Raw genomic sequence first — 288,358 nt, 5'->3', positions numbered from 1 at the left:
TGGCCAGCGCGGCGGCCATTGAGCACGACTTCTTCGCCAAGAACAACCTCAGTGTGGACATCACGCCGCAGTACATCATGATGGAGCTCGGCTGGTTCGACGTCCATCTCAAGACGTGCGGCGCTGCCGCCAAAAAGGACGTGGGCGAGGTGCTGTTCTAGGTGGGCGAGATCGGTGCCAACGACTATGCCTACGCTTCAAGGCCGCCGACTCCATCCCGCCCGAGCGCATCTGGACCATGGCCATCGATAGGGTCACCACCTTCTTTGAGGTACGAACTAGTACCTCAATTAGTTAGCACAAGTTGTTACTACTACCAACTAATTTTCAGTCTGCATATATATTTAGTCGTGCTCTCATATGCTCTGTTTGTTCGATCTCACTCTCTGACATTGCTTCACAAATGCTTGTCCATTAATCCAGAGTACAGTGAGCATGTACGTTAAAACCAACTTTAACTAGTGGTGCAAGTGCAACTAGCTAGCTTGGGATGCTTGCCAGATCTCAGATAGATGGGTCTCCTAGTTTCATGACTGCTATTTAGAACTAAGTGCTCTGTAAGTGTTTGCTGAAAATGAAATGCAATTAATTATAGCACAGTGAGAGTGCTCTCAAATGTCAGAAGGGTTGCTATTGCATTTATGCTCCTGGGAGTGTCCTGCATTGACCGATGGTACAGCCATATACCCCCGCCAGTACCTGATTGTTCTCATTCATTATTGTGCAACAGCGCTTGCTTGTTCAAATCCATTTGTTTCAATTAATGCCAACATGTACATATTTACACAGGAGAGATAGCTAGATTTTCCGACTAAGAAGTGATAATAAAAATGTGGTTGTTTTAACCTAGAGGTTAATAAAACACTTTGATAGTTCTATTCCAGAGCATTTTTGTCAGTTTGCAGTTACTTGTGCTGAGATACTAGTCTCTTTCTCTGTCCAGAAAATGTGATGTGTATTTCTTATCGAGAGTATAATATTCCATGGCCAGAGCAAGCAAGATTTTATTTCTAGTGCTAGCCTTTTGTTGTATTAAAGTACTGTATGTAGTAGGAGCACTTCGTCTTCAGAGACAGCAATCATGAGTAATGCAGTCGCTTCCATTACATACTTGCTCTAGCTGCAAGTACTTGGAAATTACTATGACGTATATTTTTGGATGAGGGATCACATATCTTGTGTGTTGCATGGATGCCATCTGAACTGAAGTATTGTAAGTACTACTTGCCGCTGACCTTGTGTGTTGCATGGATGCCATCTACACCGTCGATCAATGCAGGACACTGCCAGTTGCTCTGTAGTGTATCTTATCCTACCGTTCTCAAGGTAGGACCGTGAATTGGAAGCCCGCAGTACGTATTGTGTGGCTTGCCCCTTTGGGAGAGGTTAATTTCTTATAGTCAGTCTAGTCTGCCTGTGTTTGTATACTAATCATTATTTACTAGAATTTAGCTTCTGCTTGCTACTGCCTGGTTCTTGACGCCAGTATTTTGTACTAAAACATGCATACTTCACGCCTTGCCAGATTCTTCGGTGGAGGTGACCCATGTGATGGCGATTCACTCCATCCGCTCTGGTTCCGGCGGCGGTGGTGGTGGTGCTCCTATGATGGCTATGCGCTGGTAGGCTTGGCTGCCTCCCCTGGCCGCCACCATGGTGATGAAGCTGAGCCTAGGCTACAACCCCCTCCAGTGAGATGCTCAGATCCCCTTCTACCCCTCCTACTTGCTCTATGATTCGATGCACTACCTTCGTGAGGTGTAATTGTTCAATTTTTGTCATAGTCGAGCATTGGATGATATTGTATCTGTCATGATGTACATGGTTCATGAACTATGCAAACCTACAGCTTGTTGTGCTAGTGGTAGTAGGATAATGAAGCTTGTTGTACCAATGATACTGCTATGGCTTTCACATTCATTCATTCTCTGATTGTTGTAGGAGTCCTCGTTCATTTGAAAAATTTGTGCACATGTAGTCATTCGGGAGAAGCATCCCCATACTAGCACATGTATTTGAAAAATATATTCAAATTTGTTCATTCTGGAGAAGCACGCCCATATTAGCCATTGCAGGGGAGGAAGGGATCAGGGAGTTGAGTTGTTTGACTTTCTTTTGTAATATATAATTTGTGCATATGCTGTGCCATGACTGATGATTATTATTGTAGTTTCAGCGTGTGTTGAACTTAATGAAATGGTTAGTTGTGGTTTTCTGAATCCTGTACTGTTGATGTCGCAAGGGAAGGGGTCTTGGGGTGACGGCTACCTTTGAGATGTACCAGTGGGCTGCCGTCGGGATGATTCTCACGTAGACGCTGAACGAGATGGTTTCCAGCTGTGCGCCCAGTCCTGAACTCGCCATTTGTGTCCTCCTGCAGTTCCACAAGGTTCGGTCATGAACGCTAACTGACAGGACTCTAAACTATGCCCTTCTCATTTCTGCCCAATTCGCCATGGACAGGTTTCTTGCTAGTTGAGCGCAGGAACACTCTGCATAGCTGAGGCGACGATGCAGACCAAATCTTCTTCAAGTACATACCCATCCACTGCATTGGCTTGGAGTTGGGTATGCATGAGGTCTCCTTTTACTTACTCCATACTCGAAGGTGGAACAAAATCTTGCTTGTTCAGTATGGTCCATCCTAGCATGTATATATACCCATTAGTTTGTGTTCTTGATATCTACATGTAGCATCATGAGTAATAAACCTCCTGATTTCATATGTCGTCCTATGGAAGTCACCAGACTTTTTTTATCAACACTAATTCCAGATAGATAGGTGTTGCTTACCATACCTAAGAGTGTAGCATGCTGTGAAGGGATACTCCAAAGTAGACAATTAAAAGATGTTAGTAAAATCAGTAAGCATCCCTAGTGATGCTTTATCTTGTTATTTTTGTCTGAGTGTTGTGCTATAGCATCACTGACTAGTATGTTTTTTTCAAGGTCTATACAAGTGCCATCTCTGTCTGGCAACATAAGCCTCTTGTCATGTCATGTATCTATTATCACGTTAGATGTTTTATTAAGTGAATGTTGTATTTCTTGAAAGCGTAGATGTACTGATGCGAACACTTCTTGTGTACTTATGACTAATCAGTTCCCCTCTCTTATATAGGAGTTCCTAGGTCAAAGAAATTTGAAGAAGCTCGAAGCCCCTGTCAGCGACTCGCTTTATATGTTATTGAACTTGTTGTAATGCAGAATTTGCTTGGAATTTTGATGCAAGGCTGATCTTGCAGGGAATTGGGTGTATATTTACTTGTTGTACTTGTTATTCGAATGCTGGTTGTACTTGTTTTACTTGTTATACAAATGCTTGGAATTTAAATTTGTGCTAAATGTATACATAATACTAAAAGAGGCCTTGGCCCAAACGCTACTGGACCTTAAAAAGGCCACTGCCCAAACATAGTTGAACTCGAATTCAGCAAATACCAGTATATTAATTCTTGAAAATAAATAAAATGAACTGTAAAAAGGCCGAGTTATGAAATTTAAAAGGAGAGCAAAAAGGGCCGAGGCTCCAAAAAATGAATTGATTGTAATAGGCTGTGGCCGAGAAAGTAAAAGGCTGGATTGTTGGGACTGGCCCATGTAGCTAAATAAAATTAACAGAGAAAACAATAAATGGGCTGAATTGTTGGGCTCGGCCCATGTAAAACACCGAACTGGACCGGGCTGAATCTTATCAACGACCTTTTCAATTGGTCGCAATTTTGCCACGACAGATTACCACGTCGGATCCAACTTAGCCTGGGCAGACAGCCAGCGACCAAAATAAAAGGTCGTTGGTTCAACGACCTTTTGTTTTGGTCGTTGCCTTCCATTACCTTATCCCGAAGAAGGTCGTTAATTTCAGTTTACGACGGCCAGCTTTTGACCATCTGTTTTTTGTCACAGAAAGGTCACAAATGAAAAACAATGACCATTCAGCGACCAATAGTGATGGTCGCAAGTTGACATATTTCTTGTAGTGGGCGACTCGTACTACCCGGTAAGGGCCTTCCCACTTTGGTGACAACTTGGTTGTACCCTTGGCGGACTGAACGCGCCTAAGGACAAGGTCACCTTCCTCAAAACACCGGGCATGAACCCTGCGGCTATGATAGCGACGCAGGGCTTGCTGATAGCATGCAGCACGCATAGCAGCCCGGAGACGGTTCTCCTCGAGTAGCACAACATCGTCATGCCGGTGCTGATCTTGTGCTACTTCATCGTTGGCAAGCACTCGAGGCAACCCGTAAATGAGTTTCGTGGGGATAACTGCTTCTGCCCCGTAGACCAGGGATAAGGGAGTCTGCCCAGTAGCTTGGTTTGGTGTCGTTCTGAGGGACCAGAGAACTACCGGCAGCTCCTCGATCCACCGCCTGCCGTGCTTCTGCAGCGTATCAAAAGTTCTTTCTTGAGTCCATGCAGCACTTTAGCGTTCGCGCTCTCAGCTTGTCCATTGCTCCGGGGGTATGCCACAGAGGAAAATGAGATATTGCATCCGAGGGCATGAACATATTGCATGAAGGCGCGGCTCGTGAACTGGGTGCCGTTGTCGGTAATGATCCTTGTCGGAACTCCAAAACGACACACCAGATCTTTCAAGAACCTGATAGCTGACTGAGCAGTCACCTTTCTCACGACAGTCACTTCCGGCCACTTTGTAAACTTGTTGATAGCAATGAACAATAATTCAAAGCCCCCGATTACTCGGGGGAAGGGGCCGAGGATATCGAGCCCCCAGACCAAAAATGGCCATGATAGAGGGATTGTTTCAAGAGCTTGGGCAGGCAGGTGGGTTTTCTTGGAATGGAACTTCCAGGCTTCACACTTGGTGACTAGCTCGACCGCATCTTGGAGGGCTGTGGGCCAATAGAATCCTTGCCGGAATGCTTTCCCAACTAATATCCTTGATCCAATGTGGGTGCCGCACATGCCTCTGTGTATCTCAGCCAGCAGTTCCTTTCCTTCTTCCCGGCAGACACACTTCAATTTCACACCGTTGGGCCTCCTTCTGTACACAGTGTCATCGACAAACTGATACATACTGGCCCTCCGGGCTACTTTTTTAGCTTCATCTTGCTCGCCGGGAAGCTCTCCGGTTTGGAGGAAGTGGACAATGTGCCTTGCCCAAGTTGGAGCCCGGGGCTCGGCAACGAGGACTAGCGGCACCTCCTCTACTGCGGGAGCATATGCCTCATTTGCGGGGTCCATGGGCCCGGCTGGAGGAGGTGCTCCGGCAGGTTGCGAGGAGTTGTTTCCTGTAGGGTCTCTGCCAGGAGCAGACGGCTCTACCGGGAGAGGCTTACCGGTGTCCAACTTTCTCCTTTTCTGGGCCATTGTTGCTGGGGATATGGAGGGCTGAGTGAGATGGAGAACAAAAGTCCCTGGTTCCACATGAAGCTTCTGCGCAGCACACTTTGACAGATGATCAGCTATGGTGTTTTTCGCACGGGGTACGTGCTCTGTTTGCAATCCGTCAAAGCGCTCCTCCAGTCTCCTCACTTCCTCGACATATGCCTCCATCAATGGACTTTAGTAACCCTTGCTGACTTGTCTCACCACAAGCCGTGAATCTCCTCGAACGATCAGCTTCTTAATTCCCAATTCCACTGCAATCCTCACCTGGCAAGGAGCCCTTCATACTCAGCTGTATTGTTAGTTGCTTCTTCCCGAGCAAAATGCATTTGGACGGCATACTTCAAGTGCTCCCGGAAGGGGGCGACAAGAAGCACGCCAGCCCCTGCACCTTGTGGGGAGAAAGCGCCATCAAAGCACATAATCCATTCTCGGGGTGACTCCTTGTCGGGGATTACTGTCTTTGTCATTTCCTCATCAGGGGTTGGCATCCATTCTGCAATAAACACTGCAAATGCCCTGCTCTGAATAGTTGATGTGCTCTCAAACTTCAAACCAAAGCTGGATAACTCCAAAGCCCACTCCACTATTCCGCTGGTAGCCTCGGGGTTTAGAGTATCCTTTGCAACAGGAAACGAGTGACAACCGTGATCTCATGGGCTTGGAAGTAGTGGCGCAGTTTCCTTGAGGCCGTGATGAGACCAAAGATCAACTTTTGCACGCCAGAGTACCTCGACCTAGCCCCCTGCAATAGGGAGCTGACGAAGTACATTGGGCGCTGCACCACTTTCTTCCTTGCCGCATCCTTGGGGTTGCTCTCATTGTCATGCTCGCTGTTGTCCTAATCCTTCTCTAATTCTGTCGGCCTCTGCTCACTCTCTGCCTCATCCACTTCTCGTTGTGCTACCAAGGCTGCACTGACCACTTGGTTTGTTGCCGCTAAGTACAGCAGCAATGGCTCCTGGGGTTTGGGAGCAACCAAGGTAGGCACAGAGGACAAATAGGCCTTCAACTCTTGCAAAGCTGCATCTGCTTCCGGGGTCCATTTCATATGGCCTGCCTTCTTCAAAATTTTAAAGAACGATAGGGCGCGCTCGACAGACTTGGAGATGAATCTGCTTAGCACGGCAACGCATCCTGTCAGACGCCTCACATCCTTAACTATCCTTGGCGCTTGGATCTGCTCGATAGCCCTGATCTTGTCGGGGTTGGCTTCAATCCCGCGATGGGACACAAAGAACCCAAGCAACTTGTCGGAGGGGACACCAAATACACACTTCTCCGGGTTGAGCTTCAAATTGATCTTGCGCAGATTAGCAAATGTCTCCTCCAAATGCTGAATAAGGGTGGCTATATCCTTGGTCTTGACCACAATGTCATCCATATAAGCTTCTATGTTTCTGTGCAGTTGTGGCTCAAAACCAATCTGGACTGCTCTTGCAAAAGTGGACCTGACACTCTTTAATCCGAATGGCATGCAGACAAAGCAGTATGTACCACATGGAGTGATGAACGACGTCTTCTCTTCATCTTCCTTGGACATGAAAATTTGGTGATACCCAAAATATGCATCCAGAAAGGAGAGCAGATCACAATCTAAAGTGGAATCCACAATCTGATCAATACACGTCAAGGGAAATGGGTCCTTCGGGCAAGCCTTGTTGAGATGTGTGAAGTCTATGCAAAGCCTCCACTTCCCGTTAGCCTTCCGGACTACCACTGGATTTGCCAACCACGTGGGATGCAATACTCATCTGACCAAACCAGCTCCCTCAAGTTTCTTGATCTCTTTCGCAATAAACTACTGCCTCTCCAAGGCCTGCTTCCGGACTTTCTACTTGACGGGTCGGTCATGTGGGCAGACAGCAAGGTGGTGCTCGATTGCCTCCCTGGAACACCGGCGATATCAGATGGTTGCCAGGCAAACACATTGATATTCGCCCGCAGGAAGGCAATGAGCGCACTTTCCTATTTGTCATCGAGGGTGGCGCTGATAGTGAAAGTACCGTCAACGCCAGCCAGCCCTGCCGGGACCTTCTTCACTTGGGGTGCAGCGACCTTGGATCTCTTGCGATTGGAACACTCCGGCACGTCGTCAACGGGTGCCGTGCACTCGGTGGGGGCACGCTTCGCAGACTCTTTGCCGGAGTCCCTACAATCCTCTTCTTTCCTTTGGTTTCCTTAGCGGGAGCTGCCGCTGCCTCTGCCGCGACCGCGTCCTGGTACATCTTGTCCACACAAATGATCGCATCCTTCTCATCTGATGGGACGATGATGACTCCCAGTGGCTCAGGCATCTTCGTAGGCATAGTGGGATGCTGCCATGAACTTAGCCAGGCCGGGTGTCTAAGAATCCCATTGTACAGCAGGGGGAGATCAACCACACCAAACACAATCCTCTCAGTCCGGTAGTTCACTTCTCCCCTGAATCTTACCGTTAACGTGGTCTTTCCCTTAGGATATCTCCTACCGGGATTAACTCCTTGAAACATGCCGATAACCTCTAGCTCTTCCTCTGCTATCTGAAGCTTGTTGATAACTGCTGGGAAATCAGATTCAACCCAGCCCCGCCGTCCACCAGCATCTTTGTGACCTTGAGGTTGCGAATTGTATGGGGAGACCAACAATGGCAAACACCCAACCGCGGTGGTACGGTTAGGATGATTATCCTCGTCGAAGATTATGGGCGTACCGGACCATTTGAGTGGCTTCCGGCCTCTGGTGCTGGTTCCACGGCATTGACCTCTCGTGCCCACAGCTTGAGCTGGCGGTGAGAAGTGTGCAGAGATGCACCTCCGTCAATGCACAGGGCGTCTGTGGCCTTCCGAAATTCTTGCTCACTGGTTTCCTCTTCATCCCCTCCATCACTCTCATCTTCACAGGTTTCCTTCTCTCGACCTCTGGCGGGCTTTCCTTGGTTCTGAAAGGGTTTGCCGGGGCGATTTACTTCACACCTCGGCCCTTACCGCCAGCAACATTTTGACCCTTTTCCTTATCACGCTTCTCATACTCTGCTTTTTGTCTCTTGACAAGCTGCTCAACCCGATAACACTCTTGAAGGTTGTGGCCCTTGGTCTAATGAATCTTGCAGTATGACCCATCACCTTTCCCGGCTTTCTCGGCAGCACCGGCTTCCCGGCAGTCAGTGCACACGGCAGCTTCCTTGCCGGGGGCCTCAGCTTTGGCCTTTTTGCCAGTACTAGGCGTACCCGATCCTTCAATAGTCATCACTTCCTTGCGCTTCTTGCTCTTCTTCTGACTAGTTGATTCATCATCATCCTCTGAATCGATAGTGACGCCATCTTCCTCTCCAGGAAACTTCCTTCCCTTCTCCATCCGAGTACACTCATCCACCAACGTGTAAAGCTCCTTCATAGTCTTGGGGAACCGCACGTTCATCTTGGAACGGATCCGACGATTGCACACATTGAACTGGAAGGCAGCTATTACTGCTGCCGGATGGATATTTGGGATATTTCTATGAACTTTGCCGTCGGATCTCGGGTTCCAGCAAAACCCTTAAGGTTCGAACTCTGGGGTGCGTGCGAAGATCTCTCCCTCACAGATCACGCCCTCTCGCGCTTCGTGATCTCTAAGCTAGCTTGACGAACTCGCAACACAAGGGACACAAGATTTATACTGGTTCGGGCCACCGTTGTGGTGTAATAACCTACTCCAGTGTGGTGGTGGTGGATTGCCTCTTGGGCTGAGGATGAACAGTACAATGGGAAGAACAGCCTCCTAAGGAGAGGTGTTCTTGTGCTTGGTAAACTTGTGTGGATGAGAATGATCGAAATCCGTCCCCTCCTATGGTGGTGGCTAGTCCTATTTATAAAGGCCCCGATCCTCTTCCCAAATATCGAGCGGGAAGGGATCCCACAACGGCCAATTTGAAAGGGGACAGCTAGTATAGCTTATCCTGACAAAAGTAGTCTTCGCCTGCCAAAGGCTCTGGTGGTGACGCTGCCTTGGGCTCCACGATGACCTACGTCCTGCCGTCCTGCTGGTCTTGGTCTCGTTGCACCGATATGGAAACCTTTGCTTGACGCCTCAGTACTCCTCGCCTACGCTTGCCTCCTCAGCACCAAAGAGGAAACAAGGACACTGCGCGTGCTGGCGCCCGCCTGGCACCCGCCTGGTCTTGATTTTCATGGCTCATGTCACGAGAACCTCGCGAGGTTTGCCTTGCCTTGATCTCTCCGCCCCTCGCGAGCCAGCCTGGTGAGGCCACTCCCGAGGAGGTCTTGTGTCATCCGCCTCGCGAGGCTTGGCCCCTCACGAGGGTCTTGAAAGCTTGTTGGTGAAGATGGGCCGTAAGGGCCCGCTCGCATAGCCGTGGGCCGCAGGCAGGCAAGTCTTGGGACCCCCGTTCCCAGAACACCGACAGTAGCCCCCGGGCCCAAGGCCCGCTCGGACTTGGCTTCGAGGCGAAGCCAACGGGCAAGTGCAGAGCGCCGCGGGCCCCAATAGCCTACGGCCTTGGTCGACGTGTGGCGGTTGATTGGACGTGGGTGTCTCCGCTTCCCCACGCTGCCTCAGCAACTGCCCGACTTAACAAGTCCCTGCGACATGCAAGGAAAAACCATCATTACCTGTGATCGTGGGGGGCGCTGGTTGGCCATCGCCTGCTATAAATGGGGAGGGGACAGAGCCCCCGTCGCCCATCTTTTCCCATTCTGCTTGCTTCTTCCCCCTTGCTCCATTGCCAGCAGCGACACCAATGGCGTCGTCGAAGAGGTTCTCCGCCGCAGAGAAGGGGAAGGCCCCTCGCGAAGGGCCCGACTCTCCGATGCCCAAGCGTGGGTGTGGCTGTCCCCGGAAGCACACCCCGACCCCCGCCGCGGCCCTCCGCGGCCGCGGCGGTGCTGCTTCGCGTGGCAGGGGTTGCTCTAGTCGCGGCACCCGTGTTGATGATGGGAGACGCGCCGTGGTCGCACGGCCTCCCCGGTCGCGCTTCCACTCGGCGGAGGTGCTGTCGGAGTTCGTCGTTTGGTTGGAGGACCTGGCCGGCAACTGGCTTCAGCTCCCGTGGTTCTTCGTCAACGAGCTACCGGCCTCTGGTCCAGGCGGGCTCTGGCTGCGGGCGGACGGCTGCTGCAGTAGAGATTCCTGGGTCGCGGTTGAGGTCTCCGTCGCGGGCAACATAGCCCTGGCTCATGGCTGGCAGACGTTTGCCCGCGCGCGCGGCCTGGGCAGGCGGTGCATCCTTCATTTCAAGTATGACGATGATGCGACCCTCTACGTGAGGGTGTTTGGGGAAGATGGTCGCCGCGCCGGATGCTGCCCCGAGGTCAACGACGGCGACGAGGTGCTCGGCCTTGGCGATGGTCGTGACGAGGATGAGGGCGAACCCGCCCTTGGCGTCGACCGCGTCTTGTCCAGCTACAGCGGCTCTTCCCCTGGCGACAGCTCCAGCAGCGGTGGTTACGACCAGCCGCCGCGCCCGCTTCAAAGGTGGCAGCGGGTCGTCTCGTCGTCGCGCCCCTGTGAAGCGCGAGGAGGGGTCTGGTTGAGCTCGGGTTAGGGCCAAGAGCCCACCTTCGCAGTCCACCATAGGGGCACGCGCCCCTTTGATCTTGTTCTTCCTTTTCTTCCTGCATTAAGAAAGAAACCAGTATGGAGCCCCGGAGAGGCGTGCAACGAGCTATGATTTCCCAGTTATAATGCTATGTTCATCATCCCTGTGCTGTGTCGCAACATCGTTGTTTCATGTAAGGATAACTTAGCTTGACGTGCTTGGGGCAGTCTCCCCTCCACGAGGTGCTCGCTTCCTGGTGCCCGTCGCGGCCCCCTTGGCCTGGTAGGCGCTTAGAAACTGCAGAAAAAACTCGTCAGGAGGCTTAACATTTTCCCGACCCTTGGTCCTAGGCGCCGCTGGCCTTGACCCGGCGCTTTGTATCGCGGTACCCGTGGGGCACGGATTAGAAGAAGTGTGCCAGCTTGTGGGCTCGAACTAGGGCGCCTTGCGAAAAGCGGACGAAAGGCAGAACAAGAAAAAACACTCACGAGGGAAGGAAAAACATTCACGAGGGCACCTGTCCAGCCCCCTCATGAGGAATGTGAGAGAGAGTACAGGCCAAGCCGAAAGCGGAAACAGAGGCAGAAGGAAACGGAACCAAATCAGCCGAGAACACCAGAAGCAAACTCCAATTAAAGAGGGGTGAGCCAACTACGGAAAGAAAATGAAAAGCCACGTCCGGCACCTAGTCTAGTCTTCAAGTCTTCTCACCAGCACGGAGCTAAGTGCTGCCACTAAGATGTGGGAGGGAGCCCCCGAGGCCCGAGGGCGGCACTCCTGAGACTCCGGGGCATGTACAGCCCCACTCATTATTATGTGAGAGTGTCACGAGCAGAGACCTTCATAGGCACTGGGCCTTCTTCACAGGCGTTAGGCCTTTCTTCATGGGTAGAACTTCCGGAGGTGTTGGATGTTCCAGGCGTTCTGGATGGGTACCCCGTCCTGTGTCTCCAGGCGCGCAGCGCCAGGCCTGGAGACATGGACGACCTTGAACGGGCCCTCCCACATGGGTGAGAGCTTATGCAGCCCTTCCCTGGAGAAGACCCGCCTCAGGACGAGGTCACCCACCTCGAGCGTCCTGGGGCGGATGTTGCGGCAGTGGTACCGCCGTAGCGCCTGCTGATACCTTGCTGCTCGCAGTGCAGCTTCGCGGCGGTGTTCCTCCCCAGCATGAGGCCCATCCCCCGCATGGCGTCCTGCTGTGTTTCATCAAATGCCAGGACCCGCGCGGAGCGATGCTTGACCTCGTGAGGGAGGACCGCTTCTGCTCCGTAGACGAGGAAGAACGGGGTCTCGCCCGTTGACTTGGTGGCGGTGGTGCGAATGGACCACATCACGGACTGGAGCTCGTCATACCAGCCCCTGCCGCAGGCCTCGAGCTTCTTCTTGAAGGTCCTGGTCTTGAGGCCCCTCAGGACCTCTGCGTTGGCGCGTTCGGCCTGTCCATTGCTCCGGGGGTGGGCCACCAAAGCGTAGCAGATTTGCGTTCCAAGGTTAGCACAATATGTCCTGAAGAGATTACTAGTGAACTGCGAGCCGTTATCAGTGATGATGCGGTTGGGGACCCCAAAACGGCTCGCGAGACCCTTGATGAACTTGACCACGGAGCCATCTGGGATGGTGCGGACGGCTTCTACCTCCGCCCATTTGGTGAACTTGTCGATGGCGACGTAGAGGTAGCGGTAGCCCCCGGGCGCTCGAGGGAACGGGCCCAAGATATCCAGCCCCCAGACCGCGAACGGCCACGTGAGTGGGATGGTCTGGAGGCCCTGAGCCGGCTGATGAATCTGCTTGGCGTGGAACTGGCAGGCCTCGCAGGACTTCACCAGTTCAGTCGCGTCCTTGAGTGCTGTGGGCCAGTAGAATCCACTGTGAAACGCCTTGCCGACGAGGGTTCGCGATGACGAGTGGTGCCCGCAGTCCCCGCCGTGTATGTCGGCTAGCAGCTCTCTTCCTTGTTCCCTGGAGATGCAACGTAGGGAAATGTCATTTGGTCGCTTCCTGTATAACTCGCCGTCCTGGATGTAATACGCCGTGGCTTGTCAGGCCACACACTCCATGTCTTCCTCCTCTTCCAGCAGCGTCCCTTGCGTCAGGTATTCCTTGAATTCCTTGATCCAGCATCCCTCCTGAGGTTCGAGCGCTAAGAGCAAGCTTGCTCCCGAGTTCGGGCCGCGGGCCAGGGCTCCCGAGGCAGGTGGTTGAGGGAGCTCCTCGCGAGGCAGTGCTGTTCTTGAGAGCGGTGGCGTTGCTGATGGCTTGAAGAGCCGCTCCTCAAAGACACTAGGCTCTTGGGGTAGCCACTTGGATGCTCTTCTGGTGATGTCGTCAGCTTCCTTGTTGGTGCCACGGGGTACATGCTGTAACTCCAGACCCAAGAACTGCTTCTCCATCTTGCGCACCTCCGCGAGGTATGCCTCCATGTGCTCGTCCTTTGGCTCATAAACCTTGTTGGAGAAGTTGACGAGGAGTTGCGAGTCGCCCTTGATGGTGAGACGCCTCACCCCCAGGGCCACCGCAGCCCTGAGGCCAGCTATGAGGCCTTCGTACTCTGCTATATTGTTGGAGACCTTCTCGCCCTGCTGGAAGCAGAGCTGCACGGCGTAGTAGAGCTTGTCCTGGGTGGGTGAGATGAGCACCGCTCCAGCCCCCGCGCCCTGGCGTGAGAATGCGCCGTCGAAGTACATGACCCAGCCGTCCGGCGCCTCGCTTCCTGGAGACAGGGATTGGTCCTCACCGGTTTCGAGTTTTGGGGCGTTGGTCCATTTAGCCACAAAGTCTGCTAGTGCGGCCCCCTTGATGACCCTGGTTGTGCTGAACTCCAAGTCGAACGCTTGCAGCTCGATGTTCCATTCAGCGATTCACCCGGCAGTATTGGGGCTCCTGAGCACTCTTTCCAGTGGGTAAGCCGAGACGACCTTGTTGGGGTGACCCTGGAAGTAGTGGCGCAGCTTGCGCGAGGCCACTAGGAGCGCGAGCAGGATCTTCTGAGGCATGGGGTACCGTGCTCTCGCATCCCGCAGCACTGTGCTGACGAAGTATACCGGGTGCTCGACGAGGGCGGGAGAGCTGATGAGGTCTTCGGCTTCCAGGAGCTGAGGTGTCTCTGCGAGGGCTTTGGCTTCAAGGGCTTGGTGGTCCGCTGAAGCAGCTGCTACTTCAGGAGCTTCACCTTGGTGTCGCATCGCTTCGTCCGGCCTGGTGGTTCCCCCTGGCGGGCCCTTGATCTGGCGCTCTTCTCTGAGGGCCACCAGCGCTACGCTGGCGGAGTGGGGTGTGGCAGACAGGTAGAGCACCAAGGGCTCGAGGGGCCGAGGCGCCACCATCACTGGCGGGCTGGTCAGGTATCTCTTGAGGTCTTGAAACAGTTGGTCAGCTTCCGGAGTCCACTCGAATGGGCCCTTTTCTTCATCAGCTTGAAAACGGTAGGGTATGCTCTCCCAGCTTGGAGATAAAGCGGCCCAACACCGTCGCACGACCAGTAAGCTTCTACATCTCCTTGAGGGTCTGTGGCGGGCTCATGTCTTCGATTGCCTTGACCTTCTCTGGGTTCACCTCGATCCCTCTATGGGATACGAGGAAACCCAGTAGCTTGCCGGAAGGGACACCGAACACGCACTTCTTCGGGTTGATCCGTAAGTTCACCTGGTGTAGGCTTGCAAAAGTCTCCTCCAGATCTTGGATCAAGGTTCTCACCTCCCGGGACTTCACCACGATGTCGTCGACGTAGGCTCTGCGTTTCTGCCGAGTTGCCGCCCTAAGGCGATGTGCATCCGCCGCCGAAAGGTCGCGCCCGCGTTGTGCAGTCCGAAGGGCATGCAAGTATAGCAGTACACCCCACACGGGATCTGGTAGTAGCCCGAGAACGCATCTAGGAAGCACAGCAAATCGCACTCTGCGGTGGAGTCGATGATCTGGTCGATGCGTGGAAGCGGGAATGGAACTTGGGGGCAGGCTTTGTTGAGGTTGGTGAAGTCGACACACATGCGCTCCTTCCCGCCTTTCTTCGGCACAACAACGGGGTTTGCCAGCCATTCGGGGTACCGAACTTCGCGAATGGCGCCTGCCGCCTCCATCTTGCGAGTTTCTTGGACGATGAAGGCCTGCTTCTCCATGGACTATCGCCTCCCCCGCTGCTTCACGGGGCGTACGTTGGGGCACACCCTTAAGTGATGCTAAATCACCTCTCTCGGGACCCCACCAGCTGCTTGGGTTCCCATGCGAATATCTCCTTGTTTGCGCGCAAGAACTTCACCAACGCTTCCTCTTGGTCAGGGTCGAGGTCGGCACCTATGGTAAAGGTGGCTCCTGAGGACCCGTCCTCGTCGATGGGCACCTGTTTGGTTTCTGCCTTGTCTTGGGTGAACAACTGCTTCTTCTTGGTTGGCGCGGCTCCCTTGGCCTCGTAGGCACCTGCACCGGCGGGCTGCGCCGCCGCGGCAGTCTTGAAAGCAAGCTTGAGCGCCAGCAGAGCCTCCTTGGTGTCCCCTTCAACGGCGAGGATGCCCTTGCTCCCAGGCATCTTCATGAGGTTGTAAGCCGGATGGGTTGCTGCCATAAACTGGGCCAGAGCTGGGTACCCGAGGATTATGTTGTATGGGAGGCTGATGCGGGCGATGTCGAAGTCGACCAGCTCGGTGCGGTAATTGTCACGCGTGCCGAAGGTGACAGGAAGGTGGATCTGCCCCAGGGAGTGGGCGGCGTCGCCGCCAACTCTTGAGAAGGGCTTGCTGAGACGGAGCCGCTCGAGTTGTACGTGAAGGAGGCCGAAGGCTTCCACGGAGAGCACATTGAGGCCGGCGCCGCCGTCGATGAGGGTCTTGGTGACGGCTACGTTGCAGATGGTGGGGGTGCAAAGCATTGGGAGCATACCCGAGCTGGCGGTGGAGGCGGGATGATCCCTTGAGTCGAAGGTGAGGTCGGCCTCGGGCACGGCCCAGCCCGGCGGGGCCCCCGGGCGCTTGGAAGCGGCGCCGATCTGGCGAAGGAACGGCTTGATGTGGCAGTCCGAGGGCGGCGCTTGGGAGCCACCGAGGAGGGCCACGACCGCGGGGGGTGCCAGTGCCGCGAAGCGCGCGACAAAGAGATCGCGCAGCTCCTCCCAAGACGCCACTGTGGATCCGGGAGGTGAGCAGCCAGGCGCGCGGCACACCGGTCAGGGCCATGGGAAGCCAGTTGGCCATGACCTTGTCGTCGCCTCCGGCCTTGAGGACGGCTTCCTCGTACGCTAGTAGGAAGGCCACCGGATCCGCCACGCCATCGTAGCACTGCGGCATCTCCGGCTTGAACTTGGATGGCCGTTGCACCCATCGCAAGGCGGGAGCGAGGGCTCGGAGCCCCCTGGCCCCGCCGCCGGCATCGATCGCCGGGGCAGGAAGTGCTGTGCTCGCCATGGGGGCGGAGCACGGTGGCGGCATGGAGCAGATCAATGGAAGGAAAACTCCAGCGCACCCCTACCTGGCATGCCAAATGTCGGATCTCGGGTTCCGGCAAAACCCTTAAGGTTCGAACCCTGGGGTACGCGCGAAGCTCTCTCCCTCACAGATCACGCCCTCACACGCTTCGCGATCTCTAGGCTAGCTCAACGAACTCGCAACACAAGGGACACAAGATTTATACTGGTTCGGGCCACCATTGTGGTGTAATACCCTACTCGAGTGTGGTAGTGGTGGATTGCCTCTCGGGGTGAGGATGAATAGTACAAGGGGAAGAATAGCCTTCTGAGGAGAGGTGTTCTTGTGCTAGGTGAACTTGAGGGTGTGTGAGGATTGCTCCAGCTTCCGTTTTCTCCTACTGTGGTGGCTAGTCCTATTTATAGAGGCCCCGGTCCTCTTCCCAAACATTGAGCGGGAAGGGATCCCACAACCGCCAATCTGAAAGGGGACAGCTAGTACAGCTTATCCTGACAAAAGCAGTCTTTGCCTGCCAAAAGCTCTGGTGGTGACGCCGCCTTGGGCTCAACGATGACCTCCATCCTGCCGTCCTGCTCGTCTTGGTCTTGTTGCACCGATATGGAAACCTTTGCTTGATGCCTCGGTACTCCTCACCTGTGCTTGCCTCCTTAGCACCAAAGAGGAAACAAGGACACTGCGCGTGCTGGCACTCGCCTGGCTCCCACCTGGTCTCGATCGTCATGGCTCACGTCACGAGAACCTCGCGAGGTTTGCCCTGCCTTGATCTCTCCGCCCCTCGCAAGCCAGCCTGGTGAGGCCGCTCCCGAGGAGATCTTGTGTCATTCAGCTCGCGAGGGTCTTAAAAGCTTGTTGGTGAAGATGGGCCGTACGGGCCAGCTCGCAGGGCCACACCGTGGGCCGTTGGCAGGCAAGTCTGGGGACCCCCGTTCCCAGAACGCCGACATTTGCTGAATCTCTGTAAATACTTATGGAGGGTTTCTCCTTCCTTCTGCTGGAGAAGCTGCAAGTCGCTGGGCCTGCCAGGTTCTTGATGACCACCAGTGAAGGCACCGATGAACTCATGGCACAGGTCAGCCCATGAAAAAATGGAGTCCTCCGGTAGGTGCATCAGCCAAGACCTCACATTGGACTTGAGGGCCAAAGGGAAGTAGTTGGCAAACACCTTCTCATCTCTCCCCCAGGTAGCCTGAACAACAATGGTGTAGATGCTTAGGAACTCTGCCGGGTTCAGCCTCCCATCGTACTTCTCACGTATCTCCGGCTTGAACGTGCGAATGGACGGCCAACGGAGTTGCCGCAGCTCATGGGTAAAGGCAAGGCAGCCAACCTCGAAAGGTAGGCACCCGCCAATACCGAGCGCGGGCTCGTCGGCGTAGGGGCCATCGCACCTGTCGGTCCGACGAAGGTCGTCGCGGCGTTGCTCGACAACGACGCGCGTGTCTCCTCTCCGCCCATCCTCTGGAGCTCGTCGTTGGCATGGACACACTCGAGGGTCAGAAGAGGCCATCGAGACGTCATCGATGCCTTGATTCTGTTGCGCTCGCACTGGCTTCCGTGACGGGGACTGGACCGTGGGGACGGCTCCCTCCGTACGGTCAGCAGCACGAGCCGTTGCTGTCGCTTGGGGACGCCGGGATGGGTCAGCTCGCCGTGAGCCCCCAGCTTCGGCGAAACTGAGCAGACTTTGGATGGTGGCATGCCATTCGTCCATCTGCACGGCCGCTGGCAGAAACCTCAGCAGCAGCTGAGTCCGCGCCATGGCCTCTGTGGCTGTACTTGGCATGGGTGTTGATGAAGTCGATCGCACCGTCGCTCGGCTCCTGACGGTGCCAGCGGCGGCTACGCTGCGCCCCCGCTTCTGCTGCGGGGCGACCACCTGCATGTGGTGCGGTGAAGGCGCTCGAGGGCCAGCGGGTCCGTCGGGCGCATCGGCTTGGTCGATCCGTCCCGACGGAGGTGCACGCGTTGTGGACGCACCCGTGGTGGGAGCGGCCCGATGGCGGCGATCCGCCCCGGTCCGAGTGCCATTGCTGCCGCCGTGCCCATCGGTGGGAGAGAGGGCCGCAGAATGGAGTAACCCCTTCACCCGTACCTTGTGGAGCGTGGCCGTCGGGGTCTTGCTGACACTGCTCTCCTCCGGCGCCTCCTGCTCTGACGTCGGCCACGGGGGAAGTGGTGATGGCGCCGCCTGCTCCGACAACATCCCTAGCAGCGTCCGCTTCCTCGTGTGCCTCCGCACCCCCCACGGCGTTAGAGGCCGCGGGCGGCGAAGCCTTCACGGTGGATGGGTGAGCCGAAGGACCGGGTTTATTCTTGGGCGCCATGGTCGATGGCGTCGTCGAAGGTGAAGACGGTGATGAAGATGACGCGCTGCACACGCCTTCAGGTTCGCGCAAGCGATCCCCCTACCTGGCCCGCCAAAGATGTCGCAGGAAACCACGGCCACCTATGGGACCATGAGGCCCCTTGCTGGTTCGGCAGGGGGGAGTCGCGTTGCACAAAGAGCAGACGAGCGTGGGAAAGCACGGCAGAGATCACGCGGGTAGTTTTACCCAGGTTCGGGCCGCCGCGAGGCGTAAAACCCTACTCCTGCTTTGGTGGATTGATGGTGGAAAGGTGGTGGTGGAGCGTAGTACACTTGCCCGGCAAGGGTTGCCTCAGGGCGGCTGTGGCTACTCGCATATGGGGGTGTGAGTTATCCAACTTTCTAACCCTTTATACGGTTGCCACGGGCCTCCTTTTATAGATCAATGGGTTACCACAATGGCAAAGTATTCATTAGGCACTGATAAGATAGCAACAATGCTACTTTGCAGGCTGACAGTGCGCATTAAATGCACCGCTCAATGTCACATCGTTGGTTGCCCGACAAGGCTTGCCGGGCTATCTTGCCAGCTCCGCGCCTGCTCGCTTGACACATCGCAGGACGGGTGTCATCTGTGGGTTCTTCTTGTAGGGAGAGGCTCCCATGTGGCGAATGGCTGCCACTTAGTCACTCTGCGGCATGACACCGCACTGATCGACGACGTGAGTTGTGGTGGAGTGGTTGGTGAGGTGGTTTTGCCTCCGTGAGTCCCGGTAGGCCCTGCCGGGACGCCTTGGTTGTCTTCTTCTGGGGGTGGCCTCGCCCCTTGCCGGGCTCGCCTACCGGGCAAGGGAGGCCCTTCTCTTGATGATATCTTGCTTCTCCGGCTCGATCTTGGTCCCTCTGATCTGTAAGTTGGTCCTTCAATGCTCTTGGTTTCTCGTACACTGACTTGGGTTGGTGCTCCAATCTTGATCATGTACCTGTGCACAGTCAGGGCAATAGACCTAGGGTTTGTTGCACCGACAATAAGTGAAGCATGAGAGAATTTCTTCAAAAATTTACTAACTCCCAAATAAATCTAAGTCAAGCATGAGAGCATTTCTTAAAAAATGTTAAAGTACATTGTGCTCAAAAAGATATAAGTGAAGCACTAGAGCAATTCCATAGCTCAAAAAATTTAAGTGAAGCACATAGAGCAATTATAACAAATCATACCATAATTTTGGCTCTCTCAAATAGGTGTGTCCAGCAAGGATAGATGACACAAACTAAAAAGCAAAACAAGCAAAGACTCATATAATACAAGATGCTCCAAGCAAAACTCGTGATATGTGACGAATAAAAATATAGCTCCAAGTAAAATACAGATGGTCGTTAGAAGAAAGAGGAGATGCCTTCCGGGGCATCCCCAAGCTTAGTTGCTTGGTTCTCCTTGAATAATAACTTGGGGTGCCATGGGGCATCCCCAATCTTAGGCTCTTTTCACTCCTTATTCCTTCATCCATCATGATCTCACCCAAAACTTGAAAACTTCAATCACACAAAACTCAACAAAACCTTCGTGAGATCCGTTAGTATAACAAAGCAAATCACCACTCTAAGTACTATTGAAAACCCATTCATATTTTATTTTGGCATTATATCTACTGTATTCCAACTTTACCATGGCTTATAGCCCCCCCGATACAATCCATAGGTTCATCAAAATAAGCACAAAACGCAAAGAAAACAGAATCTGTCAAAAACAGAATAGTCTATAGTAATCTGAAAACTTCATATACTTCTGTAACTCCAAAAAATCTGAAAAATTAGGAAAACGTAGGAAATTTGTATATCAACCTTGTGTAAAAAATTCAGAATTTTCTGTTACTTCTGAAAATTTAAACAATTCTGTTACTGGACGCAAAAGTTTCTGTTTTTCAATAAGATCAAATCAACTATCACCCAACATAATCCCAAAGGCTTTACTTGGCACAAACACTAATTAAAACATAAAAACACAATCATAACAGTAGCATAATTGTGCAAACACTCAAGAACACAAAGAAAAAAGCAAAAATAAATTTTATTCATTGGGTTGCCTCCCAACAAGCGCTTTTCTTTAAAGCCTCTTAGCTAGGCATTGATAATTTTGATGATGCTCGCATGAAAGATAAGAATTGAAACACAAAGAGAGCATCATAATACAAGTGACAAACATATTTAAGTCTAACATACTTCCGATGCATAGGGACTTTATAAGCAAGCAAATTATCAAGACAAGAAATATATAGCATATGCAAGGAAGAAGAAAGAAACAATAGCAATCTCAACATAACAAGAGGTAAATTAGTAACATGAAAATTTCTACAACCATATTTTCCTCTCTCATAATAATTACATATAGGATCATAATCAAATTCAACAAGATATCTATAAAATAAAATTTTCTTTTTATGATCCACATGCATGCAAAGTTGACACTATTCCAAAATAGTGGGATCTTCAAATAAAGTCATGACCTCTCCAAGCCCACTTTTATCAAAAATTTCATAAGATTGAACACTCTCCAAATATGTGGGATTATTTTTTCCTTGAGTTGACGCTCTTCCAAACTCACTTTCAGTATTATCGCAAGCATATTCATCATGAGGTTTAAATAAATTTTCAAGATCATAAGTCATTATCACGCCAATCATGACCATTGCAATAAGTAGTGGACATAGCAATATTAGCATCCCCAAGCTTGGGGTTTTGCATATTATTAGCACAATTGACATTAATAGAATTTATAATAACATCATTGCAATCATGCTTTTCACCCAAGGAGCTATCATGAATCACTTTATAAATTTCTTCTTCTAACACTTCATCACAATTTTCAGATTCACGAATCTCAACCAAAACTTCATAAAGATAATCTAGTGAACTCAATTCACTAGAAACTGGTCCATCATAATTGGATCTTTTGAAAAGATTAGCAAGTGGATGAGGATCCATATCAATATATTTTTAGCAAGTGAAGATGCAAGCAAATAGAAGACGCATGGCAACACAAGCAAACAAAAGATCGAACGAGAAAAAGGCAAACGAAAAAGAAGGCAAATAAAAGGGCAATTTTTTGTGAAGTGGGGGAGATGAAAAAGAGAGGCAAATGGCAAATAATGTAAATTTCAAGGAGATGAGATTTGTGATTAGGATCCTGATAGATGTTGACGATGTCTCCCCGGCAACGGTGCTAGAAATTCCTTTTGATGTCACTTGAAGCTACGTTGATATTTCCCCAAAGAGGAAGCAATGATGCAGCACAGCTACAGTAGGTATTTCCCTCAGTTATGAAACCAAGGTATCAATCTAGTAGGAGAGCCAAGCAACACTATGTAAACCGTACATGCACACAAAGAACAAATACTTGCAATTCCAACGCGTATAAGGGGTTGTCAATCCCTTTTCGGGTAACGGCGCTAGAAATTGTCAAGTTGGCGGAATAAAAATTGTGCTAGATTGGATAAATAGATCTCGATAAAACACGAAATAAAGTAAGTAATAAAAAAGTGCAGCAAGGTATTTTTGGGTTTTTGGAATAATAGATCTGAAAACAAAAGCAAATAAAAATAGATCTCAAAGCAAATATGATAAAGAATAGACACGGGGGCCGTAGATTTCACTAGTGCCTTCTCTCAAGAAACAGCACATGGTGGGTAAACAAATTACAGTTGGGAAATTGATAGAAGATCGAATAATTATGATGATATCCAAGGCAATGATCAATATATAGGCATCACGTCCAAGATTAGTAGACCGACTCCTGCCTGCATCTACTACTATTACTCCACACACCGACCGCTATCCAGCATGCATCTAGTGTATTAAGTTCATGGAAAAATGGAGTAATGCAATAAGAATGATGACATGATGTAGACGAGATCTATTCATGAAGGAATATCCCCCATCTTGTTATCCTTAATAGCAACGATACATGCGTGTCTTGCTGCCCCTTCTGTCATTGGAAAAGAACTCCGCAAGATCGAACCCATCACAAAGCACCTCTTCCCATGGCAAGAAAAATCAATATAGTTGGCCTAACTAAACCAAATATTCGAAGAAGAAATACGAGGCTATAAATAATCATGCATATAAGAGATCAAAATAAGACTCAAATAATATTCATGGATATAGATCTGATCATAAACTCAAAGTCGCAAAAAAGAGTTACATCAAATAGATCTCCAAGAGACCATTTCATTGAGAATCAAAAGAGAGAGAGGAAGCCATCTAGCTGTCTACGGACCCATAGGTCTATGGTGAACTACTCGCGCATCATCGGAGAGGCACCAATGAGGATGATGAACCCCTCCGTGATGGTGTCTAGATTTGATCTCGTGGTTCTGGAACTTGCCGCGGCTGGAATTATGTTTCGTCGACTCCCCTAGGGTTTCTGGAATATTTGGGCATTAATAGGGCGAAGAGGCGGCGCGGGAGGTCACTGAGGGGGGCACAACCCCCCTGGGTGTGCCTGGGCCTCCTGGCGTGCCCTGGTGGGTTGTGCCCACCTTGGGCCTCCCCTCTGGTACTTCTTTGGCCCACTAGGTGTCTTCTAGTACAGAAAACATCTCCAAAAAGTTTCGCTGCATTTGGACTCCGTTTGGTGCTGATATTCTGCAAAGTATAAAAACAAGTCGAAAACGACAACTAGCACTGGGCACTATGTGAATAGGTTAGTCTGAAAAATTGATATAAAGTTTCTATAAAATGATTGTAAAACATCCAAATATGATAATATAACAGCATTGAATAAGCAAAAATTATAGATACATTGGAGACGTATCATACTAGTAAACGGTTGTGGTTAGTAAGAATATTGGTGTTAAGGCTTGTGATTCCCGAAGCATGCACGTATAGTCTCTTGTTATGCTATGAAATTGGAGCATGATTTATTATTGATTGTCTTCCTTATGAGTGGCAGTCGGGGACGAGTGATGGTCTTTTCCTACCAATCTGTCCAGCTAGGGGCATGCGTAGTTGTACTTTTCTTCGAGGTCTAATAAACTTTTGCAATAAGTATATGAGTTCTTTATGACTAATGTGAGTCCATGGATTATACACACTCTTACCTTTCCGTAATTTTCTAGCCTCTTTGGTACCGTGCATTGCCCTTTGTCACCTCAAGAGTCGGTGCAAACTTCGCCGGTGCATCCAAACCCCGTGATATGATATGCTCTATCACACATAAGCCTTACTATATCTTCCTCAAAATAGCCACCATACTTACCTATTATGGCCTTTCCATAGCCATTCCGATATATATTGCCATGCAACTTCCACCGCTTCCATTTTAATGACTTGAGCATTCGTTGACATATTGCTTTGCATGATCATAAGATAGCTAGCATGACATTTCCATGCCTTGTCCGTTTTTTGATATCTCTGCTACGCTAGATCATTGCACATCCTGGTACACTGCCAGGGGCATTCATATAGAGTCATACTTTATTCTAGGTATTGACTTGTAATCTTTATTTATTTTGAGGTGTAACTAAATAGAAGTGTGATGATCTTCATTATTCATTATTAGAGCATGTCCCTATGAGGAATGGATGATGAAGACTATGATTCCCTCATGAGTCGGGATGAGGCTCTGGACAAATATAAAAAAAAGAAAAAAGTGAGGCCAAAAAGAGCCCAATAAATAAGAAAAAAAGAAAAGAGAAAGAAAAGAAAAGAAAAGAAAAAAATGAGAGAAAATAGAGAAGGGGCATGCTAATTTCACACTTGTGCTTCAAAGTAGAACTATGTTTTTCATATAGAGAGTCTCCTATGTTTTCACTTTCATATACTAGTGGGAATTTTTCATCGTAGAGTTACATGCACGCCCACTTAGTTTTCAGTTTGAGCTTTCATACACTTATAGCTCTTGGTGCATCTGTTGCATGGCAATCCCTACTCCTCACATCGATATCAATTGATGGGCATCTACATAGCATGTGATTAGCCGCGTCGATGTGAGACTTTCTTAGTTGTTTGTCTTCTCTATGTTTACTCCTATCATCATACTCTATTCCAACCATAGTGTTGTGTCCATGGCTAGCGCTCATGTATTGCGTGAGGGTTGAAAAAGCTAAAGCACGTTAAATAGTATGAATCAATTGCTCGGCTTGTCATCGGGGTTGTGCATGATAAACACTTTATGTTAAGAAGATGGAGCATGACAAGACTATATGATTTTGTAGGGATAGCGTTCTTTAAGCATTGATATTTTGAAAGACATGATTGTTTGTTGGGATGCCTGAGTATTGATGTCTTTATATCAAATTATAGACTATTGATTTGAATCACCCGTGTCTTAATATTCATACCATGATTATATATATATGATGAAGATTATGATAGGTAGCAATCCACATAAAAAATTATCTTTTTTATCATTTACCTACTCGAGGACGAGCAGAAATTAAGCTTGGGGATGCTAATACATCTCCGCCGTATCTATAATTTTTGATTGATTCATGCCAATATTATACAACTTTCACATATTTTTGGCAACATTTTTATATGATTTATTGGACCCCCAGTGCCTAGTGTTAGTTCATGTTTGTTGCATGTTTTTTGCTTCGCAGAACATCCATATCAAATCAAGTCCAAACGTGATAAAAATTTACGGAGGATTATTTTGGAATATATGTGATTTTTGGGAGGTGGAATCAACGCAAACGGAGGCCCATGGCCTCCACTACCCATCAGGGCGCGCCAGGCACCCCTGGTGCGCCTAGGTGTCTTGTGCCCTCCCTATAAGTCGGCTTGGGCCTTTCTTCGGGTGCAAGAAAGATGATTTATGGAAAAATATCGTGTAAAAATTTCAGCGCAATCGGAGTTACAGATCTCCGGGAATTTAATAAATGGTGAACGGCCAGAAACAGGAGCGCGAAATAGAAGAGAACTCAGAGACAGATCCAATCTCGGAGGGGCTCTCACCCCTTCGTCGCCATGGATCAGAGGGGGAACTATCCTCCCATCTAGGGGGAGGCCAAGGAAGAAGAAGAAGAAGGAGGGGGCCCTCTCCCCTCTCCCAGTGGCGCCGGAGCGCTGCCAGGGCAATCATCGTGATGGCGATCTACTCCAACAACTTCGCCGCCGTGAACACCACCTCTCTTAAAAGCATCCAATGTTTAGCGTCTTGTATTATATGATCATCTTCTATTCAGCAGAATTGCCATTGTGTTATTTTTGTGAAGAAATCAAAGTTCTCGGATTGACCTAGAAATTTATGGAGAATTTTCGTGGAATATAAAAAAAATACTGGCACAAAAAGATACCATGGGGGACACCCAGATGCCACAAGCCCTAGGGGCGCAACTTGCAGGCTTTTGGGCCCCCTGGACCTCCTCCGACCCTAACTCCAACTCTATATATTCCTATTCATGGAGAAAAAACAAAACGAGGGATTCATCGCGTTTTATGATACAGAGCCGCCGTCGCCTCCGGTTCTTCATCGGGAGGGCTGGTCTGGAGTTTGTTCGAGGCTACGGAGAGGGGGATTCGTCGCCATCATCATCGCCAACCTTCCTCCATCACCAATGTTCATGCGCATAGTCGTGCGTGAGTAATTCCATCGTAGGCTTGTTGGACGCTGATGGGTTGGATGAGATTTATCATGTAATCGAGTTAGTTTTGTTAGGGTGTTATCCCTAGTATCCATTATGTTCTAAGATTGATGTTACTATGACTTTGCTATGCTTAACACTTGTCACTAGGGCCTGAGTGCCATGATTTCAGATCTGAAACTATTATGTTTTCATGAATATATGTGAGTTCTTCATCCTATCTTGCAAGTTGTAGACACCTATTATGAGTTATAATCCACATACCCCAAGGTGACAATAATTGGGATTCTTTCCTGTGATTACCATAGTTTGAGGAGTTCATCTATTCACTAAGTGCTAATGCTTTGGTCCGGTTCTCTATTAAAAGGAGGCCTTAATATCCCTTAGTTTCCATTAGGACCCCGCTGCCACGGGAGGGTAGGACGAAAGATGTCCTGCAAGTTCTTTTCCATAAGCACGTATGACTATATACGGAATACATGCCTACATTATATTGATGAATTGGAGCTAGTTATGTGTCACCCTAGGTTATGACTGCTACATGATGAATATTATCCAACACAATTATCATTGTCGATCCAATTCCTACAAGATTTTCACTTATTGATCTTTGCTAAGTTACTTTCGTTGCTACTACTGTTACAATCACTATAAACTGCTACTGTTACTTTTGTAATCGTTACCGTTACTTCCATACCACTTTGCTACAAAATACTTTGTTGCAGATATTAAGTCTTTCAGGTGTGGTTGGATTGATGATCAACTGCTAATACTCGTGAATATTCTTTGGCACCCCTTGTGTCGAATCAATAAATTTGGGTTGAATACTCTACCCTCAAAAATGGTCGCGATCCCCTATACTTGTGGGTTATCAGGACACATCAAGAAATTCCAACCAGTAATTGTATCAAGACGAATCTATACCAAGTGGTATTGCCCACATAAAAACTACGACGACGAATAGCGGTAGATTGCTTAGGAACAGATCTATTATGAGCATTGCAAATCCTATACCAAGCATCTTTTAGGTTCTCCCCTCCCGTTTGTTTAAAATTAAGAACCTCATTCTCGGGGGTACATGCAATAGAGGAAGATCTAGCCATAACGACAAAGAAGGAAAGCAAGATTGCAAGAAAAAGGATATATCTGCCGAGAAAAAGGCGAACCGAAAAGAGGGCGAATAAAAAGGCAATTTTTTGTGAAGTGGGGGAGATGAAAAAGAGAGGCAAATGACAAATAATGTAAATTGCAAGGAGATGAGATTTGTGATTAGGAACCTGATAGATGTTGATGATGTCTCCCCGGCAAGGGCGCAAGAAATTTCTTTGACGTGGCTAGACTGCATCGGTATTTCCCCAAAGAGGAACGGATGATGCAACACAACTACGGTAAGTATAGTTGTGAAACCAAGGTATCAATCTAGTAGGAGAACCAAGCAACACTATGTAAATGGTACCTGCACACAAAGAACAAATACTTGCAACCCGACGCGTGAGAGGGGTTGTCAATCCCTCCTCGGGAAAAAAGATGGATTGGTTTGTATGAGTTTGGGTAACTAGATCTGAATAAATCACGAAATAAAATAAGTAATGAAAATGTGCAGAAAGGTATTTTTTGGTTTTTGGAATAATAGATCTAGAAACAAATGTGGCAAAAAATAGATCGGAAAGCAAATATGATAAAAGATAGACCCGGGGGTCGTAGATTTCATTAGTGGCTTCTCTCAAGAAAATAGGACACAGTGGGTAAGCAAATTACTGTTGGGCAATTGATAGAAGAACGAATAATTACGATGATATCCGAGGCAATGATCATGAATGTAGGCATCACGTCCAAGATTAGTAGACCGACTCCTGCCTGCATCTACTACTATTAGTCCACACATCGACCGCTATCCAGCATGCATCTAGTGTATTAAGTTCATGGAGAAATGGAGCAATGCAACAAGAATGATGACATGATGTATACACGATCTATTCATGTAGGAATAGATCCCATCTTTTTATCCTTAATAGCAATGATACATGTGTGCCTCACTACCCCTTCTCTCACTGGGTGAGGACACCGCAAGATCGAACCCATCACAAGGCACCTCTTCCCATCGCAAGAAAAATCAATCTAGTTGGCCTAACTAAACCAAAGATGCGGAGAAGAAATACGAGGCTATAAATAATCATGCATATAAGAGATCAAAGAAGACTCAAATAATATTCATGGATAAAAATTTGATCATAAACTCGAACTTCATCGGATCCCAACAAACACACCGCAAAGCATCATTACATCAAATAGATATCCAAGAGACCATTGTATTGAAAATCAAAAATAGAGAAGAGGCCATCTAGCTACTGCCTACCGGACCATAGGTCTACGGTGAACTACTGACACATCATCGGAGGAGCACCAATGAGGATGATGAACCCCTCTGTGATCGTCTTCCCCTCTAGGAGAGTGGCGCAATAGAGCTCTAGATTGGATCTCGTGGTTCTGGAACTTGCGGTAGTTGGAGTTGTGTTTCATCGACTCTCCTAGGGTTTCTGGAATATTTGGGTATTTATAGAGCTGAGAGGCGGTGGAGGAGACCCCCGTGTGCCCCACAACCCATCAGGGCGTGCCAGGGGCCTCTGGCGCGCCCTGGTGTCTTGTGGGCCCCATGGACCTCCCCGGGCTCGCAAGTTGTCTTCTGGTCCAAAAAAAATCTCCAAAAATTTTCGGTGCGTTTGGACTCCGTTTGATAGGGATATTCTGCGAAGTAAAAAAACAAGCAAAAAAAAGCAACTGGCACTAGGCACTATGTCTATAGGTTAGTCCCAAAAAACGATATAAAGTTGCTATAAAATGATTGTAAAACATCCAAGAATGATAATATAACAGCATAGAACAATAAAAAATTATAGATACTTTGGAGACGTATCAAGCAAACACCAAACAGGGACGCCACACGCACTACATTATGCCAGGGACTGCGATGCCACCGTCGTGGTGTAGCCTCCCAGCTGGAGCTGTCCTCTGATGATGGCTTAGTGGCTGAGCAACGACGATGGGCCGGTGCCATTGGCGATTATGGAAGATGCAGACGAGATAAGCTACAGGGAGGGAGGGCAAAATGCAACGCAGGACTCGGCGACTGTCGTGGTTTTGTCACGGCAGATGTCCTAGTGAAAGGACTTAGTCGTGAGGCCAACGCATCTATGTAGTAGCTTGAGAGGGGTTGAGTGGAATCGAGAGATGCAACACAGGACAAAGATTTAGACAGCTTCGGGCCCCGGGAAACATCATCCGGTAATAACCCTACATGCTGTTTGTGGCTAGGTCTCATTATCATCATGAGGGAGTCACCGGTAAACCGGCTCTTTGTGTCTAGCCCTAGAGATTGTTTCTTCTTCCTTGCCCCCTCTTTGGGGAGCCCTATCCCTCCTTATATATGTTGAAGGGGCGGGTTACATGTGGAGTCCTATTAGGATTAGGACTAGTCTATCTCTAATACAAACCGGATACAAGTCCAGGTCTTAACTCCTTGTAAAACAAATATTCCTCACGCATTTCCTCTTAAACCGGCCCACCATAGTATGAACCGGCCTTCATGAACCGCCCGTTGGGCCACCGGGTCTTGTCGCTGCTCTGACCCGCCTGCCGGATTACCAATGAATCGTAAACCGCCAGGTCCAAACGGGTCGCCAGTGAATCGTTAAGTCTCAGCCGGGTCTCAAGTAAACCGCCAAGTCCGGCCGGGCTAAACTTCCGGCAAGTTTACGCCGCGGTGTATATCCCCGACATTAGCCCCCAGTTTAATTTGGATTTATCCATGTTAAACTAATCCTGTAAAATAAACACAAGAGCAAACTTGACAGATTATGCTCCGGGTTAAGAATTCTTGTAAGCCGGCATCTAATCATCCTTAAGTCCTTGTTATTTCCTTCTTCTAAAAAATCCGGGTCATTAGACCAGCTTCATAATCAATTTGCTTGTAGAAGAAATATTGCAAATAAAGAATCCATTTAAATCGGCCTTCAAAGCTCTGATTTGACAAAAATATTGGTCTTCAAATATTCAACAGATATTCAGCCGGCTTGAAGATGTAGAACTTGCTGATTTATGATTACCACCATTGTCGGGTTATAAAAACTGATAATTCCGGGTTATGATTGTTGCCAACGCCGGTTCATGATTGTTGCAGACACCGGGTCATAATGATTGGTGATGCCGGGTCAATCTGGTTTGCTCAAAACTGAAAATCGAAAGATATTTCTCCCTTATATCCATATTACTTGTAGCCCCCAAGTCTTGAACAGAACAAAGTGATGATTTCAGACTTGTTTCCATATAATTACTGCCACTTTGAAGAAATCCATGTTGTTCATCTCTAGTAAAAACTGAATACTCCATATATGTTGTAGCCCCAAGTACCGGGTTGTCATGCTTGCAGCAACCTGGGACTTGTAATTGCTTATAAAAACTTCAATCGGTGTAGCCCCCAAGGGCCGGGTCATTATGCAATAATGAGCGGGGACTTTGTAAATATAATCATGTAGACTTGAGCAGTGATGTGTAGCCCCCAAGGGCCGGCTTAGTAAGATAATACTGAACCGGGACTTGATATATACTTCAATGAAAATAACATCTTATAATGTAGCTTCCATCGTAGGGCTGGGACCCACGTCCACAAGGTTAAGAGCTTTGTGCTTTACCAACTGAGCAGTGGATCCTTCAATATAATGGACAAAAACTTGTGTACCTTGAATTGTTGACAGGAGCAATTGGTAGCCCCCAAGGGCCGGCTCATTATGATATGATGAGTCGGGTCTTCAATAAGACTAGTAAAAATGACTTTGCATTAGCCCCCAAGTGTCATGGTGCATGCTTGCAGCGACATGAGACTTGCATGTAATCTCAATTCGAATAATGTAGCCCTCAAGTGCCGGGTTGTAAGCCTGCAGCGACTCGGGACTATCCCTTCCATTGTAGAATAAATCATATCCTTTGATAAAATAATAGCCATTGCGCTAAAGCGACTTTGAAAACCTCAATAATACCGGTTGTTAATAACCATAAAAATCCAGCCATGTTGGCTATTCAAGATAATATAATCCGGTATGAAAACCTTATTCATTCAATATCATAATGAAAATTCAGCCAAGTTTGGCTATTTGAATAATATAACCCAATGATTTATAAGCGCATGATTCCAATGGCGCAATCCAAATATACACTGGCGACTTATAGTCCAAAGCCAGGCCGGGTTAACAAACACCGGATAATTTCTCATCATATACTGGCGACTTATCGTCTGAAAGCCAGGCCGGTTTAATAAACATCGGATAATTTATCATCATGCTTTATTCAACCTGTTTCTGCATACAACAAATTTAAAGTGTCCTTGTGTTTTACCGCCGGACGGGTCATAATGCCCAACATATAACCCGGGTTTATAACCAAGGCTGCACTTAAGAATAATCAAATATGAAATATATCATACTTGTGACCTTTAGGCATAGTGTTGGCTGACCAACCTTGTAATGAGGGTAATAACCCAAATCCGGAGTAAAAGTAACTCCTGTTATATGATGCTGGTTTACAATAAAACCGTTCTGGGTTGTGATAAACACCGGATTAACCATATATAATACTGGCGACTTGTAGTCAAAACCAGACCGGGTTGATAATCTCTGGATCATGACTGATCATATACTGACAACTTGTAGTTGACGACCTAACCGGGTTGATAAACACCGGTTTGAAAACGTCACAAATCTTATGAAAAAAAAAGAAAATTCAGCAAAAGGCAAATAAAGGTCCGTTGTAGTCGAGGCTTTTCACGGGCTGCCAGGCCCCAAATTTGATCAAGAGGTGTTGCTATGGTTCGGGTTCGACCAAGCCCCGAAGTGATGCTGTGGCATTACACCGATCAAGAGGTGTTGCTATGATTCGGGTTCGACCAAGCCCCAAAGTGATGCTGTGGCATTACGCCGATCAAGAGGCGTTGCTATGATTCGGGTTCGACCAAGCCCCCAAGTGATGTTGTGGCATTACGCGGATCAAGAGGCATAGCTATGGTTTGGATACGACCAAGCCCCCAAGTGATGTTGTGGCATTACGCCGATCAAGAGGTGTAGCTATGGTTCGGGTTCGACCAAGCCCCCAAGTGATGATGTGGCATTGCGCCGATCAAGAGGTGTAGCTATGGTTCGGACACGACCAAGCCCCCAAGTGATCAATAATATGACAGGCCAATAAGGCGGGATACCCATGTTTGAACCGCGCATCATGGCAACAGGTCCTCTTCGGCTACCTTCAACTTTTTGCAAGAGATAATTCTTCTTGAACCGGGATTTTGAACCGGATATTGAGAGCTTCAATGTTTCATGGGAGACCTCTTCCCCTTGAACCGGATTTTAAACCGGAACCTTCATTTCAGCTGGAAATTTTCTGACGGCCTTTCAGCTCGAACTTGCGAGAGATTAATTCCTCTTGAACCGGAAATTCTTAAACCGGATTGGAGAGCTTCAGAGCTTTGTGGGAGAATAGATTTCCCTTGAACCGGATTGTAAACCATATATTTGAGAGCTTCGGTGAGACTGACTTCCCTTGAGCCAGATTTTAAACCGGAATCCTTTCTGATGACCCGGAACTTCTTCATTGAGTCGGTATTTTGTAACTGTCATATACTTTCTAAGCCGGAAATTTCCTGACGGCCTTTAAATTTTCATCAATATAATAGTAGCCTCCGGGGCCGGGTTACCTTTCCCTCCATCGTCCTGGGTTCTTAAATTTGCTGAAACTGGCAAGATTTGCTGAGTCATGTCATCGTAGCCCCCGAGTCTCAAGGTGACTCGAGGAGTTGGCTTGAGATTCTCCATATTTGACCATGATATAGACCGGCATAAATTGTATATCATTGGTGTTGATAGCACGATGTGAATCCATAGAAGGTTGAGGTGACTGCGGCGGGTTATAAATGATCCCGTATGAGCCGTGTCAGCAACTCGGCCAATGGTTCCTTCTGGTGATTTGAAGTTAACCAAACTGTAGTGGCGGCGACTTGTGCGCCTGCCCATTGAGCCACCCAGTGCAGACGGCGGTTGATAGTATATGATAATTTGCCTCCATTTTGTTGAAAGAAAAACCGGGCTACCCAAGCTGTGACTTGCTCATACTCAATAAACAGCTCATGCAGACAGGTGTGGCCCGGTGTGTTGATGTAGACCAGGCCGCGAGAGACGGACGGAAAATACGACCACGGCATCAGAGGTGGGACAGACGGATGAGTTGGCCGCGGCGTTGTAAACCGGCGCGGGCGGGAGAATCGGCCGCACGTTGTAAACCAGCACGGACGGGCGAGTCGGCCACAGGGACGCTCCTGGTGAGTTGAAGTAGTCCGGGCTGCCAGGGCGGCGTCTTGCGCACATATTCTTTGATCATTATGGCACGATCATATGCTAGCGCATGACATTAATTGTGCGATTTATATATCTATGATCCGGCCATAGTGACCAATTGTCCTGCATATAAAATACAAAGACCAAAGTAATTGTTCTTTGATGAAAACAATATGTGTTAATAAAATATAGTTAGAGGGATATCACCTGATTCATCCAGACGATAAATGACCCGTTCAACACCGCAGACCGCAGATCGCCGTAGCGGCTCAGGCAGACCGACGACTCAATATAACCCGGGCGGCTCAACACAGCAGATGCGGCTTAACGCGGCCCCGGCGGCTCAACACAGCAGCGAAGCGGCAGCGCGGTTGAGACGGCAGAAGCGGCGACTTGAATAGCTTGAAACGGGCGCGAGTCGACCCGGGGCAGGCGGCGGCTCATCGTGTGACGGTGGCTCTCCAATGGCGGATTAACGCGGGGGGATTCTCCGGTGGCAGAGGTAAGCAGGCCCGCGGGGATAGCTTCAGCAATTCAGAGCAGTGGCGGAGCAAGGCGGGTCATAGCATGGCGATTTGGAAGATGAACCTCAGCGGTGGAAAAAGTGTGCCACGATGACTTAAAAACAGCAGCTCTGCTTCATGGAAACGAGCGACGGACACTCAAGCGGGATAGCAGCACGTGAGAAATACTGTTTGAACAAGTACTTTGATTGTTGTATGATCGACGACACGAGATCTGACTCCGGCATAATGAAAAATCATATTGGTCCGGGCTGACATGCTCAGCATAATACTCCGTTCGTTCTGCTGCTCCATACTCAGAAGCGGCCTCATGCAGGAGCGAATTGGACCGGTTCACAAGCGGCAGAAGGCGGTGTCCTCACAGTGACTCAGGACCGGCCACAGTGGAGGCGTCGGCTCAAGGCGCCGCGGAAGCAGAGGAAAAAACGGGGCGACGACTCAGACAATTGCCGGCGACTCAGCGTGTTGGAGGCGACGCTGCGCGTGTTGACAAGTTTCTGTATACCGGAGATGACGCGTAAGACCCGGACGGTGGCTCCATGCAACGGTGAGGCCATGATTTGTTTTATGCGGCAATCTGCAAGTACTACTCCAGGGAGGCACCTTTCTGATGGATTTGACGTTGACCCGGAGTACTAGTATTGTTTGACCAATCAATTGGCTGGTGTATGTAAAGACCATGTCCAACTCATATTCTGATTAGCCTACGAATCACGTCACTGATTAGGAAAATGAGATCAATTGACCCGCAGGTGACAGATAGACGATTTTCAAATGGAATTTTTTGGAAGCTGGTGCGGACGTGGTTGCTGGCACGACCCGGTTCCAAATCCTGGCATAACCGTGCGGTTTGTTGGAGTTTGAACGGGGCGGTGCACACCGGTGCACTATTGATCTGATTCTTCCTCCATGGGTTCTGTCCCAGTTGGGATCTCTGGATCTCATAACTCCACGCTATAGTATTTTCTTGTCTCCACTAATAATAGTCCACCGATAGGGTGTGGAGGTTGTACGAGAAAAAGCAACCAAAACACGCGGAGTCACCCGGCGTCCGCAACAAAAACACACGGGGTGTCAACGCGCCGGTAAAAAACAGGCTGCCACCGAACGCTGCCACGGGACTTGATCTGGTATGTTCTGGCGTACAGAGTAATATTCGGACTACTGCACCGGAATCTGTTGACCCTCTCTGATCAGCAACTTGCGGCGGCCTTTCGAAATGATCTGGCTGGCGGATCACCACAGCGCGTGCAGCGATTTATGCAACCCTAGCTTGCCTCGATCTCAAATCTTGTATATGCCGTTCCGACTGTTCATCGCTGATGTAGTTCCTTCCTTACCGGCTCTTCTTCATCTAGAAAGTTGTGAATTTCTCGATCCCTGGGAAAAATCCCTCCAAGAATTCAAAACCACCATGCGCAACCCCATGGTGGGCGCCAACTATTATGGTTTTGTCACGGCAGATGTGCTAGTGAAAGGACTTAGTCATGAGGCCAACGCATCTATGTAGTAGCTTGAGAGGGGTTGAGTGGAATCGAGAGACGCAACACAGGACAAAGATTTAGACAGCTTCGGGCCCTGGGAAACATCATCCGGTAATAACCCTACATGCTGTTTGTGGCTAGGTCTCATTATCATCATGAGGGAGTCGCCGGTAAACCGGCTCTTTGTGTCTAGCCCTAGAGATTGTTTCTTCTTCCTTGCCCCATCTTTGGGGAGCCCTGCCCCTCCTTATATATGTTGAAGGGGCGGGTTACATGTGGAGTCCTATTAGGATTAGGACTAGTCTATCTCTAATACAAACCGGATGCAAGTCCAGGTCTTAACTCCTTGTAAAACAAATATTCCTCACGCCTTTCCTCTTAAACCGGCCCACCATAGTATGAACCGGCCTTCATGAACCGCCCGTTGGGCCACCGGGTCTTGTCGCTCCTCTGACCCGCCTGCCGGATTACCAATGAATCGTAAACCGCCAGGTCCAAACGGGCCGCCAGTGAATCGTTAAGTCTCAGCCGGGTCTCAAGTAAACCGCCAAGTCCGGCCGGGTTAAACTTCCGGCCGGTTTACGCCGCGGGGTATATCCCCGACAGCGACCGCGAGGGTTTATATAGCGAGCCAGTAAGCATTGGGATTTTGGGGTATTTCACCGAGTCGGGCGGGAAGCTTGCGTGGCTATGCGTAGGAACCTGCACGGTTGCGCGAGAACGGGCTCACCGACGATTCATTGGCACCACTTTGAGCCACCGTTTGGCCAAAACAACGCCCCCGCGCGCTGCTCAAGCTTGCGCTCGAAGCCGTCTGCGGCAGCGGGGTGACAAGACATGTGAGAGGAGGACGAAAGGACACATACACATATGGTTAATAAAAAAACATTTGTGATTTAATTACCTACTACCTCCATCCTGGTTTATAAGTAGTCTTTGTATTTTTGTGCCAAATATTTACTAGAGATTTAACTAATAAAATACGAATGTATGTCACCAAGGATTATATCGTTGGATTCGTATTTGAACATAGTTTCCAATTATATAATTTTTGTAACATGCATTAACATTTTGTTAGTAAAATTGAAGGTCAAAATATGGCATCGAATATAAAGGGGGCTAATAGACCAAGACAGAGGTAGTAGCACACGGCCGCTCTCTACGCAGCGTCGCACCTGCCGGCCGGCTTGTAGACGACCATTCCCTGCGTGTTCAACTACTCTATGCGTGTGGTTGCTTGCGGTTGAGGCGGTCGCAGCACGCTCTGCTCTCGTGTCCCTCCGCGCGCTCTGCCTGCGTCCCTCCATGTGCGTTGCCAGTGTTTGGGGCCGGCGCGTGATCATGTACGTTCCTGCTGCCATTATGTATGCGGTTGCGCCGGGCGCGGCGCCACGATGTAGTTACCCACTGCAAAACTACCATGCGGATGTGCCGAGAATCCAGGCTACCCGGCCCCCATTTATTCTCGCGGCCATTTACCTTCATCTCTCGCGCCACACGACACAATAAGTACACCCACGATGACACAGGCAGAGATGACATCTAGCGGATCCAATGGCACTCCTCGTGGCTCCAGTGGCACTTCCAACGGCCGCCAACGACAACGGGGGGCAGTTCACCACGCATCACATAGTGGACACCCATGTGAGGGGGAAGGACCTCTTGGTGGTGTACACGAACGAGCCATTCTCGGTGGAGAGCTCCATCCAAACTATGGAGCAGTTGCTTGCTGAGGACAAGTACCAACTGGTCGGCTTCGACCTTGAGTTCACCAGCGGTCGTGCCGGGCAAGATCAGAAGGTTGTCGTCGCCCAGTTGTGCATGCGACATGACATCCTCATCTACCACTACCACTGATAACCCACAAGTATAGGGGATCGTTTGTAGCCTTTTTTGATAAATAAGAGTGTCGAACCCAATGAGGAACTAAAGGTAGAACAAATATTCCCTCAAGTTCTATCGACCACTGATACAACTCTACGCGCACTTAACGCTTGCTTTACCTAGAACAAGTATGAAACTAGAAGTACTTTGCGAGAATAAAACTATGGATCGATTGCAAGATAATAAAAGTAGATAGCTTTTGTCACACAAGAAATTCATTTGTCCCCAGGTGATCGATAACTAAACCGGTGATCATTATTGCAATTTTATACAAGGGAGAGGCATGAGCTAACATACTTTCTGTACTTGGATCATATGCACTTATGATTGGAACTCTAGCAAGCATCTGCAACTACCAAAGATCATTACGGTAAAACCCAACCGTAGCATTAAGTGTCAAGCCCTCTTTACTCCTGTTGGGGATATAACTATTGGGTATGACCCGCCCAGGAGGGGCCGGGTCATACCGCTGGCGACTTAAAGATGAAGATGGCGAGTCTGAAGCAAGCCTATTGAAGGCCCAAGATCCCGAGGCGACTTGAGGCCCAAGAGGATGAACCGCCATATGTTTAACTTATATTGTGAGGCAAGCTTAGTTAGTCACCGAGCTGGACACGTTGTGTATTAGCCAGCCGGGACTTTGTAAGCCGCCGGGCATCAACCTATGTATATAAATGGGTGACCCAGCGGCGGGTTAGGACAAGAAACAAGAGATCGAGAACTAGGTCAAGAGTATTCGCTCCCTGGTAATCGAAACCCAAGCAATACAAACCCAAACTAGAGTAAGCCTTTACCTCGTTGAGAGGGGATGAACCAGTATAAACTCTCTGTGTCCTTTGTCCCAATTAACCCCTTCAAGCTAACCTAGCTGTGATGGTTCCACACCTAAGTCCTTTCGCTAGGGCATCTGTCATGTTATGTCCATGACAGTTGGCGCCCACCGTGGGGCCAGCGCACGGTGGTTTCGAGTTCTTGAAGGGCAACTTCGTAGGGATCAAGGGATACACCATGGGCCGGATGACCAAGAGTCATCGCGGCAAGCTCTACATCGACAACGCTGGCTGGGGCCCAGAGGCCGGCTCAATTGAGTACGGGTACCGGGTCCCCTTTGGCGGAATCCACGTCTTCATCGGCAAGATCAGTGAGTCGGGTCTGAGCCGGACACCTGAACCGACATCGTTGGGACGGCTCAGCGCGCACGACCCGCCAAGGTTCAAACCGTTGTGAAGCACGCCTTTGTTCGTTTCATCCATGGGGCAGAATTTGAGGAAGGATCTGTGTCTGGTGGTGAGACGGCCATCTACTCTGACGGTGAGTCGTCAACCGGTGAGACCAATTCAATGTATCAACTGCAAGACGGCCGGCTTTGGGGCTGTTCTGGTAGCGACAGTATTCTGGACCCCTATGAACCGCCGAACCGGGTCACGATCTTCATGGCCGGCACACAGCCGACGCTCAATTCAATAACTATCGCGGCTATGACTTCTAGTTCAACGGCTGCGGTGACAACCGGAGCTAGTGGCTCTGTGCGCCCGCCGGCTTAGGTACTGACCGAGTTGTTGGATGCTTTAGCGACTTTAATGGTGGCAGAGGTAACCCTAGAGAATTGAGAACAACACAAGGTGGATGTCGCGAAGCTGCGGGATGAGATAGCTCAAGCCAAGGAAGAACATGTTGCTGAGAATGCAAGGATGGCGATGGAGCGAGCCGCCTTGGACGCACAATCACAACGGATTCATGCAGAGTCGTTCCGTCTTACCTTGGATCAGAATACTTCAAACGCTATTATGAGGAGGCACCAGACCCGTCTACCCACAGAGTTTGAGGCTAGGAACCTTTTCAACACACCTGGGACAGGAACCAGCGACTCGCCCATGGTAAACCAAGTTGTTGAGGCACCCGTGATCGGAGTGCTTGTTTAGCCATGCACTACAGATCCGCCTCGTTTGAATTTGACTCCGCCGCAGCATGTTCCGACACCGCCGGGTCATTATTCTAACCCTCTGGACAACATGATCGCTGTGGCTACACGATCAGCGGCTCTCCCAGTTGAAGGCAAGTCACCAGCCGCGATGGAGATACAGAGAGCCGGAGAGCTTCTTCAGACAGCGGTGGCACAGTAGGCAACTTATTCATACAGTCGTGAACGGATTCATTCAACCCCGCGGCCAAGTTGGAGTTATAGCAGGCACATTGATTCACCAACAGTTTCAAGCAATGAGCGGCAACATAATCAGCCCCGTAGGCATGACCCGCCGCGTGTGGATAATAATGCACATCCTTTGGTGGATCAGGGCAGGGCACTTCGAGAGTCAGAACTGGCGGCTCAGTTGGCGGCTCAACAGCAATCGCCGGTTTACCCATCGGTGCCTATGGAGGCAGGAGTGACCTCTAGAACCCTTGGTGTGCCATGTTTTGTGCCAGCTCTACGTAACGAGCGCCTGCCCAAGGATTTTAAAGGCCCCCGTAAGGTGCCTAATTATACGGCGGATCAACCTCCAGAGGCCTGGATTGAGAGCTAAGAGATGGCCATGGAGATGTTGGATGTTAGTGATGCTGCGTGTGCTAAGTACTTCACCATGATGTTAGATGGGCCGGCTCGTACTTGGTCGGACTTGATGGCCATGAAAGGATTGCCTGCTAACTCCGTTAGGTCATGGGCGGAGTTGAAGGCGCGTTTTATCCAAAATTTTAAAGATACGTGCAAGCAGCCTATGTCGATTTTGTATTTAGACTCTTGCGTCCAAGGTGAGGGTGAGTCCGCAACCAATTGGGTGCGCCGGATTTCAACCATTATCCACTCATCGGACAGTATCAACATCGGATCAGCGGTCCTGATGTTAGAGAAGAATTGTCGGTTCCTTCCCGTTAAGCAAAAGCTGGGGCGGCTTAAGCGCCACTGCAATGATATGGGGGAGCTCATGGCGGCTCTTGTCAAATATGCCGACTCTGATAGTACAAAGGACCCTGAGTCTGATGAGGAGCAGGCTGGCAAGGGGAAGAAGAACGGCAATTCCAAGGGGCAACACCATACGGCGGGTCAAGGTAACAACGGTAAGCGCAAGGCCGATAATAATTCCGACTTTCTGGCCAATACCAATGCACAGAATAACAATCAGTGTCGTAAAGGGAAAGTGTCGACACCCTGGTTTGGCGGGCCAAAGTTCATTCATGAGGCGATGATGAATCAGCCTTGTCCGAAGCACGGTAAGCAAGATAAATCGGCCAGCAATCTGTGGAAGGATTGCTTCATCATGAGGGAGTATAGGCATTCTAGTTTCTTCCAGAATAATCATGGCCCGAATGGCGGCTCAGGATCCGTCGCTCACGGACCTGGCTTTGGAGGCGGCGGTTCAAGCTCTGGTTTTCAAGGCCAAGGCAATCAAGGTGGTTTTAATCAGCAATCTGGTCAAGGGAATCAGTAGCAGCAGTCTGGTTATCAGAGTAATCCGAAGCAGCTGAATAGTGGGCAATATCATGTGTTCACCACAAGTTTATGCAAACGAGACCAGAAGGTTCATAAAAGGGCAGTGAACGCAGTTGAGCCGGTGGTCCCTCGTTATTTGCGATGGCCTGAACATCCTATCATCTGGAGCCGTGAGGATCACCCGCCCCGGGTTGACAATTCGGATCAGTTGGCTTTGGTGGTCGTGCCTCAGGTTCGGGGGTACAAGTTTACTAAGGTGCTCATGGATGGAGGCAGCAGCATCAATATCCTTTACTATGATACTTTCCATCGTATGAATTTGACTGACCAAGATCTTAAGCTGTCTAATACTATTTTTCATGGTGTGGTGCCTGGTAAGTCGGCATATCCGGTGGGCAAGATAGCTTTGGAAGTGGCCTTCGGTGATGATCATGATTACAGAGCTCAAACATTGACTTTTGAGATGGTCAAGATCAAGAGCCCTTATCACGCCTTATTTGGGCGGCTGGCTTATGCTAAGTTTATGGCAAGACCTTGTTATGTTTATCTGCAGCTTAAGATGCCGGGTCGTAAGGGTACCATCACTGCGCATGGGAACAGGAAGATAGCCTTGGAGTGTGAAGAAGGCGATGCTGCTTATGCTGAGTCTGTTTGTGCAACAGAAGAGTTGAAGATATGACAACTTTGAAGAAGCCAACCATAGAGCATGACCCTTTGTTGAAGTTTAAGTCGGCAGATGACACTAATCTGGTTGACTTTGTTCCTGGCGACTCGTCCAAGCAATTCAGTATCAGTGCTCATATGGATCCGAAAAAGGAAAGCGCGCTCATCGAGTTCATCCATGAGAACCGGGACATATTTGCATGGAAACCCTCTGACATGCCAGGTGTACCGAGGGAACTCGCTGAGCACACTCTCAATGTTGGTCCAAAGTTTAAACCGGTCAAGCAATTCCTTCGTCGTTTTAATGAAGAGAGGCGCATAGCCATTGGTGAAGAAGTAGCCCGGCTCTTGGCGGCTGGGTTTATTGTGGAAGTTTTTCATCCTGAGTGGTTGGCTAACCCGGTGCTGGTACTTAAGAAGAATGGCACTTGGCATATGTGTGTGGATTACACGGACCTTAACAAGGCCTGTTCGGCTGACCCTTTTGCTCTCCCCCGTATTGATCAGATCATTGAGTCTACGGCGGGTTGTCAGCGTTTGAGTTTTTTGGATGCTTACTCTGCTTATCATCAGATCAAGATGGCAGTTAAGGACCAGGAGAAGACAACTTTCATCACTCCCTTTGGAGCCTTCTGCTATGTGTCTATGCCTTTTGGGCTCAAGAGTGCCCAGGCGACTTATCAGCGGTGTGTTTAGAATTGCCTCCATGACCAGATTGGACGCAACGTTCATGCTTATGTGGATGATATTGTTGTGAAATCCAGGAAGAAGAAGACTTTGATAGATGATTTGAAAGAGACCTTCAATAATCTCCGGGTCTACACGATGATGCTTAACCCGACCAAGTGTGTCTTTGGTGTGCCGGCAGACAAGCTTTTGGGTTTTTTGGTTTCTGAAAGAGGCATCGAAGCTAACTCGGAGAAAATCGAGGCTATCACTTCTTTGGCAAAGCCAACATGTATTAATGACGACCAGCATCTGGCGGGTCGTATTGCGGCTTTAAGCCGGTTTATAAGCCGTTTGGGTGAAAAGGCTATGCCTTTGTACCAGATAATGAAGAAGACACATCACTTTGTCTGGAGTGATGCTGCTGATTGATAACCCACAAGTATAGGGGATCGCAACAGTTTTTGAGGGTAGAGTATTCAATCCAAATTTATTGATTCGACACAAGGGGAGCCAAAGAATATCCTCAAGTATTGGCAGTTGATTTGTCAATTCACCCACACCTAGATAACTTAATATCTGCAGCAAAGTATTTAGTAGCAAAGTAGTATGGAAGTAACGGTAACGGTGGCAAAAGTAACAGTGATAGTTTTGTAGTGATTGTAACAGTAGCAACGGAAAACTAAACAAGCGAAGAACAATATGTGAAAAGCTCGTAGGCATTGGATCGGTGATGGAGAATTATGTCGGATGCGATTATTCATGCAACAGTTATAACATAGGGTGACACAGAACTAGCTCCAATTCATCAATGTAATGTAGGCATGTATTCCGAATATAGTCATACGTGCTTATGGAAAAGAACTTGCATGACATCTTTTGTCCTACCCTCCCGTGGTAGCGGGGTCCTATTGGAAACTAAGGGATATTAAGGCCTCCATTTAATAGAGTACCGGACCAAAGCATTAACTCATAGTGAATACATGAACTCCTCAAACTATAGTCATCACCGGGAGTGGTCCCGATTATTGTCACTTCGGGGTTGCCGGATCATAACACATAGTAGGTGACTATTGACTTGCAAGATAGGATCAAGAACTCACATATATTCATGAAAACATAATAGGTTCAGATCTGAAATCATGGCACTCGGGCCCTAGTGACAAGCATTAAGCATAGCAAAGTCATAGCAACATCAATCTCAGAACATAGTGGATACTAGGGATCAAACCCTAACAAAACTAACTCGATTACACGATAAATCTCATCCAACCCATCACCGTCCAGCAAGCCTACGATGGAATTACTAAACATTGTAATTCATGGTAAAAGAGATCCAGTCATACTCAATATAAACTAATAGTAATGGATGCAAATGACAGCGGTGCTCTCCAGGTGGTGCTTTTTAATAAGAGGGTGATCACTCAACATAAAAGTAAATAGATAGGCCCTTCGCAGAGGGAAGCAGGGATTTGTAGAGGTGCCATAGCTCGATTTTGAAATAGAGATAAATAATATTTTGAGTGGCATACTTTCATTGTCAACATAACAACCGAGAGATCTCGATACCTTCCATGCTACACACATTATAGGTGGTTCCCAAACAGAATGGTAAAGTGTATACTCCCCCTCCACCAACAAACATCAGTCCATGGCTTGTCCGAAACAACGGGTCCCTCCAACTAACAACAATCATGGGGGAGTTTTGTTTTCAATTATTTTGATTTGATTTTCTTAGAGCATGAGACTGGGCATCCCGGTGACCAGCCATTTTCTCGTGAGTGAGGGGCGGAGTCCACTCCTCTTGAGAATAACCAGCCTAGCATGGAAGATATAGACATCCCTAGTTGATACATGAGTTATTCGAGCATGCAAAACAGAATTTCATTTGAAGGTTTAGAGTTTGGCACATACAAATTTACTTGGAACGGCAGGTAGATACCGCATATAGGAAGGTATAGTGGACTCATATGTAATAACTTTGGGGTTTATGGAAGTGGATGCACAAGCAGTATTCCCGCTTAGTACAAGTGAAGGCTAGCAAAAGACTGGGAAGCGACCAACTAGAGAGCGACAACAGTCATGAACATGCATTAAAATTAATAAACATTGAGTGCAAGCATGAGTAGGATATAATCCACCATGAACATAAATATCGTGGAGGCTATGTTGATTTTGTTTCAACTACATGTGTGAACATGTGCCAGGTCGAGTCACTCGAATCATTCAAAGGAGGATACCACCCCACTATACCACATCACAATCATTTTAATAGCATATTGGCACGCAAGATAAACCATTATAAACTCCTAGCTAATTAAGCATGGAATAAGCAACTATAATCTCTAATTGTCATTGCAAACATGTTTATTCATAATAGGCTGAATCAGGAACGATGAACTAATCATATTTACAAAAACAAGAGAGGTCGAGTTCATACCGGCTTCTCTCATATCAATCAGTTCATCATATATCGTCATAATTGCCTTTCACTTGCATGACCGAATGATGATAATAATAATAATAGTGCATGTGCATTGGACTAAGCTGGAATCTGCAGGCATCCAATTCAAGGGAGAAGACAAGGTAATATGGGCTCTTGGTTAAATCAACAATAATGTATATAAGAGCCACTTCAACATTTTCATTATGGTCTTCTCCTCTCGACCCCCAAAGAACAAGAAAAGAAATAAAAATATTTACACGGGAAAGCTCCCAACAAGCAAAAGAAGAACGAGAAATCTTTTTGTGTTTTCTTTTAATTAATACTACTACAAGCAAGAAAGTAAACTAGCTAAAAGCTACAACTAATTTTTTTGGTTTTCTTAAGGTTTTTCAAACACACAAGAAGAAAGCATAAAAAGGAAAATAAACTAGCATGGATATTACAGTGAAAAAGTATGAGCACCGACAACCAGCATGAGCATGTAAACATAAATGTAATATCGATGGGAGATATGTACTCCCCCAAGCTTAGGCTTTTGGCCTAAGTTGGTCTATTGCCACGGCTGACCTGGCGGATATCTGAAGTTGTAACTGGGGTCGTACTGAGATGCAGCGGCTATGGCCTGATGAGCTGCAGCATGGAGGCGTTCTGCTTCCGCCCTTCTCTCGTACTCGTTCGCCTCCTCCCTGGTTATGATATATCTCCTTTTTTCCTGAAAGTCATAGAAAGTAGGAGCAGGGAGAGCAACATGGACAGTGCGGCGCCTGTCAAAGATTAGTCGGTATTGGAGGAACTGTTCGTTCCTCTCAACAAACTGATGACGAACCATAGCATCATAATCTAGATAAGCAGGAGGCAATTCCATATCATTTTCCGGTATGGGTATCTCAATAAAATTAGCTACACGAGTTGCATTAATTCCCCCGAATAAATCTCCACTCAAACCATTATTATGCAACCTACGTGCAACAATGGCCCCCAAGTTATATTGTTTATCTCCTAACACCGCACTCTTAAGAACACTAAGATCTGGGACACACATGTGACATGCTTCATCTTTACCGTTAACACATCTACCAATAAAGAGAGCGAAATAATGTAGAGCAGGAAAATGAATGCTCCCTATGGTAGCCTGTGTGATTTCTCTAGATTCCCCCACTTTGATACTAGCAAGAAAATCATTAAACTCAGATTTACGAGGTTCACTAGCACTACCCCATTGCGGGAGTTTACAAGCAGTATTAGAATCTTCTAAGTCCATGGTATAAGATTTATTATAAAGATCAAACAGGACAGTGTGAGAATTGCGTGAAGATGTAAATTTAAACCTTCTCACAAAGGAGTCGGTTAGGTGATAATACTGAGGGCACTTATCTCGCATGGAGCCCTCGAGTTCAGCATTACGCACATATGCATCAAACTCCTCTTTAATTCCTGCTCGGACCATGAAATCTTCCAACGGCCACTCACATGGCCGCACTTGAGCTTCTCTTGGTGTTTCATCGTCCGCATCACGTATTGCGGGCCTGGGTCCTTGCTTCCTTGAAGAACCACCTTTGTATAATTTCCTAAACATATTTCTTCCTCTGAAAAATTTCTGAAATTTTTAGTAACTTAAAATAAAAGTGAACCAAACTCAACAAAATTAATAGTAACTACTCCCACAAGTGCCTAGAGACTATATCATGCATTAGAACTACTTGGAAACATATAAATTTGACATGCAAGCTTAAGAACAGGGTCACCTAGGCAGTAAAAATTTGCAATGAATAAAGCACTAGAACAAAAACTAATTGGACCATTGGAGGAGTTACATACCGAAGAACAATCCCCCAAAGCAGTTTTGTGAATGGAGCTTTGAGCAAGGAGATCGAAAATCACAGCAAAATGAGCTAGAACTCGTGCTTGAGCTGGTTGATGATTTTTTTGGGAGGAAGGAGTGTGTGGTGGCTGGGATAAGTGGAGGGGAGCCACCATGGGCCCACGAGGCAGGGGGGCGCGCCCAGGGGGTGGGCGCGCCCTGGACCCTCGTGGCTAGGTGCTTGCTCCCCCTGCTATGTTCTCAGTGCCAGATATTCTCAAATATTCCAGAAAAAAACATATTTCAATTTCGGGGCATTTGGAGAACTTTTATTTTCGGGGTATTTTTCTATTGCACGGATAATTCAGAAAACTGACAGAAAATACTATTTTTACTTTATTAAATCTAAATAACAGAAAGTAAAAAGAGGGTACAGAAGGTTGTGCTTTCTAACTTCATCCATCTCATGCTCATCAAAAGGAATCCACTAACAAGGTTGATCAAGTCTTGTTGATAAACTCTTTTCGAATAACATGGAACCGGAGAAATTTTGAATAACACTAGGTCACCTCAACGGGGATATGCACGTCCCCAATAATAAGAATATCATATTTCTTCTTGACAGTAGGTAGAGGAAATTCAAAACCTCCAAAAATAATCGATGGAATTTTTCCAATAGAATTGATACTATGGACTTGAGGTTGTTTCCTCGGAAAGTGTACCGTATGCTCATTACCATTGACATGAAAAGTGACATTGCCTTTGTTGCAATCAATAACAGCCCCTGCAGTATTCAAAAAGGGTCTTCCAAGAATAATAGACATACTGTCGTCCTCGGGAATATCAAGAATAACAAAGTCCGTTAAGATAGTAACGTTTGCAACCACAACAGGCACATCCTCACAAATACCGACAGGTATAGCAGTTGATTTATCAGCCATTTGCAAAGATATTTCAGTAGGTGTCAACTTATTCAAATCAAGTCTACGATATAAAGAGAGAGGCATAACACTAACACCGGCCCCAAGATCACATAAAGCAGTTCTAACATAGTTTCTTTTAATGGAGCATGGTATAGTTGGTACTCCTGGATCTCCAAGTTTCTTTGGTATTCCACCCTTAAAAGTATAATTAGCAAGCATGGTGGAAATTTCAGCTTCCGGTATCTTTCTTTTGTTTGTGACAATATCTTTCATGTACTTAGCATAAGGATTCATTTTGAGCATATCAGTCAAACTCATACGCAAAAAGATAGGTCTAATCATTTCAGCAAAGCGCTCAAAATCCTCATCATCCTTTTTCTTGGATGGTTTGGGAGGAAAAGGCATGGGTTTTTGAACCCATGGCTCTCTTTCTTTACCGTGCTTCCTAGCAACAAAGTCTCTCTTATCATAACGTTGATTCTTTGCTTGTGGGTTATCAAGATCAACAGCAGGTTCAATCTCTACATCATTGTCATTACTAGGTTGAGCATCAACATGAACATCATCATTAACATTATCACTAGGTTCATGTTCACTACCAGATTATGTTTCAGCATCAGAAATAGAAATATCATTGCGATTATCAGGTGTGTCAATAACAGGTTCACTAGAAGCATGCAAAGTCCTATCATTTTTATTTTTCTTCCTTTTAGAGGACTAGGTGCATCTACATTAGTTCTCTGAGAATCTTGCTCAATTCTCTTAGGGTGGCCCTCTGGATACAAAGGTTCCTGAGTCATTCTACCCCCTCTAGTCACAACTCTAATAGCATTATCATACTTCTTATTATTTAATTCATTGAGCAAGTCATTCTGAGCTTTAAGTACTTGTGCTACTTGAGTGGTAACCATAGAAGCATGTTTACTAATGAGTTTAAGTTCACCTTTAACTCTAGACATATAATCACTCAAGTGTTTGTCGGCGTTCTGGGAACGGGGGTCCCCAGACTTGCCTGCCTGCGGCCCACAGCGTGGCCAAGCTAGCAGGCCGTACGGCCCATCTTCATCAACAAGGCATCCAAGACCCTCGCGAGGGTCCAAGCCTCGCGAGGCGGGCGATGCAAGACCTCCTCTGGAGTGGCCGTGCCAGGCAGGCTCACGAGGAGCGGAGATATCAAGGCGGGGCAAACCTCACGAGGCTCTCGTGACGTGAGCCATGACGAACGGCACCAGGCGGGCGCCAGGGCGCGCAGCGTCCTTGTTTCCTCTTTGGTGCTAAGGAGGCCAGCGCAGGCGAAGAGTACCGAGGCATCAAGCAAAGGTTGCTATATTGGTGCAACGAGACCAAGACCAGGAGGACGGCCAGGCGGAGGTCATTGTGGAGCCCAAGACGGCGTCACCCCAGAGCTTTTCGTAGGTGAAGACCGCTTTTGTCAGGATAGCTTGTACTAGCTGCCCCCCTTCAAACTTGCCCGCCGTTGTTGGCTCCCTTTCCGCTCGATATTTGGGAAGAGGACCGGGGCCTCTATAAATAGGACTAACCACCACAGCAGGGGCATCTGATCTTAGCTAGATCCAACCCGATCGAGAGCCTAGCCACAAGAACACCTCAACCTCAGGAGGCTGTTCTTCCCTTGTACTGTTCATCATCAGCCCAAGAGGCAATCCACCACCACCACACTGGAGTAGGGTATTACACCACAATGGTGGCCCGAACCAGTATAAGCCTCGTGTCTTTCTGTGTTGCGAGTTCGTCGAGTTCGTCCGCGAGATCTTAGCGAGCCAGAGCGTAGATCGGTAGGAGGGATAGACTTTGCATGCACCCCGGTGTTCGAACCTTAAGGGTTTGCCGGAACCCCACATCCGACAGTGTTCAATCATATAAGCATTGTGTTTTAATTGTCTACCAAAATATAAAATCTTCTTGCTTAACAATAAAATTATCAAACTCATCTAAGCATTGGCTAGTAAACTTAGTAGGAGGGATTTCAACTTTATCATATCTATAGAGAGAATTTACCTTTACTACCTGTGTCGGGTTATCAAGACCATGTATTTCTTTGATATGTGGTAAATTAAGGCCATGTATTTCTTCAACAGGAGGTAAATTCTTAACATCTTCATCTTTAATACCCTTTTCTTTCATAGATTTCTTTGCCTCTTGCATATCTTCAGGACTGAGAAATAGAATGCCCCTTTTCTTCAGAGTTGGCTTAGGAGTTGGTTCAGGAAGTGTCCAATTATTTTCATTCGTCAACATATTGTTCAATAGAATTTTAGCTTCATCAACTGTTCTTTCCCTGAAAACACAACCAGCACAACTATCCAGGTGGTCTCTGGAAGCATCGGTTAGTCCATTATAAAAGATATCGAGTATTTCATTTTTCTTGAGAGGATGATCAGGCAAAGCATTAAGTAATTGGAGAAGCCTCCCCCAAGCTTGTGGGAGACTCTCTTCTTCAATTTGCACAAAATTATATATATCCCTTAAAGCAGCTTGTTTCTTATGAGCAGGGAAATATTTAGCAGAGAAGTAATAAATCATATCCTGGGGACTACGCACACAACCAGGATCAAGAGAATTAAACCAAGTATTAGCATCACCCTTTAATGAGAACGGAAATAACTTAAGGATATAGTAGTAACGAGTTTTCTCGTCATTAGTGAATAGGGTGGCTATATCATTTAATTTAGTAAGATGTGCCACAATAGTTTCAGATTCATAGCCATAAAAAGGATCAGATTCAACCAAAGTAATTATCTCAGGATCGACAGAGAAATCATAATCCTTATCAGTAACAAAGATAGGTGAAGTAGCATAAGCAGGGTCATATTTCATTCTAGCATTCAGAGATTTTTTCTTTCAGCTTAACTAATAATTTCTTAAGATCACTCTTATCATTGCAAGCAAGAAAGTCTCTAGCAGTTTCTTCATCCATACATAACCCTCAGGCACAACAGGCAATTCATATCTAGGGGGAGAATCTTCATCATCACTTTCATCAATATTATCAGTTTCAATAATTTCATTCTCTCTAGCCCTAGCAAGTTGTTCATCAAGAAATTCACCTAGTGGCACAGTAGTATCAAGCATAGAAGTAGTTTAATCATAAGTATCATGCATAGCAGAAGTGGCATCATCAATAACATGCGACATATCAGAATTAATAGCAGAAGCAGGTTTAGGTGTCGCAAGCTTACTCAAAAGAGAAGGTGAATCAAGTGCAGAGCTAGACGGCAGTTCCTCACCTCCCGTCGTAGTTGAGGGATAATTTTTGGTTTTCTCGTCTTTCAAGTTCCTCATAGTGACCAGTAGATATAAATCCCAAGTGACTCAAAGAATAGAGCTACGCTCCCCGGCAACGGTGCCAGAAAATAGTCTTGATAACCCACAAGTATAGGGGATCGCAACAGTTTTCGAGGGTAGAGTATCCAACCCAAATTTATTGATTCGACACAAGGGGAGCCAAAGAACATTCTCAAGTATTGGCAGTTGAGTTGTCAATTCAACCACGCCTGGATAACTTAATATCTGCAACAAAGTATTTAGTAGCAAAGTAGTATGGAAGTAACGGTAACGGTGGCAAAAGTAACAGTGATAGTTTTGTAGTGATTGTAACAGTAGAAACGGAAAAGTAAACTAGCGAAGAACAATATGTGAAAAGCTCATAGGCATTGGATCGGTGACGGAGAATTATGTCGGATGCGATTATTCATGCAACAGTTATAACATAGGGTGACACAGAACTAGCTCCAATTCATCAATGTAATGTAGGCATGTATTCCGAATATAGTCATACGTGCTTATGGAAAAGAACTTGCATGACATCTTTTGTCCTACCCTCTCGTGGCAGCGGGGTCCTATTGGAAACTAAGGGATATTAAGGCCTCCTTTTAATAGAGTACCGGACCAAAGCATTAACACATAGTGAATACATGAACTCCTCAAACTGTGGTCATCACCGGGAGTGGTCCCGATTATTGTCACTTCGGGGTCGCCGGATCATAACACATAGTAGGTGACTATTGACTTGCAAGATACGATCAAGAACTCACATATATTCATGAAAACATAATAGGTTCAGATCTGAAATCATGGCACTCGGGCCCTACTGACAAGCATTAAGCATAGCAAAGTCATAGCAACATCAATCTCAGAACATAGTGGATACTAGGGATCAAACCCTAACAAAACTAACTCGATTACATGATAAATCTCATCCAACCCATCACAGTCCAGCAAGCCTACGATCGAATTACTCACGCACGATGGTGAGCATCATGAAATTGGTGATGGAGGAAGGTTGATGATGACGATGGCGAAGGATTCCCCTCTCCGGAGCCCCGAATGGACTCCAGATCAGCCCTCACGAGAGAGTTTAGGGCTTGGCGGCGGCTCCGTATCGTAAAACGCGATAAATCCTTCTCCCTGATTTTTTTCTCCCCGAATGTGAATATATAGAGTTGGAGTTGAGGTTGGTGGAGCACCAGGGGGCCCACGAGGCAGGGGGCGTGCCCACCACCCTCGTGGACAGGGTGTGGGCCCCTGGCCTTGTTTCTTTCGCCAATATTTATTATTGTTTCCAAAAATAATCTCCGTGAAGTTTCAGGTCATTCCGAGAACTTTTGTTTCTGCACAAAAATAACACCATGGCAATTCTGCTGAAAACAGCGTCAGTCCGGGTTAGTTCCATTCAAATCATGCAAGTTAGAGTCCAAAACAAGGGCAAAAGTGTTTGGAAGAGTAGATACGACGGAGACGTATCACTCATCAGGCGTTTGAGGTGTTGAAAAAGCAATTGGCTGAGCCACCAATCCTTGCAGCTCCTATTAATACGGAGCCCTTGTTGTTATATGTGGTTGCTAATAGCCGGGCCGTCAGTGTGGAAATTGTTGTGGAAAGGAAGGAATCAGGCAAGGAATATCCAGTTTAAGGGCCGATTTACTATGTCAGTGAGGTACTCATTGAATCCAAGCAGAGGTACCCACATTGGCAGAAGCTAGTTTATGGGGTGTTCATGGCTAGTCGTAAATTGAAGCAGTATTACGTCACTGTGGTCAGTTCTGCTCCCTTAGGGGATATTATTCAAAACAGAGAAGCCACAGGTCGGGTAGCCAAGTGGGCCATTGAGCTTGGACCCCATGGTTTGAAGTATATGCCCCAGACAGCTATCAAGTCTCAAGCACTGGTGGATTTCATTAATGATTGGACTGAGTTGCAGATGCCTGAGGAGAAGCCGGATAGCACATATTGGACTATTCACTTTGATGGATCCAGGCAGTTGGAAGGCTCGGGGGCTGGAGTTATTTTGGCTTCCCCATGAGGTGATAAATTTTGCTATGTTTTTAGGTTGATGTTCCCTTGTACTAACAATGCAGCTGAGTATGAGGCCTTGCTCCATGGTCTTCGGATGGCTAAAGAGATGAATTTAAGCCGGGTGAGGTGTTTTGGCGACTCAGATTTGGTGGCTCAGCAAGTTTCAGGCACTTGGGATTCCAAAGATCCACTCATGGCGGCTTATCGCCGAGAGGTTGATGCTATTGCTGGTCATTTCAAAGGTTATCAAGTGGAACATGTTGATCGTAGGAAAAATGAGGCGGCTGATGCTTTAAGCCGGCTAGGGTCCCAGCGTAAGCCGGTACCACCTAATGTTTTCCTTGATATTCTGCATAATCCTTTAGTTAAATTGCCTACGGAGGAAGATCTCGCTGTTCCTCACCCGGAGGCGCAGTTGGTGACGGCTCTTCATGCTATTCCTGATTGGACAACTCCATATTTGGCTTATATGACCCGGGGTGAGTTACCTAAAGATGAAACTTTGGTCAGGCAGATAACCCAACGATCTAAGTCAATGACTATTGTCAATGGAGATTTGCACCGATGCAGTGTCACAGGGGGATTTCAACGTTGTGTTTCTCCTGAGGAAGGTCGTGAGATTCTACGAGAGATTCATGAATGATATTGTGGCCATCAAGCCGGCTCTAAGTCTCTCGTGGCTAAGGCTCTTCGTCATGGGTTTTATTGGCTGACGGCTCATGCTGATGCAGAGGAATTGGTCAGTAAATGTGATGGTTGTCAGAAATTTTCAAGATGAGCTCATGTGCCGGCTCAAGAATTGAGCATAATTCCAATTACTTGGCCATTTGCAGTCTGGGGGTTGGATATGGTTGGACCTTTTAAAAAATCCAAGGATAAAAATACCCACCTTTTGGTGGGGGTTGACAAGTTTACAAAGTGGGTTGAGGCAGAGCTGGTCAGCAAATGTGACGCGGCGACGATGGTTCAATTCATCAAAAAGGTGATTTTCCGTTTTGGATATCCTCACATCATCATCAATGATAATGGTACTAATCTGTCTAAAGGTGCTATGAAAGAATTTTGTCAGCGAGAGCATATTCGTCTTGATGTGTCATCAGTGGCTCACCCCCAGTCCAATGGCCAAGCTGAAAGAGCCACTCAAGAAATCTTGAGAGGCATAAAGCCCCGGCTTATGGTCCCTATGCAGAGGACGCCGGGTTGTTGGGTTGAGGAGTTACCTTCAGTGCTTTGGAGTATCAATACCACCCCCAACAGATATACGGGTTACACGCCTTTCTTCATGGTTTATGGAGCAGAGGCGGTTCTCCCAAGTGACATCATCATGACTCGCCCCGTGTGGCGGCTTATGTTGAAGCTCATAATGAAAAGCACGCCAGGATGCTCTTGACCTTCTGGATGAGGAGCGTGACCTTGCGGCGGCTCGTTTGGCGATTTACCAGCAAGATCTGTGTCGTTATCATAGCCGCTGGGTTAAAACTCGAACCTTTCAAGAAGGTGACTTGGTGCTCCGGCTCATCCAGGATCAAACAGACATGCATAAATTATCCCCACCTTGGGAAGGGCCCTTTGTCGTCAGCAAAAATCTGCACAACGTGTCATACTACCTCATTGATGTTCGAGAGCACAAGGACTCATGCAAGTTTGAGGAGGAGACCCGTCGGTCGTGGAACATTGCTCATCTTTGGCCTAATTACACCTAAGCCACCGGCTCTTGTGTTGTACATATTTTTATCGCTATATATATTATGATCAAGTGTAATAAAGCCGGCATCCCTAATAATTCAGGGCCTCTGTCATTTCATTTCTGAGTATCTGAGCCTTTATTGTCAGTTCATAAGATCACTTGGGGGCTTCCTGCTTATTGCGCATAGCTATGACTACCCTCTTGATCCGGCTTGCACGCCTTGTTACAAAACATGACATGGGGGCTTCTTGCTCATTGAGCATAGCTATGACTACCCTTTGATCCGGCTCATACGCCTGGATGCAAATAGCTTGGGATTTTTTTCCTAAAGTTAAAAGGTTACCAAAGTGAACTTGTTACAATGTACAGTTCAAACATAGGTAACCTGCCTTGATGGCCTGTTGAAAAAATCACTTGGGGGCTTCCTGTTCAATGAACATAGCCTTATTTACCCTTTTGATTGGTGTGACACCCAAAAATTTTGACCTTGTCTTATTTATTAAAATGTTGCCGGGAAATAAAACCTTCCCTTTTTGCCAACATTTACCCTTTGTGATTTTGGATTTTTGCCTCTAGTGGAAAAAACTTCAAAGAGTATTGTTGGACTTGAATACTCTCTTTAATAAAACAATTTTTTTTCAGTGGATTTAAATTGCAAGATTTGTTTTCTCAGAGCTTTATTCTTTTAAAATGATTTCTTTTGAATTTGGAGCCTATTTTGCACTGCAACCATTTGAAAAATGCTTTTAATAATTCCACCAAAATTTGGGGGATGTCATGTGAGGTTTCCACAGCTCTTTTGGGCAAAAATACCTTTTGGCCATTGGAGATTTTGAGCTCTACACCAACTTTTCCAATTTGGTCCAGTAGGCACTTTTGCACTACAACCCGTTTAAATATTTCTTTAAAAAAATTCCAAGTATTTGGAGATGTCAGTGGATACATACAATTCATCTTCATGCAAAAACCCAGTGATGTTCTTTGAAAAATTTGAGTAAAACAACCTCTTTTTCATTCTGGTCCAGTTTGGTGATTTGTACTGCAACCTTATTTTATTTTGCTCTAGTGACCCTAAGCTTTTTCCTACTTGTAGTCCTCCCTCCAAAACCCTTAAGTACAGGAGAGTGGGCTCATTGGAGGTTTTTAAGTGCATGTTATAAACCCTTTTTCTTTCTGCCCAAAACTTGCACTAACAACTTTCTGGTTTTGCCCATATGATCTTTCCACCATCTTCTGCATCTAAAGAGACCCTGATCTGGAGATTTTGGCCACTCCAAGAGTTGCCTAAGTGCACTTGGCATTCTGTCGAACAGTTGGTGTGCACAGCCTGTTTTGGCATGAGTTATTTGTTTGCACTGTGATCTTGTTCCATTGACCCAGCAACCATGTCCACTGAGCTCCTAGCCACCCCTACCCCTGTTCTGTTCATTGTCAGCTCCATCCTCGCGCTCTAGACAGCGCTGGCATTTCGTCGAACACCTTCCGTGCGTGCTCTGGGCGCGCCCAGAGCGCACGTTTTGCACGCGCGCGCACTGAGTCGACACGCCGCACTGCCGCACTCGACGCGACCCGTCCCTGGCCCCTGCTCCACCGCTGAACCGCGCACTAGCCCGCTCCCTCTCAACGCCAGCTTTGGCGCCCTGCAGCGCCGCTGGCAGCGCCCTTGGCGGCACGCCGGCGTCGGCAGCGGCCTCTGCCAGGTTCGGCGCCGCCCAAACCACACCAGCGCGCCAGCTGCCCCTGTGAATAGCTCGATCTTATCCCAAAGCTCGTCGGCACGCGTTCGTCGCCGCCACGACGCCCTGCAGCTACAGAAACGGCTGTCGCCGGCGATCTTATCTTCAGCCGCCACGGTCCAACCTCGAGCGCCTATTTAAAGGGGTCCCCGAACTCGTTCAAGACTTCAGGCGACATCAGACACTCCCCGTAGAGCTTCCCAAGCAGTGGATCGACCCGTAGAGACCGTCTTCACCAACTCCGGCCAGTTCGGCCGTCGCCATACTCCGGTGCAATACGTCGCAGCCAGCCACCCTTTCGCCCAACCGACGCCACCAGTAGTTTCCCCTGGTCCTTGCGGAGCTGCCCAGCTACCCAACTTCGACCGGAGACCGCCGGAGCCCAAAAACCACTTCACCACCGTAGCCCTCTCCGCCGCGGAGCTCGCCACCGGCGACTCCTCCCACCTCCGACGACCCAGCGACCACCAAGAGGACTACCTCGGTCTGGCCGTTCCATCCCCGCCCTCGGATGCCCATGAGGCACTGCCGTTCGTCGACGGCGATCGCCGGAGTCCCGCTCCCGTCGGGCAGAGTGAGAGAGGAGGGAGGGAAGAACGGTCAAACCTGACCAGTGGGCCCTCTGGACCCACTGTCAGTGACCCGCGCGGCCGTTCTCTCTCTGTTTAAGTGAAAGCGCAAAGTCCCGAGTACGTCTCCTCTGCTGCAAAAGCGTATTCCCCTCGAAGCGTTTTCCTTTTTCTGGTTTTATTAAAAACAGAGTTTTGACCAGACTTTGACCAGCTATAACTTTTAAAATAAAACTCCAAATGAGTTGATTCTTTTTCCTACCTCTCTCAAATTTCATCTAGTTTATTTTAAGATTTATTTCGAAAATATTTGAGACAACTTTTTGTACTGTGTTTGTAATATTTGTTATTTGGATATTTCTCAAATAGGAATTTTGGAGAGAAGAGAAAGCTTTCAAAAAGTGCATCCTTTGAATACTCTTGAAGGCAAGCATTTCTGAACTCTGGCATAATATTTTATTGTGGTGTTTTGACTCGATCACAACACCCTTTGACTTGGAGTATGCGATATCTTTATGCAACGATAAAGTCTCGTGCATGAGTACTTTTTGGAGATATTTTGTGGTCAGCAATGGATACGCTGGTGATTTGGATCATCCTCGTGAGCTCCTCATGCATACTGGAAGGAAGCCGGGAAAGTCGTGGTCTTGGGTCGACACGAGCTTGTCCCTAGTCCCTCGTCGAGACGAGTATGTCTGGTATGGCATGGCGAGGCTTGATGAGTGGTGATTTATTCCACTGATGGTAATATTGTTGGAGGATTCTTGGACCACCTGAATCGATCGTGGGTCGAGTCTTGATCAGTAGCTTCCCTATTCTTGTTGGTACTACCACTTGTCCCTGTCGCAGAAGGGGTATGGTTCAGTAAGTTGTCAACCCCTTACCAAAGCACACACCGTACAGAGAGGCCATAGTGGAAGATACCGGAGGCCTCCGGTAGGCATGCCACTTGGTCCGGGGGCATGGGTGTTTCCGGTTGGGACCGAGAGGGGGGCACCCCTTAGAGCGCGCATATAGAAATTTGATCCCATGCTACGTCGAGGTTGTAGCCTCCCCACTTAGAGTTTTGCTTGGTAGGTGTCGTGGGTGATTCCAGACATCGATGAGTTAAGCTGGTGTGTGCAGGTCAGGCGTGTTTTCAATTAAAAGGCCGTAGGCGGAATTAGTCCCGAAGGACTAAGTAAATCCGTTACTCGTGGGAAGATAGTACCCCCTCTGCAGAGGATATATCCTGTTGGATAGCCATGTTCTTGAGTAAGGACCCCAGTCTGAGTTGAATCTTGCAACGGTTTTCGGATGGAGACACGGCTAACTGGATCATAGTAACGGTATTCGGATGGAGAACAAATTAGCTAGAACTCAGTGACGGTCTTTGGATGGAGAAACGGCTAGACTAGATTTCTGTTTATGACATGTGACATCTGAGGATCATATTTTAATTTTGTTATTATGGACTAACCATTTACATTATGTATTTTATTGAGTATCCCTAGGATGGTTCTACCTCCGGGATACCCACTGTGATTATCCTTTTATAAGCCCTTCATGTGGTGTCGCTCAGACGCCCGACTGCGGCATGCTTGTTGTTTATTTATCTTTTATAAGCCCCTTTATGTGGTGTCGCTCAGACGCCCGACTGTGGCATGCTTGTTATTACTTTTATTTATAAGCCCTTTATGTGGTGTCGCCCCGACGCCCGACTGCGGCATTATTATTCTTGCAGTTTCCTCTCGAGGAGTCATTCAGACCCTCGTTTGGCACCCAGTATTTTATTTTGTCTATTTTTACCCACATGTGTGCATCATGGTTTTTCGTATATTCCGTGACAGACGTTGTGATCATAATCATCTCGGAGCATGTTTGTCCCTTATTATATTATACCCGTGTTCTTAATGTTTGCGAGTACATTCAAAAGTACTCACTGGCTTGTCCCTGGCTATTGTCTTGGCCAGATTCTCGCGCCTGGAGATAAGCATCGCGGTGTCAGCCTCGGAACTTACGTGTTGACGATTGCAGCCTCGCGAAGATAGGAGTTATCCTGGTCAGCTGTTCTTGTGGGAAACGGAGTCCCATAGACGCAGATGTACCTAACCGCTTCTGCCATCAACCATTAGAAACCAAGTGTTGTACTCCTAGGCCAAATGGTCTTGTACTACATATTTTTGTACCTTGCTTGGAATTCTTGTATCAAGTTAGTGCCTCATCAGCTAACAGTAATCCTGGGGCTGGTGAGCACAAAGGTCGTTTTTCTGGGAAATTATGTCCCGAAAATCCGGTCGTGACAGACTTGGTATCAGAGCCAGGCTGACCATTGGCTAACCCTATCTTAGCCAAGTCAATAAACCTAGGTTAACCAAACCACCAGACCTTAGCCTAAACCCCGGTCAAGCTTCCCGCGTAAGATAGCTCCACAGTAACTCGACGCCTTTCGGCGGACGGTGCCCAACCTGTCAGCCTAGCCCGTCGATCACGCGCCAGTGACCGACACCCAACCCGTCTCTATCGCAAGCGTGCGAAGGAAGACTCCGTCCCCTTTTCCTATAAAAAGGGCACGCTAGCCACAGCGCATCACAACCTCTTTCCTCAAAACCAAACCACGATGCCTGGTCCCATTGTTCACAATGAGACCACAGCAACCAACCTAGGAGGTTTTGTGACCGTGCTCGCAAACCTCACCCGCCGTGCCTATGCGTTAGAAGAGCCTCCTTAGTATGTTGTCTACCAGGGACCCATGTACGGTGAGAGCCGTCAATACTGGGCCACTGTGCACATCTACGGTAGGGGTCTGTCACCAGAACGCCCCTACAGGTTCACTGGAAGGACAACTTCCTTTGAGCCACAAGCCATCCAGCTGGCAGCCCGAGAAGCTATAGTTCAACTCCGGCACTTGTCGCCCAGAGTTAACTGTCGCTCGTTCTACTACTACCCCAGTCGTGACGGGTATGGTAGGCCGCCCCATGCCAACGGAGATCACGAGACAGATCCTGCACTGTTGCATCTGGTGCGCTATGTAAGCGCACTAGAGCAACTGTTCGATCAGGTCACCCTTGATCTGATCACAGCTCGTGGGGAGCTAGTTCGCCGAGCCCCGGCGAGAAGAGAAGCGGAGCCCGACGTCGACAACCCAGTCGTGCTGTTCGGACACCCGATCGATCCCTTGAGGTCTGCGCCAGCCATCAACCAGAGTGCTTTGGTGACCCCAGAAGCGCTTCGTCGCCTTTTGGGAACCCATTCCAACGGGATTGTGGCCAACAACCCCCGCGATGGTCACCATCACTACCCCGACCCTGCAGCCCCTCAGCCTCAACCAGCAAATTCCGACGGTGAGAACTGTGGAGAAGCCTCGGCATCCGCCAGGCCAGCCCACTTAGACATTAACGAAGTAGACTAAGTCGCTCGAGTTGTATCGGGCCATGGTTTTCCCACGCTTTGTATCGGTGTGGTCTTATATCGCTTTTATTTAATGATGTCTGCTTGAATGCTCCTATTTTTTTGGAGTAGTAACTATGCATGTGTACGTTGGCGTACAGTTGCATTTTTAAAATTCAGGCGCAGCTACCAAGACCGACCCCGACGGCACCCACAGTAATGCGTCACATTTTTGTGATATGTATATCTGTGGCTTTGACCCGAGTACAGGATCGACAACCAGTTACCCTTTTTCCCCCGGTAGATAACCCAGCCCCGGTGCTATATAAAGGCCACCTCGTGACCTTGCCGAGTGCCCTCGCCTTTGTGCGCAGCACTCACAGCCATTCCTTTGCCATGCCGACCCCCAGTATTTATCTGAGAACCCCAGACGCAACCCCGGGTAGTTTTGTCAAATTATTGTGGGACTTTACCTGCAGTACCATGAGTGCCACCCGTCCACCCCAGTACGAGTTGCTCAAATCAAGGATCACCCCTTCCACCTCGAAATATTGGGCAGTGGTGCACATCCCTCCCGCATACCCAAACCAAGACCCAACGGAAGTCTCCTTCGTGGGGAAATCCATGCCGACTCCGCATATGGCTATAGAAGCTGCTGCGTACGAGGCGCTCACTCGCCTTCGGTTCGCGGTGCCCTATGCCAGCGAGCGAGGATACTATTATTTTCTGAGTCGTGCAGCACCTGGAGAAGTTGCATCTTTCCCCGGTGGACGTATTGAGAGAGATCCATTACTGGCCAACCTTGCCCAGTACGTTATTGCCCAGGAGCGTTTAACTCAGCGAGTAATGGGTTATCTCCAGAGCCTCGCTGATTTAAACCCTCGGATCACTATTGGCAGACCTCTGAGGCCTGACCAAGAAGGGCGCATTCATCGACTGGTCAACCCGCTTCCCCCGATAGAAGAGGAGTGTGCCCCAGTGCCAGAGGCGTTTTCTCAGGACCCTGTCTTTTTGCCGTTTTCCTTGTAAACGTCTCTGTTGTATTTATTATCCCAGTATTAATTTGCGTAGTGTAATTTTGTGCGATGGACCCGTTTTCTTTAGTTCCTATTATGTGAGCAGTTTTACTGCTGTTAGTTTTGTTTTAATTATTTTCTCTCTCTCACAACATGTTTTTGAGGAGATTTCCTTCCCCGAGTCACTGCTGCGTATATATTTTTCTCGGCATAGATTTTTTATTCGCGCAGCATCGTAACAACAGGCTCACAGCAACAACCACTCGACCTCGAGCACTATTACAATCCTTGAGCACATTGTTGCACCAAGCTAACCACACTCGAGGACACCACAATCTCAGTAAGAGAAATTTGTGAGTGTTCATTCGAGCGCGAGCCGCCCCAGCACACCGTCAGCAGTCAGCCCCGATGCCATCCACGTGATCGCCGCCGCCGCGGAGAGCTAACACTCGAGCGGCAGCATCACGACGATCATCCAGGATCATCGCGCACAGGAGCACGGAGAACCCCAGCAGCACCGCCAAGCCTCCACACACTAGGACCACATACCAGTCCGGCATTGCCTCCGCCATTAGAGCCTCAGCTCGAGCCCCTGCTAGCAGCAATGGAAAAGAAGGAAGGAGAAGTAGAAGCGAGGCTAGATGTGAGGAAGAAGAAAGGAGCACCGCGATCGTTTTATAGCCCGAGATCGGTGTACGGTGGGCGAGGTCCACCAGCGCCACTCGTCGCTCGACCGCCGGTGTTCGGAGGCGAGTCCGCGAGCAGTGCCGACAACGCACTGGCCCGCGAAGTGAGTGCACGCTGCACCGGCATCTAGCACGCCGCGCACTACCACAGTACGGTCTCGATGCCCTACGAGCTAGGCATCATCGGTGGAGGAAGCGCGGGAGAGCGCGCGAGAGAGAAGAGAGAGCCAGAGGTAGGAGAAGAGGCCGACAGTGGGCCCTAGGCCCACCTGTCAGCCAAAGAGAGCACTGTGCTCTCGGGTGCGACCAGCGTATTTTGGTAATTTAGAATTTATTCTAAATTACTGTATCCGCGTAGAAATATCTCGTTTTCCCTAACCGTGGATTTTTCCACACTACGCCAGTGTACCACACTGTGGTTTTACACCACTTATTGCCCTCTCACTGTAGCCGTTTGTTTTTGTGCAGTTGAATGATTTCTTTTGACAAAAACAATTTTTGTCCAACAGCTTTTAACAAATCTCGAGGACGAGATTTTTCTTAAGGGGGGTAGTGTTGTGACACCCAAAATTTTTGACCTTGTCTTATTTATTAAAATGTTGCCGGGAAATAAAACCTTCCCTTTTTGCCAAGATTTACCCTTTGTGATTTTGGATTTTTGCCTCTAGTGGAAAAACCTTCAAAGAGTATTGTTGGACTTGAATACTCTCTTTAATAAAACAATTTTTTTCAGTGGATTTAAATTGCAAGATTTGTTTTCTCAGAGCTTTATTCTTTTAAAATGATTTCTTTTGAATTTGGAGCCTATTTTGCACTGCAACCATTTGAAAAATGCTTTTAATAATTCCACCAAAATTTGGGGGATGTCATGTGAGGTTTCCACAGCTCTTTTGGGCAAAAATACCTTTTGGCCATTGGAGATTTTGAGCTCTACACCAACTTTTCCAATCTGGTCCAGTAGGCACTTTTGCACTACAACCCATTTAAATATTTCTTTAAAAAAATTTCCATGTATTTGGAGATGTCAGTGGATACATACAATTCATCTTCATGCAAAAACCCAGTGATGTTCTTTGAAAAATTTGAGTAAAACAACCTCTTTTTCATTCTGGTCCAGTTTGGTGATTTGTACTGCAACCTTATTTTATTTTGCTCTAGTGACCCTGAGCTTTTTCCTACTTGTAGTCCTCCCTCCAAAACCCTTAAGTCCAGGAGAGTGGGCTCATTGGAGGTTTTTAAGTGCATGTTATAAACCCTTTTTCTTTCTGCCCAAAACTGGAGTTTTGCAAAACTTGCACTAACAACTTTCTGGTTTTTCCCATATGATCTTGCCACCATCTTCTGCATCTAAAGAGACCCTGATCTGGAGATTTTGGCCACTCCAAGAGTTGCCTAAGTGCACTTGGCATTCTGTCGAACAGTTGGTGTGCACAGCCTGTTTTGGCATGAGTTCTTTGTTTGCACTGTGATCTTGTTCCATTGACCCAGCAACCATGTCCACTGAGCTCCTAACCACCCCTACCCCTGTTCTGTTCATTGTCAGCTCCATCCTCGCGCTCTAGACAGCGCTGGCATTTCGTCGAACACCTTCCGTGCGTGCTCTGGGCGCGCCCAGAGCGCACGTTTTGCACGCGCGCGCACTGAGCCGACACGCCGCACTGCCGCACTCGACGCGACCCGTCCCTGGCCCCTGCTCCACCGCTGAACCGTGCACTAGCCCGCTCCCTCTCCACGCCAGCTCTGGCACCCTGCAGCGCCGCTGGCAGCGCCCTTGGCGGCACGCCGGCGTCGGCAGCGGCCTCTGCCAGGTTCGGCGCCGCCCAAACCACACCAGCGCGCCAGCTGCCCCTGTGAATAGCTCGATCTTATCCCAAAGCTCGTCGGCACGCGTTCATCGCCGCCACGACGCCATGCAGCTACAGAAACGGCTGTCGCCGGCGATCTTATCTTCAGCCGCCGCGGTCCAACCTCGAGCGCCTATTTAAAGGGGTCCCCGAACTCGTTCAAGACTTCAGGCGACATCAGACACTCCCCGTAGAGCTTCCCAAGCAGTGGATCGACCCGTAGAGACCGTCTTCACCAACTCCGGCCAGTTCGGCCGCCGCCATACTCCGGTGCAATACGTCGCAACCAGCCACCCTTTCGCCCAACCGACGCCACCAGTAGTTTCCCCTGGTCCTTGCGGAGCTGCCCAGCTACCCAACTTCGATCGGAGACCGCCGGAGCCCAAAAACCACTTCACCACCGTAGCCCTTTCCGCCGCGGAGCTCGCCACTGGCGACTCCTCCCACCTCCGACGACCCAGCGGCCACCAAGAGGACCGCCTCGGTCTGGCCGTTCCATCCCCGCCCTCGGATGCCCGTGAGGCGCTGCCGTTCGTCGACGGCGATCGCCGGAGTCCCGCTCCCGTCGGGCGGAGAGAGAGGAGGGAGGGAAGAACGGTCAAACCTGACCAGTGGGCCCTCTGGACCCACTGTCAGTGACCCGCGCGGCCGTTCTCTCTCTGTTTAAGTGAAAGCGCAAAGTCCTGAGTACGTCTCCTCTACTGCGAAAGCGTATTCCCCTCGAAGCGTTTTCCTTTTTCTGGTTTTATTAAAAACAGAGTTTTGACCAGACTTTGACCAGCTATAACTTTTAAAATAAAACTCCAAATGAGTTGATTCTTTTTCCTACCTCTCTCAAATTTCATCTAGTTTATTTTAAGATTTATTTAAAAAATATTTGAGACAACTTTTTGTACTGTGTTTGTAATATTTGTTATTTGGATATTTCTCAAATAGGAATTTTGGAGAGAAGAGAAAGCTTTCAAAAAGTGCATCCTTTGCATACTCTTGAAGGCAAGCATTTCTGAACTCTGGCATAATATTTTATTGTGGTGTTTTGACTCGATCACAACACCCTTTGACTTGGAGTATGCGATATCTTTATGCAACGATAAAGTCTCGTGCATGAGTACTTTTTGGAGATATTTTGTGGTCAGCAATGGATACGCTGGTGATTTGGATCATCCTCGTGAGCTCCTCATGCATACTGGAAGGAAGCCGGGAAAGTCGTGGTCTTGGGTCGACACGAGCTTGTCCCTAGTCCCTCGTCGAGACGAGTATGTCCGGTATGGCATGGCGAGGCTTGATGAGTGGTGATTTATTCCACTGATGGTAATATTGTTGGAGGATTCTTGGACCACCTGAGTCGATCGTGGGTCGAGTCTTGATCAGTAGCTTCCCTATTCTTGTTGGTACTACCACTTGTCCCTGTCGCAGAAGGGGTATGGTTCAGTAAGTTGTCAACCCCTTACCAAAGCACACACCGTATAGAGAGGCCATAGTGGAAGATACCGGAGGCCTCCGGTAGGCATGCCACTTGGTCCGGGGGCATGGGTGTTTCCGGTTGGGACCGAGAGGGGGGCACCCCTTAGAGCGCGCATATAGAAATTTGATCCCATGCTACGTCGAGGTTGTAGCCTCCCCACTTAGAGTTTTGCTTGGTAGGTGTCGTGGGTGATTCCAGACATCGATGAGTTAAGCTGGTGTGTGCAGGTCAGGCGTGTTTTCAATTAAAAGGCCGTAGGCGGAATTAGTCCCGAAGGACTAAGTAAATCCGTTACTCGTGGGAAGATAGTACCCCCTCTGCAGAGGAATATCCTGTTGGATAGCCATGTTCTTGAGTAAGGACCCCAGTCTGAGTTGAATCTTGCAACGGTTTTCGGATGGAGACACGGCTAACTGGATCATAGTAACGATATTCAGATGGAGAACGAATTAGCTAGAACTCAGTGACGGTCTTTGGATGGAGAAACGGCTAGACTAGATTTCTGTTTATGACATGTGACATCTGAGGATCATATTTTAATTTTGTTATTATGGACTAACCATTTACATTATGTATTTTATTGAGTATCCCTGGGATGGTTCTACCTCCGGGATACCCACTGTTATTATCCTTTTATAAGCCCTTTATGTGGTGTCGCTCAGACGCCCGACTGCGGCATGCTTGTTGTTTATTTATCTTTTATAAGCCCCTTTATGTGGTGTCGCTCAGACGCCCGACTGTGGCATGCTTGTTATTACTTTTATTTATAAGCCCTTTATGTGGTGTCGCCCCGACGCCCGACTGCGGCATTATTATTCTTGCAGTTTCCTCTCGAGGAGTCATTCAGACCCTCGTTTGGCACCCAGTATTTTATTTTGTCTATTTTTACCCACATGTGTGCATCATGGTTTTTCGTATATTCCGTGACAGACGTTGTGATCATAATCATCTCGGAGCATGTTTGTCCCTTATTATATTATACCCGTGTTCTTAATGTTTGCGAGTACATTCAAAAGTACTCACTGGCTTGTCCCTGGCTATTGTCTTGGCCAGATTCTCGCGCCTGGAGATAAGCATCGTGGTGTCAGCCTCGGAACTTACGTGTTGACGATTGCAGCCTCGTGAAGATAGGAGTTATCCTGGTCAGCTGTTCTTGTGGGAAACGGAGTCCCATAGACGAAGATGTACCTAACCGCTTCCGCCATCAACCATTAAAAACCAAGTGTTGTACTCCTAGGCCAAATGGTCTTGTACTACATATTTTTGTACCTTGCTTGGAATTCTTGTATCAAGTTGGTGCCTCATCAGCTATCAGTAATCCTGGGGCTGGTGAGCACAAAGGCCGTTTTTCTGGGAAATTATGTCCCGAAAATCCGGTCGTGACAATTGGCTTGGACGCCAGGTGTATTCACCAAAAATTCGGGTTATCCTGCCTTTGTATGCCTGCCACTCTGACCAGGTAATCCTAGAATGACTCACCGAACTCTTGACAGTCAATCTTATAAAGACCGTGAACTTGTTAAAGTTAAAACGGTGATTGGTCATGTGAGACCCGGCTTACATGTTTGAATAAAGGTTTAACTCGGTGGTTGTGCGGCCCTTGAATAACACTTGATGTTGAGGCTTGGCAGCCTTTGAAGGCCTTGTTTTTCTTGCTTTGTATTTGCTTTGAACATTTTTTGGGTTCATCCTGTGTACCATATTGATATATGGTTTAAAAATTGGTTCGAGCCAAGTTTCCTTGATCCTTATGATTTATATTTGAATTAACCCGGAGTTTTGATTACCCGGCCTGGCTTTGGACAATAAGTCACCAGTGAGTTTTGATTATGCGCTTGGAGTTCTGCGCTCTAAGTCTTTGGGATGTTAACCTTGCTGCATATGGCGTTGTAAGCCGGCAGTATGAATAAATTGCACAGGGCACTGCGCTCTGAGTCTTTGGGCTATTACCCTTACTGCATGCGGTGTGGTAAGCGGACAGTATGAACAAATATCACAGGTATGATATTTACTTCGTTATGATTATATGAGGTTTTGATAAACCCGCTCTGGTTATGGACTATACAGTCACCAGTGGATTTTATATGGGGCATTGTGACCCGCCCTGGGGTAAACCACCAGGGCACATGTTATCTGCTCATGTGCAGGAAATATGATAAATATGATCTGCATAATTTGATGATATTATAAAGCAACAGTGCCAGATCTTCCAATGACAAGATCGGTGGTTCAAAAGTGTTATGCAAGTAAAGCGTGCACGATGGCACGACAGATCATTGTTTATCTAGCCTATTACAAGGCACCTGCTGACCCAAAGAAGTGTTTTGGGGCATACACCATCTCATGTTGCAAATGTTAAGCCGACCCTTGGATTAATAGTCTTGACCTTGGCGGGTGGAGGATTCCGGGTCCTCTTGCACCGGTTCATCTTCTTCACCCGTTGGCTGGAAGTCAGATGTGGCCCAATCGATCCCAGTCAAAGCTTTGAACACAGCCTCGTCATCAATAAGTCTTGACGGGTCAATATCAGGGACAAAGATGTGCTTAGAATTGGCGGAATAAGGTCTTGGGCTTCATGAACCGGCACTTTTACCTTCTTGTTTTCAGCATCATAACCCGCCTGGTACTGGGACAGGTCCGTATCTTTAGCCAGCTTGCTTGCTAATGGATGCATTCCTCTTGCTATTTGGGCAAAGTCAGTAGCACTGAAGGGAGACCCGTCTTCTTTTACGCTTGGGAAGCCATTGGCCAATTCTTCTGGATCAAGATCTGCTTGCCAAGCTTTTGCCCGGCTCAGAGCAATAATGCTGCCAGCTCTTGCCGCTAATAGCTTCAAATCATCAATTCTTTGGGGCATCACTGGAAGTTTCTCCAATACTTCTTTGATGAGTGAAGCAGGTTGCTTTTTATGCGAGGCAACGGATATGACCCATTGAGTGCCAGTATATAACTGTTCCACCAAGGTGTACGCAACTTTGAGTTTTTTGCGCATGTCTTGACCAAGGTTGGAGCTTCTGGGGCCTGCGTCAGCAAATCTGATTAATAAACCGATGAAGATTTATATATGTTGAGGAGGAATAGTTGAAGAACAGTATTGCTTACCAAAGATCGCAGCTGTCATGTTATTGATCTGGCATTTTAAGCCGGACAATTCTTTAGTCACCGGTTTAAGGGCGGCTTCAGCTTTTTTCGCTCTTTTTAATAGAGCCGTCTTTTCAATATCCCAGCTACTCCTGTCAGCTTTGAACTCCTTCTTCAGTTTCTCCATTTCTTCCAAGGCGGGTTCCAATTTTCTGGGCCTGGGAAGTTGCAGTTTGTTGAGTGGAGATGTTCTGGTGAAGATCAGCAATTTGGGATTCTTTCATGTTTAGCTCAGCCTGCAAATATAAGAGATAGGTTGTATTATAATCATCTCGTTTGAAGTCCCAAGCACAATACAAGTATTTCACTTGGCACTTGGGGGCTAATGCACATTGCTCTTTTTTGAAGACAATTCTATGATGACCCGGCTATGCTGCTATGACTATAGCCGACTCATGGGGGCTACATACTCGGATTTTATTCACAAATATGGTGATAAGTCCCAGCTTATCCATGCTGATTAAGCCGGCCCTTGGGGGCTACAAGTGCAAAATTGATTACTACTATTTGAAGTCCCAGCTTACTTTTCAGTTTAAGCCGGCCCTTGGGGGCTACTTGTTTTGATCTTGATGTATATAAGGCTATCTAAAGTCTACATCATATTCAATTCTATCATATCCAATAGACTTGGCGGCTGACGGAAGTATACTTATAAACAAGATTGTAGCGTTTACCTCAAAACGTTCCTTCATAAGATTGACTAAGTCGGCCTCAAAGTCACGGCTTGTATGAAGGCGGTTTAGATAACCAGAGTGGATCTCTTGGGTGTTGTATTGGGCATAGCTCTCTAAATTCACCGACCATTTGCCTTTGTCAGCAACGGATAACTCTTCCTTAGTGATGTGCTTTTACAAGATAGTGGGGTTGCCCGGCGGCGTGTAACCAAGCCCAGTAATGACAACATCATCAGCCTTCTCTTCAGTAGGCTGGATGGGACTTGGCGGCTTGGTAGCGACCGGTTCAACATCCATATGGTCTATGGTGGCGTTGTGCTCCTCCGATGGCGGGTCATCAATTGTGGCCTCGGCAGCTTGGAGAAAAGTTTATGTTGTTTGCTTCTCCGTTTTACTGGGATTTGAGTCTTCAGCTATTTTGGTCACCTTCAGCTTCTTGCTGGGCTTTGCCATAGCGCTGAAAATAAAGCACTAGACAGGATTAATACGACAATTAAGTGCATGATTGAAAGTAGATAGACTTAAGATTCTCACCCGGGCACGGTCTTGAGGATTGGGATTTGGGTCCCAATTGAGTCATCGGAGGAGGAATGAGATGTTCCCTGGTAATTGGAGTTGGAAGGGTTAAGAGGCTGTCGAAAAAGACCCGCCTTGGGATAAGCTAAGTCAGAAATCCGTGAAACCACTGGACGACGATTGTGAGGAGCCAGTGTGTTTGGTAAGTCGGAGGAAAGAATCCCGCCACCGCTGTTCCTGGTCGTGCGGCGAGCTTCATGTTGCTTCTTCTTCAAAATAAAGTTGGGATCCAAATAAGCAAAAGGATGAGAAAACCTTACTTTCCGGGTTGCTTGACAAACTTTCTCTCTTGGCAGAGGTTCTGAGTTGGAGGAAAGGATAGTTACCTCTTCGCCATCTGCGTGGCTGCCTTCCGCGTCATCCTGATAGTGATCGTTGTCAATAAGATGTACAAAAAATCAGCCAAGGGAGTCAAGTTCTACCTCCGACTCAATGTCATCCAAGTCAAATAGCTCGGAGGTGTTGGTCTTCTTCTTGGCATGCTTTTTCTGAGCCTTGTTCTTCGTCTGGGTCGTCTTGCCCGGCTTATCCTGTAGCTTCCTATTCCAAAAATGAGAATCGTCCTGTGGAAATCAAATGGTTATAAGAGGGCAGTTTAAGTGAAAATATGATTCAACTTAAAATTGTTTAAAAGCTTACAACTGGCGGCTTGTTGAGAGTGCAGAAAGGATTCGGTCCGGTTTTGCTGCAATCTGCCAAGCTCTCGTTCAACAGAGACTTGGTCATGTTATTGATAACATCATCAGTCAACTGAATCTGCCAGTGGCGTTGCGGGTCTTTTAAGTCGCCAGTGTACTCACACATTAAGCCGAGGCGGCGGCTTCAGGGCAAAATTCTCCATGCGACCCAGCATCGAACCAGGTCAATTTCGATCAAGCCGTTAGCCATTAAGGCTCGGATCTTTGAAAAGACGAGCATATAATTTTTCCGTTCCGCTGTGCTGATGCGGTCTGGAAGAGGATGCCTGTTGCTAAGCCGGCTGGCACGTTAACCCGGCAGAGGATTTTCCTCTTCTGGAGAAGTGTCTTGGCAATAAAACCAGGTTTGGTTCCAGTCCTTGGGATGACTGGGCAGTTTAGCGGCTGGGAAAGTGGCTTCTTTCCACCTTTGAATCGAAATGCCACCTAATTCTAGGCTGGGCCCGTCTATGAACTCGGTCTGCCGATTTAAATAGTACAATTCCCTGAATAGTTCTACAGTGGGCTCCTTTGAAGATACACCTCGCAGAACACTTGAAAGTTGCAGATGTTTGAAACGGAATTTGGCCCAATGTCTTGAGGATGGAGCTTGAAAAGTGTAGCACACCGCGAAAGAATTTTGAACCGGGAGGGCTAAAACCCTAGAGCAGATAATCAGTGAAGACAATTACTTCCCTGTCCTTGGGCTCAGGAGGGATTTCAGTGCCTAAGACCCTCGAATGGATGACACCTTTTTTGGCTAAGACACCTGTTTGGACATACTCGTTCAATGCTTCCTCGGTGACCCGAGAAATGACCCAGTTGCATGCGGTGACAGTCTTAGTCATTTTTGAGGACGAAGGCCTAAAAGAAAAATATTGCCAGTTTAAGATTATGCTGTTAAGCCGGCCAATTGATTCAAAAATAAGGTGCTATAAAGAGCCGATATGTTAAGCCGGAAGATAGCATTGAGTTATGTACATATATCTATTGGCGGCTTAAGAGGGGACTAATGGTACATGGCGGGTTACGGATTATCAGTTAAGCCGCCCGAACAGTTGTCATATTTCAGATCTATAAGTGACGAATGGTTAAGTGTTGAACAAACAGATTCTACAGATTGGTGCATAAAATTTGGATCTACAGCAGTTTGCAAATAAAATAAATTCTAGACCTAAAAGTGAAGGCAATGGAAGAACTTGGGCATTTGGACGGATCTTATACAGGAAAATGCCTATTATAACTGAGAAAAGGAAGCTAAAGCTACTACTGTGTGTTTTCAATGTTACGTTAAAGATCCAACTACGTGATCTAAAGAGGGGAAAACGAAGAACGGAGAGGAACTCCGATGAACAGCAGAACCCTAATGCAGATCTGTGGCCTGGGATGATGAATACCTGTTGGTGCTGATGGACAGCGGAGAAGTGCCGCGATTTTTGGACGCGTTCAGGTTGATGCAGCGGCCTGTCATCAGGCTGTTGAAGAAGGTCTGCGGCAGCGGCGGAGCTCTGGTCACGGTGGCATCGAGAGGAAGGAGAAGAAGAGGCAGCGGCATCGGGTAAAAGTGAAAACAGGGCCCCCCTGTCTCTATTTATAAGGCAATGGATAGATGGCATGCGCAGGAATCGAGGAGGCCAAAAAAGGATTATGTGGCTGCACGGACGCCTCGATTTTCGGGAGGTACATTAAAGATACAGATATGATGAGATATTCTTGATTTCATGTGAAGTTAATGCGAGATGACGTCATGGCGGGTTAACATAAATTTATGAGCTGGCGTCATGGCGGGTTACCACAAGTTCATAAAATTGATGAAGGACGATTCTGCTAAGTCAAGCACTGAAGATTGATGTGAACAAGTTCAAATCAACCTGGGGCCTAATGTTGGGGATATAACTATTGGGTATGACCCGCCCAGGAGGGGCCGGGTCATACCGCTGGCGACTTAAAGATGAAGATGGCGGGTCATGAAGCAAGCCTATTGAAGGCCCAAGACCCCGAGGCGACTTGAGGCCCAAGAGGATGAACCCCCATATGTTTAACTTATATTGTAAGGCAAGATCAGTTAGTCACCGAGCCGGACACGTTCTGTATGAGCCGGCCGGGACTCTGTAAGCCGCTGGGCATCAACCTGTGTATATAAAGGGGTGACCCAGTGGCGGGTTAGGACAAGAAACAAGAGATCGAGAACTAGGTAGAGTATTCGCTCCCTAGTAATCAAAACCCAAGCAATACATGCCCAAACTGGAGTAAGCCTTTACCTCGTTGAGAGGGGCCGAACTAGTATAAACTCTCTGTGTCCTTTTCCCGATTAACCCCTTCAAGCTAACCTAGCTGCGATGGTTCCACACCTAAGTCCTTTCGCTAGGGCATCTGCCGTGCTAAGTCCACGACAACTCCCATACGCAACAACCCACTTACTCGGGTCTGTGCTTTTGTCACTCACGCCACCCACCATAAGCGAATCATGAACGTATTGCAACACCCTACAGCGGGGATCCCTCACGTTTGCGCAACACGGAGGGCATCGTAGGATAGCACCAAAATAAAACATTCAACTCAAACTAATCACGATCATCAATCAACCCATAGGACAAAACGGATCTACTCAAACATCATAAGATAGCCATAGATCATTGGGAAATAATGTATAGCATTGAGCACCATGTTTAAGTAGAGATTACAATGGGTAGAAAAGAGGTTACACCACTTATATATTTTTGAGCACGGTGTGCTCTAATATTTTTGAAGAAATACTATCATGCTTAACTTAGATTTATTTTAGAGTTAGTAAATTTTTGAAGAAATTCTCTCATGCTTCACTTAAATTATTTTGAGAGATGAAAAAGTTTATGCTCATGTTCTTCACTTAAATTTGTTTGAGCTCATCAAAAGCAATTGCAACATATGAAATTAGTCCCAAAGTGATAGATATTCAAAATGGATATAATAAAAACTTTCATGAAGATCATTGGACAAAATAAACTTGATTCTTTGTAATAGTTTTGAGATATGACGATAGTAATATATGAGACATGTTGGTGAGTAATTATGCTTTAGTAAGAATATTGGGGTTAAGGTTTGTGATTCCCTATGCAAGCACAAAATTCAATAGTTATGCAATGAAGTTACATCCTACTTGTGGTGCATTATTCGGTGTTAGTTATGCACAATGCTCGCTTATGTGAATTTTCATTTCTTGGTTGGTTGCTTCTCAATCTATTTGCTATCCTCCATTTGTAGTAAGTGGGAATACTACTTGTGCATCCAAAATCCTTAAACCCAGTTTTGCCATATGAGTCCACCATACCTACCTATATGCAGTATTTATGTGCCGTTCTAAGTAAATTTGTATGTGCCATTTCTAATTTTCAAAATGAATTTCCTTTTTTGTGTGCCTGTACCGCTCATGAGGTGGCAGGGGGTGGCCAATATTTTTCCATGCTAGATGTGTTATTCTCAAGATTAGTGTTTATTCACTTGTCATTGCACGGGAGTATGGCGGTAATCGGGATGCCTAGTCCCGAAATGATTTTTTTACTTTATGTTGTCAAATAATAAATTCCGTGGAAAGTGTTGGTATGGATGGTACCCGTGGATACGGCTAGCCGTGGAATGTGAAAGTATGGTGGAAAAGGGAATAAACTTTATTTTATGTTTGGGAAGCACCTATGATGTATCTAGCATGGAAAGTATTGGGAACTACTCAGTCATTTTTGTTGACGCGAAAAGTATGCCTCCCAAAATATTTTCATCTCTCAATTTAAGCTTTGAGCTCTGGCACCTCAACAGATCTCTGCTTCCCTTTGTGAAGGGCCTATCTATTTAGTTTTATGCAATTTTTATTTTTATTTGAGTCTCCATCTTCTCTTATAAGGCACCAACTAGGGAGCACTATGATCACACTTGAGCATTGGAAGTAGCTAATATGCGAGTGTGTTTCGTGAAAGGATCATTGATTGAGCATGATGGGCTAGGGATAACTTTCTTTAGTGTTGATATTTTGAAAGTCTTCATGTCAAATATAGACTATTGCTTTGAACCATCTAAAATTCAAAATGTCCATGCTACAAAAGGAAAGTATATGTGATGAACATGTTAGGCAGCATTCCACATCAAGAATTCTGTTTTTATCATTTACCTACTTGAGGACGAGCAGGAATTAAGCTTGGGGATGCTGATACATCTCCAACGTATCTATAATTTTTGATTGTTCCATGTTGTTATATTATCATTCTTGAATGTTTTACAATCATTTTATAACAATTTTATCATTTTTGGGGACTAACCTATTGACATAGTGCCCAGTGCCAATTGTTGTTTTTTGCTTGTTTTTTACTTCGCAGAATATACCTATCAAACAGAGTCCAAACGCAACAAAACTTTTTGGAGATTTGTTTTGGACCAGAAGACAACTTGGGAGCCAAGGAAGCACCTGGTGTGAGGCCCGTGGGGCCCACAAGACACCAGGGTATGCTAGAGGCCCCTGGCACGCCCTGATGGGTTATGGGGCCCACGGGGGTCTCCTCCATCGCCTCTCAGCTCTATAAATACCCAAATATTCCAGAAACCCTAGGAGAGTCGACGAAACACAATTCCAGCCGCCGCAAGTTCCAGAACCATGAGATCCAATCTAGATCCCTATTCTGGCACTATCCTGGAGGGCAACATGATCATGGAGGGGTTCATCATCCTCATTGGTGCTCCTCCGATGATGTGTCAGTAGTTCACCATAGACCTACGGGTCCGTAGGCAGTAGTTAGATGGCTTCTTCTCTCTTTTTGATTCTCAATACAATGGTCTCTTGGAGATCTATTTGATGTAATGACTTTTTATGCTATGTTTGTTGGGATCCGATGAAGTTTGAGTTTATGATCAGATTTTTATCCATGAATATTATTTGAGTCTTCTTTGATCTGTTATAAGCATGATTATTCAGAGCCTCGTATTACTTCTCCGAATCTTTGGTTTAGTTAGGCCAACTAGATAGATTTTTCTTGCAATGGGAAGAGGTGTCTTGTGATGGGTTTGATCTTGCGGTGTCCTCACCTAGTGACAGAACGGGTATCGAGGCATGCATGTATTGTTGCTATTAAGGATAAAAAGATGGGATATATTCCTACATGAATAGATATTGTCTACATCATGTCACCGTTCTTATTGCATTACTCCGTTTCTCCATGAACTTAATACACTAGATGCATGCTAGATAGCGGTCGATGTGTGGATTAATAGTAGTGGATGGAGGCAGGAGTCGGTCTACTAATCTTGGACGTGATGCCTATATTCATGATCATTGCCTTGGATATTGTCATAATTATTTGTTCTTCTATCAATTGCCCAACAATAATTTGTTTAGCCAACATGTGCTATTTTCTTGAGAGAAGCCACTAGTGAAATCTACGGCCCCTGGGTCTATCTTTTAGCATATTTGCTTTCCGATCTATTTTTTCCGCATTTGTTTTAAGATCTATCATTTCAAAAACCCAAAAATACAGTGCCGCACTTTTTCTTTACTTATTTTATTTCATGATTTATTCAGATCTATTTACCCAAACTCATACAAACGAATCTATCTTTTTCCCGAGGAGGGATTGACAACCCCTCTTATGCGTCGGGTTGCAAGTATTTGTTCTTTTTGTGCAGGTACCGTTTACATAGTGTTGCTTGGGTCTCCTACTGGATTGATACCTTGGTTTCACAACTGAGGGAAATACTTACCTTAGTTGTGCTGCATCATCCCTTCCTCTTTGGGGAAAAACTGTCACAGTCTAGCCACGTCAGCGTGCAACACCCACCACACACTCCACCGCCGCCGCCCGTCGGCAGCTGTTGCTGGCCGCCGTTGCCGCCACCCCATCGTCTGCCGCCGTGGCCGCCACACCACCGTCAAAAGCGAGGACCATTGCCCACTCCGCCGCCACAGCCCGAAGGTGGGAGGTGGCCGTCGTGGCCGCCACCCCACTGTCGGCCACCGTGGCCATCACCTGCTCGGCCACCGCAGCCCGAAGGCAAGAGGTGGCGGTCGTAGCCTCCACCCCACCGTTGGCCGCCGTGGCCGCCACCCCACCGTCGACCACCGGGTTCATCACCCACACCACCGCCGCCGCCCTAAGGCGGGAGGTGGAGGTGGAGGCCCGCATGTGCGCCAGCGACCTTGCGCACTACATTGAGTTCATGCGGGAGGAGGAGCGCCTCGTCGAGCATTGATAACCCACAAATATATGGGATGCAACAGTTTCTGAGGGTAGTGTATTCAACCCAAATTTATAGATTCGGCACAAGGGGAGCCAAAGAATATTTGCAAGTATTAGCAGCTGAGTTGTCAATTCAACCAACCTGGAGATTAAATATCTACAACAAAGTAATCAGTAGCAAAGTAGTATGATAGTTTTGATAGTAGTGATGATAGTAATAGTAACAGCAGCAGTAGTAACTTAGCAAAAGCAATATGTAGGAAATTCGTAGGCATTGGATCAATGAATTCGTTGGATAATATTCATCATATAACAGTCATAACCTAGGGCGATGCGGCACTAGCTCCAGTTCATAAATATAATGTAGGCATGTATTCCATAAATAAACATACATGCTTATGGAAAGAACTTGCATGGCATATTTTGTCCTACCCTCCCGTGGAAGCGGGGTCCATAAGGAAACTAAGGGATATTAAGGCCTCCTTTTAATAGAGAACCGGAACAAACCATTAACACATAGTGAATATATGAACTCCTCAAACTGCGGTCATCACCGAAAAGTACCCCGATTACCGTCACACCAGGGTTTACGGATCATAACACGTAATGGGTGAATTTGACTTGCAAGATCGGATCTAGAACATAGATATAATGGTGATAACATAAATGGTTCAGATCTGAAATCATGGCACCCGGGCCCAAAGTGACAAGCATTAAGCGTGCAAAGTCATAACAACATCAATCCCAGACCATAATGGATACTGGGGATCAAGCCCTAACAAAACTAACTCAATTAGATGATGAATCTCATCCAGCTCCTCACCGACCAGCGAGCCTACGAAGGAATTACTCACTCCCGGTGGGGAGCATCATGGAATTGGCGATGGAGAAGGGTTGGTGATGACGAAGATCGAAGATCCCCCTCTCCGGAGCCCCAAACGGAATCCAGATCTGGCCTCCCGATGAAGAACAGGAGGTGGCGGCGGCTCCGTATCGTGAAACGCGACAATTCTTTCTCCCTAATTTTTTCTTCAAAAATAGGATTTTATAGCATCGGAGATAGGCTCAGCGGGGCCACCAGGTGGGCATGACCCACTTGGGCATGCCTGGAGGGGGGGCACCCTAGTGGGTTCTGCACACACAGGGGACCCACTTCGGTGGTTCTTGGCTCCAGTATTTTTCTTTTATTATAAAAAATTCTCCAAAAAGTTTCGTTCCATTCCGAGAACTTCTATTTCTGCACAAAAACAACACCATGGTAGTTCTGCTGAAAATAGCATCAGTCTGGGTTAGTTTCATTCAAATAATGCAAATTAGGGTCCAAAACAAGAGCAAAAGTGTTAGGAAAAGTAGATACACTGGAGACATATGAAGCATGCAAAGAGCCTTACCGTCGCCGTGGCCACAGCACACGCCGCCGCAGAGGCGAGCAATGATGAGATCCACGAGGAGTCCCGCCGCTTCGAGAGGGGTCTTCTAGAGCGGCAGAGGGCGTTTGAGGTGAGCGTTGCTGAAGGTGCAGCAGCGGCAGGCACCGGATTGAGGTTGTCCAGCTCGCTAGTAGTATTTAGGGGCTATTTTGTTCAGTTCATCTGACTATAGATGTGGTTGAACTGTACAACATACTTAAAATTAGCTAGTATATATAGTTGAACTAGCTATTTCAGTATGTGGTTGGCAACAATTGGGGAAAAGTTTGGTTGGTTCAGCTGTTGAGTTGAGCTGTTTGTATAAAGAATGACTGCTTAATCTATGAATCAAATCTATGCTTACTGAATTTTAGTTGCAAAAATTAGATAGTGATAGTGATTTTTAGCTGCAAATTTTGACAAATGGCAGTATTACAAGGTTGACAAAAGGCAATGTTACTAGATCAACAAATGTCAATCTTTCAAGTTTAACAAATGGCAACATACCCAATATGACAGATGCAAATCTTACCAAATTTTCTATACGTGGTTGCACACGGGTCATCCGGAAAAATCGTTTGCGTTGAAGGAATGTACAAATCCTAAGTACCAGATTTTCTCTTGGCTTAGGGGCGAAGGAACCATAGCTCTCACTTTGCATACCGTATACAATCTGAACTGTTTGCGATGAAGGGATGCACAAATCCTGCGCGGCAAGTTTTTCCCTTGGCTTACTGGGGAAGATCGTAGCTCTCACTTTGCATACGGGTGTTCTATCTAAAACGTTTGCGATGAAGAGCTCCACAAATCCTGCTCGACACATTTTCCCTTGGCTTACTGGGGATGTTGTCGGTTTGCATACGGGTGTTCTATCTTAAACATTTGCGATGAGTGTTTTAAATTTAAAAACCATTGACATTTAAAAAAATCATTTGATAAGTCTGTACATTCAGAGAGAAAATTGCAAGTTTGCTCAAACCATATGTTTCATTCTGTCACACTGCGACTTTATATTCATACGACCGAGATACAATATTAAACCCAAAAAAACTAATTCTGGCGGCGGCGGAGGTGGCGGCGTGCCGCGCCAGCGTTGTCATTGTTGTCCTCCGGGACGCCATTGTTGAAGTCTTCAAGGCATCACATAATGTTCTTCACTTGGAAATCAAACGTCTTATCATCGCGCGATTGACGGGTGAGGCGCGGGAGGAGGACACTCGCGGTGCTGCGAGGTAGCGGTCGACGGCGGCGTCCCATGACGCTGAGGGGGCACGCACATGGGCACGGGCACGACTGGTGCAGGCAAACACACGTGGACTGGCGCCGCGGTGGGTGCAGGGGTGCGCACGGGCATGGGCACTGGCATGTACACGAGCTCGCGTGGGTCCACAGGGACCTCGCTGACACTCGCGGCTTCCAGCTATGTGATAGTGCTCGGTGACTAGCCCGTCAATGCTATAGGGATGGTCGCTGGCGCGGGTGCGGGGATGGGAGCTGGGACGGGCACAGGGGTAGCAACCGTCGCGGCCAGCTGGTTCAGGTCCATGTCCATGAGGCCCCATTCCTCCTTATTTCTATCTCGTCCGGCTCGAAGTCAACTTCACCAAACTGGAAGACTAGTGGCAGATGATCCTTCTGCGCCATGGCGTTGGTGGAGGTCTGTGGGAGGGGAATGGGAGGCGAACAATAAGGTCACCCGTATTAAACAGTGGCTCGGGCGCCATTGATGGAGAGGATGCAAGCAAGGCGGGCGGCCATGGAAGTCAAAGGGCTCGCTTCCCAGTGAGCCCGCGCAGCGTACAGCTCGCACGCTTCCTGGTGAGCCTGCGCATTGGAGGACAGCTTGCACGCCTCCCGGTCAGCCTGCACAGCGGACTGCGCTCGCATGCCTCCCGTTTACTCAAGCAGCTATCCGCACGGTACCTCCTAGCCATTAAAAGTGTGACACGTGGCATCACGTGAATGGTTAACAGAACGCCCATTATTTAAATTATAGAAACGTTTGACATGATAAGGTGGCAGCTATTTATTTCAAAATGCCTTTATTGGACGTTGATTCAAGTGTGCCTTCTCTCAAATTGGACATGAAAAATACCATAGCATGTTGGGTGCCATTCCATGATGGCATGCCAAGTTTCATGAAATTCAGACGAGTTTTTGATTTACTAGAATTTAAAAACAAAGTATCTCAACGTTTTGCCGGCAAGCAACGGTGCCATGGTGTTTGAAATTCATTCCCATTTCTTGCATGGGACCCAAGCATGCACCCAAGGACATACATTTGATTTTTGAACCGATTTTTCTGCACTGGAGCATGTGCATGTAGTTCAAATTTGAATTATGCACATAAAATGCCTAGAAAACTCAGTTAATGTATAAAAATGTCCAAATGAACCCTGAAAAAATTCCCACTTTTAACGCGACACTCATGTTGCTCTATGTTCCCACTAGGACAAAATTTGAAAGCAAGAGGAGGCAAGGAATATCGTTACATCCACGAAGGAGGCACATTCCCTACCGGAACCATGATGCTTATTGTGAGAAGCTCTGGTTTGTGAGAATCCTATACCCAAACCTACCCCAAATGGGACAATGTTTTTACCACAGCATGTTGATGTCGTTCCATGATAGCCCACCAAGTTTCATGAATTTCAGACGAGTTTTGGATTTACTAGAATTTTAAAACCATGTATCTCAATGTTTGTGGCCAAGCGAGGGTGCCCTGGTGTTTGAAATTCATTCCCATTTCTTGCATGGGACCTAAGCATCCAACCAAGGACACACATTTGATTTTCAACCAATTTATATGCACTCGAGCATGTGCGGGCAGTTCAAATTTGAATTATGCACATAAAAGGCCTAGAAAACTCAGTTGATGTATAAAAATGTCCAAACGAACCACGAAAAATTCCAAATTTTAACAAAACACTCCTGTTGTTCTATGTTGACACTAGAAAAAATTTGAAAGCAAGAAGAGGCAACGAATATTGTTTCGTCCACAAAGGTGACATGTTCCCTACCGGAACCATGAGGCTTGTTGTGACAAGCTTATACCCAAACCTGCCCCAAATGGGACAATTTTTTCACCACAACATGTTGATGCCGTTCGATGATAGCATGCCAAGTTTCATGAATTTCAGACGAGTTTTGGATTTACTAGAATTTTAAAACCATTTATCTCAATGTTTGCGGCCAAGCGACAGTGTTGGGGTGTTTGACATTCATTCTCATTTCTTGCATGGGACCTAAGCATGCAACCAAGGACACACATATTATTTTTCAACCCAATTTTATGCACTGGAGCATGTGCATGTAGTTCAAATTTGAATTATGCACATAAATGCATAGAAAACTCAATTAATGCATAAAAATGTCCAAATGAACCTTGAAAAATTCCAAAACTTAACATGACTCTCCTGTTGTTCTATTGACACCAGAAAAATTGAAAGCAAGAAGAGGGAACGAATATTCTTTCGTCCACAAAGGTGACAAGTTCCCTACCGGAACCATGAGGCTTGTTGTGAGAAGCTCTGGTTTGGGAAAAGCTTATACCAAAACCTGTCCCAAATGGGACAATTTCTTTTACCACAGCATGTTGATCCCATTCCATGATAGCATGCCAAGTTTCATGAATTTAAGACTAGTTTTGGATTTACTAGAATTTTTAAACCATGTATCTCAATGTTTGCGGCCAAGCGACAGTGCCGAGGTGTTTGACATTCATTCCCATTTCTTTCATGGGACCTAAGCATGCAACCGAGGACGCACATTTGATTTTTCAACCCATTTTTATGCACTGGAGCATGTGCCTGTAGTTCAAAATTGAATTATATACATAAATTCCTATAAAACCCAGTTAATGTATAAAAATGTCCAAATGAACCCCGAAAAATTTGCCGCTCTGACCCAAATATTAACACCAGAAAATGTTTGAAAGCAATAAGAGGCAACGAACATCATTTCGTCCACAAAGGTGACACGTTCCCTACCGGAACCATGAGGCTTCTTGTGAGAAGCTCTGGTTTGTGAGAAGCTTATACCAAAACCTGCCCCAAATGGGACAATTTTTGTCAGCGAGCCATTGTGCTGAGGTGTTTGAAATTCATCACCATTTCTTGCATGGAACATAAGCATCAACCCATGGACACATATATGATTTTACAACCCATTTTGGTGCACCGGAGCATGTGCATGTAGTATAGTTTTGAATTGTGTACCTGAAATGCCTAGAAACCAAGTTAATGTATAAAAATGTCCAAACAAACTCTGAATAATTCCAAATTTTTTGACGACACACATATAGTTGCATGTTCACTGCAGATAAAAGTTATAGCAATTCAAACACCCTCATTTGCCGCTCTGGCCCAATTTTGCATTTCAAATCAAGATAAAAAATCAAGTAGACTGCACACAGTTTATTATCACCAACCGTGTGAGATGCAGTACAAAATATCTTGGAGCACCGTCGGAGTAGTACGTAAATGGCTTAAGCGAGAAGGTGCGTCTACTACAGTCCACAGTCGGCGCGTCAAGGACACTAGCTTGCTCCCCAAATATCATTTTACTGTTCAGGCATCGCCGGTGAGAGATGGAGATGTGGACCCGCGTTGTGAGGGCCACTTTGGCGGCCCACTCTGGCGAGAGAGCGGCCGCAGCCGCCATGCGCATGGTGACAAGATGCGTGAGCGCGGTCGCAATCTGTGACCGGGCGGCCAACGCAGCCCAAATGGCCGCTGTTGCTGCTCAAGTGGCGGCAGCAACATCTGCGTCGGGGATAGCAATTGGCGAGAGCGGCACAACAGTTGTTCATTCCGCAGCGGCAGCCTTAGCCCTGATGGAGGGCGCCCACGACCATGTCGAGGCCGCCCATGCCCAGCTCGTGGTGGTCACCACACAAATCGAATGAAGCTTCTCTGACAACAGTCGGCAACCCATGGCCGAAGAGTTGGCAATCGCCGAGAGCGTTTGAGCAGCCATCCATTCCTTTGCGGCATATCTTGCCACGACGGAGCCTGTCCAAGCCCAGATTGCATTACCCATGCCCAGCTCGTGGCGGCCTTTTCCAAAGAGATGGCGGACGCGGATGGCGAGATGCTTGTCGTGTATGGTCCGATTGATGCCATGGAGTCCCTTCCCCAGGAGATCGTCAGGCGCGAGATGGACATGGAGGAGCCGGCGGAGATCGACGAGCGTCAGCCGGAGTAGTACTCTTTGTTTAATTTAGAGCGACGGTCTTTAATTTGTTAGGGTAATGTTTAGGTCAGCTAGCTCTGTTTAATTGCTGAACTTGCTCAATTAAGAAGTGTGGGTGTGTTGTAGGCTCCTTTGTGTACCAAATTATGCAATGACGTGGATAACCACTGTAACCAGAGATATTCGAACGAAAATTTGCATGTTCCAACTCATCACACACGGGGTAAGCTATATGAATTGTTTGTGATGTTCACATATCGTACACAGTGCTGAATAAGGGACCGTGTCTGATGACACTTTGTGTGTTAGTTTTTTCACTGCACCGTTCCAAATTTTTTAGCTTTTGCAGAAATATCTACCTCCCCACCCCCTCCCCTTACCAAAAGCCACATTTCCCCTGTTTTCACCTTCCTTTCCAAGTTCAAACCTTCACTCCTTGCTTGTAGTGTCGCCTCCTCGCCGGCGACCCTCCTTCACGCTACTCGGCCTCGTCAATCCAGGCAGGTAATCCACACCCTACCCCCATCCTCCTCCTCCTTCCACATCCCACATGCCCCGACCGCCGGCATGACACCTTCCACCCAAATCACCGACCCCTCCCCCAAATAAGCGCCACCCTAAGCCATGGTGCATGCAGTATAGCCAGGAGCTCAAGGAGCATTTAGCGGTGGGGAAGCAAATCGTGGCCACACGCGCAGATGAGGCCGGGATGGCTGCCATTCATGCCGACCCCCAGATCTTGGAGGAGCACCACACCGTCGAGGCCACCGTCGACGCTGATACGTCTCCAACGTGGCTATAATTTTTTATTGTTCCATGCTATTATATTATCTATTTTAGATGTTTTATATGCATTAATATGCTATTTTATATTATTTTTGGTACTAACCTATTAACCTACAGCCCAGTGCCAGTTTCTGTTTTTTCCTTGTTTTTGAGTTTTACAGAAAAGGAATATCAAGCGGAGTCCAAACAAGCTAAAAAATTACGGTGATTTTGTATGGACCAGAAGAGACCCATGGAGCATCAGAGCCAGGCCAGGAGGTGGACGAGGAGTCCACAAGCCTAGGGGGCGCGCCCCCTGGCTTGTGGGCCCCTTGATACGTCTCCATCGTATCTACTTTCCAAACTCTTTTTCCCTTGTTTTGGACTCTAATTTGCATGATTTGAATGGAACTAACCCGGACTGACGCTGTTTTTCAGCAGAATTGCCTTGGTGTTATTTTTGTGCAGAAATAAAAGTTCTCAGAATGACCTGAAAATTTACAGAGAATATTTCTGGAATAAATAAAAAATACTGGCAAAAGAATCAACCAAAGGGGACCCACCAGGTGACCACAAGGGTGGTGGCGCGCGCCCTGCCTTGTGGGTCCCCTGGACCTCCTCTGACCCTAGCTCCAACTCTATATATTAACATCCGCGGAGAAAAAAAAATTAGGGAGAAGGATTCATCTTGTTTTACGATACGAAGCCGCCGCCACCACCTACCGTTCTTCATCGGGAGGGCTGATCTGGAGTCCCTTCGGGGCTCCGGAGAGGGGGATCCGTCGCCATCATCATCACCAACCTTCCTCCACCACTATTCATGATTCTCACCACCGTGCGTGAGTAATTCCATCATAGGCTTGCTGGACGGTGATGGGTTGGATGAGATTTATCATGTAGTCGAGTTAGTTTTGTTAGGGTTTGATCCCTAGTATCCACTATGTTCCGAGATTGATGTTGCTATGACTTTGCTATGCTTAATCCTCGTCACTAGGGCCCGAGTGCCATGATTCCAGATCTGAACCTATTATGTTTTCATGAATATACGTGTGTTCTTGATCCTATCTTTTAAGTTGTAGACACCTATTATGAGTTATGATCCGCATACCCCAAGGTGACAATAATTGGGATTCTGTCCGGTGATTACCGTAGTTTGAGGAGTTCATGTATTCACTAAGTGCTAATGCTTTGGTCCGGTTATCTATTAAAAGGAGGCCTTAATATCCCTTTGTTTCCATTAGGACCCCGCTGCCACGGGAGGGTAGGACAAAAGATGTCATGCAAGTTCTTTTCCATAAGCATGTAGGACTATATACGGAATACATGCCTACATTATATTGATTAATTGGAGCTAGTTCTGTGTCACCCTAGGTTATAACTGCTATATGATGAATATCATCTGACACAATTATCATTTCTGGTCCATTGCCCACGAGCTTTTAAAATATTGATCTTTGCTAAGTTACTTTCGTTGCTACTGCTGTCACAATCACTACAAAACTGCTACTGCTACTTTAGCCATCGTTACCGTTACTTCCATATTACTTTGCTACTAAACACTTTGCTGCAGATATCAAGTCTTTCAGGTGTGGTTGAATTGAAAACTCATCTGCTAATACTCGAGAATATTCTTTGGCTCCCCTTGTGTCGAATCAATAAATTTGGGTTGAATACTCTACCCTCGAAAACTTTTGTGATCCCCTATACTTGTGGGTTATCAAGACCTTTATCTGGCGCCGTTGCCAGGGAGCATAGCTCTATTCTTTGAGTCACTTGGGATTTATATCTGTTGATCACTATGAGGAATCTGAAAGATACTAGAACCAAGATTTTTCCCTCTACTACGAGGGGAGGTAAGGAATTGCCATGTAGCTCTGCACTTGATTCACCTTCTGTTTTGAGTAAGCTTGCGACACCTAAACCTGCTATTGATTCTGATATTTCGCATGTTATTGATGATGCTACTTCTACTATGAATGATGCTTATGATGCTACTACTTTGCTTGATAAAACTATGCCACCGGGTGAATTACTTGATGAACATCTTGCTAGAGTTAGAACTATTGATTATGCTGAAGGTGATGATATTTCTGAAACTGATGAAATTATTGAAACTGAACATTTTGAAACACCTGTTAGACCTAACTCTCCTAGATATGAATTTCCTGTTATGCCTGAGGGTTATGTTCTGGATGGAGAGGTAGCTATGGACTTTCTTGCTTGTAAGGATAGAGATGATCTTAAGAAATTATTATGCAAGTGGAAAGAAAAGTCTTTGAATGCTAGAATGCAATATGATCCTAAGTTTGCTACTTCACCTATCTTTATTACTGATATGGATTATGAATTCTCTGTCGATCCTGAGTTAATTACTTTGGTTGAATCTGATCCTTTCCATGGTTATGAATCTGAAACTGTTGTGGCACATCTTACTAAATTGAATGATATAGCCACCCTATTTGTTCATGAGGAAAAAATCGCTATTACTACATTCTTAAGTTGTTTCCTTTCTCATTAAAGGGTGATGCTAAGTTACGGTTTAATTCTCTTGCTCCTGGTTGTGTGCGTAGTCCCCAGGATATGATTTACTACTTCTCTGAAAAATATTTACCTGCTCATAAGAAACAAGCTGCTTTCAAGGAAATATTTAACTTTGTGCAAATTGAAGAAGACAGTCTTCCGCAAGCTTGGGGGAGGCTTCTCCAATTACTTAATGCTTTGCCTGATCATCCTCTCAAGAAAAATTAAATACTTGATAACTTTTATAACAGACTAACTGATGCTTCTAGGGACCACCTAGATAGTTGTGCTGGTTGTGTTTTCAGGGAACAAGCTGTTGAGCAAGCTGAATTGCTATTGAATAATATATTGAGTAATGATAATGATTGGACACTTGCTGAACCAACTCCTAAGCCAACTCCGAAGAACAGAGGTATTCTATTTCTCAGTCATGAAGATATGCAAGAGGCAAATAAATCTATGAAAGAAAAAGGTATTAAAGCTGAAGAAGTTAAGAATTTACCGCCTATTGAAGAAATACATGGTCTTAATGCCCCGACACAGGTAGTAGGGGTAAATTCTCTTTATAGACTTGATGAAGGAGATATTCCTCATAATAAGTCTGCTAGTCAATGCTTGGATGAGTTTGAAAACTTTATTGTCAAACGAGAAAACTTAAGTGCTTATGTTAGTAGACAATTGAAATGTAATGCTTACATGCTTGACTCCTTGGGTGATTACATGAGTAGAACTGTTAGTGATCTTAAGATTATTAGTAAGCATGCTTCCATGGTAAAAACTCAAGTAGAAAAGGTACTTAAGGCACACGATGATTTGCTGAATGAGTTGAATAGTAAAAACAATGATAATGCTGTTAGGGTTATGACTAGAGGTGGTAAAATGACCCAGGAACCTTTGTATCCTGAGGGCCATCCTAAGAGAATTGAGCAAGATTCTCAGAGAGTTAATACTGATGCACCTGGTGCTTCTAAAAGGAAAAAGAAAGGTGATGCGACTTTGCATGCTTCGAGTGAACCTCTTATAGACACACCTAAGAATCCAAGTGATATTTCTATTTCTGATGCTGAGACACAACCTGGTGATGAACATGAACCTAGTGCTAATATTAATGATGATGTTCATGTTGATGCTCGACCTAGTAATGATAATGATGTGGAGGTAGAACCTGCTGTTGATCTTGATAACCCACAGTCTAAGAATCAACATTATGATAAGAGATACTTCATTGCTAGGAAACATGGTAAAGAAAGAGAGACATGGGTTTAGAAACCCATGCCCTTTCCTCCTTAACCATCCAAAAAGGGGATGATGAGGATTTTGAGCGCTTTGTTGAAATGCTTAGACCTGTCTTTTTGCGTATGCGTTTGACTGATATTCTGAAAACGTCTCCTTATGCTAAGTATATGAAGGATATTGTTACAAATAAAAGAAAGATACCGGAAGCTGAAATTTCCACCATGCTTGCTAATTACACTTTTAAGGGTGGAATACCAAAGAAACTAGGAGACCTAGGAATATCAACTATACCATGCTCCATTAAAAGAAACTATGTTAAAACTGCTTTATGTGATTTGGGAGCCGGTGTTAATGTTATGCCTTTCTCTTTGTATCGTAGAATTGAATTGAATAAGTTAACACCTACTAAAATCTCTCTGCAAATGGCTGATAAATCAACTACTATACCCATCAGTATTCGTGAGGATGTGCCTGTTGTGGTTGCAAACGTTACTATCTTAACGGGCTTTGTTATTCTTGATATTCCCGAGGACGACAGTATGTTGATCATCCTTGGTAGACCCTTTTTGAATACTACGGGGGCTGTTATTGATTGCAACAAGGGTAATGTCACTTCTCATGTTAATGGTAATGAGCATACAGTACACTTTCCGAAGAAACAACCGCAAGTGAATAGCATCAATTCTATTGGAAACATTTCAACTATTGCTATTGGAGGTTTTGAATTCCCTCTTCCTTCTATCAAAAAGAAATATGACATTCTTATTGTTGGCGACATGCATATCCCCGTTGAGTTAACCTAGTGTTATTCGAAAGTTCTCCGGTTTCATGTCATTCGAAAGAAGTTTGTTAATAAGACTTGATCAACCTTGTTAATGGATTCCTTTTGATGGGCACGAGATGGATGAATTTAGAAAGCACAACTTTCTATACCTACTTTTTACTTTCTGTTATTTAGAATAAATAAAGCAAAAATAGTATTATCCATCTGTTTTCTTAATTATCCGTGCAATAAAAAATGTCCCAAAAATAGAAGTTCTCCAAATGCCCTAAAAATTTAGTATGAATCTTTATAGAATATTTGAGAATTTTTGGCACTGAGAACACATGAGGGGGCTGCACTAGTGGTCCACAAGCCCTAGGGGCAAGCCCACCCCCTGGGCACGCCCTGGTGGCTTGTGGCTTCCACGTGGGTCCCCCTCACTTATTGCAGCACCCATCCACTTCGTCTTCCTCCAGAAAAAATCATCCAGTTGCTCAAACTCGTGTGCTAGCTCATCTTGCTGGCAATTTTGATCTCCTTGTGCAAAGCTCCATTTGCAAAACTATTTTGGGGGATTGTTCTTCGGTATGTGACTCCTCCAATGGTCCGGTTAGTTTTGGTTTGAGTTCTTTATATATTGGAAATTTTTGCTGCTGCGGTGACCTTGTTCTTGAGCTTACATGTCAAATTTATATGGTCCAAAGTAGTTTTGATGCATGATATAGCCTTTAGACACTTGTAGGAGTAGTTGCTATCAATCTTGTTGAGTTTGGTTCACTTTTATTTTGAGTCACTAAAAATTTCAGAAATTTTTTAGAGGAAGAATAATGTTTAGGAAGATATACCAAGGTGGTTCCTTGAGGAAGCAAGCCCCAAGGCTCGCGATACATGAGCCGGACCTTGAACCACCAAGAGAAGCTCCAGTACGGCCTTGCGAATGGTCGTCGGGTCAATTCATGGTTCATGCAGGTTTCAAGGAGGAATTTGATGTGTACGTGCAAAATGCTGGCCTTGAGGACTTCGTGTGAGATAAGTGTCGGCAGTACTATCACCTCACTGATTCATTTGTGCGAAGATTTAAGTTTACATCCCAGCGCAATACTCATACTATTTTATTTGATCTTTATGATAAATCATATACCATGCATCTTGAAGATTTTAATGATGCGTGCAAAATCCCACAATGGGGCATTCATAGTGAGCCTCGCAAAACTGAATACAGTGATTTCCTTGCTAGCATCACTGTGGGAGAAACTACTAATATTACACAAGCTACCATAGGGAGCATTCACTTTCCTGCCATACATTATTTTGCTCTCTTTATAGGTAGATGCATTAACGGTAAGCATGATCATAGCCACATTTGTGCATCGGATCTTAGTGTCCTCAAGTGTGCGGTAATGGGTGATAAACGATATAACTTGGGGGCTATTATTGCAACGAGGCTACATCTTAATGCCAAAGATGGAGACCTTTTTGGTGGCATATATGTCGTAACGCGGGCGAAGGCCATCAGGGAACCTTCTATGCACACCGACCGCTTGACGACGTCAATACGCAGAGCATCGACAAGCCGCTGCACCAAACCAAAATAGCTGCTCGGAACGGGTTCGGCTGGCCATAGCCAAACCACGACGTCTTTCATGGCGGCTCCGGACATCTTGTGTAACTCGGCCCACTGGGCCATCTGTTTGTCCAGCAGCGCCGGATGCTTGCCACGTCGAATTGCGACTAGAAAAGCCTCTCCGCAGCACGCCCTTCCTGTGTTTGGAAGAACTGCGCCATGTCCGAAACACTCTTCGGCAGATCCAAGAACGCGTCTGGAGAACTCCACATTTGGTTAAGCGGAGCATACTTCGGGTCGCCGAACTTACTTTGTAAAAGAAAGGGCTTACCAGCCGCTATCTCCCCAGCCTGTCGGATCTCCTCCCGAGCCGCTCTGGATTCGGACCGCGCTTCTTTCGCCTCTAGTAAGGCCTTGTCGAGTTTGGCTGCCTTGGTTTTGTTATCTTCCTTGAGAGATTTGCACCTGGTAGTGGCATCCGTCTGCTCCCGCTCCATGGTAGATATTCTCTCCTGGCACAGGCGCCGAGCGGCTTGTTCGGCCTTTAATTCCGCAGCCGCCTTCTTGGCAGCCGCATCGCTCACTCTGGCCTGCTCCTTGGCCTGGGCAAGTTCAGCCCGAAGGGTCTCAACCGCGGCAGCACCATCTACATTTATGCACGTCGCGGTATATGATTTTAAGCCCCGTGCTCATACTAGTATACATGCATAAAGAAGCTGCCCTACCACATACCTTGTGCCTCGTCGAGCCGTCTGTTAATAAGAGTGATGTCCTCCTCCGCTAACTCAAGTTTCTGCTTTAGATCTGCAACTTCCGTAGCTTGGGCGGTCACCATGGACGTAATAGCCTGTGTAAGAAATAATTAGGTTACTTCCTGAGCATATCTTTTTGATCCTCCGATCGCCTCCCTCTGGAAGCCGACCAGAGCCTCAGGGGCTACTATCTGTACACGGGTGCACTGTGCATGTAAAAATAGTTAAGCTATTACATTGCGTACCTCGAAGCCTCTCAGCAGGCCCATGAAAGCTTCATTCAATGCGCTTCTCGCGGACAAAACCCTTTCAACTACCGTACCCATTAAGGTACGATGTTCCTCTGAGATGGACACACTTTGTAATGTGCTCATCAGAGTATCAGGCACCGCTGGATTCCTGGGGGCTGCTACGGGAGTATGCATTCCCTTCAAAGGGATACATTGGCTTGACCCAAGAGTCATCTTCGGCTGTAAGCCGGATAGTTCGGGGCCCTTATTGCTGGCCCCCATAGGGGCAGCGCCCCCTGGACCCTTGACGATCGAAGTACTACCCTCGGGCGTTGTTTTCATTGTCCCCCACGCCACTTGATGGTCAGGGGAGATTCTCCGAGATGACATCTCAAAGTCGTCTGCCCTGAGAGGCGAGGAAGCATGAGAAGGCGTCTCGCTTTCCATCATCCCCGGAGTTAAGTCCCCTAATGAGGAGGACTGTCGGGGCGGACTGTGGGCCAAACTACAAGTACACGATCTAAATGTTACCCCTGCAACCCGAAAAGAATGGGATATGTCTAGAGCATCCTTGTTCACTTACGATTCGGCAAGGGGCTTGTCCCTGGAGAGGTGCCTTGCGACGACATCGGCTACGGAACCCAAACCATATGGTAGGGCTACCTTCCCTCTCTTGGGTGCTTCCAGCTCTAAGTTTTCGGATGCGGTCCTTTTCCTCCCATGAGGGGAAGGGATGTCACCTTCTCCCTCCCCTTCGTCTGTCAAGAGGGAGCTTCAGTCTCCCCGGACATAGTGTCCGGCATACCTGTAGAGTGGAGGCCGCTTTCGGCCTCTTCGCTCTTCTTCTTGTCCTCTAGCGCTGGCACGTGATACGGCGCCGGGACCAACATCCTCGTCAACACAGGATTAGCCGAGTCTTCGGGAAGTGGAGCTGAACACCTAATTCATTCCGCCTTCTTTATCCAGCCCTGGTCAAAGATAGAGCTCTCAGCACATCGCTATGGGATAATCAACTGAGTTACGGTCAGAAATTGGGTGCTTACCGGAGTATCCGGATGGTTGCACTCGAGACCGATGTCTTCTGATGTGTCCGGCCACTGCTTTCGACTCTTGAAGAACAGCTTCCACATCCCTTCGTGCGTTGTGTCGAAGAATTGCTGAAGTGTCCGCGGTCCTTCTGGATTGAACTCCCACATACGGAGAGGCCGTCGCTGGCACGGGAGGATCCGGCGGACTAGCATCACTTGGATCATGTTAATAAGGCAAACGTCGCTTTCGAGGATACTCCGGATACGACTTTGCAGCGTCCGAACTTCATCAGCTGATCCCCAGTCTAGCCCCTTATTTATCCACGATGCAAGCCGCAATGGAGGGCTAGATCGGAACACAGGTGCGGCTGCCCATTTGGTGCCACGGGGTTCGGTGATATAAAACCACTCATGTTGCCATAAGCTAGAGGTTTCCGTGAAGGCGCCTTTTGGCCAGGTAGTATTGGCAAGCTTGCTCACCATAGCACCGGCGCACTCCACTTGCTCCCCGTTAACTAGCTTCGGCTTCACATTGAAAGTCTTGAGCCATAGGCCGAAGTGTGGGGGGATGCGGAGAAAGGCTTCGCACACGACGATGAACGCCGAGATGTGGAGAAAAGAGTCAGGAGCTAGATCGTGAATTTCTAGCCCATAAAAGAACACGAGGCCGTGAACGAAGGGGTGAAGTGCGAACCCTAGCCCGCGGAGGAAGTGGGAGATGAATACAACCCTCTCGCCGGATTTTTGTGTGGGGATGACTTGCCCTTTAGTAGGGAGCCTGTGGAGGATTTCCGCAGGCAAGTACCTCGCCTTCCGAAGCTTCGCGATATCCTCCTGGGTGACCGAGGAGGCTGCCCACCTACCTTGGGAGATGGATCCGGACATAACTAGAGGGCCTGGTAGCAATGGAAGAAATCGAGTCCTGGGCGCTGGAGCCTGGGGTGGGGAAGGTTGAGGAAGAGGTAGGCATGGGGGGAGAAAGATGAACTACAAAAAAAAGACACATCCGTGACATTTAGGGCCGAACAAATTTTTTTGTCATACTTATGACACTTCTATGACGATAATTGTGGCAAAACCCGGTATCATCATAGATGTGGTGGGATCCTACTTCTATGACAAAAAATCATGACAGAAAATGGGCTTTTCGTCCTGGGCGGGCTGGAGACACAGCTACATGACATTCTTTGGGCCGTCCATGATGGAAAAAACCATGGTAGAAGTGAGGGCGAGGAAAATATCGGGGAGTTCCCGGTTACGGTGGCTAGTCGGGGGCCGAGCAATGCGCGTTTCTCTCGTACGTACGCGTGTGTGTGCAAGGCGTTGCGCTCTAACTGAACCCAAGCGAGGCGTTGGGCTCTAACTGAACCCGAGCGATTGCACTGCAGGCTACGCATTACTGAACCCGATCGAGCGCTTCCTTCGCTACTGCTGCTAACTGAAGCCGATCGATGCTGCCTTTGGATGGACAGTGAGCGTTGTTGGGGGGTTTGGATGAACAGTTCCCGGTGGGGTGATACGTCTCCATCATATCTACTTTTCCAAACACTTTTGCTCTTGTTTTGGACTCTAACTATCATGATTTGAATGGAACTAACCCGGACTAACGTTGTTTTCAGCAGAATTGCCATGGTGTTATTTTTGTGTAGAAATAGAAGTTCTTGGAATGACCTGAAACTTCACGGAGAATATTTTTGGAATATATAAAAAATACTGGCGAAAGAATCAAGGCCAGGGGGCCCACACCCTGTCCACGAGGGTGGGGGGCACGCCCCCCTACCTCGTGGGCCCCCTAGTGCTCCACCGACCTCAACTCCAACTCTATATATTGGTGTTCGAGGAGAAAAAAATAGAGAGAAGGATTCATCGCGTTTTACGATACAGAGCCGCCGCCAAGCCCTAATCTTCCTCGGGAGGGCTGATCTGGAGTCCGTTCGGGGCTCCGGAGAGGGGAATCTGTCGCCGTCGTCATCCTCAACCATCCTCCATCACCAATTTCATGATGCTCACCGCCGTGCGTGAGTAATCCCATCGTAGGCTTGCTGGACGGTGATGGGTTGGATGAGATTTATCATGTAATCGAGTTAGTTTTGTTAGGGTTTGATCCCTAGTATCCACTATCACTACAGGAATCAGCTATTTTGCCGTCTGCCATGGCGGACGGCAAAGGCATGAACGGCGGACGGCAAAGGCCTTTGCCGTCAGCAGCGGACGGCAAAAGGCTCCGGCAAAGTAGGCTACGGTAAACAGCTACTTTGCCGTCTGCTTCCTGGCGGCTGACGGCAAAGGCCCTTTGCCGTCTGCCGCGGACGGCAAAGAGAGCGGACGGCAATAATTGCGCTGTCAGTCCGTTAAGTGGCTAACGGCAGGCCTTTGCCGTCCGCCGCTGACGGCAAACTTTCTAGTGCCTTTGCCGTCCGCCGCTGACGGCAAACTTTCTAGTGTCTTTGCCGTCCGCCGTATGATGTCATCTACACGTCACTACATGGCAGGCCTTTGCCGTCCGCCGCTGACGGCAAAATCGTTTACTCTTTGCCGTCTGCCACTGTAGGCAAACTGACCAAATGGGTCAGCTCCCAGGAAGCACAGCTGGATGCCACGTGTCTTCTTTGCCGTCCGCGGCAGACGGCAAAGAGCCCGTTGCCGTCGGTGGCAGACGGCAAAGAGCCTGCATATTGGCTCTTTTTTCTGTTTTTTATTAAATCCAACAATTTTCACAGCAAATATATATGACATATATAGATATATTTCACAAGGCAATTACAGAGCAAACATATAAGATATCCAACACATAACTTCATCATACATGCATAGTTCCATCCAACCATACCAAGTTCCATGCATAGTTCCATCATACATAGCAAGTTCAACATAGAGGCATCCAACCATATATATTACAATAGTTTCATCCAACGATACATGCATAGTTCAACGATACAAAAGAAACAGAGAAAGGGATAAGGAGCACTCCATCTATGCAAGCTTTCGTCAAGTGAATGAAATCTGCAAAATGAAAAATAAGAAAGTTAGAAATAGGTGACTAGAATAAGAAGACTAGAACAAGAAGAGTAGAACAAGAAGAAGACTAGAACAAGAAGAGTAGAACAAGAAGAAGACTAGAACAAGAAGAGTATGTCATTTATGAGCTAACTTACGTGAAATGGATCATATATGAGCTAACTAAGTTGAAATGGGTCGTTTATGAGCTAGCTAAGGTGAAATGGATCATTTATGAGCTAACTTAGTTGAAATGGGTCGTTTATGAGCTAACTAAGGTCAAATGGATCGTTTTTGAGGTAACTAAGGTGAAATGGATCGTTTTTTAGCTCACTTAGGTGAAATGGATCATTTATGAGCTAACTTAGTTGAAATGGATCGTTTTTGAGCTAACTTAGGTGAAATGGATCATTTATGAGCTAATTTAGTTGAAATGGATCTTTTTGAGCTAACTTAGGTGAAATGGATCATTTAAGAGCTAATTTAGGTGAAATGGATCGTTTTTTAGCTAACTTGGTGAAATGGATCGTTTATGAGCTAAATTAGTTGAAATGGATCGTTTATGAGATAACCTAGGTAAGATGGGTCATTTTGGAGTTAACCTAGGTGAAATGGGTCATTTTAAAGCTAACGTAGGTAAAATGGATCATTTAGGAGCTAATCTAGGTAAAATGGGTCATTTTTGAGCTAACTTGGATGAACTGGATCATTTATAAGCTAACCTAGGTAAAATGGGTCATTTTAGAGCTAACTTAGGTAAAATGGATCGTTTATGAGCTAACTAAGCTAATTATGCAATTTTTGACATAAGTAAGCTAAGTACAGATCGTTTTAGAGCTAACTTAGGTAAAATGGATGGTTTTGGAGGTCAGTAAGCTTATTAAGTCATTTTGGAGGAGAAGAAGCTAAGTCTAGGTCATTATGGTAAGCATTGGAGGAAATAAAGCTAAGTCTAGGTCTTTATGCATGTGTTAAGCAAAACACTAGATAAACTTACCAAGATCCAGGAGGTGTAGGAGCGGGCTGGCTCGTGTCGGTAGCTGGAGAAGGATCGTGCGATGCTTGTCTGGAGTTACGCTGCACCAAAGATCATTTCCAATGTCTTGTTAGCATGATGACACTCAAATGTTAAGACTAGCAAGTAATGTCCATTCAAATTAAACTCACCGTGGTCCCAGGAGCAATCACTGGCATCGGCGGAGCGGTCTGACCGGTCTTCTCGCACACAGACTGCACATTTGGTTTTGACGACTCAGTCATACTAGTTAGTAATGAGACAAACACTACATGAATGTTTTGGCTAATCTGCAGAAGAAACTTACCACAAGGAGCTCGTACATGGCCCTTGCCTGCATGTCATTCCGTGCCCTCTCCTCCTCCATCATCTTTGTCGTCCTCTCCTCCAACTCCCGCTGCCTCTCCGCCGCCTCCGCCAGAAGTTTCTCCGTTCTATCTCTCTCACTCTGTATAGCAGCCTGCAACACCACTCACATGACCATTTGTAATCATTGATGGAAGCGCACACAATGTAATGGAGAAAGATAACTGAGTACGTATCACTAACCTTGATGGCGAGTTGCACTGGCCGTTCACGAGGCCTTATCTCAGGAGCGGAGCTCGACTGGCGCGCCTTGATCTCCGGGAGAGTGCTAGGACAACGGATAAGTCCATCTCCAATGGCTATGGAGCCATGGGACCTCCCGCCACCAGATATCATCACCAGCTCTGGATCAATGGGACCCTGGCTCGGGTTAAAGTCCTCCCCTTTCCTCGCCTTCCCCTCATCTCTATATCTCACGAGCTTGTTGTGGGAGGAGATGTTGGTGAAGTTGTTTGCATCATCGAGGTCAGACTGAGAGAAAGCCTTGACTTTCTTGAAAGAGGCAGTGTGGGCCATGGCATACAGGTCGTACACCTCTGGCACCTTATCCACCTTATTGTGGCGTGCCTGAAAGAGAGAAACAATGTAAATTAGTAATTAAAGGGCTCAAGCTAGCATGATGAATGAATTGCATGAATCATGAAGCAAACCACATACCCAGTTGCGCCCGAACTGATATAAGTTGGAGCTGCCTTGATGGTGTGGCACACCTTCCATTTGGGCACGTTTGTCCTTGGCCTCGTTGTGGAGGGCTAGCCATTCTTTTGAGCACCACTCATCGACCAACACCTCCCAACAATCCATCCGATCCGCACACCATCTCGGAGGCGCCTAAGTTAGCAAATAGAAACTTGAGCGCTACGGCTAAGAATTACTAAATGAAGGAACTTAAGTAGAAGGCCTTAAGAATTACCTTCATGTACTGCTCCTTACTCAGGAACTTATCGCGGCACGCCGGCTTGGTCTTCTTGATACCACGCAAGGCGTAGTAGTCTCGAACAGCCTGCACCCGAGCCTCGTGCCGTAAGTTCTGGAGTAGGCGCTTGCAGACGTTCTCGATAACATGTGCCGCGTCCTCCTCGTATCCCTCCTCACACCTGTAGAATGTCTGCAATCAAATGAGACAATATTGATTAGTACAATTAATAACTAGCTAGTTGAAGATTTTTAAATGTGTAAAGGAGAAATTACCCAGAACTTTCTGATCACCATGTCTGCCCTCGTGTCGCACACGACACCGTCGATAATCTCATCCGGCGGGGCCGGGGCAGCCACGTAGTGCTCCCAGCTCAATCCAAGCTCTGGAAGCCGACCCTCACCAGGCAACGTGACAAACCCCGGGAAGTTTTGCCGGCAAAGAACTCCAAGGACGGAGTTGGGCCGGCGGACACTATGATGGTGGTCCCAACCCCTGCAGCATGACAAGGCCAACGCATTAGTTATTTGAAGAAACGTGAATGCAGAAGGTACAAAAATATTAAATGCACTTACGTACCTCTCCCCATCAGGGAAAATCAACCACCTCTGCTCGCGGGTCGCCGGCACGGACGGGAGCCGTGTAGCACCACGCTGGTAGACGGTGCCCCCCTCCTCCTCAAGATCAGTCGGCTCCCCGCCATCATCAGCATGGCCACTCGGCTCCTCGGGCTGATCCGGCCAGGTACCCCATCCGGACGTGTGCTCCTCCGGGGTCTCGTGGGCCGAAGGCCAGTCGACCCGAGGCTCGTGGGCCCAAGACCCGTGGACCGGAGGCTCGTGGACCGGAGTCCGTGTAGCCTCCTCCTCGGACGAGTCCACCCTAGCAGTCACGTGCTCGGGTGAAACAGCTGGGGGTGGCGGCGAGGAAGGCGCCGTAGCAGTCACCCTACCTCCTCTCCCGCGACCACGTGCCCCACCTCCTCTCTTCCTACCTCGTCCCCTGCTGGGCACCGCGGTCGACGAAGAAGGGCCCGGCGGTGTGGCCATACTGTCCAGCAACGCTCGGCGGAGAGGTGCGTCTGGAATGGAAGACCTCAGACCACGCGCCGACGAAGAAGGGGCCTTGGCGCGCTCCCGACCAGCGCCCACCATCTTTCAACACCTGCCATGACAAACAGTAAACGAAATTAGTACAACATAAAAAAAGACCGACATGAATAATAATATGTGTATCACTTAAGTGTATCATCATCAAGTACAACATAAAAAATTTAATACCTGACACTACTAATAATCTCGATCAGTATCATCAATAAATGCATAATCATCATCATCACTATAATCAATGACGGGCTCATAGGGTTCAGTGGCATCAACATGTGGAAGGCCACCTTGACGTAATCGGTCAAGCAATGACAGGTCATCCGCAGCAGTAACCTCTTCTTGTTCCGGCTCTTCTTGTTCCTCCTCTGGGGTGATGTCGGATTCACTGTCGCTGTCTACTTCAATGTTTTGGGGTGAAGTATAGCGGTTCTTGAAACGCTTTTTGGAAAGACGTGTCTCTTGGAAGAATTCTCCTTCATATGTGTCTGGGTTAATGTGAGGTTCATAATCCTCTTCCTTTGGGGGAGATAGTCTAGCACGTGGCGGCACTTCATAAACGACATCCCAACCTTTCAGATTTGGATTAGTTTGGCAGGCCCACGGTAGATAGAATACTTGGGTCGCCTGTTGAGCCGTAATATAGACATCAGGAACATCTAAATGGGTGCTTTGGTTGATTTCAACTAGCCCTATATGTTCATGAGTCCTTCTAGTCTCCTTCGGCTGAAACCAATAACATTTGAAGACTACGACATTCGGTGGGTTTTCACCATAGAATAGAAGTTCATAAATTGCTTCAACTCTCCCATAATACTCGGTACCTCCTTCGCCGATAGCAGATACACAACAATTTGTAGACTTTCGGTCGGCCATAGATAGCTCTTTGCCATAGGTACGAAAGCGATACCCGTTGATGTCGTATTTGTCAAATGAACGGACCTTATAGTCAAAACCATTAGCGACTTGTCTCAATTCGGCGTCCATAGACTCTGAATTAGCCTACAAGTTTAATATGAAAGGATTGTTGCATTACGCACAAATTAGCGAATGAAACCGGATAGCCGCCTACAATTAGCCTACAAGTCTAATAGAAATTACCGTTTGTTTGAACCAAGAGATGAAACCGGGATAGCCGCCTCCTTGCTTTGCGAGAAGCTCATACTCTTCGACAGAATCCTTTTGGATCACCGCTCCATACGAGAATAAGGCGACGTATCGACTGTATGAAATATCCAGGAATAAGAGCAGTTCAAAGGAAATAGAAGTTGCGAAACTATGTACCGAGAACTTACTCGATGTACGGCCGCACTTCTATCAGGTTGTTGAAGATATACAACGAAATGGTCCGCCATTGTTCGTTATCCAAAGATACTGGATTTGAAACACTGGCTGGTGCGAGATTCCCTTTGAATAGGCTGAGGTTGGATCCACCCTTTTTAGGGTCGTCAGCATTGTACCGAGGCTTCGGATTATGCAAATGACGATTTTTGGCTTCGTAGTGTGCTGTCACGAAGTTTGCCGCCTCCTCAGTGATGAATGCCTCAGCCATCGATGCTTCAATTCTACGTTTATTTTTACATTTTTGTCGAAGCGTCTTCTGCATCCTCTCAGTTGGGTAGCACCAACGATTTTGCACGGGCCCCCCCAATCTTGCCTCGGTCGGGAGATGCAAAATCAAATGTTGCATTGGATTAAAGAAGCCCGGTGGAAAGATCTTCTCTAACTTGCAGATCAACTCCGGCGCCAACTCTTCCATTTCTTCTAGCACGCCAGGCGATAGTTCTTTCGCACAAAGAACACGGAAGAAATAGCTGAGTTCTGCCAGTACTAGCCATTCATCCTCAGGGATGAAGCCACGCAACATCACCGGCATTACCCGCTCAATCCATATGTGCCAATCATGACTCTTGAGACCAAATATCTTCAATTTATCAAGACTGGCTCCCCTCTGTAGATTCGCTGCATACCCATCGGGGAACATCAACTGCATTTTCACCCACAAGATAATTTCCCTCATAGCTGGCCTTCCAAGATTGAACCATGCCTTTGGCTTCGTCCAGTTCTGCTTTCCTTTCGGTTCTTTCATGTTTTGTAACGGCCTATCACATAGCGCCTCCAGATCGACTCTAGCCTTAGTATTATCCTTTGACTTCCCATCTATGCCGAACAATGTACCAAAAAGTGCCTCGGCGATATTCTTCTCAGTGTGCATCACGTCGATGTTGTGTGGGCAAAGGAGGTCTTTGAAGTAAGGCAGATCCCATAAGCATGTTTTGTGAGTCCAGGCGTGCTTAGAATTATACCCCTTGAAGTACCCTGGACGCTCTGGATCTGGCTCGAGAGCGTTTAACTGATCCAGGGTCTGTTGGCCTGTCAATGCAGGTGGTGCAGAGTTTTTGACAACTCTACCTCTGATGAAGTTCTTCTTGTCTTTCCTGAACTTATGGCGAGGATTCAGGAACTGTCTATGCATGTCGAAGCAAGAAAACTTGCGACCGGCCTGAAGCCAACGAAACTCAAGAGCTCCCTTGCATGTGGGGCACGGGAACCTTCCATGCACACACCAGCCAACGAATAGCGCATACGCCGGCAAGTCATGCGTCGAGTACATGTACCAGACACGCATTATGAAGTTCCGTTTGCTATAGGCGTCGTATGTCTTGAACCCATTATCCCAGGCTTCTTGCAATTCGTCCTTAAGCGGCTGCATGTACACATTCATATTTTTCCCCGGATAGTTGGGCCCTGGAATTATCAACGTCAGGAAAATGTTCTTTCTTTGCATAATCTGTCCGGGGGGGAGATTGAGTGGAAAGACAAATACGGGCCAACAACTGTATTGGGCTGCCGTCATACCAAACACACTGAACCCATCCGTGCTGATGCCGACTCGAGGATGCCTCGGATCTGCCGCTTTGTCACCATGTAATTCATCAAACTTTTTCCACGCAACACCATCCGATGTGTGTACAATCATCAGATTCCCATCTGCATCTAGTTCGGTTCTTTTGCCCGTTTTGTGCCATGTCATCTGTCTGGCCGTCTCTTCGACCATGAAAAGACGTTGAAGTCTTGGTACGATTGGCATATACCGAAGAACACTAACGGGGATTTTGGTCTGTGTCTTCTCACCCATACCGTTGTCTACCACAACATACCTGGAAGACTTGCAAATGGGACAATAGTTCAAGTCCGCATAGTCAAGCCTAAACAAGACACATCCTTTCTCACAGGCATGTATCTTATCATAGGGCATCTTCAGTGCACGGAGGATTTTGTCCGACTGGTACAGGTTTGCAGGCATTACATGGCCTTTGGGTAGAAAGCGTCCAAATACTGTCATCATTGCATCGTAGCATTCTCTGCCCAAGTTGAACTGAGCCTTCAGAGCCATTACTTGTGAGATGGCATCCAACTGACAAAGCTCAGTGTGCTCATGGAGCGGACGTTTTGAAGACTCCAACATTTCATTGAAGGCCTTTGCAGATTCCTCCATCTCCTCGTCCGAATCCCGAGCATCATCGAAGTCTTGCACCATGTTTTCCATCCCGGTACCATGCTCGTCGGTGCGACGACGATCCACCTCAGCTCGGTCACGTTGGGCAGACTCACCATGAAATGTCCACACCGTATAATCGGGCGTAAAACCACTCTTCTGCAGGTGTTTGCCCATTTCAGCCTCTGTCCTCTTTTCCCAATTGCCGCACCGTAAACAGGGGCACCAGGTTTTCCTCTGGCCATTTGCAAATGCGGCTCGCACAAACCCCTTGGTTTTTGTGAACCATTCAGTGCTCCATTTGTTCTGACCAGTGTGACCGGTGTACATCCACGCACGATCACTCATCTTGACTTTCAGAGCTACTAGACACACAACAAATATATATATATATATATAATTCACCATGTATATATTCATCAGTTGATCTACTTTGTCAATTTTATTACGTCCATGCAACCTACACTCTAATAGGTAATGATAGGTCCTAATCCCACCCGAGTATGTTTAGATTGGGTTCATTTTCCCATGCTATGCTCCGGATCCTACGCAAAATTTCGGCAGCACCTCCCCGCTGTTCTCCTGATACACGTCTCTGCAATAAACAGAGAGGATGTGTACCCGGAGAACAACAGGGGAGGCACTGACGAAATTTATGCGTCGGATCCGGAGCAAAGCATATGGGAAAACGAACCCAATCTAAACATACTCGGGCTGTCCATGGATAGCGTTGGACAATTCGAAAGAATCAAGGTTATAAATATGCAAATGCATGCATATTTATAACTATGACGCTTTCGAACGGGAGACACATATTGGTTACGCATACTGATGATTCAAGACACATATATAGCTAGCTATCAAGTTTCATCGGAATAGATCAAATAATTAATGGGGGAGGAGGACATGTCATTTGTGCTCACCCACGAACGAAGGGGCAGAGCTCGTCAAACGCACGGCGAGGTCGTCGAACACCAAACCTCGCAGCGATGAAACAACTGCACATTTAAAACTACCCGATCAACACAATTATATATGATGTTTTTCATAACAAAATCGAAAAATATATGACCTAACTAATAATTCACAAATATATGACCCCGTCGGCTTCTCGAAGGCCAAAGAACACCTTTTCGGGAGGTGTCGGGGGTCGGGGTGTCGTGTCGGTGTCGGGGTGCCGTGTCGGGGTCGGGGTCGGGGTCTCGGGGTCGGGGTGTCGGGTCGGGGTGCCGGGGTCGGGGTGCCGTGTCGGTGTCGGGGTCGGGGTGTCGGGTCAGGCTCGGGGTCGGGGTGTCGGGGTCGGGGTCGGGGTCTCGGGGTCGGGGTGTCGGGTCGGGGTGCCGGGTCGGGGTCGGGGTGCCGTGTCGGTGTCGGGGTCGGGGTCTCGGGTCAGGCTCGGGGTCTCGGGGTCGGGGTCGGGGTCGGGGTGTCGGGTCGGGGTCGGGGTGCCGTGTCGGGGTCGGGGTCGGGGTGTCGGGTCAGGCTTGGGGTCGGGGTCTCGGGGTCGGGGTCGGGGTCGGGGTCGGGGTCGGGGTCTCGGGGTCGGGGTGCCGGGTCGGGGTCGGGGTGCCGTGTCGGTGTCGGGGTCGGGGTGTCGGGTCAGGCTCGGGGTCGGGGTCTCGGGTCGGGGTGTCGGGTCGGGGTGCCGGGTCGGGGTCGGGGTGCCGTGTCGGTGTCGGGGTAAGGGTGGGTGTGGTGTCAGGGTGTCGGTGTCGGGGTGTCGTGTCGGGGTCGGGTGTCGTGTCTTGTCGGGGTGTCATGTCGTGTCGTGTCGGGGTGTCGTGCTGGGTTGTCGTGTCGGGGTCGGGGTGTCGTGTCGGGGTGTCGCGTCGGGGTGGGGGTGTCGGTCGTCGAGGTCGGGGTGTCGGTGGTCGGGGTGTCAGGTGTCGGGGTGTCGGTGGTCGGGGTCGGGGTGTCGGTGGTCGGGGTCGGGGTGTCGGTGGTCTTCTTCTTCTCCTCTCCTCTAGCTTTCTCCTCCTCCTCCTCCTCCTCCTCTCCTCTTTCTTCTTCTTCTTCTTCTTCTTCTTCTTCTTCTTCTTCTTCTTCTTCTTCTTCTTCTTCTTTCTTCTCCTCCTCCTCCTCCTCCTCTTCTTCTTCTTCTTCTTCTTCTTCTTCTAAAAGTAACCTAAAACAAAACTAAAACTAAACTAAAAGTAATCTAAACTAAAAAAACAGAAAAAACAGAAAAAAAATCTAAAACTAAACTAAACTAAATCTAAAACTAAACTAAAAGTAATCTAAACTAAAAAACAGAAAAAACAGAAAAAAAAAGGAGAAGAGGGGTGGGGCTCACCTGCGGCAGGGGTGGGGCGCTCACCGACGGAGGGGCGGCGGAGGGGCGCTCGCCGACGGAGGGGCGGCGGGGGTAGCGCTGGCCGGGCGGAGGGTGGGGGGCAACGGGGCGGAGGGGTGGGGGCGACGGGGCGGAGGGGGCGACGGGGCGGAGGGGTGGGGGCGACGGGGCGGAGGGGACGACGGGGCGGCGCCGGGCAGCGGGTGGGGGCGACGGGGCGGAGGGGTGGGGGGCGGCGGGGCGACGGGGCGGCGGCGGGCGGCGGCGGCGGTGGGGTGGGATGTGGTGGCGGGGCGCGTCGGGGAGGAGAGAGAGGGAGAGAACAGAGAGTAACGGGCGGGGGGGTACGGGGCGTTAGGTACTCTCCTCTTTGCCGTCCGCCAATCTTTGTCGTCCGCCTTTTTGCCTCTTTGCCGTCTGCTAGCAGACGGCAAAGAGGTGGGGCGTTAAGTTTTTTCCAAACGGGCGGGGGGTGGGGGCCACCTCTCTCTTTGCCGTCTGCCAGCGGACGGCAAAGATTCTTTGCCGTCTGCTAGCAGACGGCAAAGAGCTCGCAGATGGCAAAGAGCTTCTTTGCCGTCTGCCATTTCTTTGCCGTCTGCTTTTGGGTAGCTGATGGCAAAGAGCTTCTTTGCCGTCAGCTAGCAGACGACAAAGAGCTCGCAGATGGCAAATTAGCTGATTCCAGTAGTGAATATATGTGAGTTCTTGATCCTATCTTGCAAGTCTATAGTCACCTATTATGTGTTATGATCCGTTAACCCCGAAGTGACAATAATCGGGATACTTACCAGTGATGACCGTAGTTTGAGGAGTTCATGTATTCACTAGGTGTTAATGCTTTGGTCCGGTACTCTATTAAAAGGAGGCCTTAATATCCCTTAGTTTCCAATAGGACCCCGCTGCCACGGGAGGGTAGGACAAAAGATGTCATGCAAGTTCTTTTCCATAAGCACGTATGACTATATTCGGAATACATGCCTACATTACATTGATGAACTAGAGCTAGTTCTGTGTCACTCTATATAATAACTATTGCATGAGGAATCACATCCGACATGATTATCCATCACTGATCCAATGCCTACAAGCTTTTCTGATATTTCTCTTTGCTTAGTTACTTTACCATTGCCACTGTTACAATTACTACAAAACTACTACTGTTACTTCTATCACCGTTACCACTACTTCCATACTACTTTGCTACTAAATACTTTGCTGCAGATATTAAGTTATCCAGGTGTGGTTGAATTGACAACTCAACTGCTAATTCTTGAGAATATTCTTTGGCTCCCCTTGTGTCGAATCAATAAATTTGGGTTGAATACTCTACCCTCGAAAACTGTTGCGTTCCCCTATACTTGTGGGTTATCAAGACTATTTTCTGGCGCCGTTGCCGGGGAGCATAGCTCTATCCTTTGAGTAATTTGGGATTTATATCTGCTGATCACTATGAGGAACTTGAAAGACGAAAGAACCAAAAAATTTCCCTCAACTACGAGGGGAGGTAAGGAACTGCCATCTAGCTCTGCACTTGATTCACCTTCTGTTTTGAGTAAGCTTGCGACACCTAAACCTGCTTCTGCTATTAATTCTGATATGTCGCATGTTATTGATGATGCCACTTCTGCTATGCATGATACTTATGATGAAACTACTTCTATGCTTGATACTACTGTGCCACTAGGTGAATTTCTTGATGAACAACTTGCTAGGGTTAGAGAGAATGAAATTATTGAAACTGATAATATTGATGAAAGTGATGATGAAGATTCTCCCCCTAGATATGAATTGCCTGTTGCGCCTGAGGGTTATGTCATGGATGAAGAAACTGCTAGAGACTTTCTTGCTTGCAATGATAGATATGATCTTAAGAAATTATTAGCTAAGCTGAAAGAAAAATCTTTGAATGCTAGAATGAAATATGACCCTGCTTTTGCTACTTCACCTATCTGTATTTCCGATAAGGATTATGATTTCTCTGTCGACCCTGAGATAATTACTTTGGTTGAATCTGATCCTTTTTATGGCTATGAATCTGAAACTGTTGTGGCACATCTTACTAAATTAAATGATATAGCCACCCTATTCACTAATGATGAGAAAACTCGCTACTACTATATCCTTAAATTATTTCCGTTCTCATTAAAGGGTGATGCTAAAACATGGTTTAATTCTCTTGATCCTGGTTGTGTGCGTAGTCCCCAGGATATGATTTATTACTTCTCTGCTAAATATTTCCCCGCTCATAAGAAACAAGCTGCTTTAAGGGAAATATATAATTTTGTGCAAATTGAAGAAGAGAGTCTCCCACAAGCTTGGGGGAGGCTTCTCCAATTACTTAATGCTTTGCCTGATCATCCTCTCAAGAAAAATGAAATACTTGATATCTTTTATAATGGACTAACCGATGCTTCCAGAGACCACCTGGATAGTTGTGCTGGTTGTGTTTTCAGGGAAAGAACAGTTGATCAAGCTGAATTGCTATTGAATAATATGTTGACTAATGAAAATAATTGGACACTTCCTGAACCAACTCCTAAGCCAACTCCGAAGAAAAGGGGTATTCTATTTCTCAGTCCTGAAGATATGCAAGAGGCAAAGAAATCTATGAAAGAAAAGGTATTAAAGCTGAAGATGTTAAGAATTTACCACCTATTGAAGAAATACATGGTCTTGATAACCCGACACAGGTAGTAAAGGTAAATTCTCTCTATAGATTTGATGAAGGTGAATCCTCGTTATAAGTCTGCTAGCCAATGCTTAGATGAGTTTGATAATTTATTGTTAAACAAGAAAACTTCAATGCTTATGTTGGTAGACAATTGAAACATAATGCTTATATGATGGAAAACTTGAGTGATTATATGTCTAGAGTTAAAGGTGAACTTAAACTCATTAGTAAACATGCTTCTATGGTTACCACTCAAGTAGAACAAGTGCTTAAGGCTCAAAATGATTTGCTCAATGAATTAAATAATAAGAAAAATGATAATGCTGTTAGAGTTATGACTAGAGGGGGTAAAATGACTCAGGAACCTTTGTATCCTGAGGGCCACCCTAAGAGAATTGAGCAAGATTCTCAGAGAACTAATGTTGATGCACCTAGTCCTTCTAAGAAGAAGAAAAAGAAAAATGATAGGACTTTGCATGCTTCTAGTGAACCTGTTGTTGACACACCTGAGAATCCCAATGATATTTCTATTTCTGATGCTGAAACACAATCTGGTAATGAACATGAACCTAGTGATAATGTTAATGATGATGTTCATGTTGATGCTCAACCTAGCAATAACAATGATGTAGAGATTGAACCTGCTGTTGATCTTGATAACCCACAATCAAAGAATCAACGTTATGATAAGAGAGACTTCGTTGCTAGGAAGCACGGTAAAGAAAGAGAACCATGGGTTCAGAAACCCATGCCTTTTCCTCCTAAACCATCCAAGAAAAAGGATGATGAGGATTTTGAGCGCTTTGCTGAAATGATTAGACCTATCTTTTTGCGTATGCGTTTGACTGATATGCTTAAAATGAATCCTTATGCTAAGTATATGAAAGATATTGTTACAAATAAAAGAAAGATACCGGAAGCTGAAATTTCCACCATGCTTGCTAATTATACTTTTAAAGGTGGAATACCTAAGAAACTTGAAGATCCAGGAGTACCAACTATACCATGCTCCATTAAAAGAAACTATGTTAAAACTGCTTTATGTGATCTTGGAGCCGGTGTTAGTGTTATGCCTCTCTCTTTATATCGTAGACTTGATTTGAATAAGTTGACACCTACTGAAATATCTTTGCAAATGGCCGATAAATCAACTGCTATAGCTGTCGGTATTTGTGAGGATGTGCCTGTTGTGGTTGCAAACGTTACTATTTTAACGGACTTTGTTATTCTTGATATTCCCGAGGACGATAGTATGTCTATTATTCTTGGTAGACCCTTTTTGAATACTGCAGGGGCTGTTATTGATTGCAACAAAGGCAATGTCACTTTTCATGTTAATGGTAATGAGCATACGTTACACTTTCCGAGGAAACAACCTCAAGTCCAAAGTATCAATTCTATTGGAAAATTTTCAACTATTACTATTGGAGGTTTTGAATTTCCTCTTCCTACTGTCAAGAAGAAATATGATATTCTTATTATTGGGGACGTGCATATCCCCGTTGAGGTAACCTAGTGCTATTCAAAAATTCTCCGGTTTCATGCGATTCAGAATGAGTTTGTTAACAAGACTTGATCAACCTTGTTAGTGGATTCCTTTTGATGAGCATGAGATGGATGAAGTTAGAAAGCACAACCTTCTGTACCCTCCTTTTACTTTCTGTTATTTAGATTAAATAAAGCAAAAAATAGTATTTTCTGTCTATTTTCTGAATTATCCTTGCAATAAAAAATACCCTGGAAATAAAAGTTCTCCAAATGCCCTGAAATTGAAATATGATTTTTTCTAGAATATTTAAGAATATTTGGCACTGAGAACACACCTGGGGGCCACACCACCTGGCCACGAGGCTGCAGGGTGCGCCCCCTGCCTCGTGGGCCCCATGTGGCCCCCCTCCACTTATTCTTGCACCCACACACTCCTTCTTCCTCCAGAAAAAAATCACCCACTAGCTCAAGCACGAGTTCTAGCTCATCTTGCTGCCATTTTCGATCTCCTTGCTCAAAGCTCCACTCACAAAACTGCTTTGGAGGATTGTTCTTCGGTATGTGACTCCTCCAATGGTCCAATTAGTTTTTGTTCTAGTGCTTTATTTATTGCAATTTTTTGCTGTTGAGGTGACCCTGTTCTTAAGCTTGCATGTCAAATTTATATGGTCCCAAGTAGTTCTAATGCATGATATAGCCTCTTGGCACTTGTGGGAGCAGTTGCTATCAATCTTGTTGAGTTTGGTTCACTTTTATTTTGAGTTACTAAAAATTTCAGAAATTTTCAGAAAATGATGAAGAGATTGTTGAGGGGCTCTTCGAGCCGAAGCTCAAAGGATAAGCAAAGTGAAGAGAATAAGAAGCCCAAATATAATATTCCTCGCACCACGGAATTTCGTCCGTGTGAATGGCCTTGTGATGAGTTCTTGAGAGCAGCCGGGATTCATGATGATTTTTATTATTTGGCTGAGAATGCGGGCCTCACCGACTTCCTCCATGACCAGCTCGAATAGTATATCCTCCTCACTAATATTTTTGTGCAAAATTTTCATTTCCATGCTAGGAGATCACCACCTTCGGTGGATTTTTATTTATATGATGAGTATAGGGAGATGTCCCTTTATGATTTTTGTGAGGTTTGCAAGTTGCCTTTTGAGGGCAGCGTCGAGGAACCACATCCTAGGGATGTGGCAGGATTTATTGATATGATTGTTGTAGGGGAAACGAGAAAAGTGTCAGAAGCAAGAACTACCAGCATACATTTCCCTGTTCTACGTTACTATGCAATATTTGCTAGTAGATGTTCAATTGGCCGCTGGAACAGTGGGGGCCTCAGTGCTCCTGACCTCGCCATTTTACTCCATGCTTTATTTTGTGACAGAACTTTCAGTTTAGGTGCTATGGTTGCTAAACGGTTGAGTCTAAACCGTACAAAGGGCCCCATTTTTGGAGGTATCTTTGCTTCGCGTCTTGCTAAATATTTTGAGATACCTATTAGACACTATGAGAAAGAAGGAAAGTTGCTGCCACCTATTTTCTTAGACTATAAAAGTATGGTAGCACATGATTTTATTTGCGATGACAAGGAGAAGAGACTCATTTATAACCTGGTATTCAGTGAAAAGACTTGTCAGATTATTACCCTGCCTGCACCTCCTTTTTTTAACATTTATTCAGGCACATACATCATCCTGCACGATGACATTTATGCATATTGGGAGCGAACACGATACCCAGAGCCTGAGCCTGAGCCATCTCCTGACCCATATCAGGAGTCTATTTATCAGTGGGATCCGCAGGAGCTCGCTAACCAGTGGCACCCCGAGGATCCTCCTCAGTACACTGGAGAGGACCACTTTGATCCATGGGCGTAGACCAACTTAGGCCAAAATCCTAAGCTTGGGGGAGTACGTATTTCTCACCGACATTACATTCATGTTCACACACTCATTCTAGTTGTCGGTGCTCATACTTTTTCATTGTACTATCCATGCTAGTTTATTTTCTTTTCTAGTCTTCTTCTTGTGTGTTTGAAAAACCTTAAGAAAAACCAAAAAAATTAGTTGTAGCTTTTAGCTAGTTTACTTTCCATGCCTGTAATAGTAATTAAAAAGAAAACCCAAAAAGATTTCTTGTTCTTCTTTTGCTTGTTAGGAGCTTTCCCGTGTAAATAGTTTTATTTCTTTTCTTTTCTTTGGGGGTTGAGAGGATAAGACCATAATGAAAATGCTGAAGTGGCTCTTATATGCATTATTGTTGATTTAACAAAGAGCCCATGTTACCTTGTCTTCTCCTTTGTATTAAATGCTTGCAGATTCCAGCTTAGTCCAATGCACGTGCACTATTATTATTATCCACACCGTTCGGTCGTGCAAGTGAAAGGCAATAATGACGATATATGATGGACTGATTGAGATGAGAAAAGCTGGTATGAACTCGACCTCTCTTGTTTTTGTAAATATGATTAGTTCATCGTTCCTGATTCAGCCTATTATGAATGAAACATGTTTGCAATGACAATTAGAGATTATAGTTGCTTATGCCATGCTTAATTAGCTAGGAGTTTATAATGGTTTACCTTGCGTGCCAACATGCTATTAAAATGGTTGTGATGTGGTATGATAGGGTGGTATCCTCCTTTGAACGATTTGAGTGGCTTGACTTGGCACATGTTCACGCATGTAGTTGAAACAAAATCAACATAGCCTCCACGATATTTATGTTCATGGTGGATTATATCCTACTCATGCTTGCACTCAATGTTTATTAATTTTAATGCATGTTCATGACTGTTGTCGCTCTCTAGTTGGTCGCTTCCCAGTCTTTTCTAGCCTTCACTTGTACTAAGCGGGAATACTGCTTGTGCATCCACTTCCATAAACCCCAAAGTTATTCCATATGAGTCCACCATACCTTCCTATATGCGGTATCTACCTGCCGTTCCAAGTAAATTTGTATGTGCCAAACTCTAAACCTTCAAATGAAATTCTGTTTTGTATGCTCGAATAGCTCATGTATCAACTAGGGTTGTCTGTATCTTCCATGCTAGGCGGGTTATTCTCAAGAGGAGTGGACTCCGCTCCTCACTCACGAGAAAATGGCTGGTCACCGGGATGCCCAGTCCCATGCTCAAACCAAATCAAAATAATTGCAAACAAAACTCCCCCAGGACTGTTGTTAGTTGGAGGCACCCGTTGTTTCGGGCCAGCCATGGATTGATGCTTGTTGGTGGTGGGGGAGTATAAACTTTACCATTCTGTTTGGGAACCGCCTATAATGTGTGTAGCATGGAAGATATCGAGATCTCTCGGTTGTTATGTTGACAATGAAAGTATGCCGCTCAAAATATTATTTATCTCTATTTCAAAATCGAGCTCTGGCACCTCTACAAATCCATGCTTCCCTCTGCGAAGGGCCTATCTATTTACTTTTATGTTGAGTCATCATCCTCTTATTAAAAAGCACCAGTTGGAGAGCACCGCTGTCATTTGCATGCATTACTATTAGTTATATTGAGTATGACTATGACTGGATCTCTTTTACCATGAATTACAATGTTTAGTCAGTCCTTGATCTTCAGAGGTGCTCTGCATTTATGTTTTGCGGTCTCAGAAAGGGCTAGCGAGATACCATCTTGTTATATCATATTATGATTGTTTTGAGAAAGTGTTGTCATCCGAGATTTATTATTATTGCTCGCTAGTTGATTATGCCATTAATATGCGTAAACATGATACCTTAATGTTATTGTGAATATGGTTAGTTCATAATCTTTGCTGAAAACTTGAATGCTGGCTTTACATATTTACAATAACAAGAGCAAACAGAGTTTGTAAAAGTTTTTCTTTATCACTTTTAGTTTATCAACTGAATTGCTTGAGGACAAGCAAAGGTTTAAGCTTGGGGGAGTTGATACGTCTCCATCGTATCTACTTTTCCAAACACTTTTGCCCTTGTTTTGGACTCTAACTTGCATGATTTGAATGGAACTAACCCGGACTGACGCTGTTTTCAGTAGAATTGCCATGGTGTTATTTTTGTGCAGAAATAAAAGTTCTCGGAATGACCTGAAACTTCACGGAGAATATTTTTGGAATATATAAAAAATACTGGTGAAAGAATCAAGGCCAGGGGGCCCACACCCTATCCACGAGGGTGGGGCTCGCGCCTACCCCCCTGGGCGCGCCCCTGCCTCGTCGGCCCCTTGGTGCTCCACCGACCTCAACTCCAACTCCATATATTCATGTTCGGGGAGAAAAATATTAGAGAGAAGGATTCATCGCGTTTTACGATACGGAGCCGCCGCCAAGCCCTAAACTCTCTCGGGAGGGCTGATCTGGAGTCTGTTCGGGGCTCCGGAGAGGGGAATCCGTCGCCGTTGTCATCATCAAGCTTCCTCCGTCACCAATTTCATGATGCTCACCGCCGTGCGTGAGTAATTCCATCATAGGCTTGCTGGACGTTGATGGGTTGGATGAGATTTATCATGTAATCGAGTTAGTTTTGTTAGGGTTTGATCCCTAGTATCCACTATGTTTTGAGATTGATGTTGCTATGACTTTTCTATGCTTAATGCTTGTCACTAGGGCCCGAGTGCTATGATTTCAGATGCGAACCTATTATGTTTTCATGAATATATGTGAGTTTTTGATCCTATCTTGCAAGTCTATAGTCACCTATTATGTGTTATGATCCGTTAACCCCGAAGTGACAATAATCGGGACACTTACCGGTGATGACCGTAGTTTGAGGAGTTCATGTATTCACTAGGTGTTAATGCTTTGGTCCAGTACTCTATTAAAAGGAGGCCTTAATATCCCTTAGTTTCCAATAGGACCCCGCTGCCACGGGAGGGTAGGACAAAAGATGCCATGCAAGTTCTTTTCCATAAGCACGTATGACTATATTCGGAATACATGCCTACATTACATTGATGAACTGGAGCTAGTTCTGTGTCACCCTATGTTATAACTATTGCATGGGGAATCACATCCGACATAATTATCCATCACTAATCCAATGCCTACGAGCTTTTCACATATTGCTCTTTGCTTAGTTACTTTACCGTTGCCACTGTTACAATTACTACAAAACTACTACTGTTACTTTTGCCACCGTTACCGTTACTTCCATACTACTTTGCTACTAAATACTTTGCTGCAGATATTAAGTTATCCAGGTGTGGTTGAATTGACAACTCAACTGCTAATACTTGAGAATATTCTTTGGCTCCCCTTGTGTCGAATCAATAAATTTGGGTTGATTACTCTACCCTCGAAAACTGTTGCGATCCCCTATACTTGTGGGTTATCATGGGGGTTGGATGAACAAGAACCCGTGGTAGTAGAGGCCGTTGCCGCTGGATGAACAGTACCCCGTGGAGGGCTGGATGAACAGGACCCCGTGGAGGGCTGGATGAACAGGACCCCGTGGAGGGCTGGTTGAACAGTAGCCGGTGGAGGGATGGTTGAAAAGTAGCCGGTGGAGGGCTGGATGAATAGTAGCCCGTGGAGGGGTGGTTGAAGAGGACCCCCGTGGAGAGGGCTGGTTGAACAGTAGCCGGTGGAGGGCTGGATGAATAGTAGCCTGTGGAGGGGTGGTTGAACAGGACCCCCGTGGAGAGGGCTGGTTGAACAGTAGCCGGTGGAGGAGCGCGCGGTGGAGGCTGAATGAACAGGAGCCCGTGGATGAACAGTCAGAGGTGGAGGCTGGAGGAGGTCGACGGTGGATGAACAGTACCCCGTGGAGGCTCGAGGAGGTCGACGGTGGAGATGAACAGTATCCTGTGGAGTCCCGTTTTGCGGTACGCCACACCCCTACCGATGAACAGGACCCCCGTTTCAACCGTAGCGCTCCAACACAAGTCTGTTTCCTCCGTTTTGCGGTATGCCACCCCCTCCCGATCAACAGGACCCCGTTTCGACCGTAGGAGGTCCGTTTCCTCGATTTTGCGGCACGCCAGACCCCTCCTGATGAACAGGATCCCATTTCGACCGTGGCCGGTCGAACACAAGGCCGTTTCCTCCGTTCTGCAGTACGCCAGGCCTCGTTTCCATCGGCTGTTCCGTCCAAGCCGGTTGGCTCCCGATGAACAGCACACGTTCCGTTGCCTCCTGATGAACACGACGCATTCCGTTGCCTCCCCATGAACACGATGACGACACAGTTTCTCCGTTCCGACCCAGCCATGTACACGAGCCCTGGCCGTACGTATGCGCGAGTAGGCGTTCGAGACCCCGCCCGTATGTACGTACGTGGCCGTCTTTTCTTTCTTGCACCCTGGCCGTTGTATGTACGTGTACATGCTACGTGCGCCTCTACTAGGACATGTGCCCTTCCTTGCACAGCCACGGTTCATCGCTGCAGCCTGCCGACAGACCGATCGTATGTACGTAGACGTTCGCGACCAGAATGACAACGCTACGTACGCTTCGACCAGGTGGGTCCCGACTCTCAGGCACTTCCTTGCATGCGAAGACGTAGCTGGTGGGTCCCAGCAGTCAGGGGGAAATGTTTTTTTCATGAAATACCGTGGCCCGTCCGGTAGGTCCCTGCTGTCAGCTGGAGGAATCATTATTTTGCGCGTAATAAGGAGGCACTTCCTTGCTGCGGCCATGGACCCAGCTATCAGCCTCTCCACGTACAGTACTCTTTCGATGGAAGTCGTTCCTTGACCACATTGACCACGCCGCGCAGAGAGCACCAGGGCGGTGGACAACGGCGAGGCCTAGGAAGGGGACGACGCGGAGTCGGGGAGGACGCGGCAGTGGAAGCCCACGCGGAGAGGAGTACGAGGGTTCACTGGTTCGGCTGTGGTGTGAGGCTGCCATCGCCACAGGGCCTGGCCGGCGGTGGGAGTAGTAGGGGGCAGTGAGGCCTCCGCGGCAGCATAGCCGGCCACGGGAGGCAGGAGCAGACGGCACGACCGGCGCTGCTCTGGGCGGCTGGAGCAAGAAGACCAGAGGTTGAAGAAGCACTACGGCCGTTGGATGGACATCGTACGGTCACTGGAGCTAGAATCATTCATATTGACTAAGTTGACAAAGCACTCCATCTCCGTCAACTTAGTAGGCCCACAAGTCAGCCTCACACTATGGTGGGTCCCAGCTAGCAGGGGGAATATTCATTTTTTTATGCGTAATAAGGAGGCACTTCCTTGCGTGCGAAGATATAGCTTGCGGGTCCGAGCTGTCAGCGGGGGGAACGTTTTTTTGTGAAATACAAAGGCCCTTCCGATGGGTCCCAGCTGTCAGGTGGAGGAATCATTATTTTGCGTGTAATAAGGAGGCATTTCCTTGTGTGGGCCCCTACTGTTAGCCTCTTCCAATGGTTGTTGTATGTTGACCATGTTGACCTCGCCGTGCCGAGAGCACAAACGGGGTGGACGAGGGCGAGGCCCAGGAAGGGAACGACCCGGAGCCATTGAAGCCACCGCAGTGGATGCCCACAATGAGGGGAGTACGAGCGCTGACTGGTCGGCTGCGAGGTGAGGACGACGTCGCCGGAAAATAACAGGATGTGCAGGTGGGTAGAGGGATGGCCTGGCGGCAGCACAACCAGCCACGGGAGGAGGGAGCAGGCAGTCCCGCCGGCACTGGTTTGGGCGGCTGGAGCAGGAAGATCAGAGATTGAAGAAGCACGGCGGCCGTTGGATGGACATCCAACAATCACTGCTCTGTGTTGACTAAGTTGACAAAGCCTTGCGTACGCGTCAAAAAAATTTAGGACAACGTCATCGTCAACCTAGTAGGCCCAGAAGTTAGCCTCCAAATATGTGGAAAACAGCATACAGCCCATTTGCCATTATTTTCAATAATTTACAGCCCATTTGCTAATTCTTAAGGATATTTGAAGCCAATATTCTTTTTATTAGCATTATAGACCATATATTCTGGGCACTGCTAAAAAATTCAACGAAATTTTGCATATTTTGGTGGGGTCGGAACTCTTTTAATCACGAAATTTTGAGTCACGTTAAAAATAAATTTTAAAAAATTATATCAAAATAAAATTCAAAAACCAATTCTCCACAAAAAATAATGACATTTAAAATCTTAACTAGCAAGATGCACGTGCGTTGCACGGAACATGAAGATGCATTTGTATGAGTAGTTTATCTTGTGGGAGAAAAGACGATATTTTAATGTAATTGCCAGTTGGCTTTGGTTTTTATAAGGGTAGAGAGTAGAGAAATCCAAAAAATGATATTTTAATGTAATTGCCGGTTGGCTTTGGTTTAAAAATTTACAGCCCATTTCTTACAACTTATGGCCCATTTTCTGGGGAAGCCCATTTCTTACTACTTACATCCCTCCTCGTCTTGAAAGATTTGCAGCCCAGCAGGGCTGAGAAAAGCAAGTAGGCCTCGGTTTTGGTATTCTCCAAAAAAAAGAACTGGGCTAGCCATTTTCAGAAAGAAAAAAGATATCAACTAGGCTCGTCATGTGCTTAAATAAAAGCATAAGCGTGGGCTAGACGGGCCACAGCTCCCGCACAGCGTGTAGTTGAGCTCCGTCTCTGAAACTAAAAAACAACTGGGCGAGCTGCTGGGTCCCTAGTGTTATCCGCTCGTTGTGTAATTTTCTCATTTATTGACTACAATGACAATGGCGTGGGACCTAGTTGTCAAACAATTAGGAGGAAGTTTTTTTTTGGATTGTAATAACGAGGCACCTACTTGCATAATGAAATGACCCTGGTGGGTCCCTATTGTCAGCCTCTCCACGTACAGCCATCTCTTGATTCCTCTTGGTTGTTGACCATGTTTTTTTGCGGGGAGGTTGTTGACCATGTTGATAACGCCAGACGACGGCGAGCACAGCGAGCGAACCAAGGCGGAGAACGACAGCGAGGCCTCGGACGGGAACGAACAGTAGCCGTGGAAGATGCGGGAGTGTAGTGGCAGGTGGTGGGGAGTACGAGGGCGACAACATGCAACTCAAGCTTACAAACGGTACAAAAGGCCCAAGGATTAATTGTTCATCAAATTTTTAGACAAAACCCAGATTGAACATGGTAGTAACATCTAACCCAACCACTCTTTTTTGCAGTCACAAACAAATGGATCGGTCTGGTCCATAAAATCAACATCCTGTGCAAAAAAAATTATTTCAGGATGACTACAACTTGTTGTAAATAGAAGCCAAGCACGTTTAGAAGCCCATTTGTCCACCTGAAATATTTTTTTGCTATCCAACGTGTCCGTCCGTGAGAAATCTCTTGCGGTAAAACTTAAGCCTCATGGACAATAGTACCCTCGCATTCAATAGGAAGAATGTGACAAAGCTTCTGTTTGCCTGGTTGGATGCATATCCTTCCATCGTTATTGTCCTCAAACGAAAGTCATGAGAACTAAGACAATCCTGGTGCTTATTACGCCACCAATTGGTTATACATTTTTTCCATGTGGTAGCACTGCCTAAGTAGACATGAAGATTGAAAACAGTTAAGGTCTAAACAAAGAGTATGTCGAAAGAGCGACAGCTGAACGATTAATTCTAGTACAATATATACGGGCTTTCAATGTGCATGAAATCATCACCTCTATATATAAATTCTCCAGAGATGAAAAGCATCGCAGCAAGCCAATAATTATGTTCAGATCAAAACTAAACATTCTGATATATAAGATCTTGACAGAATCCGGCAGCATTGATAGGCTATCCATGGACGAACTCTTCATTGAGCATATAACATAATATTAGTACCCAAAGTGTACTCCAAGATGATATGAAACTTATGCGCACAAATGAAAAATGCAGCTTATGATTACAAATGTGTAGATGATAATATACGGTACCTGAATAAGTGTGGAGCCAAACACCAACTTGTTGTGATCATCAAATGGATCACTAATTACACACAAGGTCTCCAGTTTGGGCGCAGAGACGACAGTTATTTGCGAAGGTCTATAACAATTATGAAGGAGCAACCTTTGAAGTGAAGGGGCATCTTCGATGATGAGCTGCTGTCCTTCAAAACAAATTCCAATGCTTTTAAGGTGAGGCAACTTTATTTTGAGACAACTGATGGGGATTTCTATTCCCAAAACAATCAACAAGCGCTCCAGGGCAGGGCAACTGGAGTGGATGATGTTGTGCAGTGAGGCCTCCGACAGATAAACCACCACAAGCGAAAGTTTTTTTAGCAGTGGGAGTCAAAGCATTTGTACCAGATCATCTGGTAGATGGCACCGGGCGAAGGTGGCGGTGTGGAGAGAGGAGGAAAACCGCGAGATGGACAACGGTGGTGTGGGCACGAATTCTTGGCGTGTTCGTGGTATGAAACTTTCGTGGTAATGGTAGAACTCAAACTGCTAGAGTTTTTCGAATTCAGGGGATGTCAGCCAAGCGTCCACCGTGCCGGGTATGGACATCAGGTAGCATCTCGGGATGCAGAGGCATTGAACGGGGCCCTGCTGGTGAGAGGAGACGATGGCTCTGAGGAGATCAAATTCAGGAAGGACAAATATCTGACGACGGTCGACATTGAGGGGCGCGGTGCGCCATAGAGGGCGCCACCGAGTTGAGAGGACTTGTGTGCGGCACCAATCCTTGGTGAGGAGAAGTGAGATGATCTCCTCAAGGATGATGTCCGGGAGATCGCTGATGCGGTCCACCGGAGATTCTACCGGTTCCTCAGATCCGGGTGGGGGGGGGGGCTCGCCGCTTCTCCCCGCGTTGCCGGGTGCGGGATCTACAACCGGCGTCGATGCTAGCGGGAGCCTCATCTTCTTGGCGCTGGGGCCAGCCGACTCCATTTTCCTTATGGGCGTCGCACTGAGCTCACGGGTTTGAGCAGAGTAGCCAGAGACGAGCCTAGTGGCAGTGCGAGTGGGGTAGAAGGAGGGCTGGGTTTTTTTGTAGGAGTGGAAGAAGAGGAGCAGGCGTTTTCTGTACTAGTGAGGAAGAAGGTGAGCGGGGGTTTTCTGGACGAGTGAGGAAGATGGGGAGCGGGGGGAATTGGGGGGCGACGAAAGAGGGAGAGTCCAACAAGCTGTAGTATAAGTGCAAGCGAGGAGGAACGAGGGTTTTCCTGGGATCGCACCCTCTTCAAGAATATGGGCTTCTCCTCGCAAAAAACAAAAACAAATGGGCTTTATGATGGATAGGCTTTTGTATCGGCCCAGTCGGATGCCCGTGTTTCGTACTGGAGGGCCTTGTGCTAGAGGAAGCACGAGACACTCTCCAGCTTATTGCCCATTCGAAAGAAAAAAGAGACGCCTCCAGCTTATGGCTACTCATCGGTAACCTTTTTCAACTTGGCATCCACCAAATTAGAGGATGCGGTACTGGATGTAGACACTCACACTGGTCGCGTAGCGCGGTAAAGTGAGGTGTCAAATAACAGGCCAACAATATACTTACTAGATTGTGAAGGTTCGCAGGCTAGTCGACATTTACATTAAACTAAGCTTCAGAAGATATGGCATGCATACTAACATTCAGAAGAACAAAAGTTCAGCATGTTTATGCATCTCAATGATTCACCATACTATAACCAATACAAAGCTGTGAGAACGTGTGGAAATAAAGAAAATCGGTCGATGCTTCTCAGAGCAAAGGGCCTCCCTGCGCACGCATTAATTTCCTTAATTTCCTGGGCATGCTTGTTTCTTGTCAATGTTGCGAGCACTTTGAGCATGTTGGCAACTCCACAGCCAGCTAGTTGCCTCATCTTGCAATTGATGTTGACACATTTGCAGCAAACACATGAGGCAATAGAGATGACTCACCATGAGTCCATATTGTGCAGTTCCCCTGAAATCATCTTCATTGTCCTGAATCTGAAAAGATAGGAAAACAATAGCTATACTTAAACGGTGTTGCAAAACAGTAACACATATCAATAGCTCGGCATGACAAAACATGATCATCTGGACGAAGGGGATACTGACCTGCCTGAGGAAGATTATATATAATTTCATAAGTCCTTGGTTTATTTCCACCTTCGGCTGCACTGCTTGTTTGCTACTCCACACATGACAGGACCGTTCCGCACTGCAATCAGCAAGTCAACGTACGAATAAGATTATTTCATCTTGCGGTGGTGATTGTACCTAGTTACGAATGTAGGAATACCTGGAGCACCATGAGGTTAGCTGACAGCAGGTAGATGCAGCCATATAAGTTTTGTGGAGTGCTACCAAAATTGAGGTTTGTATCCCTTCCCGTTATGAGAATTCTTCTTGAAGTTGATAGAATGTGACGGCTTATTCTTTGCATCAAACTTGCCTTTCCCATGAGATTTGTTCTTGTTGTTTTGGGGCTGGTTGGGCTGGAAGTTCTTCTCGTGTACCATGTGGGCACTAGAAGCTCCCTCAGCGACCCAAGCACGTGTGTATTTTGCTCTCGCCTTCTCTTCAAAATGAAGTGTGCTAATGAGATCCAAAACGGAAAACTCATGTCTCTTGTTTTTCACACAAGTAGCAAAATCGTTCCACGAAGGTGGAAGCTTGGCAATGATGGCGCCAACAACAAATTTGTCCGACAACACACAGTTGAAGTACTCAAGTTCCTTAGCGAGTGACTGTATCTCATGAGTCTGCTGAACAACAGAGCGCTCATCAGTCATCTTGTAGTCACAAAATTGCTCCATGACGTACAACTCGTTGACAGCGCCCGAGGCCCCAAACGTGGCCTCGAGTGCAGCCCACATGTCTTTGCCGCTGTCAAACGACATATATGAATCCACAATGGAATCGTCAAGAACACTCAGCAGGGCGGCTTTGAAGAGGGTATCCATATTCTCAAAAGCTTCCTGCTGTGTAGGATTAAGATCGCCCTCAGGCTTACCCTTAGTGGCCTCATAGCAGTACATGATCTGAAACCAATATACTGCTCTTGTGCGCCACCTTTTATATTGCACCCCCTTAAAAGTAGGCGGCTTCAAAAGCGTAGCAAAACCACTCAGAGTAAATTGCCTATAATCAGGTTTTTGGATTGGATTGTTGAATATATGAGCAATTTACTATGAGATGTAATCCCAATCAACAATAAATAGATCATGACGACAATTGCAAAGATCAAAGTAATGATGCGGACTAAACCAGGAGGGCAGAATCACATACTGTACAGCGGGAGCAAAACCGTTGTGGTTGATGTTGTCACTCATGTCGTTGATGAAGAGGTTACCGAGGTCGGGGAAGAAGGCTGTCGTTGAGGAAGTCGTCGCTGGCAGCAGTCACAGGAGTGTGCTCCCCAAAAACCTGATCGCCCCGCTCCCGTACAGGATCACGAAAGGCGGGGTTCGAAGGACTGTTGGCCCTTCTCGCGGTGCATGCCTGAAGGAGGGATGAAGAAGAAGTGTGTGGCGGCGCTAAGATCTGGAATGGTGCGAAACCATATGATACAGCGGCGGCTAGGGTAGAGCCTGTCAGGTCGGTCGTGCGAGTAAGACCAAGTAGTATAATAGTAGGCCTTTGGCCCAAACCCCACGTCCAAGTCAATAATAGCCCCACTATCCAAAAGAATCAGAAACGACTGAGTAATTAAGGCGTCCGTTAATTATTAATTAATGACTTAATAATTTTTTTGACTCACACCACACTTAGAGCATGGTTAATAGTATAGCCAACATCTGGCTATATGAAGTTGACACATCATCTAGAACCAACCTAATATGGAGCATGCTTACAATAGTTAGTCCCTTTAGTATAATACTATATCATTAATAATGGCCCCACCTTTTGTCTCACAAAGTATGTGTAGTCTGAAATGCCGGGCGTGCAGCGGGCGGTGCCCTTGGTCGGTGCGCCGCTTCAATGGCGGAAGCAGTGAGAGGTCGCGTCGCCCTGACTTGCCGTCAATGTGGAGCGGCGGGCTCAGCTCGCGCCGGGCGGAAAGGTTTCGATTTTTGATTCAGTTGCTGTGGTGCTACCGTCCAATATTTGCCTGTGGTTGTTTCTAGAATAAAAAAGGAGGCACTCCTACTTATGTTACTCCCACTATGGCTAGCCTTGCGCTTGGCTCTTCGCCTCTTCCGGAAGTCAAACAATAATGGTGGTACTACAGTAGTACTTCTGGCAATCTGGCACCAAATGAACTGCTGCACGTCCACCGCTTGTAAGCAAAAGTTTCTCCTCATGTTGAGAGCCACCGCGCACGCGTTGGTAAGGGAGAAGGCGTAGTAAGCAAGCTTCTCGTCGTTCTGCGAGTTGACGGGACACATCAAATTTATTTAGTACGTACTCTCTCCAAAAAAGGGCTGGCCATGTCATGGCTACCATCCCGTGCTCCATCGTTGAGTACATGCACTATTCACGTGCCATCGAGGAGAAAAAATATTGCGTATAGGAGTAGGTGCCATCGAAGTGCACGACTCACTTACGCACTGCTTATCTGATTATCTCCATTTTCTTGCATGACACATGCACCTTGATGCTAGATGTCTTACATGTTGGCAAAAGGATGAACAAAGCTCATGTAAAAAAAGAGTGGAAGAACATAGATTCCCGACGAACGAGAAGGAGTAAGGAACCTCGCGGTGGATCGTCTGCAAGGAACCTTGCGCGTTTTCCCCTGTTTTTTGCCGCCTGACCGCCTATAAACAAATAAAAGAACATGAACTCTTCGCTAACCACTAGAGACGATACATCAGGACGCTAAGTTGAAGATATTTTATTAGTTTATATTGATAACCACACAAGAAGCCACGCATGTATAGAAACCCGCGTGGAATGCGAGAAACCAACTTCGGCCACACACGTCCGTTCAGGAGCAGGACGCCGGCCAAGCTCCTCCTTCCACCATTTTGTCCACTCTTTCAGCGGCATCCGACGAGCAGGAAGAGCAGTTCTCCGGCATAAAAGCCGTCTAGGTGGCCCGTCGAGCCCGGCAGCTCGCTTCTCCACCTACCTAGACTAGCCCGTCGGAGGTAGTTGCCACACTAAGCCAGCGCGTGGTTCCACAGCTGGCCTCTCCAATACAGCTCGACGAAGAGTGCCGACTTGCTCCACGTCGGCTTGTCGGGTTGCACAGCGGCACAGGCATTGTTGCTGCCCTCGACGCCGCCGCGTCGTACAACGCCTCCAGTGTCTGCGACTGCGCCATCCGCCGTCGACGCGCGCATAGCCGCGACATGCAGGCAGAGAAAGAAGCCGTCGCGGATGTCGATGAGGTGATGCACCTACGCGGATGTGGACGAGGTGACGGGCAGCACGTCCCTGCCCGCCGCCATCATCAAGGAAGAGTAGAACACGGGAGGCCGCCGCCGATTGTATCCCACGAAGGCCACCGCCGAGGCGACGCCGGCGAATACAGCCAGTGTCTTGCTCGATTCTTCTTCTGTCGGATGTTGGAGGAGGACAAAGAGATCGGGCGGCGACCATTTAGATTAGGTATTTTAATTCTACCAGGCTGGTTGTAATGGGAGTATTATAGGTAGTATCATGCATGCCAACTACTCCCTCCGTTCCTAAATATAGGAGTATTATAAGAGCATGGTTAATAGTATAACCAGTTGATGGCTACATGACACTGCCATGTCATCTATAGCAAACCTTGTAGCCTTCAAGTATAATACTCCCTCCGTCTAGGTGTCATCTTACGAAAACCAAATAATCCCAAAATACTTAGGCGCGGTGCATTAACTTCTACCTCGTTTCTTGTTTCTTGACATATCAACCAAAGAGATGTGGGTGTGCATGCTTTTAATGACTTGATACTAGCAAACACGACATGCAGTGGTTAGTTCATTGCATGCAATGCTATTAATTAGCAAATAAACATTAAGTTCTCTCGTCTCTTCCGAAAGTCGAATAATGATGATGGTACTACAGTCGATAGTGTATGTACTAGTAAGCAAAGCTTCTCCTCGTTTGCGAGTAGACCGGACACATCAAAAGTAGTGCATTAGTCTCCAAAAAGGGTTGACCATGTCCATGGCTACCATCCCATGCTCTGTCATTCAGTGTGTGCTTCTCGTCATTCTGCGAGTTGATGGGACACATCAAATTTAATACGTATTCAGTACTCTCTCCAAAAAGGGACGACCATGTCCATCAGTCCATGGCTACAATCCTGTGCTCCGTCATTGAGTACATGCAGTATTCACGTGCCATCGAGGAGGAAAAATATTACGTAGTACTAGGTGCCATCGTAGTGCACGACTCACTTACGCACTGCTTATCTCCATTTTCTTGCATGCCACGTGCACCTTGATGCTAGATGTCCCGTGAGTTGGCAAAAGGATGAACAAAGCTCATGTCAAAAAAAGAGTGGAAGAACATAGATTCCCGACGACCGAGAAGGAGCAAGGAACCTCATGGTGGAGCGTCTGCACTCATAGTATTTTATATTATTTGGCGATATAAAATCAACCAATCATCTCCACAGTAGACCGGAAGAGTACGAAACACGGCAGCCCAGTGTAGTTACATCATACTGTACGTGGCCAACCCATGCTATCACCATATTTCTTGGCCTCCGTGCGACACCTAGCTCTAGTAATCCACCAGCCCTTATCGCTTCTCGCTCCTCGTCTCTCTCAAAGTGCGGTGGGCTGGCGTTTTTGCCGTCTATTGAGGTCGGTTAACTCATCACATGTTTGCGACATGCCAAGAGCATTCTAAAAAAATTAATGTACTCTATTGTTATGCCAAGAAGAGGAAGCGCTTTGACCGACGGACCAAACGAGACAGGCGTGCCGTGCCGTGAGTGGGTCTAGTTTCTCGTTTTGAACTTGTTTGGTGTAGTAGTAACACTTGGTTTTGACTATTGGTAAGATTTTATATACTCCCAGTATTATTGTTATTATGTCAACATTAAACTTTTGTTTTGAATCTTATGGATCTGAATATTCATGCCACAATAAAGAAGATTACATGGATAAATATGCTAGGTAGCATTCCGCATAAAAAAATTGTTTTTATCATTTACCTACTCGAGGACGAGTAGGAATTAAGCCTGGGGATGCTTGATACGTCTCCAACGTATCTATAATTTTTTATTGTTCCATGCTATTATATTATCTGTTTTGGATGTTTTATATGCATTAATATGCTATTTTATATTTTTTGGGGGACTAACCTATTAACCTAGAGCCTAGTGCCAGTTTCTATTTTTTCCTTGCTTTTGAGTTTTAGAGAAGAGGAATATCAAATGGACTAAAACGGAATAAAACTTTACGATGATTTTTCTTGGACCAGAAGACATCCACCGAGCATGGAGAGGGGGCCAGAAGAGTCCTGAGGGACCCACAAGCCCTCAGGCCGCGCCCTAGGGGGCGTGCCTTCCTGGCTTGTGGGCCCCTCGGGAGTCCTCCAACCCTAATTCTTGCTCTATAAATTCCCAAATATTCCCAAACCTACAGAAGCGTCCACCGAAATACTTTTCCGCTGCCGCAAGCCCCTGTTCTCGTGGGATCCCATCTTGGGGCCTTTTCTGGCACCCTGCCGGAGGGGGATTTGATCGCGGAGGGCATCTACATCAACTCTATTGCCCTTCCGATGAAGCGTGAGTAGTTTACCACAGGCCTACGGGTCCATAGCTAGTAGCTAGATGGCTTCTTCTCTCTCTTTGATCTTCAATACAATGTTCTCCTCGATGTTCTTGGAGTTCTATCCGATGTAATATTCTTTTGCGGTGTGTTTGTCGAGATCCGATGAATTGTGGATTTATGAAAGGGTTATCTATGAATATTATTTGAGTCTTTTCTGAACTCTTTTATGCATGATTAAATATCTTTGTATTTCTCTTCAAATTATCGGTTTGGTTTGGCCAACTAGATTGGTATTTCTTGCAATGGGATAGGATCTTAGTTTTGGGTTCAATCTTGCAGTGTCCTCACCCCGTGACATAGTAGGGGTAGCGAGGCACGTATTGTATTCTTGCCATCAAGGGTAAAAAGATGGGGTTTTCATCATATTGCTTGAGTTTATCCCTCTACAGCATGTCATCTTACTTAAGACGATACTCCATTCTTATGAACTTAATACTCTAGATGCATGCTGGATAGCGGTCGATGTGTGGAGTAATAGTAGTAGATACAGAATCGTTTCGGTCTACTTTACACGGACGTGATGCCTATATTCATAATCATTGCCTTGGATATCGTCATAACTTTGCGCTTTTCTATCAATTGCTCGATAGTAATTTGTCCACCCACCGTATGTTTTCTTTCAAGAGAGAAGCCTCTAGTGAAACCTATGTACCCGGGTCAATTTTCCATCATATATTTTCAGATCTATAAACCAAAAAAACCCAAAAATGCCTTGCTGCAATTTATTTGTTTTTACGTTGTTTTATGTTTTAGTAATCTTTTATACCTATCTCTATTAGATCTCACTCTTGTTCGAGACCATGAAGGGATTGACAACCCCTTTTTCGCGTTGAGTGCAAGTGTTTGTTAGTTTGTGCAGGTGCATAGATTGGAGACTTGCTTGTGCCTCCTACTGGATTGATACCTTGGTTCTTAACCGAGGGAAATACTTATCTCTACTTTGCTGCATCACCCTTTCCTCTTCAAGGGAAAAATCAACACAAGCTCAAGAAGTAGTAGTATTCATACAACACCCACGTTTCAATATTGAAGTCTTCATGAAGAGGATGAAGGATGGACGGTCAATCATCCACAGCCACTAACCTAAAGTTGCAAAGACCTTCAACATCAATGAAGGCTCAATATTCGCCTTTCACTTCAGCAGTATTTTAGATGAGATTCATCTGTCTATGTACCGTCTATGATGCTAATTTCGAAAGGTTATATATGTTGCATGTGAAACTTGATGCTGGTGCAGTTGTGTAATGGGGTAGGTGAGTGCTGGAGCCATATGATGTTGTACTCTGATGTATTTCAATTATGAAATCTTGATTCCTTAATACGGAAATGAAATATATTGAGTGCTTAATATGAAATGTCAATTAGATTAATAAATGGATTATTAATAATAGGCCAATTAACCTGCTAATTGGGTTTTTATATTGCAAATGGTTATTGAGAAAATACCATGGGAGATGACCTCAGACAATGCACACAGTTTCTAGGAATAAAACATGTTGGATCAATGAACAATCACACACGACTTCCTCTTGAAAACGGTTTGCTTTATGCCACCATGCGCAAACGTTTACCACATAAAAAGTGTGTGTGATGGACAGCCTATGCCACACGGTTTCTTCTATGCATCGTGTGTGATGCATTCAATAACGCAAACAATAAAATTGTTATTATCGTCTGCAATGGCAACGCTATCACAAACGATTTAATGGGAAAAATTGTGTGTGATGTACGTACAAACGAAAACGTTTTCCCTGGATTGACTGTGTGGGATGTACATATGAACGGAAACGTATTTCTTGGATTGGCTGTGTGGGTTGTACATACGAACGGAAACATATTCCTTGGATTGACTGTGTGGAATGTACATATGAACGGAAACGTTTGTCTAGGACTGACTGTGTGGGATGTACTTACAACCGGAACCGATTGGGCCTGTATAATTGTATTTGGTCGCTCGCCCGTTGCACACGATCTCATTTTGCCAAGCGTGTGTGACCGGACGGCCTATCCCCGACGGTTTCTGGGTCATGTGGGAAGGACCCCCTATCGCCCACACTCACTAGGGGACAGTTCAAAATGTCGTCGCGGAAAGGGGTTAAAAACCATTTGTATAGCAGCTCGCTGTACCAGTGAGTATTCAACCCAGATTTATTGATTCGACACAAGGGAAGCCAAAGAATATTTGCAAGTATTAGCAGTTGAGTTGTCAATTCAACCACACTTGGAGAACTAAATAGCTGCAGGTGATCAGTAGCATAGTAGTATGGTAACTTGATAGCAATAGTAACAATAGCAATAGTGACGGTAATAGTAATAGTAGCATCGACAGTAGTAACTTAGCAAGAGCAATATGTGAAAAACTTGTAGGCATTGGATCGGTGATAATGTTGGATAATATTCATCATATAACAGTCATAACCTAGGGTGACATAGAACTAGCTCCAATTCATCAGTGTAATGTAGGCATCTATTCCGTAAATAGTCATGCGTGCTTACGGAAAAGAAATTGCATGACATCTTTTGTCCTACCCTCCCGTGGCCACGGGGTCCATAAAGAAACTAAGGGATATTAAGGCCTCCTTTTAATAGAGAACCGGACAAAGCATTAACACATAGTGAATACATGAACTCCTCAAATTATGGTAATCACCAGGAAGAAACCCAATTATTGTCACCTTGGGGTATGCAAATCATAACACGTAATAGGTGCATTATATAGCTTGCATGGTTAAGATCTAGAACACAAATATATTGGTGAAAACATAAATGGTTCAGATCTGACAAGGATTAAGCATAGCAAAGTCATAGCAACATCAATCTCATAACATAGTGGATACTAGGGATCAAGCCCTAACAAAACTAGCTCGATTACATGATGAATCTCATCCAACCCATCACCGTCCAGCGAGCCTACGAAGAGATTACTCACTCCCGGTGATGAGCATCATGAGATTGGTGATCGATGATGATTGGTGATGATGATGGAGGTGAATCCCCCTCTCCGGAGCCCCGAACAGACTATAGATCTGGCCTCCCGATGAAGAACACGAGGTGGCAGCGGCTCCGTATCGTAAAACACGATGAAAGTTCATCTCCTATTTTTTCTCGGGAAATAGGAATTTATAGTATCCAGATTAGGGTCAGCGGAGCCTCGTGGGCCCCACTACCCACCAGGGCATGCTAGAGGGGGTGGCACACCCTGGTGCCTAGTGAGCAGCTAGGGCCAGATGTCTACTACGCAACCTTCTTGTTGTAGACTCGTGTTGGGCCTCCAGGCGTAGAGTTTTGTAGGATAGTCGCAATTTTCCCTCGAGTGGATGACCTGAGGTTTATCAATATGTGGGAGGCGTAGGATGAAGATGGTCTCTCTCAAACAACCCTGCAACCAAATAACAAAGAGTCTCTTGTGTCCCCAACACACCCAATACAATGGTAAATTGTATAGGTGCACTAGTTCGGCAAAGAGATGGTGATACAAGTGTAATATGGATGGTAGATATAGGTTTTTGTAATCTGAAAATATAAAAACAACAAGGTAACTAGTAACAAAAGTGAGCAAAAACTGTATTGCAATGTTTGAAAACAAGGCCTATGGTTCATACTTTCACTAGTGCAAAGTCTCTCAACAATGAAAACATAATTGGATCATATAACACTCCCTCAAAGTGCAACAAAGAATCACTCCAAAGTTTCTATCAGAGAATGTAGGACGAAAATGTGCATCAACCCCTATGCATAGATTACCCCAATGTCACCTCGGGAATCCGCGTGCTGAGTGACAAAACATATGTCAAGTGAATCAATATAATACCCCATTGTCACCACGGGTATCCATATGCAAGACATACATCAAGTGTTCTCAAATCCAATACTGAATCCAACATAATGAAACCTCAAAGAGAAAGACTCGATTCATCACAAGAAGGTAGAGAGGGAAGAACACCATAAGATCCGAATATATTAACAAAGCTCGCGGTACATCAAGACCATGCCAAATCAAGAACACGAGAGAGAGAGATATCAAACACATAGCTACTAGTACATACCCTTAGCCCCGACGGTGAACTACTCCCTCCTCATTATGGTGGCTGCCGGGATGATGAAGATGGCCTCCGGTGATGATTTACCCCTCTGACAGGGTGACGGAATAGGCTCTCGATTGGGTTTTCCTGGCTACAGAGGCTTGTGGTGGCGGAACTTCTCATCTAGGGTTCTTTCGGGGTTTTGGTATTTATAGGAAATTTTGGCGTCGGTCTCACGTCAAGGGGATTCCCGAGGGGCCCACAAGCCGGGGGCGCGCCCTGATACGTCTCCAACGTATCTATAATTTTTGATTGTTCCATGCTGTTATTTTATCAGTCTTGTGTGTTTTATATTATTTTTTGGTACTAAGCTATTGACATAGTGCCAAGTGCCAGTTGTTGTTTTCTGCATGTTTTTTACATTGCAGGAAATCAATATCAAACGGAGTCCAAACACAACAAAACTTTACGGAGATTAGTCTAGTGAGAAAACACTACCCATATGCACATGAGACAAACACAATCATATCACTCAATCAAACAAGCAAGGGCATACAAACGGTCTAGAACTATCGCTACAGTGCTTGGACTATACTATTTACATGGGGGAAATACTGCTGATCATATGGTGGTCTACTAGAAGTTTTGATCGGTGGAAGACTCCATGATATCCGCTCCAGCTTCGTCTTCAAAGTCATCATCACTATCGTCGGGTTCGGAGTCGGTGTCGTCGATGATGATGTAGTTTTCCGGGCAAGTGGAAGCATCGTCTTCTCCTCCAGGCGCGGGGTCTCCCATGAATACTCCGATCTTCTTTATCAGGTTGTCGTTCTTCTCCAACAGGGTCGCGATTTCCTCCTCATATCCATCGCGTGTAGACTTGAGTTCCTCCTCTAACTCGGTGATCCTTGTCATTGCCTTCTTCAAATCTATCATGCCTGTGCACATATGGTTCTCCTAGCGTCGAATGTGCTGGTTTAACTCCTGGATGAATGCTGCAATGGACCTGTCCTTCCTGGTGCTAACTATCTCCCATTGCTCATTTCGGCGCCCACAAATCTGGTAGATAGTATCCTTGAGATCCTTGTGGTAAACTTCTCCAATGCGTCCCATGGTGATGTGGGCTGCCATGCTCTTGCCTAGACTCCAGGTGGGTGCATCAAAGGAAAACTCTATGGGCTCCGTGACTGCTGTGAATGTCCTTCCCGGAACTTGAACTTGAATCATCCGGTGCTCCTCTTCGGGTACAGTGGCATTGTAGGCCCCGGTGAAGCTTGGTATTCCAATGTTCAGGTATCTAGTGACCTCCTTCAAGTGTCGTCCAAAAGGGGTGTCTTCATCCGGTTGCACAAACTTGTTCCTCGAATCCGCCATCCTAAAGAGTAGAAAATGGAGAGGAGTCAGAAATGAGTAGAGAAGAGTGACCTATGGCTTTTCTTAGTGGTCGTGTCCTACATTCAGCGTGTGCTCTGATACCATCTTGTAGCGACCCGACCTCAAATGGTCAAGTCTCTGTGCTTCAGTGTCATCCCTGGATCGGTAATGCTGACACACACAGTACTCGAAGGATTTATAACAGAGTTGCAATCACACACTTATTACATCGAATGTCTCAAAGGAGAACTTATTACAATAAATATGGCTTAAGGCCATCTAATACGATAACAGCGGAAGGCTTGGAAGATAAAGTGAGTCCATCAACTCCAACGGCATAGCTGAGTGCACGACAACGACCTATCGCACCTTTACTCGTCATCTGAAAAGTTTGCAACATAATACGTTGCAGCCCGAAAATGGGTCAACACATGGAATATGCTGGCAATATAACACAGTAGAGAAATGAACGGATAATGCTAACTCTATATGCATATATGGCTGGTGGAGGCTCTAAGGTTATATGATTTTTGCGAAAAGCCAATTTTTCCCTACAACAAAGGAATAAGTTTTATTTAACTATCATGGTAGTTGAAACATCATTGAGAAGGTCCCTCCAACTCAATCTCAATTAAAGGTAATTATCAACCCAAGAAATTAAATTAGAGTGATGAGATACAATAGGATAATCCAAGTACTAGATACTCAAGATGTCCATAACCGGGGACACGGCTAACCATGATTAGTTTATACTCTCTGCAGAGGTTTGCGTACTTTCCCCACAAGACTCGATCTCCTCCGTTGGATTTCTCGCACTACATGGTGTTTGAGAAACGGATGACCGAGACACAGTCTTTCAGAAACACTAACTCTTTACTCTGGGTAAACAGTTACACCTACTTTCCCTCTACATCTGCTAGCCTACCACTGAAAGAGGTCATGCAACATACTCAACTATGCCAGAGCCCATAATGGCTTGTGGCTGCACACGGAAGTTTCTAGCATGAATAATCTTATGATCCCTTTGAGCCTGGGTGGTGGACCGTAGGATGATCACACGGGTACTCCGGGATATCCTAGGACAACACTGGGTTCTCCAGGTGCCCAAACAAGCAATCCACCCAGATGTGTATTAAAGTTGCCACCTTAAGTTGAACCATTAATTAACAATCTCACATCTGTCATGGAATACACTCAAACCCAATCCACGTCTACGAGCATAGCATATCAATATAAGCAATACGTAGAAGTAACTCCCAAGGGTTTGATATTAAAACAGGTAATAGGTTCTACCTCATCATCTACTTCCCAAACCCACATATTAAGAGATCCTACTCATGCAATGTGTGAGGGTTGTATCTAATGCATAAAAACTGGGTAATAAAGGGATATGATCAATGTGTTACTTACCTTGCTGACGATCCGCAAAACCTAGAGACTCGTAGTAGCACGCTTCGCACTCCGGGAATTCTATCGCAAACAAACAATAACATCCATAAGCAATCAAGCAAAGATGCACGGGTAAAACTCAAATAAGAAGATCTAACCAGAAAGTTCAACTTAAGAACTCCGGTTTGCAAAAAGAATCAAATCAAACGGAGCAACGAAACTCAAACGGCGAAAGAAACAAAATTTGTTTACTAATATGGACTAAAGTCAAATTTTACAGTAGCAAAATCTTGTTCAAGTTGGTTAAACAGAAAGTGGGCTTCGAGACGAAGATCTAGGCACTTGAATCGCCTGATTCCGATAAACAAGCAAAAAGTTATACTAGAACGAAAATCGAATAAGAAATCGCGATCGAAAATAATCGCGAAAATTCTGAGAAAAAGAAAAACTGACGAACAGGCTAACAAACAAACGTTCGCTGTCTGTGACTAACGGGTGAACGGCGTTCGTTTAAATGAACGAACGGACGAACGTCCGCAAAATAAATAAATCGACGGAAAACCGATCTAAGAAAATAAACCGAAAAAACCGGGGTTAACCGAAGAAAACCGACCGGTCAACGACAGTCAACGGGGAGATCCCGTGGCGGCGGCTCCGGCCACGGCGGGTGGCGGCGGCGGCGTGCGGCGGCGCAGCTGCGGGAGGCGGCGGCGGCGGCGTGCAGCGGCAGCAGGCGGTGGCGGCGGCTGGTGGCGCTAGGGTTTCGGCAGCGCGGGTGGGCTGGGCGGTGGTGGTGGGCTGCGGGGCAGGGGCCCCCGGCTTATAAAGCCCCCCGGGCGGAGTCCCGGTCGGGTACGGCCCAGAGTCGGTTTCTTTTTTTTTTAATTCTGACGTGCAGAAAAAGAAAGAAAAGAAATACTAAACGGACTCCAAAAATCCCGAAATAAATTTTCCCCATCCTCTAAACATATACCGACAAGGTGAACATTTACTTGCGCCTATAATGAAATTTTGAAAAACACATATTTTTCCTAATTCAAATAAAATAGCAATAAAATCCGAATAACATCAAATATTTGATTTTAATATTTTTCCTCCAATATTTCATTTATTTTGGAGAAGTCATATTATCTCCTCTCATATATTTCAATATGAAATATTTTCGGAGAGAAAATAAATTAAAACCAAAATGATCCTTGTTTCAGTATTTGATAAAAATTAAATATGAAAAAAAAAACGTGAAATCCCCAACTCTCTCCGAGGGTCCTTGAGTTGCTTAGAATTTCGTGGATCGCAAAACGAAATGCAATAAAATATGATATGCATGAATGACCTATGTATAACATTCCAAATTGAAAATTTGGGATGTTACACCCCCGGACCGCCTCTTTGCTCTATAAATACCCCAATATTCCAGAAACCCTAGGGGAGTCGACGACATATTCATCCAGCCGCCGCAGAGTCAAGAACCACCAGATAAAATCTAGACACCATCTCGGATGGGGTTCACCACCTCCATTGGTGCCTCTCCGATGATGCGTGAGTAGTTCTTTGTAGACCTTCGGGTCCGTAGTTAGTAGCTAGATGGCTTCATCTCTCTCTCTCTCTTAATTCTCAATACAATGGTCTCTTGGAGATCCATATGATGTAACTCTTTTGCGGCGTGTTTGTTGGAATCGATGAACTTTGAGTTTATTATCAGATCTATCTTTTTATATCCATGAAAGTATTTGAGTTTCTTTGATCTCTTTTATGCATGTTCTCTTATAGCCTCGTATTCTTCTCCGATATTTGGGTTTTGTTTGTCCAACTTGATCTATTTATCTTGCAATGGGAAGAGGTGCTTTATAGTGGGTTCGATCTTACGGTGCTTGATCCCAGTGACAGAAAGGGAACCGACACGTATGTATTGTTGCTACTAAGGATAAAACGATGGGGTCTATCTCTACATAGATAGATCTTGTCTACATCATGTCATCATTCTTATTGCATTACTCCATTTCTCCATGAACTTAATACACTAGATGCATGCTGGATAGCGGTCGATGTGTGGAGTAATAGTAGTAGATGCAGGTAGGAGTCGGTCTACTAATCTTGGACGTGATGCCTATATAATGATCATTGCATGGATATCGTCATGAGTATTTGAAGTTTTGTCAATTGCCCAACAGTAATTTGTTCACCCACCGTTTGCTATTTTTTCTCAAGAGAAGCCACTAGTGAAACCTACGGCCCCCGGGTCTCTTTCTCATATATTTGCCTTTGCAATCTACTTTTTCCTTGCATTTATTTTCAGATCTATTAAACCAAAAATACAAAAATACCTTGCTGCAATTTTTCCTTATTTATTTTATTTGGCGTTCGATCTATCAATCTACTACAAATTTATCTCACGTCTGTTTGCCCACTCCAGGTGCCATACCCCGGAAGGGATTGACAACCCCTTTAACACATCGGGTTGCGAGGATTTGTTATCTGTGTGCAGGGGCTATTTACGTTGTGTTGCTTGGTTCTCCTACTGGTTCAATAACCTTGGTTTCATATCTGAGGGAAATACCTACCACCGCTGCGCTGCATCATCCCTTCCTCTTTGGGGAAATACCGACGTAGCTTCAAGCAACATCAAAAGGAATTTCTGGCGCCGTTGCCGGGGAGGATCTTCAACATATACAAGGTTCCTGATCACAAATCTCATCTCCTCGCAATTCACATTATTTGTCATTTGCCTCTCATTTTCCTCTCCCCCACTTCACAAAAAATTGCCGTTTTATTCGCCCCTCTTTTTCCATTCGCCGTTTTGTCGCCGGATCTGTTTTTGAGTGCAATCTTGTTGTGTAGTCATCATGACTCAAGAGAACACCAAGTTATGTGATTTCTCAAATACCAACAACAATGATTTTATTGGCACTCTGATTGCTCCTCCCGGCACTAGTGCGGAGTCTTGTGATATTAATACTGCTTTGCTGAATCTTGTTATGAAAGATCAATTTTCCGCTACTCCTAATGAGGATGTCGCGTCCCATCTTAATACCTTCGTGGAATTATGCGATATGCAAAAGAAAAAATATGTGGACAATGATCTGGTAAAGTTGAAATTATTTCCATTTTCTTTACGTGATTCTGCAAAAATTTGGTTCTTTTTTTGCCTCGCAATAGTATTGGTTCTTGGAATAAGTGCAAAGATGCTTTTATCACTAAGTATTTTCCGCCCGCAAAACTTATTTCCCTTAGAACCCAGATCATGAATTTCAAGCAACTTGAACATGAGCATCTTGCATAATCTTGGGAAAGGATGAAAATTATGCTAAGGAATTGCCTAACACATGGGTTAAATCTTTGGATGATCATAGAAAAAAACTATGTGGGATTGAATTTTGTTTCTCGTAATCTTTTAGATTCCACCACAGGTGGGACTATTATTGAAATTATTTTGGGTGAAGCCACCAAATTGCTTTATAATATCATGGCAAATTATTCACAATGGCATACCGAAAGAGCTCCTACTGGTAAAAAAGTTAATTCGGTTGAAGAAATTTCTTCTTTTAGTGAAAAAGTTGATGCTCTTATGAAATCGGTTGCTAGTAAAAGTGCTCCTATTGATTTTAATGATATGCCTTTGTCTACTTTGATTGAGCAAAATAGTGATGCCATAGATGTGAATTTTATCTCTCGAAATAATTTCAACAACAATGCTTATAGAGGTAATTTTAATCCTAGGCCTTTTCCTAGTAATTCCTCTAATAATTATGGTAATTCCTATGTAAATCAATCTTATAATAATAATAGGAACACCTCTAATCTTGAGAACAATATTAAAGAATTTATCAACACGCAAAAAAAATTCAACACTTCTAGAGAAGAAAAGTTGAGTAAGATTGATGATTTGTCTAGAAGTGTTGATAGAATTGCTCATGATGTGGAAAATCTCAAGATGAAAATTTATGTGCCTAAACTAGATGAATCAATTAAAGCTCTTTATGTTTCTATGGATAAAAGTAAGAAAAGAACCGCTATGCTTAGAGCTAAAAGACAATTTTTAGAAAAAGCGTTTTCTAGTGATTTCTTTCGCAAAAGTGATGAAGATCTTAAAATGATTGGTGTTTCTTCTATTGATTCCTTGTTTAGTAAAGTTAAGATTGATGAAAAAGGGACTGGATAAGAGTCAACTTTAGGTAGAAGGCGTCCCAATATTTCAGAGTGTGAAAATCTTATTGAGAAAATTGATGAAAGTGGGTTTGAAGAGGTCAAAACTTTAACTAGTGATGTGCCCACTCTTTTGGATTACAAAGACTTTAATTATGATAGTTGCTCTTTGATTGATTGTATTTCTTTGTTGCAATCCATGATAAAATCACCCCATGCTTATGAACAAAACAAATCTTTTACTAAACATATTGTTGATGCTATGATGAAAGCTTTTGAAGAAAAATTGGAATTAGAAGTATCAATTCCTAGAAAATTGCATGATGAGTGGGAACCTACTATCAAAGTCAAGATTAAAAATTATGAATGTTTTTCTTTGTGTGACTTGGGTGCTAGTGTTTCTACAATTCCGAAATCTTTATGTGATGTGCTTGGTCTTACCGATCTTGAAGATAGTTCTTTAAATTTGCACTTGGTGAATCTACTATTAAAAAGCCTTATGGGAAGAATTAATGATGTTCTTATTCTTGAAATAGGAATTATGTGCCCATAGATTTTATTGTTCTTGATATTGATTGCAATCCGTCTTGTCCTATTATTCTTGGTAGACCGTTTTTACGCACTATCGGTGCCGTGATTGATATGAAAGAAGGCAATATTAAGTTCCAATTTCCTTTGAGGAAGGGTATGGAACACTTTCCTAGAACAAGAATTAGGCCACCATATGAATCAATCATGAGGGCATCTTATGGATCTCGAAACAAAGATGACAAAACTTAGATCCTTGCTTTATGCCTAGCTAAGGGCGTAAAACTATAGCGCTTGTTGGGAGGCAACCCAATGAAATAAAATTTATTTTTTGCTTTTTGCTTTCTGTTCTTGAGTGTTAACACAATTATGCTACTGTTATGATTGTGATTTTTGTGTTTTAATTAGTGTTTGTGCCAAGTAGAACCGATAGGATCTTCTTGGGTGATAGTTGTTTGATTTTGCTGAAAAACAGAAACTTTTGCGCTCACCAAAACAATTCTTACTTTTTATCAGAGCGCGATAAAATGCCAATTATTTTTGCAAAAGATTAATGTAAAAATTTCTCAGGTCTTCCTATTTTTTCAGAATTTTTGGATTTCGAGAAGTTTTCGAAATAGTCAGATTGCTACAGACTATTCTGTTTTGACAGATTCCGTTGTGTTTGCGTTGTGTGCTTATTTTGATGGCTCTATAGTTTTCTTTGATGAGTTTTTGCCATACAAAAGTTGGAATACAGTAGATATAATGCAAAAACGAAATATGAATTGGTTTGGTTCAGTACTTATAGTAGTGATTTGCTTTCTTTTACAAACGGATCTCATGAAGGTTTTGTTGAGTTTTGTGTGATTTAAGTTTTCAAGTTTTGGGTTATCTTACAATGGATGAAGGAATAAGGAGTAGAAGACCCTAAGCTTGGGTATGCCCCGGCATCCCAATCTATTATCCAAAAATGAGCAACCAACTAAGCTTGGGGATGCCCCCGAGTGGCATCCCCTCTTTATTCTAACGACCATCGGTATTTTACTCGAAGCTATATTTTTATTCGTCACATACTATGTGTTTTGCTTGGAGCATCTTGTATGGTATGAGTCTTTGCTTATTTTATTTTGTGTTTTAAGTCTTGATCCCTTGCTGGACACATTTATTTGAGAGAGCCAAAATTATGTCATGACTTGTTAGAATTTCTCTATATGCTTCACTTAAATTTTTTATGAGCAATGGACTTGCTCAAGTGCTTCACTTATATCTTTTTGAGCATGGTGTGCTTTAGTATTTTTGAAGAAATTCTCTCTTGCTTCACTTGGATTTATTTGAGAGTTAGTATAATTTTCAAGAAATTCTCTCTTGCTTCACTTAAATCAATTGGAGAGAAATAAAAAATTTATGCTCATGATCTTCACTTATATTTGTTTGAGCTTATGAAAAGCAACACATGAAAATTAGTCCCGAAGTGATAGATATTCAAGAGGGGTATAATAAAAACTTTCATGAAGATCATTGGACAAAATGAACTTGATTCTTAGTAATAGTTTTTAGATACGATGATGTGATATGTGATTTATGTTGATGAGTAATTATGCTTTAGTAAGAATATTGGTGTTAAGGTTTGTGATTCCCTATGCAAGCACGAAAGTCAATAGTCATGCAATGAAATTATATCCTACTTGTGGTGCATTATTCGGTGTTATTTATGCTTAATGCTTGCTTATGAGATTATCCGTTTCTTGGTTGGTCGCTTCTCAATCTTTTGCTGGCCTTCATTTTGCACTAAGTATGATCTCTACTTGCGCATCCAAAAACCTTTAAACTAGTTTTGCCACATGAGTCCACTATATCTACCTATATGCAGTACTCTTTTGCCGTTCTAAGCAAATTTGCATGTGCAATCTCTAACTTTCAAAATAAACTTCTCTTTTGTGTGTTTGTTTCGCTCGCGGAGCGGTGAGGGGTGGCTAATATTTTCCATGCTAGATGTGGTATTCTCAAGATGAGTGTTTATGCACCTATCATTGCACGAGAGTAAAGCAAAGGTATTAGGGATGCCCAATCCCGAAATGAAAAATGAATTTACTTTATGTTGTCAAATAATAAATTCCTTGGAAAGTGTTGGTATGGAGGGCAACCGTGGATACGGCTGTCCAGGGAAAGTGAAAGTATGGTTGAAAAAGGAATAAACTTTATTTTCTGTTTGGGAACCGCCTATGATATATGTAGCATGAAAAGTGTTGGGAACTCTAAGTCGTTTTCGTTGGTGGGATGGATACACCTCCCAAAATGTTTTTATCTCTAATTTTTCGCTTTGAGCTCTGGCACCTCTACAAATCTTTACTTCCCTCTGCGAAGGGCCTTTCTTTTACTTTATGCAATTTTTATTTTGAATTTGAGTCTCCATCTTCTCTTATAAAAAGCACCAACTAGGAGGCAATATGATCGTACGTAAGTATTGGATGTAACTAATATGCGAGTGTGTTTCATGAATGGATCAATGGTTGAGCATGATGGGCTAGGGGTAACTTATTTTAGCGTTGATATTTTGAAAAAAATGGTTGCTTGTTGATATGCTTGAGTATTTAAATTATCATGTCAAAACTAGACTATTGCTTTGAACAATATAAAAGTCCAAATGTACATGCTATAAAGAAAGAATATGATATGACATGTTAGGTAGCATTCCACATCAAAAATTCTGTTTCTATCACTTACCTACTCAAGGACGAGTAGGAGTTAAGCTTGGGGATGCTGATACGTCTCCAACGTATCTATAAATTTTGATTGTTCCATGCTGTTATATTCTTAATCTTGGATGTTTTATAGTTATTTTATATCATTTTTGGGTACTAACCTATTGACATAGTGCCAAGTGCAAGTTGCTCTTTTTTGCATGTTTTTTACATCGCAGGAAATCAATATCAAACGGAGTCCAAACGCAACAAAACTTTACAGAGATTTTTTTGGGACCAGAAGGAACATAATGGGCTCTGGCTGCACCTAGGGGGTGCTCCGAGGAGAGCACAACCCACCAGGGCACGCCAGGAGGCCCAGCTGCCCACCTCGGGTGCCCCCGGACCGCCTCTTTGCTCTATAAATACCCCAATATTCCAGAAACCCTAGGGGAGTCGACGAAATATTCATCCAGCCGTCGCAGAGTCCAGAACCACCAGATCCAATCTAGACACCATCTCGGATGGGGTTCACCGCCTCCATTGGTGCCTCTCCGATGATGTGTGAGTAGTTCTTTGTAGACCTTCGGGTCCGTAGTTAGTAGCTAGATGGCTTCATCTCTCTCTCTTCTGAATTCTCAATACAATGGTCTCTTGGAGATCGATATGATGTGACTCTTTTGCGGTGTGTTTTTGGGATCGATGAACTTTGAGTTTATGATCATATCTATCTTTTTATATCCATGAAAGTATTTGAGATTCTTTGATCTCTTTTATGCGTGATCTCTTATAGCCTAATATTTCTTCTCCAATATTTGGGTTTTGATTAGCCAACTTGATCTATTTATTTTGCAATGGGAAGAGGTGCTTTGTAGTGGGTTCAATCTTACGGTGCTTGATCCCAGTGACAGAAAGGGAACCGACACGTATGTATCGGTGCTACTAAGGATAGAACGATGGGGCCTATATCTACATAGATAGATCTTGTCTACATCATGTCATCGTTCTTATTGCATTACTCCATTCCTCCATGTACTTAATACACTAGATGCATGCTGGATAGCGGGCAATGTGTGGGGTAATAGTAGTAGATGCAGGCAGGAGTCGGTCTACTAATCTTGGACGTGATGCCTATATAATGATCATTGCCTGGATATCGTCAGGAGTATTTGAAGTTTTGTCAATTGCCCAACAGTAATTTGTTCACCCATCGTTTGCTATTTTTCTCGAGAGAAGCCACTAGTGAAACCTACGGCCCCGGGGTTTCTTTCTCATATATTTGCCTTTGCGATCTACTTTTTCCTTGCATTTATTTTCAGATCTATTAAATCAAAAATACAAAAATACCTTGCTGCAATTTTTAATTATTTATTTTATTTGGCGTTCGATCTATCAATCTACTACAAATTTATCTCACATCTATTTGCCTACTCGAGGCGTCGTACCCCGGAAGGGATTCACAACCCACACGTCGGGTTGCGAGGATTTGTTATCTGTGTGCAGGGGCTGTTTACGTTGTGTTGCTTGGTTCTCCTACTGGTTCGATAACCTTGGGTTCATATCTGAGGGAAATACCTACCGCCGCTATGCTGCATCATCCCTTCCTCTTTGGGAAAATACGGACGTAGCTTCAAGCGACATCAAAAGGAATTTTTGGCGCCGTTGCCAGGGAGGATCTTCAACATATACAAGGTTCCTAATCACAAATATCCTCTCCTTGCAATTTACATTACTTGCCATTTGCCTCTGGTTTTCCTCTCCCCCACTTCACAAAAAATTACCGTTTTATTCGCCCCTCTTTTTCCGTTCGCCGTTTTCTCGCCGGATCTGTTTTTGAGTGCAATCTTGTTGTGTAGTCATCATGACTCAAGAGAACACCAAGTTATGTGATTTCTCAAATACAAACAACAATGATTTTATTGGCACTCAGATTGCTCCTCTCGCCACTAGTGCGGAGTCTCGTGATATTAATACTGCTTTGCTGAATCTTGTTATGAAAGATCAATTTTCCGGTACTCCTAATGAGGATGCTGCGTCCCATGTTAATACCTTCATGGAATTATGCGATATGCAAAAGAAAAAAGATGTGGACAATGATGTGGCAAAGATGAAATTATTTCCATTTTCTTTGCATGATTCTGCAAAAATTTGGTTCTCTTCTTTGCCTCGCAATAGTATCGATTCTTGGAATAAGTGCAAAGATGCTTTTATCACTATGTATTTTCTGCCCGCAAAAATTATTTCCCTTAGAACCCAGATCATGTATTTCAAGCAACTTGAACATGAGCATGTTGCACAATCTTGGGAAAGGATGAAAATGATGCTAAGGAATTTCCCAACTCATGGGTTAAATCTTTGGATGATCATACAAAAAATTTATGCGGGATTGAATTTTGTTTCTCGTAATCTTTTAGATTCCGCCGCGGGTGGGACTTTTATGGAAATTAGTTTGGGAGAAGCCACCAAATTTCTTGATAATATCATGGCAAATTATTCACAATGGCATACCGAAAGAGCTCCGACTAGTAAAAAAGTTAATTCGGTTGAAGAAATTTCTTCTTTGAATGAAAAAGTTGATGCCCTTATGAAATTGGTTGCTAGTAAAAGTGCTCCTATTGATTTTAATGATATGCCTTTGTCTACTTTGATTGAGCAAAATAATGATGCCATAGATGTGAATTTTATCTCTTGAAATAATTTCAACAACAATGCTTATAGAGGTAATTTTAATCCTAGGCCTTTTCCTAGTAATTCCTCTAATAATTATGGTAATTCCTATGGAAATCAATCTTATAATAATAATAATAATAATAGGAACACCTCCGATCTTGAGAACAATATTATTGAATTTATCAACACAAAGTTTTCAACACTTCCATAGAAGAAAAGTTGAGTAAGATTGATGATTTGTCTAGAAGTGTTGATAGAATTGCTCATGATGTGGAAAATCTCAAGATGAAAATTTTTGTGCCTAAAGTAGATGAATCAATTAAAACTCTTTATGTTTCTATGGATGAAAGTAAGAAAAGAACCGCTATGCTTAGAGCTAAAAGACAATTTTTAGAAAAAGCATTTTCTAGTGATTTCTTTCGCAAAAGTGATGAAGATCTTAAAATGATTGGTGTTTCTTCTATTGATTCCATGTTTAGTAAAGTTAAGATTGATGAAAAAGGGACTGGATAAGAGTCAACTTTCGGTAGAAGGCGTCCCAATATTTCGGAGGGTGAAGATCTTATTGAGAAAATTGATGAAAGTGGGTTTGAAGAGGTCAAAACTTTAACTATGATGAAAGGTTTTGAAGAAAAAATGGAATTAGAAGTATCAATTCCTAGGAAATTGCATGATGAGTGGGAACCTACTATCAAAGTCAAGATTAAAAATTATGAATGTTTTTCTTTGTGTGATTTGGGTGCTAGTGTTTCTACAATTCCGAAATCTTTATGTGATGTTCTTGGTTTTATCGATCTTGAAGATAGTTCTTTAAATCTACACTTGGTGTATTCTACTATTAAAAACCTTATGGGAAGAATTAATGATGTTCTTATTCTTGCAAATAGGAAATATGTGCCCATAGATTTTATTGTTCTTGATATTGATTGCAATCCCTCTTGTCTTATTATTCTTGGTAGACCGTTTTTACACACTATCGGTGCAGTGATTGATATGAAATAAGGCAATATTAAGTTCCAATTTCCTTTGAGGAAGGGTATGGAACACTTTCCTAGAACAAGAATTAGGCCACCATATGAATCAATCATGAGGGCATCTTATGGATCTCGAAACAAAGATGACAAAACTTAGATCCTTGCTTTATGCCTAGCTAAGGGCGTAAAACTATAGCGCTTGTTGGGAGGCAACCCAATGAAATAAAATTTATTTTTTGCTTTTTGCTTTCTGTTCTTGAGTGTTAACACAATTATGCTACTGTTATGATTGTGATTTTTGTGTTTTAATTAGTGTTTGTGCCAAGTAGAACCGATAGGATCTTCTTGGGTGATAGTTGTTTGATTTTGCTGAAAAACAGAAACTTTTGCGCTCACCAAAACAATTCTTACTTTTTATCAGAGCGCGATAAAATGCCAATTATTTTTGCAAAAGATTAATGTAAAAATTTCTCAGGTCATCCTATTTTTTCAGAATTTTTGGATTTCGAGAAGTTTTCGAAATAGTCAGATTGCTACAGACTATTCTGTTTTGACAGATTCCGTTGTGTTTGCGTTGTGTGCTTATTTTGATGGCTCTATAGTTTTCTTTGATGAGTTTTTGCCATACAAAAGTTGGAATACAGTAGATATAATGCAAAAACGAAATATGAATTGGTTTGGTTCAGTACTTATAGTAGTGATTTGCTTTCTTTTACAAACGGATCTCACGAAGGTTTTGTTGAGTTTTGTGTGATTTAAGTTTTCAAGTTTTGGGTTATCTTACAATGGATGAAGGAATAAGGAGTAGAAGACCCTAAGCTTGGGTATGCCCCGGCATCCCAATCTATTATCCAAAAATGAGCAACCAACTAAGCTTGGGGATGCCCCCGAGTGGCATCCCCTCTTTATTCTAACGACCATCGGTATTTTACTCGAAGCTATATTTTTATTCGTCACATACTATGTGTTTTGCTTGGAGCATCTTGTATGGTATGAGTCTTTGCTTATTTTATTTTGTGTTTTAAGTCTTGATCCCTTGCTGGACACATTTATTTGAGAGAGCCAAAATTATGTCATGACTTGTTAGAATTGCTCTCTATTGTTCACTTAAATTTTTTATGAGCAATGGACTTGCTCTAGTGCTTCACTTATATCTTTTTTAGCACGGTGTGCTTTAGTATTTTTGAAGAAATGATTCTCTTGCTTCACTTCAATTTATTTGAGAGATAGTAAAATTTTCAAGAAATTCTCTCTTGCTTCACTTAAATCAATTTTAGAGAAAGAAAAAATTTATGCTCATGATCTTCACTTATATTTGTTTGAGCTTATGAAAAGCAACACATGAAAATTAGTCCCAAAGTGATAGATATCCAAGAAGGGAATAATAAAAACTTTCATGAAGATCATTGGACAAAATAAACTTGATTCTTAGTAATAGTTTTTAGATATGATGGTGTGATATGTGATTTATGTTGATGAGTAATTATGCTTTAGTAAGAATATTGGTGTTATGGTTTGTGATTCCCTATGCAAGCACAAAAGTCAATAGTCATGCAATGAAATTATATCCTACTTGTGGTGCGTTATTTGGTGTTATTTATGCTTAATGCTTGCTTATGAGATTATCTGTTTCTTGGTTGGTCGCTTCTCAATCTTTTGCTAGCCTTCATTTTGCACTAAGTATGATCTCTACTTGTGCATCCAAAAACCTTTAAACTAGTTTTGCCACATGAGTCCAGTATATCTACCTATATGCAGTATTCTTTTGCCGTTCTAAGCAAATTTGCGTGTGCCATCTCTAATTTTCAAAATAAACTTCTCTTTTGTGTGTTTGTTTCGCTCACGGAGCGGTGAGGGGTGGCTAATATTTTCCATGCTAGATGTGTTATTCTCAAGATGAGTGTTTATTCACTTGTCATTGCACGAGAGTAAGGCAAAGGTATTAGGGATGCCCAGTCCCGAAATGAAAAATGAATTTACTTTATGTTGTCAAATAATAAATTCCTTGGAAAGTGTTGGTATGGAGGGCAACTGTGGATACGGCTAGCCATCGAAAGTGAAAGTATGGTTAAAAAAGGAATAAACTTTATTTTCTGTTTGGGAACCGCCTATGATATATCTAGCATAGAAAGTGTTGGGAACTTTAAGTCGTTTTTGTTGGTGGGATGGATCCACCTCCCAAAATGTTTTTATCTCTAATTTTTTGCTTTGAGCTCTGGCACCTCTACAAATCCCTACTTCCCTCTGCAAAGGGCCTTTCTTTTACTTTATGCAATTTTTATTTTGAATTTGAGTCTCCATCTTCTCGTATAAAAAGCACCAACTAGGAGGTAATATGTGTTGGGGAACGCAGTAATCTCGAAAAGAATCCCTACGCACACGCAAGGTCTATCATGGTGATGCATAGCAACGAGAGGGGAAAGTGTAGTCCACGTACCCTCATAGACCGTAAGCGGAAGCGTTATGACAACGCGGTTGATGTAGTCGTACGTCTTCACGATCCGACCGATCCTAGTACCGAAAGTACGGCACCTCCCCAATCTGCACACGTTCGGCTCGGTGACGTCCCACGAACTCTCGATCCAGCTGAGTATCGAGGGAGAGCTTCGTCAGCACGACGGCGTGATGACGGTGATGATGAAGCTACCGGCGCAGGGCTTCTCCTAAGCACTGCAACGATATGACCGAGGTGGATTATGGTGGAGGGGGGCACCGCACACGGCTAAGAGATCTATGATCAACTTGTGTGTCTATGGGGTGCCCCCCTCCCCCTTATATAAAGGAGTGGAGGAGGGGGGAGGGCCAGCCCTCTATGGCGTGCCCTGGAGGAGTCCTACTCCCACCGGGAGTAGGATTCCCCCTTCCCAAGTTGGACTAGGAGAGAAGGAAGGGGGAGCGAGGGGGGAAGGAAAGGGGGGCGCTGCCCCCCCCCTTCCAAGTCCAATTCGGGCTAGAGGGGGAGGGGGCGCACGGCCTGCCCTGGCCTCTCCTCTCTCTCTCCACTAAAGCCCATTAGGGCCCATATACTCCCCGAGGGGTTCCGGTAACCCCCGGTACTCCGGTATATGCCCGAACTCACTCGAAACCATTCCGATGTCCAAACATAGTCATCCAATATATCGATCTTTATGTCTCGACCATTTCGAGACTCCTCGTCATGTCCGTGATCATATCCGGGACTCCTAACTACCTTCAGTACATCAAAACACATAAACTCATAATACCGATTGTCACTGAACGTTAAGCGTGCGGACCCTACGGGTTCGAGAACTATGCAGACATGATCGAGACTCATCCCTGGTCAATAACCAATAGCGGAACCTGGATGCTCATATTGGTTCCTACATATTCTACGAAGATCTTTATCTGTCAAACCGCATAACAACATACGTTGTTCCCTTTGTCATCGGTATGTTACTTGCCCGAGATTCGATCGTCGGTATCTCAATACCTAGTTCAATCTCGTTACCGGCAAGTCTCTTTACTCATTCCGTAATGCATCATCCCGCAACTAACTCATTAGTCACAATGCTTGCAAGGCTTATAATGATGTGCACTACCGAGAGGGCCCAGAGATACCTCTCCGATACTCGGAGTGACAAATCCTAATCTCGATCTATGCCAACTCAACGAACACCATCGGAGACACCTATAGAGCATCTTTATAATCACCCAGTTATGTTGTGACATTTGATAGCACACAAGGTGTTCCTCCGGTATTCGGGAGTTGCATAATCTCATAGTCATAGGAACATGTATAAGTCATGATAAAGATAAAAGCATTAGCAATAAAACTATATGATCATTATGCTAAGCTAATGGATGGGTCTTGTCCATCACATCATTCTCTAATGATGTGATCACGTTCATCAAATGACAACACATGTCTATGGTCAGGAAACTTAACCATCTTTGATTAACGAGCTAGTCTAGTAGAGGCATACTAGGGTCACTTTGTTTTGTCTATGTATTCACACATCTATCAAGTTTCCGGTTAATACAATTCTAGCATGAATAATAAACATTTATCATGATATAAGGAAATATAAATAACAACTTTATTATTGCCTCTAGGGCATATTTCCTTCAGTCTCCCAATTGCACTAGAGTCAATAATCTAGTTCACATCATTATGTGATTAGTTCGCATCTCCATGTGGCTAATACCCAAAGGGTTTACTAGAGTCAATAATCTAGTTCACATCGCTATGTGATTAACACCCAAAGAGAGATCATGTTTTTCTTTGTGAGAGAAGTATAGTCAACGGGTCTGCCACATTCAGAGTCGTATGTATTTTGCAAATTTTCTATGTCTACAATGCTCTGCGCGGAGCTACTCTAGCTAATCGCTCCTACTTTCAATATGTATCCAGATTGAGACTTAGAGTTATCCGGATCAGTGTCAAAGCTTGCATCGACGTAACCCTTTACGACGAACTTTTTTTCACCTCCATAACCGAGAAACATGTCCTTATTCCACTAAGGATAATTTTGACCGCCGTCCAGTGATCCACTCCTGGATCACTATTGTACCTCTTGCCAAACTCATGGTGAGGTACACAATAGGTCTGGTACACAGCATAGCATACTTTATAGAACCTATGACTGAGGCATAGGGAATGACTTTTCATTCTCTTTCTATTTTCTGCCGTGGTCGGGTTTTGAGTCTTTACTCAACTTCACACCTTGCAACACAGGCAAGAACATTTTCTTTGACTGTTCCATTTTAAACTACATCAAAAACTTTTCAAGGTATGTACTCATTGAAAAAAATTTATCAAGCGTCTTGATCTATCTCTATAGATCTTGATGCTCAATATCTAAGCAGCTTCACCAAGGTATTTCTTTGAAAAACTCCTTTCAAGCACTCCTTTATGCTTTCCAAAAAATTCTACATCATTTCCGATCAACAATATGTCATACACATATACTTATCAGAAAGGTTGTAGTGCTCCCACTCACTTTCTTGTAAATACATGCTTCACCGCAAGTCTGTATAAAACTATATGCTTTGATCAACTTATCAAAGCGTATATTCCAACTCCGAGATGCTTGCACTAGTCCATAGATGGATCGCTGGAGCTTGCATATTTTGTTAGCGCCTTTAGGATTGACAAAACCTTCTGGTTGTATCATATACAACTCTTCTTTAAGAAATCCATTAAGGAATGCAGTTTTGACATCCATTTCCCAGATTTCATAAAATGTGGCAATTGCCAACATGATTCGGATAGACTTAAGCATCGCTACGAGTGAGAAAATCTTATCATAGTCAACACCTTGAACTTGTCAAAAACTTTTTGACAATTCGAGCTTTGTAGATAGTAACACTACTATCAGCGTCCATCTTCCTCTTGAAGATCCATTTATTCTCAATGGCTTGCCGATCATCGGGCAAGTCAATCAAAGTCCATACTTTGTTCTCATACATGGATCCCATCTCAGATTTCATGGCCTCAAGCCATTTCATGGAATCTGGGCTCATCATCGCTTCCTCATAGTTCGTAGGTTCGTCATGGTCTAGTAACATGATTTCCAGAAAGTATTACCATACCACTCTGGTGCGGACCATACTCTGGTTAACCTACAAGGTTTGGTAGTAACTTGATCTGAAGTTCCATGATCATCATCATTAACTTCCTCACTAATTGGTGTAGGCATCACTAGAACTTATTTCAGTGATGAGCTACTTTCCAATTCGAGAGAAGGTACAAGTACCTCATCAAGTTCTACTTTCCTCCCACTCACTTCTTTCGAGAGAAACTTCTTCTCTAGAAAGGATCCACTCTTAGCAACAAAGATCTTGCCTTTGGATCTGTGATAAAAGGTGTACCCAATAGTTTCTTTTGGGTATCCTATGAAGACGCACTTCTCTGATTTGGGTTTGAGCTTATCAGGCTGAAACTTTTTCACATAAGCATCGCAACCCCAAACTTTAAGAAACGACAGCTTAGGTCTCTTGCCAAACCATAGTTTATACGGTGTCAACTCAACGGATTTAGATGGTGCCCTATTTAACGTGAATGCAGCCGTCTCTAATGCATAACCCCAAAAGGATAGTGGTAAATCTGTAAGAGACATCATAGATCGCACAATATCTAATAAAGTGCGGTTACGATGTTCGGACACACCATTTCGCTGTGGTGTTCTAGGTGGCGTGAGTTCTGTTGGGGATATTACCACTGGGCGTAAACCGGCCAGGAGAGGCCGGGTTAAACCCATAAGTAGTTCATCTGTATCTGAAGTCCATGAAGACAGACGGTGACGCTTTATGAAAGCCCAGGGCCCAAAGCCGGTTTAAGGCCTATAGACATAAACCGGCGTTGATATGTAAATTTGTGTTGTAAGATAGAAGTAGCAGAGACCGAGCCGGACACGATTATGAGCCGGCCTCAGGATTCTGTAAACCGACGGGCGTCAACCCATGTATATAAGGGGACGACCCGGCGGCGGTTCAAGGACAACGAACAACAACTCAAGACTCAGGCAAAGCGTATTCGCTCCCTGGTCATCGAAACCCCATCAATTCCATCACAACTAGACGTAGGCTTTTACCTTCATCGTAAAGGGCCGAACTAGTATAAAACTCTCTTGCGTCCCTTGTCCGCTTTAACCCCTTTAAGCTAACCCGTAGCGATGGCTCCACGACTAAGTCCTTTCTCTAGGACATCTGCCATGACAAAACCACGACAGTTGGCGCCCACCGTGGGGCTATCGCACGATGGTTTCAAGTTCTTGGAGGGCAACTTCGAAGGACTCAAGGGTTACGCTGTGGGCCGGATGACCAAGAGTCGTCGCGGCAAGCTCTACATCGACGATGCAGGCTGGGGCCCCGAGGCCGGCTCAATCGAGTACGGGTACCGGGTCCCCTTTGGTGGCATACACGTTTTCATTGGCAAGATCGGCGAACCGGGCCCTGAGCCGGACATCTGCACCGACCTCGTCGAAACGGCTCAGCGTGCGAGATCTGCCCGGGTCAAGCCTGTCATGAAGCGTGCCTTCGTGGGAGTTATCCATGGAGGGGAATCTGAGGATAGATCGGAATCTGGTGGTGAGACCGTCGTTTATTCCGGCGACGAGTCATCGACCGGAGAGACCGAGTCGTTATATCAGTTACAAGATGGCCGGATTGGGGGCTGTTCCGATGGCGACAGTATTCTGGACCCCTTTGATCTGCAAAACCGGGTTGTGATCTTCATGGCCGGCACGCAACCGGCGCTCCACTCTTCGACCGCAGCGGCGACGATTTCCGGATCGGCAGCGGCGGCAGCGGCCGGGGCAGGAGGCCCTGTGCGACCGCTAGCTCAGGTTCTTTCTGATTTATTTGACGCGTTGGCAACACTGATGGCGGAGGTTAACCCGGCGGATCAGGATGCACACAATGCGGAAATCGCGAAAGTGAAAGATCAGATCACCCAGGCCAAAGCCGACTTAGCAGCTGAGGATACCAGGATAGCCGCGGAGCGGGCCGCTTTGGATGCACAAGCTTACCGGATTATGCTGGATCAGAGTGCGTCGAACGAAGTCCTGAAGAGGAGGCACCGATCTTGCCTGCCGCCGGTTTATGACGCTAGAAATCTCTTTAACACCCCAGGAGCAGGGACCAGTAATCCGCCGGTGGTAAACCGGGCGGAGGCACCTGGAGCAGGGGCGCCGGTTCAGCCACGTTTGGCGGATCCGCCTCGTCAGAACAACATTGTAACACTGCATGTCCCCACGCCACCGGGTCATTACTCTAACCCAATGGACAACATTGTCGCTACCGCTTCATGGCTGGCGGCCATCCCGATCTGAAGGCGATTCTCCAGCGGCGGTCGAGACGCGTCGGGTTAAGGAGCTTCTTCAGACAGCCTTGGTTCAATAGGAGGCTTATTCATATAGTCGCGATCGGATTCATTCCACTCCCCGTCCAAGCCGGAGTTACAGCAGGCGTATGGATGAACCGGCAGTGTCAAGCAATGTGCGGAACCGTGATCCGCCCCGTGGCAATAACCCGGCGGGTGGTGCTGGTGATGCTCAGGAGGTGGTGGACCGGGCTCGGGCACGCAGAGAGGCCGAGTTAGCGGCACAGCATGAAGCCCGTTAGCTTACTCCGGTTCGTCCAACCACATCGGTGGAACCAGGAGTTACCTCTTGTTCTTTGGGAGTGCCATGTCTTGTCCCAGCGTTGCGCAATGTGCGCCTGCCCAAGGATTTCAAGGGCCCGCGCAAGGTGCCGAATTACACCGCCGATTTATCCCCCAAAACATGGGTCGAAAGCTATGAGATGGCCATGGAGATGCTGGATGTGGATGATGTGGCATGTGCGAAATACTTCACCATGATGCTAGAAGGGACAACCCGCACTTGGTTAAAGAGCTTACTGGCTAATTCTATCAGGTCATGGGCCGAGTTGAGAGCCCGGTTTATTCAGAATTTCAAGGATACATGCAAGCAGCCCATGTCCATTGTGGACTTAGCTGCCTGTGTCCAGGAGGAAGGAGAGTCAACAACCCATTGGGTGCACCGGGTTTCAGAGATTTTGCATTCATCGGACCGCATCAACGCTAACACCGCAGTTTTAACATTGGAAGGCAATTGCCGGTTTGAACCCCTGAAGTTGAAGTTGGGACGGCTCAAACGTCATTGTAATGACATGGGAACCCTCATGGCTGCACTGGTGAAATATGCCGACTCTGATAGTACCAAGGATCCCGAGTCTGACAAGGATAAGACAGGGAAGGGAAAGAAGAGCGGCAACGCCAAGGGGCAGCACCACAACCCGGCGGGTCATGGAAACGGCGGCAAGCGTAAGGCGGACCACGGTTTAGACTTTGTGGCTAACACTAATACACATGACAAGGGCCAGCGGCGTAAGGGTAAACCGCCCCAGCGCGGTGGAAGGCCAAGTCCTAATCCGGACCATTTGTCTTATCTATTGAACCAGCCCAGTCCAAAGCATGGGACGAAGGAGGACCCGTCCACGCACCTCTAGAAAGATTGTTACATCATGCAAGAGTTCAAAAATTATGATTCTTTCCGGTATGATCATGGACCAGGAGGCGGTTCGGGCCCCGGCTCTCATGGGCTGGGTTATGGCGGAGAAAATTCCGGTTCAGGCTTCCACGATAATCAGAGTGGACATAACAATCAAAGTAATCAGGGTAACCAAGGTGGCTATAATCATCAGGGCAATCAGCAGCAGCAGCAGCCGGGTTACCAGAGCAACTGAAGCAGTTGAATAGCGGACAGTATCATGTCTTCACCACTAGCTTGGACAAGCGCGATCAGAAGCTTCATAAAAGGGCGGTGAATGCCGTTGAACCAGCGATGCCCCATTATTTGCGTTGGTCCGAGCAGCCGATTGTGTGGAGTAGAGAAGATCATCCACCCCGGGTTGACAATCCAGGTCATCTGGCTCTGGTGGTGGCACCTCAGGTGGGAGGTTATAAGTTCACTAAGGTACTCATGGATGGAGGGAGTAGTATCAATATCCTTTATTATGAAACTTTCCATCGCATGGGGTTAACAGATAAAAATCTTAAACCGTCCAATACGGTGTTCCATGGTGTGGTGCCTGGTAAGTCGGCATATCCTGTTGGTAAGATTGCTCTGGAGGTGGCTTTTGGAGATGAGCATGACTCGAGATCAGAAACCTTGACCTTTGAAGTGGTGAAAATCAGCAGCCCGTATCATGCCCTATTTGGACGGCCAGCTTATGCTAAGTTTATGTCTATCTACAGCTCAAGATGCCGGGTCACAAGGGAACTATAACCGTGCATGGGAGCCGCAAGATTGTTCTGGAGTGTGAAGAAGGTGATGCGGCTTATGCTGAGTCGGTTTGTGCAACAGAAGAGTTGAAGTTTTACAAGGACAATGTTGATCCGGTAGATATGACTTCGTTGAAGAAACCAACTACAGAGCATGATCCGGCCCTGAAGTTTAAATCGGCTGATGAGACTAAGCTTGTTGACTTCGTGCCTGGCGATTCGTCCAAGCAGTTTAGCATCAGCGCTAACTTGGATCCGAAATAGGAAAGCGCGCTCATCGAGTTCATCCGTGAGAATCGGGACATCTTTGCATGGAAGCCTTCTGACATGCCAGGTGTACTGAGAGAACTCGCTGAGCACACTCTCAATGTTGATCCCAAGTACAAACTGGTCAAGCAGTTTCTCCGCCGGTTTAATGAAGAAAGGCGCAAAGCTATTGGAGAAGAAGTAGCCAGGCTCTTGGCGGCTGGATTTATCATTGAAGTATTCCATCCTGAGTGGTTGGCTAATCCGGTGCTGGTCCTCAAGAAGAATGGCACTTGGCGTATGTGTGTGGATTACACAGACCTCAACAAAGCTTGTCCAGCAGATCCTTTTGCCCTTCCCCGTATTGATCAAATTATTGATGCTACGGCGGGTTGTGAGCGTTTAAGCTTTTTGGATGCATATTCTGGTTATCATCAGATTAAAATGGCAGTTAAGGACAAGGAGAAGACAACCTTCATAACTCCCTTTGGAGCCTTCTGCTATGTGTCCATGCCCTTTGGGCTCAAGAGTGCCCAGGCGACTTATCAACGGTGTGTGCAGAATTGTCTACATAAATAGATCGGCCGCAATGTTCATGCCTATGTGGATGATATTGTGGTAAAATCAAGGAAGAAGGAGACATTGATTGATGACTTGAAGGAAACCTTTGATAACCCGCGGGTTTATAAAATGATGCTTAATCTGGCCAAGTGTGTCTTTGGTGTACCTGCAGGCAAGCTCTTGGGCTTTTTGGTGTCTAACAGGGGCATTGAAGCTAATACGGAAAAGATCAAAGCCATCACCTCCTTGGCTAAACCGAAGTGTATCAATGATGTTCAACGCCTGGCAGGCCGGATTGCCGCCTTGAGCCGGTTTGTCAGTCGCCTTGCCGAGAAGGCCATCCCTTTATATCAGATGCTGAAGAAAACGGATAACTTCGTCTGGAGTGACGCCGCTAATGAAGCATTTGAGGACTTAAAGCGGCAGCTGGCTAATCCGCCGATTCTCGCTGCTCCAGTGGACAAATAACCATTGTTGCTATATGTGGCAGCTAATGCTCGGGCTGTTAGTGTGGCTATCGTGGTGGAGCGCAAGGAGGCAGGAAAGGAATATCCGGTTCAGCGGCCGGTTTACTATATCAGTGAGGTACTTGTTGAGTCCAAGCAGAGGTATCCGCATTGGCAAAAATTGGTGTATGGGGTTTTCATGGCAAGCCGGAAGCTTAAGCAGTATTTCCAAGGTCATCCCATCACGGTGGTCAGCTCCGCTGCTTTGGGGATATAATCTAGAACAGGGAAGCAACTGGTCGGATTGCTAAGTGGGCTATCGAGCTCGGGCCTCACGGGTTGAAATACATACCCCGAACGGCGATCAAATCTCAGGCACTTGTGGATTTCATCAATGATTGGACAGAATTACAAGCGCCAGAGGAGAAGCCGGATCACACTTATTGGACTATTCATTTTGATGGGTCCAGGCAATTGGAGGGCTCGGGGGCCGGTGTCGTATTAACTTCCCCACGAGGTGATAAGATTTGTTATGTTCTCCGTTTAATGTTCCCTTGCACTAACAATGCAGCTGAATATGAGGCTTTACTCCATGGTCTTCGGATGGCTAAGGAGATGAACCTAAGCCGAGTTAAGTGCTTCGGTGACTCAGATCTGGTGGCTCAACAAGTGTCCGGCACTTGGGATTCCAAGGACCCACTAATGGCAGCATATCGTCGTGATGTGGATATTGTTGCAGGTCACTTTAAAGGTTATCAGGTGGATCATGTGGACCGGCGGAAGAATGAAGCGGCGGACGCTTTAAGCCGCCTGGGTTCCCAACGTAAACCGGTTCCACCTAATGTCTTCCTGGATGTTTTGCATAATCCGTCCGTCAAGCTCCCTGGTGAAGAGGATTTGGCTGTTCCTGATCCGGAGGCTCAGTTGGTGGCGGCTCTTCATGTTATCCCGGATTGGACGGTTCCATATCTGGAGTATATAAACCGGGGCGAGTTACCAGAGGATGAAACTTTGGCCAGGCAGATAACTCGGCGGTCCAAGTCCATGACTATTATCAATGGAGAGTTACATCATTGCAGTGTGATAGGGGCGTTTCAATGCTGTGTGTCTCCTGAGGAAGGCCGTGAAATTTTGCGTGAGATCCACGAAGGAGATTGTGGTCACCACGTCAGTTCAAAATCTTTGGTGGCCAAGGCGTTTCGTCACGGTTTCTATTGGTTGACAGCTCATGCTGATGATGAGGACTTGGTCAAAAGATGTGATGGCTGTCAGAAATTCTCAAGGCGCGCTCATGTACCAGCTCAAGAATTGAGGATGATTCCAATCACCTGGCCGTTTGCAACTTGGGGGCTGGATATGGTTGGGCCTTTCAAGAGGTCCAAGGACAAGAAGACCCACCTTTTGGTGGCGGTTGATAAGTTTACGAAGTGGGTGGAGCCAGAGCCAGTTAGTAAGTGTGACGCAGCCATGGCGGTTCAATTCATCAAAAAGGTGATCTTCCGGTTTGGCTTTCCACACAGCATTATAACAGACGATGGTACCAATCTGTCAAAGGGTGCCATGAAGGAGTTCTGTCAACGTGAGCACATCCGGCTTGACGTGTCATCAGTGGCTGACCCCCAGTCCAATGGTCAAGCAGAGCGGGCCAATCAAGACATCTTGAGAGGTATCAAACCCCGGCTTATGGTTCCTTTGCAACGGACACCGGGTTGTTGGGTTGAGGAGTGACCTTCTGTGTTGTGGAGCATCAATACACACCCAACAGGTCGACAGGGTACACACCATTCTTCATGGTTTATGGAGCGGAAGCAGTTCTTCCTAGTGACATCCGTCATGACTCGCCTTGTGTAGTGCCATATGTTGAAGCTGACAACGAGAAGGCACGGCAGGAAGCTCTTGACCTGTTAGATGAGGAACGTGACATGGCGGCAGCCCGTTCGGTGATTTATCAGCAAGATCTACGTCGCTATCATAGCCGCCGGGTTAGAACCAGAACCTTTCAAGAAGGTGATTTGGTGCTTCGGCTCATCCAGGATCAGACAGATATGCACAAGCTATCCCCCCCTTGGGAAGGACCCTTTGTGGTCAGCAAGAATCTACACAACGGGTCGTACTACCTAATCGATGTTCGAGAGCGCAAAGACTCACGTAAATCGGAGGAGGAGACCAACCGGCCGTGGAATATTGCTCATCTTCGGCCTTACTATACTTGAGCTATAGGCTCTGCTTATGTACATATTATGACATTGTATATATTATGATTAATATAATAAACCGGAACCTCACCTAAAGCGGGGTATCTGTTGTTTTTCTTACATCATGTGTGGTTACATGGAGCTTACAAAGCGGCGTCCGGTTTACCCCTTGATTTAGGTTCTCAAAGCTTCATATTAGATCACTTGGGGGCTTGGTCGTATCCGAACCATAGCTACACCTCTTGATCGGCGCAATGCCACAACATCACTTGGGGGCTTGGTCGTATCCGAACCATAGCTACACCTCTTGATCGACGCAATGCCACAACATCACTTGGGGGCTTGGTCGTATCCGAACCATAGCTACACCTCTTGATCGGCGCAATGCCACAGCATCACTTGGGGGGCTTGGTCGCATCCGAACCATAGCTACACCTCTTGATCGGCGCAATGCCACAGCATCACTTGGGGGCTTGGTCGTACCCGAACCATAGCTACACCTCTTGATCGGTGCAATGCCACAGCATCACTTGGGGGCTTGGTCGTATCCGAACCACAGTCACACCTCTTGATCGGCTCAAAGCCACATCAATCCGGGGCCAAAGAGAGTGATGTAAAACAACAGCTTAAACATAGGCACCCACTGAGCACAGCTCACAATGTTGTTTGGAGATTTTTTGCTGTCGAATTTAGGGCCTGGCAGCCCGTGAAAAGCCTCGACTACAATGGTTTTATTTGCCTTTTGCTAAGTTTCTCTTTCTTTTGATAAGATTGGTGATGTTTTCAAACCGGTGTTTATCAACCCGGTTAGGCTGTCAACTACAAGTTGTCAGTACATGATCAAGTAATAATCTGGAGACTATCAGCCCGGTCTGGTTTTGACTCAAAGTCACCAGTATGGAGTAAACCGGTGTTTATCACAACCCGGAGCGGTTTTATTGTAAACCAGCATCATATAACAGGAGTTACTTTTACTCCGGATTAGGGTTATTACCCCTCATTACAAAGTTGGTCAGCCAACACTATGCCTAAAGGTCACATGTATCATATATTTCCATATTTGGTTATCTTTTACAACCTTGGTTATAAACCTTGGTCATGTATATATTTGGGTATCATGACCCGCCCGGTGGTAAACCGCCAGGGTGCTTTAAGCTTATTATCTGCAGGAACAACTTGAATAAATAGCTATGGATTATAAACATTGTATCTTAAGCATGGCGGATTAACACACATTAGTCGCAGATAAATATGCACGAAGGCATAACAGACCAAGTGTTTTAACTAGCCTATTACAAGGCGTTTTAGTGCCCAAAGGGATAATTGTTTCTCAATAAACATTGCAGCACATGGAAGACTAAACTGGCCCCCGGATTATGATTGCTTATCAGCTTGACCTCACGGCTGCGGATCATCTTGCACCGATTCATCTTCTTCATCTCTACCCAGCGGCTGGAAGTCAACAGTTGCCCAGTCGATCCCAGTTAAAGCTTGGAACACAGCTTCGTCGCTTATAAAGGTGGACGATTCAATATCAGGGGCATAGGTGTGCTTACGGATTGGAGGGATCAGATTTTGCGCTTCCGGAATTGGTGCAGCAACCCGTGTGTTCTTGTCATCATAACTTGCCTGATAGTATGAGAGATCAGCTTCTTCAGCCAATTGACAAGCCAGTGGACGTACTTCCCGGTTTATGGCGCGGAGATCCTCCTGGCCAAATTCTGATCCGTCTTCTTTTAAGCTTGGGAAGCCTTTAGCCACGTCCACCGGATCAAGGTCAGGCACCCACGCCTTTGCCCGGGTTAGGGCGGTCAGAGCTCCGGCCCTTGCCACAGCTCTCTTTAGTTCTTCAACCCGGGCAGGCAGCATGGATAGCCTTTCTAAGGTGTCCTTGATCGATGTTGGAGGAGGTTTATTGTGTGAAGCGATGCAGATGATCCGCTGTGCGCCGGTATACAGCTGCTGTATCAGAGTATAGGCCGCTTTCAATTTCTTCTGTACGTCAGAGCCCAGATGGCTAATGCGAGTTCCTGCACCATTGTACACATCAGTAAGCCGACAACACATGGGAAAGATATGTTGAAAGTATTATGGAAAAAATGTTTACCGAACACAGCAGCAGTCATGGCATGAATCTGCCGCTTTACGCCGGTCAGTTCTTCAACCACCGGTTTAAGAGCGGCTTCTGCGTTTTCAGCCCTTTTTATCAAAGCGGATTTTTCAGTCTCCCAATCTTCCCGCTCCTTGGTGAAGCTCTCCTTTAGCTTTTCCATAGTGGCTAAGGCGCTCCTCAGCTCATCTTTTACCTTGGAAGTTTCGGCCTGTTGGGACTTGAGGTTCTCTTGCAGATCAGTGGTTTGGCTTTCCTTCTTGCTTAGTTTAGCCTATAAAGAGACAGATATATAATGAGTTGACAGTACATATTTGAAGTACCAAGCACATAACAAGTTATGCCCTTAGTACTTGGGGGCTAATGCATATTTGCTCTTTATCAGAAATTTTTACAAGTCCCAAGCACAATACAAGTATTAAGCTTGGCACTTGGGGGCTAATGTGTATTTTCTCATAAATGCTGCTATGAGAATTCTTCTACAAAGTCCCGGTTCATCATTATAAAGTTAAACCGGCCCTTGGGGGCTACATCAGTGAAGTTAAGGTGCATTGTTGCAAACATGAAATTGTTACTAAGTCCTGGTTTAAATTGGTATCTTAAACTGTCACTTGGGGGCTACTGGAGTTGATAAGCTGCAATTAAATATAAGAGAGAAACACTTATGAAGTTACCTCATATCGCTCCTTCATCATATTTACCAAACCGGCTTCATAGTCACGGCTGGTGTACAGACGGTTCAGGAAGACAGAGTGAAGGTCTTGAGCATTCAGATGGGCATAATTTGACAAATCGGCGCTCCATTTGCCTTTGCCAATTGCAGAGAGCTCATCTTTGGCAGTATGCTTTGACAAAGCGACATGATTGCCCAGAGCGGTATGGCTAGTGCCAGTAATCATAATGTCATCATCTCTATCATCAGCAGCCATTACTGGGGTTGGCGGTTTGTCAGTATTCTTCACTGGGCTTGCCGGTTTGTTGTCAGTTCGGACAGGGCTGGTTGGCTGGTCAGCATGGCTTGTGGTGTCAACTTTTGCCTGCTCAGCAACGAAGTCATGATCTTGAGGCGGTGGGTCATTCAGTATGGCATCAATGTTGGTCTCTTCAGGATCTGCAGTTTTCTCCGGTTCAACAGCCACGTCTTCATCAGCCGGTTTATTCAACCGAGCCTTCTTGCTGGGTCTGGGCTTGGCGCTGAGAAAAATAAACATGAGGATCAGTACAGTATATCAAAATAGCAACATCAAGGATAAAAACAAGTGTATAGCTCACCCAAGAACTATTTTGAGGGGTGGAAGTTTTGTGGCCGACGACTCGCCAGAAGATGAGTGAGAAGTACCCTGATAATTTGAATCAGATGGGTTAAGAGGCTAGCGGAAACAACCTGCTTTGGGGCATGAAGTATCAATGGGATAAGAGACCTCTGGTTGGCGTTTCGGAACCGGACTGTTCGGTAAACCGGCGGACGTAACTACCTGGCCGCTGTGCCGGGTTGTGCGGCGAGCCTCGTGCTGCTGTGTCTTCAAAAGAAAGTTTGGGTCCAAGTAAGCAAGGGGGTGAGAAAATTTTACTTTCCAGTTTGCTCGACGGGTTTTTGATGTCGGCAGAGGATCTGAATCGGAGGAAAGAATGATTACCTCTACATCATCAGCATGACTGCCTTTAGCGTCGTCCTGATAATAATCATTGTCAATGAGATGTACGAAAATGAACCAAGAGAGTCAAGTTCTACCTCTGGTTCCGGATTACCCACATCGTCATCAGCTGGTGGATCGGAGGATGCAGTGGTCCTTCTCTTGGCAGGTTTTTTAACAACCTTGGTCTTTGGATGAACTGGCTTGACCGGTTTGTCTTGCGGCTTCGCTGGTTTGTCTTGTGATGGTTTCTTATTCCAGAACGGATCATCACCCTGTCAGAAGTAATCACACTTTCAGAAAATATTTGGACAGAAGCAACTTCGGATAAAAAGATTATGATTCTTACAGCTGGTGGTTTGTTGAAGGTGCAGAAAGGGAGTAGTCCGGTTTGGGCACAAACAGCCTCCGGTTCGTTCAGTATCTTTTTTTACAGCCTCAGTGACTTCTGCATCTGTAAGCTGAATGTCAATGTGCCGCTGAGCATCCTTCAAACTCCCTGTATACTCACACATCAAACCGGAGCACCGGCTTAAGGGAAGAATACTCCAGCTTATCCAACAACGAGCAAGATCAACTCCTGTCAAACCATTTGCCATGAAGGCTCTAAGCTTTCATAATTGAGGAGCATCGTTGGCCCTTTCTCTTGCAGTCAATCTCTGAGGAAAAGGATGTGTGTTGCTTAGGCGTTCAGGGCGGTAACCCGGCAGGGGGTTTTCATCAGGTGGAGATGTATCCATGCAATAAAACCAAGTCTGGTTCCACTCTTTGGGGTGACTGTGGAGTTTGGGATGAGGGAAGGTGACTTCTTCCCTTTTCTGAACCGCCATTCCGCCCAGTTCCGTGTTGGGTCCATCCAAGAACTCTGTGCGACGGTTTAAGTGAAAGAAATCCCTAAACAGTTCGACAGTAGGTTCCTCTTGCAGATAAACCTCACAGAAGACATGGAAGTGGCAGATGTTGGTCACAGAATTGGGACCGATGTCTTGAGGGCGCAACTGAAAATTGGCTAGTACGTCTCGGAAACTTTTTGAACCGGGAGGGCTAAAACCTCGTCCGAGATGATCAGCAAACACGACTACCTCTCCATCCTTGGGTGTAGGAGGATTTTCCGTGCCAGGGACCCTCCAGTGGATGACATCTTTCTTGGCTAAAGCGCCCGTTTTAACAAGATTGTTTAACTGTTCTTCGGTTACTCGAGAAGGAGCCTAATTGCATTCATAGACTTGCTTGGCCATGGCAATGAAGGAGCTGAAACATGATTATTACCGGTTTAAGATTTACGGTGGACAACTATACAGCGGCATAAGGATACAAGCATATTGATAAACTGGATTTGGTTATTCGTAAACCGGAGTCTGACAATGGAAACGGTATAATGCATTGACGGTTCAACATGGGACTAATGGTATCTACCGGGTCATCATTTTTTCTGTGAAGTTAAACCGCCCAATCTAGTACTCAAAGTGTGTAAGTGAAGGAAGAAACAAGTTTCACATCTTGCTATGGTAATTTCAGTTCTACCGCGCGTTGGAAAACAAAATATATTCTGACCTAATTTCCAGCGTACTAAAAGTTCACCAAGTTGAGATGAGTTGGATATCTAACAGGTGCTAAAACTACTACCGCGCGAGATCTATGTGGTTTTTGGATATAATCCATGGATATAAATAAGTATAAAGAAGGGCGGCGACGAACACTGATGAATGACAGAAACCCTAAGTGTAGATTTATGGTAAGAGAAAGGGGAGACTTACTGAGGCTGTTGAGCAGCGGCGGCGCGCGGAGGAGCTCTGGTACGTTCAGGTCGATGCAGCGGCCAAGGTTGGTGCAGCAGTCGAAGGTTGACGGCGGCGGCCGAGGTCGAAGGTTCGGGCGTCGCGAGGATGACGATGACGCGAAGAGGCACGAGGGGGAAAATGGAAAGACCCCCTGGCCCTATTTATAAGGGCAGAAAGATAAACGTCAGGCGCAAAAATCGAGGAGCCGAATTTTTGGATATGAGGCGGAGCTGTCGCCTCGATTGTCGGAGGCTCATTAATGAAGGTGGATTATACACAGTTTTAAAATAAACAGGTGACGTCACGGCGGTTTATCATGGTCCTAGAAGATGATGTCACGGCGGTTTACAAGATTATGTGAAGATGTTGAAGAAGTTTTCTTAAGTATTGAGGATTGACATGAACCAGTTCAAATCAATCTGGGGCCTAATGTTGGGGATATTACCACTGGGCGTAAACTGGCCAGGAGAGGCCGGGTTAACCCCATAAGTAGTTCATCTGTATCTGAAGTCCATGAAGACAGACGGTGACGCTTTATGAAAGCCCAGGGCCCAAAGCCGGTTTAAGGCCTGTAGACATAAACCGGCGTTGATATGTAAACTTGTGTTGTAAGATTAGAAGTAGCAGAGACTGAGCCGGACACGATTATGAGCCGGCCTCGGGATTCTATAAACCGACGAGCGTCAACCCATGTATATAAGGGGACGACCCGGCAGTGGTTCAAGGACAACGAACAACAACTCGAGACTCAGGCAAAGCGTATTCACTCCCTGGTCATCGAAACCCCATCAATTCCATCACAACTAGACGTAGGCTTTTACCTTCATCGTAAGGGGCCGAACTAGTATAAAACTCTCTTGTGTCCCTTGTCCGCTTTAACCCCTTTAAGCTAACCCGTAGCGATGGCTCCACGACTAAGTCCTTTCTCTAGGACATCTGCCGTGACAAAACCACGACAAGTTCCGAAACTATTCCACATTGTTTCAAATGAAGACCAAACTCGTAAATCAAATATTCTCCTCCATGATCAGATAGTAGAAACTTTATTTTCTTGTTATGATGATTTTCCACTTCACTCTAAAATTCTTTGAACTTTTCAAATGTTTCAGACTTATGTTTCATCAAGTAGATATTCCCATATCTACTCAAATCATCTGTGAAGGTCAGAAAATAATGATACCCGCCGTGAGCATCAACACTCATCGGACCGCATACATCAGTATGTATTATTTCAAACAAGTCTGTTGCTCGCTTGATTGTTCTGGAGAACGGAGTCTTAGTCATCTTGCCCATGACGCATGGTTCGCAAGCATCAAGTGATTCCAAAAGCCCATCAGTATGGAGTTTCTTCATGCGTTTTATACCAATATGACCTAAACGGCAGTGCCACAAATATGTTGCACTATCATTATCAACTTTGCATCTTTTGGCATCAATATTATGAATATGTGTATCACTACGATCGAGATTCAATAAACCATTCATCTTGGGTGTATGACCTTTTATTCATGTAAAAAGAATAACAATTATTCTTTGACTTAAATGAATAACGGCATTGCAATAAACTTGATCCAATCATATTATGCTCAACGCAAACACCAAATAACATTTATTTTAGGTTGAACACTAATCCCGAAGGTAAAGGGAGTGTGCGATGGTGATCTTATCAACCTTGGAATCACTTCCAATTCACATCATCACCTCGCCCTTAACTAGTCTCTGTTTATTTTGCTACTCCCGTTTCGAGTTACTACTCTCAGCAACTGAACCAGTATCAAATACTGAGGGGTTTCTATAAACACTAGTAAAGTACACATCAATAACATGTATATCAAACATACTTTTTTTCACTTTGCCATCCTTCTTATCCGTGAAGTATCTAGGGCAGTTCCACTTCCAGTGAGCATTTACTTTTGCAGTAGAAGCACTCAGTTCCAGGCTTGGGTCTAGCTTTGGGTTTCTTCATGGGAGCGGCAACTTGCTTGCTATTCTTCTTTGAAGTTCCTCTTTCTTTCCCTTTGCCCTTTTCTTTGAAACTAGTGATCTTGTTAACCATCAACACTTGATGCTATTTCTTGATTTCTTCCTTCGCCGATTTCAGCATGGCGAAGAGCTTGGGAATTATTTTCGTCATCCCTTGCATATTATAGTTCATCACTAAGTTCTAGTAACTTGGTGATAGTGACTAGAGAACTTTGTCAATTACTATCTTATCTGGAAGATTAACTCCCACTTGATTCAAGCAATTGTAGTACTCAGACAATCTGAGCACATGATCACTGGTTGAGCTATTCTCCTCCATCTTGTAGGCAAAGTACTGTCAGAGGTCTCATACCTCTCGACACGGGCATGAGTATGAAAAACCAATTTCAACTCTTACAACATCTTATATGCTCCATGACATTCAAAACATTTTTGAAGTCCCGGTTCTAAGCCGTAAAGCATGGTGCACTAAACTATTAAGTAGTCATCATACCGAGCTTTGTCAAATGTTCATAACGTGCACATCTGCTCCTGCAATAGGTCTGTCACCTAGCGGTGCTTCAAGGACATAATTCTTCTGTGCAGCAATGAGGATACTCCTCAGATCACGGACCTAGTCCACATCATTGCTATTGTTATCTTTCAACATAGTTTTTCTCTAGGAACATATCAAAAATAAAAGGGGAGCTACATCGCGAGCTATTGATCTACAACATACTTATGCAAATACTACCAGGACTAAGTTCATGATAAATTATTCAATTAATCATATTACTTAAGAACTCCCACTTAGATAGGCATCTCTCTAATCATCTAAGTGATCACGTGATCCATATCAACTAAACCATGTCCGATCATCACGTGAGATGAGTAGTTTTCAATGGTGAACATCACTATGTTGATCATATCTACTATATGATTCACGCTCGACCTTTCGGTCTCAGTGTTCCGAGGCCATATCTGCATATGCTAGGCCCGTCAAGTTTAACCTAATTATTCTGCATGTGCAAAACTGGCTTGCACCCGTTGTATGTGAACGTAGAGCTTATCACACCCGATCATCACGTGGTGTCTCGGCACAACGAACTGTAGCGACGGTGCATACTCAGGGAGAACACTTATACCTTGAAATTTAGTGAGAGGTCATCTTATAATGCTACCGTCGAACTAAGCAAAATAGGATGCATAAAGGATAAACATCACATGCAATCAATATAAGTGATATGATATGGCCATCATCATCTTCTGCCTTTGATCTCCATCTCCAAAGCACCGTCATGATCGCCATCATCACGGGCGCGACACCTTGATCTCCATCGTAGCATCTTTTTCATCTCGCCAACTATTGCTTCTACGACTATCGCTACCGCTTAGTGATAAAGTAAAGCAATTACATGGCGATTGCATTTCATACAATAAAGCGACAACCATATGGCTCCTGTCAGTTGCCGATAACTGTGTTACAAAACATGATCATCTCATACAATAAAATTTAGCATCATGTCTTGACCATATCACATCACAACATGCCCTGCAAAAACAAGTTAGGCATCCTCTACTTTGTTGTTGCAAGTTTTATGTGGCTGCTACGGGATGAGCAAGAAACATTCTTACCTACGCATCAAAACCACAACGATTTTTCGTCAAGTGTGCTATTTTAACCTTCAACAAGGACCGGGCGTAGTCACACTCGATTCAACTAAAGTTGGAGAAACTGACACCCGCCAGCCACCTGTGTGCGAAGCACGTCGGTAGAACCAGTCTAGCGTAAGCGTACGCATAATGTCGGTCCGGGCCGCTTCATCCAACAATACCGCCGAATAAAAGTATGACATGCTGGTAAGCAGTATGACTATTATCGCCCACAACTCTTTGTGTTCTACTCGTGCATATAACATCTACGCATAGACCTGGCTCGGATGCCACTGTTGGGGAACGTAGTAATTTCAAAAAAATTCCTACGCACACGCAAGATCTATCATGGTGATGCATAGCAACGAGAGGGGAGAGTGTACTCCATGTATACTCGTAGACCGTAAGCGCAAGCGTTATGACAACGCGGTTGATGTAGTCGTATGTATTCACGATCCGACCAATCCTGTACCGAAAGTACGGCACCTCCGCGATCTGCACACGTTCGGCTCGGTGACGTCCCACGAACTCTCGGTCCAGCTGAGTGTCGAGGGAGAGCTTCGTCAGCATGACGGCGTGATGACGGTGATGATGAAGCTACCGGCGCAGGGCTTCGCCTCAGCGCTGCAACGATATGACCGAGGTGGATTATGGTGGAGGGGGGCACCGCACACGGCTAAGAGATCAATGATCAACTTGTGTGTCTATGGGGTGCCCCCTCCCCCGTATATAAAGGAGTGGAGGAGGGGGGAGGGCCAGCCCTCTATGGCGCGCCCTGGAGGATTCCTACTCCCACCGGGAGTAGGATTCCCCCCTTCCCTAGTTGGACTAGGAGAGAAGGAAGGGGGAGATAGGGGGAAGGAAAGGGGGTCGTCGCCCCCCCTTCCTTGTCCAATTCGGACCAGAGGCGGAGGGGGCGGGCGGCCTGCCCTGGCCTCTCCTCCGTGTCTCCACTAAAGCCCATTAGGGCCCATATACTCCCCGGGGGGTTCTGGTAACCCCCCGGTACTCCAGTATATGCCCGAACTCACTCGAAACCATTCCGATGTCCAAACATAGTCATCCAATATATCGATCTTTATGTCTCGACCATTTTGAGACTCCTCGTCATGTCCGTGATCATATCTAGGACTCCGAACTACCTTCGGTACATCAAAACACATAAACTCATAATACCGATCGTCACCGAACGTTAAGCGTGCGGACCCTACGGGTTCGAGAACTATGTAGACATGACCGAGACTCATCTCCGGTCAATAACCAATAGCGGAACCAGGATGCTCATATTGGTTCCTACATATTCTACGAAGATCTTTATCGGTCAAACCGCATAACAACATACGTTGTTCCCTTTGTCATTGGTATGTTACTTGCCCGAGATTCGATCGTCGGTATCTCAATACCTAGTTCAATCTCGTTACCGGCAAGTCTCTTTACTTGTTCCGTAATGCATCATCCTGCAACTAACTCATTATTCACAATGCTTCCAAGGCTTATAGTGATGTGCATTACTGAGAGGGCCCAGAGATACCTCCTCGATACTCGGAGTGAAAAATCCTAATCTCGATCTATGCCAACTCAACAAACACCATCAGAGACACATGTAGAGCATCTTTATAATCACCCTGTTACGTTGTGACGTTTGATAGCACACTAGGCGTTCCTCCGGTATTCGCGAGTTGCATAATCTCATGGTCATAGGAACATGTATAAGTCATGAAGAAAGCAATAGCAATAAACTAAATGATCATAGTGCTAAGCTAACGGATGGATCTAGTCCATCACATCATTCTCTAATGATGTGATCCCATTCATCAAATGACAACACATGTCTATGGTCAGGAAACTTAACCATCTTTGATTAACGAGCTAGTCTAGTAGAGGCATCCTAGGGACACTTTGTTTTGTCTATGTATTCACACATGTATCAAGTTTCTGGTTAATACAATTCTAGCATGAATAATAAACATTTATCATGATATAATGAAATATAAATAACAACTTTATTATTGCCTCTAGGGCATATTTCCTTCATGGTCTGTGACTTAGAGTCGTCCAGATCAGTGTTAAAGCTTGCATCGACGTAACCGTTTACAACGAGCTCTTTGTCACCTCCATAAACGAGAAACATATCCTTAGTCCTTTTTAGGTATTTCAGGATGTTCTTGACCGCTGTCCAGTGATCCACTCCTGGATTACTTTGGTACCTCCCTGCTAAAGTAATAGCAAGGCACACATCAGGTCTGGTACACAACATTGCATACATGATACAACCTATGGATGAAGCATAGGGAATGACTTTCATTTTCTCTCTATCTTCTGCAGTGGTCGGGCATTGAGTCTGACTCAACTTCACACCTTGTAACACAGGCAAGAACCCTTTCTTTGCTTGATCCATTTTGAACTTCTTCAAAACTTTGTCAAGGTATGTGCTTTGTGGAAGTCCAATTAAGTGTCTTGATCTATCTCTATAGATCTTGATGGCCAATATATAAGCAGATTCGCCGAGGTCTTTCATTGAAAAATTCTTATTCAAGTATCCTTTTATGCTATTCAGAAATTCAGTATCATTTCCGATCAACAATATGTCATCCACATATAATATCAGAAATGCTACACAGCTCCCACTCACTTTCTTGTAAATACAGGCTTCTCCAAAAGTCTGTACAAATCCATATGCTTTGATCACACTATCAAAGCGTATATTCCAACTCCGAGAGGCTTGCACTAGTCCATAAATGGATCGCTGGAGATTGCACACTTTGTTAGCACCTTTTGGATCGACAAAACCTTCTGGTTGCATCATATACAACTCTTCTTTAAGATATCCATTAAGGAATGCAGTTTTGACATCCATTTGCCAAATTTCATAATCATAAAATGCGGCAATTGCTAACATGATTCGGACAGACTTAAGCATCGCTACGGATGAGAAGGTCTCATCGTAGTCAACTCCTTGAACTTGTCGAAAACCTTTCGCAATAAGTCTAGCTTTGTAGACAGTAACATTACCGTCAGCATCAGTCTTCTTCTTGAATATCCATTTATTCTCTATGGCTTGCCGATCATCAGGCAAGTCAACCAAAGTCCACACTTTGTTCCTATACATGGATCCCATCTCAGATTTCATGGCCTCAAGCCATTTTGCGGAGCTGGGCTCATCATCGCTTCCTCATAGTTCGTAGGTTCGTCATGGTCAAGTAACATGACTTCCAGAACAGGATTACCGTACCACTCTGGTGCGGATCTTACTCTGGTTGACCTATGAAGTTCGGTAGTAACTTGATCAGAAGTTTCATGAACATCATCATTAGCTTCCTCACTTACTGGTCTAGGAATCACTGGAACTGATTTCTGTGATGAACTACTTTCCAATAAGGGAGTAGGTACTGTTACCTCATCAAGTTCTACTTTCCTCCCACTCACTTCTTTTGAGAGAAACTCCTTCTCTAGAAAGGATCCATTCTTAGCAACGAATATCTTGCCTTCAGATCTGTGATAGAAGGTGTACCCAGCAGTCTCCTTTGGGTATCCTATGAAGACACATTTCTCCGATTTGGGTTCGAGCTTATCAGGTTGAAGATTTTTCACATAAGCATCGCAGCCCCAAACTTTAAGAAACGACAACTAGGGTTTTTGCCAAACCACAGTTTATAAGGTGTCGTCTCAACGGATTTAAATGGTGCCCTATTTAACGTGAATGCAGCCGTCTCTAAAGCATAACCCCAAAACGATAGTGGTAAATTAGTGAGAGACATCATAGATCGCACCATATTTAGTAAAGTACGATTACGACGTTCGGACACACCAAATCGCTGTGGTGTTCCAGGTGGTGTGAGTTGCGAAACTATACCGCATTGTTTCAAATGAAGACCAAACTCGTAACTCAAATATTCTCCCCCACGATCAGATCGTAGAAACTTTATTTTCTTGTTATGATGATTTTCCACTTCACTCTGAATTTCTTTGAACTTTACAAATTTTTCAGACTTATGTTTTATCAAGTAGATATACCCATATCTGCTCAAATCATCTGTGAAGGTAAGAAAATAACGATACCCGCCGCGAGCATCAACACTCATCGGACCGCATACATCAGTATGTATTTTTTCCAACAAGACCGTTGCTCGCTCCATTGTTCCGGAGATCGGAGTCTTAGTCATCTTGCCCATGAGGCATGGTTCCCAAGCATCAAGTGATTCATAATCAAGTGATTCCAAAATCCCATCACCATAGAGTTTCTTCATGCGCTTTACACTAATATGACCTAAACGGCAGTGCCACAAATAAGTTGCACTATCATTATTAAACTTATATCTTTTGGCTTCAATACTATGAACATGTGTATCACTACTATCAAGCTTTAGTAAAAATAGACCACTCATCAAGGGTGCATGACCATAGAAGATATTATTCTTATAAATAGAACAACCATTATTCTTTGATTTAAATGAATAACCGTCTCGCATCAAACAAGATCCAGATATAATGTTCATGCTTAACGCTGGCATCAAATAACAATTATTTAGGTCTAAAACTAATCCCGAAGGTAGATGTAGAGGTAGCGTGCCGACGGCGATCACATCAACTTTGGAACCATTTCCCACGCGCATCGTCACCTCGGCCTTAGCCAATCTTCGCTTAATCCGTAGCCCCTGTTTCGATTTGCAAATATTAGCAACAGAACCAGTATCAAATACCTAGGCGCTATTGCGAGCATTAGTAAGGTACACATCAATAACATGTATATCACATATACCTTTCACTTTGCCATCCTTCTTCTCCGCCAAATACTTGGGGCAGTTCCGCTTCCAGTGACCAGTCCCTTTGCAGTAGAAGCACTCAGTCTCAGGCTTAGGTCCAGACTTGGGCTTCTTCACTTGAGCAGCAACTTGCTTGCCATTCTTCTTGAAGTTCCTCTTCTTCCCTTTACCCTTTTTCTTGAAACTGGTGGTCTTGTTGACCATCAACACTTGATGCTCCTTCTTGATTTCTACCTCCACAGCTTTCAGCATTGCGAAGAGCTCGGGAATCGTCTTATCCATCCCTTGCATATTATAGTTCATCACGAAGCTCTTGTAGCTTGGTGGCAGTGATTGAAGAACTTTGTCAATGACACTATCAACTAGAAGATTAACTCCCAGCTGAGTCAAGTGATTGTGGTACCCAGACATTCTGAGTATGTGCTCACTGACAGAACTATTCTCCTCCATTTTGCAGCTGTAGAACTTATTGGAGACTTCATATCTCTCAATCTGGGCATTTTCTTGAAATATTAACTTCAACTCCTGAAACATCTCATATGCTCCATGACGTTCAAAACGTCCTTGAAGTCCCGGTTCTAAGCCATAAAGCATGGCACACTGAACTATTGAGTAGTCATCAACTTTGCTCTGCCAGGTGTTCACAACATCTGGTGTTGCTCCGGCAGCGGGTTTAGCACCTAGCAGTGCTTCCAGGATGTATTTCTTCTGTGCAGCAATGAGGATAATCCTCAAGTTACGGACCCAGTCCGTGTAGTTGCTACCATCATCTTTCAACTTAGCTTTCTCTAGGAACGCATTAAAATTCAACGGAACAACAGCACGGGCCATCTATCTACAACAACATAGACATGCAAAATACTATCAGGTACTAAGTTCATGATTAATTAAAGTTCAATTAATCATATTACTTAAGAACTCCCGCTTAGATAGACATCCCTCTAATCATCTAAGTGATCACGTGATCCATATCAACTAAACCATGTCCGATCATCACAGTGAGATGGAGTAGTTTTCAATGCTGAACATCACTATGTTGATCATATCTACTATATGATTCACGCTCGACCTTTCGGTCTCAGTGTTCCGAGGCCATATCTGCATATGCTAGGCTCGTCAAGTTTAACCCGAGTATTCTGCATGTGCAAAACTGGCTTGCACCCGTTGTATGTGAACATAGAGCTTATCACACCCGATCATCACGTGGTGTCTCAGCACGACGAACTGTAGCAATGATGCATACTCAGGGAGAACACTTATACCTTGAAATTTAGTGAGAGATCGTCTTATAATGCTACCGTCGAACTAAGAAAAATAAGATGCATAAAGGATAAACATCACATGCAATCAATATAAGTGATATGATATGGCCATCATCATCTTGTGCCTTTGATCTCCATCTCCAAAGCACCGTCATGATCACCATCGTCACCGGCGCGACACCTTGATCTCCATCGTAGCATCGTTGTTGTCTCGCCAACTCTTGCTTCTACGACTATTGTAGGATCACGGGTTCCGGCAAAACCCTCAAGGTTCGAACACTGGGGTGTGCGCGAAGTTCTCCCCCTACCGATCCACATCCTAGCTTCTCTAGGATCTCAAGGATTAACTCGACGAACTCGCAACACAAGGGACACAAGATTTATACTGGTTCGGGCCACCGTTGTGGTGTAATACCCTACTCCAGTGTGTGGTGGTGGATTGCCTCTTGGGCTAAGGATGAACAGTACAAGGGGAAGAATAGCCTCCTGAGGAGAGCTGTTCTTGTGTTTGGTGAACTTGTATGGGTGAGGATGATCTAAGTCAGTTGCCTCCTACTGTGGTGGCTAGTCCTATTTATAGAGGCCCGGTCCTCTCCCCAAATATTGAGCAGGTAGGGATCCAACAACGGCCAATTTGAAAGGGGACAGCTAGTACAGCTTATGCTGACAAAAGCAGTCTTCGCCTGCAAAAGGCTCTGGTGGTGACGCCGCATTGGGCTCCATGGTGACCTCCGTCTTGCCGTCCTGCTGGTCTTGGTCTTGTTGCACTGATATGGAAACCTTTGCTTGACGCCTCGGTACTCCGCGCCTGCGCTTGCCCCCTTAGCACCAATGAGGAAACAAGTACACTGTGCACGCTGGTGCCCGCCTGGCGCCCGCCTGGTCTCGATCATCATGGCTCACGTCATGAGAACCTCGCGAGGTTTGCCTTGCCTTGAACTCTCTGCCCCTCGCGAGCCAACCTGGTGAGGCCGCTCCCGAGGAGGTCTCGTGTCGTCCGCCTCGCGAGGCTTGGCCCCTCGCGAGGGTCTTGAATGCTTGTTGGTGAAGATGGCCGTACGGGCCCACTTGCAGAGCCACGCCGTGGGCCGCAGGCAGGCAAGTCTGGGGACCCCCGTTCCCAAAACGATGACAGTAGCCCCCGGGCCCAAGGCGCGCTCGGGCTTGGCTTCGAGGCGAAGCCAATGGTTAAGTGCAGAGCGCCGCGGGCCCCAATAGCCTGCGGCCTTGGTCGATGCGTGGCGGTTGATCGGACGTGGGCGTCTCCGCTTCCCCACGCTGCCTCGGCAACTGCCCGACTTGACAAAAGGCTAGCATGGACAGCGCTTGCCTTCACTACTTCCCTTCGCCTTGCTTAGATCCCCTTTCTTGCGCCCTGCCTCCGAAATCCCTAGATCTGCTTCCATCGCACACCGCATCAGCGACCAATGGCGCCACGCGAGGTCAAGCCCTCCTCGTCGCCGGCTTGGTACGAGCCAGCACTCGACGCGCCCAACGTCTTGGAGAAGAGCCTTGCCGCCACGCACTTGCTGGCGGCGGGGGAAAGCAACGAGAGGGGGGAGACGGGGCTCCGGGTTGCCTCCGACGCGCCGGAGCCTGAGGGGAGTACCTTTTTGTTGGGGAACGTAGTAATTTCAAAAAAATTCCTACGCACACGCAAGATCATGGTGATGCATAGCAACGAGAGGGGAGAGTGTTGTCCACGTACCCTCGTAGACCGACAGCGGAAGCGTTATCACAACGCGGTTGATGTAGTCGTACGTCTTCACGATCCGACCGATCAAGTACCGAACGCACGGCACCTCCGAGTTCTACACACGTTCAGCTCGATGACGTCCCTCGAACTCCGATCCAGCCGAGTGTTGAGGGAGAGTTTCGTCAGCACGACGGCGTGGTGACGATGATGATGTTCTACCGACGCAGGGCTTCGCCTAAGCTCCGCAATGATATTATCGAGGTGTAATTTGGTGGAGGGGGGCACCGCACACGGCTAAAAGATCTCAAGGATCAATTGTTGTGTCTCTGGGGTGCCCCCTGCCCCCGTATATAAAGGAGCAAGGGAGGAGGAGGCCGGCCCTAGGAGGGGGCGCACCAAGTGTGGAGTCCTACTAGGACTCCCTAGTCCTAGTAGGATTCCACCTCCCATATGGAATAGGAAAAGAGGAAGGGAAAAAGAGAAGGAAGGAAGGGGGCGCCCCCCTTCCCTAGTCCAATTCGGACCAGACCAAGGGGAGGGGTGCGGCCACCCTTGAGGCCCTTTTTCTTCTTTCCCGTATGGCCCAATAAGGCCCAATACGTATTCCCGTAACTCTCCGGTACTCCGAAAAATACCCGAATCACTCGGAACCTTTCCGAAGTCCGAATATAGTCGTCCAATATATCGATCTTTACGTCTCGACCATTTCGAGACTCCTCGTCATGTCCCCGATCTCATCCGGGACTCCGAACTCCTTCGGTACATCAACATACATAAACTCATAATAAAACTGTCATCGTAACTTTAAGCGTGCGGACCCTACGGGTTCGAGAACTATGTAGACATGACCGAGACACGTCTCCGGTCAATAACCAATAGCGGGACCTGGATGCCCATATTGGCTCCCACATATTCTACGAAGATCTTTATCGGTCAGACCGCATAACAACATACGTTGTTCCCTTTGTCATCAGTATGTTACTTGCCCGAGATTCGATCGTCGGTATCTCGATACCTAGTTCAATCTCGTTACCGGCAAGTCTCTTTACTCGTTCCGTAACACATCATCCCGCAACTAACTTATTAGTCACAATGCTTGCAAGGCTTATAGTGATGTGCATTACCGAGTGGGCCCAGAGATACCTCTCCGACAATCGGAGTGACAAATCCTAATCTCGAAATACGCCAACCCAACAAGTACCTTTGGAGACACCTGTAGAGCACCTTTATAATCACCCATTTACGTTGTGACGTTTGGTAGCACACAAAGTGTTCCTCCGGTAAACGGGAGTTGCATAATCTCATAGTCAGAGGAACATGTATAAGTCATGAAGAAAGCAATAGCAACATACTAAACGATCGGGTGCTAAGCTAACGGAATGGGTCAAGTCAATCACGTCATTCTCCTAATGAGGTGATCTCGTTAATCAAATGACAACTTATGTCTATGGCTAGGAAACATAACCATCTTTGATTAACGAGCTAGTCAAGTAGAGGCATACTAGTGACACTCTGTTTGTCTATGTATTCACACATGTATTATGTTTCCGGTTAATACAATTCTAGCATGAATAATAAACATTTATCATGATATAAGGAAATAAATAATAACTTTATTATTGCCTCTAGGGCATATTTCCTTCAGTCTCCCACTTGCACTAGAGTCAATAATCTAGTTCACATCGCCATGTGATTTAACATGAATAGTTCACATCACCATGTGATTAACACCCATGGTTCACATCGTCATGTGACCATCACCCAAAGGGTTTACTAGAGTCAGTAATCTAGTTCACATCGCTATGTGATTAACACCCAAAGAGTACTAAGGTGTGATCATGTTTTGCTTGTGAGATAATTTTAGTCAACGGGTCTGTCACATTCAGATCCGTAAGTATTTTGCAAATTTCTATGTCTACAATGCTCTGCATGGAGCTACTCTAGCTAATTGCTCCCACTTTCAATATGTATCTAGACCGAGACTTAGAGTCATCTAGATTAGTGTCAAAACTTGCATCGACGTAACCTTTTACGACGAGCCTTTTGTCACTTCCATAATCGAGAAACATATCCTTATTCCAGTAAGGATAATTTTGACCGCTGTCCAGTGATCTACTCCTAGATCACTATTGTACTCCCTTGCCAAAATCAGTGTAGGGTATACAATAGATCTGGTACACAGCATGGCATACTTTATAGAACCTATGGCCAAGGCATAGGGAATGACTTTCATTCTCTTTCTATCTTTTGCCGTGGTCGGGCTTTGAGTCTTTACTCAATTTCACACCTTGTAACACAGGCAAGAACTCTTTTCTTTGACTGTTCTATTTTGAACTACTTCAAAATCTTGTTAAGGTATGTACTCATTGAAAAACTTATCAAGCGTCTTCATCTATCTCTATAGATCTTGATGCTCAATATGTAAGCAGCTTCACCGAGGTCTATCTTTGAAAAACTCCTTTCAAACACTCCTTTATGCTTTGCAGAATAATTCTACATTATTTCCGATCAACAATATGTCATTCACATATACTTATCAGAAATGCTGTAGTGCTCCCACTCACTTTCTTGTAAATACAGGCTTCACCGCAAGTCTGTATACAACTATATGCTTTGATCAACTTATCAAAGCGTATATTCCAACTCCGAGATGCTTGCACCAGTCCATTGATGGATCGCTGGAGCTTGCATATTTTGTTAGCACCTTTAGGATTGACAAAACCTTCTGGTTGTATCATATACAACTCTTCTTTAATAAATCCATCAAGGAATGCAGTTTTGTTTATCCCTTTGCCAGATTTCATAAAATGCGGCAATTGCTAACATGATTCGGACAGACTTAAGCATAGATACGAGTGAGAAACTCTCATCGTAGTCAACATCTTGAACTTGTCGAAAACCTTTTTGCGACAATTCTAGCTTTGTAGATAGTGATACTACTATCAGCGTCCGTCTTCCTCTTGACAATCCATTTATTCTCAATTGCTTGCCGATCATCGGGCAAGTCAACCAAAGTCCACACTTTGTTCTCATACATGGATCTCATCTCAGATTTCATGGCCTCAAGCCATTTTGCGGAATCTGGGCTCACCATCGCTTCTTCATAGTTCGTAGGTTCGTCATGGTCTAGTAACATAACCTCCAGAACAGGATTACCGTACCACTCTGGTGCGGATCTTACTCTGGTTTACCTACGAGGTTTGGTAGTAACTTGATCTGAAGTTACATGATCATCATCATTAACTTCCTCACTAATTGGTGTAGAAGTCACAGGAACAGATTTCTGTGATCCAATAAGGGAGCAGGTACAGTTACCTCATCAAGTTCTACTTTCCTCCCACTCACATCTTTCGAGAGAAACTCCTTCTCTAGAAAGGATCCATACTTAGCAACGAATGTCTTGCCTTCGGATCTGTGATAGAAGGTGTACCCAACTGTCTCCTTTGGGTATCCTATGAAGACACATTTCTCCGATTTGGGTTTGAGCTTATCAGGATGAAATTTTTTCACATAAGCATCGCAACCCCAAAATTTTAAGAAACGACAACTTTGGTTTCTTGCCAAACCACAGTTCATAAGGCGTCGTCTCAACGGATTTTGATGGTGCCCTATTTAACGTGAATGTAGCTGTCTCTAATGCATAACCCAAAACGATAGTGGTAAATTGGTAAGAGACATCATAGATTGCACTATATCCAATAAAGTACGGTTATGACGTTCGGACACACCATTACACTGTGGTGTTCCAGGTGGCGTGAGTAGTGAAACTATTTCACATTGTTTTAACTGAAGGCCAAACTCGTAACTCAAATATTTTACCTCTGCGATCATATCGTAGAAACTTTTATTTTCTTGTTACGATGATTCTCCACTTCACTCTGAAATTCTTTGAACTTTTCAAATGTTTCAGACTTTGTGTTTCATCAAGTAGATATACCCATATCTGCTCAAATCATCTGTGAAGGTCAGAAAATAATGATACCTGCTACGAGCCTCAATATTCATCGGACCACATACATCTGTATGTATGATTTCCAACAAATCTGTTGCTCTCTCCATAGTTCCGGAGAACGGCGTTTTAGTCATCTTGCCCATGAGGCACGGTTCGCAAGCATCAAGTGATTCATAATCAAGTGATTCCAAAATCCCATCAGTATGGAGTTTCTTCATGCGCTTTACACCAATATGACCTAAACGGCAGTACCACAAATAAGTTGCACTATCATTATTAACTTTGCATCTTTTGGCTTCAATATTATGAATATGTGTATCACTACGATCGAGATCCAACAAACCATTTTCGTTGGTGTGTATGACCATAAAGGTTTTATTCATGTAAACAGAACAACAATTGTTCTCTAACTTAAATGAATAACCGTATTGCAATAAACATGATCAGATCATATTCATGCTCAACGCAAACACCAAATAACACTTATTTAGTTTCAACACTAATCCCGAAAGTACAGGGAGTGTGCGATGATGATCATATCAATCTTGGAACTACTTCCAACACACATCGTCACCTCGCCTTTTACTAGTCTCTGTTTATTCTGCAACTCCCGTTTTCGAGTTACTACTCTTTAGCAACTGAACCAGTATCAATTACCGAGGGGTTGCTATAAACACTAGTAAAGTACACATCAATAATCTGTATATCAAATATACCTTTGTTCACTTTTACTAGTCTCTGTTTATTCTGCAACTCCCGTTTCGAGTTACTACTCTTAGCAACTGAACCAGTATCAATTACCGAGGGATTGCTATAAACACTAGTAAAGTACACATCAATAATCTGTATATCAAATATACCTTTGTTCACTTTGCCATCCTTCTTATCCACCAAATAGTTGGGGTAGTTCCGCTTCCAGTGACCAGTCCCTTTGCAGTAGAAGCACTTAGTCTCAGGCTTAGGACCAGACTTAGGCTTCTTCACTTGAGCAGCAACTTGCTTGCCGTTCTTTTTGAAGTTCCCCTTTTTCCCTTTGCCCTTTTCTTGAAACTAGCGGTCTCGTCAACCATCAACACTTGAAGTGGTCTCGTCAACCATCAACACTTGATGTTTTTCTTGATTTCTACCTTCGTCGATTTCAGCATCACGAAGAGCTCGGGAATTACTTTCGTCATCCCTTGCATACCATAGTTCATCACGAAGTTCTACTAACTTGGTGATGGTGACTAGAGAATTCTGTCAATCACTATTTTATCTGGAAGATAAACTCCCACTTGATTCAAGCGATTGTAGTACCCAGACAATCTGAGCACATGCTCACTAGTTGAGCGATTCTCCTCCATCTTTTTGCTATAGAACTTGTTGGAGATTTCATATCTCTCAACTCGGGTATTTGCTTGAAATATTAACTTCAACTCCTGGAACATCTCATATGGTCCATGACGTTCAAAACGTCTTTGAAGTCCCGATTCTAAGCCGTTAAGCATGGTGCACTAAACTATCAAGTAGTCATCATATTGAGCTAGCCAAACGTTCATAACGTCTGCATCTGCTCCTGCAATAGGTCTGTCACCTAGCGGTGCATCAAGGACATAATTTTTCTGTGCAGCAATGAGGATAATCCTCAGATCACGGATCCAATCCGCATCTTTGCTACTAACATCTTTCAACATAATTTTTCTCTAGGAACAAAAAATAAACACAGGGAAGCAACAACGCGAGCTATTGATCTACAACATAATTTGCAAAATACTATCAGGACTAAGTTCATGATAAATTTAAGTTCAATTAATCATATTACTTAAGAACTCCCACTTAGATAGACATCTCTCTAATCATCTAAGTGATTACGTGATCCAAAGCAACTAAACCATGTCCGATTAACACGTGAGATGGAGTAGTTTCAATGGTGAACATCACTATGTTGATCATATCTACTATATGATTCACGCTCGACCTTTCGGTCTCTGTGTTCCGAGGCCATATCTGTATATGCTAGGCTCGTCAAGTTTAACCTGAGTATTCCGCGTGTGCAACTGTTTTGCACCCGTTGTATTTGAACGTAGAGCCTATCACACCCGATTAACACGTGGTGTCTCAGCACGAAGAACTTTTGCAACGGTGCATACTCAGGGAGAACACTTTTATCTTGAAATTTTAGTGAGAGATCATCTTATAATGCTACCGTCAATCAAAGCAAGATAAGATGCATAAAGGATTAACATCACATGCAATCAATATAAGTGATATGATATGGCCATCATCATCTTGTGCTTGTGATCTCCATCTCCGAAGCACCGTCATGATCACCATCGTCACCGGCGCGACACCTTGATCTCCATCGTAGCATCGTTGTCGTCTCGCCAACTTATTGCTTTTACGACTATCGCTACCGCTTAGTGATAAAGTAAAACTATTACATGGCGATTGCATCTCATACAATAAAGCGACAACCATATGGCTCCTGCCAGTTGCCGATAACTCGGTTACAAAACATGATCATCTCATACAACACATTATATCACATCATGTCTTGACCATATCACATCACAACATGCCCTGCAAAAACAAGTTAGACGTCCTCTACTTTGTTGTTGCAAGTTTTACGTGGCTGCTACGGGCTTAGCAAGAACCGTTCTTACCTACGCATCAAAACCACAACGATAGTTTGTCAAGTTGGTGCTGTTTTAACCTTCGCAAGGACCGGGCGTAGCCACACTCGGTTCAACTAAAGTGAGAGAGACAGACACCCGCCAGTCACCTTTAAGCAACGAGTGCTCCGAACGGTGAAACCAGTCTCGCGTAAGCGTACGCGTAATGTCGGTCCGGGCCGCTTCATCTCACAATACCGCTGAACCAAAGTATGACATGCTGGTAAGCAGTATGACTTATATCGCCCACAACTCACTTGTGTTCTACTCGTGCATAGCATCAACGCATAAAACCAGGCTCGGATGCCACTGTTGGGGAACGTAGTAATTTCAAAAAAATTCCTACGCACACGCAAGATCATGGTGATGCATAGCAACGAGAGGGGAGAGTGTTGTCCACGTACCCTCGTAGACCGACAGCGGAAGCGTTATCACAACGCGGTTGATGTAGTCGTACGTCTTCACGATCCGACCGATCAAGTACCGAACGCACGGCACCTCCGAGTTCTACACACGTTCAGCTCGATGACGTCCCTCGAACTCCGATCCAGCCGAGTGTTGAGGGAGAGTTTCGTCAGCACGACGGCGTGGTGACGATGATGATGTTCTACCGACGCAGGGCTTCGCCTAAGCTCCGCAATGATATTATCGAGGTGTAATTTGGTGGAGGGGGCACCGCACACGGCTAAAAGATCTCAAGGATCAATTGTTGTGTCTCTGGGGTGCCCCCTGCCCCCGTATATAAAGGAGCAAGGGAGGAGGAGGCCGGCCCTAGGAGGGGGCGCACCAAGTGTGGAGTCCTACTAGGACTCCCTAGTCCTAGTAGGATTCCACCTCCCATATGGAATAGGAAAAGAGGAAGGGAAAAAGAGAAGGAAGGAAGGGGGCGCCCCCCTTCCCTAGTCCAATTCGGACCAGACCAAGGGGAGGGGTGCGGCCACCCTTGAGGCCCTTTTTCTTCTTTCCCGTATGGCCCAATAAGGCCCAATACGTATTCCCGTAACTCTCCGGTACTCCGAAAAATACCCGAATCACTCGGAACCTTTCCGAAGTCCGAATATAGTCGTCCAATATATCGATCTTTACGTCTCGACCATTTCGAGACTCCTCGTCATGTCCCCGATCTCATCCGGGACTCCGAACTCCTTCGGTACATCAACATACATAAACTCATAATAAAACTGTCATCGTAACTTTAAGCGTGCGGACCCTACGGGTTCGAGAACTATGTAGACATGACCGAGACACGTCTCCGGTCAATAACCAATAGCGGGACCTGGATGCCCATATTGGCTCCCACATATTCTACGAAGATCTTTATCGGTCAGACCGCATAACAACATACGTTGTTCCCTTTGTCATCAGTATGTTACTTGCCCGAGATTCGATCGTCGGTATCTCGATACCTAGTTCAATCTCGTTACCGGCAAGTCTCTTTACTCGTTCCGTAACACATCATCCCGCAACTAACTTATTAGTCACAATGCTTGCAAGGCTTATAGTGATGTGCATTACCGAGTGGGCCCAGAGATACCTCTCCGACAATCGGAGTGACAAATCCTAATCTCGAAATACGCCAACCCAACAAGTACCTTTGGAGACACCTGTAGAGCACCTTTATAATCACCCATTTACGTTGTGACGTTTGGTAGCACACAAAGTGTTCCTCCGGTAAACGGGAGTTGCATAATCTCATAGTCAGAGGAACATGTATAAGTCATGAAGAAAGCAATAGCAACATACTAAACGATCGGGTGCTAAGCTAACGGAATGGGTCAAGTCAATCACGTCATTCTCCTAATGAGGTGATCTCGTTAATCAAATGACAACTTATGTCTATGGCTAGGAAACATAACCATCTTTGATTAACGACCTAGTCAAGTAGAGGCATACTAGTGACACTCTGTTTGTCTATGTATTCACACATGTATTATGTTTCTGGTTAATACAATTCTAGCATGAATAATAAACATTTATCATGATATAAGGAAATAAATAATAACTTTATTATTGCCTCTAGGGCATATTTCCTTCACTTTTTCCCCTTCTTCACGAGTAGCATCGCCGCGGGGCTGGTTCCCCCCTTTTCTGACTTCTTCTATGAGGTCCTCGGCCACTACGGGCTGCAAGCGCGGCATCTTCATCCCAACTCCATCCTTCTCTTGTCCATCTTCGCCTACTATTGCGAGGCGTACCTTGGCGTGATGCCGTTCGTGGCTCTTCTGCGCCACTTCTTCTTCTTGGGGGTGGCCTCAGGAGGGCACTCGCCCTTGCTGTCGGGGTCATCGATTGCTGCAGCTTGGAAGGCACGCTGGAGGGAGCACACCGCGTCTCTTTCTTCGCACGGGACTGTGATGATCCCGCCACTTCCTGGCATCTTGAGGACATTGTAGCCGTGATGGGTCACCACCATGAACTTGGCCAGGGCTGGATACCCGAGGAAGGCATTGTACGGCAGACGGATGTGTGCGAGGTCGAAGTCGATGAGCTCGGTGCAGTAGTTGTTGCGTTCTCTGAAGGTGACAGGGAGGCGGACCTGCCCTATCGTTGTGGTGGAACCGTCGGTCACTCCTGAGAAAGGCTTGGTAGGCTGAAGCTGGTCGTAGGGCACTTGAAGGTTGTTGAACATGTCGACGGACAAGACGTTAGGCCCTGCGCCACCATCGATGAGGGTCTTGGTGACTTGCACGTTGCTGATGACTGGGGAACAAAGCATCGGGAGGGCGCCAGCGGTAGCCGTGCACTTGAGCTGATCTGCCAAACTGAAGGTGATGGCGCACTTGGACCATCTGAGCGGGCGTGTGGCCTCGAGCTTGGGGAGGACTGCATTCACTTCACGAGCAAACTGTTTGAAGATACGCTGAGAGGCTGGGGCTTGAGCTCCACCAAAGATGCAGGCGATAGCACGCGGCTCCAGGAATCCCCCAGCCCCCTCGTCTTGATGGTGATCGTCGTTCCTTCTTGGTGGTGGCGGCAGCGGAGGAAGCCCAGCATTGCCCTGAGGACGGTCCTCGTGAGGCTGATCCCTCCAGCCTCCCTCGCGAGACTGATCCTGCCAGCGGTCCTCACGAGGCCGATCGCGCCCCTCCTGGCGCGGGCCACAGTCATCCCAGCGTCCGCCACCACGTCCTCCTCCTCGGCCGTAGCCCCGGTCATTGCGCTCGAGGCGTCGACCGAAGCGTCCTTCTCGAATGGCTCTGAGCTCTTGACAGTCACTGGTGTTGTGGCTATGCAGGTTGTGGAAGGCGCAGAACGGTCGGCTGCCCTTGGATGACTCGGGCTGGTCTCTGCCACGCTTGGTGTCTGGTTCAGCCACGAGCACAGTTGCTCCCTTGTGCTTCACGTCCTTGGCCTTGGCTTTCTTCTCCTCCGGGTCCGCAGCCGGGAGCTCGAGGAGGGAGAGACGCCCCTCCTCAGCTCTTGCGCACTTGGTCGCCAAGTTGAACAGCTCCAGAGATGTGCACAACTCCTCGTGGATGGCGAGCTCCTCCTTCATCTTGACGTCGTGGACACCATTAGAGAACGCGGAGATGATGGCCTCGTCCGTCACCTTGGGGATCTTGAGGCGAACATTGTTGAAGCACTGGATGTACTTCTGGAGGGTTTCTCCTGGTTCTTTCTTGACACGGCGTAGGTCACCCGCGGCGGGTGGGTGGTCGCGGGTGCCCTGGAAGTTGGCGAAGAAGCGGTCGCGCATTTCCTCCCAGGAGGAGATCGAGCCTAGAGGCAGGTTCAGGAGCCACGAAAGAGCACCATCCTTGAGAGCCATGGGGAACTAGTTCGCCATGACTTTCTCGGCGCCGTTGGACGCCTCGATGCTCAGCTCGTAGAGATGCAAGAACTCCGCGGGGTCGGGGGTGCCGTCGTAGCGCGGAGGCAGTTCTGGCTTGAACTTGCCCGGCCAGGCGACGCCATGCAGCTCTGGGGTGAAGGCGCGGCATCCGGCCGTGGTCACCGGGGCTCGTCCTGGAGGCGGAGCATGGTCTTGGCGCCCGCGCACCGCCACGGCAAGCGGAGCGGGGCCCTGCCGCGGCAAGCGATCCTGACGCGGCGGGGCGGGAAGCGGTGGAGCGTTCTCTTGCGGGCGAGGGACTTCTTGGCAGCCTCTCTCTTCTTGCGCGGGCGCCGGACGCGTCAGGTCGCGCCATGGAGCCACGCGGGCGCCAAGACTCCGTCTTGGGGCAGAGGTGGTGGAGGCGCTCCATGGGCCACGCCGCCCGCAGCTGGTGGAGGGCGAGGCAGCGAGAGGGATCGGCGCAGGGGAGCCCCCTGCGGCACTGACAAGCTCGGCGATGCGGTCGAGCCAGTCCTCGTAGAGGTCGTCGACGGGGCAGTAGCGCAGGAGCTCGCGCGCCATGCACAGAGCGGCCTGCGCGTCTGATAACCCACAAGTATAGGGGATCACAACAGTTTTTGAGGGTAGAGTATTCAACCCAAATTTATTTATTCGACACAAGGGGAGCCAAAGAATATTCTCAAGTATTAGTAGTTGAGTTGTCAATTCAACCACACCTGGATAACTTAGTATCTGTAGCAAAGTATTTAGTAGGAAAGTAGTGGTAACGGTAGCAAAAGTAATATTTTTGGGTTTTGTATTGATTGTAATAGTAGCAACGGAAAAGTAAATAAACGAAGAACAATATGTGAAAAGCTCGTAGGCATTGGATCGGTGATGGAGAATTATGCCGGATGCGGTTCATCATGTAACAATCATAACATAGGGTGACACAGAACTAGCTCGAATTCATCAATGTAATGTAGACATGTATTCCGAATATAGTCATACGTGCTTATGGAAAAGAACTTGCATGACATCTTTTGTCCTACCCTCCCGTGGCAGCGGGGTCCTAGTGGAAACTAAGGGATATTAAGCCTCCTTTTAATAGAGTACCGGACCAAAGCATTAACACATAGTGAATACATGAACTCCTCAAACTATGGTCATCGCCGGGAGTGGTCCCGATTATTGTCACTTCGGGGTTGCCGGATCATAACACATAGTAGGTGACTATAGACTTGCAAGATAGGATCAAGAACTCACATATATTCATGAAAACATAATAGGTTCAGATCTGAAATCATGGCACTCGGGCCCTAGTGACAAGCATTAAGCATAGCAAAGTCATAGCAACATCAATCTCAAAACATAGTGGATACTAGGGATCAAACCCTAACAAAACTAACTCGATTACATGATAAATGTCATCCAACCCATCACCGTCCAGCAAGCCTACGATGGAATTACTCACGCACGGCAGTGAGCATCATGAAATTGGTGATAGAGGATGGTTGATGATGATGATGGCGACGGATTCCCCTCTCCAGAGCCCTGAACGGACTCCAGATCAGCCCTCCCGAGAGAGTTTAGGGCTTGGCGGCGGCTCCGTATCGTAAAACGCGATGAATCTTTCTCTCTGATTTTTTTCTCCCCGAACACGAATATATGGAGTTGGAGTTGAGGTCGGTGGAGCTCCAGGGGCCCCACGAGGCAGGGGGCGCACCCCCCACCCTCGTGGAAAGGGTGTGGGCCCCCTGGCCTTGATTCTTTCGCCAGTATTTTTTATTATTTCCAAAAATAATCTCCGTGGAGTTTCAGGTCATTCCGAAAACTTTTGTTTCTGCACGTAAATAACACCATGGCAATTCTGCTGAAAACAGCGTCAGTCCGGGTTAGTTCCATTCAAATCATGCAAGTTAGAGTCCAAAACAAGGGAAAAAGTGTTTGGACTAGTAGATACGACGGAGACGTATCAACTCCCCCAAGCTTAAACCTTTGCTTGTCCTCAAGCAATTCAGTTGATAAACTGAAAGTGATAAAGAAAAACTTTTACAAACTCTGTTTGCTCTTGTTGTTGTAAATATGTAAAGCCAGCATTCAAGTTTTCAGCAAAGATTATGAACTAACCATATTCACAATAACACTTAGGTCTCATGTTTACTCATGTCAATGGCATAATCAACTAGCGAGCGATAATAATAAATCTCGGATGACAACACTTTCTCAAAACAATCATGATATGATATAACAAGATGGTATCTCGCTAGCCCTTTCTGAGACCAACATAAATGCATAGCACCTTTAAAGATCAAGGACTGACTAAATATTGTAATTCATGGTAAAAGAGATCCAGTCATAGTCATACCCAATAAAAATTAATAGTAATGGATGCAAATGACAGCAGTGCTCTCCAGCTGGTGCTTTTTAATAAGAGGGTGATGACTCAACATAAAAGTAAATAGATAGGCCCTTCGCAGAGGGAAGCAGGGATTTGTAGAGGTGCCAGAGCTCGATTTTGAAATAGAGATAAATAATATTTTGAGCGGCATACTTTCATTGTCAACATAACAACCGAGAGATGGCGACATCTTCCATGCTACACACATTATAGGCGGTTCCCAAACAGAATGGTAAAGTTTATACTCCCCCTCCACCAACAAGCATCAATCCATGGCTTACTCGAAACAACGAGTGCCTCCAACTAACAACAGTCCCGGGGGAGTTTTGTTTGTAATTATTTTGATTTGATTTGCGGTGACCAGCCATTTTCTCGTGAGTGAGGAGCGGAGTCCACTCCTCTTGAGAATAACCCGCCTAACATGGAAGGTAAGGACAGCCCTAGTTGATACATGAGCTATTCGAGTATACAAAACAGAATTTCATTTGAAGGTTTAGAGTTTGGCACATACAAATTTACTTGGAACGGCAGGTAGATACCGCATATAGGAAGGTATGGTGGACTCATATGGATTAACTTTGGGGTTTAAGGGATTGGATGCACAAGCAGTATTCCCGCTTAGTACAAGTGAAGGCTAGAAAAAGACTGGGAAGCGACCAACTAGAGAGCGACAACAGTCATGAACATGCATTAAAATTAATAAACATTGAGTGCAAGCATGAGTAGGATATAATCCACCATGAACATAAATATCGTGCAGGCTATGTTGATTTGTTTCAACTACATGTGTGAACATGTGCCAAGTCAAGTCACTTGAATCATTCAAAGGAGGATACCACCCCATCATACCACATCACAACCATTTTAATAGCATGTTGACATGCAAAGTAAACCATTATAAACTCCTAGGTAATTGAGCATGGCATAAGCAACTATAATCTCTAATTGTCATTGCAAACATGTTTATTCATAATAGGCTGAATCAGGAATGATGAACTACTCATATTTACAAAAACAAGAGAGGTCGAGTTCATACCAGCTTCTCCCACCTCAATCAGTCCATCATATATCGTCATAATTGCCTTTCACTTGCACGACGAAATGACGTGAATAATAATAATAGTGCACGTGCATTGGACTAAGCTGGAATCTGCGAGCATTCAGTAAACAGGAGAAGACAAGGCAATATGGGCTCTTGGTTAAATCAACAATAATGCATATAAGAGCCACTTCAACAATTTCATCATGGTCTTCTCCTATCGACCCCCAAAGAAAAGAAAAGAAATAAAAACTATTTACAGGGAAAGCTCCCAACGAGCAAAAGAAGAACAGGAAATCTTTTTGGGTTTTCTTTTAATTATTACTACTACAGCATGAAAGGTAAACTAGCTAAACGCTACAACTAATTTTTTTTGTTTTTCTTAAGGTCTATTAAACACACAAGAAGAAAGCATAAAAAGGAAAATAAACTAGCATGTATATTACAGTGAAAAAGTATGAGCACCGACAACTAGCAATGAGTGTGTAAACATAAATGTAATGTCGGTGAGAAATACGTACTCCCCCAAGCTTAGGCTTTTGGCCTGAGTTGGTTTAGTGCCACGGATGGCCTGGCGGATATCCAAAGTTGTAGTTGGGGTCGTACTGAGATGCGGCAGTCATTGCATCATGGGCTGCAGCTTGGAGGCGAGCTATCTCAGACCTCCTCTTATACTCTTCCGCCTCCTCTCTTGTTATAAAATATCTCCCTTTTGCCCGAAAGTCAAAGAAAGTAGAAGCAGGGAGAGCGACGTGATAGGTGCGTCGTCTGTCAAAGATTAGTCGGTAATGGAGGAACTGATTGTTCCTCTCAACAAAATGATGACGAACTATAGCCTCATAATCCAAATAAGTAGGAGGCAACTCAGTATCAGCCTCACGTATGGTTATACCAAGAAAATTAGCTATACTGGTTGCATAAATTCCACCAAAGAAATCTCCATTAATTCTATTATGATGCAACCTACGTGCAACAATGGCTCCCAAATTATAAGATTTATCTCCTAACACAGCACTCCTAAGAACACTGAGGTCAGGGACACACATGTGACATGCTTCATCCTTACCATTTATGCACCTACCTATAAAGAGAGCAAAATAATGCATAGCAGGAAAATGAATGCTCCCTATGGTAGCTTGTGCTATGTCTCTAGATTCCCCCACAGTTATACTAGCAAGAAAATCTCTAAACTCAGATTTGCGAGGCTCACTAGTACTACCCCATTGCGGAAGTTTGCAAGCAGTGGTAAAATCCTCTAAGTCCATAGTATACGAATTTTCATAAAGATCAAACAGGACAGTTTGAGAATTGCGTGAAGATGAAAATTCAAACCTCCTCACGAAGGGACTAGTGAGATAGTGGTACTGGCGGCACTTATCTGCCTCGAAGCTCACAAGATCAGCGTTATGCAAATATGCATTAAATTCTTCCTTAATTCCTGCTTGATCCATGAAGTCCTCTGAAGGCCATTCACAAGGCCGAACGGGAGCGTCCCTTGGAGGTTCATCATCAGCATCACGCATTGCAAGCCTGGGTCCTTGCTTCCTTGAAGGACCACCTTGGTACATTTTCCTAAACATATTTCTTGCTCTGCAAAATTTTTGAAATTTTTAGTAACTTCAAATAAAAGTAAACCAAACTCAACAAAATTGATAGCAACTACTCCTACAAGTGCCCAGAGCCTATATCATGCATTAGAACTACTTGGAACCATATAAATTTGACATGCAAGCTCAATAACACGGTCACCTAGGCAGCACAAATTTGCAATGAATAAAGCACTAGAACAAAAGCTAATTGGACCAATGGAGGAGTCACATACCAAGGAACAATCCCCCAAAGCAGTTTTGTGAGAGGTGCTTTGAGCAAGGAGATCGAAAATCGCAGCAAAATGAGCTAGAACTCGTGCTTGAGCTGGATGGTGATTTTTTTGGGAGGAAGAAGAAGTGTGTGGGTGCAGGAATAAGTGGAGGGGAGCCACCATGGGCCCACGAGGCAGGGGGCGCGCCCAGGGGGTGGGCGCGCCCTGGACCCTCGTGGCCAAGTGCTTGCTCCCCCTGCTATGTTCTCAGTGCCAGATATTCTCAAATATTCCAGAAAAAATCATATTAAATTGGCAGGGCATTTGGAGAACTTTTATTTTCGGGGTATTTTTATATTGCACGAATAAATCAGAAAATAGACAGAAAAATACTATTTTTACTTTATTTCAACTAAATAATAGAAAGTAGGAGGAGGGTACAGAAGGTTGTGCCTTCTAACTTCATCCATCTCATGCTCATCAAAAGGAATCCACTAACAAGGTTGATCAAGTCTTGTTAACAAACTCATTCCGAATAACATGGAACCGGAGAAATTTCGAATAACACTATGTTACCTCAACAGGGATATGCACATCCCCAATAATAGAATATCATATTTCTTCTTGACAGTAGGAAGAGGAAATTCAAAACCTCCAAAAATAATCGATGGAATTTTTCCAATAGAATTGATACTGTGGACTTGAGGTTGTTTCCTCGGAAAGTGTATCGTATGCTCATTACCATTAACATGAAAAGTGACATTGCCTTTGTTGCAATCAATAACAGCCCCTGCAGTATTCAAAAAGGGTCTTCCAAGAATAATAGACATACTATCGTCCTCGGGAATATCAAGAATAACAAAGTCTGTTAAAATAGTAACGTTTGCAACCACAACAGGCACATCCTCACAAATACCGACAGGTATAGCAGTTGATTTATCAGCCATTTGCAAAGATATTTCAGTAGGTGTCAACTTATTCAAGTCAAGTCTACGATATAAAGAGAGAGGCATAACACTAACACCGGCTCCAAGATCACATAAAGCGGTTTCAACATAGTTTCTTTTCATGGAGCATGGTATAGTAGGTACTCCTGGATCTCCAAGTTTCTTTGGTATTCCACCCTTGAAAGTATAATTAGCAAGCATGGTGGAAATTTCAGCTTCCGGTATCTTTCTTTTATTAGTGACAATTTCTTTTTCTTCTTTTTAGAAGGAGTAGGTGCATCAATATTATTTCTCTGAGAATCCTGCTCAATTCTCTTAGGATGGCCTTCAGGATACAAAGGTTCCTGAGTCATTTTACCAGTTGTAGTAGCCACTCTAACAACATTATCATTATTCTTACTATTCAATTCTTGAGCAAATCATTCTGAGCTTTAAGTACTTGTTCTACTTGAGTGGTAACCATAGAAGCATGTTTACTAATGAGTTTAAGTTCACCTTTAACTCTAGACATATAATCACCCAAGTATTCAATCATATAAGCATTTTGTTTTAATTGTCTACCAAAATAAGCATTAAAATCTTCTTGCTTAACCATAAAGTTATCAAACTCATCCAAACATTGGCTAGCAAACTTAGCAGGAGGGATTTCAGCTTTATCATATCTATAGAGAGAATTTACCTTTACTACCTGTGTCGGGTTATCAAGACCATGTGTTTCTTCAATAGGTGATGGATTAAAATCATGTATTTCTTCAACAGACAGTAAATTAAGACCATGTATTTCTTCAATAGGAGGTATATTCTTTACATCTTCAGCTTTAATACCTTTTTCTTTCATAGATTTCTTTGCCTCTTGCATATCTTCAGGACTGAGAAATAGAACACCTCTTTTCTTCGGAGTTAGTTTAGGAATAGGCTTAGGAAGTGTCCAATTATTTTCATTTGTCAACATATTATTCAATAGAATTTCAGCTTCATCCGGTGTTCTTTCCCTGAAAACAGAACTAGCACAACTATCCAGGTGGTCTCTGGAAGCATCGGTTAGTCCATTATAAAAGATATCAAGTATTTCATTTTTCTTGAGAGGATGATGAGGCAATGGATTAAGTAATTGGAGAAGCCTCCCCCAAGCTTGTGGGAGACTCTCTTCTTCAATTTGCACAAAGTTATATATTTCCCTCAAAGCAGCTTGTTTCTTATGAGCAGGGAAATATTTAGCAGAGAAGTAATAAATCATATCCTAGGTACTACGCACACAACCAGGATCAAGAGAATTAAACCATATCTTAGCATCACCCTTTAATGAGAACAGAAATATCTTAAGGATATAATAGTAACAAGATTTCTCATCATTAGTGAACAGGGTGGCTATATCATTTAATTTAGTAAGATGTGCCACAACGGTTTCAGATTCATAGCCATAAAAAGGATCAGATTCAACCAAAGTAATTATATCAGGATCAATAGAGAATTCATAATCCTTATCAGTAACAAAGATAGGTGAAGTAGCATAAGCAGGATCATATTTCATTCTAGCATTCAGAGTTTTTTGTTTAAGCTTAGCTAATAATTTCTGAAGATCACTTCTATCATTGCAAGCAAGAAAGTCTCTTTTAGTTTCTTCATCCATAACATAGCCCTCAGGCACAATAGGCAATTCATATTTATTGGGAGAATCTTCATCATCACTTTAATCAATATTATCAGTTTCAATAATTTCATTCTCTCTAGCCCTAGCAAGTTGTTCATCAAGAAATTCACCAAGTGGCACAGTAGTATCAAGCATAGAAGTAGTTTCATCATAAGTATCATGCATAGCAGAAGTGGCATCATCAATAACATGCGACATATCAGAATTAATAGCAGAAGCAGGTTTAGGTGTCGCAAGCTTACTCAAAACAGAAGGTGAATCAAGTGCAGAGCTAGATGGCAGTTCCTTACCTCCCCTTGTAGTTGAGGGATAAATTATTTTTTCTCGTCCATCAAGTTCCTCATAGTGACCAGCAGATATAAATCCCGAGTGACTCAAAGAATAGAGCTATGCTCCCAGGCAGCGGCGCCAGAAAATAGTCTTGATAACCCACAAGTATAGGAATCGCAACAGTTTTCGAGGGTAGAGTATTCAACCCAAATTTATTGATTCGACACAAGGGGATCCAAAGAATATGCTCAAGTATTAGCAGTTGAGTTGTCAATTCAACCACACCTGGATAACTTAGTGTCTGCAGCAAAGTATTTAGTAGCAAAGTAGTATGGAAGTAACGGTAACGGTAGCAAAAGTAATATTTTTGGGTTTTGTATTGATTGTAACAGTAGCAACGGAAAAGTAAATAAACGAAGAACAATATGTGAAAAGCTCGTAGGCATTAGATCAGTGATGGAGAATTATGCCGGATGCGGTTCATCATGTAACAATCATAACATAGGGTGACACAGAACTAGCTCGAATTCATCAATGTAATGTAGGCATGTATTCCGAATATAGTCATACGTGCTTATGGAAAAGAACTTGCATGACATCTTTTGTCCTACCCTCCCATGGCAGTGGGGTCCTAGTGGAAACTAAGGGATATTAAGGCCTCCTTTTAATAGAGTACCGGACCAAAGCATCAACACATAGTGAATACATGAACTCCTCAAACTATGGTCATCACCGGGAGTGGTCCCGATTATTGTCACTTCGGGGTGGCCGGATCATAACACATAGTAGGTGACTATAGACTTGCAAGATAGGATCAAGAACTCACATATATTCATGAAAACATAATAGGTTCAGATCTGAAATCATGGCACTCGGGCCCTAGTGACAAGCATTAAGCATAGCAAAGTCATAGCAACATCAATCTCATAACATAGTGGATACTAGGGATCAAACCCTAATATAACTAACTCGATTACATGATAAATCTCATCCAACCCATCACCGTCCAGCAAGCCTACGATGGAATTACTCACGCACGGCGGTGAGCATCATGAAATTGGTGATAGAGGATGGTTGATGATGACGATGGCGACGGATTCCCCTCTCCGGAGCCCCGAACGGACTCCAGATCAGCCCCCCGAGAGAGTTTAGGGCTTGGCGGCAGCTCCGTATCGTAAAACGCGATGAATCTTTCTCTCTGATTTTTTTCTCCCCGAACACGAATATATGGAGTTGGAGTTGAGGTCGGTGGAGCTCCAGGGGGCCCACGAGGCAGGGGGCGCGCCCAGGGAGGCAGGCGCGCCCCCACCCTCGTGGCAAGGGTGTGGGCCCCCTAGCCTTGATTCTTTCGCCAGTATTTTTTATTATTTCCAAAAATAATCTCCGTGGAGTTTCAGGTCATTCCGAGAACTTTTGTTTCTGCACATAAATAACACCATGGCAATTCTGCTGAAAACAGCGTCAGTCCGGGTTAGTTCCATTCAAATCATGGAAGTTAGAGTCCAAAACAAGGGCAAAAGTGTTTGGAAAAGTTGATACGACGGAGACGTATCAGCGTCCACGGGAGCGCAACGAGCGTGGGATGACGAACCGGCCGGGGTCAGCGATGGAATGGCAGTGCAGCCGTCCCGCCGCACTGAGGGGTGCAGCGAGGATGCTTGCTGCTCATTCCCCGTCAGGCCGGTGGCGGCGTTGGCGGCAGGCGACGGAGAACGACGGGGTGGCCCACCGACGGGAGTCGTCTGAGCAACACGGGCGGCGAGGGCAGCCCGGCGCTCAGCGCGAGCGCGGCGTGCGTCCGCCATGGAGACGATGAAGCAACGGGACGTAGAGCGATGGAAGGGAAGCTTCGGCGCACCCCTGCCTGGCGCGCCAAATGTCGGATCACGGGTTCCGGCAAAACCCTCAAGGTTCGAACACTGGGGTGCGTGCGAAGTTCTCCCCCTACCGATCCACGTCCTAGCTTCTCTAGGATCTCAAGGATTAACTTGACGAACTCGCAACACAAGGGACACAAGATTTAAACTAGTTCGGGCCACCGTTGTGGTGTAATACCCTACTCTAGTGTGTGGTGGTGGATTGCCTCTTGGGCTAAGGATGAACAGTACAAGGGGAAGAACAGCCTCCTGAGGAGAAGTGTTCTTGTGTTTGGTGAACTTGTGTGGGTGAGGACGATCTGAGTCAGTTGCCTCCTACTGTGGTGGCTACTCCTATTTATAGAGGCCCTGGTCCTCTCCCCAAATATTGAGCGGGAAGGGAGCCAACAACGGTCAATTTGAAACAGGACAGCTAGTACAACTTATCCTGACAAAAGCAGTCTTCGCCTGCAAAAGGCTCTGGTGGTGACTCCGCCTTGGGCTCCATGGTGACCTCCGTCTTGCCGTCCTGCTGGTCTTGGTCTCGTTGCACTGATATGGAAACCTTTTCTTGACGCCTTGGTACTCCGCGCCTGCGCTTGCCCCCCTTAGCACCAAAGAGGAAACAAGTACACTATGCGCGCTGGCACCCGCCTGGTCTCGATCGTCATGGCTCACGTCACGAGAACCTCGCGAGGTTTGCCTCGCCTTGAACTCTCCGCTCCTCGCGAGCCAACCTGGTGAGGCCGCTCCCGAGGAGGTCACGTGTGGTCCGCCTCGCGAGGCTTGGGCCCTCGCGAGGGTCTTGAATGCTTGTTGGTGAAGATGGGCCGTACGGGCCCACTTGCAGAGCCACGCCGTGGGCCACAGGCAGGCAAGTCTGGGGACCCCCGTTCCCAGAACGCCGACAACTATCGCTACCGCTTAGTGATAAAGTAAAGCAATTACATGGCGATTGCATTTCATACAATAAAGCGACAACCATATTGCTCCTGCCAGTTGCCGATAACTGTGTTACAAAACATGATCATCTCATACAATAAAATTTAGCATCATGTCTTGACCATATCACATCACAACATGCCCTGCAAAAACAAGTTAGACGTCCTCTACTTTGTTGTTGCAAGTTTTACGTGGCTGCTACGGGCTGAGCAAGAACCGTTCTTACCTACGCATCAAAACCACAACGATTTTTCGTCAAGTGTGTTGTTTTAACCTTCAACAAGGACCGGGCGTAGTCATACTCGATTCAACTAAAGTTGGAGAAACTGACACCTGCCAGCCACCTGTGTGCAAAGGACGTCGGTAGAACCAGTCTCGCGTAAGCGTACGCGTAATGTCGGTCCGGGCAGCTTCATCCAACAATACCGCCGACTCGAAGTATGACATGCTGGTAAGCAGTATGACTATTATCGCCCACAACTCTTTGTGTTCTACTCGTGCCTATAACATCTACGCATAGACCTGGCTCGGATGCCACTGTTGGGGAACGCAGTAATTTCAAAAAAAATCCTACGCACACGCAAGATCTATCATGGTGATGCATAGCAACGAGAGGGGAGAGTGTAGTCCACATATCCTCGTAAACCGTAAGCGGAAGCATTATGACAACGCAGTTGCTGTAGTCGTACGTCTTCATGATCCGACCGATCCTAGTACCGAAAGTACGGCACCTCCGTGATCTGCACACGTTCGGCTCGGTGACGTCCCACGAACTCTCGGTCCAGCTGAGTGTCGAGCGAGAGCTTCGTCAGCATGACGGCGTGATGACGTTGATGATGAAGCTACTGGCGCAGGGCTTCGCCTAAGCGCTGCAACGATATGATCGAGGTGGATTATGGTGGAGGTGGATTATGATCAACTTGTGTGTCTATGGGATGCCCCCTCCCCCGTATATAAACGTGTGGAGGAGGGGGAGGGCCGGCCCTCTATGGCGCCCTGGAGGAGTCCTACTCCCACCGGGAATGGGATCCCCCCTTCCCTAGTTGGACTAGGAGAGAAGGAAGGGGGAGAGAGGGGGAAGGAAAGGGGGGCTCCGCCCCCCCTTCCTAGTCCAATTCGGACCAGAGGGGGAGGGGGCGCGCGGCCTGCCCTGGCCTCTTCTCTCTGTCTCCACTAAAGCCCATTAGGGCCGATATACTCCCTGGGGGGGTTCCAGTAACCCCCCGGTACTCCGGTATATGCCCGAACTCACTCGAAACCATTCCAATGTCCAAACTGTCGGATCTCGGGTGTCGGCAAAACCCTTAGGGTTCGAACTCTGGGGTGCGCGCGAAGATCTCCCCCTCGCAGATCACGCCCTCTCACGCTTCGCGATTCCTAGGCTAGCTCGACGAACTCGCAACACAAGGGACACAAGATTTATACTGGTTTGGGCCACCGTCATGGTGTAATACCCTACTCCAGTGTGTGGTGGTGGAATGCCTCTTGGGCTGAGGATGAACAGTACAAGGGGAAGAACAGCCTCCTGAGGAGAGGTGTTCTTGTGCTTGGTGAACTTGAGGGTGTGAGGATCCGATCCCCTCTTACTGGGGTGGCTAGTCCTATTTCTAGAGGCCCTGGTCCTCTTCCCAAATATTGAGCGGGAAGGGATCCCACAACGGCCAATTTGAAAGGGGACAACTAGTACAGCTTATCCTGACAAAAGTAGTCTTCGCCTGCCAAAGGCTCTGGTGGTGACGCTGTCTTGGGCTCCACGGTGACCTCCGTCCTGCCGTCCTGCTGGTCTTGGTCTCATTCAACTGATAGGGAAACCTTTGCTTGATGCCTCGGTACTCCTCACCTGCGCTTGCGCCCTTAGCACCAAAGAGGAAACAAGGACACTATGCGTGCTGGCGCCCGCCTGGTCTCGCTCGTCATGGCTCACGTCACTGGAACCTCGCGAGGTTTGCCTTGCCTTGATCTCTCCGCCCCTCACGAGCCAGCCTGCTGAGGCCGCTCCCGAGGAGGTCTTGTGTCGTCCGCCTCACGAGGCTTGGCCCCTCGCGAGGGTCTTGAAAGCTTGTTGGTGAAGATGGGCCATACATGCCCACTCGCAGAGCCACGCCGTGGGCCGCAGGCAGGCAAGTCTGGGGACCCCCATTCCCAGGACGCCGACAGTAGCCCCCGGGCCCAAGGCACGTTCGGACTTGGCTTCGAGGCGAAGCCAAAGGGCAAGTGCGGAGCGCCGCGGGCCCCAACAGCCTGCGGCCTTGGTCGACGCGTGGCGGTTGATTAGACGTGGGCGTCTCCGCTTCCCCACGCTGCCTCGAAAACTGCCCGACTTGACAAGTCCCTGTGACATGCAAGGAAAAACCATCATTACCTGTGATCGTGGGGGGCGCTGGTTGGTCTTCCCCTGCTATAAATGGGGAGGGGGGCAGATCCACCGTCACCCGTCTCTTCCCATTCCACTCGCTTCTTCCCCCTTGCTCCATTGCGAGCAGCGACACCAATGGCGCCGTCGAAGAGGTTCTCCGCCACTGTCACATCCCTAGCTTCTGGCAATGCACTAGGCTAGCTTCATGTGTGCATCATGTTTAATATTTGAAAGAAACTTGAAATGGGGATGTTCAAACCCTAGCATTAAATCAACTCAACTAGGATGTATTAAAATCTTTTCAATAAACCCAAAATGTCCCTAAGAAAAGTTCATGATTTCTGGTTAAGGTGGAAACCTCTGCCAAAAATGATGAATACATCCTTAGATCATTTTTGGATTTTTGAATTAAATCATATTTTATTTGACTTTGGGCATTTAAATACTATAAATATTTAAGTGCTCAAATGATTCTGAAACTAAATGTGGGTCACTGGAATAATCCAGAGAGAGTCCACAAATTATTTCAGGAGTTTCCAAAATGTGTTAGTATTGTTACTAATTCAAAACAGAGGAAAAGAAATAGAAAACAGAAACAAATGAGAGAGAGAGAGAAGTGCTTACCTGTGCAGCCCACCAGAGCCAGCCCACCAAAGCCGGCCCAGCCCACCACCGCAACCCCCTCTGTCGCCTTCCTCCTCGCGCCAGTAGGCAGGGGCGCGTGCCCGGCGCGCGCAGCCACACGCCGGCCACCTCCTCCCTGCCTGGCTGCCTCCTCCTCCCCCCGGATGTCTCTCGTAGCACCACGCAGCCCCCTGGTCCCTCTCGCTCACTCCCGAGCTCCTTCCCCTCCTCTGTTCTCCCTCTCGCACGCACCCAAAAGAGACCGCTGCCGCCGTTCGCTGCCGCCGTGCCCAGAGCCACCCCCTCACCCTTCCACCATGTCCAGAGGCTCCGCATCGTCGTCCTCTACGTCCACGCCGAGCCAAGCAACCGGGGAAGCACCGCATCGCCGCCCCTGATGTCTTCTCCAACTTCGGTGCGGGGATCCCCGCCGCTTGATTCGTCTTGTCCAGAGCTTCCCCGGCCCCGCCGTCTGCACCAGCCGACTCACCGTGAGCCACCTACCTTCTCCCCTAACTCAGAATGCTCGCCCCCATGCCGTAGCACCGTTCCCCACGAGCACCGAAGCCGCCGTCCGCCATTGCTGCTGCACGCATAGCCTCCGTGCTCCCCTGGCCTCACCGTGCTGCTCTTAGTGCTCCCCGTGCCTAGCAGGTGCTGCCCAGCCCCTCCATTTGCTCACTGATACACCGTAGCGACGCGCCGTGCACCACCAAACACCACCGCCGCCAAAGCTCATCGCCGGCATGAATTCCGGTGACCCCGCGACCTCCCACTTGGTCCTTTGGATGCGCAAGATCAAGGGCTATCCCCTGGTGCCCTCAGCGCGCCAAGCTGACGCCTCTAGCGCAAGCCCGGCGTGCCCCGCCATGTTCTGTGGTTGCCGCCGGCTGGTCTCCGGTGGCTGACGTGGCACCATTAGTCTAGATGCTAATCGCGTTTAGTTAGTGTCGCGTGTCGATGACATATGGGCCCCACGCCTTAACTAACCACGGGTTAACCCTTGTTTAGCTTAAGTTAAGCACAGTGGCCCCACGCGTCGGCGTTGACCTCATTGACGTGGCCGTTGACCAGACCCACCTGTCTGTGTCACTAACGGACACTGGGTCACTGACCAGTGGGTCTCACTGGTCAGGTTTGACCTGGACCAGCCACTGTTGACTTGCTGACGTCATCCTGACGTAGTGCTGACGTAGTAATTTAATTACTGGAATTATTCTTATACAGGAAATTCCAGAAAATACCCAAAATTTCTAAAATTCATAGAAAATTATCTGTAACTCCAAATAAGATAAATTATATATAAAAATGATCAGAAAAATACAATCTATCCATCTGCACTGGTTTCATGCATGATAAAGCAACTTAAACCTTCTGTTTATATCAATACATGTTAATGCACTTTATAAACCCTCAACTTGAGTTTGAATTTGAATCTCTGATTCAAATGAGCTCAAACCACCCAGGTTGTAGATGCATTATCCCAACACACTCATCTTTCCATGTATTGTTCATGCATCATATTGTTGCATTGCATTGATTGTGTTTTCTCTCTGTTGCCAGTAATTGTCCCCTCCCGATAGACGTGATTCCGACGACGTGATCAATGACACCGATGAAGAACTATAATATCTTCAGAAGTGCCAGGCAAGCAAAACCCCCTTGTTCATTCCGATACAATCCCACTCTCTCGCTCCTGCTCTCTTTTACTGCATTAGGACAACAACGTTTCATCTGTTACTTGCTGCGGTAGTTGAACCCCTTTCCTCTGCATGACCTGCCATTGTCACAGTAAATAGATGAAACCCACTAGCATGAGTAGGAGTTGTTTGAGCCCTGATGTGCCTACTCATTCATGCTTGTTTGTCATGCCTGCTATTGCTTAGAGTTGTGTCAGGTCTGATTCATCGGGAATGAATTGGAAAGTTGTGAACATGTCCTACTGTGTGAGAGCTAAGTGTGTGAACACGATTTGGTAAAGGTAGCAGTGAGAGGCCATGTAGGAGTACATGGTGGGTTGTCTCATTGAAGCCGTCCTCAGGAACTGAGTTATGTGTTTGTGATCCATGAACAGTTACTACCACACATTGGGTTCCGGTAACTCGACACCTCTCGGCTTATTAACCGCCTCGATCTCTGTCCAGGAGTTGCAACTAGTTTCTGGTGTTTGTAGGTTGTGTTAGTAGTCTACCAAGTGGTACCCGGTACAGGTGGGCTTGGGACAGACTAGGCACCGTGGCACGGTGTACCAAGCGTAGATCCATCCGTCGAGGTGGGCTTGGGAACCCTGCACACATCGTTTGGGGCCGTGAGCGACACCCCGGCCGGATCTCCTTGCGGATGGAACCCGAATAGGCGATAAACCTGGACGAGAGACTTGTGTGGTTAGTCAGGTCGTGGCCGACTCCCTCGCCAGGCTTCCGCTTGAAGGTTGCCGAGGTACACGACGTGTACATGGTGGTAAGTGGCGAGAGCGTGTGTGAAGAAGTACACCCCTGCAGGGTTAAGATCATCTATTCGAATAGCCGTGTCCGCGGTAAAGGACTTCTGGGTTGCCTATAACAGTTCATAGACAAGTGAAAGTGGATACTCTAAAATACGCAAGATAAGCGTGAGTGCTATGGATGGCGTTCTCGTAGGGAGACGGGAGCGGATCCATAGTGGTGTATTGATATGGTGAATATGTGGACTCGTGTGCGCCACCTCAAAAGAGTTACTTGCAGTCGTAGTTCAGGATAGCCACCGAGTCAAAGCTGGCTTGCTGCAGTTAAACTCCACCACCCCCTTTGTTGATACCGATGCATATGTAGATAGTTCTGATGTAAGTCTTGCTGGGTACATTTGTACTCACGTTTGCCTATTTTATGTTTTGCAGAGAGACGTCAGTCTCGCTAGTAGTTCCGTGTGGACTTCGACGTTTAGCTTGATACCTCAGCTACGATCTTGTGCCCTCGGCAGGATCTTGTAGATAGTCAGGCTTCTCAGCCTTTTTCATTTGTAGATGTCTGTACTCAGACATGTTAAGCTTCCGCATGTGCTTTGACTTGTATGCTCTGAATGTTGGGTCATGAGACCCATGTTTGTAATATCTGGCTCTTCGGAGCCTAATGAATAAATACTCTGAGTCGTAGAGTCTTGTTGTGATGCCATGTTGTATTTGCACATATCGAGCATATTGTGTGTATGATTGAAATGCTTGGTATGTGTGGGATCCGACAACCTAGTTGTTTATCCTTGGTAGCCTCTCTTATGGGGAAATGTAGTCTTGTGCTTCCATGAGCCATAGTAGTCCGCTACAGCCCGGTTCACCGGAGTCCTGCTAGCCCAGCACTACTGCTCCGGAACACTTGACTGGCCGGCATGTGATTCACTTCGTTCCTGTGTCTGTCCCTTCGGGGAAATGTCACGCGGTGACATCCGGAGTCCTGCCTAGCCTGCTACAGCCCGGGTTCCCGGAGTCCTGTTAGCCCAGTGCTACAGCCCGGATTCACACGCTGCTGACCGACATGCTCGATGTTGATTCATGTATGCCTGTCCCCGTAAGTTAGTGCCACTTTGGGTTCACGACTAGTCATGTCGGCCCGGGTTCTCTGTCATATGGATGCTAGCGACACTATCATATACATGAGCCAAAAGGCGCAAACGGTCCCGGGCCATGGTAAGGCGACACCCGTGGGAATACCGTGCGTGAGGCCGCAAAGTGATATGAGGTGTTACCGGCTAGATCGATGTGACTTGGAATCGGGGTCCTGATAGCTTTGGTATCAGAGCCTGACTGCCTGTAGGATTACCAAGCCAAACTGGTCGAAGTTGAGTCTAGAAGTGCTTTAGTTATATAAGGGAATTGATTGTGGAAGGGGACGTAAGGCTCTTTTTACTCCTTTACCTTATGCCCTCTAATCTGAGTCATTCTCTTCTCATTCTACGGGGATTAAGAACTAGGCTTCTCATCTTTCTATCAGGATCACGTGTTACTACTCTGTAGACTTATAGGATTGACCGATTTAAGCCTCAGTTCAGTTCCTACTACTTCCCTATGTTCATAGTTGGTCTCGGAGCCTTGTTATTGTGATGTTGAGCGGTTATGCCACCATTTTACATGATGTCTCAAATCTTTTTGAGCATTTACAGCCATTATGCTGTCCGAGTCATCCCAGGTTTCTAAACCATCTGATGCATTTGCAAAATCCTTTCCTCTGGTTTTGTTGTTTTTTAGGCCAGGTTAATCACACTAATTGCTGAGTTGAGGTATTCTATTGCCTCGACATATATGTTGGAGTTATTATTACGACCCTAGGTGTCTTAGAGGATCACCTAATAATCTAGCCATGTTTTGTGTTCCCAGTGTGATGATTTTGGCCACCTTTCTCGAAAGCATCCCGTGATGTTATTAGTTAGTAGGCATTCTATTCCTGGGATTTTGAACCCGAGCTTCACCCTACTTACTTCATGTTGATAGTGTTTGCTAGTTCCTTTAGGATATTAGTAACCTTGCGATAGTCCTCGAGGTTCGTGGTTTATCATTCTTCCAATACCATGAACCAATATGGCAGAAGTTCCTTTGACCCAAAAGATCACAACCAGAGTGCTCTTGATGAGTTCTCCATTCTGCATTGTGAATCTGCCAGTCCTACCTTTCTGCATGGATTATCTGGAAGAAATATGTGGAACTTGTTGACATACTAAATCTATGCATCCGCAACTCAGAAAACCATATGTCCCTTTGAGTTGTCTCTCTTTAGTTGTATTCTGACCTCTGTCTATCAATTGATAGTCAGGACTAGTTGTACATCCGTGTTATCGATGCGTACTATCCTTGTGGTCCGTCAAGCCGTTCTATTTCAGAATGACTAGGAGAAACAAACTCCAGAACCTCGTCCATATCTAGGATTGGGTCAAAGCAATTGTATTCCGCAGACCAAAATGCCAATCCAGCTTTTGCTCTGCTCTACCTTGGAGCGTTACCATCTTTATGTCAAGAGTGTCATGAGAATTGCACCACCTCTTATGAATTCTTGACGCAGTGATACTTCTCGCCATCATTATTCATTCCTCGGTCCCGTGTTGTCACAACCGGAATACCGACAAGTGAACCGTGATGTGTGAAATCAATACTCTGAGCAACTCGTTGCTTGGTAGTTAATGGCAATACTCTCATTCTTAGCGTGCTGGTTATTGAATCATCATCCTAAGATTGATCGTGCTACCTAGTCCTTATTTTTGGTGCACTCTTCAATCAATGAGTTAGGATTTTGTCAAACCCTTGCTCAGTTGATCATATCGTCTTGCCCTGAAAAGCAAGATTGTTCTCGAGCTTAGTAACATATCGGTGGTTCGTGATTTTCCGAATATCTTCTCAGAAGTATCACCAGGTTGTCACCTGACCGCTATGTTGAGCTCGTGATCAAATGGTTTTCCTATAAACCACTCTTTCTCCAAGAATCTGTGTTGGATACCTTGAGCTAGTTGGTTAAGCTAAACAACAACTTGGAGAGTTGGAAGATAAAAGCTTGCCTGACTTAGTTCTTTCCAAAGGATATCTCTTGTGTGTGTGTTTGTTGTAGAAAGATGATTTCTTCATCGATTGGTCCTCGTGATCAATTAATGGACCTATCATCTTAACCAAACTTTGATTTGAGTATGGGCTATTATCAAATCAAATCAGAACCAACGATGTTCGTAATGTTGTCTTACTCGTGGTTGATTCCTCGAGCATACACCATTACATCTTTTGGTCTGACCAATGCTATCATCATGTTCACATGATGGTGGAAGTCCAGTGATATGGAAATTCCGATGAGTTGCTGTTGAGCCCATCAGCAGCATTTTGTCTCCTCCATGATTCGTGTTGAACATCCAGCTAGTGTTGGGAAATTGTGTAAGCATTTTCTTCATGCTCTGTTCATGAAGTATATGTTTGGATGAAAGTAGTGACTTCCTCGAATTCATGTGCATTTGGTGCAAGTTGTCGCCGTGAGTTCGAGAAAGATTGTTTTTGCTTCCTTCGGAATCATCCCAAGTCAGTCATGCATGTGCAAAGTATACCATGGTTTGGTAGATTAATTACCTCCACTCCATATGCATTCCGTAGCACACCAAGCCCCTGATTGACTTGTTCAAGGAAGAGGAGTCTATGCTTGGGATCTAATCCATGGACTTGCGTAAAGACTTCGATATCCTTGATGAGGGTTCCCCACCGGAACTCGGTAGTGTTTCATTGTAAGACTACTATGTGGTCATGCTTGTCTGGGACAGCGTGCTCACATGTATGTAGCAGAACCAGCTCATGTTTTGGAGCTTGCTACCGTAGCTCATTTCCCGAGAATCTCGCAACGTCATCTCGTCGATTTGTGTTGCAAACCTTCATTTTCTTCTAGACTCGATGAGTCTGGAATATCCTGTTACCAACTAGATCTGAATCTCAGGCAGATATGACGGTTGGAACTTTTCCAAGATTATGATGTAGGTCCCGACAAGGTTGATGTTCTGGCCGACACACCTAGCCGGAAGATCTATCATTGTAGTATCTTGATTGAGCTATTTAACCATCTTCTCCATGAGGATTTAGTGCAACTTATTCTAGAAGTTGATCCTCAGGGGTCCTTGTGCTCTCGGTTTCCTCGATTATGCTAGAACCATTCAACGGTGGAATCACTCTCGTTGAGTTATCCCCAGTTACCAGAATCATACCCAGCATTTGCATTTTGTTCCCAGCTTGCACCTCAGTAATTACTGTTTAGGATCATCTTCAAAAGTGGTCCTACTATGGGTCCCATCCATCCCCGATGATAAGCAAAATCAACCATGGTGTTGTCTTCAACAAGGTAGTCCACATCATTCCTTCTGGTATGAGTATGCCATTCTTTCGAATTCGTTCACACGATCGCTTGTGATTGCCTTAGGCTGGTATAAAGAGTTTCAACGATCTTTGTATCAAAAGTAATTCTTTTTGCCACTTAAGGGAATAATTCTACGAGTCACCTTTCCTAAGGTGCCCCGTTATGGAGTCATGGCAATTAACTCCTCGCTGCTTTGGAACCCATGCACCATATTATCTAAGCATGGGATTGTTGCCCACCAAATCAAATCTCATCATTTGTTCTTCCATCCCTCTCGATGTGTTTTGTGTCTCAAATCGAGATGTTTCAACATCTCATTCCGCGAGTTGATCTTGTATAGCTCGATCTTCGAGAAGATCAATCCTGTAGAGTTTCCCTCTCTTCCGTCATCATAGTTGGATGAAGCTCTCAAAAGTAAAGATGTCAAGATCAAGATGATGCAATGAATCAATATCTTCGAAAAGAACAATTGGATCGTGAAGATTATGTTAGTTTGCGTTCCCCTTTCATCTTACCCTACGCTTGAATCTCGGGACGAGATTTTTGTTTAGTGGGGGTGAGTTGTCACATCCCTAGCTTCTGGCAATGCACTAGGCTAGCTTCATGTGTGCATCATGTTTAATATTTGAAAGAAACTTGAAATGGGGATGTTCAAACCCTAGCATTAAATCAACTCAACTAGGCTGGATTAAAATCTTTTCAATAAACCCAAAATGTCCCTAAGAAAAGTTCATGATTTCTGGTTAAGGTGGAAACCTCTGCCAAAAATGATGAATACATCCTTAGATCATTTTTGGATTTTTGAATTAAATCATATTTTATTTGACTTTGGGCATTTAAATACTATAAATATTTAAGTGCTCAAATGATTCTGAAACTAAATGTGGGTCACTGGAATCATCCAGAGAGAGTCCACAAATTATTTCAGGAGTTTCCAAAATGGGTTAGTATTGTTACTAACTCAAAACAGACAAAAAGAAATAGAAAACAGAAACAAATGAGAGAGAGAGAGAAGTGCTTACCTGTGCAGCCCACCAGAGCCCGCCCACCAAAGCCGGCCCAGCCCACCACCGCAACCCCCTCTGTCACCTTCCTCCTCGCGCCAGTAGGCAGGGGCGCGTGCCCGGCACGCAGCCACACGCCGGCCACCTCCTCCCTGCCTGGCTGCCTCCTCCTCCCCCCGGATGTCTCTCGCAGCGCCATGCAGCCCCCTGGTCCCTCTCGCTCACTCCCGAGCTCCTTCCCCTCCTCTGTTCTCCCTCTCGCACGCACCCGAAAGCGACCGCCGCCGCCGTTCGCTGCCGCCGTGCCCAGAGCCACCCCCTCACCCTTCCGCCATGTCCAGAGGCTCCGCATCGTCGTCCTCTTCGTCCACCGAGCCAAGCAACCGGGGAGGCACCGCATCGCCGCCCCTGACGTCTTCTCCAACTTCGGTGCCGGCGATCCCCGCCGCTTGATTCGTCTTTTCCATAGCTTCCCCGGCGCCGCCGTCTGCACCATCCGACTCACCGTGAGCCACCTACCTTCTCCCCTAACTTAGAATGCTCGCCCCCATGCCGTAGCACCGTTCCCCACGAGCACCGAAGCCGCCGTCCGCCATTGCTGCTGCACGGATAGCCTCTGTGCTCCCCTGGCCTCACCGTGCTGCTCTTAGTGCTCCCCGTGCCTAGCAGGTGCTGCCCAGCCCCTCCATTTGCTCACTGATACACCGTAGCGACGCGCCGTGCACCACCGAACACCACCGCCGCCAAAGCTCGTCGCCGGCATGAATTCCGGTGACCCTGCGACCTCCCACTTGTTCCTTTGGATGCCAAGATCAAGGGCTATCCCCTGGTGCCCTCAGCACGCCAAGCTGACGCCTCTAGCGCAAGTCCGGCGTGCCCTGCCGTGTTCTGTGGTTGCCGCCGGCTGGTCTCCGGTGGCTGACGTGGCACCATTAGTCTAGATGCTAATCGCGTTTAGTTAGTGTCGCGTGTCGATGACATATGGACCCACGCCTTAACTAACCATGGGTTAACCCCTGTTTAGCTTAAGTTAAGCACAGTGGCCCCACGCGTCGGCGTTGACCTCGTTGACGTGGCCGTTGACCGGACCCACCTGTCTCTGTCACTAACGGACACTGGGTCACTAACCAGTGGGTCCCACTAGTCAGGTTTGACCTGGACCAGCCGCTGTTGACTTGCTGACGTAATCCTGACGTAGTGTTGATGCAGTAATTTAATTACTGGAATTATTCTTATACAGGAAATTCCAGAAAATGCCCAAAACTTCTAAAATTCATAGAAAATTATCTGTAACTCCAAATAAGATAAATTATATATGAAAAATGATCAGAAAAATCCAATCTATCCATCTGCACTGGTTTCATGCATGATAAAGCAACTTAAACCTTCTGTTTATATCAATACATGTTAATGCACTTTATAAACCCTCAACTTGAGTTTGAATTTGAATCTCTGATTCAAATGAGCTCAAACCACCCTGGTTGTAGATGCATTATCCCAACACACTCATCTTGCCATGTATTGTTCATGCATCATATTGTTGCATTGCATTGATTGTGTTTTCTCTCTGTTGCCGGTAATTGTCCCCTCCCGATAGACGTGATTCCGACGACGTGATCAATGACACCGATGAAGAACTATAATATCTTCAGAAGTGCCAGGCAAGCAAAACCCCCTTGTTCATTCCGATACAATCCCACTCTCTCGCTCCTGCTCTCTTTTACTGCATTAGGACAACAACGTTTCATCTGTTACTTGCTGCGGTAGTTGAACCCCTTTCCTCTGCATGACCTGTCATTGTCATAGTAAATAAATGAAACCCACTAGCATGAGTAGGAGTTGTTTGAGCCCTGATGTGCCTACTCATTCATGCTTGTTTTTCATGCCTGCTATTGCTTAGAGTTGTGTCAGGTCTGATTCATCGGGAATGAATTGGAAAGTTGTGAAGATGTCCTACTGTGTGAGAGCTAAGTGTGTGAACACGATTTGGTAAAGGTAGCGGTGAGAGGCCATGTAGGAGTACATGGTGTGTTGTCTCATTGAAGCCGTCCTCAGGAACTGAGTTCTGTGTTTGTGATCCATGAACAGTTACTACCACACATTGGGTTCTGGTAACTCGACCCCTCTCGGCTTATTAACCGCCTCGATCTCTGTCCAGGAGTTGCAACTAGTTCCTGGTGTTTGTAGGTTGTGTTAGTAGTCTACCAAGTGGTACCCGGTACAGGTGGGCTTGGGACAGACTAGGCACCGTGGCACAGTGTACCAAGCGTAGATCCATCCGTCGAGGTGGGCTTGGGAACCCTGCACACATCGTTTGGGGCCGTGAGCGACACCCCGGCCGGATCTCCTTGCGGATGGAACCCGAATAGGCGATAAACCTGGACGAGAGACTTGTGTGGTTAGTCAGGTCGTGGCCGACTCCCTCGCTAGGCTTCCGCTTGAAGGTTGCCGAGGTACACGACGTGTACATGGTGGTAAGTGGCGAGAGCGTGTGTGAAGAAGTACACCCCTGCAGGGTTAAGATCATCTATTCGAATAGCCGTGTCCGCGGTAAAGGACTTCTGGGTTGCCTATAACAGTTCATAGACAAGTGAAAGTGGATACTCTAAAATACGCAAGATAAGCGTGAGTGCTATGGATGGCGTCCTCGTAGGGAGACGGGAGCGAATCCATAGTGGTGTATTGATATGGTGAATATGTGGACTCGTGTGCGCCACCTCAAAAGAGTTACTTGCAGTCGTAGTTCAGGATAGCCACCGAGTCAAAGCTGGCTTGCTGCAGTTAAACTCCACCACCCCCTTTGTTGATACCGATGCATATGTAGATAGTTCTGATGTAAGTCTTGCTGGGTACATTTGTACTCACGTTTGCCTATTTTATGTTTTGCAGAGAGACGTCAGTCTCGCTAGTAGTTCCGTGTGGACTTCGACGTTTAGCTTGATACCTCAGCTACGATCTTGTGCCCTCGGCAGGTCTTGTAGATAGTCAGGCTTCGCAGCCTTTTTCTTTTGTAGATGTCTGTACTCAGACATGTTAAGCTTCCGCATGTGCTTTGACTTGTATGCTCTGAATGTTGGGTCATGAGACCCATGTTTGTAATATCTGGCTCTTCGGAGCCTAATGAATAAATACTCTGAGTCGTAGAGTCTTGTTGTGATGCCATGTTGTATTTGCACATATCGAGCATATTGTGTGTATGATTGAAATGCTTGGTATGTGTGGGATCCGACAACCTAGTTGTTTATCCTTGGTAGCCTCTCTTATGGGGAAATGTAGTCTTGTGCTTCCATGAGCCATAGTAGTCCGCTACAGCCCGGTTCACCGGAGTCCTGCTAGCCCAGCACTACTGCTCCGGAACACTTGACTGGCCGGCATGTGATTCACTTCGTTCCTGTGTCTGTCCCTTCGGGGAAATGTCACGCGGTGACATCCGGAGTCCTGCCTAGCCTGCTACAGCCCGGGTTCCCGGAGTCCTGTTAGCCCAGTGCTACAGCCCGGATTCACACGCTGCTGACCGACATGCTCGATGTTGATTCATGTATGCCTGTCCCCGTAAGTTAGTGCCACTTTGGGTTCACGACTAGTCATGTCGGCCCGGGTTCTCTGTCATATGGATGCTAGCGACACTATCATATACATGAGCCAAAAGGCGCAAACGGTCTCGGGCCATGGTAAGGCGACACCCGTGGGAATACCGTGCGTGAGGCCGCAAAGTGATATGAGGTGCTACCGGCTTGATCGATGTGACTTGGAATCGGGGTCCTGACAGCCGCGGAGAAGGGGAAGGCCCCTCGCGAAGGGCCCGACTCTCCTGTGGCCAATCGTGGACGTCCCCGCAAGCACACCGCGACCCCCGCCGCGGCCCCCCGCGGCCGTGGCGGTGCCGCTTCGCGTGGGAGGGGTCGCTCCGGTCGCGGCAGTCCTGTTGATGAAGGGAGACACGCCGTGCTCACACGGCCTCCCCGGCCGCGCTTCCACTCGGCGGAGGTGCTGACGGAGTTTGTCGTCTGGTCGGAGGACCCAGCCGGCAACTGGCTTCAGCTCCCGTGCTTCTTCGTCGACGAGCTACCGGCCACAGGTCCAGGTGGGCTCTGGCTGCAAGCGGACGGTTGCTGCAGCAGGGCTTCCTGGGTCGCAGTTGAGGTCTCTATCACGGGCAACATAGCCCTGGCCCGCGGCTAGCAAACGTTTGCCCGCGCACGCGGCCTGGGCAGGCGGTGCACCCTTCATTTCAAGTACGACGGCGATGCAACCCTCTACGTGAGGGTGTTTGGGGAAGATGGTCGCCGCGCCGTATGCTGCCCCGAGGTCAACGACGGCGACGAGGTGCTCGGCCTTGGCGATGGTCGTGACGAGGATGAGGGCGAACCCGCCCTTGGCGTCGACCGCGTCTCGTCCAGCTACGGCGGCTCTTCCCCCGGCGACAGCTCCAGCAACGGTGGTTACGACCAGCCGCCGCGCCTGCTTCGAAGGTGGCAGCGGGTCGGCTCGTCGTCGCACCCCCGTGAAGCGCGAGGAGGAGTCTGGCTGAGCTCGGGTCAGCGCCAAGGGCCCACATTCGCGGTCCACCACAGGGGCACGCGCCGCTTTTATCTTGTTCTTCCTTTCCTTCCTGTATTAAGAAAGAAACCAGTATGGGGCCCCGGAGGGGCTTGCAACGAACTATGATTTCCCAGTTATTATGCTATGTTCATCGTCCCTGTGCTGTGCCGCAACATCGTTGTTTTATGTAAGGATAAATTAGCTTGACGTGCTCGGAGCAGTCTCCTCTCCACGAGGTGCTCGCTTCCTGGTGCCTGTCGAGGCCCCCTTGGCCTGGTATGCGCTTAGAAACTGCAGAAAAACTCGTTAGGAGGCTTAACGTCTTCCCGAGCCTCGATCACAGGCATTGCTGGCCTTGAACCTGCACTTTGTATCACGGTACCCGTGGGGCACGGATTAGAAGAAGTGCGCCAGCTTGTGGGCTCGAACAAGGGTGCCTCGCGAAAAGCAGATGAAAGGCAGAACAAGAAAAAAACACTCACGAGGGAAAAAACGCTCACGAGGGCACCTGTCCAGCCCCCTCGCGAGGAATGCGAGAGAGAGTACAGGCCAAGCCGAAAACAGAAACAGATGCAGAAGGCAACGGAACCAAATCGGCCGAGAACACCAGAAGCAAACTTCAATTAAAGAGGGGCAAGCTAACTATGGAAAGCAAATGAAAAGCCGCGTCCGGCACCTAGTCTAGTCTTCAAGTCTTCTCACCAGCGCGGAGCTAAGTGTTGCCCCTAAGACGTGGGAGGGAGCCCCCGAGGCCCGAGGGCGGGACTCCTGAGACTCCGGGGCGTGTACAGCCCCACTCATTATTACATGAGAGTGTCACGAGCGGGGACCTTCACAGGCATTGGGCCTTCTTCAGAAGCGCTGGTCCTTTCTTCATGGGTAGAACTTCCGGAGGTGTTGGATGTTCCAGGCGTTCTGGATGGGTACCCCGTCCTGTGTCTCCAGGCACGCGGCGCCAGGCCAAGAGACATGGACGACCTTGAACGTGCCCTCCCACATGGGTGAGAGCTTATGCAGCCCTTCCCTTGAGAGGACCCGCCTCAGGACGAGGTCACCCACCTCGAGCGTCCTGGGGTGGATGTTGCAGCAGTGGTACCGCCGCAGCGCCTGCTGATACCTTGCCGCCCGCGGTGCAGCTTCGCGGCGGAGTTCCTCCCCCAGCACGAGGTCCATCCCCCGCATGGCGTCTTGCTACGTTTCATCAAACGCCAGGACCCGTGCGGAGCGATGCTTGACCTCGTGAGGGAGGACCGCTTCTGCTCCGTAGACAAGGAAGAATGGGGTCTCGCCCGTTGGCTTGGAGGCGGTGGTGCGGATGGACCACAGCACGGACTGGAGCTCGTCGTACCAGCCCCTGCCGCAGGCCTCGAGCTTCTTCTTGCAGGTCCTGGTCTTGAGGCCCCTCGGGACCTCTGTGTTGGCGCGTTCGGCCTGTCCATTGCTCCGGGGGTGCGCCACCGAAGCGTAGCAAATCTGCGTTCTAAGGTTAGCACAATATGTCATGAAGAGATTACTAGTGAACTGCGAGCCATTATCAGTGATGATGCGGTTGGGGACCCCGAACGGCTCACGAGACCCTTGATGAACTTGACCGCGGAGCCAGCTGGGATGGTGCGGATGGCTTCTACCTCCGCCCACTTGGTGAACTTGTCGATGACGACGTAGAGGTAGCGGTAGCCCCCGGGTGCTCAAGGGAATGGGCCCAAGATATCCAGCCCCCAGACCGCGAACGGCCATGTGAGTGGAATGGTCTGGAGACCCTGAGCCGGCTGATGAATCTGCTTGGCGTGGAACTGGTAGGCCTCGCAGGACTTCACCAGTTCAGTCACGTCGTTGAGTGCCGTGGGCCAGTAGAATCCACTGCGAAACACCTTGCCCACGAGGGTTCGTCACAACGAGTGGTGCCCGCAGTCCCCGCCGTGTATGTCGGCCAGCAGCTCTCTTCCCTTCTCCCTGGAGATGCAACATAGGGAAACGTCATTTGGCCGCTTCCTGTATAACTCATCGTCCTGGATGCAATATGCCGTGGCTTGTCGGGCCACACGCTCCATGTCTTCCTCCTCTTCCGGCAACATCCCTTGCGTCAGGTATTCCTTGAATTCCTTGATCCAGCATCCCTCTTGAGGTTCAAGCGCCAAGAGCAAGCGTGCTCCCGAGATCGGGCCGCAGGCCGGGGCTCCTAAGGCAGGTGGTTGAGGGAGCTCCTCGCGAGGCAGCGCTGCTCTTGAGAGCGGTGGCACTGTTGATGGCTTGAAGAGCCGCTCCTCAAAGACACCAGGCTCTTGGGGGAGCCGCTTGGATGCTCTTCTGGCGATGTCGTCAGCTTCCTTGTTGGTGCCACGGGGCACATGCTGTAACTCCAGACCCGAGAACTGCTTCTCCATCTTGCGCACCTCCGCGAGGTATGCCTCCATGTGCTCGGCCTGTGGCGCATAAACCTTGTTGGAGAAGTTGACGAGGAGCTGCGAGTCGCCCTTGATGGTGAGACGCTTCACCCCCAGGGCCAGCGCAGCCTTGAGGCCAGCTATGAGGCCTTCGTACTCTGCTATGCTGTTGTAGACCTTCTCGCCCTGTTGGAAGCAGAGCTGCATGGCGTAGTAGAGCTTGTCCTGGGTGGGCGAGATGAGCACCGTTCCAGCCCCCACGCCTTGGCGTGAGAATGCGCCGTCGAAGTACATGACCCAGCCATCCGGTGCTTCGCTTCCTGCAGATAGGGATTGGTCCTCACCTGCTTCAAGTTCTGGGGCGTCTGTCCATTCAGCCACAAAGTCTGCGAGCGCGACCCCCTTGATGACCCTGGTCGTGCTGAACTCCAAGTCGAATGCTTGCAGCTCGATGTTCCATTCAGCGACTCGCCCGGCAGCATTGGGGCTCCTGAGCACTCTTTCCAGTGGGTAAGCCGAGACGACCTTGATGGGGTGACCCTGGAAGTAGTGGCGCAGCTTGTGCGAGGCCACCAGGAGCGCGAATAGGTTCTCCTGAGGCATGGGGTACCGTGCCCTCGCATCCGCAGCACTGTGCTGACGAAGTACACCGGGTGCTCGACAAGGGCGGGAGAGCTGACGAGGTCTTCGGCTTTCGGGAGCTGAGGTGTCTCTGCGAGGGCTTTGGCTTCAGGGGCTTGGTGGTCCGCTGAAGCAGCTACTGCTTCGGGAGCTTCGCCTTGGTGTCGCGCCGCTTCGTCCGGCCTGGTGGTTCCCCCTGGCGGGTCCTTGACTTGGCGCTCTTCTCTGAGGGCCACCAGCGCTGCGTTGGCGGAGTGGGGTGTGGCAGACAGGTAGAGCACCAAGGGCTCGAGGGGTTGAGGCGCCACCATCACTGGCGGGCTAGTCAGGTATCTCTTGAGGTCTTGAAACGCTTGGTCGGCTTCCGGAGTCCACTCGAATGGGCCCTTTTTATTCATCAGCTTGAAGAATGGTAGGTCACGCTCTCCCAGCTTGGAGATAAAGTGGCCCAACGCAGTCACACGACCAGTAAGCTTCTGCATCTCCTTGAGGGTCTGCGGCGGGCTCATGTCTTTGATTGCCTTGACCTTCTCTGGGTTCGCCTCGATCCCTCTGTGGGATACGAGGAAACCCAGCAGCTTGCCGGAAGGGACACCGGACACACACTTCTCCGGGTTGAGCCGTATTTTCACCTGGCGTAGGCTTGCGAAAGTCTCCTCCAGATCTTGGATCAAGGTTCTCGCCTGCCGAGACTTCACCACGATGTCGTCGGCGTAGGCCTCCATGTTTCTCCCGAGCTGCCGCCCTAAGGCGATGTGCATCAGCCGCTGAAAGGTCGCGCCCGCGTTGCGCAGTCCGAAAGGCATGCAAGTATAGCAGTACACCCCACATGGGGTCTGGAAGGCGGTCTTCTCCACATCTTCTACCGCCATCTTGATCTGGTCGCAGCCCGAGAACGCATCTAGGAAGCACAGCAAAATTGCACTCTGCGGTAGAGTTGACGATCTGGTCGATGCGTGGAAGCGGGAACAGATCTTGGGGGCAGGCTTTCTTGAGGTTGGTGAAGTCAACACACATGCGCTCCTTCCTGCCTTTCTTCGGCACAACAACGGGGTTTGCCAGCCACTCAGGGTACCGAACTTCGCGAATGGCACCCGCCGCCTCCAGCTTGCGGGTTTCTTGGACGATGAAGGCCTACTTCTCAGTGGACTGTCGTCTCGCCCGCTGCTTCACAGGGCGTACGTTGGGGCACACCCTCAAGTGATGCTGAATCACCTCTCTCGGGACCCCCACCAGTTGCTTGGGTTCCCATGCGAATATCTCCTTGTTGGCGCGCAAGAACTTCACCAACGCTTCCTCTTGGTCAGGGTCGAGGTCGGCACCTATGGTAAAGGTGGCTCCTGAGGACCCATCCTCCTCGACGGGCACCTGCTTGGTTTTTGCCTTGTCTTGGGTGAACAGCTACTTCTTCTTGGTTGGTGCGGCTCCCTTGGCCTCGGAGGCGCCTGCGCCAGCGGGCTGCGCCGCTGCGACGGTCTTGAAAGCAAGCTTGAGCGCCAGCAGAGCCTCCTTGGTGTCCCCCTCGATGGTGAGGACACCCTTGCTCCCAGGAATCTTCATGAGGTTGTAAGCCGAATGGGTTGCTGCCATAAACTGGGCTAGAGCTGGGTACCCGAGGATGGCGTTGTACGGGAGGCCGATGCGGGTGATGTCGAAGTCGACCAGCTCGGTGCGGTAATTGTCGCGCGTGCCGAAGGTGATAGGAAGGCGGATCTGCCCCAGAGAGTGGGCGGTGTCACCGCCAACTCCTGAGAAGGGCTTGCTGAGGTAGAGCCGCTCGAGTGGTACATGAAGGAGGCCGAAGGCTTCCACGGAGAGCACGTTGAGGCCGGCGTCGCCGTCGATGAGGGTCTTGGTGACGGCCACGTTGCTGATGGTGGGAGTGCAAAACATCGGGAGCATTCTCGAGCTGGCGATGGAGACGGGATGATCCCTTGAGTCGAAGGTGAGGTCGGCCTCGGGCGCGGCCCAGCCCGGCGGGGCCCCCGGGCGCTTGGAAGCGGCACCAATCTGGCGAAGGAACGGCTTGATGTGGCGGTCCGAGGGCGGCGCTTGCGAGCCGTCAAGGAGGGCCGCGACCGCGTGGGGTGCCGGTGCCGCGAAGCGCGCAACAAAGAGATCGCGTAGCTGTGACGCCCCCGATTCAATCGTACACTAATCATAGACGCAAATGTGTACGATCAAGATCAGGGACTCACGGGAAGATATCACAACACAACTCTAAAAATAAAATAAGTCATACAAGCATCATAATACAAGCCAGGGGCCTCGGGGGCTCGAATACAAGTGGTCGATCATAGACGAGTCAGCAGAAGCAACAATATCTGAGTACAGACATAACTTAAACAAGTTTGCCTTAAGAAGGCTAGCACAAACTGGGATACAGATCGAAAGAGGCGCAGGCCTCCTGCCTGGGATCCTCCTAAACTACTCCTGGTCGTCGTCAGCGGGCTGCACGTAGTAGTAGGCACCTCCGGTGTAGTAGGAGTCATCGTCAACGGTGGCGTCTGGCTCCTGGGCTCCAGTATCTGGTTGCGACAACCAGGTAGAAGGGAAAAGGGGGAAAAGAGGGAGAAAAGCAACCGTGATTACTCATCCAAAGTACTCGCAAGCAAGGAGCTACACTACATATGCATGGGTATATGTGTAAAGGGCCATATCGGTGGACTGAACTGCAAAATGCCAGAATAAGAGGGGGATAGCTAATCATGTCGAAGACTACGCTTCTGGCCACCTCCATCTTGCAGCATGTAGAAGAGAGTAGATGGTAAGTTCACCAAGTAGCATCGCATAGACTAATCCTACCCGGCGATCCCCTCCTCGTCGACCTGTTAGAGAGCGATCACCAGGTTGTATCTGGCACTTGGAAGGGTGTGTTTTATTAAGTATCATGTTCTAGTTGTCATAAGGTCAAGGTACAACTCCAAGTCGTCCTATTACCGAAGATCACGGCTATTCGAATAGATAAACTTCCCTGCAGGGGTGCACCACATTACCCGACACGCTCGATCCCTCTGGTCGGGCACACTTTCCTGGGTCATGTCCGGCCTCGGAAGATCAACACGTCGTAGCCCCACCTAGGCTCAACAGAGAGGTCAGCACGCCGGTCTAAAACCTATGGCGCAGGGGTCTGGGCCCATCGCCCATTGCACACCTCCATGTTGCGAGGGCGGCCAAAAGCAGACCTAGCCTAGCAGGCATTCCAGTCCAATCCGGCGCGCGCCGCTCAGTCGCTGACGTCAAAAAGAGCTTCGGCTGATACCACGACGCCGGTTGCCCATATCTTGTCCCACGTGGCGGTTAGTGCCTATAAGGTCGACGACCCAACTCAGATCAAATACCAAGATCTCGTTAAGCGTATTATTATGAAGTAACCGCGGACGCCGACCAGGGCCAGGCCCACCTCTCTCCTAGGTGGTCTCAACCTGCCCTGTCGCTCCGCCACAAAGATCCACACAGAGGGCCGTTGGGACAAAGGTCCTTTCAGCCCCCAATTCATGAATCACTCGCGGGTGCTCCACGAGCCGACCCGACTTTAGTCACCACATGTATCATGTATAAAGTATATAGTATATACCCGTGATCACCTCCCGAGTGATCACGGCCCGATAGTATAGCACAGCAGAGGGACAAGAATGTAGGGCCACTGATGGAATACTAGCATCCTATACTAAGCATGTAGGATTGCACGTAAAGGTAACAACGGTAGTGGCAAAGACAGGCTATGCAGCAGAATAGGATTAACGGAAAGCAGTAACATGCTACACTACTCTAATGCAAGAAGTATAGAGAAGGATAGGCAATATCTGGTGATCAAGGGGAGGGGGCTTGCCTGGTTGCTCTGGCAAGAAGGGGTCGTCAACACCGTAGTCGTACTGGGTAGCAGCGGCGTCGGTCTCGATGTCTAACGAGAGAAGAGGGGGAAGAAGAAATAAATATAATGCAAACATAAGCATGACAATGGAAGACATGACAATGCGCGGTGCTAGGTGTGCCCTAACACGGTAGGGGGTGGTATCGGTGAAGGGGTGAAACATCCGGGAAAGTATTCCCGGTGTTTCGAGTTTTCGGACAGATGAACCGGAGGGGAAAGTTGCGTGTTTGCTATGCTAGGGATGTGTGGCGGACGAACGGGCTGCGTATCCGGATTCGTCTCGTCGTTCTGAGTAACTTTCATGTATACAACTTTTTAATCCGAGTTATGGTTTATTTTCTATTAATTTTCAAAGTTTTAATTCATTTTTAGAATTTATTTAATTAATTTAATTCAACATTATCCAGAACAGTGCATGCTGACGTCAGCATGACGTCAGGAGTCAACAGGGTGTTGACTGGTCAAACTGACGTGTGGGTCCCGTTCGCCATTGACTAGACTAACTAATCATGATTAATTATTTTAATTAGTTGTTTAGTTTAATTAATCAAAATTAATTAAGTTAATTAATTCTTTAATTAATTAATTAATTAACTAATTAAATTATCATTCATTTATTTTATTTTATCATTCTGGGCGCTGGGGCCCGCGTGTAAGTGGCCCAGGGCCTGCTGGCAGTGGCACAGCCAGGCAAGGCAGAGGCCTTGGTCGGGCATGTATGCACGCACAGGGGGGGGCGGCGGCCAACCAGGACGGCTGCGGCTCGCCGCACCGGAGCTACAGGCGGCGGCCTGTGTCATCGAGGCCACCGGAGGCTAGCCCGAGCCCGCGGGAATCCAGGGGAAGGAGAGGGAGCCCGCGGGGTTGGCTGGGGGGCTTAGGGTGAAGCTTAGCGGGCGGGCGGCTGTGGCTATGCGGACACGGCGAGGCAGCAACGATGGAGGCGGGTGGCGCGGCAGCATCGAACGGCGGCCACAACAGTAAAGGCAGGACGGCGCGACCGGAGCGGGGCGGGAGCCAGCCAGGCGTGGATAGAGGCGCTGGCGACGGTGAGTGAGCGGCGAGGCGCGCGGGTCGGCAGCGGGAGCAACGGGGTGCAGTCGCAGGTGGGCTAAGCGGTTGCGAGCGTGCGGCCCAGCGAGGCCACAGCAGCGGGCGCCGGCCGGAGCACAGCCGCGGACGCGGTGACCGCGGGCGCGAGCGGCGCAGGTGCGCGGTGAGCAGGGGGAAGAGAGGCGGGGCTCACTGGGGCCGTAGGGCAATGGCAGCGGTGCTTGAGGAGGAGGTCGGAGACGACGGCGATGGGGAGGCAGTCCGGCGAGGGGGTCCGGGCGGCGCCAGGCGGCGAGGTCCCCGGGTGGCGGCGCGTCCAGATCGGGGGAGAGGGGCAGGCGCCAGGGAGAGTGGGACGAGTGGGGGATCGGGGGAGTGGGGGTAGGTGGAGTTAGGGTTCGGGGAGGATAGGCCATATAGGCCGTGACTGGGCCAGCCAGTTGGTTAGGTAGCTGGGCCGGTTGGCCCAACGTGGGGGGGGTGTTCTTTTTTTTTGTATTATGTTTTTCTTAATTTTTATTTTACTGTTTTACTTTTACTTTCTCTATATTTTAGTTTTTATAATTATGATCTTAGTTCCTGAAAATAGTATTACTGCTTATTCTAATGCCACTATATCTTGGGCACGACTTAATTAGTTTAATATGTTATATTTTATAAAGGGCATTTAATTATTGGTTTTGGTTCTGTTCTATTTAGTTTGGAGTATTTAAGCATTTCATAACAATGTGGTTTCACCACCATAACCATTTGTATTTATTTGCTACAATTTGAACATTTTAGATTTGACAGTTGAAAACTTTTATTGTTTGACTTTAATTCAAATTTAATTTGAATCTGTTTTAAACTAACGCGAGTTTATCGACAGCAACCGAGGTGACGTGGCATCATTTGCAGGGGTTCACTGTAGCTTAATTATCCGGGCGTCACAATTCTCCTCCACTACAAGAAATCTCGTCCCGAGATTTAAGAGGGGAAGTGAGGGGGAAGGGATTTGGTTACGAAACTCTAATGATTCTTCTTGGTCATAGTTGCTCTTCTCGAAGAGGTCGATCCATTACATTGATGTCTTCATTTCTCTGCTTTAGGTCATCATGATGAAGTTGTCGTCCTTCCTTAGGATCTTCACCGTACTTACGAAAGGGTAAGAAGGGAAAACTCTATAAGGACGGATTCTAACAAGATCGAGCATCAGACGGTTAATCTCAGGGGAAGAAGCATAAGTATCTCTCGAATTGAAACTTTAGACATTATCGAGAGCAAAGTGAGGAGGTATCATGAGAATTTTCGAGTGGATAGACAATCGTTCGTTGCCTGAAACAGAGTGTGAAAGGGGTTCAAGGCAACGGGAATAAGTATTGTGTCTAATACCACAATTGATGATCACAGGGAAGGTGGCTCATGAATTACATACGAAGCCAAGCATGAGGAATATCTTTGGAAACAGGGGTTGTATAGGAGAGTCAGGTTTTGATCATGTGGAACTGTAGGTATGGGCCCACCATGTGGGTTAAAATAAGGAAGGGTGTTGACATCTGGCACGGTCATGATAGCAAGGCATGTCAGAGAATAACCGGTCAGTTATGTTGACTGCATCGTTGGTACCAAGGGCGAGGGACGAAGAGAACCATTTTCCTGCTCGTTGAACGAGGTGGACCATTAGGCAAAGTTCTCGTCCATCGGTGGCTACCGGAATATCATCAACAATAGTAACAGGGCCTTGTTGACAGATTTGTACACCGAGGTGTTTACATAAGTAGGGAAATATTACTGCTTATATAATATAGATCACAAGAAGGTTTAAACAAACCAATGAAAAGGAAAAGTGGTTATCAAGTTTAAACAAAACAATGGAAGGGAAAATGTGTATACACACATATTTCGGGGGTATATCCTTTCCAAGGACAAGCGGAGCATGATATCCATGACAGGATAGAAAATAGAAAACCATTTAGGTAAGGGGGAGGAATCTCATGATATTACCCATACAACGGTGTTAGGATAAATGCTAAAGAAAATTTAGCATTGTGCTTCAAATGCTCTTATTGAAAATTGGAGTACCATAAACATGCATCGAGATAGCATTGACATGGTTATCAGGTGAAGATCAGACTTTAGAAACACAAAGGATCCATAAGGAACGGCTTGTCGAATAAGTCTTACAATTTCCTCATGGAAGAAAGGATAGCCTTGCAAAAAAAAAGGAAACGGTAACAATAGGTCCTCCGGCCAGGTGTGATAGGCACGATATCACCTTACCGGGTCATATAAAGACCATTGTTATTACTCTTGGAAATATGTTCCCACCATCATATCTGATTGAGGTTCAGATCTAATTGGTGTCGGGATACCTCAGACTCGGGATGCCTGAGAAGAAAAGGCGCAACACCAATTGACGAGATGACATTGTAAGATTCTCGGGAAACGAACTATGGAAGCGAGTTCCGAAACAAGAGTTCGTCAGTAAACCCAGGAGAGGATGAGGAGGTGGCTGATGGACTCAGCAACAATTCATCGAGAATTTCAAATGATGGATTTCTACAATTATGTGAACAAGGAGATAGCATTTGGCAGATCAAATGTTATAATGAGATATGCTCGAGGAAAACATACCCAATTAAACATCAGTTGAAAGGTGCAGCCAAAATATGGGCTTATGTAGCATGACCGATGTTAGAATGGTGATTCGATAACCAATGTACAAAGAATGAAACTATCGTTCATTATCTTACAAGCAATAAGGTTGCTAGTCATTTTGAATTCACACATCATAGTTGAATGGCTGGTATCCCGGTTAGAATCAACACGGGGACCAAGATATGAATAGAGATGGCGAGAAGTATTACTATATCAAGAATTCTTAAGAGGTGGTGAAATTCTCACAACCTTCTTGACATAAAAGATGGTAATACTCCAAGGTAGAACATATCATAAGTTGGATAGCAAGGATCTCAAGGTACAACACAAAACATGAACAAGTTTGTGTTGGAGGCAAAGCAATAATGATGTCGATGATAACACAACTCATCGAGGGGCAAGAATGTTACTTGTCATCATGAATTTGATTAATATTTTGGAAGGAGTCAAAATGTGATGATCATGACAAATTTTGTCGAGAGGCTCCATGAAGAAGCAATCGAACAACGACTGCATCAAGCAAAAGGAGTGTTTTAGCGAAAGATTTTTGGAACCACGGATACGTCTCCAACTCGGAATCGAGCTTGCTGTTCGAGGTGAAACGATAAGATGAGGAAATCGGCGTAAGCTTAGCTCATCATCGGAAGTTGTGCTCCGGAATTAAGGACCCGGTAGCACAGTTAAAATTAGCACGATAATGATGTAGCCGATCAGGCTAGGAGTGACGTGATGGAGTATTAAACTTCTCAACAACAAAGTACTGGGAGTACCGAATCTCAGTGTTCATTCGATTCACAAATCGGTGTTCTCGGTTGATGACAACCCAGAACCCGTGGAGTGACTATGATCGGGAAAGGTACTACTTCATCAGAAATTCATAAGATGAAGTGCAATGGGTTGATATCCTCGAGATACCAGGGGGTAATACTCGAAGGTTGAGCAGAATCGAGGTTGGGCAGGCGTACTGATCTGAGAAGGCAAGTATTTTACTCGTCCGAGAAATGGGACCAAAGAAAGACAATATGGTCGAAACCACGATTGCAAAAGACCAAATCCCAGATATAATATGAACTTATACCAAGGGAATAATTAATTTAAGAGAAGTTTCCATGATAAGATCTACATCGTGTCCATGGGCATGAAGACAAAGTTCAAGGTCGACTCCCACTTCTCCAGTGCATAACCTTTCATTCACTCCTCGCGTTTGATGAAGTTGTAGTGCTGAAATTTTATTTGGCATAACACCGTTAGAGTATGACCCGTAGAAGCTTCCGGGTTTACACATGTTAGAAAAGGCATAGCTTCAACCCATCAGGGTCTCTTAGGAACATATACCACAAACTTCAGGAGTAAATAACACAAGCTCGAAAGCACAGCATGGTTGGTCAATCAGAGGATAGGATTTACCAATGGAGAAAGAACTTCCAAAGTGATTGAATATGAAGGACGCTATCGGATAAAATCCAACAAAGGATCCGGTGGTCCTCAAAGGATCTGATGTGAGCATCGCTACTCAACCAGAGGAAGAAACAATGCAAGGAGATCAGACTATAGAAACAACTGACTAATTCAAAGCTCAAATGAAAAAGAATTAGGATTTCCGATCAAGGGATCAAAAGCAAACACTCTGATTAAGGATGGATAAGTTGCGTATGCTTAGGGGTACAATCGATGGCAATCCAATTGGTCGAGAACCAGCTCATGTTTAAAATGATGTCTGAGCCGGAAGGATAAATCCTGAGGATTGCAAGCATCCGCAACATATCGAATCAATAGACTCTAAATGATAATGACAAAGGATGCCAATAAGATTACCAGACTTATTGGATTAATCATAATGCTAGCGAGAAAGAATTTCAAGAGCATTAGGATGTTGAGGATTTTCAGAAGAACGAACGGTATTACGAAGACTTTTGTGAAATACCTGAATCAACTAGGGATGAGCGGATACTCGGTAAGTGCGAGAATTATCCGTAGGGGTATTTAGGTGACAAAGAACAGCAAGGCACTAAGCTCAAAGGATTCTCGGAACAACAGAGAGAATTTCGGGGTATCTTGTAGTAACAAGATCAACTGGGAAACATCGTATGAATGGCGAGTATACGTGGTTATCCATAGGGGTTTATCGATGGAAGCGAATTGCAAAAGCGATGGCACAAAGTATTGAGGGAACATCGGAGAGTAACTTTGGAATCTTCTAGTGCATCAGGCAATCACCTGGAATGAAGGGGCTCTCCGGGAGAAAGTATTTACGAGAACCTAGTGTTAGAGTTAGTAAATTCATTTTAACCCGAATAGAAGAGAGAACAGAATCCCAGAGTATAGGTCGAGGAATAAAAGATTCTAATACCACCCAAATGGCGACGTTGGCCTGTAAGACACACAACCATGTTAGTAAAAGTTTTGTAATGTCTAGACTCGACTTCGGCCAAGGAGTGTGGAAGGGGGATTCCTACAGGCAGTTGGCTCTGATACCAACTTGTGACGCCACCGATTCAATGATACACTAATCATACACGCAAACGTGTACGGTCAAGATCAGGGACTTACGGGAAGATATCACAACACAACTCTAAAAATAAAATAAGTCATACAAGCATCATAATACAAGCCAGGGGCCTTGGGGGCTCGAATACAAGTGCTCGATCATAGACGAGTCAGCGGAAGCAACAATATCTGAGTACAGACATAAGTTAAACAAGTTTGCCTTAAGAAGGCTTGCACAAATTGGGATACAGATCGAAAGAGGCGCAGGCCTCCTGCCTGGGATCCTCCTAAACTACTCCTGGTCGTCGTCAGCGGGCTGCACGTAGTAGTAGGCACCTCCGGTGTAGTAGGAGTCATCGTCAACGGTGGCGTCTGGCTCCTGGGCTCCAGTATCTGGTTGCGACAACCAGGTAGAAGGGAAAAGGGGGAAAAGAGGGAGAAAAGCAACCGTGAGTACTCATCCAAAGTACTCGCAAGCAAGGAGCTACACTACATATGCATGGGTATATGTGTAAAGGGCCATATTGGTGGACTGAACTGCAGAATGCCAGAATAAGAGGGGGATAGCTAATCATGTCGAAGACTACGCTTCTGGCCACCTCCATCTTGCAACATGTAGAAGAGAGTAGATGGTAAGTTCACCAAGTAGCATCGCATAGCATAATCCTACCCGGCGATCCCCTCCTCGTCGACCTGTTAGAGAGCGATCACTGGGTTGTATCTGGCACTTGGAAGGGTGTGTTTTATTAAGTATCATATTCCAGTTGTCATAAGGTCAAGGTACAACTCCAAGTCGTCCTGTTACCGAAGATTACGGCTATTCGAATAGATAAACTTCCCTGCAGGGGTGCACCACATTACCCTAGACGCTCGATCCCTCTGGCCGGGCACACTTTCCTGGGTCATGTCCGGCCTCGGAAGATCAACACGTCGTAGCCCCACCTAGGCTTAACAGAGAGGTCAGCACGCCGGTCTAAATCCTATGGCGCAGGGGTCTGGGCCCATCGCCCATTGCACACCTGCACGTTGCGAGGGCGGCCGAAAGCAGACCTAGCCTAGCAGGCGTTCTAGTCCAATCCGGCGCGCGCCGCTCAGTCGCTGACGTCAAAAAGAGCTTCGGCTGATACCACGACGTCGGTTGCCCATATCTTGTCCCACGTGGCGGTTAGTGCGTATAAGGTCAACGACCCAACTCAGATCAAATACCAAGATCTCGTTAAGCGTGTTATTATGAAGTAACCGCGGACGTCGACCAGGGCCAGGCCCACCTCTCTCCTAGGTGATCTCAACCTGCCCTGTCACTCCGCCACAAAGATCCACACAGAGGGCCGTTGGGACAAAGGTCCTTTCAGCCCCCAATCCGTGAATCACTCGCGGGTGCTCCACGAGCCGACCCGACTTTAGTCACCACATGTATCATGTATAAAGTATATAGTATATACCCGTGATCACCTCCCAAGTGATCACGGCCCGATAGTATAGCACAGCAGACGGACAAGAATGTAGGGCCACTGATGGAATACTAGCATCCTATACTAAGCATGTAGGATTGCAGGTAAAGGTAACAACAGTAGTGGCAAAGGCAGGCTATGCAACAGAATAGGATTAACGGAAAGCAGTAACATGCTACACTACTCTAATGCAAGCAGTATAGAGAAGGATAGGCGATATCTGGTGATCAAGGGGGGGGCTTCCCTGGTTGCTCTGGCAAGAAGGGGTCGTCAACACCGTAGTCGTACTGGGTAGCAGCAGCGTCGGTCTCGGTGTCTAACGAGAGAAGAGGGGGAAGAAACAATAAATATAATGCAAACATAAGCATGACGATGGAAGACATGACAATGCGCGGTGCTAGGTGTTCCCTAACACGGTAGGAGGTGGTATCGGTGAAGGGGGGAAACATCCGGGAAAGTATTCCCGGTGTTTCGCATTTTCGGACAAATGAACCGGAGGGGGAAAGTTGCGTGTTTGCTATTCTAGGGATGTGTGGCGGACGAACGGGCTGTGTATCCGGATTCGTCTCGTCGTTCTGAGCAACTTTCATGTATAAAACTTTTTAATCCGAGTTATGGTTTATTTTCTATTAATTTTCAAAGTTTTAATTCATTTTTAGAATTTATTTAATTAATTTAATTCAACATTATCCAGAACAGTGCATGCTGACGTCAACATGATGTCAGCAGTCAACAGGGGTGTTGACTGGTCAAACTGACGTGTGGGTCCCGTTCGTCATTGACTAGACTAACTAATCATGATTAATTGTTTTAATTAGTTGTTTAGTTTAATTAATCAAAATTAATTAAGTTAATTAATTCTGTAATTAATTAATTAATTAACTAATTAAATTATCATTCATTTATTTTATTTTATCGTTCTGGGCGCTGGGGCCCGCGTGTAAGTGGCCCAGGGCCCGCTGGCAGTGGCACAGCCAGGCAAGGCAGAGGCCTTGGTCGGGCATGCGTGCACGCACAGAGGGGGGGGGGCGCCGGCGGCCAACCAGGACGGCAGCGGCTCGCCGCACCGGAGCTACAGGCGGCGGCCTGCGTCGCCGAGGCCACCGGAGGCTAGCCCGAGCCTGCGGGAATCCAGGGGAAGGAGAGGGAGCCCGCGGGGTTGGCTGAGGGGGCTCAGGGTGAAGCTTAGAGGGCGGGCGGCTGCGGCTATGCGGACACGGCGAGGCGGCAACGACGGAGGCGGGTGGCGCGGCAGCGACGAATGGCGGCAACAGCAGTAGAGGCAGGACGGTGTGGCCGGAGCGGGGCGGGAGCCAGCCAGGCGCGGACAGAGGCGCTGGCGACGGCGAGTGAGCGGCGAGGCGCGCAGGTCGACAGTGGGAGCAACGGGGTGTGGTCGCAGGCGGGCTAAGCGGTTGCGAGCGTGCGGCCCAGTGAGGCCGCAGCAGCGGGCGCCGGCCGGAGCACAGCCGCGGACGCGGTGACCGCGGGCGCGAGCGGCGCAGGTGCGCGGTGAGCAGGGGGAAGAGAGGCGGGGCTCACTGGGGCCGTAGGGCAATGGCAGCGGCTTGAGGAGGAGGTCGGAGACGACGGCGATGGGGAGGCAGTCCAGCGAGGGGGTCCGGGCGGCGGCAGGCGGTGAAGTCCCCAGGTGGCTGCGCGTCCAGATCGGGGGAGAGGGGGAGGCGCCAGGGAGAGTGGGACGAGTGGGGGTCGGGGGGAGTGGGGGTAGGTGGAGTTAGGGTTCGGGGAGGATAGGCCATATAGACCGTGACTGGGCCAGCCAGTTGGTTAGGTAGCTGGGTCGGTTGGCCCAACGTGGGGGGGTGTTCTCTTTTTTTGTATTATGTTTTTCTTAATTTTTATTTTACTATTTTACTTTTAGTTTCTCTATATTTTAGTTTTTATAATTATGATCTTAGTTGCTAAAAATAGTATTACTACTTATTCTAATGCCACTATATCTTGGGCACCACTTAATTAGTTTAATATGTTATATTTTATAAAGGGCATTTAATTATTGGTTTTGGCTTCTGTTCTATTTAGTTTGGAGTATTTAAACAGTTCATAACAATGTGGTTTCACCACCATAACCATCTATGATTTATTTGCTACAATTTGAACATTTTAGATTTGACAGTGGAAAACTTTTATTGTTTGACTTTAATTCAAATTTAATTTGAATTTGTTTTAAACTAACGCGAGCTTATCGACAGTAACCGAGGTGACGTGGCATCATTAGGAGGGGTTCACTGTAGCTTAATTATCCGGGCGTGACAGCAGCTCCTCCCAAGATGCCACTGTGGATCCGGGGAGGTTGAGCAGCCAGGCGCGCGACACACCGGTCAGGGCCATGGGAAGCCAGTTGGCCATGACCTTGTCATCGCCTCCGGCCTCGAGGACGGCTTCCTCGTACGCTAGCAGGAAGGCCACCGGATCTGCCACGCCATCGTAGCGCTGCGGCATCTCCGGCTTGAACTTGGATGGCCATTGCACCCGCGGCAAGGCGGGAGCAAGGGCTCGGGGCTCCCTGGCCCCGTCGCCGGCATCGGTCGCCGGAGCAGGAAGCGCTGCGCTCGCCATGGGGGCGGAGCAAGGTGGCAGCGTGGAGCAGATCAGTGGAAGGAAAACTCCGGCGCACCCCTACCTGGCGCACCAAATGTCAGATCTCGGGTTCCGGCAAAACCCTTAGGGTTCGAACTCTGGGGTGCGCGCGAAGATCTCCCCCTCGCAGATCACGCTCTCTCATGCTTCACGATTCCTAGGCTAGCTCGACGAACTCGCAACACAAGGGACACAAGATTTATACTGGTTCGGGCCACCGTCGTGGTGTAATGCCCTACTCCAGTGTGTGGTGGTGGATTGCCTCTTTGGCTGAGGATGAACAGTACAAGGGGAAGAACAGCCTCCTGAGGAGAGGTGTTCTTGTGCTTGGTGAACTTGAGGGTGTGAGGATCCGATCCCCTCCTACTCGGGTGGCTAGTCCTATTTATAGAGGCCCTGGTCCTCTTCCCAAATATTGAGCGGGAAGGGATCCCACAACGGCCAATTTGAAAGGGGACAGCTAGTACAACTTATCCTGACAAAAGTAGTCTTCGCCTGCCAAAGGCTCTGGTGGTGACGCCGTCTTGGGCTCCACGGTGACCTCCGTCCTGCCGTCCTGCTGGTCTTGGTCTCGTTGCACCGATAGGGAAACCTTTGCTTGATGCCTCCGTACTCCTCGCCTGCGCTTGCCCCCTTAACACCAAAGAGGAAACAAGGACACTGTGCGTGCTGGCGCCCGCCTGGTCTCGCTCGTCATGGCTCACGTCACGGGAACCTCGCGAGATTAGCCTTGCCTTGATCTCTCCGCCCCTCGCGAGCCAGCCTGGTGAGGCCGCTCCCGAGGAGGTCTTGTGTCGTCCGCCTCGCGAGGCTTGGCCCCTCGCGAGGGTCTTGAAAGCTTTTTGGTGAAGATGAGCCGTACAGGCCCGCTCGCAGAGCCACGCCGTGGGCCGCAGGCAGGCAAGTCTGGGGACCCCCGTTCCTAGGACGCCGACACAAACATAGTCATCCAATATATCGATCTTTATGTCTCGACCATTTCGAGACTCCTCATCATGTCTGTGATCATATCAGGGACTCTGAACTACCTTCGGTACATCAAAACACAAATCATAATACCGATCGTCACCGAACGTTAAGCGTGCGGACCCTACGGGTTCGAGAACTATGCAGACATGACCGATACTCATCTCCGGTCAATAACCAATAGCGGAACCTGGATGCTCATATTAGTTCCTACATATTCTACGAAGATCTTTATCGGTAAAACCGCATAACAACATGCGTTGTTCCCTTTGTCATCGGTATGTTACTTGCCTGAGATTCGATCGTCGGTATCTCAATATCTAGTTCAATCTCGTTATCGGCAAGTCTCTTTACTCGTTCCGTAATGCATCATCCTGCAACTAACTCATTAGTCACAATGCTTGCAAGGCTTATAGTGATGTGCATTACCGAGAGGGCCCAGAGATACCTCTCCGATACTCGGAGTGACAAATCCTAATCTCGATCTATGCCAACTCAACAAACACCATTGGAGACACCTGTAGAGTATATTTATAATCACCCAGTTACGTTGTGACATTTGATAGCACACAAGGTGTTCCTCTGGTATTCGGGAGTTGCATAATCTCATAGTGATAGGAACATGTATAAGTCATGATGAAAGCATTAGCAATAAAACTATATGATCATTATGCTAAGATAACGGATGGGTCTTGTCCATCACATCATTCTCTAATGATGTGATCCTGATGTCTACTACACAACCTTCTTCGTGTAGACATTGTTGGGCCTCCAAGTGCAGAGGTTTGTAGGACAGTAGCAAATTTCCCTCAAGTGGATGACCTAAGGTTTATCAATCCGTGTCAGGCGTAGGATGAAGATGGTCTCTCTCAAACAACCCTACAACAAAATAATAAAGAGTCTCTTGTGTCCCCAACACACCGAATACAATGGTAAATTGTATAGGTGCACTAGTTCAGCGAAGATATGGTGATACAAGTGCAATATGGATGGTAGATATACGTTTTTGTAATCTGAAAATATAAAAACAGCAAGGTAACAAGTAATAAAAGTGAGCGTAAATGGTATTGCAATGCTAGGAAACAAGGCCTAGGGTTCATACTTTCACTAGTGCAAGTTCCCTCAACAATAATAACATAATTGGATCATATAACTATCCCTCAACGTGCAACAAAGAGTCACTCCAAAGTCACTAATAGCGGAGAACAAACGAAGAGATTATGGTAGGGTATGAAACCGCCTCAAAGTTATCCTTTCTGATCGATCTATTCAAGAGTCCATAGTAAAATAACATGAAGCTATTCTTTCCTTTCGATCTATCCTAGAGTTCGTACTAGAATAACACCTTAAGACACAAATCAACCAAAACCCTAATGTCACCTAGATACTCCAATGTCACCTCAAGTATCCGTGGGTATGATTATACGATATGCATCACACAATCTCAGATTCATCTATTCAAACCAACACAAAGTACTTCAAAGAGTGCCCCAAAGTTTCTACCGGAGAGTCAAGACGAAAACGTGTGCCAACCCCTATGCATAACTTCACGAGGTCACGGAACCCGCAAGTTGATCACCAGAACATACATCAAGTAGATCACGTGATATCCCATTGTCACCACAGATAAGCACATGCAAGACATACATCAAGTGTTCTCAAATCCTTAAAGACTCAATCCGATAAGATAACTTCAAAGGGAAAACTCAATCCATTACAAGAGAGTAGAGGGGGAGACACATCATAAGATCCAACTATAATAGAAAAGCTCGCGATACATCAACATCGTACCACCTCAAGAACATGAGAGAGAGAGAGAGATCAAACACATAGCTACTGGTACATACCCTCAGCCCCGAGGGTGAACTACTCCCTCCTCGTCATGGAGAGTGTCGGGATGATGAAGATGGCCACCGGTGAGGGATCCCCCCTACGACAGGGTGCCGGAACAGGGTCCCGATTGGTTTTTGGTGGCTACTAGAGCCCAGTGCCAGTCTCCGATAGGTTAGTCCCAAAAATCATATAAAATAGCATATAAATGCATATAAAACATCCTAGATGGATAATATAATAGCATGGAACAATCAAAAATTATAGATACGTTGGAGACTTATCAAGCACCCCCAAGCTTAATTCTTGCTCGTCCTTGAGTAGGTAAATGATAAAAACAGAATGTTTGATGTGGAATGCTACCTAACATATTTATCAATGTAATCTTCTTTATTGTGGCAGGAATATTCATATCCATAAGATTCAAAACGAAAGTTTAATATTGACGTGAAAACAATAATACTTCAAGCATACTAACAAAGCAATCATGTCTTCTCAAAATAACATGGACAAAGCAAGCTATCCCTACAAAATCATATAGTCTGGCTATGCTCTATCTTCATCACACAAAATATTTAAATCATGCACAACCCTGATGACAAGCCAAGCAATTGTTTCATACTTTTGATGTTCTCAAACTTTTTCAATCTTCACGCAATACATGAGCGTGAGCCATGGACATAGCACTATAGGAGGAATAGAATGGTGGTTGTGGAGAAGACAAAAAGGAGAAGCTAGTCTCACATCAACTAGGCGTATCAACGGGCTATGGAGACGCCCATCAATAGATATCAATGTGAGTGAGTAGGGATTGCCATGCAACCGATGCACTAGAGCTATAAGTGTATGAAAGCTCAACAAAAGAAACTAAGTGGGTGTGCATCCAACTTGCTTGCTCTAGAATACCTAGGGCAATTTGAGGAAGCCCATCATTGGAATATGCAAGCCAAGTTCTATAATGAAAGATTCCCACTAGTATATGAAAGTGACAACATAGGAGACTCTCTATCATGAAGATGATGGTGATACTTTGAAGCACAAGTGTGGTAAAAGGATAGTAGCATTTCCCCTTCTCTCTTTTTCTCTCTTTTTTTTTGTTTTTTTGGGCCTTCTCTTTTTTATGGCCTCTTTTTTCCTTTTTTTATTTGGACTTCTTTGGCCTCTTTTATTTATTTTTTTCGTTCGGAGTCTCATCCCAACTTGTGGGGGAATCATAGTCTCCATCATCCTTTCCTCACTAGGACAATGCTCTAATAATGATGATCATCACACTTTTATTTACTTACAACTCAATACTTAGAACAAAATATGACTCTATGTGAATGCCTCCGATGGTGTACTGGGATGTGCAATGAATCAGGAGTGACATGTATGAAAATCATGAACGGTGGCTTTGCCACAAATACGATGTCAACTACATGATCATGCAAAGCAATATGACAATGATGAAGCGTGTCATAATAAACAGAACGGTGGAAAGTTGCATGGCAATATATCTCGGAATGGCTATGGAAATGCCATAATAGGTAGGTATGGTGGCTGTTTTGAGGAAGGCATATGGTGGGTGTATGATACCGGCGAAAGGTGTGTGGTATTAGTGAGGCTAGCAATGGTGGAAGGGTGAGAGTGCGTATAATCCATGGACTCAACATTAGTCATAAATAACTCACATACTTATTGCAAAAATCTATTAGTTACCGAAACAAAGTACTACGCGCATGCTCCTAGGGGGATAGATTGGTAGGAAAAGACCATCGCTCGTCCCCGACCGCCACTCATAAGGAAGACAATCAATAAATAAATCATGCTCCGACTTCATCACATAACGGTTCACCATACGTGCATGTTACGGGAATCACAAACTTTAACACAAGTATCTCTCAAATTCACAACTACTCACTAGCATGACTCTAATATCACCATCTTCATATCTCAAAACAATCATAAAGAATCAAACTTCTCATAGTATTCAATGCACTTTATATGAAAGTTTTTATTATATCCCTCTTGGATGCCTATCATATTAGGACTAAATTCATAACCAAAGCAAATTACCATGCTGTTTAAGACTCTCAAAATAATATAAGTGAAGCATGAGAGTTCATCTATTTCTTCAAAATAAAACCACCGTCGTGCTCTAAAAAGATATAAGTGAAGCACTAGAGCAAATGACAAACTACTCCAAAAGATATAAGTGAAGATCAATGAGTAGTCGAATAATTATGTAACTATGTGAAGACTCTTTAACATTTAGAATTTCAGATCTTGGTATTTTATTCAAACAGCAAGCAAAACAAAACAAAATAAAATGATGCTCCAAGCAAAACACATATCATGTGGTGAATAAAAATATAGCTGCAAGTAAAGTTACCCATGAACGAAGACGAAAGAGGGGATGCCTTCCGGGGCATCCCCAAACTTAGGCTCTTGGTTGTCCTTGAATATTACCTTGGGGTGCCTTTGGCATCCCCAAGTTTAGGCTCTTGCCACTCCTTATTCCATAGTCCATTGAATCTTTACCCAAAACTTGAAAACTTCACAACACAAAACATAACAGAAAACTCGTAAGCTCCGTTAGTATAAGAAAATAAATCACCACTTAGGTACTGTTGTGAACTCATTATAAATTCATATTGGTGTAATATCTACTGTATTCCAACTTCTCTATGGTTCATACCCTCTGACACTACTCATAGATTCATCAAAATAAGCAAACAACACATAAAAAACAGAATCTGTCAAAAACAGAACAGTATGTAGAAATCTGATTTGTTCGAATACTTCTGGAACTCCAACAATTCTGAAAAACTAGGAAAACCTGGATAATTTGTATATTGATATTCTGCAAAAATAATTAGAATTTTATCACATTCTGGTGAATTTTAACAATTATTTTCGTGAGCACAAAGTTTCTGTCTTTTTCAGCAAGATCAAACAACTATCACCCAAGAAGATCCTATTGGTTCTACTTGGCACAAATACTAATTGAAACATAAAACCACATCTAACCAGAGGCTAGATATATTATTTATTACTAAACAGGAGCAAAAGGCAAAGAACAAAAATAAAATTGGGTTGCCTCGCAACAAGCGCTAACGTTTAACGCCCCTAGCTAGGCATGATGATTTCAATGATGCTCGCATAAAAGATAAGAATTGAAATATAAAGAGAGCATCATGAAGAATATGACTAGCACATTTAAGTCTAACCCACTTCCTATGCATAGGGATTTTGTGAGCAAACAACTTATGGGAACAATAATCAACTAGCATAGGAAGGCAAAACAAGCATAACTTCAAAACTTTAAGCACATAGAGAGGAAACTTGATATTATTGCAATTCCTACAAGCATATGTTCCTCCCTAATAATAATTTTCAGTAGCATCATGAATGAATTCAACAATATAACCATCACATACATCATTCTTTTCATGATCTACAAGCATAGAATTTTATTACTCTCCACATAAGCAAATTTCTTCTCATGAATAATAGAGGGAGCAAACTCAACAAAATAATTATCATGTGAGGCATAATCCAATTGAAAACTAAATTCAAGATGACAAGTTTCATGGTTATCATTATTCTTAATAGCATACAAATCATCACAATAATCACCATAGATAGCAACTTTGTTCTCATAATCAATTGGAACCTCTTCCGAAATAGTGGATTCATCATTAAATAAAGTCATGACCTCTCCAAATCCACTTTCATAATTATCACAATAATATTCAACATCCTCCAAAATAGTGGGATCATTACTTCCTAAAGTTGACACTCTTCCAAACCCGCTCTCATCAATATAATCATCATAAATAGGAGGCATGCTTTCATCATAATAAATTTGCTCATCAAAACTTGGGGGACTAAACATAGCATCTTCATCAAACATAGCATCCCCAAGCTTGTGGCTATGCATATCATTAGCATCATGGATATTCAAAGAATTAATACTAACAACATTGCAATCATGCTCATCATTCACATATTTTATGCCAAGCATTCTATGTAATTCTTCTTCTAGTACTTGAGCATAATTTTCCTTCCCATCATTTTCACGAAAGACATTAAAAAGATGAAGCATATGAGGCACCATTAATTCCATTTTTTGTAGTTTTCTTTCATAAACTAAACTAGTGATAAAACAAGAAACTAAAAGATTCGATTGCAAGATCTAAAGATATACCTTCAAGCACTAACCTCCCCAGCAACGGCGCCAGAAACTGCTTGATGTCTACTACACAACCTTCTTCTTGTAGACGTTGTTGGGCCTCCAAGTGCAGAGGTTTGTAGGACAGTAGAAAATTTCCCTCAAGTGGATGACCTAAGGTTTATCAATCCGTGGGAGGCGTGGGATGAAGATGGTCTCTCTCAAACAACCCTGCAACCAAATAACAAAGAGTCTCGTGTGTCCCCAACACACCCAATACAATGGTAAATTGTATAGGTGCACTAGTTCGGCGAAGAGATGGTGATACAAGTGCAATATGGATGGTAGATATACGTTTTTGTAATCTGAAAATATAAAAACAACAAGGTAAAAAGTAATATAAGTGAGCGTAAACGGTATTGCAATTCTAGGAAACAAGGCCTAGGGTTCATACTTTCACTAGTGCAAGTTCCCTCAACAATAATAACATAACTGGATCATATAACTATCCCTCAACATGCAACAAAGAGTCACTCCAAAGTCACTAATAGCGGAGAACAAACGAAGAGATTATGGTAGGGTACGAAACCACCTCAAAGTTATCCTTTTTGATCGATCTATTCAAGAATCCGTAGTAAAATAACATGAAGCTATTCTTTCCGCTCGATCTATCCTAGAGTTCGTACTAGAATAACACCTTAAGACAAAAATTAACCAAAACCCTAATGTCACCTAGATACTCCAATGTCACCTCAAGTATCCATGGGTATGATTATACGATATGCATCACACAATCTCAGATTCATCTATTCAAACCAACACAAATTACTTCAAAGAGTGCCCCAAAGTTTCTACCGGAGAGTCAAAACGAAAACGTGTGCCAACCCCTATGCATAAGTTCACGAGGTCACGGAACCCGCAAGTTGATCACCGAAACATACATCAAGTAGATCACGTGATATCCCATTGTCACCACAGATAAGCACATGCAAGACATACATCAAGTGTTCTCAAATCCTTAAAGACTCAATCCGATAAGATAACTTCAAAGGGAAAACTCAATCCATTATAAGAGAGTAGAGGGGGAGAAACATCATAAGATCCAACTATAATAGCAAAGGTCATGATACATCAAGATCGTACCACCTCAAGAACACGAGAGAGAGAGAGAGATCAAACACATAGCTACTGGTACATACCCTCAACCCTGAGGGTGAACTACTCCCTCCTCGTCATGGAGAGCGCCGGGATGATGAAGATGGCCACTGGTGAGGGATCCCCCCTTCGGCAGGGTGCCGGAATAGGGCCCCGATTGGTTTTTTGTGGCTATAGAGGCTTGCGGAAGCAAAACTCCCGATCTAGGTTATGTTCTCGAGGTTTCTATATTTACAGGAATTTTTGGCGTCGGTCTCACGTTAGGGGGGACTCCGAGTCGTCCACGAGATAGGGGCCCACGCCCAGGGGGTAGGGCGTGCCCTCCACCCTCGTGGACGGCTCGAGACTCTTTTGTCCCAACTCTTTTAGTCCGGGGCTTCTTTTGGTCCATAAAAAATCCACAAAAATTGGCAGGTCAATTGGACTCCGTTTGGTATTTCTTTTCTGTAAAACTCAAAAAGAAGGAAAAAACAGAAACTGGCACTGGGCTCTAGGTTAATAGGTTAGTCCCAAAAATCATATAAAATAGCATATAAATGCATATAAAACATCCTAGATGGATAATATAATAGCATGGAACAATCAAAAATTATAGATACGTTGGAGACGTATCAGATCCCGTTCATCAAATGACAACACATGTCTATGGTCAGGAAACTTAACCATCTTTGATTAACGAGCTAGTCTAGTAGAGGCATACTAGGGACACTTTGTTTTGTCTATGTATTCACACATGTATCAAGTTTTCGGTTAATACAATTCTAGCATGGATAATAAACATTTATCATGATATAAGGAAATATAAATAACAACTTTATTATTGCCTCTACGGCATATTTCTGTCATGGTCTGTGACTTAGAGTCATCCAGATCAGTGTCAAAGCTTGCATCGACGTAACCGTTGACGAGCTCTTTGTCACCTCCATAAACGAGAAACATATCCTTAGTCCTTTTCAGGTATTTCAGGATGTTCTTGACCGCTATCCCAGTGATCCACTCCTGGATTACTTTGGTACCTCCCTGCTAAAGTAATAGCAAGGCACACATCAGGTCTGGTACACAACATTGCATACATGATAGAACCTATGGCTGAAGCATAGGGAATGACTCATTTTCTCTATCTTCTGCAGTGGTCGGGCATTGAGTCTGACTCAACTTCACACCTTGTAACACAGGCAAGAACCCTTTCTTTGCTTAATCCATTTTGAACTTCTTCAAAACTTTGTCAAGGTATGTGCTTTGTGAAAGTCCAATTAAGCGTCTTGATCTATCTCTATAGATCTTGATGCCCAATATATAAGCAGCTTCACTAAGGTCTTTCATTGAAAAATTCTTATTCAAGTATCCTTTTATGCTATTCAGAAATTCAGTATCATTTCCGATCAACAATATGTCATCCACATATAATATCAGAAATGCTACAGAGCTCCCACTCACTTTCTTGTAAATACAGGCTTCTCCAAAAGTCTGTATAAATCCATATGCTTTGATCACACTATCAAAGCGTATATTCCAACTCCGAGAGGCTTGCACCAGTCCATAAATGGATCGCTGGATCTTGCACACTTTGTTAGCACCTTTTGGATCGACAAAACCTTCTGGTTGCATCATATACAACTCTTCTTTAAGATATCCATTAAGGAATGCAGTTTTGACATCCATTTGCCAAATTTCATAATCATAAAATGCGGTAATTGCTAACATGATTCGGACAGACTTAAGCATCACTACGGGTGAGAAGGTCTCATCGTAGCCAACTCCTTGAACTTGTCGAAAACCTTTCGCAACAAGTCGAGCTTTGTAGACAGTAACATTACCGTCAGCGTCCGTCTTCTTCTTGAAGATCCATTTATTCTCTATTGCTTGCCGATCATCGGGCAAGTCAACCAAAGTCCACACTTTGTTCTTATACATGGATCCCATCTCAGATTTCATGGCCTCAAGCCATTCTGCGGAATCAGGGCTCATCATCGCTTCCTCATAGTTCGTAGGTTCGTCATGGTCAAGTAACATGACTTCCAGAACATGATTACCGTACCACTCTGGTGCGGATCTTACTCTGGTTGACCTACAAGGTTTGGTAGTAACTTGATCAGAAGTTTCATGATCATCATCATTAGCTTCCTCACTTACTGGTGTAGGAATCACTAGAACTGATTTCTGTGATGAACTACTTTCCAATAAGGGAGTACGTACTGTTACCTCATCAAGTTCTACTTTCCTCCCACTCACTTCTTTCGAGAGAAACTCCTTCTCTAGAAAGGATCCATTCTTAGCAACGAATATCTTGCCTTCGGATCTATGATAGAAGGTGTACCCAACAGTCTCCTTTGGGTATCCTATGAAGACACATTTCTCCGATTTGGGTTCGAGCTTATCAGGTTGAAGCTTTTTCACATAAGCATCGCAGCCCCAAACTTTAAGAAACGACAACTTGGGTTTCTTGCCAAACCACAGTTCATAAGGTGTCGTCTCAACGGATTTAGATGGTGCCCTATTTAACGTGAATGCAGCCGTCTCTAAAGCATAACCCCAAAATGATAGCGGTAAATCAGTGAGAGACATCATAGATCGCACCATATCTAGTAAAGTAGGATTACGATGTTCGGACACACCATTTCGCTGTGGTGTTCCAGGTGGCGTGAGTTGCGAATCTATTCTGCATTGTTTCAAATGAAGACCAAACTCGTAACTCAAACATTCTCCTCCACGATCAGATCGTAGAAACTTTATTTTCTTGTCACGATGATTTTCCACTTCACTCTGAAATTCTTTGAACTATTCAAATGTTTCAGACTTATGTTTCATCAAGTAGATTGATACGTCTCCAACGTATCTATAATTTTTGATTCTTCCATGCTATTATATATTCTGTTTTTGGATGTTTAATGGGCTTATTTATACACTTTTATATTATTTTTGGGACTAACCTATTAACCGGAGGCCCAGCCCAAATTGCTGTTTTTTTGCCTATTTCAGTGTTTCGCAGAAAAAGAATATCAAACAGAGTCCAAACGGAATGAAACCTTCGGGAGAGTTATTTTTGGAACAAATGTGATCCAGAGGACTTGGAGTGGAATTCAAGCAACCAACGAGGAAGCCACGAGGCAGGGAGGCACGCCTACCCCCCCGGGCGCGCCCTCCACCCTCGTGGGCCCCTCATGGCCCCACCAACCTACTTCTTCCTCCTATATATACCTACGTACCCCCAAACCATTGGGGAGCACCACGAAAACCTAATTCCACCACCGCAACCTTCTGTACCCGTGAGATCCCATCTTGGGGGTTTTCCGGTGCTCCGCCGGAGGGGGCATTGATCACGGAGGCCTTCTACATCAACACCATAACCTCTCCGATGATGTGTGAGTAGTTTACCTCAGACCTTCGGGTCCATAGATATTGGCTAGATGGCTTCTTCTCTCTCTTTGGATCTCAATACAAATTTCTCCTCGATTCTCTTGGAGATCTATTCGATGTAATCTTCTTTTGCGGTGTGTTTGTCGAGATCCGATGAATTGTGGGTTTATGATCCAGATTATCTATGAACAATATTTGAATCTCCTCTGAATTCTTTTATGTATGATTGGTCATCTTTGCAAGTCTCTTTGACTTATCAGTTTGGTTTGGCCTACTAGATTGATCTTTCTTGCAATGGGAGAAGTGCTTAGCTTTGGGTTCAATCTTGCGATGCTCGATCCCAATGATAGTAGGGGAAACGACACGTATTGTATTGTTGCCTTCGAGGATAAAAAGATGGGGTTTATATCATATTGCATGAGTTTATCCCTCTACATCATGTCATTTTGCTTAAAGTGTTACTCTGTTCTTATGAACTTAATACTCTAGATGCATGCTGGATAGCGGTCGATGTGTGGAGTAATAGTAGTAGATGCAGGCAGGAGTCGGTCTACTTATCACGGACGTGATGCCTATATACATGATCATACCTAGATATTCTCATAACTATGCTCAATTCTATCAATTGCTCGACAGTAATTTGTTCACCCACCGTAATACTTATGCTATCTTGAGAGAAGCCACTAGTGAAACCTATGGTCCCCGGGTCTATTCTCTATCATATTAATCTACCGTTATTTCTATTACCGCTTATTTTGCTTTCTTTACTTTTAATCTTTATCATAAAAATACCAAAAATATTATCTTATCATCTCTATTAGATCTCACTTTTAGAAGTGGCCGTGAAGGGATTGACAACCCCTTTATCACATTGGTTGCAAGGTTCTTATTTGTTTGTGTAGGTGCAAGGGACTCGAGCGTGGCCTCCTACTGGATTGATACCTTGGTTCTCAAAAACTGAGGGAGATACTTACGCTACATTGTTGCATCACCCTTTCCTCTTCAAGGGAAAACCAACGCAGTGCTCAAGAGGTAGCAAGAAGGATTTCTGGCACCATTGCCAGGGAGTCTACGCACAAGTCAACATACCAAGTACCCATCACAAACTCTTATCCCCCGCATTACATTATTTTCCATTTGCCTCTCGTTTTCCTCTCCCCCACTTCACCATTGTCATTTATTCGCCCTCTCTTTCCGTTCGCTTCTTTTTCGCTTGCCTTTTGTGTCCCGTGTGCCGTCATGGCTAGTCCTTTATCTACTCCTTCGTCTCCCGAGAATGAAGTTCTTAATTTTAAACAAAGGGAGGGTGAAAATCTAAAAGATGCTTGGTACAGAATTTGCAATGCGCAAAATAGATCTACTAGGAAGCAATCTACTTTTGTTCTTCTTCACAATTTTTATGTAGGCATCACTCCTTGGAATAGATATATTCTTGATACCATTACCGGAGGAAATTTCTTTGGTATCCATAGTTTTGATTCTTATAACGCTATGATAGATTTGTTTGGCCCACCACCTCTTTTGGTTAATGGAACTATTTTAACTTTGGATCATGTGATGCAACGGCTTGAAATTATTGAAAACAAAGTTGCCACCATAGAGTTGATTGAAAATTTGGATAGAAAGATCCAAAACCAAATTACCCATTACGGATCTAATGTAGGAGTTGCTCTTAATTTTTTTAAAGAAAAGGAACCTATGGTTAACGAAAAGATAGATCAAGATTCCACTAGAATTGATAAAATTGAGGATATTATTACCAACCTAGGGTCTGCCTTTTCTTCTGTGAAAAACACTCCTCCTAATGCTAAGATTGCCAAATTTATGTACGTTCCTAAAAATAAGGGAGAAACTTCTAGTAAGGGAAATGCGGACCTCAAATCCATAAGTGTTCACTCCAACTTTCTCGCTATCCTTAAGGAACCTTTTGCTACAAATGATTTTCTAGATTTTGTGCCTAGGAGTTTGATAATTAATAAAAAGAAAGAAACTCCCAGGGGTTATAGGTGTCTTATTGAAGAATTGCCTACCAAGGATGGCAATACCTAGATCTATCCTTGCTTTTATGCCTAGCTAGGGGCGTTAAACAATAGCGCTTGTTGGGAGGCAACCCAATTTCATTTTAATTTTCTTGCTTTTTATTTATGTTTAGTAATAAATAATCCATCTAGTTTCTGGTTAGATGTGGTTTTATGTTTTAATTAGTGTTTGAGCCAAGTGAAACCTATAGGATCTTCTTGGATGATAGTTATTTGATCTTGCTGAAAATTCCAGAAACTTTCTGTTCACGAAAACAATTTTTTAAAATCACCAGAATGTGATAAAATACGGATTCCAATTGCAGTAGATAAATAAACAAATTATCTAGGACGTCCTATTCTGGTAGATTTTTCTGAGTTCAAGAAGTTTGCGTTTGATACAGATTACTACAGACTGTTCTGTTTTTGACAGATTCCATTTTTCGCGTGTTGTTTGCTTATTTTGATGAATCTATGGCTAGTAAAAGAGCTTATAAACCATAGAGAAGTTGGAATACAGTAGGTTTAACACCAATATAAATAAATAATGAGTTCATTACAGTACCTTGAAGTGGTGTTTTGTTTTCTTTCGCTAACGGAGCTCACGAGATTTTCTGTTAAGTTTTGTGTTGTGAAGTTTTCAAGTTTTGGGTAAAGATTTGATGGACTATGGAACAAGGGTTGGCAAGAGCCTAAGCTTGGGGATGCCCAAGGCACCCCAAGGTAGAATTCAAGGACAACCAAAATCCTAAGCTTGGGGATGCCCCGGAAGGCATCCCCTCTTTCGTCTTCATCTATCGGTAACTTTACTTGGGGCTATATTTTTATTCACCACATGATATGTGTTTTGCTTGGAGCGTCTTGTATGATTTGAGTCTTTGCTTTTTAGTTTACCACAATCATCCTTGCTGTACACACCTTTTGAGAGAGACACACATGATTCGGAATTTGTTAGAATACTCTATGTGCTTCTTCACTTATATCTTTTGAGCTATATAGTTTTTGCTCTAGTGCTTCACTTATATCTTTTAGAGCATGGTGGTGGTTTTATTTTATAGAAATTATTGATCTCTCATGCTTCACTTATATTATTTTGAGAGTCTTAAACAGCATGTTAATTTGCTTTAATTGTGAAATTAATCCGAATGTGATAGGCATCCAAAATGAGCATAATAAAAACTTCCATATTGAGTTCATTGAATATCATGAGAAGTTTGATACTTGATAAGTGTTTTGAGATTTAAAGGTGGTAATATTAGAGTGTGCTAGTTGAGTAATTGTAAAATTGAGAAATACTTGTGTTAAGGTTGGCAAGTCCCGTAGCATGCACGTATGGTAAAAGTTGTGTGACAATTTTGACATATAAGGTGTTCTTTTATTGCTTTCCTTATGAGTGGCGGTCGGGGACGAGTGATGGTCTTTTCCTGCCAATCTATCCCTCTAGGGGCATGCGTAGTAGTACTTTGCTTCGAGGGCTAATAAACTTTTGCAATAAGTATATGAGTTCTTTATGACTAATGTGAGTCCATGGATTATACGCACTCTCAACCTTCCACAATTTTCTAGCCTCTACGGTACCGTGCATTGCCCTTTCTCGCCTTGAGAGTTGGTGCAAACTTCGCCGGTGCATCCAAACCCCGTGATATGATACGCTATATCCCACATAAACCTCCTTATATCTTCCTCAAAACAGCCACCATATCATGGCATTTCCATAGCCATTCCGAGATATATTGCCATGCAACTTTCCACCGTTCCGTTTATTATGACACGCTCCATCATTGTCATATTGCTTTGCATGATCATGTAGTTGACATCGTATTTTTGGCAAAGCCACCATTCATAATTTTTTCATACATGTCACTCTTGATTCATTGCATATCCCGGTACACCGCCGGAGGCATTCACATAGAGTCATATTTTGTTCTAAGTATTGAGTTGTAATTCTTGAGTTGTAAGTAAATAAAAGTGTGATGATCATCATTATTAGAGCATTGTCCCATGTGAGGAAAGGATGATGGAGACTATGATTCCCCACAAGTCGGGATGAGATTCCGGACTAAATAAAAAAAAGAGGCCAAAGAAAAAAAAGATAAGGCCCAAAAAAATGAGAGAAAAAGAGAGAAGGGACAATGTTACTATCCTTTTCCACACTTGTGCTTCAAAGTAGCACCGTGATCTTCATGATAGAGAGTCTCCTATGTTGTCACTTTCATATACTAGTGGGAATTTTTCATTATAGAACTTGGCTTGTATATTCCAATGATGGGCTTCCTCAAAATGCCCTAGGTCTTCGTGAGCAAGCAAGTTGGATGCACACCCACTTAGTTTCTTTTGTTGAGCTTTCATATATTTATAGCTCTAGTGCATCCATTGCATGGCAATCCCTACTCCTCTCATTGACATTAATTGATGGGCATCTCCATAGCCTATTGATTAGCCGCGTCAATGTGAGACTTTCTACCTTTTTGTCTTCTCACATAACCCCCGGCATTATACTTTATTCCACCCATAGTGCTATATCCATGGCTTGCGCTCATGTATTGCGTAAGGGTTGAAAAGGCTGAAGCGCCTTCAAAAGTATGAACTAATTGCTCGGCTTGTCATCGGGGTTATGCATGATGAGAACGCTTTGTGTGACGAAATTGAAACATGGCCTAACTATATGATTTCGTAGGGATAAGCTTTCTTTGGCTATGTTATTTTGGTAAGACATAATTGCTTGATTAGCATGTTTGAAGTATTATTGTTTTTATGTCAACATTAAACTTTTATCTTGAATCTTTCGGATCTAAATATTCAAGCCACAATAAAAAGAATTACATTGAAAATTATGCTAAGAAGCATTCCACATCAAAAATTCTGTTTTTATCATTTACCTACTCGAGGACGAGCAGGAATTAAGCTTGGGGATGCTTGATACGTCTCCAACGTATCTATAATTCTTGATTGTTCCATGCTATTATATATTCTATTTTGGATGTTTAATGGGCTTATTTATACACTTTTATATTATTTTTGGGACTAACCTGTTAACCGGAGGCCCAGTCCAAATTGCTGTTTTTTTTGCCTATTTCAGTGTTTCGCAGAAAAAGAATATCAAACGGAGTCCAAACGGAATGAAACCTTCGGGAGAGTTATTTTTGGAACAAACGTGATCCAGAGGACTTGGAGTGGACGTCAAGCAACCAACGAGGAAGCCACGAGGCAGGGGGCGCGCCCTCCACCCTCGTGGGCCCCTCGTGGCTCCACCGACCTACTTCTTCCTCCTATATATACCTACGTACCCCCAAACCATCGGGGAGCACCACGAAAACCTAATTCCACCGCCGCAACCTTTTGTACCCATGAGATCCCATCTTGGGGCCTTTTCCGGTGCTCCGCCGGAGGGGGCATTGATCATGGAGGGCTTCTACATCAACACCATAGCCTCTCCGATGATGTGTGAGTAGTTTACCTCAGAACTTCGGGTCCATAGTTATTAGCTAGATGGTTTCTTCTCTCTCATTGGATCTCAATACAAAGTTCTCCTCGATTCTCTTGGAGATCTATTCGATCTAATCTTCCTTTGCGGTGTGTTTGTCGAGATCCGATGAATTGTGGGTTTATGATCCAGATTATCTATGAACAATATTTGAGTCTCCTCTGAATTCTTTTATGTATGATTGGTTATCTTTGCAAGTCTCTTCGAATTATTAGTTTGGTTTGGCCTACTAGATTGATGTTTCTTGCAATGGGAGAAGTGCTTAGCTTTGGGTTCAATCTTGCGATGCTCGATCCCAGTGACAGTAGGGGAAACGACACGTATTGTATTGTTGCCATCGAGGATAAAAAGATGGGCTTTATATCATATGGCATGAGTTTATCCCTCTACATCATGTCATTTTGCTTAAAGCATTACTCTGTTCTTATGAACTTAATACTCTAGATGCATCTTGGATAGCGGTCGATGTGTGGAGTAATAGTAGTAGATGCAGGCAGGAGTCGGTCTACTTGTCACGGACGTGATGCCTATATACATGATCATACCTAGATATTCTCATAACTATGCTCAATTCTATCAATTGCTCGACAGTAATTTGTGTTGGAAATATGCCCTAGAGGCAATAATAAATGGTTATTATTATATTTCTTTGTTCATGATAATTGTCTATTGTTCATGCTATAATTGTATTATCCGGAAATCGTAATACATGTGTGAATACATAGACCACAACGTGTCCCTAGTAAGCCTCTAGTTGACTAGCTCGTTGATCAACAGATAGTCACGGTTTCCTGACTATGGACATTGGATGTCATTGATAACGGGATCACATCATTAGGAGAATGATGTGATGGACAAGACCCAATCCTAAGCATAGCATAAAAGATCGTGTAGTTTCGTTTGCTAGAGCTTTTCCAATGTCAAGTATTTTTTCCTTAGACCATGAGATCGTGCAACTCCCGGATACCATAGGAGTGCTTTGGGTGCACCAAACGTCACAACGTAACTGGGTGACTATAAAGGTACACTACGGGTATCTCTAAAAGTGTCTATTGGGTTGGCACGGATCGAGACTGGGATTTGTCACTCCGTGTGACGGAGAGGTATCTCTGGGCCCACTCGGTAATGCATCATCATAATGAGCTCAATGTGACTAAGGCGTTAGTCACGGGATCATGCATTACGGTACGAGTAAAGAGACTTGCCGGTAACGAGATTGAACAAAGGTATTGGGATACCGACGATCGAATCTCGGGCAAGTAACATACCGATTGACAAAGGGAATTGTATACGGGATTGATTGAATCCTCGACATCGTGGTTCATCCGATGAGATCATCGTGGAACATGTGGGAGCCAACATGGGTATCTAGGTCCCGCTGTTGGTTATTGACCGGAGAGGCGTCTCGGTCATGTCTGCATGTCTCCCGAACCCGTAAGGTCTACACACTTAAGGTTCGGTGACGCTAGGGTTGTAGAGATATGAGTGTGCGGAAACCCGAAAGTTGTTCGGAGTCCCGGATGAGATCCCGGACGTCACGAGGAGTTCCGGAATGATCCGGAGGTGAAGAATTATATATAGGAAGTCCAGTTTCGGCCACCGGGAAAGTTTCGGGGGTTATCGGTATTGTACAGGGACCACCGGAAGGGTCCCGGGGGTCCACCGGGTGGGGCCACCTATCCCGGAGGGCCCCATGGGCTGAAGTGGGAGGGCAACCAGTCCTTAGTGGGCTGGGGCGCCCCCCATGGGCCTTCCCCCTGCGCCTAGGGTTGGAAACCCTAGGGTGGGGGCGCCCCACTTGACTTGGGGGGTAAGTTACCCCCCTTGGCCGCCCCCCCCCCCATCAGATGGATCTTGGCCGACGCCCCCCTCCTAGGGGGCCTATATAAAGGGGGGAGGGAGGGCAGCAACATTACAGCCTTGGGCGCCTCCCTCCTCCCCTGCAACACCTCTCCCTCTCGCAGAAGCTCGGCGAAGCCCTGCCGAGATCCCGCTACATCCACCACCACGCCGTCGTGCTGCTAGATCTCCATCAACCTCTCCTTCCCCTTGCTGGATCAAGAAGGAGGAACGTCGCTGCACCGTACGTGTGTTGAACGCGGAGGTGCCGTCCGTTCGACACTTGGTCATCGGTGATTTGGATCACGGCGAGTACGACTCCGTCATCCACGTTCATTGGAACGCTTCCGCTCGCGATCTACAAGGGTATGTAGATGCACTCCTTTCCCCTTGTTGCTAGTATACTCCATAGATGGATCTTGGTGAGCGTAGGAAATTTTTTTAAATTATGCTACGATCCCCAACAGTGGTATCAGAGCCAGGTTTATGCGTAGTTACTATGTACGAGTAGAACACAAAGTAGTTGTGGGCGTTGATGTTGCCAATTCTTCTTGCCGCTACTAGTCTTATCTTGTTTCGGCGGCATTGTGGGATGAAGCGGCCCGGACCGACCTTACACGTACGCTTACGTGAGACAGGTTCCACCGACTGACATGCACTAGTTGCATAAGGTGGCTAGCGGGTGTCTGTCTCTCCTACTTTAGTCGGAACGGATTCGATGAAAAGGGTCCTTATGAAGGGTAAATAGAAATTTGCAAATCACGTTGTAGTCATACGTAGGTAAGAAACGTTCTTGCTAGAAACCTACAAACCACGTAAAAACTTGCAACAACAATTAGAGGACGTCTAACTTGTTTTTGCAGCATGTGCTATGTGATGTGATATGGCCAGAAGATGTGATGAATGATATATGTGATGTATGAGATTGATCATATTCTTGTAATAGGAATCACGACTTGCATGTCGATGAGTATGACAACCGGAAGGAGCCATAGGAGTTGTCTTTATTATTTTGTATGACCTGCGTGTCATTGAATAACGCCATGTAAATTACTTTACTTTATTGCTAAACGCGTTAGCCATAGAAGTAGAAGTAACCGTTGGCGTGACAACTTCATGAAGACACAATGATGGAGATCATGGTGTCATGCCGGTGACGAAGATGATCATGGTGCCCCGAAGATGGAGATCAAAGGAGCAAAATGATATTGGCCATATCATGTCACTATTTGATTGCATGTGATGTTTATCATGTTTTTGCATCTTATTTGCTTAGAATGACGGTAGTAAGTAAGATGATCCCTTATGGTAATTTCAAGAAAGTGTTCCCCCTAACTGTGCACCGTTGCGAAGGTTCGTTGTTTCGAAGCACCACGTGATGATCGGGTGTGATAGATTCTAACGTTCGCATACAACGGGTGTTGACGAGCCTAGCATGTACAGACATGGCCTCGGAACACACGCAATACACTTAGGTTAACTTGACGAGCCTAGCATGTACAGACATGGCCTCGGAACACGGAGGACCGAAAGGTCGAGCATGAGTCGTATAGAAGATACGATCAACATGGAGATGTTCACCGATCTTGACTAGTCCGTCTCACGTGATGATAGTACACGGCCTAGTTAACTCGGATCATGTTTCACTTAGATGACTAGAGGGATGTCTATCTGAGTGGGAGTTCATTGAGTAATTTGATTAGATGAACTTAATTATCATGAACTTAGTCTAAAATCTTTACACTGTGTCTTGTAGATCAAATGGCCCATGTTGTCCTCAATTTCAACGCGTTCCTAGAGAAAACCAAGCTGAAAGATTATGGCAGCAACTATACGGACTGGGTCCAGAACCTGAGGATCATCCTCATAGCTGCCAAGAAAGATTATGTCCTAGAAGCACCGCTAGGTGAAGCACCAATCCCTTAGAACCAAGACGTTATGAACGCTTGGCAATCACGTGCTGATGATTACTCACTCGTTCAGTGCGGCATGCTTTACAGCTTAGAACCGGGTCTCCAAAAGCGTTTTGAGAAACATGGAGCATATGAGATGTTCGAGGAGCTGAAAATGGTTTTCCAAGCTCATGCCCGGATCGAGAGATATGAAGTCTCCGACAAGTTCTTCAGCTGTAAAATGGAGGAGAATAGTTCTGTTAGTGAGCACATACTCAGAATGTCTGGGTTGCACAACCGCTTGTCTCAGCTGGGAGTTAATCTCCCGGATGACGCGGTCATTGACAGAATCCTTCAGTCGCTTCCACCAAGCTACAAGAGCTTTGTAATGAACTTCAATATGCAAGGGATGGAAAAGACCATTCCTGAGGTATATTCAATGCTGAAATCAGCGGAGGTGGAGATCAAAAAGGAACATCAAGTGTTGATGGTGAATAAAACCACTAAGTTCAAGAAGGGCAAGGGTAAGAAGAACTTCAAGAAGGACGGCAAGGGAGTTGCCGCGCCCGGTAAGCAAGTTACTGGGAAGAAGTCAAAGAATAGACCCAAGCCTGAAACTGAGTGCTTTTATTGCAAGGGAAGTGGTCACTGGAAGCGGAACTGCCCCAAATACTTAGCGGACAAGAAGGCAGGCAACACCAAAGGTATATGTGATATACATGTAATTGATGTGTACCTTACCAGTACTCGTAGTAGCTCCTGGGTATTTGATACCGGTGCGGTTGCTCATATTTGTAACTCAAAACAGGAACTACGGAATAAACGGAGACTGGCGAAGGACGAGGTGACGATGCGCGTCGGGAATGGTTCCAAGGTTGATGTGATCGCCGTCAGCACGCTACCTCTGCATCTACCTACGGGATTAGTTTTAAACCTCAATAATTGTTATTTAGTGTCAGCTTTGAGCATGAACATTGTATCTGGATCTCGTTTAATTCGAGATGGCTACTCATTTAAATCTGAGAATAATGGTTGTTCTATTTATTTGAGAGATATGTTTTATGGTCATGCCCCGCTGGTCAATGGTTTATTCTTGATGAATCTCGGACGTGATGTTACACATATTCATAGTGTGAACACCACAAGATGTAAAGTTGATAACGATAGTCCCACATACTTGTGGCACTACCGCCTTGGTCACATTGGTGTCAAGTGCATGAAGAGGCTCCATGCAGATGGACTTTTGGAGTCTCTTGATTACGAATCATTTGACACGTGCGAACCATGCCTCATGGGTAAGATGACCAAGACTCCGTTCTCCGGAACAATGGAGCGAGCAACCAACTTATTGGAAATCATACATACCGATGTGTGCGGTCCAATGAGTGTTGAGGCTCGCGGAGGATATCGTTATGTTCTCACTCTCACTGATGACTTAAGTAGATATGGGTATGTCTACCTAATGAAACACAAGTCTGAAACCTTTGAAAAGTTCAAGGAATTTCAGAGTGAGGTTGAGAATCAACGTGACAGAAAAATAAAATTCTTACAATCAGATCGTGGTGGAGAATATTTAATTCACGAATTTGGTGCGCACTTAAGGAAATGTGGAATCGTTTCACAACTCACGCCGCCTGGAACACCTCAGCGAAACGGTGTGTCCGAACGTCGTAATCGCACTCTATTGGATATGGTGCGATCTATGATGTCTCTTACTGATTTACCGCTCTCATTTTGGGGCTATGCTTTAGAGACTGCCGCATTCACTTTAAATAGGGCTCCGACGAAATCCGTTGAGACGACACCGTATGAATTATGGTTTGGGAAGAAACCTAAGCTGTCGTTTCTAAAAGTTTGGGGATGCGATGCTTATGTCAAGAAACTTCAACCTGAAAAGCTCGAACCCAAGTCGGAGAAATGCGTCTTCATAGGATACCCCAAGGAAACTATTGGGTATACCTTCTACCTCAGATCCGAAGGCAAGATCTTCGTTGCCAAGAACGGGTCCTTTCTGGAGAAGGAGTTTCTCTCGAAAGAATTGAGTGGGAGGAAAGTGGAACTTGATGAGGTGATAGTCACCCCTTCCGTGCCGGAGAGTAGCGCAGCGCAGGAAGATGTTCCTGTGGTGCCTACACCGACTGGGGAGGAAGTTAATGATGATGATCATGAAGCTTCGGATCAAGTTGCCACTGAACTTCGTAGGTCCACAAGGACACGTTCCGCACCAGAGTGGTACGGCAACCCTGTCCTGGAAATCATGTTGTTAGACAATGGTGAACCTTCGAACTATGAAGACGCGATGGCGGGCCCGGATTCCGACAAATGGCTAGAAGCCATGAAATCCGAGATAGGATCCATGTATGAAAACGAAGTATGGACTTTGACTGACTTGCCCGATGATCGGCGAGCCATAGAAAATAAATGGATCTTTAAGAAGAAGACAGACGCGGATGGTAATGTGACCATCTACAAAGCTCGACTTGTCGCTAAGGGTTATCGACAAGTTCAAGGGGTTGACTACAATGAGACTTTCTCACCCGTAGCGAAGCTGAAGTCCGTCCGAATCATGTTAGCAATTGCCGCATACTATGATTATGAGATATGGCAGATGGACGTCAAAACGGCATTCCTTAACGGCTTCCTTAAGGAAGAGTTGTATATGATGCAGCCGGAAGGTTTTGTTGATCCTAAGAATGCTAACAAAGTATGCAAGCTCCAGCGCTCAATCTATGGGCTGGTGCAAGCATCTCGGAGTTGGAACATTCGCTTTGATGAGATGATCAAAGCGTTTGGGTTTACACAGACTTATGGAGAAGCCTGTGTTTACAAGAAAGTGAGTGGGAGCTCTGTAGCATTTCTCATATTATATGTGGATGACATACTTTTGATGGGAAATGATATAGAATTCTTGGAAAGTATAAAGGCCTATTTGAATAAGTGTTTTTCAATGAAGGACCTTGGAGAAGCTGCTTATATATTAGGCATCAAGATCTATAGAGATAGATCAAGACGCCTCATTGGTCTTTCACAGAGTACATACCTTGACAAGATACAGAAGAAGTTCAATATGGATCGGTCCAAGAAGGGGTTCTTGCCTGTATTGCAAGGTGTGCAATTGAGCACGGCTCAATGCCCGACCACGGCAGAAGATATAGAAAAGATGAGTGTCATCCCCTATGCCTCGGCCATAGGGTCTATTATGTATGCCATGCTATGTACCAGACCTGATGTAAACATTGCCGTAAGTTTGGTAGGAAGGTACCAAAGTAATCCCGGCATGGAACACTGGACAGCGGTCAAGAATATCCTAAAGTACCTGAAGAGGACTAAGGATATGTTTCTCGTTTATGGAGGTGACGAAGAGCTCGTCGTAAAGGGTTACGTCGACGCTAGCTTCGACACAGATCTGGATGACTCGAAGTCACAAACCGGATACGTGTATATTTTGAATGGAGGAGCAGTAAGCTGGTGCAGTTGCAAGCAAAGCGTCGTGGCGGGATCTACATGTGAAGCGGAGTACATGGCAGCCTCGGAGGCAGCACAGGAAGCAGTCTGGATGAAGGAGTTCATTACCGACCTAGGGGTGATTCCCAATGCGTCAGGCCCGATGACTCTCTTCTGTGACAACACTGGAGCTATTGCCCTTGCGAAGGAGCCCAGGTTTCACAAGAAGACCAGGCATATCAAGCGTCGCTTCAACTACATTCATGAAAGTGTTCAAAATGGAGACATAGATATTTGTAAAGTACATACGGACCTGAATGTAGCAGATCCGTTGACTAAACCTCTCCCTAGGGCAAAACATGATCAACACCAGGACACAATGGGTGTTCGATTCATCACAATGTAACTAGATTATTGACTCTAGTGCAAGTGGGAGACTGTTGGAAATATGCCCTAGAGGCAATAATAAATGGTTATTATTATATTTCTTTGTTCATGATAATTGTCTATTGTTCATGCTATAATTGTATTATCCGGAAATCGTAATACATGTGTGAATACATAGACCACAACGTGTCCCTATTAAGCCTCTAGTTGACTAGCTCGTTGATCAACAGATAGTCACGGTTTCCTGACTATGGACATTGGATGTCATTGATAACGGGATCACATCATTAGGAGAATGATGTGATGGACAAGACCCAATCCTAAGCATAGCATAAAAGATCGTGTAGTTTCGTTTGCTAGAGCTTTTCCAATGTCAAGTATTTTTTTCCTTAGACCATGAGATCGTGCAACTCCTGGATACCGTAGGAGTGCTTTGGGTGCACCAAACGTCACAACGTAACTGGGTGACTATAAAGGTACACTACGGGTATCTCTGAAAGTGTCTGTTGGGTTGGCACGGATCGAGACTGGGATTTGTCACTCCGTGTGACGGAGAGGTATCTCTGGGCCCCCTCGGTAATGCATCATCATAATGAGCTCAATGTGACTAAGGCGTTAGTCACGGGATCATGCATTACGGTACGAGTAAAGAGACTTGCCGGTAACGAGATTGAATAAAGGTATTGGGATACCGACGATCGAATCTCGGGCAAGTAACATACCGATTGACAAAGGGAATTGTATACGGGATTGATTGAATCCTCGACATCGTGGTTCATCCGATGAGATCATCGTGGAACATGTGGGAGCCAACATGGGTATCCAGGTCCCGCTGTTGGTTATTGACCGGAGAGGCGTCTCGGTCATGTCTGCATGTCTCCCGAACCCGTAGGGTCTACACACTTAAGGTTCGGTGACGCTAGGGTTGTAGAGATATGAGTATGCGGAAACCCAAAAGTTTTTCGGAGTCCCGGATGAGATCCCGGACGTCACGAGGAGTTCCGGAATGATCCGGAGGTGAAGAATTATATATAGGAAGTCCAGTTTCGGCCACCGGGAAAGTTTCGGGGGTTATCGGTATTGTACCGGGACCACCGGAAGGGTCCCGGGGGTCCACCGGGTGGGGCCACCTATCCCGGAGGGCCCCATGGGCTGAAGTGGGAGGGCGACCACTCCTTAGTGGGCTGGGGCGGCCCCCATGGGCCTTCCCCCTGCGCCTAGGGTTGGAAACCCTAGGGTGGGGGCGCCCCACTTGACTTGGGGGGTAAATTACCCCCCTTGGCCGCCGCCCCCCCCCCCATCAGATGGATCTTGGCCGGCGCCCCCCCCTCCCAGGGGGCCTATATAAAGGGGGGAGGGAGGGCAGCAACATTACAGCCTTGGGCGCCTCCCTCCTCCCCTGCAACACCTCTCCCTCTCGCAGAAGCTCGGCGAAGCCCTGCCGAGATCCCGCTACATCCACCACCACGCCGTCGTGCTGCTGGATCTCCATCGACCTCTCCTTCCCCCTTGCTGGATCAAGAAGGAGGAGACGTCGCTGCACCGTACGTGTGTTGAACGCGGAGGTGCCGTCCGTTCGGCACTCGATCATCGGTGATTTGGATCACGGCGAGTACGACTCCGTCATCCACGTTCATTGGAACGCTTCCGCTCGCGATCTACAAGGGTATGTAGATGCACTCCTTTCCCCTCGTTGCTAGTATACTCCATAGATGGATCTTGGTGAGCGTAGGAATTTTTTTAAAATTATGCTACGATCCCCAACAATTTATTCACCCACCGTAATACTTATGCTATATTGAGAGAAGCCACTAGTGAAACCTATGGCCCCTGGGTCTATTCTCTATCATATTAATCTACCGTTATTTCTATTACCTTTTATTTTGCTTTCTTTACTTTTAATCTTTATCATAAAAATAACAAAAATATTATCTTATCATCTCTATCAGATCTCACTTTTGCAAGTGGTCGTGAAGGGATTGACAACCCCTTTATCGCGTTGGTTGCAAGGTTCTTATTTGTTTGTGTAGGTGCAAGGGACTCGAGCGTGGCCTCCTACTGGATTGATACCTTGGTTCTCAAAAACTGAGGGAAATACTTACGCTACTTTGATGCATCACCCTTTCCTCTTCAAGGGAAAACCAACGCAGTGCTCAAGAGGTAGAATAGATATACCCATATCTGCTGAAATCATCTGTGAAGCTAAGAAAATAATGATACCCGCCGCGAGCATCAACACTCATCGGACCGCATACATCAGTATGTATTATTTCCAACAAGTCCGTTGCTCGTTCCATTGTTCCGGAGAATGGAGTCTTAGTCATTTTGCCCATGAGGAATGGTTCGCAAGCATCAAGTGATTCATAATCAAGTGATTCCAAAAGCCCATCAGCATGGAGTTTCTTCATGCACTTTACACTAATATGACCTAAACGGCAGTGCCACAAATAAGTTGCACTTTCATTATTAAACTTATATCTTTTGGCTTCAATGCTATGAACATGTGTATCACTACTATCAAGATTTAGTAAAAATAGACCACTCATCAAGGGTGCATGACCATAAAAGATATTATTCATATAAATAGAACAACAATTATTCTCTGATTTAAATGAATAACCGTCTCGCATCAAACAAGATCCAGATATAATGTTCATGCTCAACGCTGGCATCAAATAAAAATTATTTAGGTCTAAAACTAATCCCGAAGGTAGATGTGGAGGTAGCGTGCCGACGGCGATCACATCGACTTTGGAACCATTTCCCACGTGCATCGTCACCTTGTCCTTAGCCAATCTTCGCTTAATCCGTAGCCCCTGTTTCGAGTTGCAAATATTAGCAACAGAACCAGTATCAAATACCCAGGCGTCACTGCGAGCATTAGTAAGGTACACATCAATAACATGTATATCACATATACCTTTCACTTTGACATCCTTCTTCTCCGCAAAATACTTGGGGCAGTTCCGCTTCTAGTGACCAGTCCCTTTGAAGTAGAAGCACTCAGTCTCAAGCTTAGGTCCAGACTTGGGCTTCTTCACTTGAGCAGCAACTTGCTTGCCGTTCTTCTTGAAGTTCCCCTTCTTCCCTTTACCCTTTTTCTTGAAATTGGTGGTCTTGTTGACCATCAACACTTGATGCTCCTTCTTGATTTCTACCTGTTGCAGCTTTCAGCATTGCGAAGAGCTCGGGAATCGTCTTATCCATCCGTTGCATATTATAGTTCATCACGAAGCTCTTGTAGCTTGGTGGCAGTGATTGAAGAACTCTGTCAATGACACTATCAACAGGAAGATTAACAACAGCACGGGCCATCTATCTACAACAACATAGGCATGCAAAATACTATCAGGTACTAAGTTCATGATTAATTAAAGTTCAATTAATCATATTACTTAAGAACTCCCACTTAGATAGACATCCCTCTAATCATCTAAGTGATCACGTGATCCATATCAACTAAACCATGTCCATCACGTGAGATGGAGTAGTTTTCAATGGTGAACATCACTATGTTGATCATATCTACTATATGATTCATGCTCGACCTTTCGGTCTCAGTGTTCCGAGGCCATATCTGCATATGCTAGCCTCGTCAAGTTTAACCCAAGTATTCTGCATGTGCAAAACTGGCTTGCACCCGTTGTATGTGAACGTAGAGCTTATCACACCCGATCATCACGTGGTGTCCCGGCACGAAGAACTGTAGCAACGGTGCATACTCAGGGAGAACACTTGTACCTTGAAATTTAGTGAGAGATCATCTTATAATGCTACGGTCAAACTAAGCAAAATAAGATGCATAAAGGATAAACATCACATGCAATCAATATAAGTGATATGATATGGCCATCATCATCTTTGCCTTTGATCTCCATCTCCAAAGCACCGTCATGATCACCATCGTCACTGGCGCGACACCTTGATCTCCATCGTAGCATCGTTGTCATCTCGCCAACTATTGCTTCTACGACTATCCCTACTGCTTAGTGATAAAGTAAAGCAATTACATGGCGATTGCATTTCATACAATAAAGCGACAACCATATGGCTCCTGCCAGTTGCCGATAACTATGTTACAAAACATGATCATCGCATACAATAAAATTTAGCATCATGTCTTGACCATATCACATCACAACATGCCCTGCAAAAACAAGTTAGACGTCCTCTACTTTGTTGTTGCAAGTTTTACGTGGCTGCTATGGGCTGAGCAAGAACCGTTCTTACCTACGCATCAAAACTACAATGATTTTTCGTCAAGTGTGCTGTTTTAACCTTCAACAAGGACCGGGCATAGTCACACTCGATTCAACTAAAGTTGGAGAAACTGACACCCGCACCTATGTGTGAAGCACGTCGGTAGAACCAGTCTCGCGTAAGCGTACGCGTAATGTCGGTCCGGGTCGCTTCATCCAACAATACCGCCGAATCAAAGTATGACATGCTGGTAAGCAGTATGACTATTATCGCCCACAAATCTTTGTGTTCTACTCATGCATATAACATCATAGACCTGGCTCGGATGCCACTGTTGGGAAACGCAGTAATTTCAAAAAAAATCCTACGCACATGCAAGATCTATCATGGTGATGCATAGCAACGAGAGGGGAGAGTGTAGTCCACGTACCCTCATAGACCATAAGTGGAAGCATTATGACAACGCGGTTGATGTAGTCATATGTCTTCACCATCCGACCAATCCTAGTACCGAAAGTACGGCACCTCCGCGACCTGCACACATTCGGCTCGGTGACGTCCCATGAACTCTCGATCCAGCTGAGTGTCGAGGGAGAGCTTCGTTGGCACGATGGCGTGATGACGGTGATGATGAAGCTACTGGCGCAGGGCTTCGCCTAAGCACTGCAACGATATGACCGAGGTGGATTATGGTGGAGGGGGGCACCGCACATGGCCAAGAGATCTATGATCAACTTGTGTGTCTATGGGGTGCCCCCATCCCCCATATATAAAGGAGTGGAGGAGGGGGGAGGGCTGGCCCTCTATGGCGTGCCCTGGAGGAGTCCTACTCCCTTTCCCTAGTTGGACTAGGAGAGAAGGAAGGGGGGAGAGGGGGAAGGAAAGGGGGGCGCTGCCCCCCCCCTTCCTACTCCAATTCGGACCAGAGGGGGGAGGGGGCACGCGGCCTGCCCTGGCCTCTCCTATCTCTCTCCACTAAAGCCCATTAGGGCCCATATACTCCCCCGGGGGTTCCGGTAACCCCCCGGTACTCCAGTATATGCCCGAACTCACTCGAAACCATTCCGATGTCCAAACATAGTCATCCAATATATCGATCTTTATGTCTCGACCATTTTGAGACTCCTCGTCATGTCCGTGATCATATCCGGGACTCCGAACTATCTTCGGTACATCAAAACACATAAACTAATAATATCGATCGTCACCGAACGTTAAGCGTGCGGACCCTACGGGTTCGAGAACTATGTAGACATGACCGAGACTCATCTCTGGTCAGTAACCAATAGCGGAACCTGGATGCTCATATTGGTTCCTACATATTCTACGAATATCTTTATCGGTCAAACCGCATAACAACATACGTTGTTCCCTTTGTCATCGGTATGTTATTTGCCCGAGATTCGATCGTCGGTATCTCAATACCTAGTTCAATCTCGTTACTGGCAAGTCTCTTTACTTGTTCCGTAATGCATCATCCCACATCTAACTCATTAGTCACAATGCTTGCAAGGCTTATAGTGATGTGCATTACCGAGAGGGCCCAGAGATACCTCTCCGATACTCGGAGTGACAAATCCTAATCTTGATCTATGCCAACTCAACAAACACCATCGGAGACACCCATAGAGCATCTTTATAATCACCCAATTATGTTGTGATGTCTGATAGCACACTAAGTGTTCCTCCGGTATTCGGGAGTTGCATAATCTCATAGTCATAGGAACATGTATAAGTTATGAAGAAAGCAATAGCAACAAACTAAACGATCATCGTGCTAAGCTAACGGATGGGTCAAGTCAATCACATCATTCTCTAATGATGTGATCCCGTTCATCAAATGACAACTCTTTGTCCATGGCTAGGAAACTTAACCATCTTTGATTAACGAGCTAGTCAAGTAGAGGCATACTAGTGACACTCTGTTTGTCTATGTATTCACACATGTACTAAGTTTTCAGTTAATACAATTCTAGCATGAATAATAAACATTTATCATGATATAAGGAAATATAAATAATAATTATTATTGCCTCTAGGGCATATTTCCTTCAATATGATCGTACTTAAGTATTGGGTGTAACTAATATGCGAGTGTGTTTTATGAACGGATCAATGGTTGAGCATGATGGGCTAGGGATAACTTATTTTAGCGTTGATATTTTGAAAGACATTGTTGCTTGTTGATATGCTTGAGTATTTAAATTATCATGTCAAAACTAGACTATTGCTTTGAACAATATAAAAGTCCAAATGTCCATGCTATAAAGAAAGAATATGATATGACATGTTAGGCAGCATTCCACATCAAAAATTCTGTTTTTATCACTTACCTACTAAAGGACGAGTAGGAGTTAAGCTTGGGGATGTTGATATATCTCCAACGTATCTATAATTTTTTATTGTTCCATGTTGTTATTATCAATCTTGGATGTTTTATAATCATTTTATAGTCATTTTTTGGCACTAACCTATTGACATACTGCCAAGTGCCAGTTGTTGTTTCCTGCATGTTTTGTACATCGCAGGAAATCAATATCAAATGGAGCCCAAACGCAACGAAACTTTACGGAGGTTTTTTTTGGACTAGAAGGAACATAATGGGCCCTAGCTGCGCCTCGGGGTACTCTGAGGAGAGCACAACCCACCAGGGCGTGCCAGGAGGCTCAGCCGCGCCCTGGTGGGTTGTGCCCACCTTGGGTCCCCCCCGGACCGCCTCTTTGCTCTATAAATACCCCAATATTCCAGAAACCCTAGGGGAGTCGACGAAATATTCATCCAGCCGCCCCAGGGTCCAGAACCACCAGATCCAATCTAGACACCGTCTCGGATGGGGTTCACCACCTCCATTGGTGCCTCTCCGATGGTGCGTGAGTAGTTCTTTGTAGACCTTCGGGGCCGTAGTTAGTAGCTAGATGGCTTCATCTCTCTCTCTCTGAATTCTCAATACAATGGTCTCTTGGAGATGCATATGATGTAACTCTTTTGCGGTGTGTTTGTTGGGATCAATGAACTTTGAGTTTATGATCAGATCTATCTTTTTATATCCACGAAGTATTTGAGTTTCTTTGATCTCTTTTATGCATGATCTCTTATAGCCTCATATTTCTTCTCCAATATTTGGGTTTTGTTTTGCCAACTTGATCTATTTATCTTGCAATGGGAAGAGGTGCTTTGTAGTGGGTTCAATCTTACGGTGCTTGATCCCAGTGACAGAAAGGGAACTGACATGTATGTATCGTTGCTACTAAGGAAAAATGATGGGGTCTATCTCTACATAGATAGATCTTGTCTACATCATGTCATCATTCTTATTGCATTACTCCGTTTCTCCATGAACTTAATACACTAGATGCATGCTGGATAGCGGTCGATGTGTGGAGTAATAGTAGTAGATGCAGGCAGGAGTCGGTCTACTAATCTTGGACGTGATGCCTACATAATGATCATTGCCTGGATATCGTCATGAGTATTTGAAGTTTTGTCAACTGCCCAACAGTAATTTGTTCACCCACCGTTTTCTATTTTTTCTCGAGAGAAGCCACTAGTGAACCCTACGGGCCCCGGGTCTCTTTCTTATATATTTGCCTTTGCGATCTACTTTTTCCTTGCATTTATTTTCAGATCTATTAAACCAAAACTACAAAAATACATTTCTACAATTTTTCCTTATTTATTTTATTTGGCGTTCGATCTATCAATCTACTACAAATTTATCTCACGTCCGTTTGCCTACTCCAGGCGCCGTACCCCGGAAGGGATTGACAACCCCTTTAACATGTCAGGTTGCGAGGATTTGTTATCTGTGCGCAGGGGCTGTTTACGTTGTGTTGCTTGGTTCTCCTACTGGTTCGATAACCTTGGTTTCATATCTGAGGGAAATACCTACCGCCTCTGTGCTGCATCATCCCTTCCTCTTTGGGGAAATACCGACGTAGCTTCGAGCGACATCAAAAGGAATTTCTGGGGCCATTGCCGGGGAGGATCTTCAACATATACCAGGTACCTAATCACAAATCTCATCTCCTCGCAATTTACATTATTTTCCATTTGCCTCTCATTTTCCTCTCCCCCACTTCACAAAAAATGTCATTTTATTCGCCCCTCTTTTTCCGTTCGTCGTTTTCTCGCCGAATCTGTTTTTGAGTGCAATCTTGTTGTGTAGTCATCATGACTCAAGAGAACACCAAGTTATGTGATTTCTCAAATACCAACAACAATGATTTTATTGGCACTCCGATTGCTCATCCCGCCACTAGTGCGGAGTCTTGTGATATTAATACTGCTTTGCTGAATCTTGGTATGAAAGATCAATTTTTCGGTACTCCTAATGAGGATGTCGCGTCCCATCTTAATACCTTCGTGGAATTATGCGATATTCAAAATAAAAAAGATGTGGACAATGATGTGGTAAAGATAAAATTATTTCCATTTTCTTTGCGTGATTCTGCAAAAATTTGGTTCTCTTCTTTGCCTCACAATAGTATCGATTCTTGGAATAAGTGCAAAGATGCTCTTATCACTAAGTATTCTCCGCCCGCAAAAATTATTTCCCTTAGAACCCAGATCATGAATTTCAAGCAAATTGAACATGATCATGTTGCACAATCTTGGGAAAGGATGAAAATGATGCTAAGGAATTGCCCAACTCATGGGTTAAATCTTTGGATGATCATACAAAAAACTTATGCGGGATTGAATTTTGTTTCTCGTAATCTTTTAGATTCCCCTGCGGGTGGGACTCTTATGGAAATTACTTTGGGTGAAGCCACCAAATTGCTTGATAATATCATGGCAAATTATTCACAATGGCATACCGAAAGAGCTCCTACTAGTAAAAAAGTTAATTCGGTTGAAGAAATTTCTTCTTTGAGTGAAAAAGTTGATGCTCTTATGAAATTGGTTGCTAGTAAAAGTGCTCCTATTGATTATAATGATATGCCTTTGTCTACTTTGATTGAGCAAAATAGTGATGCCATAGATGTGAATTTTATCTCTCGAAATAATTTCAACAACAATGCTTATAGAGGTAATTTTAATCCTAGGCCTTTTCCTAGTAATTCCTCTAATAATTATGGTAATTCCTATGGAAATCAATCTTATAATAATAATAGGAACACCTCTGATCTTGAGAACAATATTAAAGAATTTATCAACAAAGAAAAAGTTTTCAACACTTCCATAGAAGAAAAGTTGAATTGATGATTTGTCTAGAAGTGTTGATAGAATTGCTCATGATGTGGAAAATCTCAAGATGAAAATTTTTGTGCCCAAAGTAGATGAATCAATTAAAGCTCTTTATGTTTCTATGGATGAAAGTAAGAAAAAACCGCTATGCTTAGAGCTAAAAGAGAATTCTTAGAAAAAGTGTTTTCTAGTGGTTTTTTCGCAAAAGTGATGAAGATCTTAAAATGATTGGTGTTTCTTCTATTGATTCCTTGTTTAGTAAAGTTAAGATTGATGGAAAAGGGACTGGATAAGAGTCAACTTTAGGTAGAAGGCGTCCCAATATTTCGGAGGGTGAAAATCTTATTGAGAAAATTGATGAAAGTGGGTTTGAAGAGGTCAAAACTTTAACTAGTGATGGTGCCCACTCTTTTGGATTACAAAGACTTTAATTATGATATTTGCTCTTTGATTGATTGTATTTCTTTGTTGCAATCCATGATAAATTCACCCCATGCTTATGACAAAACAAAGCTTTTACTAAACATATTGTTGATGCTATGATGAAAGCTTTTGAAGAAAAATTAGAATTAGAAGTATCAATTCCTAGAAAATTGCATGATGAGTGGGAACCTACTATCAAAGTCAAGATTAAAAATTATGAATGTTTTTCTTTGTGTGATTTGGGTGCTAGTGTTTCTACCATTCCGAAATCTTTTTGTGATGTTCTTGGTTTTACCGATCTTGAAGATTGTTCTTTAAATTTGTACTTGGCGGATTCTACTATTAAAAAGCCTATGGGAAGAATTAATGATGTTCTTATTCTTTCAAATAGGAATTATGTGCCCATAGATTTTATTGTTCTTGATATTGATTGCAATCCGTCTTGTCCTATTATTCTTGGTACACCGTTTTTACTCACTATCGATGCCGTGATTGATATGAAAGAAGGCAATATTAAGTTCCAATTTCCTTTGAGGAAGGGTATGTGACACTTTCTTAGATATAACACTACGGGTGGAATAGAATATGATGGTGGAGGTTGTGTGGAGAAGACAAAAAAGAAGAAAGTCTCACATTGACGAAGCTAATCAACATGCTATGGAGATGTCCATCAATTGATGTCAATACAAGGAGTAGGGATTGCCATGCAACGGATGTACTAGAGCTATAAGTGTATGAAAGATCAAAAGGAAACTAAGTGCGTGTGCATCAAACTCGCTTGCTCACGAAGACCTAGGGCATTTTGAGGAAGCCCATCATTGGAATACACAAGCCAAGTTCTATAATGAAAAATTCCCACTAGTAATATATGAAAGTGCCAAAATAGGAGACTCTCTATCATGAAGAACATGGTGCTACTTTGAAGCACAAGTGTGGAACAGGATAGTAACATTGTCCCTTCTCTCTTTTTCTCTCATTTTTTCTTTTATTATAATAATTATTTTTATTAATTATTTTTATTTTTATTTTTATTTCCTTTTTCTTTTGGGCTCTTTGGCCTCCTTTTTTGGGGGGCTCTTTGGCTTTTTTTATTTAAGTCTGGAGTCTCATCCCAACTTGTGAGAGAATCATAGCCTCCATCACCTTTCCTCACATGGGACAATGCTCTAATAATGATGATCATCACACTTTTATTTATTTACAACTCAATACTAGAACAAGGATATGACTCTATATGAATGCCTCCGGTGGTGTACCGGGATGTGCAATGATCTAGTGTGACATGTAAAAAATATGAAAGGTGGCCAAGCCACGAATACTATGTCAACTATATGATCATGCAAGGCAATATGACAATGATGGTATGTGTCATAATAAACGGAACGGTGGAAGTTGCATGGCAATATATCTTGGAATGGCTATGGCAATGCCAGAATAGGTAGGTATGGTGGCTGTTTTGAGGAAGATATAAGGTGCCTTATGTGTGAAAGAGCGTATCATATCACGGGGTTTGGATGCACCGGCGAAGTTTGCACCAACTCTCAAGGTGAGAAAGGGCAATGTGCGGCACCGAAGAGGCTAGCAATGGTGGAAGGATGAGAGTGCATATAATCCATGCACTCAACATTAGTCATAAAGAACTCACATACTTATTGCAGAAGTTTATTAGTTATTGAAACAAAGTACTAATACGCATGCTCCTAGGGGGATAGATTGGTAGAAAAAGACCATCGCTCGTCCCCGACCGCCACTCATAAGTAAGACAATCAAAAATAAATCATGCTCCAACTTCATCACATAATGAGAGATCATATGTGCATGCTTTGAAAATCACAAACGTTAAAACAAATATTCTTGCTAATCCACATTTACTCACTAGCATGACTCTCATATCACCATCTTTATATCTCAAAACAAATGCAAGGAATCAAACTTCTCATATATTCAACGATCTTCATGAAAGTTTTTATTATATCCCTCTTGAATACCCATCATATTAGGACTAAATTCATAACCTAAGAAAATTGCCATACTATTTACAAAACTCTCAAAATAATATAAATGAAGCATGAAAGTTCATAAATTTCTTCAAAATAAACCCACCGCCATGCTCTAAAAAGATATAAGTGAAGCACTAGAGCAACTGACAAACTATTCCAAAAAGATATAAGTGAAGATCAATGAGTAGTCAAATAATTAAGTAGCTATGTGAAGACTCTCTCTCATAAAAAAGTTAGATCCTAAGTATTTTATTCAAACAGCAAGCAAAACAAAATAAAATGGCATTCCAAGGACAACATGTATCATGTGAAGAAGCAAAAACTTCGGCTCAACCAAAGCTGACCGATCATTGTTGAAGACGAAAGGTGGGATGCCAACCGGGCATCCCCAAGCTTAGATGCTTGAGACTTCTTGAAATATTAACTAGGGATGCCTTGGGCACCCCAAGCTTGAGCTTTTGTGTCTCCTTAATTCTTCTCATATCACGGTTTCCCTAATTCTTAAAAACTTCACCCACACAAAACTCAACAAGTACTCGTGAGATAAGTTAGTATAAATCAATGCAAAACCTCATCATTATCTACTGTAGAAAATCACTAAAATTATAATTTGACATTGCATACTAAATGACTGTGCATATTTAATAATCCTATCCTCAAATAGAATCATTAAACAAGCAAACATATGCAAACAATGCTAACATAACAGCAATCTGTCTAAACAGAACAGTTTGTAAAGAATGCAAGAAGACTCATACTTCTCTAACTCCAATTTTTTTGAAAAATTACCACACTGTAGAATATTTTTACTCATCATGTAAAAATTTCAAGATTTTATCATGTTCTGAATTTCCAGAAGAATTCAAACAATAATAGAAAACTTTCTGTTTTCAAACAATAACATATAGACTTGTAAAATAAGCATGGTAAAGGCTATACTTGACATTTTTATTGAAATAAAAGATGGAAAACATTATTCTAAATAACATAAAGCAAATCCTACTAAAATAAAATGACGCTCCAAGCAAAACTCATATAATGTGAGGAAAAAAAATATAGCTCGAAGTGAGGTTACCGATAATGTTGGAGACGAAAGAGGGGATGCCTTACGGGGCCTACTATAGCCTACAATTTCTACAATTTATATTGACCATAAGCCATAGAAACTATAAAACAAGCAAACTATGCACTGAAAACAGAATATGTCAAAAAACAGAACAGTCTGTAATGATCTGAACAACAACCATACTTCTGTTACTCCAAAAATTCTGAGAACTTAGGACAACTTAGGAAATTTGTATATGAATCATATGTAAAAATTCAGATTTTTTCTATGCTGCAGTGATTTTAAACAATTCTGTTACTGGGCGCAAAAGTTTATGTGTTTGCACAGAATCAAGTCAACTATCATCCACACTATCCCAAAGGATTCACTTGGCACTTTATTGAAATAAAAGCTATAAAACATTATTAATATAGTAGATTAATCATGTGAACACACAAAAATAGTAGGTATGAGTGTTGGGTTTTCTCCCAATACTCGCTTTTCTTTATTGCCTTTTTGGATAGGCATGATGATTTCAATGATGCTCACATAAAAGATAAGAATTGAAACACATAGCGAGCATCATAAAGCATATGACAAGCACATTTAAGCCTAACCCACTTCCTATGCGTAGGGATTTTGTGAGAAAATAATTTTTGGGAGCAAGAATCAACTACCATAGGAAGGAAAAACAAGTGCAACTTCAAAACTTTCAACATAAAGAGAGGAAACTTGATATTATTGAGATACGTAGAAGCCTATATTCCTCTCTCATAATAATTTTCAGTAGCATCATGAATGAATTCAACAATATAACTATCACATAAAGCATTCTTTTCATGATACACAAGCATACTATTTTTATTACTCTCCACATAAGCAAATGTATTCTCATGAATAGTAGTGGGAGCAAACTCAACAAAACAACTATCATGGGATACTTGATTGGGATAATCCAATTGAAAATTGAAATCATGATGACAAGTCTCATGGTTATCATTATTATTTATAGCATACATGCCATCAAAATAAACATCATAGATAGTAACTTTGTTGTCATAATCAATTGAAACCTCTTCCAAAATAGTGGATTCATCATTAAATAAAGTCATGACCTCTCCAAATCCACTTTCATAACAATAAGATTCAACATCCTCCAAAATAGTGGGATCATTAGTACCTAGAGTTGACACTCTTCCAAACCCAAATTCATCAATATAACCATTATAAATAGGAGGCATGCTTTCATCGTAATAAATTTGCTCATCAAAACTTGGGGGACTAAAAATTTCATCTTCATCAAACATAGCATCCCCAAGCTTATGGGATTGCATATCATTAGAATCGTGGATATTCAAAGAATCCATACTAACAACATTGCAATCATGCTCATCATTCAAAGATTGTATGCCAAACATTTTAATGAATTCTTCGTCTATCAATTGAGCACAATTTACCTTTCCATTTTTTCAAGAAAGACATTATAAAGATGAAGAATATGAGGCAACCTCAATTCCATTTTTTTTGTAGTTTTCTTTTATAAAACAAACTAGTGATAAAACAAGAAACTAAAAGATTCAATTGCAAGATCTAAAGATATACCTTCAAGCACTCACCTCCCTGGCAACGACGCCAGAAAAGAGCTTGATGTCTACTACGCAACCTTCTTCTTCTAGACTCGTGTTGGGACTCCAAGCGCGGAGTTTTGTAGGACAGTAGCAATTTTCCCTCAAGTGGATGACCTATGGTTTATCAATCCATGGGAGGCGTAGGATGAAGATAGTCTCTCTCAAACAACCATGCAACCAAATAACAAAGAGTCTCTTGTGTCCCCAACACACCCAATACAATGGTAAATTGTATAAGTGCACTAGTTCGGCGAAGAGATGGTGATACAAGTGTAATATGGATGGTAGATATAGGTTTTTGTAATACGAAAATATAAAAACTGCAAGGTAACTAGTAACAAAAGTGAGAACAACGGTATTGCAATGCTTGAAAACAAGGTCTAGGATTCATACTTTGTCGGTGTACAAAAGTAGGGGCTCTCCTTTTGACCCCTTTACTTGTGCACGGGCAGTCGGAGCCGCGCCCACGGCCACACCAAGCAGGGCAGAAGAGGGGAGACGGAGCACAAGGCGAACAGAGCAACGCCAAGACCAAGAGACACGACGAGCAAGGGGGCGAGGCGGACTCCCCCGGCAAGACCCTTGCTGGGGCGGCCTCCGCGGCTCCGGCAAGAGCCTTGTCGGGGCAACTTGGTGAACGCCAGCAGAGTGTACCACCCTTGAGCCCACGGGTTCCAACACCACCAACAAACCACATTGGAACCAAGGCTCGGGAGGCACCTCTGTGATGGCATGCAGATCTTCGTCAAGATCATAAACACACAAGATCAGATGAGGACCAGAAGACGACGACCCTCGGCGGGATCCTAGCCGAGGAAATCCACGAGACCCCCGGCAAGCGCCTTGCCGGGGACGGCCGCGGCGCCACGACAAGACCCTTGCCGGGCCCCCGGCAAGGCCCTTTGCCGAGGGCATCAGCGGAACCACAGCCAGGCCCACGCTGCCAAGACACCACCGCCGTCCCCATGCAGCTGCCAGCTCAACCAGCTGAGCAGGCACCTGCGTGGCGACGAGTGGCCTGTACACCGACCCAACAAGCACCTGCGTGGTGGCATCCAGATCTTCGTGAAGGCTCCACCACCGCGCCAGCCTAGCACCCAGCCGACGTGGCGCCACGACACCTCGTCGGCCCGGGCGCGTGTCGAAGCCAGGCGAGGCGGCGATAGCTGGGACATGCTTCCTTGTCGTCCCCGATAAAGCAAGAGGGGCACGTCGACAGCGCATTAAATGCGTTTGTCCAACGGTGCCAGAGGATAGAATCATCCACTGTAAACCTTTCCACCTCCTGTGTGCCACTGTGGCAACCCCTTTTTATATAAAAGGGGGCCCGAGGCGACCAGGAGAAGGAGTCGGATCTTTTGGGAAAGTCACACCCTGTAGCTAGCTCAAGAACACAAGAACACTCAAATACATCCACCATTAGGACTAGGGTATTACGCATCTCCGCGGCCCGAACCTGGGTAAACGATCTGTGTGCTTCCTGTCAGACCCGCTCTTTGCACAACCCCGCGCCCGCCAACCGTATAAGGGATCCCAGTGATTCCATTGGTGTCAATTTCCCCCGACATACTTTCACTAGTGCAAAGTCTCTCAACAATGAAAACATAATTGGATCATATAACACTCCCTCAACGTGCAACAAAGAATCACTCCAAAGTTTCTATCAGAGAAAGTCGGACGAAAATGTGCATCAACCCCTATGCATAGATTACCCCAATGTCACCTTAGGAATCCACGAGTTGAGTGCCAAAACATACATCAAGTGAATCAGTATAATACCCCATTGTCACCACGGGTATCCATATGCAAGACATACATCAAGTGTTCTCAAATCCAATACTCAATCCAACATAAGGAAATCTCAAAGAGCAAGACTAGATTCATCACAAGAAGGTAGAGAGGGAAGAACACCATAAGATCTGAATATATTAACAAAGCTCGTGGTACATCAAGATCATGCCAAATCAAGAACACGAGAGAGACATCAAACACATAGCTACTAGTACATACCCTCAGCCCCGAGGGTGAACTACTCCCTCCTCATCATGGTGGTCGCCGGAATGATGAAGATGGCCTCCGGTGATGATTTCCCCCTCCGGTAAGGTGCCGGAACGGGATCTCGGTTGGGTTTTCGTGGATACAGAGGCTTGCAGCGGCGGAACTTCTCATCCAGGGTTCTTTTCGGGGGCCTTGGTATTTATAGGAATTTTTGGCATCGACTCACGTCAAGGGGGTGCCCGAGGGTCCCACAAACCGGGGGCACCCCTAGTCTTGTGGCCTCCTTGTTCACTTCCTGGCCCAGCTCCGGTGCTTCGGGGGTCTCTGTTGGTCCGTCAAAAATCACCGTAAAATTTCAGCCCATTCCGAGAACTTATATTTCTGCACAAAAAATGACGCCACGGTAGTTCTGCTGAAAACAACGTTAGTCCGGGTTAGTTCTAATCAAACCATACCAAAACCATATAAAATTGTTGTAAACATGGCATGAATACTTCATAAATTATAGATACGTTGGAGACGTATTAGGGCTCCCCTCAGTGGGTCTTGGTTCCAGTATTTTTCTTTTATTCCAAAATAATTCTCCAAAAAGTTTTGTCCAATTTCGAGAACTTTTATTTCTACACAAAAACAACACCTTGGTAGTTCTACTGAAAACAGCGTCAGTCCGGGTTAGTTTCATTCAAATCATACAAATTAGAGTCCAAAACAAGAGCAAAAGCGTTAGGAAAAGTAGATATGACGGAGACGTATCAACTCCCCCAAGCTTAACTCATTCGTTGGTATAGCGAGGTGCTATACAAACGGTTTTTAACCCCTTTCCATGACGGCATTTTGAACCGTCGCCAAGTGAGTGTGTGCGATAGGGGGGTCCTTCCCACACGACCCAGAAACCGTTGGGATGGGGGGCTTGATGCATACAGTTGTCCATATAAAACTGTTTCTGATATCTCGTATATCCCAGATGCTCCATCCTTGCTACTCATGTGTGCTAGCATTACCATCACAGTCGGACTTCTATGCTCTTACCAAAAATCAGGCGCAGTCCAGGCACATGAATTTTCCAGGCACATACCAAACTAGCTCTATGAAAATGATGCCAGACACATCACAAACAGTTCATGATTGTAAACCGTGTATGATAGGTCCACAATCACACACATTTAGTTTTCCCACGCCATTTGTGATATTGTCTGACATCACATACGCTTTGCAAACGGCAACTGTGTGCATGGCTACACATGTTTCCTCTCCGTGAACCATGTCGGATTATGATGTATATCACACATGCTGTGCTTTATAGACCGTGTGCGTCGTAATGACCCGCAGAGCGTAATTTCACCCTAATTTAATTGCTTATATTTAAAAGTGTACCTAATTTCAATTTGAAAGTAGGCTATAGCTTTATTCATATCCATCAGGTTCAAACAACCAATGGAGTATTCGATTCACAATACATATGTTCAAAGATTACATAAGAACAAATAAATAATGATGAACGAGGGTTGTATACTTGTACTATTATAGATGGTAAAGAAAGAGGTGAGAGACATTCTGTTTGCTGAACAAGGTGAAGCGGAATGGCCCTATTGTGCTCTCCTCGATGCAGAAGGCACGCACGACTCTAGTCCAACCCCTTGTGGTGGCCGGCCGGCAATCATGTAGTTTGAGAGGTAATCTTGAGTAAACTTCTTTAGGATCCACTACAAAGGAAAAAGATTCAGACATTGTCATCTAACACAACTCATTATGGGCAGTAAAAAGAAGGCTACAGAGTTCTTACTTACCATCCTGCAGTTCACTGTTGTCTTGCATAAAGTGTAAACAAATAGTTTGATTGACATCTTTTGACCCATTTTAATAACAATCTTTATCAGTTTCCTCACTTGATGTTGGTTCATGGATATCACATTGACTCATACGCAGAAAGGGCCGAAGTGTGGATATTTGGCAATGACATATGTACCTAAAAGCACCAAGTTAATATTAGAAGCTACTACCTCCATCTTGGTTTATTGGTCCCCATTGTATTTTGTGTCAAATTTGGACCATAGATTTAACTAGTAACAAAATGTTCATGCATGTCACCAAAAGTCATATCCTTGAAAACTATATTCAAATACGAATCCAATATATAATTTTTGTTGACATGCATTCAAATTTTGCTAGTTAAATCTTTTGGTCAAAATTTGGCACAAATAACAAAGGGGACCAATAAACCAAGACGGAGGTAGTAAACAACAATTGCAAAATGATGTATTACAACACTCCCTCCATCCCATTATATAAAATCTTATTACATGTATATCTAGACATCATCAGAACATTAAGGTAACATTCTTCCTTGTTGCTATGTAGCCTGGGATTGCATATTTAGTCATTCGATACAATGCATGTTGCTATGTAGCCTCAGATATATTAAATATGGCCCTAGTTAACCTACTAATAAATGGGTTACAGATATATTCATTGAAATGTTCGATTCAACGATTCATCCCTTATTAGCCCCCAGGCTATATATGGTACCAACTACTGATATCCTGAACAGCGAGTAAATGTAAGCAATGTGATGAAACTAACCTCGATGGAAAACAACAGTTGTTCTCAATATTGTCTTGTATGAGTACATATAAAGGCATGTTAAGCACAACAGGCTAAACATCAACCAAATATATCCATGGTAGACAACATAATCTACAAATGATAGCTTCAGTGTGCAGGTTTAAGCACGCTAGTTAAGAAAAACAAGAAGTGGAAAGGTGTGTTAACTGCAAGAGGCATAACATTTAAAAACAAGAAAATATAGTCATTCAAACTGGTATTGTGCAGGTCTAAGTACACTAGTTATTGTTAAAAAAACGAAAAGGCGTGTCAACTGCAACATCATTAAAAACAACCAAATATCGTAATTCATAGTGGTATTGTTCAAACTGTTATTGATGAAATTGAACTGCATGGCAAATAGTTGCACATATAGAGCATCACATTGTGAAGAATTGAAATAAACATGGCATAAGGCCATCTCTAGCCGATCCCCTAAAATTTAACGGACTAAAACCCTTAGTGGAGTATATATATACTCCAGCAATTTTTGGTCATTTCTAGTCGATCCCCTAAACTTAACATTGTAAACTTCAATTTGATCAAGTTCAAAGCAGGTTCAATCGGAAGTAGCATGCATTCAAACATAAACATAGATATTTTGCATAACCGAACATAAATCATAATTTTAACTAAACTAAACTACTTTCGATCGAAGTGGAGGTCGAGCCAATCCTTCCACGTCAAGTACGGTGCGCCCCCGAGCCGGCTCCGGGCCGGTGCCATCATCAGGGTCGTTGGGGAAGACACTCCTCCACTCGTTGATGTCAATCTCCTCGTCCTCGCCGCCCACCTCGACACCCACCGCGCCGCCGTTCTCACTGCCTTCGACCTCCTCATCGGAGGAGAGAACGATAACCTCGCCGCCCTCCGCGCTGGCAAAGATCATCCGCTCGGCCTCCACGAGCTCCGGGTGCTGCCGGCGGAGCTCTTGCATGTAGGCCTCGTAGGTAGCCTCGGCCTCAAGGAGCTCCCACGCCTCACGGTCCTCCTACACCATAGTCGAGCTCACCACCCTGGCTCCGGTGGGACAAGGTCGACCGGGCATGTGCCGAAGGGGAAATTGAGCCTAGCCGTCGCGCCGTGGTAGCGGACCTGCCAGCAGTCGTACTCCATGGCCGCGAGCTCGGTCGTCTGGAAGCTACCGAGCCACCGGCGGGTGTGGGTCTCCAGATCCATAATCTTGGCGACCCACGTCCCCCACCGCCGCTACCGGACCCTGAGGTAGGACCTCATCAGCGGCCGGGCTCGAGGGAGGACGGGGAAGTCCTCAAACCGGCATAGGGGCGTGGCGGCGGGTGGATCGGGCGACCGGCGACGACGGATCGTTAAAGAGCCCGCGGAGGACGACGGGGACACCTCGGCGGCCACCTCACCGGCATCGGGTGAAGAGGCCGCGATAAACCTCTTTTGGTCCATTGGCTCCTCGAGCTCCCCAGCACACAGGCAGATGTTGAGGATGGAGGCGGCGGTGGCGATGGAGGCGACCTACCAATGGTTTCGAGCGAGGGAGGGGTGGTGTGTGTCTGTGTGAGAGGAGGTTTTCGGGTATGTGTGGCGTGTGTGGAGGGGGGGCCAAGGTGGTGTTTGACGAAATACCGCGACAACTAAAATTTTTACTAGGTGGGAGTAAAATGTCGGGCTACTGAAAATTTGGATCAAGGGCGAGCAGATATTTTTTAGATTACGATTTACGAGGGATGCAGAGGCGGGAGTAAAATGCGAGGGCTACTAAAAATTTGGATCAACGGAGAGCATACATTTTTTAGATTGCGAGGGATGCAGAGGCAGGAGTAACAAGGCGGGGCTACTGAAAATTTGAATCAAGGGCGAGCAGATATTTTTGAGATTGCGAGGGATGCAGAGGCGGGAGTAAAATGTCGAGGCTACTAAAAATTTGAATCAAGGGATTGAAGCAGAGCGGGAGTAACAGACATCACACACGGTCCGCAGATACTAATCGTGTGCTATCAAACATAAAAACCTTCTAGGCGGTAGATATTTTCGAGATTACGAGGAAGTAGAAATTTTCGAGAGCGGGAGGCAAGCCACGTGGAGCCCAATCTACTGTGCTGATGTGAGTGACTGCAAGGGCATGGTCGTGGCACACGGGTAGTCTGACAGAACCGTGTCTGTTGCGTCCCCAATCATGTGTTGTTTATAAATTTGGCAAAAAGAATAACGTGGGAAAGGTTCAGAACATGAGCACACTTGCATGTGGACCAAATATATGTATGAAAAGGGTGATTTGATTTTCGAATACCCAATGCACAACTTTGATGTGGCACCTATCGCACAAAAGCACGGTATTGCTAGTCAGCCACCCCCTACGAACCCCACTTCGTGTTGACGGTAAGGGAATCCTAGCTACGAATGCATGCCCCCAAATAGCTAGGTCTGAAATCTCACCCTACCGTAATGCAAAACCTATAGGAGTCCATCATATATATGGTCAAACTTCCCCTTTCGCTTGCTGACAAAGGTGGATTGTGTGCCGACCCACAAATGTGTGCTTGTGGCACGAGATGGGTGAGACCACATACGAACCACCTGTGGGTGGCCCTACTATATGTATGAAAAGGGTGTGGTGTGATATTTAACTACCATTCACAACTTTGAAGTGGCATGTGTGCCTCACAAATTAATCAGACTTCCCCGACCCCACGGAGCAGGTAGTGCAAAGTAGCCCCCCACCCCACACACACACATCGGGGGGGGGGGGGGGGAGGGCATCTCAAGACGTACTGTAAAATGGACCAAGCAAAATCCAACTTGGTCGTACAACCTCTCTCGCCTGTTGTTGGTCAAAGTGATGGACGTCCCCACGACCCCGCAAAATGGGCTAGCATGTCGCCGATAACCTCGCGAGGGAGTACTGTCTGAAGAAAAACCCACTCTGTGCATGTGGCCCAAGTATGTGTATGGAAGTGGTGTGTGTGGTGTTTGAATACCCAATGCGCAAATTTGATGTGGCACCATGCTTTGGAACCATAAAATCCCGACACTGAGAGAGGATTCACGACGTGTAGCATGCGCTCAAACTTAATTAGGCCTGGAATGATCGACCTACTATACGGTAACTCGAACCAAAGAAGAAGAATCCACCCTAGTAACCTTTCTCATCGTTGGTCAAAATGATGGACGTCCACATGGGCCCATGAATATATATATAGGCTTGCCGCCCATAACCAAGCGAGTGAGAGTGTGTCCAAAGACAACCATTGCATGTGTGTGTCCCGAACATATTTATGGAGGTGTGTGATGCATGCATATGTGTTGACCCAATGCACAACATTGATGTGGTGCATGCATTGAAAATCGCAGAGGTCCCCACATAGAGCAAGAGGTTCATGATGTGTCGTGTGCTCCCCCCTTCAATCCAGCGGGATGGATTCATGTGTACACATGCGCTATTATATATATGTAATCTCACATCATGACCTATATCGTGAGATAAGCAAAAAAATTAATCCCCTCCTAAGTCAAATTAATTAACCTCTCTCGCTATCGGTGAAATTGATGGACCAAGCAGGCCGACAGATGGAAGCATCGCTGATAACCGCGTGAGTGAGTGCCGGATGACAACAACCATCGCTTGCATGTGTGCCAAAACATATATATGGAGAGGTGTGTGGTTGTGTTGTTTTGAATACCTAATGCACAACTTTGATGTGGCATTTGCCTCAAAAACCGCAAAGTCCCCACACAGAGTGAGGTTCATGTGACACCTAGTATATGCTGGTCCCACCACCTCCCCCTTCGACACATACTATACATGTAGTAACACAGCCCTAAAAGAATTAATCCTCCTTGTTCATCAAAAGTACCTCTCTCTCACTCGATCAAAGTGATGGACGACGAACTCGTGGGCCCACAGAAGTGAAGCGTACTCGCACGTGAGTGAGCATCCTATATAGGACTACGTACCACCGTCTGCATGTGGCCCAAAGAGGTGTTTGTGTGATGTTTAAATACGCAATGCACAACTTTGATGTGGCACCACACACATACACACACACACACACACACACACACATATATATACCTCAGAAACCGAAAAGTCCCCACATAGAGCGAGGTTCTTGATGCGTGGTATATATGTGCTATACGTACGCCCCCATTCGACGCGTGGTATATATATGTACTTCTACTGTATAGCACAAACCAAAAAAGAATCATTCCTTGATGGTCAAATTAACCTCTCTCTTGTTGGGTCAAACTGATGGAGGACAACCTCGCGGGCCCGCAGATGGAAGCGCCACACGCGAGTGAGTTCCTATAGGGAAACCACCGCCTGGATGGTATTGCGTGATGTTTGAATACCAATGCACAACTTTGATGTGGCACCTGCCTCGGGAACCAGAAAGTCCCCACATGGAGTGAGGTTATAACGTACGCATATATAGAGAGTATTCACGTTGCCCCCTCTTTGACATGTACTACATACTCCTACCGCGCATATACGTAACACAAACCAAAAAAGAACCATCCGTGTTGGTCAAATTAACCTCTATCTCGCTGTACGTTCAACTGATCGACAACGGCCTCGCGGGCCCATAGAGAGAGTCACACGCGAGTGAGTGTCATAGGACAACCACCGTGTGCATGTGCCCATGTGTTATGTGATGTTTGAATACCCAATGCACGACTTTGACGTGTGATACGTCTCCAACGTATCTATAATCTTTGATTGTTCCATGCTATTATATTATCTGTTTTGTATGTTTAATGGGTTTACTATGCTCTTTTACATTATTTTTGGGACTAACCTATTAACCGAAGGCCCATTGCAAATTGCTATTTTTTTTGCCTATTTCAGTGTTTCGCAGAAAAGGAATATCAAACGGAGTCCAAACGGAATGAAACCTTCGGGAGAGTTATTTTTGGAACAAACGCAATCCAAGAGACTTGGAGTGGACGTCAAGGAAGCAACAAAGAAGCCATGAGGCAGGAGGGCGCGCCCCCACCCTCGTGGGCCCCTCGTGGCTCCACTGACCTACTTATTTCGCCTATATATACTCATATACCCTGAAAACATCCAAGAGCACCACGAAACCCTACTTCCACCACCGCAACCTTCTGTACTCGTGAGATCCCATCTTGGGGCCTTTTCCGGCGCTCCACCGGAGGGGGAATCGATCGCGGAGGGCTTCTACATCAACACCATAGCCTCTCCGATGATGTGTGAGTAGTTTACCGCAGACCTTCGGGTCCATAGTTATTAGCTAGATGGCTTATTCTCTCTCTTTGGATCTCAATACAAAGTTCTCCTCGATGTTCTTGGAGATCTATTCGATGTAATTCTTTTGTGGTGTGTTTGTCGAGATCTGATGAATTGTGGGTTTATGATCAAGATTATCTATGAACAATATTTGATTCTTCTCTGAATTCTTTTATGCATGATTTAATTATCTTTGCAAGTCTCTTCGAATTATTAGTTTGGTTTGGCCTACTAGATTGATCTTTCTTGCAATGGGAGAAGTGCTTTGCTTTGGGTTCAATCTTGCGGTGTCCTTTCCCAGTGACAGCAGGGGCAGCATGGCACGTATTGTATTGTTGCCATCGAGGATAAAAAGATGGGGTTTATATCATATTGCTTGAGTTTATCCCTCTACATCATGTCATCTTGCCTAATGCGTTACTCTGTTCTTATGAACTTAATACTCTAGATGCATGCTGGATAGCGGTCGATGTGTGGAGTAATAGTAGTAGATGCAGAATCGTTTTGGTCTACTTGTCGCGGACATGATGCCTATATACATGATCATGCCTAGATATTCTCATAACTATGCTCTTTTCTATCAATTGCTCGACAGTAATTCGTTCACCCACCGTAAATTATGCTATCTTGAGAGAAGCCACTAGTGACACCTATGGCCCCCGGGTCTATTTTCCATCATATTATTTTCCTATCACTTTACTATTCCTTTCGTCTTTTATTTTGCAATATTTACTTTCGAACCTATATCATAAAAATACCAAAAATATTTATCTTATTATCTCTATCAGATCTTACTTTTGCAAGTGGCCGTGAAGGGATTGACAACCCCTTTATCGCGTTGGTTGCAAGGTTCTTATTTGTTTGTGTAGGTACGAGGCGACTTGCGTGTAACCTCCTACTGGATTGATACCTTGGTTCTCAAAAACTGAGGGAAATACTTACGCTACTTTGCTGCATCACCCTTTCCTCTTCAAGGGAAAACCCAACGCATGCTCAAGAGGTAGCAAGAAGTATTTCTGGCACCGTTGCCGGGGAGGCTTACGCCAAGTCAAGACATACCAAGTACCCATCACAAACTCTTATCCCTCACATTACATTATTTGCCATTTGCCTCTCATTTTCCTCTCCCCCACTTCACCCTTGCCGTTTTATTCGCCCTCTTTTCCCGCCTGCTTCTTGTGTGCTTGTGTGTTGGATTGTTTGTCACGATGGCTCAAGACAATACTAAATTGTGTGATTTTTCCAATACCAACAATAATGATTTTCTTAGCACTCTGATTGCTTCTCTTACCGATGCTGAATCTTGTGAAATTAATGCTGCTTTGTTGAATCTTGTCATGAAAGATCAATTCTTTGGCCTTCCTAGTGAAGATGCCGCTACTCATCTAAACAACTTTGTTGATTTGTGTGATATGCAAAAGAAGAAAGACATGGATAATGATATTGTTAAATTCAAGCTATTTCCGTTTTCGCTTAGAGATCGTGCTAAAACTTGGTTTTCGTCTTTGCCTAAAAATAGTATTGATTCATGGAATAAGTGCAAAGATGCTTTTATCTCTAAGTATTCTCCTCCCGCTAAGATCATCTCTCTTAGAAACGATATTATGAATTTTAAGCAACTTGATCATGAGCATGTTGCACAATCTTGGGAGAGGATGAAATTAATGATTCGCAATTGCCCTACACATGGATTAAATTTATGGATGATCATACAAATTTTTTATGCCGGATTGAATTTTGCTTCTAGAAATCTTTTAGATTCGGCCACGGGAGGCACTTTTATGGAAATCACTTTAGGAGAAGCTACTAAACTCCTAGATTCGGCCACGGGAGGCACCGAAAGATCTACTAGTAAAAAGGTTCATGCGATAGAAGAGATTAATGTTTTGAGTGGAAAGATGGATGAACTTATGAAATTGTTTGCTAATAAGAGTGCTCCTATTGATCCTAATGATATGCCTTTGTCCACTTTGATTGAAAATAATATTGAACCTATGGATGTGAATTTTGTTGGTAGGAATAATTTTGGTAACAACGTGTATAGAGGAAACTTTAATCCTAGGCCGTTTCCTAGTAATTCCTCTAATAATTATGGTAATTCCTACAACAACTCTTATGGAAATTTTAATAAGATGCCCTCTGATTTTGAGACTAGTGTTAAAGAATTTATGATTTCCCAAAAGAATTTCAATGCTTTGCTTGAGGAAAAATTGCCTAAGATTGATGAGTTGGCTAGGAACGTGGATAGAATTTCTCTTGATGTTGATTCTTTGAAACTTAGATCTATTCCACCTAAGCATGATATCAATGAGTCTCTCAAATCTATGATAATTTCCATTGATGGGTGCAAGGAAAGAACCGCTAGGATGCGTGCTAAGAAAGATTGCTTTGTAAAAGCGTGTTCTTCTAGTTTTCATGATAATAGGGATGAAGATCTAAAAATTATTGATGTGTCTCCTATTAAATCTTTGTTTTGCAATATGAATCTTGATAATGATGGGACTGGAGATGAGTCAACTTTATTTAAAAGGCGTCCCAATGATTCAGAGTTTTTAGATCTTGATGCAAAAATTGGTAAAAGTGGGATTGAAGAGGTCAAAACTTTACATAGCAATGAACCCACTATTTTGGATTTCAAGGAATTTAATTATGATAATTGTTCTTTAATAGATTGTATTTCCTTGTTGCAATCCGTGTTAAATTCTCCTCATGCTTATAGTCAAAATAAAGCTTTTACCAAACATATCGTTGATGCCTTAATGCAATCCTATGAAGAAAAGCTTGAATTAGAAGTTTCTATCCCTAGAAAACTTTATGATGAGTGGGAACCTACTATTAGAATTAAGATTAAAGACCATGAATGCTATGCTTTATGTGATTTGGGTGCTAGTGTTTCCACGATTCCAAAAACCTTATGTGATGTGTTAGGTTTCCGTGAATTTGATGATTGTTCTTTAAATTTGCAACTTGCAGATTCCACCATTAAGAAACATATGGGAAGAATTAACGATGTTCTTATTGTTGCAAATAGGAATTATGTGCCCGTAGATTTCATTGTTCTTGATATAGATTGCAATCCTACATGTCCTATTATTCTTGGTAGACCTTTCCTTAGAACGATTGGTGCAATTATTGATATGTAAGAAGGAAATATTAGATTCCAATTCCCGTTAAGGAAAGGCATGGAACACTTTCCTAGGAAGAAAATTAAATTACCTTATGAATCTATTATGAAAGCTACTTATGGATTGCATACCAAAGATGATAATACCTAGATCTATTCTTGCTTTTATGCCTAGCTTGGGGCGTTACACGATAGCGCTTGTTGGGAGGCAACCCAATTTTATTTTTGTTTATTCATTTTTGGTTCTATTTAGTAATAAATAATTCATCTAGCTTATGTTAAGATGTGTTTTCATGTTTTAAATTAGTGTTTGTGCCAAGTAGAACCTTTGGGAAGACTTGGGTGAAGTCTTTGTGATCTTGCTGTAAAAAACAGAAACTTTAGCGCTCACGAGATTAGCTGTCATTTTTTACTGGAGAGAGATTTTAGGTTGATTCTTTTTGAAGATGATTAATAGACAAATTCCTCACGTCCACCAATTTATTTCAGAATTTTTGGAGTTACAGAAGTATATGTTTGATCCATATTACTACAGACTGTTCTGTTTTCGACAGATTCTGTTTTTTGTGTGTTGTTTGCTTATTTTGATGAATCTATGGCTAATATCAGGGGTATGAACCATAGATAAGTTGGAATACAGTAGTTTTAACACAAATATAAATAAAGAATGTGTTAATTACAGTACATTATGGTGGTTATTTGTTTTCTTATACTAACGGAGCTCATGAGATTTTCTGTTGAGTTTTGTGTTGTGAAGTTTTCAAGTTTTGGGTAAAGATTTGATGGATTATGGAATAAGGAGTGGCAAGAGCCTAAGCTTGGGGATGCCCAAGGCACCCCAAGGTAAAATTCAAGGACAACCAAAAGCCTAAGCTTGGGGATGCCCCGGAAGGCATCCCCTCTTTCGTCTTCGTCTATCGGTAACTTTACTTGAGGCTATATTTTTATTCACCACACGATATGTGTTTTGCTTGGAGCGTCTTGTATGATTTGAGTCTTTTATTTTTAGTTTACTACAATCATCCTTGCTGTACACACCTTTTTGGAGAGACACACATGAGTCGGAATTTATTAGAATACTCTATGTGCTTCACTTATATCTTTTGAGCTAGATAATTTTGCTCTAGTGCTTCACTTATGTCTTTTTAGAGCACGGTGGTGGTTTTATTTTATAGAAATAATTGATCTCTCATGCTTCACTTATATTATTTTGAGAGTCTTTTAGAACAGCATGGTAGTTTGCTTTGGCTATAAAATTAGTCCTAATATGATTAACATCCAAGATAGGTATAATAAAAACTATCATATAAAATGCATCGAATACTATGAGAAGTTCGATACTTGATAATTGTTTTGAGATATGAAGATGGTGATATTAGAGTCATGCTAGTTGAGTAGTTGTGAATTTGAGAAATACTTGTTCTAAAGGTTGTGATTCCCGTAGCATGCACGTATGGTGAACCGTTATGTGATGAAGTCGGAGCATGATTTATTTATTTATTGTCTTCCTTATGAGTGGCCGTCGGGGACGAGCGATTGTCTTTTCCTAACAATCCATCCCCCTAGGAGTATGTGTGTAATAATTCGTTTGGATAACTAATAGATTTTGCAATAAGTATGTGAGTTCTTTATGACTAATGTTGAGTACATGGATTATACGCACTCTCACCCTTCCACCATTGCTAGCCTCTCTAATACCGCGCACCTTTCGCCGGTATCATACACCCACCATATACCTTCCTCAAAACAGCCACCATACCTACCTATTATGGCATTTCCATAGCCATTCCGAGATATATTGCCATGCAACTTACCATCGTTCCATTTATTATGACACGCTCCATCATTGTCATATTGCTTTGCATGATCATGTAGTTGACATCGTATTTGTGGAAAAGCCACCTTTATAATTATTTCATACATGTCACTCTTGATTCATTGCATATCCCGGTACACCGCCGGAGGCATTCGCATAGAGTCATATTTTGTTCTAGTATCGAGTTGTAATTTTTTTGAGTTGTAAGTAAATAAAAGTGTGATGATCATCATTATTAGAGCATTGTCCCAAGTGAGGAAAGGATGATGGAGACTATGATTCCCCCACAAGTCAGGATGAGACTCCGGATGAAAAGAAAAAAAGCCATAAAAAAGAGAGAGAAAGGACCAAATAAAAAAAATAAAAAAATGAGAAGGGACAATGTTACTATCCTTTTACCACACTTGTGCTTCAAAATAGCACCATGATCTTCATAATAGAGATTCTCCTATGTTGTCACTTTCATATACTAGTGGGAATTTTACATTATAGAACTTGGCTTGTATATTCCAATGATGGGCTTCCTCAAAATGCCCTAGGTCTTCGTGAGCAAGCGAGTTGGATGCACACCCACTTAGTTTCTTTTGTTGAGCTTTCATACACTTATAGCTCTAGTGCAGCCGTTGCATGGCAATCCCTACTCACTCACATTGATATATATTGATGGGCATCTCCATAGCCCATTGATACGCCTAGTTGATGTGAGACTATCTTCTCCTTTTTGTCTTCTCCACAACCACCCTTCCATTCCACATATAGTGTTATGTCCATGGCTCACACTCATGTATTGCATGAAGATTGAAAAAGTTTGAGAACATCAAAAGTATGAAACAATTGCTTGGCTTGTCATCGGGGTTGTGCATGATTAAATACTTTGTGTTATGAAGATAGAGCATAGCCAGACTATATGATTTTGTAGGGATAACTTTCTTTGGCCATGTTATTTTGAGAAGACATGATTGCTTTGTTTGTATGCTTGAAGTATTATTATTTTTATGTCGATATTAAACTTTTGTCTTGAATCTTTCGGATCTGAACATTCATGCCACAATAAAGAAAATTACATTGAAAAATATGCTAGGTAGCATTTCACATCAAAAATTCTGTTTTTATCATTTACCTACTCGAGGACGAGCAGGAATGAAGCTTGGGGATGCTTGATACGTCTCCAACGTATCTATAATTTTTTATTGTTCCATGCTATTATATTATCTCTTTTGGATGTTTAATGGGCTTTACTACGCACTTTTATATTATTTTGGGACTAACCTATTAACCGAAGGCCCAGTGCAAATTGCTGTTTTTTTGCCTATTTTAGTGTTTCGCAGAAAAGGAATATCAAACAGAGTCCAAACGGAATGAAACCTTCGGGAGAGTTATTTTTGGTACAAACGCAATCCAGGAGACTTGGAGTGGACGTCAAGGAAGCAACGAGGAAGCCACGAGGCAGGAGGGCGCGCCCAGGGGGGTAGGCGCGCCCCAACCCTCGTGGGCCCCTCGTGGCTCCACCGACCTACTTCTTTCGCCTATATATACTCATATACCCTGAAAACATCCAAGAGCACCACGAAACCCTATTTCCACCGCCGCAACCTTCTGTACTCGTGAGATCCATCTTGGGGCCTTTTCCGGCGCTCCGCCGGAGGGGGAATCGATCACGGAGGGCTTCTACATCAACACCATAGCCTCTCCGATGATGTGTGAGTAGTTTACCACAGACCTTCGGGTCCATAGTTATTAGCTAGATGGCTTATTCTCTCTCTTTGGATCTCAATACAAAGTTCTCCTCGATGTTCTTGGAGATCTATTCGAGATCCGATGAATTGTGGGTTTATGATCAAGATTATCTATGAACAATATTTGATTCTTCTCTGAATTCTTTTATGCGTGATTTAATTATCTTTGCAAGTCTCTTCGAACTATCAGTTTGGTTTGGCCTACTAGATTGATTTTTCTTGCCATGGGAGAAGTGCTTAGCTTTGGGTTCAATCTTGCGGTGTCCTTTCCCAGTGACAGCAGGGGCAGCATGGCACATATTGTATTGCTGCCATCGAGGATAAAAAGATGGGGTTTATATCATATTGCTTGAGTTTATCCCTCTACATCATGTCATCTTGCCTAATGCGGTACTCTGTTCTTATGAACTTAATACTCTAGATGCATGCTGGATAGCGGTCGATGTGTGGAGTAATAGTAGTAGATGCAGAATTGTTTCGGTCTACTTGTCGCGGACGTGATGCCTATATACATGATCATGCCTAGATATTCTCATAACTATGCGCTTTTCTATCAATTGCTCGACAGTAATTCGTTCACCCACCGTAAATTATGCTATCTTGAGAGAAGCCACTAGTGAAACCTATGGCCCTGGGTCTATTTTCCATCATATTGTTTTCCTATCAATTTACTATTCCTTCCGTCTTTTATTTTGCAATCTTTACTTTCCAATCTATATCATAAAAATACCAAAAATGTTTATGTTATTATCTTTATCAGATCTCACGTTTGGAAGTGGCCGTGAAGGGATTGACAACCCCTTTATCACGTTGGTTGCAAGGTTCTTATTTGTTTGTGTAGGTACGAGGCGACTTGCGTGTAACCTCCTACTGGATTGATACCTTGGTTCTCAAAAACTGAGGGAAATACTTACGCTACTTTGCTACATCACCCTTTCCTCTTCAAGGGAAAACCAACGCATGCTCAAGAGGTAGCAACGTGGCACATGCTTCGCAAACCGGAAACGCACTACACCACGATGTGTAGCCTCCTCACTTCAAGCCGGTGGGAGGGACTCATGTGTACGCACGTGCCTGAACTTTGATATGGAATCTCACCATGATCCACATCGTAACACACATGCCAAGATGGATCCACCTTTGGTCAAATGCCTCTCGTTGTCACTGGAAACTAAAAACCTTTGCGGGCTAACGAATGGGCACGTTGCTGATAACCGCACGAGGGAGTGTCCAAGAGGACCACCAATGCATGCATGTGGCCCGAACATGTATGTATGAAAGGGTTGTGTAATGCTTTAAATAACCAATTCACGACTTTGATGTGGCATATATGACTCACAAAATGATCAATAATCCAACACGGAGGCTCACGACTCGTACTGTACTGCCGAACCCCCCCCCCCCCCAACACACACACAGATCCCGCACCACCACAACCACTCTGAGGCATGTCAAACTTTTTCTATAGTGAACATGTGACCAAAGGAGTGTCATGTTAAAATTTAAAAAAAAACAGAGATCATTCGACCGTTTTTATACAATGATTGATTTCCTAGGGATTTAATGTGCAAAAATCAAATTTGAGCTACATGTGCACCAAAATGGAATGCAAAATCAAATGTGTGTCCCTGGGTGCATGTTTCCCCGTGCAAGAGATTTCAAAACATTGAGAATATTGATTTTTAAAATTCAGTAAATCCAAAACTTAGTTGAAATTCATGAAACTAATCGTGGTGTCATATATGGACACCAGTAGAACGTGATATTTTATTTTATTTTTCGTCAAATTAGAGACACGTTTTGATATAATCTTCCTACAAATTGGAGATTGTTAATAACCGGAAACCAATATCTCATACGGATTATTTATTCGGACTGTCTGCATTAGACCGTGCCATGCTTCGATTAAGCAGTAAAGCAGCAGAATGAATCATCAAAAAAATGTGCTACCATGTGCCCCTTGTGCCGTGCGAGCAGGCGTAAGTTGACGGGACGCATGTGAGCAGCCCACCGCGCAGGCAGACCGGGAGGCGTGCATCACTACAAAAAAAACACTTCCGTGATGATACGTGTTTGTCACAGTAGGTCACCTTTTCTGTCATGTATGTACATCCATGACGATTTTATGACAGAATCAAGATAGTCATACATGTGCTGTCGTAGAAGTGTTCCATCACATTACCAAAATTATCATCACGGAAGTGTCCACTTCCATGACGATAAATCGCGTGGCATAGAAGTGCTTTTGTCAAGGGTGACCGACACGTGGCATCTGATACGTCTCCAATGTATCTATAATTTTTTATTGCTCCATCCTATATTATCTTCTGTTTTGGACATTATTGGGCTTTATTATTCACTTTTATATTATTTTTGGGACTAACCTATTAACCGGAGGCCCAGCTCAGAATTGTTGTTTTTTTGCCTATTTCAGAGTTTCGCAGAAAAAGAATATCAAACGGAGTCCAAACGGAATGAAACCTTCGGGAACGTGATTTTTGGAACGAACATGACCCAGGAGACTTGGACCCTACGTCAAGCAACCAACAGGGAAGCCACGAGGTAGGGGGAGCGCCTACCCCCCCAGGGCGCACCCTCCACCCTCGTGGGCCCCCTGTTGCTCCACCGATGTACTTATTCCTCCTATATATACCTACGTACCCCCAAACAATCTGCTACGGAGCCAAAAACCTAATTCCACCGCCGCAACCTTCTGTACCCACGAGATCCCATCTTGGGGCCTGTTCCGGAGCTCCGCCGGAGGCGGCATCGATCACGGAGGGCTTCCACATCAACACCATAGCCCCTCCGATGAAGTGTGAGTAGTTTACCTCAGACCTTCGGGTCCATAGTTATTAGCTAGATGGCTTCTTCTCTCTTTTTGGATCTCAATACAATGTTCTCCCCCTCTCTCGTGGAGATCTATTCGATGTAATCTTCTTTTGCGGTGTGTTTGTTGATACCGATGAATTGTGGGTTTATGATCAAGTTTATCTATGAACAATATTTGAATCTTCTGAATTCTTTTATGTATGATTGGTTATCTTTGCAAGTCTCTTCGAATTATCAGTTTGGTTTGGCCTACTAGATTGATCTTTCTTGCAATGTGAGAAGTGCTTAGCTTTGGGTTCAATCTTGCGGTGTCCTTTCCCAGTGACAGTAGGGGCAGCAAGGCACGTATTGTATTGTTTCCATCGAGGATAACAAGATGGGGTTTTTATCATATTGCATGAATTTATCCCTCTACATCATGTCATCTTGGTGTTACTCTGTTCTTATGAACTTAATACTCTAGATGCATGTTGGATAGCGGTCGATCTGTGGAGTAATAGTAGTAGATGCAGAATTGTTTCGGTCTACTTGTCTCGGACGTGATGCCTATATACATGATCATACCTAGATATTCTCATAACTATGCTCAATTCTGTCAATTTCTCAACAGTAATTTGTTCACCCACCGTAACTTATGCTCTTGAATGAAGCCACTAGTGAAACCTATGGCCCCGGGTCTATCTTCATCATATTAATCTTCCAACACTTAGTTATTTCCGTTGCTTTTTACTTTGCTTTTATTTTACTTTGCATCTTTATCATAAAAATACCAAAAATATTATCCTATCATATCTATCAGATCTCACTCTTGTAAGTGACCGTGAAGGGATTGACAACCCCTTATTGCATTGGTTGCGAGGATTTATTTGTTTTGTGTAGGTGCGAGGGACTCGCGCGTAGCCTCCTACTGGATTGATACCTTGGTTCTCAAAAACTGAGGGAAATACTTACGCTACTTTGCTGCATCACCCTTTCCTCTTCAAGGGAAAACCAACGCAGTGCTCAAGAGGTAGCAAGAAGGATGTCTGGCGCCGTTGCCGGGGAGGTCTATGCAAAAGTCAACATACCAAGTACCCATCACAAACCCTTATCTCCCGCATTACATTATTTGCCATTTGCCTCTCGTTTTCCTCTCCCCCACTTCACCCTTGCCGTTTTATTCGCCCTCTCTTTTTTGTTTGCCTCTTTTTCGTTTGCTTATCGTTATGGCTAGTCCTCTATCTTCTCCGTTGTCTCCCGAGAATGAAGTTCTAAATTTTAAACAAAGGGAGGGAGAGAATCTAAAAGACGCTTGGTATAGAATTTGCAATGCTCAAAATAGATCTGCCAGGAAGCAATCTACTTCCGTTCTTCTCCGCAATTTTTATGTAGGAGCTAATCCTTGGTATAGATATATTCTTGATACCATTACCGGAGGGAATTTCTTGGGTAGCCATACTTTTGATTCTTATAATGCTGTGATAGATTTATTGGATCACCACCTCTTTTGGTTAATGGAACTATGTTTACTTTGGAGCATGTAGTGCAAAGACTTGAAATTATTGAAAATAAAGTTGCTACCGTAGAGTTAATTGAAAATTTGGATAAAAAGATCCACAACCAAATTACCCAATATGGATCTAAAGTAGGAGTCACTTTGAAAAATATTAAGGAGAAGGAACCCATAGTTAACGAAAGAATCAATCAAGATTCCAATAGAATCGATAAACTTGAGGGTATCATTACCAACTTGGGAACCGCTTTTTCTTCCGTAAAGAATACTCCAAGTCCTTCAGCTAAAATTGCCAAGCTTATGTATGTTCCTAAAAATAAGGGTAAATCCTCTAGTAAGGAAACTGCGGATCTCAAATCTATAAGTATTCATCCCAATCTTTTTGCTATTATTAAGGAACCATTTGCTACAAATGAATTTTTCGATCTTGTGCCTAAAAGTTTGATAATTACTAAAAATAAAGAAATTCCTAACGATGATAGATGTCTCATTGAAGAATTGCCTACCAAAGATGGCAATACCTAGATCTATCCTTGCTTTTACGCCTAGCTAGGGGCGTTAAACGATAGCGCTTGTTGGGAGGCAACCCAATTTTTTTTGCTTCTGTTTAGGAATAAATATTTTATGTAGCCTCTGGTTAGATGTGTTTTTATGTTTTAATTAGTATTTGTGCCAAGTTAATCCTATAGGATCTTCTTGGATGATAGTTATTTGATCTTGCAGAAATTTCCAGAAATTTCTGTTCACGAAAATAATTGTTAAAAATCACCAGAACGTGATAAAATATTGATTCCAATTGCTGCTGATCAATAAACAAATTGTCTAGGTCGTCCTATTTTGGCTGATTTTTTTGAGTTCCAGAAGTTTGCGTTAGTTACAGATTACTACAGACTGTTCTGTTTTTGACAGATTCTGTTTTTCGTGTGTTGTTTGCTTATTTTGATGAATCTATGGCTAGTAAAAGAGTTTATAAACCATACAGAATTTGGAATACAGTAGGTTTAACACCAATATAAATAAATAATGAGTTCATTACAGTACCTTGAAGTGGTATTTTGTTTTCTTTCGCTAACAGAGCTCACGAGGTTTTCTGTCAAGTTTTGTGTTGTGAAGTTTTCAAGTTTTGGGTAAAAGATTTGATGGATTATGGAACAAGGAGTGGCAAGAGCCTAAGCTTGGGGATGCCCATGGCACCCCCAAGATAATCTAAGGACACCGAAAATCCAAAGCTTGGGGATGCCCCGGAAGGCATCCCCTCTTTCGTCTACTTCCATCGGTAACTTTACTTGGAGCTATATTTTTATTCACCACATGATATGT

The sequence above is a fragment of the Triticum aestivum genome, chromosome 1D, assembly GCF_018294505.1.
Source record: "Triticum aestivum cultivar Chinese Spring chromosome 1D, IWGSC CS RefSeq v2.1, whole genome shotgun sequence".
Lineage (NCBI taxonomy): Eukaryota > Viridiplantae > Streptophyta > Magnoliopsida > Poales > Poaceae > Triticum > Triticum aestivum.
This window is presented reverse-complemented; position numbering follows the sequence as displayed.